Source organism: Talpa occidentalis, unplaced genomic scaffold (assembly GCF_014898055.3).
Source record: "Talpa occidentalis isolate TD23 unplaced genomic scaffold, MPIMG_talOcc4v2.1 talOcc4.7, whole genome shotgun sequence".
NCBI classification, from domain to species: Eukaryota; Metazoa; Chordata; class Mammalia; order Eulipotyphla; family Talpidae; genus Talpa; species Talpa occidentalis.
The window spans coordinates 105010771-105286005 of NW_023605083.1; the positions used below are offsets into that span (position 1 = coordinate 105010771).

General features: G+C 44.5%; 1 protein-coding gene across 1 annotated transcript; it reads right to left on the reverse strand.

Moving 5' to 3' along the window:
* Positions 1-77902: 77902 nt before the first annotated feature.
* Positions 77903-242149, reverse strand: ROR2 (receptor tyrosine kinase like orphan receptor 2). Its single transcript, XM_037493252.2, has 9 exons — positions 242062-242149; positions 111511-111588; positions 102471-102758; positions 101535-101565; positions 90738-90865; positions 86612-86926; positions 84515-84760; positions 81271-81473; positions 77903-80337 (listed from the first exon to the last, which is right to left on the reverse strand). Exons 1-9 carry the CDS (start codon positions 242147-242149, stop codon positions 78889-78891), a joined length of 2826 nt encoding a protein of 941 aa, XP_037349149.2. The 3' UTR covers positions 77903-78888.
* Positions 242150-275235: the final 33086 nt, after the last annotated feature.

Consider the following 275235-nt stretch of genomic DNA (forward strand, 5'->3'; position numbering starts at 1 on the left):
TTTATACAGTACATATCCTCACTTAACATCATCAATAGGTTCTTGGAAACTGTGACTTTAAGCCAAACAATATATAATGTGACCAGATCCTTAACATTTCCCATGCCCCAGTGGCTGGGATTGTTCATTTTCATCAACAGTATAATAAATGAGGTTATTGGCGGACTTACTGTATTTAACTTATTCAGTTGTTTATTATCTCTGTCCACCGTTATGTAAGCTAATGAAGGAGACAATTTTGTCTGCCTTATTTCCAGCTGCATCAGTAAATATTTGGGAATGAGGCAGGACTTGGAGATGATCACCCCAGGGATTCCTACTTCTCATCAGCAATGTGTGCCTTGCATCTCACGCACATCAGTTGTGCCCACACACCCTTGGGGCTGCAGCTGATGAAGAGGTAGAAGAGGGAAAAAGGTGGGGAACATAATATTTGAGCCCAAACAGACCTGGATTCCATTTTCGCCTCTTATTTTTTTCTGTAATTTATAATATAGTGGTACTCTTTTGGCTTGCTCTGTTGTCACAAAAAGTAGAAATAATGTGTGCAGAGATTCTGGAAACAGGAATGACTCAGTGTGTACAGAGAAATTGTATTTATTAAAGCGTTCAATTCTATTTTCTTATCCATGAACAGGCAAAGTCCTTTATCAGCAAAGAAAACAAGAATGGCTGCTAATACTTCTAGAACACTTTAATGCCAAGTGCATCACATGTGGTAACTCACTGAAGGGTGGTTATTAGGCCGTTTTCCGTTGAGAAAATAGAACGCGATCATCACCGTTGTGGCTGGACTTGAATTCATTGGATTCATGCTGTCTGGTTTCAGAATCTGTGCTACGTGGCTGGAGAGCAAGAGGGGAATGAAAGCCCCTCTTGTCCCCATTTGGACTGGAGTCATTCCTTGTCAGTGTTTAATGGAGAGAGAAGCAGGCAGTAGCAGGTGGGGAAGGCAGCTCCTCTGGCCTGCGTGCCAGCAAGAAGCACTGACGAGTTCGCGCAGAGAGAATGAGACATTTTTATCTTAAGATGCTTTGGGGGGTTCTTACAAGGTTGCTTGATTGCTTCCTGCCTGGAAAGGGGTTGCTTATTCTAGATCTGTGGGATTCCATTTCAAGGTCAGAGATTGCAGGAGTCTCTTCTTTAGATCTGCATCGTGAGTGTTAAGTGCCCAGGCTCAGGGGTTATTTTTAGTCACCAGCGTCATCCAGCGTGTTGTGGTTCCAGGATCACCACCCAGGCAGCACTCATGCAGGCACTGAGTAATGGGGATGGCCAGCCCTCTGCCTCCAAGGGCAAGGTGGGAGAGTGGGAGGCTTGGAAGGAGGGAAAGAAGCACACCCCTCATTTCTTCATTTCAGCTGTCTGTTTGTTTCTGGAACCCTGATTTCTGCAGGTTCCTTGGACTACAGGTATTTACTGGGGGTGGGAGAATATAGGTATCCCTCTTCTAATCTCCAGGCATTCTGATTTTGAACATGGTAAGCACACTGTTTGCCAGGTTCTATTTCCATTCAGCTGGTGCTGGGCCTAGCGCTGGATGTGATGGTGTATTCCAGCACAGCGGCCATGGGCTGGTCAGGAAAACAGGCCAGGGTGGACAGGAGGGAGAGAAGAGAGAAAGGAAGGCTGCAGCTTCAGAGCTTATCTACCCACAATCCCCCACCCCCCTGGGAATGACTTTGCATGTACCTTGCCTGACCTTTGCAGACCTTTAACCTGGGAGAGGATCCTGCATGGAGTATACCCATGGGCTCTTGGAGGAGAGGTAGAGGGTAGAGAACAGGATCCGTACTTAGGATGCTGGGCCTTCTACCCAGGGAGATGTGCCAGCCTGTGACACCACAGCCCATATGGGGCCAAGGAGTTGGTGGTCTTATCTGCACATGCTGTCCACATGTGCCCCTTGGGGTGATGATGAAGCCCTCAGGCCCTGTAACCAGTACACAGATATAGAGGTCTCGACCCCGACTCCAAGTCATTCCTCTCCTTAGGAAAAATTCAGTTGTAAAGTAATCTGTGCTCATGGTGAATTATCACCATCTCCACCCAGCCTTGGTGGCTTTGCATTAAGCTGCCACCCCCCAGGGATGGTGTGCCCCCTCCCACACCTTCTCCATTACTCATGGATATTAGAGATAATGTTTTGCAAAATCATTTTATGTTTTACAAAACTGGACTCACACTACAAACATTTCTCTGCAAACATTTCATGTAGATTTTTGCTTACAAGCCCTCAGGTTTTATAGAAAAGATTCTGAAACTTAGATTGCTGGGCCAAGGAATACTTGTGTTTTAACTGTTCGGTTGGCTTTCCAAAATGCTTATGGATATTTCTGTTCCTATGAACAAAGTATGCAAGTGCCCTTTCCTCCCAATCCATGGTAGCCCGAGGATGTCATTGTTTTTTCTAATTTTTTGAACAGATACATTGGGTGAAATTAGTATCTTACTTGAACTTTCATTTCTATAGCAGGAGCCAAATTAAGCATGTTTTCATATGTTTATGGCTCATTAACATTTTCTCTCTTCAAAACTATTCATAATCTTTGACTTTCATGTTTACATTGAAGTCTTTTTCTTGTTAGTTTTAAAGAGCTTTTGTATGTTGTGGATGTTAGTTGTCAAATGTATTTCCTTGTTGATCGTTTGTCTTTGACTTTGTTTATCTTTTTTGCCATGCAATATTTATGTAAATAAGAATCATCAGTCTCTTGTGTTGTTCACCATAAATGACTAATTACAAAATCAACTGAAAATAATTAGAAAAGAGTATAAAGATATCCACAACAATTGTAAGCACTCTTTGCTACTAAAAAGGGAAATAATCTGAATATTCAAATATTAGGGGTGTAATTTATTTATTGCGTTGTGGATGTTTTACATTCTTTTGTTTTCCTGTTTTAAATGGTCAATATTGCTAGGTTTTGTTTTTCTGTTTCTCATTGTAAATGCAGCATTTTAATTACATATGAATTGAAAAGTGTCTTACGCATTGGCCTGAACCATCAGTGATAAACTTTAACACTTTTTCTATAGGAAGTGAACAAGCTTACAAACTAAGTCTTGAAATGTATGGATTAAGGGTTGCCTCTGTTGCTTGTGACCATATTTATAAACTATTCTGTATTTTTTTTTCCTTTTGGAGGGGTAGTGTTGTAACTCCTTCCCTTCCCTCCCTCCCTCCTTGCTTCCTTCCTTGTTTTTTGGATAGCTGGATAATAGCCACATTTAGAATCTTCTGTCAGTTTTCTTACATCTGCCAGCAATTGGCATTATTCCATTTTGCTTGGATAATTCAGTAGCATTGCCTCCTGTGGAAATAGCTGCTTCTGGCAAAACTATTTAGTTTATCATTTAATCAAAACATTTGCATAGTTCCACTCAGTTAGAAAGCAAAAATGGAACTGATCATTTTTGCATAAAGACAAGTCAAATCAAGGAATGCTTTAAACCATGAAATGAAATTTAATTAAGTATTGGAATGACAAACATTTCACCATGAACAGGCATTCTTAAATAATGGTTAAATGATATACAAAAGAAATACCAGTTTTTACTAATAGAAAATACTTAGTGGTGACTTAATAAATGTTTCCCAAGATCGTCAATGCATATTACCAACATATAGCTGGTTCATTTGGGGAGTTATTTACTCTGTGACCATACCCTAGATGGAGCTCACAGGATTTGGCAAGTGAAATTGCCTCAGTTATAGTAAGCAATGATCAAGTTGTCAGGGCTGGAGTGAGGTGGCTTTTGCTCTCAGGCCTCCCCTCTCTTGCTTCTATGTGACTAGTTCTCTTTATCTTCTGTTTGCCTTTTGCCTGTTTTTATGTTAGAGTACACCATCCACATTGAAAAACAGCTTCATGTGGCAATGCTCCAAGAAGGTATATTCTATCCAGTTTGTGCCTTCAGACACTCGTGTGGTCACTGAGTACATACTGCAGAATGTGCCTGGCCCAGTTTGAGAAGAAGAGCATGGAGGAAATTGGAAAATCCAAACCCCACCCAACATCGAGGTTCTCAGAGGTACTGAATGTCATTTGAGACCTAAGTTCACTTGGAAGACTGAAGATCATCAGGTTACAGGAAAGATCTAATCAAAGGGAAAGAGGAATGCTTCTAAAGTTTGCACTCTCAACTACAAAAGATGTGTGCAGGAGGTCATCCAGGCTTCAGAAAACATCTAACAAGGAAGCCAAACAGTTTGGGACCAAGATCAACAATCTTGAGAATGCAGTAGGACTCTGGTAACCTTATATTTTCTTCTAAATAGCGTCAAGGTACAATTCAATACTGTACAGGTCACCCACTGAAAGTGGTGAATTGTATATTGATAGGGTTGTACAGTCATCACTACAATTTAATCTAATCTTACCTAATTAAAAGATCTTCATACCCCCACCCAAAAGAAGCCATGTACCCACTGGCCATCACTCTTCATCTCCAAGAGTGACATCCTTAAAATGATATCCCTTTCACCCCTCTTCATCACTTACCTGCCCTAAGTAACCTACCTAATGTCAACCTTTATAAATTTGCCTTTTCTGAGCATCCCATAAATATTGTACTGCACAATAACTTCTTTCACATAGCATATGATGTCTAAAGTTTATCTATGTTGTAGCATTTACTGATCCCCATTTCTTTACTTTGATCAAAAACATTCTATTGTGCAGTTAGATCACATTTTCTTTATTCAATCATCAGGTGATAAGATAGTTGGGTTGTTTCTACCTTTTGACCATTGTAAGTAATATTGCTTATGAACATTTGTGTACTAGGTTTTATATGGACATCTGTTTTCAATTCTCTTGGGTATAAACCTAGAAGTGAAACTTCTAGGGTCATATAACATAACATTTTGCATAGCAATTAAAGTGTAGTTTCACCATTTTATATCCCTAACAGCAATGTAGAGAGGTCCAATTCTGCCCTGTCATTGCCAACACTTGTTATTGTCTGTCTTTTGGATTATAGCCATTCTAGTGATTGTGGAATGTTATCTAATTGCAGTTTTCATTTGCATTTCCATAATAACTAAGATGTTGAACATCGTTTTATGTGTTTGTTGGCCATTTGGATATCTTCTTTGGAAAAATATCTACTAAAGTCATTTGTTCATTTTTAAATTGAATTGTCTTTTTATTGTTGAGTTTTGAGAGTTCTTTTGAATACATGTTTCTTATCAGGTATATGATTTGCAAATATTTTTCCCATTCTGTAAACTGTACTTTCACTTTCTTCATAGGTTTATTTTTAGCATAAAAGCTTTAAATTTTGAGTTAGTTCAGTTTACCTATTTGTCTTTTGTTGCCTGTGCTTTCGGGGTCGTTAGCTAAGAAATAATTGCTTAGCCAATGTCATGAAGACTTCTATGTTTTTTTCTAAGAGTTTTAGAGCTTTAAATATTACATTTGTGTCCATAGTCCATTTTTCGTTAATGTTTTTGTGTGGTGTGAAACCTAGGTTCACTTCAATCTTTTTCATGTAACTATCCAATTCTTCTAGCACCACTGATTGAAAATATTCTTGCCACCATTAATTTATCTTGACACCTTGTTAAAAAGTAGTTTAGTATATGCAGGGGAGGAGGAGGGAGAGGGATCAGAATGAGGGAAGGAGGAACACAGGGGACTGTGTTGATGGTGCACGGGTGCCTTGGGGAAGGAAATTCTATGGGGACTCAATCTGAGGGGGTGGGGGGGAAGCAAATATTGTCTAAAAAAATTTAAAAAATGATAAATGTTAAAATTTTTAAAAGTGGTTTAGTATAGATGTAAGAGCATATTTCTGGACTTTCAGTTTATTCCATTGGTCTATATGTTTATCCTTATGGCAGTACCTCACTATCTTGATTACTGTAACTCTGTAGTAAGCTTTATAATCAAGAAGTGTAAATTCTCCAACTTTTTTCTTTTTCAAGGTTGTTTTGACTAATCTAGGTCCTTTGCATTCCTATATGAATTTTAAGATCTGTTCATCAATTTCTGCAAAAAGGCCACTTGAGATTTTGATAGAGATTGTGTTGAATCTGTAAATCACTTTGAAGAATATGCCATTTTAACAATAAGTCCATGACAGTATTTCAATTCATATTTATTTAGGTCTTTTTAAATCTCTTTCAATAACATTTTATAGTTTTCAATATCAAAGTGTTATATTCTTTTGTTAAATTTATACTTGAATGCTCATTGCACATGTATAGAAATACAATCAGGTTTTGTATGTCAACTTTTTATAGAAATACAATCAACTTTTGTATATCATTTGTTTTATCTTGCAACCTTGCTCAATTCATTTCTTAATTCAGATAGTGTTTTAGTAGATTTATTCGGATTTTCTATATACAAGATCACACTACTTGTGAAGAGAAATAATTTTACTTCTGTTCCAATCTGGATATCTCTTTGTTTTATTTTCTCTCTCTCACTAATTTCCTGTAATAAAATGTCAAGTGGAAGAGGAAAAACCAGACACCTTTACCTTGTTCCTAATCTTAATGAAAAAGTACTGCATCATTAAGTTTCATGTTAGTTGTGAGGGTTTTGTAGATGGCCTCTATCAGTGAGGAAGTATCCTTCTACTCCTAATTTTTTCAGAAGTTTTGTTGTGAAAAGCTACTGAATTTTGTCAGAATGTGATTTGTAGCAAAGAAGGGCTCCCACAAGCCAGAACACGTGAACTTCACTGCTCAGGAACCTCTGTTCCTTCAGTGCATCTGAGGAGAGCTTGCATGATTGTCTATGTAGAAAATTTCAAGAACTTCACCCTTCCCCTTCCAAAGAGAGAAAAAAAGCTAGAACTAATAGGTAACTTCAGGAAGTATGCACGATAAAAGAACACAAAAAATCAGTAACATTTCTACATACTGATGTCAAACATGTGGAAATCAAATTTAAAAATACATGAGGATTTATAATCACTCCAAAGAAAATGAGATACTTACATGTACATTTAATGAAGCATATAAAAGTTCTACATGCTGACAGTTATAAAATGTTGATGAAATATATCAAACAACACATGTAAGTGGAGAGATATACCACATTCATGAATTCAGGACTTACATAGTAAAAAAAAATGTTAATCTATTAATATGATAGGATTTTTATCAATATCTCAGCTATTTTTTTAGACATAGACTACCTCACTCCAAAATTTATGTGGAAAGGAAAAGACCTTAGAATAGTCAAACAACTTTGAAAAAGAAGAGCAAAGTGAAAGGAATCGCTCTTCCCAATGTTTTACTATTTAGTTATGGTAATCAAGAACAAATAAAAAATACAAGGTACCACAATACAACTATAAATGACTAAAAATTTAATAGACTAGGAATGTATAGCATTGAAGAAGATATGGATCAACTGTAACCTCCTCTCATACATTGCTAGAGGCAAGGCAGGATTTTACAATAACTTTGAAAATGGTTTGGCATTTCTGTATTGACATTCTGTGTCAATTTTGTTAATTTCTGCCCTGGTTACTTTATTTCCTTCCATTTACTCTTACTGGATTCAATCTTCTTTTTATAGCTTATTGGTAAGGAAGTTTAAATAACTCTTTTTAAAAAGAACTTCCCTCCTTTCAAATATAAGAGTGCAATAAATTTCCCTTTAAAGACTGCTTTACTGCATCCTATAAAGTTTGATATGCTATAATTTCATTTATATTTAGCTTGAGAATCTTAAATTTTGCTTGTGGTTTCTTCTATGATCCATGAATTATTTAGAAGCTATAGTTTAATTTCCAAATTTTGACAATTTTCCATATTTATTCCTCTTATTACTTAGTTCTGTTCTGATCATAGAACATACTTTTTATTATTTTGACCCTTTTAAATTTAATGATAGTGGTGCAATGTGATAAAAATTTCCTTCAAAAATATCCAATTCTGGGCCTCCCTGGTTGCTCAAGGAGTTAAGCACAGCACTACGAAGTTATCCACAGCCTCTGCCTCACAAGTTTGATCCCTGGCTGTCCAGGGAGTCAACCACATGGCCCAGCAGACCTCTCCTGACTTGCCTGCTGCTCCCCTCAACAGTGTACTTTGATCCTTCTGCCTGTTCTGTTCCCCACTCTGTCTCTGGTGAATCCTCTCATCCCCTGCACCTCTGGCCTGTAACCCAGTTCTTGTATGCATAAATACATAAATCTTAAAAAAAATCAAACCCTTAATCCTCAAAACCTATAAATGTTACATTATATGTTACATTATCTTTGTGAATATGATTAAATTAAGAATTAACAATCTTGAGATTATCCTGTGGAAAATGCAGCCTTATGAGGGAGTGGTGGAAGGCAATTACAAGACACAGGAGACGAGGTGATATGAAGATTGGAGACAGAGATAGGAGTGAGATAGCCACCAACCAGAGAATCCCAGTAACCACCATTTCTGGTGTAGCAACAAATGGATTTTCCCCAGAGTCTCTGGCAGAAATGTGTCCCTGCCAACTTTTAAATTTCAGCCTAATAACACTGACTTTAGACTTCTGGATGCCAGAAGAGAATAAATTTAGATTTGGGCTGTCATATTTGTGGGACCTTTTTACATAGTCAATTTGTTTTTTGGCTTAGCATAGGATCCATCTGACATGATGTTCTATGTAGTCTTGGGAAGAATGTGTATTCTGTTATTTGGGGGTGGGTTATTTTACATGTCAATTACATCATTTTGGTTATTCAAGACTCAGTTATCTTTCCTGATTTTATTGTAACCTTCAACTATAATTGTTTTTTTTAAAAGATTTATTTTTATTTATTTATGTATTCAAGAACTGGGGTATAGGCCAGAGGTGCAGGGGGTAGGTGGTGAGTGAGAGGATTCACCAGAGACAGAGTGGGGAGCAGAACAGGTGGACCTACTGAAACACACTGTTGAGGGGAGCAGTGGGAGCAGGAGAGGTCTGCTGTACCATGTGGGCCAGCTCCCTGGCTGGCCAGGGATCAAACCCATGCTACAGTGGCTGGCAATAACTTGATAGCACTGAGACTTTAACCCCTGCGCCACCAGGGAGGCCCAACCTTCAGCTATAATTGCTGAATTTTTAATTTTGCCTCTTAATCCTATCAGTTTTGCTTCGTGTTTTTAGGGAGCTATTTATTAAATGCATTTTATGTCTTTCTGATGTTTATACCTTCTTATCATTATGAAATGTCCCTCTGTTTTCCTGTGATAATTCTTTTATTAAAATATATTTTGTCTGATATCAGAAAAACCAATCCAATTTTCTTTGGCTACTGTCTGCCTGTTATATATTGTGTCACCCTTTAATTATTCATTCATTTGTTTCTCTGAATCTAAAACATGTCTCTTAATTGTACCTTAATAACCTAACACACAATACTAAAGATGTTCTGAGAGAAAGAGGTATCAGGCCCAGTTGCTTCTCATATAAACATCTCCTTAATCTCTCCATTTTTCTGCTTCATCTTGTATTACATCTGGTTTCCCCATACGTAGAATCTCTCCTGCTTATTTGCTCCCAAGAATGACTCTGTTGTTTCCTCCCCTCCCTAGGGATGGTGGCGAGTGTGAAAGATATTCTTGGAGTCTGACTGTTCTACATATTGACGTCAATTTATCCTCTGTCATTTCAGCCCACCTCAGTATATAGCACCTAAAATTCCTGAGGTTTCATGGCCTCTGCCATGCAAATGAGTCTCTGACCATTAGTATCATTCTCTCCAGGGGTCAAACAATAGAAATTCCTTCCTCTCTCTAAATCAGTTGCCAAAACATCATCTGATTTTTATTTTCAAAAAAACTTGTTGAAATCACTTGTTTTCCCATTATCTTTTATACAGTGTTTCCACATTATGGTCAAATGATTGCTCAAGTTTTGACTAGCATTTCTACATACCATTCAGTAAAAAAAAGGAGGACATGAAGACACACAACTCCTTTAAAAGATGGTTTCTGGAAATCCCACTTGATACCATGCTCCCCTCTCATTACCTCTGATTGCCAGGAGCTGGCTGCATGACCACTAAGCACAGTGGAGGCTTGAAAATGTAGTCTTTTCTCAAAACAGACACGCATCCAAATAAAAGTTGGGAGTACATAGTCAAAGAAAAGGGAGGTGGACAGCGACTGATGGATTTCTTCCAGTCTGGCATTCTCAGAATGACAAAATTTTAAAAATATTAAATAAGCACCTAAAAAGAATGGCTTTTTATTTGATTATGTACATTGGGCCATCACAGTTTAAATACCACCTAGAATATACTAGGTTCTTAGCAAATGTGTGGAATGAATGAATGAGCCCAAATAAATCATCAGCCTGAGAGAACAGGCTCCCTGTGTTTACTATGTTCCACGCCAGCTGATAATAACCAATTTTTTTCTTATTTGGAGCTCATAACAAATAGAAAACATCAACTTGCCAATGACATTCTATGCTAGCTCAGCGTATTATTGCTACATTTTTGGTTGTCAGTCTCTAAGTTCATTAATCAGTGCCAAAGAGAAAGATAGGTGAGACCAGGGAAAAAATCATGAAATAGAAGTCTTTGACTAACGTATATCTGCAAAGTCTTACTCCTATATAAAAATAGAGATGAAACAATTACAAGCATACAAGTCACTGTTATTTGAACTTGAAACAAAAACCACATAAATAGCTGGCATTTTTCAAAGAAACTGAGGCATATCTGTTAAAAGGAGCTGGCTACTGGGTGATAAAGGATTATTTTATCACCTAACAGTGAGACTTAACAGTAAATATCTTCATGGCCAGAGCACTCTAAAAGGGGGAAATATTGGGAAAATTTCCCCTAAAATAGTAGGAAAAATATGCATCTGAAGATAAAAGAATAAATTTTGAGCTATCAGGAAGATGTGAAAACTTAGCAAGATATCTCAGTGTTATTAAAATCTTACTCTTTGAAAAGAAGAAATATGGTGTAAAAAAACAAAGAATAAGAAGGTAAAGTTATTTTGTTTAATCTGTGGAGATGCAAGTTAAGATTTGCATGAATGTAAGTTTTCTTTATACTTGCCATACAGGTATCACATAGGAATGCCGCTAGAACCTTACAGTATAGTGGTGGAGAGAAAAGCAATAAGCAAGTAAGTATGAGGAAAATTTTGGGCGGTAATCATTACTAGGAAAACATATCAGTTTTGTGGTAGGAAGGTAGTAATTAGTTGAGTCAATGTCCTGGAGAAGTGACCTTTCTATCAGAGATCTGATATCCAAGAAGCTACTGATGTGAAGAATATAAAGGGGGGCTATGGGGATGGGAAAAATTCCAGGTAAAAATGTGAGCAAGGCACAGAGTCCTGGGGCTGGGAAGAGCCCAGCATGATAGGTGGCAGAGCAGAGCTCCCTGTGCTGACTTCAATGCATGGGGGCTATTGCCCAATATGAGGCTGAGGCCACCCTGAGGACAGACTGACCCAGGAAGGAATCTGGGTTGCGTGCATGGTGTGTTAGGCAGGGCAGTGACATTAACATTTATATTTGTTGGGGAAGAGAGGAAATTTCCTCTATCCCCCTGGGTTCTTCTTGGACTTGATGAATAACTAAATAAGTCAGACAAATTAGTAGAAGTAAAAAACAAATTTCATTGTGTAAGTATGGGGTATCTACACAGGTGTGCATTCTAAATATAATGCAGCAAGATAAGAGTATTTATCCTGAGCTAAGAAATGGGTTAGGAGCATGGGGCTTCAGGAGAGAGGAGGGGGACTCATGTGACAAGGAGAGGGTGACTCATGATGAAGACCAGATGTTTTGTAATTAGTGGTTTCCTCTGGCCTACAGAGAGGCTTCTACAAAAAGCTTATTTTTGGTAAATACCCTAATTCTGTGTAATAGTGCCAATTTCCATTCTTCTAGATAGTTAAGGCAGTGGTAAAAGTTTCTTGTAAGACTGCAGGGCCTAATTTGACCTTAGCTATAAGCAATTCACAAGCCAAAGTGACACATCTTGGAGAGGCCAGCACTGAACATCTTGGGAAGCCTTATCCTTCTTCACATCGCAGACACATCCCATTGTTTCTGGGTAGGGAATGAACTGGAGGAGGGAGGCAAGAGGCAGATCAGGGGAAAGTGCTAAGGACTATTGAAATAGTTGAGACCAGAGGTGATGATGGCTTTGATGAGTGAGATGGAAAAATAGAGACAAGGGAGTAAGGACTTAGCTGCAGAGATGAAAGCTTTTATTACAGAACAGTCCATCAAATGCTAAATTATTCTGTTTGATACCTGAAAGTACCTTTGTGAAACCACAATATGCAAAGAAGGGGAGAGAGTCCACAAGCAATATTATTCACATTATTGGGGAATTGGCATTAGCATTTTAAAGTCACATCTCTTACCTAAACAGATGAGATAAAAATGATGAATTTAATAAGTATGATTTATCATGATTTAGTAAACATGTCAGAGAAAATGACAGACAGAAGTCAGAAGTGATGTTTCCAGAGATGGAAGCACAGGTGTTCTTTAATAAGTGTGTGTGGGAGAGTGTGTGAGTGTGTGTGTGTGTGTGTGTGTGTGTGTGTGAGAGAGAGAGAGAGAGAGAGACCAATGAGGACATCATGAAAAGCTGACAAAAAACAAAGAAATGGATTTGCACCAGACACTAAATCTGCTGACCCCTTCCTTGATCTGGGATTTCCAGCCTCCAGAACTATGAGAATATTTTGCTATAGCAGCCCAAATAGACCAAGACAGCAGTCATGCAAGTACAAAATTGTGCAGAAGCGGGAAAAAACTAAGTATGTGGTTCAAACTTGTAATGCAAAGTTTTAACAAAAGAAAGAATTCCACAGGCTGTAGGAATCTTGGCTGCTTTCAAGCTGGAAGAGTTAAAAGAGACATTGAGTTTGGTGAGATGTAGCTAACCCTGAAAAGAAGTGGAGAGTAGTCTTTTCTTAAAAAAAAATAATTAAATTAAATGTGTGAAAAGAAATCTCATAACCAGAAACTTGCTCCAGGGCACTCACTTCCTTTTTAAGTATGAATCTCCCCATAGAAAGAGAGACTCCAGATACCTGTGTTTTTTGGTTTTTTTTTTTTTTTTGTCTTGTATACTCCAGTTTTTATTTATTATTATTATTTTAATTTGATATATTTTACATGATTTTTCATTGTTGCACAATGCATGCATTTTCATATTGGTTATAGTCCCCATACAATTCCCACCCCCACTTATTTTGACCCTACTCCCTCCTCCACTCCCACCCACCCCTCCCTTAGTGGGTCTCTGGTTTATAGTTATTTGTTGATTTTGATTTTTATTATAATTAGTCTTTTTCCTGGCCCCTTATTTAGGTTTTCTAAATTCCTGCTATGAGTGAGACCATCTGGTATTTTTCTTTTGCTTTCTGGTTTATTTCACTGAGCATGATCCCTTCTAGCTCCATCCATGTTGCTGCAAATTGTTTTTTGATTGCTGAGTAATATTCCATAGTGTATATGTACCACATCTTCTTGATCCAGTCATCTATTTTTGGGCATTTGGGTTGTTTCCATAGCTTAGCTATTGTAAATAGTGCTGCTATAAACATAGGGGTGCAGGTGCTCTTTGGAATTGATGTTTCTGTGTCCTTTGGGTAAATACCTAGGAGTGGAATTGCTGGATCATATGGAAACTCCATCTTTAGAAGGCTAAGGAATCTCCACACAGCTTTCCATAGTGGTTGGACCAATTTGCACTCCCACCAGCAGTGGAGGAGAGTTTCTTTTTCTCCACATCCTCGCCAACATTTGTTGTTGCTAGTTTTTTTAATATGTGCCATTCTCATTGGTGTAAGGTGGTATCTCATTGTAGTTTTGATTTGTATTTCCCTGATTACAGGTAATGTTGAACATTTTTTCATATGCCTGTTGGCATATATAAATACATCAAATCAACACATTATATACCTTAAACTTATACAATGTCAACTATATCTCAATAAAACTTTTTTAAAAAAAGATCCTATCTCCAAATGAGCCACATTCTGAGGATTTCAACATACGAGTTTGAAGGGGAGAAGACACAATGCAATGCTTAACAGTTTCTTTACTGGATGCAGAATCAGCAGGCAGGACACAAGTCTTATAGTAAGTGCCCGATAAACACATCTGCCAGATTAACAAAGGTGTATGCAAATGGCCAAATGTAGACATTTTATTAGAGGAAAGTTGGACAGAGACAGAGAGGAAGGAAAATATGAAGAGACAGAGAGAAGATGTTCATCTAGAAGTTATGGAGAAAAGCCTGGAAGGAACCAAGCCTGCTCACATCTAGATCTTCGACTGAGCCTGTGAGACAATGCATTTCTGTTGTTTAAGCCACCCAGTCTCTAGTACCTGGTTACAGTAACTGGAGCACACTAATTTAGAAATCAACATTTCAAATCTAATTTTACTCTGTGTGTCGTAGAAAAGGAAGAAATAGTAGAGCATTGCTATTTATTATTTTTCTTGTTTGTCAAAACTGTCCTCCAACAGCAATTAAATTGTATGTCCTTGGAGGATCTCTGGAAATAGTTCAGCAGGCCACAGTTTACTCTTCTTTAAAATATATATTGCAAAGTAATAAACATTTGCCTGGACAAGCAACTACTCCACAACTGAAAGTGTTTCTTTCTGTCCTCTCACTTCTGTCCTCCAACTTCATCGCCAGGAAGGTAGAAAGTACAAAATCAAATTCTTTTCATTAAGTCCTTGATACAGCCCCATTCTGCGTATAGCAATTCAAATATTGACAATTTTCTTTAGATGGATGATTCTAGGTTACATATTGTCCTCAGTTCCCTTAAGATGCTAATTCAGCTTCCAGGAATTAGCCCTCAGAAATAAGCAATATTTAGACATAATGTAATCCCAGAAAATAATTTTTGGGGGGAATTATTCTCCCTTTTAAAATATCAGGGCTCTGGACCCCTTTGTGGAGCACTTCTGAATCTCAGCGATAAAGGACATGTGATTCTACCTCCCTGCCTTTCTGGTGCAAAGCAACAAATACCTTCTAAGTTTAGAATGCCCCCCAGAAGATAACTTGCCCCTGGGAGAGACCCTTTCTCCAAAGTTGTAAAAGTTCATACAAGGCAACCAGGAATAACCCTATGGAACACACAGACTGAGTTCTATTGCTGAGGTTATTCTCCTTAAAAAAAAGAAGAAGAAGAAGAAGAAGAGGCAAGTTCTGTTCCTGATTGCACGCTGAGCTTCAGCATTATGCTGAAGGAGGGGGGCTGGGGCAAGTCCCGAGCAGATACAAGGGCCAGTGTCCCCCATGTAGGAGGGTGCACTGTGCCTCTGTGGGCCAGAACGGAGCTCAGCCAGGCACAGCAGCCCCGCAGCAACTGTGAGCAGGTGAAAGCAGCTCCTTCCTTGGCAGGTTGGCTGGAAAAATTCACCACTGTCATCCCCCTGACTTGCTTCGTGGGGCTCCAGGTCTTGGGGGCAAGTTCCAACACTTGCTTCCCATAGAGAACAAGTCAGCTCCCAGCTTCGCCTGAAATCGCCCGCTGGATAATTAGCAATGCTCCCAAGGATCATTTATGAGCTCCTCGTTCCTGGTGATTCTTGGTTGGCGGGAGCTGCTCTCTGAGGAGCCAGCTATGGCTCTCATGACCCAGCACTGGGCTTTTAGTGTGAGGCTCATTCAAGCTTGTAGCCTAGGAGGTTTCTTTCATAAACTGGCCTCCCCCTATAAAGGGGCCGGAAGGACCAGGGTCTCCTGTGAGCTAAAGAGTTCTCTGGAATCCTAACATTCCACTCTGTTTCTTTTGGGGTTTTGATCCATTCAGCTGTGCAATCTGGATGTGGTACCCCCAACAAGCATGTAGGGGGCGGGGGAGACAGACTGGGACAGGGGAGGTTGTCATCCTGCCCAGGGCCTAGATCATCTGCTCACAAGGTGCCTCACATTCCAATCTGGATATCTGATTTTCAATCCTGATTCTGATTTTAAATACTTATGCACTCAGCTGCAGTGTGCAATTGGTGACATTGTTCACACTGAAATGCTGGCCTAGATAGGTCCTGGACCTGACTCCCCATTTGTGGTTCACCTAATGGCGGGGCCCAGGAATAGTGTTGAAGGCCGACTACCCGCCTCCCTCTTATCCGTGTTGCGCACCATCCAGACAGCAGGTACAAATGTGTCCGTCTTTCTTTACCTCATGAAATGCCTCTGAAATGGAACTTAGGGAATTTTCCTCCTAAGCAGCTCAGGGCTGTCCCCCTCCCTTTTACTGTGTTTTTAATCTTAGTGTAGCCTGGTCAAAATGACGTGTTGGGGGACACGTGCAAAAAACAAATAGAATTTTCATTCTTTTCTCTGACTGATTATAAACAGTCAGTGATACGGGAGAGTGTGAGTTTACCAGCTGCCATCAGCTCTGTTTGCCTCTGAGCTGATGGACCAGGCACTTGCTCGGTGTGCACAGGACATGGCCTCTGCCTTCCAGCAGCCGCCTCACCCATTTCTCGGTCCCACACAGAATGTGGGCGAGGGGCTTGCTTCCCTGACCCTGTGCGATGGAGGGCCCCTACTCTAAGGGTTGTGCTCTGGCTCCCTTATTGTACCCCAGTTCCTGGCTCTGGTGCCGGTGCAGCAATAATGAGGTTGAGGGGTCCCTGCTGGAGGCCCCCATCTAACCCTCTGGGAACAGATCCCTCAGGGTCTGCATGCAATTCCCACTGAGTCCTGTGGGGCTGGCCTGGCCTCAGCCCCTCTCCACTCACACCTCTGTTCTGTCCACCTCCACTGCCTGCTCCCCCGGGAGCATCTCCTGTGTGCTCAGCCTTGGGTCTCTGCTTAGGTTGAGGTTTCAGATTGACCCCTCTTTTCTCAGCAACTGTGGGCATTCCAGATTTCCATTTCCCCATAAAACCTGGCTTTCTAGGCCATTTTCTCACTCAATGCTTCAAAAGTCTCTTTTGGACGTCAAAAGCTAGGCATCTCCCCTTTCCTCGTTGATCTTCATCTGTAAATGTCTAATGCTCCTTCCATAATGCAAGGACCTGACTGCAGAAGGACAAGGTCACATCAAAGATGGTAAAAACACAAGCACATGAACATTTTTTCAGGTATATGTTATCTTGTAATCTAAGAAAGGATTTCATTTTAGGAGTTTCAAAAACCACACAGAGAGATTATATGGATATTTTCCAGGCAGAGACCCCACGTATTTCATGTATCTAGATAAATGGAGAAGAGTCAAGGACAGGGCCACATGTCCCTCCGCACTGTGGTCTCCCGATAGAGGGCTCTTCAGTAAAGAAGAGATTGGAATGCTTCTCGGCCTTTTTGCTGCGATTCAGTGTAGGCGAGAAGAGATTTTGTGAAAATACTTTTGTCATTGTTGTCACTTTTTATCACGTTATATTGCCAGATGATTCTCGTCCAGCAATGGGTGGCCACACTCGTAAGAGAAGCCTGAGCTGATGGCTAGTAAGGGGTCATGTTGGCATTGACTGTTCTGACATGGAGAACGTCTGGCTTTTTGAGGATCCTGATGGGCCTGGTCAGAACTTCTTCTCAACCTTCTCCCCAAACAGTCCTAGGCTCCCCACCCTAAACGTGGGTTTGTGGGTTACCCACCTGACTTAGTTTCCAAGACTGCGCAGTAGAAAGTGGATAGAATTTCTGTTTTTGGTTCCCTCATCTGAAAAATCCTTCTCTCTTGTTGGTGTTTCATGTCAGTGAGAGATAATTCCTGTAAAATATCTGCATTATCAGTGATGGGTGAACAGGGAATGCCTGCATTTGTCCCCTGTATTGGTGAAGCAGTACATTTCATCCTCCTGACTCACAGAAATGGTGAGATAGTAAAGTAAATGGATATTGATTTAAGTCATTACATTTGTGTAGGGTTTTTTTTGTTTTGTTTTGTTTTTCTTTTTGTAGCAATAGATGTCTAATATGCTGGGTTTCTGAATTCCAGTGCTCTTCTGATTTCTTCATCTTCTTTGCTTAATGGACAAGAGGTGTAAAGACACCTTCAAAAGGACCTTACGTCTACTGGGGTGAGTTTATCTATTGCGGTGACTTGCTTGACTCCTGCCTCCACAATCTTCCTCTGTGTGGTTACAGAAGCATCATAGAGAGGACTTAGACTCCCACACATCCTACTCTCTTGGGGGATAGGGAGAGAGGAAAGAACTGGGAGTCACTACAGGAGGAACTTCCTTGCCTCAAATGACTCAACATTTTCTTCCCATTGAGCTATGAGCTCCAAGTACTGTACTGAATGATTATGATTAACAGGAGTAGGATGGATGCATGGATGGATGGATGCTTGCCTGCAGAATGGATAAAGGCAGATTGAATTAATTGTTAGTCTCTTGTTAACTTGAATCTTATCTGTGGACTTGAACTTAGACCCTATCTCAGCACTGAAGCTTCCACGTTTGCACCATAATCCACTAGAATATGGACCCTATCCAGGCAAGCTTCCCCATTTCTGCACGCAAGGTCCAAGACTGCTAGAGGTCTTCCTGGATTACTGTATTTTCCCTGCTTCTAGGCCGGGGTTCCACTCTTTGCTGGATGACCTACCTCATGCAGATGTGATTGCCAGCAACTGTGGTCTTACAGGTATCCACTATTAATGACACTGTGGCCTGGACACCAATGTATGAATGCCCTCCACTGGCAACCCAGTTGTTGCTCTTCCATCACTGCCCATTACTTTGCAGTCTCGGAGCTCCCCTCCCCTGGCCTGGCCTCCCTCACTGTTGGCCATCCCTGTTCCTCTCTAACAGATGCTATCAAACATGGTGACCCTGTCATCTGGGGTACTGTAAAATACCATATGTCACTGTTTTGGAGAATACACTCACAGAAGTATAAAGATGGCAGCCACCCCCAGGCTTATATGGAGGCAGGAAAAAACTGTTCCATCTCTACACTTGGCTCCTACGTGCTTCATTGCACAGGTGAGCTAAGCAGACTGTGTGTCAACCAGGGAAATTACTGCAGAATGGGATATTCCCCTTGAACTGTGCCAAGAGGGAGGGCATGCTGATCTACCTGATTTTCTCCTTTGGCAAAGGTAGGGGCTCTTGCTGCCAACTTGGAAGCCACTGAGTGAGTGTGGGATACTATCTCAAAGGAGAAGGGTGAGAGGAGTTGCTCTGCCGATGCTTTGTCCCCACTGTCACCTCAGGGGCTGGGAGCACCAAGGGTAGCCCTCAGTGGCAGCCACTAAAACCAAATCATTAAGGCAAACCTCAAACCAAACAGGCCTAGATGGATTTTTCTCTTGCATCCTGCTTGTTCATGTGCTAGAAAAGTTAGCACAGCTCTGGTATTATCTCATGGCACTTGATAGCCCTTTGAAAAAATTAAAAATATTAAATAATTATCAGCTAAAATATTGTATGTCCAAGATTAATTTACTCTTTAAGATAGGGCCAGTTCCGAAAGGTGTAGCTCTTAAAAATAACCACCATCTTTGTGCACCTTACTCCATTTTGGTGATTTTTTCTCAATTATTCCTTAAAACAGCCTTATGTAGGCAGAATTATTATTTGCCTTATTTTACGGGGGAAGCCAACCATTCAGGTCACATGTCTAGTTAGCACCAGAGCCAGGGTCCACGCTGTGACCACTGTGTTCAAAGTGGCTCAGTTTAAGTCTGCAGTTCTGGCTCCAATATCCAATCTCAGGCTGAACCAAGGAGTCAAGGGGCTCTTTGGGACCAACTAATTTCACAGGGTGCTAACAAGTGTTCCCTGGTGTCAAGTCAACCCCAGTGCCTCCTCCCAGACAGGCACCTGACACCAGAAATGCAGCTCCAGGTTAGGGCATCACCAGAGTTCGCTTTGATTTCTACAGCTGCTGGCTGTTGTGAACATGTGGCTGCTGCTTAACCTCTCCCCCTCCATTTCTCATCTGAAGGATGGAGATGGCCGGTGTACCTACACCTCTCCCAGTTGTGAAGAATAAATTCATGTGCAGCACCTAAGCCAGTGCCTGACACAGAATAATGGTTAGTTACTATTCTTATTTTAGTAACAAATTGCTGGTTTCATTGGGGAAAATGTGTCCTTGATGATTGGGGCCCACAGGAAAAAAACAGCCCTGCACGAGTCATCTGAACAGAGGCCTTACACGACTGTGTGTCACGACTGAGCACAGGACTGGAGGCAGGTAATGGAGGAGGCTATGACGCAGGCAGGACGCAGGAAACACTTTGTTACTATGGCTCGTGGAACCACTGAGCAGCCAGGCCAGAGAGACGTAAGTGCATTAGTTTTCCCGAATGGCAAATCCTAAAGGTATCAGCCCAAAACAACGCCACTCAGAGCGGGACCCTCTGCATACCAATCTTCATCAGTATAAATGTGCAGTGCTGTTTCCCAACACCAACCAGAGGTGCTCACAGCTTGTTTTCTGTGCATGAATTTTAATGGCCTGGACTGGAGGCGAGGCTGCCTGGGGTGTCTGAAGCAAGCCCCTGCAGAACCTGGCACGGCCACTCCACACAGGGCGGCAATTCACAAAGTGAGCTTTGATGTGGTCAACCTCAGCCAGAGCTGCCCAGCTGACTCTCCTGCAGAATATCAACACTCCCATCGGCACACACCCCAGCCTGACGTGTCATTCTTGCCTCTGGAGCAAATCACAGCTTATGGAACACTCTGGAAACCTTGCCAGAGAGTGACGAAAGATGTTAATTTGACTATTAAAACTCAACAAAGGGGCCTCCTTGTTAACAAAGGACAATTTCAAACAAGAGAGAGACTAAAGAAACACCTAAACTTTGCTTCTGAATACATTCAACCATATGAAATGTCTTAGAGGTAGTCTTATTTCTCACACAGAATTAACAGGAAACCAAGTCAGACAATTGTATTACTTTCTTGGAGACACACAATAACTCCTAGGTCACCAAATTCTCTGGGTATAGGATTCCCTGCAAACATCAAGGCATGGCTGGAAGTTATGACTTGTTCACACAATGTCCTCCAAAGAGCTCCCACCTTCCAGACTTTTGGTTCTGTCCCCCATCCCCTGTCCCCATTCATAACAGTAGAGTCTGGGGACAGAGGAGTGCTCTAGTTGGTAGAGACCAGTCTGGTCCACATTCTACCTCTGCTCTATCCCAGTTGGGGGACTGAGTGTTTGCCCACTGGCCCTGGGCCCTGGCCTCACCTCTGCAACAGAGAACCATCATAGCGCCAGCTTGGGGGTGGGGCAGAAGGATGCCGGGAAGATTGCATAAGAAAAAGTAATGAAAACTGGCATTGATGCAAAATGCTTGCCACTGTTGGCAAATACTGTTGTTGCTGTTGTGAGCAGTAGTCATCAAATCTTCCAGAAAATCATTCCATCTTACTGGCCAGTGCAGCTCTGAGTAGAGATTCATGAACATTCAGAGACGGTCATTGCTATTACACTCTTTGGATGGGTCCCAACAGGGTACTGACCACTATGATTGGTTCAATGACATTTTTATTGAAAGTCATGCACCGCATGGAATTTACACTCCACTGTCTTAGATAGGACTCTGTAGTAGCACAAATCTTACATTAAAGAAACTTTAAATTCCGTTTTCTCACTACAGACTTTAATTAAATAACTGTCTTGCTGATTGCTTTATAAATGTATCTCACTGCATATGTAATAGCCTTGGGTAATAGGCAAGTCGTAGATGGGTGGATAAATCTCTCTAATGTGGGTATTGCCTTGTCAACCAAACATTACTAGACTAGCTGATGGGCTCCAAGGTGCAGTACTTACAAAATAGGGGGTTTGGTCCTGTTTGGGAGGAAGGGGAACGAAATAATCATTTTCCATCATTTCTGAATACCCCATTCTAAATCAAACTGTTGTGATTGAGAAATATTAGATGCTGACTCAAGAAGTCTGCAGATTCTAGATGTGGAGAGTGCTGGAACAGATGCCCAAAGATCGAAAAATGCAGTTCTGGTCTTGTTTAAGGATCTGAGTTTTCAAACAAGCAAGAATCTATCTATATATATTGAGAGAGAGAAAGAAGTTACCTTCTTCAGGTGTTGGATTCTAGTTCCATTTTGACCTGTACGTGTTATCTATCCTCATTTTCCTTAACCTGTTAAGTTGATTTCCTCCTCAAAAGCGTTCCATTTTCTATGTTTATATATCAACCTCCATTTTTTTTTAACCTTCTTCAGGCCACAGTCTGATCTTTTGAAAATCTGACAAAAGGACTGGATTCTCCTCTGCAAGATGCACAAGCACACAGGGGGGTGCCCCGGTCTCTGAGAGGTCCCTCCTACACGTTCCCTCCTTCCTAACCTTGATGTCATCCTGCTGTTCCTGAGTTGGGCTGAGGCCAAGTGTGATTTCTGGGGATGGGTATTGGTCATGTTTCACAGAGAAATAGGACAACAGGATGTGGAGAGAGGAGGAGGAAGAGGAGACAGAAAGGGAGAGAGAAGAGAGAGGCTGATTTTTATGATTTGACTGACATGATTATGGAGACTGGCAAGTTCAAAACCTGCAGGAGAAATCTAGGCAAACTGAACCCATCTTTACGCAAACAGGTCAAGCCCTGGCATGAGTATTTGGTTTGGTGCATGTGCTTTTGCACACGAGAGGGGTGGTAGCCACTGGGTGCCCAGGTACACATGGTCCCAAAGTCATGGAGCTCACAGATCCCTTTGCTGAAGTGGGAGGTCCCTGTTACAGAGAATAAGACCTTTTTGTCACATCTAGTCTTGTCTGCTGGTGACAGCTCCCTGCAGCCTGGTTTGGTCGACGTGGACTTCAGAGCAGAGCGTGTGGGTGACTTCTCTCCGTTGGCTGGTTTCTAATCAATATATCAGCTTATCACAACAATAACCCTGTATGCAAGACACAGTGCCTGACGTGATGTGGGGGTGGCCGTGTGGATGTGTGTGAGGACCAATGGGGTGTCATTGTCACAGCCTAAGGAGCCTTCACATCCCCAAGGAGGCAGGCATTCCTGCCCAGTGCATCATGGGAGACTCAAACACATGCTTCTGGCTGGGGGTTGTGCTGGTGTGGAGGAAGTAGGCAGTCGTCCTAGGGACAGGTGAGTCGGGCTCCACTAGGGCCACTTGTTCCACACGTGTGGTCACATCAGTTGTCTCTGACTGTTGTCTTAGCATCTATCTGTGTTACAACTACAGGCCTCTCTCTGCTGGACAGATGTTACAGTGAGCGAGGGCGTCACCAGGTGCAGCCGAGTTCTGAGCTCCGTTTACTCCAGCTATTTCCATGCATCCCACAGCACCCGCTCATGGCATGCATGGCAAGGTCCAGACTATTCCAGGGGCAACCAGAGGTGAGATGGGCACTGATCCACTGCCCATTCCCCACCCTGGGGCTCAACGAGCTTCCTTTTCCTGCCACTTCCTGCTGCAGGGCCAATCTCTATGGTTTACTACAGTACTACTTTAAAAAATTCCAACCATATAAAACAAAAAGGATATCTCATTCAATTTGATATAATTAACTTCTCTGCATATATGTAGCAACTGTCAAATAGAAATGAAAACAAAATGAAACAAACAAATAAACCTCCCTCCTCCCACATTTCCTAATAGCCAGCAACTTGGACTGAATGCCAAGCAGTTGGGAGATAAGTTTCTTTCTTTTTTAAGCAATCCTTCCCATTATGATGCTATCTTCCTCCCTGCCTGAGGAAGATCTCTTTGTTTCCTGAGCAAAAGTGGTGAGCCAGAATTTGGCAGAGATTCAGAAGCCAGAGGGAAAGAAACAGCTCACTAGGAAGTCTAAGTAAAAGTGGTGAGGTTTGAGGGAAGCTGTCCACTTTACTCGCTGAGTCCTCTGAGGTTGTGAGCAGTAACAATCATCATGCAGCCGCAGAAGCAAAAGTCAGGCCCGAGCCTGCAAGCACAGATCCCCTCCTGCTGCCCAGGCAGACTCCTGCTTGCCCAGATCCCGGCCGGTACATGGGTGTCTTCTGACCACCCTTCCCCTATATTAAGTTACATGGAACCCCATCTTCCTTCTTACCCCATCCCCAATGCAAAAGGGGAAGGAGGGGTAGACGAGTCTTGCCTCCCAATGAGTTCAGGGCAGACGACATAGTGCTGAACAACGATTCCAAAACAATTCTTACGGTGCAGAGGATACAACTAGACCCCTTTTTTGTCCTCTCCTTCTGCAGACCAGATGCCAGCCTACTTGGAAAGAACTGAAGGCTGTAGTTCTCAAATTTCGTTCCCTGGGCCACCAGCCTCAGCATCCCCTGTGAACCTGTTCAAATGTATCTCATGGGCCCACCCACACTTGCTGGGTCAGGCCTTCACTGGGCCAGCATCTGTGTTTCCACAAGCCCTTTGGAGAGTTCTGATGTTGCTCCAGCGGAGAAGTCCTGCTGTGGGAATGAAGTTGGGGATGCACGGGCCCCCAGAAATTCTCCTCTGTGGACAGGAGAAGGCACCAGTCAGTGGTTTGCTTTGTTTCTTCTTATAAGAAAACAGAGCCAGTAGGAGGCCCAGGTCGCCCCTGTCAGGTCTGCTCACACTCCAGGGCCCAGCAACCACCCCCACCTTATCTTACTCAACCTGCCTCCAGGGTTTTTCATCTTTAGGGTGTGTTGGGGAGGAAGCTAATCTCCCTCTACTCTTCTAGGTCCCTACAGTTGGGAAATAATTAAATCCACACAGGAAAGATTAGCAGGAGAAAGACAAACTTTAATTACATGACACAGAGGCCCATACATAGAATAATGGAAGCTCGCAGCTGGTCATTCCAGGGAGGTTAGGTCTTCTCTAGAGAGAGGGCAAGAAATTTGGGAGGGAAGAACAGAACAAAGAGCTTTGCAATTAAAGGAAAAATTATTTTGCAGGGTGTAAATATGCATCCAAAAAAGATCTTTCAAGCTTGAGTTTGAAAGATACTCTCTTACTCTAAGACCACCACAGAGGAGATTTATTCCCTGATTTTAGGGAGATAGATAATTAGGCAAAAACATCATTCTTGGCTCTTCTGTCTCTTAATTTCTTGCAATTCAGAGTAATCTACAGAGCAGTCCTATAAGATAAGTTATCTGTTAATGGGAAATTTAGTAAATCTCACTTGTAAAATCATGTAAGATTGGTGCATTTTTTTTCAATGACTTTTGATTATTGGCTTAATTTCTTTTATGACTATAGATTTTTTCAGGTTTTCAATTTATTCCTTATTGAAGTATAATTGACATACAATGTTATATTAACTTCAGGTGTACAACATAATGAGTTGACATTTGCATACAGTGCAAATGATTAATTTGTTCTTGAATCAATTTTGATAGCACACATTTTTCTGGAAAAATGACCATTTTATCAAGGTTTTCAAAATTAATGGCATGAAGTTGTCTAACCTCTTTGGTTATGATTTTTTCATCTGTCGTTTAGCCCCACAAAACTTCATTTGCCTTTCTGTGCTTTCCATTGTTTGTTCTTTTCTTCCTAATTAAACCTTCCAGAGTTTGTAGACTTTCTTTCTTTTCAAAAATTGGCTTCTGCTTTTTTTTTTAATAATTCTTTTTTTTAAGATTTTTTTTTTAATTTATACAAGAACTGGGGTACAGGCCAGAGGTACAGGAGGATGAGAGGATTCACCGAAGACAAAGTAGGGAACAAAACAGACAGATGACCAAAGACACTGCTGAGGGGAACAGCGGGCGAGGCAGGAGAGGTCTGCCACACCATGTGGGTATCTCCCTGGCCAGCCAGGAATCAAACCTGCGCTGCAAAGGCTGCGGACAGCTTCGCAGTGTTGTGCTCAACCTGCTGCACTACCGGGGAGGCCCAACTTCTCCTGTTTTTTAATTCTCCCTGCTACTTTTGGCTCTCTAATTCTTCACCATCTCCTTGTTTCTTTATTTCCTTACCTGCTTCTGGTTTACTCCCTCTCTTTTACTTTTAACTTCGAGTTGGACACTTAACTCTTTAGTTTTTAGCCTCTCTCTTTTTTTAAGATTTTATTTATTTATACAAGAACTGGGGTACAGGTCAGAGGCCTGGGAGGGTGAGAGAATTCAGTAGAGACTGAGCCGGGAGCACAACAAGCAGACAGACCAAAGACACTGCTGAGGGGAGCAGTGGGCAAGGCAGGAGAGGTCTGCCACGTCATGTGGGTTTCTCCCTGGCCGGCTGGGAATCAAACCTGTGCTGCAGAGGCTACGGACAGCTTCACAGCACTCCACTCAACCTGCTGGGCCACCGGGGAGGCCCTTTAGTCTCTTTTTCTTCTCTAATAAATTCATTTAATTCTGTGGCTGTTTCTCTGTACACCATGACATATTTTGATATATAGTTTTCTTGATCATTCCTATATAGTTTAAAATATTTATTAAGACTATTATTTGAATATAAATGGTTTAAAATTGTTTTGCAGGTCAAAAATTATTAATAATGACAATTATTTTACATTTGGTCAGATGATATCATCTGGGGTTGGCAAAGTGTTGGCAAATCCTTTCTATAAATATGTCTGGCTTTGGAAATCATACAATCTCCACTCTCCACTGCAATTTCCCAGTTGCTGTTTTAGGGCAAGAATAGGATTCCTGGACCCAATTTCCAATGGGAGTGTGCTTGGAGGCTTCCACACACCAATCGGCACTTCTGACAGCATCTACCTGGACAGAGCATCAGCTCCCCAGGCCAAGAGCTCACTCTTCCAACTGCCCTCCACTTCAGACACCATTGCAAGCCCAGGTTGTTGTACTTTTTTACAATAACATGTAACTACATGTGGGTAATAAAATCTGGGAGGAAAACAAAGCTGCAGGTGGTGGTAGCAGAGGCTGGCAGTGGGAAAGCAAAAAAGAGCCTGAGGTCCTTAGAGTGGGAAAAGGAGGTGGGTTAGTTGGGTGATGGAGTTAATTTTATGGTAAAGGGTGGAATCCTGCTTTTAGTGGTGAGTATAATGTACTATGCTGATTTATAATGATGCATATGTGAGACCTATATAATGTTATAATTCAAGGTTAATTCAATAAAAATAAAAACAAACAAGGTGATAGTGCAGAGGTGCATTGGTGAAGGAAACTCTATGGGGACTACACCTGAGGGGGTGGGGGGAAGCAAATATTGTTTAAAAATGAACAATGATGTAAAAAAATTAAAAAATTAATATTAAAAAATTTTTTTAAAAAACTAAAGCAAACAACAACTAAAAAAAAAAAAAAAAAAAAAACACCACCCTGCAGGGTCTATGTACCTGCCAGGATTGTAACTGGGTTTGTTTTCCTTTTTGATAATCAGGAGTCAAAGGTATAGCTAGGGGTGGTGGTATGGTGATAAAGTAAGGGGAATGTGTCAGATAAATACCCTGGCTTCTTGGAGAACCACAGGAAAGCCGTTGGTTGACAGGCAGAGCCTCTGAACCAGAATCTCCCTAGGATCCCTATGCTGAACAGGAGACCCTGCCTATTCCTGCAATACTGAGTGACAGAGCACCATGAAATCACAGTTAGCACAAAACGTCTTCAGGTCCCTCTGGAGTGTCATCTCAATTAGAAAATCTCTCATGACTTTTAATTCCTCTTAGTCATTTAAGAAGACTGAGGATTCAGGAATATTTAATGCTGAGTATAAGAATTTAACTTAATCATTATTTTCCAAATAGAGGTATTGGAAAACAAAAGAGGAGTTTATCTTTGCAGAGCATACACCAGTTTTTAACCTATGTGTCTTAGAAGTTCCACATCCCATAAAACTATCCAATTCCCAAATGGATTCTGAGTACTTAGTTCAGTGCTTATCACGTAATAAGCAAAGACTATTTATTGTATCATATGGATAAATTAATGCTGATACCAAGGGCCAAGAAAATTGCCAATATCATTCAAATGCTTAATGTACTGACTTGGTGGAAATTGAAGTTCATTATAATTAAATTTAAAACACTGCATTTCCTTTAGATGGTTCCTAAAGTAATCCCATGAATATCATTTTACTAGTCTTCTTCAACAGTGATGTTTAAAGAATCTATTGACTTTGAAGGCACTTTTCTCTGATAAAGTTATTTGAAAGTTGAAAGTGACAGTTGAACAAGAGTTTACATGGAATTTTAGATCAAACAATAGTCTAATGTTATATTTTGGATTAAGTTTTTTTAATATTAACTTTTGAACTTTCAAAATTTCAAATTAATTTTTTGGCCATGTTTGCATTGCATTATATCCAGCAAGCCCCCAGGACTTTGCCACAGAGCAGGGAGGGGGCCTGTTCCGGAGATACATGTGTATGCTCTACACGGCCTAGGCGCCTCTGTTTTCTAGGTGACTCTTGCTTACCATCAGGAAATCAGCCATAGAAAGAAGCAGAAATTGGAATATTTATTTTACCTGCTCAGTCCTTGACTCACCAAATGTGTCGGGTGTCCCAAAGGCCTGCAGTTTGATGATGAGCGCCAACAATTCACAAGACTCAGGCTTTGGTCAGTGAAAAGAGACAAAGCAAAATCAGTAAAAGTACTTGTCTGGAGAAAAACAGGCACACACTTCCAGGTTTTCCATCCAAGGGAGGGAATTAAGGCTGCAAAAAGTTGGTACAGCACATGTGAAATGTTGCAACCTAGGGAAGCTTATTAGGGACTCAGTCCTCAGTGATTTTCCTGGGGGCAGATCCTGCAGTCACGCTCTGCCAAGCCCTACCCAACTTCCAGATTCCTCGACGGAAAACAGTTTTCAGGATAAGTCACATGGTTTGCACGCAATAAAGTGAGCCACTCTTATTATTTAAGGATTCTCCTGAAATCCACCATCACAGAGGTCAGCAGTGGGCCGGGCTTCTAAGCAGGTTTCCCAGGTTGGCTGGCAGCCATGCAAGCTTTTCCACACACCAAGGCTCTGACAGTAACTATTCCTGACCACCCCTAAGCCCCAGGTCTCACCTCCTCCCAGGTGGCCCTGTTCTCTATGCTCTCCCCAATTCCCTGCAATACCCCCTTCTTGCTCCTTCAGTTCAGGTAGGAGTCAACCCCTGAGTGTGCAGCTTCCCTGGACTCTGCCCACCTACTTCTGCATTTGATCCCTTCGTGATCATCAAACTTCTATCTCCTGCCAAGATGGCAGAAAGGGGGCTGGATTTATGCTCTTGCACCAAATAAATGACACAGCAGTTTTGAAGATATTGATCATAGGCATCAAAAGTCAGTGATCTTTGAGAGACAGGAAACAAATTATTATAGGTGAGCCTGATGATCACCTTATCTTAGTGCCTTGACACTTTGCAGGCAGGGTGAAAGCCACAGATTATGTGAGTTGAGATGGAGATAAGAAGCCAGGGGGACCATGGTAGATGGAGCTTCAGGAGTACATGTGAAAAGACAGGGGCAGATAGAGAATTTCTTTTTTTGTAATGTCCTCATAAATGAATGGGAAGTGTTCTAGTCTCTTAACAGAAACTGAATTCTACATTTTGGCAAAATTAGAATTCAGCAGTGAAGCCTTATAGGCCTCGACTTTCCTTTGTGAGTAAATTTGTTTTCGTTACCAATTCAATCTCTTCATTATAGTTCTATTCGTTGTTCATAGTAATTCTTTTTTTTTTTTTTTATAAATTTTATTGTTATATTCCCCATACAATTGCAGCCCCCCCATTCTGACCCCAATCCCTCCCCTCCCGCCCCCGCCCCCCTAAAAGTGTCTCTGGTTCATAGTTTTTTGTTGATTTTGATTTTCACTTATAGTTATTCATTTTCCTGGTCCCTTATTTAAGTTTTCTAGATCCCTGCTATGAGTGAGACCATCCGGTATTTTTCCTTTTCTTTTTGGCTTATTTCGCTGAGCATGATCCCTTCCAGCGCCATCCATGTTGCTGCAAATTGCATGTGTTTATCTTTTTTGAATGCTGAGTAATATTCCATGGTGTATATGTACCACATCTTCTTGATCCAGTCATCTATTTTTGGGCATTTGGGTTGTTTCCAAAGCTTAGCTATTGTAAACAGTGCTGCTATAAACATAGGGGTGCAGGTGTTCTTTGGAATTGATGTTTCTGTGTCCTTTGGGTAAATACCTAGGAGTGGAATTGCTGGATCATATGGAAGCTCTATGTTTAGTAGGTCCAGAAATCTCCACACAGCTCTCCACAGTGGTTGTACCAGTTTGCACTCCCACCAACAGTGCAGAAGAGTTCCTTTTTCTCCACACCCTCGCCAGCATTTGTTATTGCTAGTTTTTTTAATATGTGCCATTCTCACTGGTGTAAGATGGTATCTCATGGTAGTTTTGATTTGCATTTCCCTGATGGCAAGTGATGTTGAACATTTTTTCATATGCCTGTTGGCCATTTGCATTTCCTCTTCAGAGAAGTTTCTTTTTAGCTCTTCTGCCCATTTTTTGACTGGATTATTTTCTTTGTTGTTGTTGAGTCTCATCAGCTCTTTGCAGATTTTTGTGATCAGTCCTTTATCATTAGTGTTGGGTGCAAAAATGTTCTCCCAGTTGGTGGGGTTTCTCTTTGTTTTTGTTATTGTCTCTTTTGCTGTGCAGAAGCTCTTTAATTTGATGTAGTCCCAGCTGTTTATCTTTGCCTTCACTATCACTGCTTTGGGTGATGTGTCTGTAAAGATGTCTTTGATGTGCAGATCACGCAGTGTTTCACCTATATTTCCTTCTATATATTTTATGGTTTCAGGTCTTATGTCTAGTTCTTTAATCCATTTTGAGTTGATTTTTGTGTATGGTGTGAGGTAGTGGTCAAGCTTCATTCTGTTCATAGTAATTCTTAATAACCTTAACTTTAGTCTTTTATTCTGTCAATCTAGGTAAAGATTCACAATTTTGTTTTTTAAAGAACCAGTTCCTATTTCTCTTCTATTCACTATTTCTTTCATTTCTCTACTAATTTTTATTATTTTCTCCTTTCTCTTGCTTTTTATTAGCTCACTCTTCTTTATCAAGTGTCTTATGGTAGAAGATAAGGTTATTGATGTGAAATATTCTTCTTTCTTAACATAAGTATTTACAGCTAAAATTTCCCTCTAAAAACAGTTTTAGGTACATCACATAAGTTTTAGTATATTGAGTCTTTATTTTCATAATCTCAAAATATTTTCTAATTTTCCTTTTGAGTTACTACTTGTTTCATTTGTTGTTTAGAAGTGTGTTGCTTATTTTCAATATATATGTGAGTTTCCCAATTTTTTCCCTGCTACTTATTTTTATTGCATTTTATTAAAGTCAGAAAACATATTTTGTACTATGTCTATCCTTTCAAATTTGCTGAGATTTATTCTGTGTCCTATCATGTGGTCTCTCATAAAGAATGTTCCATGTGCACTTGAGAAACATATACATATTTCAATGCAATAATATATGAAAATCACACATGGACCAAGTGAAGGAGAAAACAAGAAGTTATTACAGAAGTTAATTCAGTCATGACTCAGGCATTTTCCATCTGTATCTCTAGAGAGGACATTTGGTTACAGAAGCATATAATAAGGGCAGATTGCCTTGAAGAGAGCTTGGCATCCCCTATATACTCCATGAATGTTTGTTGAATAAATATTTGTTGAATAAATTGCTCCTGGAAAGTTCCTTTCATGCCTGTCACTCCCCTAGGGTCATTTAGCACTCTCCCAACACCACTGTAATAAATATCCTTTTATCAGAACCGGAAGTGATGTAGCATTAGGATCAAGAATCATTCAGCACATTTTCTTTACAATGCTTTTGTCATAACAGTGGAGAGTACTAACCCATTCACTGCATTGGAAAAATAACTTATTTTTTATTTAAGAAATCTTGAAAGTCAGGTCATGGCTTCAATTTTAAGATGCTTGGATACATAGGAACTGATTTCAAAATAACTCATATATTTAATGCTATTCCATGATCTGTCTCCAACTGGACTCTTCAAATTGCATATGTTTGCACTTTTCTTGGCCATACTGCTGTCCTCGTTGCCCCCTGCTTATAATCCATAGTGATAATGACCATCATTTCACATCATTTTAAGATCATGTGTATAGGGCCTCCCCGGTGGCGCAGCGGGTTGAGCGCCACACTGTGAAGCTGTCCACAGCCTCTGCAGTGCGGGTTCAATCCCGGCCGGCCTGTGAGAATCCCACATGGCATGACAGACCTCTCCTGTCTCACCCGCTGCTCCCCTCAGCAGTGTATTTCTGTCGTCTGTCTGTTCTGCTCCCCGTTCTCTCTCTGTTGAATCCTCTCACCCTCCCACAGCTCTGGCCTGTACCCCAGTTCTTGTATTAAAATAAATAAATAAATCTAAAAAAAAAAAAAAGATCACGTGTATAATACATACTTCACATAAGTCAGAAATAATCCTCATATTTACCCTCAACATAAGTATTAATCATTTTCCACAGGTATTATTTACAAATGTGAAAACTAATTGTCAGAGAGATCAAATAATTTGCCCTGAGTTTCTCAACAAGTGATGAGTTCTGTCTGACTCCCCAGACCTGCACTATCAGGCTGTCTCTCATTGCTGTTTGCATTTTTGTCTTTGCTTTTTTTTTCCTTGCCATTTCCCAGTTTGGATCATTTCTCCTTTTTCATTTCAAAGATCTCTCAAACGTTTCTCGATACTCCTGACCCTAGTCTCTCCTAGTATCCCTTGCCAATTTCTTTTCTGGGGAAAGGAAGAGGAGGGAAGTTAGAAAACATTGGAGAGAGGTAGCGATGAAGATCAAGAGCAAAACAACCAGAAAAATCGGGAGATAAGAGGTGGGGCAGTAAAGAGGCAAAGCTAAGAAAAAGAAACTCTGACTCTTTTCTCTCCCTTTTCAAAATTAGGTAGTTCTCATCTCCCTTTCGCGAGCAGGTGAGTAATAGGAGCAAACAAAGGGCTGAAAGAGACAGAATAGGTTGTTCCTTACTCAGAAGTGGCCTCAGCACTCATCAGGGCCAAAGTCCAGGCTTTGCTACTCATTATGATTCATAGGAAGGAAAGAAAAAAAAAAAGATCTTCCCATTCTTCTAAACATCACTTCTGTTGCATGAGAAATCCTGGTTCCTGTTGGGCAATATTTCCACCAGGGAACCAAATAATCATTCTGCTGCCCTTGCAGCTACAACTACCACCTGGATGCTTTAGGTTGTTGACACTTGGGTTGCCTGTGGGAAATGATGACAGGGGTTGCTACACAATGGGAAGATTGACCCTAATTTGACCCTAACTGTCCAGAGAAGGTAGGGTTGATACTATGGAGTGGGGATGAGAGGAAGAGGTTAGGAATGCAGGGGATCCAGTAGCCTCTCTTAATACTTCTGTGTTCAGCGTTGACAGCAAATAAAAAATTGCAGCCAGTATCACCTTCAGAGAATGTGGGTGGAGGAGGAAAGCGTGCTGGGGGTGGAAAGCTAATGTGTCTATTTGAAGACCAGGCCAAAAGCTACCAGGAGGGGTTCTGGGGTTTCTCCTATGATTACATGAAATTTACTTCCTTTTCAGTGGACATAGTGATGGAAGAAAGAATATATTGCACACCCAACTAAGCGCCTCACCCCCTCTCACCATTATCCCTGCACATCTGCTTTGCTCCAGGATTATGCTAACTCCTCCAGCCTAACACATGCTAATTTTTGCTTGTATTACACAGTGGGAACAGATCACCTGTAACAAATAGAGACTGCTATGTAGATTTTCATTAAAAATGACTCACTCATTGAAACTAGCCAGGAGTATTAGACCATACCACAGAGAACTCTTGAATTCTCAAGTCTAAAATAATTTCTGTTAATTCACTTCACCCCACAAAGAGCTTAGAATAAAAATAGAGGTTGAAGTTGGGGGACCTTTGCTCAGTTCCTTTTTGATCTTCGTTTCTATTCCAGGATGTCAAGTTTCTGTACAGTCCAATCTCACCATTCATGTTAATTGTGAGCCCACACAGTTCTTTCAACCAACCTGTCTAATTGTGTTTACTTTCAATATAACCATCTGAGGGCTGGGTATATCTAAGGCATAGCCTGATCCCTTCATGTTCTCAATTAACAAGAATAGCAAGAGTGATTTTACCACAGGATCTTACTATGCAGTCTCTTAAACAATATCCAATGCTTTTTCCAAAATTTTATCCTTCAAAATGTCATTTTATATGTTGATAAGATAGAGAATTAACTATGGCACTTGCAGATATGGCATTTGATAATAAGCATTAGAATTGAGTTACATGTTTTCAAATTCCAATGCATTTTTCACAAAGAAGTCATAGATTGAGATGGTCAAGCATAGATTCTACACTTGTTTATTTCCTATTGGTTATAGATACAGGCTCAAGGATTCTTTCTGATTTTATAATTCTAGAATATTCATATATTTCACCCCACCAACTTTTTAGAAATAAAATTTACAACAGACTACCACCGTAGAAAAAGATGAATGAAAATCTGTAAAGCTAGGCAGGTTCACTGAAAAAAGAAATACCCAAATGGAAACTGGACTACAGAATAATAATGCATGAGATTTCAATAAAGCAATTCTCTTCTATGTAACGTCATCACTTGGTGAGTAAGGCATTTGGTAAAGTGCACACCAGCTAGTCTACTGACTGAGATGAAATCCTGGGTTTGAGCAACAAAAAGTTGTTTAATAAAGTAACTTGAATGGGAATTTAAGGAAATGGCTAGATGAAAAAAATGAAACAAAGAAAGGAGGAAGGAAGGAGGAAAAGGGAAAGAAACTGCACATTATATAGAGGGGAAGCCATAAAGTTAAATAATACAACTGCTTCTTTCTAAAAATAAGCAGTTTTTAAAAGACACATGAAGAACTATTTTTAAAAAGACACATGAAGAACTTAGTATTACAACACTTTGAGGACCTTAGACTGTTTGATTCCTGGGGGGAAGTGGGCTCTGCCTTTTTCCCTGGGGTTGCCAAAGGGCTTTAGCAAAGTGGGACACAAGCTTGAGACCTTAGGAGACACAGCAGAGTGGGGCTGACTCTAGGTCAGGAGACTGAAATGGCAAGAAAGATGGTTAAGTGACCAGCTGAAGGTCACAAATAATTAGTGCCAACCTTCGAATACCTCCCAGGCCTTCAGGTTATAAAACCAGATTATGAACCCACCAGGGAAAGTTTAGCTTCCTCACCCCTCTACCACTAACCTCTTGTGGTCAAGAGCCTGGACCAAGTGGGAGAGGGGGCAAGATGATTCCCTCACCCAACTCTACCCTCTTCTTGGCTCCTGCCTAGGTTTGATGAAAGGCCTGATAGCACTTCCAGATCCTAGATTTCACCCTTATCTCAGAAAGGATGGTCTATTTTCCTAGTGGAGGTGAGAGTAGGTGGGAAGGACATAGGAGCTGCCTGAGCTCGCCAGGGACAGGACAAATATACCCTTGGAATAATTGGCAGAGGAAAGAAAAAGTCCAGCCGTCAAGTTTGTCAAAGAGGCCGGCCCAGCTCCGAACTTCTAGTTTTGGGTCATGTGACCAGCATCCAGAGAAACATGGAGTGTTCCAGATAGCTTGGTAGGTGTCCTACTGAGACCACAGAGTCTTCCATCCATTTCACAGCCAAAGCAGAATCAGCTGAAGAAGAGACTGGCCATTGTTAAAACACGGATCACCAGGGTGGACTTGAGATAATGCATGTTAAAAACTCCCCAGATGATACTGTAACAGGGGGACCACAGGACAACTTTGGGAAGCTCTGCTGTAAAAGAACAGTGTAGTAAAATGGGCACTGATCTTATGCCTAGGTCATACTATCTTTTTTTTAAAAAAGATTTTTTTTTTTATTTATACAAGAGCTGGGGTACAGGCCAGAGGCACGGGAGGGTGAGAGGATTCACCAGAGACAGAGTAGGAAGCAGAACAGGCAGACAGACCAAAAGCCCTGCTGAGGGGAGCAGCAGGCAAGGCAGGAGAGGTCTGCTGCACCATGTGGGAATCTCCCTAGCCAGCACGGGAATCATACCCGCGCTGCAGAGGATGCAGACAGCTCCACAGCACTGCGCTGAACCCGCTGCGCCACTGGGGAGGCCCCAATCATACTATCTTATTTTAAACATTGTAATGTACTGCTCCCCACAAAAATTGGAGATTAATTAAAGTACTGCAGAAAAGACACAAGCAAATAGATCATGTACTCTACCTGCAATCATAGGCCCATAAACCTATAAATAAACACTGCTGCTCCTTGGGGGTAGTGTCCAGGAGAAAGGAATGTTGCCGGGAGAAGCTTGACAAGCCTTTGAAGGCGCACAGGACAGCGTGCAGCTCACTGGGTATGAAGCCAAGACAGGATTAGCTGAAGTAATGACTGCTTGCTGAAATGAGAATTCTTTCAATTGGTAAATCAATAATTATAAGCACACCGGGGAAATTAAGCAGAGAAAATTGCATCACATCAGCATTGCTGATAGAATCATATATGTGTACAAATAACAAATCAGGAATTCCCCTGGTGGTCATCAATATACCACACACATTACACACTTTCATAGGGAACTTAAAATCATAGCCCTTGCTCTTCATCAGCTGTAACATACATGTGAGCTGATTATAAAATGTGAAAGTTATGCTAACTCTGGGACCATTACTTTGATTTTCTGTAGTATGTGCTTGGGTGTTAGTATGTGTTTCTATATGTGAGCATCAGGTGGGGCAGTTCCCATACAGGAAAAGAATTATTATTGAGTGGAAAAAAATTGCTAAGGAGCCACAATGGAATCTAAACACCAAACTTTAAGGACCAGCCCAGCCTCTGCAAAGCTGCATGGATGTCCAAGTCGGAGGCACGTCCAGGTTGCGCTTGCCTTTCCTCCCAAAAGTTTATAGGCTACATCTAGATATAAATACATGGTTCAGACCCAAAGGAGAAGGTGCGACCCTTATAGGCTCCAGCTGCATCCACAAAGGGCACTTTCTCGATTCTGCCAAGTCAGCCCACTGACCATTTTACACCAGCAGTGTTACCTGTAAGTGCCTGCCCCACCCCTTCATTATTCTCCTCAACAGTGTGAAACCAAACTCCTTACAAAGGAGTCCCTATTCCTCAGACTCTCCTTAAAATGTTTCCAGATCAGCTTCCCCTCCCATGGATCCATCTCTTGGTATCTTCAACATAATTCATGAACGGGTTAATTTTCCTCCCTTCCCAATTTCTCTTTTTCTGAATTATGCCCCTTACTCCAAATATTTAGTCAGCATCCCTCTTAGGCCTTATTCCCTTCCCTTTCGCCCAAAGTACTACCAACACAGAGATGCCATACCACTTGGAAACAGAGAGCAATCAGAGGGCACTGTGGCCACACTAACCATGCCAGTTCCCAGGAGAAAAACACAGGGCCTCCCAGGCTGCAGGCACCAACACTGTGGCTTTTCCAGTTCACAATTCTGACCTTTTTTCATTCTGCCTCACTTTCAGAATCCAGATGTTTTTGTTATTGTTATGCTTAGTGCCCCGTGCTTACAAGATCAGCTGGGCCCACTTCCATGGGGTCTTTGTGGGAAATGCCAGAATATACCCCCAAAAAGTTGGGCATTCTGCACAAGTATGTTTGAGTCAGCTGTCTCATGGAATAATCTTCCGAAAACTCAAATGATGGCACTTGAATAGCAAGGGAGATTCAGTGAGAAGCAAGAAAAGAGTTTATGCTATGTCACTAGCTAAGTAGAAAACAATTTTTCTGACCCAAGTCAAAGAAAAAAAGGTGGTGAAAAGGTATTTTTGGATTATACCCCAATTTCCGTTTTGTCTCGTGACTCTTATTTTCTTTTTATGAAGCAAGGGATAGATTATCAGAAAACAAAGGAGGAAGAAACAAAAAGGAATAATTGTTGAGCATCTGTGATTCCTTGTAGTAGGTACTTAATGCATAGTTTGACGTTTAAATCTCATAACATTAACTTCTGGCATAAGGGTATTAGTAAAAATCCATTTACAAAGGAGGAGACCAAAGCTCAAAGATGAAGTAACTTATTCAAGATGCTACAGCTAATATTAAGTAGAGACCGGGCTTGAATGCAAGTCCATATGTTCTGAAAGCACACTGGTTCTAGAATTCCAATTCATTCATCCAAGAACCAGGAAATCCTAACACTGAACCCTGAATTGTCAAAAACATTATAGAATTAGAGGAGGCATCTCAAGTATTCCCACATGGAGATAAGACCAAGAAACATAAATGAGTCAGCAAGAGCTGCAAGTGGTGTATAATTATGTGCTAAATCACATGACATGTGGTAAAATAAGAGTTTAAGACAGAGGAACATCAATGGAAACTTGTATATCCTTGGGTTCAATGTGATATTCAAAAGTGGGTTACAATTTTATCAACAAAAGTAAAAAGGAGCAGTGTCTGTTTCCAAACAAAATAGAATAAGCAATTAATAACCAAAAATTCTAGATAAAATGTATAAAATAACTCTCAGATGACAAAGTGAAAGAGACTGACCAGGCCATCAGGATTCCAAGAGCAACCTGATAAGTTCCCTCAGGATTTTTGGCTTTCTATGTATCTATATCTGGGTTCTACAACTCAGAATCGTCAGTGGGCACAGATAAATAAATAAATATGCTCCTAATAAAACCCAAGTTTTTAAGACAAAGGGCAAACCCAGAAGATGAAACCGCTGAGACTCTTCCTACTCTACTCAAGGCAGACACCATGGAGGAAGGCACACCTCTCCCCACCTCCACAGGCTCAGGCACTCTGGAATGAAGCATTGTCAATCATCCTTGCCCCCCTGCATTAACACTAGCTAGTTACGCACCCTCCCCTCTCTACTAGGCACAGTAGAGACTGTGGAAAGGAACGTTATTTACTGCACCAACTCACACAAAGTTAACATCAGTAAAATAGTGTATTCTCACTCATAGCCATACATGGCCACAGAGACAACAGAGAGGGAATTGCCAGAATGTACCCCCCAAAAGACAACAGAGAGGGAAATGCCAGAATGTACTCCCTAAAAGCAACTGCCTGTGCTAAAGGAACACAAACAGAGGTGGTTGTCCTCAATCTCGCCCATCAGCCACAGTGGCCACAGAGACTGCTGGGTGGAACAATGCCAAACATCCTGTCTTATGATGAACAGCAACAAAGTTGTGGTAGAAAAGATGGAAGTGTGAGGGAGGGGTAGGAGAAAAAAGGATGGGAAATGCAGACAAGAAGGAACTAAGAAAAGCAATCTTTTATTCTGGGTGTTAAGTTGGGCATATTCCTGCACAACCCAGGTGTGAAGTGACTTTGAGAACTGAACTACAATGCGGAATGTTGTCCATGTCCCAGATTGCCCCTGGGACAATCCAGAACACCACTACATTCTTGAAACTAAATCAATACTTGAACCGCAACCCACAAAACTGAGCCAATATGTGCATTGTGAATCTAAATATGTTGACTAATGAACAAAATATTAGACTGAAATAGGATTTAAAGTCTTATGATATAATATTCAAATTGTCCAAGATCAACCCACTTAAACTGTCATATCAAGATCCAAATATATCTCAGCATAAATAAGAAGAGAATCAATGGATACAAATGCCAAGGTAACACAGACGTTGAAATGATCAGAAAATATTTTAAAGCAGTGATCATAAAAATGCTCCAACAAACAATTATATTTTTCAAACAAGTAGAAAAATAGAAAAGCTCAGCAAATACAAAATATAAGGAAGAACCAAATAGAAACTCTATAGCTGAAGAATAAAATAACCAAAGTTATCACTGGATGAGCTCAGTAACAAAATGAAAATGACAGAGGAAACAATCCATAAAGTTTAAAATATATTAAAGAAATTATCTAACGCTCAACAGGAAAAAATAAGTTGAAGAATTCAACAGACCCTCAGAGTCAGACAACGGCAAAAAAAACAGACCTAACTTCCCTGTCATAGGAGTTCCAGAAGAAGTACGGGAAAGAATATGGAGGTAAAAAATATTTGAATAAGTAGTGACTGAAATTTTGTACAATGTGGTAAAAAAAAATCCATAAACTTATGAATTAAATAGTTGATAAAATTCCAAACAGGAAAAATCCAAAGAACCCAAAGACATTTAAATCAAATTTTTGAAAAACATAAGACAAAGGAAAATACTTGAAAACAACCTGAGAGAAATGAAACAGTATTTGCAGAACAATGATTCAAATGAGTCTGAATTAATCCTGTGAAACCAGGAAGATGAAAATAAAGATGTATTTCAGAGAAAATAAATGCAACTCCAAAGTCCATATTCATCAAAAAATTTTCTTTAGGAATGAAAGTGAAATAACTATACTTCAACATGAAAGGAAACCAAGAGAATTCATAGCAAACAGATTTTCTTTAAAAGAACTGCCAACCAAAGGTCTTCAAACAGAAAGGAAATTTTTAAAAACTTGGGGGTAAAGAAACTCCAGAGGAAAGACAAACATCTTTTTTAAAAATAATGTGATGTGTTTCACCTCTTAAGACCTCAAAGATCTCAAAATCATGTTTTGTGGTAAAAATCAAAAAGTGGTAACATTTATTGATATTGTTCTTGATTTATGTGGAAACAATATTTAAGGAAATTATGTCACAAGAAGGGGGGCAGGTAAAGGGATCCAAATGGTGGTAAATTCCTATATTCCACTGGGAGTGGTAAAATATTGATAGCAGAAAACTTCAATATTCAAATAGATTTTTAATGTCTAGGGTATATATACATACCAGCACAATGTGAAGATAAATACTCAAAAGCTATTAATTAATGACCCGCAATACAAGGCAAGAGCAGGAGATGTGACTCGCATGACAAGAAAGCTGAAGAGGCAGACCCACCTGAGGTCCTGGGGAAGGCCCCCCAGAGGCGCTCTGAGGTGAGAGGGGTGCCTTTTTGGAGAGCTGAGGAAACAAGACGCAAAGACCCAGAAATAGGAAAGATTTTTTGTGTTTGAGGAAGAGAAAAGATGGAAGTGATGAGAACCTTAAGGACAGAAGTGGCCTGAGTTAAGGTCAGCTGGTTAGTAGCCTCCAGTTTTTCCAGACTGTGAAAAGGGGTTTGGATTTTCAAACTTAGAGACTGGCCCCCTTCTCCATGTTAGAGTGATGGAGAAATATGAAGTGAGGGGGCATGGAAATGTGTTTGACAGGAGAGTGGCATGATCTGATTTATATTTTGAAAAAATAGCTCCTTTTAAGAGAGTGGATTAGAGAAAGCCTGGAATGGAAAGAGGCGGATCTGGTAGGAGTCTCTTGTGGTTAGGGAGGTGAGAGATGCTCATGGCCTGGGGCGGGGTATCAATAGTGGCAGTGGAGAGAGCTGAAAGAATTCAAACTCTGTTTTGGAAACCAAGCCTGAGGGCTTAGCAGTGAGTTTAATGAGCGGGAGAGGATTGAGGGTACTGGAAAGTCCACATCCAAGGTTTTATACTTAAAATGGGGACATGGGGAACTCCCTGATGGTACAAGGGGCTAAGCACAGCACTGTGAAGCTATCCACATCCTCTGCAGTATGAGTTCGATCCCCGGCCTGCCAGGGAGCTACCCACATGGCGCAGCAGACCTCTCCTGTCTCACCCGCTGCTCCCCTCAGCAGTGTATTTCAGTCAATCTGCCTGTTCTGCTCCCCACTCTGTCTCTGGTGAAACTTCTCAGGCCCCCACACCTCTGGCCTGTACCCCAGTTCTTGTATGCATAAATAAATCTTTAAAATAAAATAAAATGCAGATATGGAGATGATGAGGTGATGATTGGGACTATCTGGCCAGGAGGAGAGGGGGGTAGTGGGGATAGTTCATGAAAGGGAAGGATACCCAAGGGGAGACAATGGGAGCTCAAATGGAGGACTCGGCCACTGGTGGGGTAGAGGTGTGACTGTGAAGATTTGAACTAGGTCTTGCTTTCTTGAAATTTCTGGGAAAAAGAAACTTCATGACACTACAAAACAAAAGTCAGTCAAGGAAGGTGACTGGTACTTAAAAAATCTACTCAATACAACGCTGAGGGATGTTGAAAGAGTGCCCTCTGCTTACCACCTCTGCCTTATCAAGCCCAAGGCGTCTGCTACTCCAGGATGACATGATTCCTGTGGAGGGAGGGGCCACCAGGACCCAAAGCCTGAAACCAGTAACTTTACAACCTGGCAACTGTTTTTCAAAAATGAGGCTAGTGCTGTTAGCCAACATCAATATCAGTTTCCCCTTTGCATCCTCAGTGTCCCCTTCCCGTAATTAAATTTTCTTTTTCCCTTCCCATCAAGACCATTCTATCAGGAAAGCATTTCTTTTCCACAGTCATGATCTACAGAGAGCGTGGTCCTGTCTTCAATCCAGGCCCTTGATCCTGGGACTGGGACACATGCTTAATCTTTTTTTTTTTTTTTTTAAGATTTATTTATTTATTTATACTAGCACTGGGTACAGTCAGAAGCGTGGGAGGGTGAGAGAATTCAGCAGAGCCAGAGAGGAGAACAGAACAGGCAGACTGAGGAAGTACACTGCTGAGGGGAGCAGCGGGTGGCAGGAGAGGTCTGCGCGCTATGTGGGACCCTCCGGTGGCTGGGGATCAAACCAGTGCTTCAGAGGCTGCAGGCAGCTTCGCAACCCAGCACTCAACCTCTGAGCCACCAGGGAGGCCCAACACCTACTTAATCTTGCGCTAGGTTCACCCTGTCACAGCCACCTCTCTGTTAGGGTGCCTGCACCCTAAAGCAACATTCATGTCCCACCCAGCAGTGTGGGCTGGAAAACCCTGAACCGGCACTTCTGACTTACTTCCAAACCGCTGTCACATGACTGTCCTCTCTGAAATTTTGATCTCTGTGTCTTCTCCCCTCCTCCACCTCCATCCCTCCCCGATACTCAGGCACTGGAAGGAGAGGTCTCTTCCCTTTCCCGTGATTACCTTCTACGGGGCAGCTGATACTGGCTCACAAGTGCTGCCTGTCTCGCTCGTGAGTGTGGTATGGTGGGCAGGCCTGTGTTTCAGAGTAGATACACCTGAGCTCAAATTCCTGCCTTACCAATTACATACTACCTTTGGGAAACCTTAACCTTTTCCTCGGTGATAAATTGTTTGATAATACTCCTGTGACTCCTTTGTGGATGAAGTAAATTAATGTCCTGTATGGACAACTAGAAGTCAGCAGTTCTCCAATCCAGCCCCTTCACCCACCCCTTAGAACAGAGTTCCCTCAAGATCTCATGCTCCCCCCTCCAGAAGGGAATCTGGTGCTGGCACATCAGAAAGGACTACACACTGTGGAGGGCATGTGGGGTTTGGTTTCTCTCACATCTCATCATACAGACACTCAGCAGCTCAGACCCACTCAGAAGCCTCACCTAGAGCAGGCTGACCAGAGGAGGTGATGTGCAGACCCCGTGCCCTTGGGGATTGGGGGTCCTGCTATCACCCTGCAGTGTCAGGCCCAACCCGGACTGTGCACAGGGCCCGAACACAGAACGCCAGTTTTCAGGACCCATCCTAACCCAAGCCTCCTGCCAATCCGTCTATCCTCTCATCTTGGCAGAGGTTCTGTCATGTTCCAGCTTCAGAAGTTGAGAGCTCAAGCCTGCGCTACTGGAACCGCGAGCACCTGTGGAAAAAACAGACGTTCCCAACCCCCCTGCCCTCCCCAGTCAATAAACAAACAGCTCTAGGAGTATGAAAACAGAGCGAGACCACGGGGCACAGGCTGGCCTGCTCAGCGCTCCTCCGAGCTGCCCCCTCCAGGTGGAGAGGCCCCCTCCCTGCTTACATCACAGCAGGATGAGCATAATGAGCGTTTGGGGATAATTAGCAGATGACACACTGCCCCCCGGGATGACGGGATCACAGCAGAACAACAAAGCTCGGGAGAATTTCGAAACGTCAGTGGCTTTATAAGCCTCACCAGCTAGACAAGCTGTTCCAGAACCCATCTGCGAAGCTGGTGCCACAGCCGTGCCAGCTCTCTGATGCCCGTGCCAACGGTGTGAGAGCGCACGGCTTGGAGAGTGCAGATACTTATCTCCTCTCTCAGCAAGAGCATGGTGCTGCCTGACTGGGGAAATTAATTAGTAATAAAGTCCGCAGGTAATTAGAGAATGGTCTCCTCCTCCTCCTTTTGGTCCCGCTGCTCCTAATGTCACAGCGCCACCTACACCTGCACCCACCGTCAGGCTGCAACTGTCACTTCATCACCCCTTCCTCATCTTCACTTAAACTCGTGAGGGTCCTGGTGCCAATTCCCAGAGGGCACCCAGGGGTGGCAGTTCCTAAACTGTGCTGTTATTGCTGTCGTAGGAAATACCATCGATTAAAAATTATTATATATTATTAAAAATATATAACTAGGGCCTCCCTGGTGGCACAGGGGTTAAAGACAGTGCTGTCAGGCTAGCACCAGCCACTGCAGCACAAGTTCTATCCCAAGGCCAACCAGAGAGCAGCCCACATGGCACAGCAGACCTCTCCTGCCTCACCTGCTGTTCCCCTCGGCAGTGTATTTCAGTCAGTCTACCTGTTCTGCTCCCCGCTCTGTCTCCGGTGATTCCTCTCACCCCCCACACCTCTGGCATACACCCCAGTTCTTGTATGCATAAATAAATAAATCACGCGTGTGTGTGTGTGTATATATATATATATATATATATATATATATATATATCCTGGTACCTCGACTTCAGAGAGAGCATTGTCTAGGATGAGGATGGCATGTAACCCACCTTGTGCAGACACGAATGTGTGGCCCAGCTACCAAAGTCCTCAGAGAAGCATTTTCAAAAGCACTGTGGAGGGCAGACAGGGGTGCGGACATAGCTTGTCCTGCAGGGGATATGCTGTCAAGGCAGGCTGAGGCTCCCTGAGCAATGTCTCCCACATAAAGCTTTCTGACACCTTCCCCTCTGTTGATAGGCAAACTCCCATGCCACCAAAGTCACTGCTGCCAGTCACTAACCCTCTGTGAAGAAATGCCCTAAAAGGCACAGTTACAGGAGGAGAGAGTACAGGGAGGTGGGTGCGTGAGCAGGGACCCCAACGAAAATTCCACTCCTGTTACATCATGATCTCCCTGCCCTGAGTGTTGAGTGTAAATGCGGCCGTGCCTGCCTCCACACTAGTGACACCAAGCGATAGTCTGAGTTCAGCAGCAGCTACACTGAGTGTGTTGTCTTTTGCAGATGAAAGTTTCTTTGTGGACATTCCAAATCAACAAGAAGTGCCCGGCATAGTAGTTAAGTCCCTCATGGTGTAACAGATGTCTTTATAATTTAATTCCTGTGCATTCAATAAATATTCATAGGCATCAATGAGAATTGTTTGGCTCCAATAAGACTATGCAATATCTCTCTGTCAACAAATAGAAAGAAGTGTGTAACTCTGCCAAGTTCATGTGCGCTTCGTTAAAGCATGTTCACCAAGCCCTGCCTCAACAGCACAGGTTAGAGCAACGCAGCTTTGTTATGACTTTGAAAGCAGCAGTGCACACCTGCCTATCACAATTTGAGGACAGAAAATAATGGCTCAGTACACAGAGCTCTACACAAAGTAAATAACCTAATTTCTTATGCCATCTCATGGGATAAAGCCTAGTACTTTGTGGTAAAGGTGGCCCAAGAGCAGAGCATTTAAGACTGAATGGGTCTGAGAAATGCACACAGTGAAAAATCGCCATACATCTGCTCCACACATTTGGATTTGTATGCCATATCCTTCAAAATTAGCTTTGGAATGCTCTAGACCCTAAAGCTGTTTCTCCGTCTGGGCCACAAAATTCAAATCTGCTGATTTCATGCCAATGTGTGTGTTCTCTGAATGGCTGAGAGAATCAATCACTCAACCCCAATTTGAACCATTGTCCTTGATGCGGACCAGTCTTAGAAGTTACTCCATCTGTTAACGATTTATTTGTAAAACAGAACAAACCTCAACTAGAATTGTGTTTGTTAATTGCTATATCAATCATTATTTTTATACAACAGTTTCTGTATATTCTAACCAGCCCTGCAAAACAATTTTCAGATTTTCCAAGAGGATAAACACTCTAAATTAAAGAAATGCCTTAATGGTTCAATTGTGCAAACCATCAAATACCATATCTCCAAACTTCAGACACATATAATGATTATACATGAATTATAATCATATATATTTTCATATATAAGGTAAGTGGGTGAGAAGGACCCTATCATGTGCATATTGTATTGTGATACATTGTATATAATGTGAGATATTTCATATTAATATATCAGTATATATTGCTAGATTGAGCAATCTTTATCTTAAAGGGAAAGATAATAAATATTTTAGTCCTGTGGGAAATACAACTTATACTGTCACTATTTGTCTCTGCTGTTGCAGCAAAGCAGCCATAACAACATGTCAATGAATGAATATGGCTGTATTCCAATAAAACTTTATTTACAAAGACAGGAAGCCATAGGTCATGGTTTGCCAATCCCTGATGTCATGTATCACACTTTATTAGACACTATATAAAATATGACAGTTTACTAAATATTTGAAAATACCTCATATGTGTGAACTGAACTCCCAAGGAAATATTACTTAAATTCACTCTGAAGCAGGGAATTCCAAGAAGTATTTGATATGGTGAAGATAATAATAACAGGAATAAAATACATCAGTGAAATGCTCCAACATTAACATTGAATTTCAATGCATTTAAAAATGAATGTTGAAATGTCCATTAAATCTGTATCACTCATATTAGAAACTGGCAGGCACAGTGAACTGGATCTGGGTGAGTGACATTCTTCTCATGGGATCCTCTGCTATCTTTTATCTTGTGCATACATTAAATTAGAGTTCTCAGCAACTCAAAAGATAAATGCTTTACTAAACCCTACATGTATCACCCTTGTAATTTCGAGGAAACTTTTCACTTCTAGAGCTTCTTCATCATATTCTGATGCACTGACTTGGAACAACCTTCTTAGATGTCAGTTGTCTTTTCACCTGCTGGGGCTCTCAGTGCTTTCCAACTCCTCTGAGATTTACCATGGGATCATGTCTTACAGGGTTTGTGAACCTTGTTGGGTGTCCAGAGGGGTTCCAACCTCCTCATTTAGTAGCTGGATTTCCCCATGAAACTTGACCAGGGTTATTCCTCTTGATTCACCTTCAACATTGAGTCTATAACCTGCAAGTAAAGAAAAATGTGCATAGATGTGTGTGGCTTGTAAAAGAAGTAACATACATCCAGAAGCAGGATCTAGGATATAAAAAAGAGAGAGAGAGATGATCAGATCATGTCGCTCTGTGTGGAACACAGACATTCTCCATCTCCAGGAACTCTGTGTAGACTGGCCAGTCCCTGAAACCCCATCCTGGCTCTGCTCTAAATAACTGCCAGAATTAGAGCAGGTCATTTACATCCCCTTGTCATAATATATGAAAAACATACCTAAAAGTATTTTGTAAACATCAAAACACTGTATCAGGAATTAGTATGTGGTTATGAAATTATGGGTGTTTGCACTGAATTAACAATGAGGTCTCTTTCAAGCCCCAATTGTAAGGCCTGGAGACAAAGCAAAGTTGAACTACAGCCCTACATTGGCAGAATGATCAGAAATTCTAAGTTCTGCAATCTAAATAGTCCCTGGGTCTTTTCCACTTCACAGCCGCCTTCCATGGGCAGTGTGACCACATGTGGTGTAAAGAGGACTTACTATGTCCCACCATGTGGAATATTTACCACATTCGGTAACTGACTTTCAGACTTACCCACAAAAAGATAGGCCAGGAGCATTTGAGAGTTCTTCAGCTATCCTCCTGACTCCACCCATCACCCCTCAAGGTCTTCATAGGGCCAGAGTCTGCAGGTCCGCACACCCACCATTGGCTTAGTACACGTGTTCACACCTTTTATCACCTGTGCACTCCTCTAGACCGTCCTAATCCATCCAAAAAAGCACAAGAACTGGTATGTTCTAAAAAATCTAGCCAAGTTATATAACCAACTGATGCCCTGATTTCCTGTACTCTAAGTGGAGGGGAATACCTCTGGTCTACCCTGTTCCTCAGGTTCTTAGAGGGATCAAATAACTCAATAATGTAAACCACTTTTTTAATTTTAGCAACCATTTATCGAGAACTTTCTAAGTCCTATTTCCATGTTCCTGTGCTTTTAAAGCACTTCCCAAACATTCACTTCTAATTCTCAAAAGTCTCTATGATGTTAATTTTACATGTTAAATAAACTGGATCATGGGATGCCCAGATATTTGGTCAAGTCGGATTCCTGGTGTTTCTGTGAGGGGGTTTTGAGATGACTTTAATATTTGAAACAGTGGACTGAGTGAAGCAGATTGCCCTCCCCCATGGGGCTGGGCCTCACCTACTTAGGCAACAAAATAAAAAGGCACCCCAAGTGAAAGGGAATTCTGCCCTCTCCACTGCCACTGAGCTGGAGCTTCACCTTATTTCTGCTTTCATGTTGGAATTGAAACCACTGCTCCTCTGGGTCTCAAGCAGCCAGACTTGAAACTAGAACTATCATATGGGCTCTTCTGAGTCTCCAGCTTGCCGACACATCCTGCAGCTCCTGGGACTTGTCGACGTCCATGACCATGGGAGTCAATCCTTACAGTAAATCTCTTTGTATACGTGTCCACATGTACATCTTAATCATCCTGTTTCTTTGGAGAACTATGACTAAAACAGTCTCCTATAAAAATACTGTTACTCCATTTGACACAGGCGGAAACTGAAACTCCATTACACAACTTGTAAGTAACATTGCCAGGACTTGAATGTCGCTTGTTTAATTCCAAATTCTATGCTTCTCCCCAGCATAGAATTTGAGGGATGTAAATGAGAGCAGGTCATCAAGGGGATGTAAATGACCTGCTCTAATTCTGTCAGTTATTTAGAGCAGAGCCAGGATGGGAGTTCCAGGGACTGGCCAGTCTAAGTCTACACAGAGTTCCCGGAGTTGGAGAATGTCTGTGTTCCACACAGTGCGACATGATCCCTTATTTTTCCTGTTGTTATCAACTTTGGGCAAAGCAGATAAGAGCCTTTAGGGAAAGGGGAATGAAGAGCAAGGCCTACATTCTCAGAACAAAAGTTCCTGTATCTTCAGAGGAATCTATGGGAGAGATGGGAAGACAGATGGTGTGAACACTGGACTTGAGCTGCTGTGAAATGCACACACAAGTGAATGCACATGAACATTCATCCATGTGCACATGTGTGCACACGTGCATACAACACACCTGCATACAACACACCTGCATACTGTGCACATGTGCATGTGCATGCATACACACCGTACACATACAGCCCCTTCAAGCTGAAGCCAGACTGAGTGTCAGAACAGTAAAACATCACCCTGACAGTTGTAAAATGCTGGAAGAATTTAATTACACTGATGTGTATCTGCTGGAAGTCTTCCCAGAGATTCACGCACTCCATCAGCATTCTGTAGCCAAATTAATCAACAGATTGTTATCAAGACACAAATCTGCTTGCAAAGATATTTTTGTGGAATTTAATTCCACAAAGAAAACATTGCTGCTTGTTAATGTAAAAGAGAGACATAAAATACTAAGAGAAATACTGCAAGCTTGGCAGTCCCTGGAACCATTTGTAAAGATGATTAACAATTTAATTTAAGCAAAATTAACTAAATTCTGGAATTCAGGGGACGGGGGTCTTTTGAGAATGGGCATGTCTCAGCGTCCTTTCTTAGTCTACCCTGGAACATCCGACCAGATCAGCACAGACCCTTGGCAGTCTTTGTGGGTCCGCCATGCTGCCTCCCATGTGCCGTCACTTTGTGTGGTGTGTTTGTGGAACCGAGGAAACAGAGTGGAGGAGCTAGCCGGTTCTCGGTATCTTGAGGGATTATGATAACTTCATGATTAAGCACTGGCCTGTTTCCATGTAGAGGGGCTGATGGACATCTACCATCTACTAGACCGACCACAGGAATGCACACTTTCCTGATTGTGTTCTGTTTCACTCCACCCCTCTTATGCCGAGGAGAGGATGGAGCCGACTATCATCTCCTGGCCTGTTGTCTCTCTCTTTTTCAAAAGGTTTATTTATTTATTTTTTGCCTGCTGCTCCCCTCAGCAGTGTATTTCAGTCAATCCACCTGTTCCGTTTCCAACTCTGTCTCTGGTGAATCCTCTCACCCCTCCCCTGCAGCTCCGGCTTCTTGGCTTCTTGTCTCATTATCCACAGATGGTCTATTATGTGGGAAATGTCATTGAAGGTTCTAGAATGTTGTGCTCAGAAAACCCACAGGTAGGGGACCTCCCCTGGTGGCGCAGTGGCTGAGCGCTGGGTTGCGAGGCTGCCCTCAGCCTCTGCAGTGCCCAGTTCGATCCCCGACCACCAGCGAGGGTCCCACAAAAAACAAACAAACAAAAAAAAAACCCCACAGGTAGGAAGGTAAATGTATGTGGCCTAATTCACATTTTCTCCCCTTTCATTTTTAGTATCAACTATTTTCATTCTTCTGTGTTTTATTTTTAACAAATTAACTGAGGAGCTTTAATCCACACCTAAGGCTGGTTTTCATTGTAAACCTCATAGTGCTATTTAACATTTTAAGCAACTTACCTGTATCTCACTTTAATAAATATTAAAGGAATAAATATTAAGGAAAAGAAATAATCCTTCCCGAATCTCCCATCCCATGATTCCATACAGAAAGTTTTGTTAATTTCTTGTGCATCCCTTTATAAATACTCTATGTATATATGAATGTTTTATATAATTTTACATGTATCCATATATACATATATAATCATCAGTATATGTGGTAGAAGCCTCAATTACTGGTCATTCTCTAAAAATGCAAGTTTCATGTGAACTGTTGTCCTTCTACATTTTAAGGGCATTTTAAGTATTTGTTGTCTATGTAATTCGGCTTCACTATTTTTTAATTCATTCAATATTCCATTACATGGATGCAGACATTTTGTTTAACCAATTAACTATTGAATGAAAGATATTAAAATGGTCTCCTAATTGTAGACCATTCCAAACAATGCTGCATATAACTTCCTCTTCATGGGCCTCCCTGGGCAGGCGGTTGAGCTCCGCGCTGTGAAGCTGTCTGTAGCCTCTGCAGCGCCGCTTGGATCCCGGTCCGCCGGGGAGGGTCCCACATGGCGCAGCAGACCTCTCCTGTCTCACCCGCTGCTCCCCTCAGCAGTGTATTTCGTCAGTCTGCCTGTTCTGTTCCCCGCTTTGTCTCTGGTGAATCCTCTCACCCTCCTGCAAATCTGACTTGTACCCCCAGTTCTTGTATAAATAAATAAAATAATAATAACAACTTCCTCTTCATATATGTTGTCCCCTTGTCCAAGCAATTCTAAGATAAATTCCTACAATTGAAGCTCCACAGGCCATCAGACTTACATTTTAGTAATTATTGACAAAATGTAACCCAAGCAGGGACACTGCCCTTGAAAGTTCAACATCTGTTTCCTGACATCTTCGGTATATGTGGCATGTTTTGCTTTAAACCACTGCCCACATGATACAAATGGTATAAATGTTTGATATCTCATTAACATATTCATCAGTATTTCATCGATTATTGGGAAGACTGCGCTTCTTTTCAGATATGATCCAACATTTGGGTGTTTTTTTCTCTGTTCATTGTCTTAGCCTGTATTTTTTATTATATACTCTCTTCCTCATCAGTTGAAACATTTTATGTAGTGTTCATTCTTGTGTTCCAAATACATACTCCAAATTTGTTGTTGATCTTGCCATTTGGTTTATGGTATTGCTCACTGAAGAAAAATGGATTCTTTCTCAGTATCAAATCTGGTATTCATCTTGAGGCTCCTGAATTTTATTTCATGCTTAGAAAGACTCTTTCCAACTGAATATTAAAAAACTTATCTCTGTCTTCTGCCACCAACAATTAGGATTTTAGCTCTTGAATCTTTCTGGAACTTATTTATGACTTGGCATCAAGATCTAACTTGCAATTTTTCTCAATTGAATAATCCATATTTTCCACACTGATTTGAAATGACACTATTATCGTGCATCAAATCTCCATATTTGATTATTTGAAGTTTGGACTATCTTATGTTCCATTGATCCTTTGGTCTCTGCCATATTATTTTAACTGGTACGACTTTATTATTTATGGAACTTTAAAAAAATGTAAATATAGATCCTAAGATGTGGCCAAAAAAAAAAAAAATAGAGATGTGTACTCTTTCCATTTCTGCCAATGGCACTTCTTATGTTATTACAGCACACTATCAGAGCAAGGCAATTGACATTATACTGTGTACATATAGTTCCACGTCATTTTATTCCCTAAGAAATGTATGTAACTATGCCTGCAATGAAGATATGTTATCAAAAAGATCCATTTGTGACCATTTATAGTCACACCCCACTCCACTCCCACGCTATCCTCCCTGTACCTGGCAACCACTAATCTGTTTTTCATCTCTATAACTTCATATTTCAACAATGCAATATAGCTGAAATCATATAGTATGTGACCTTTTGATTAGGGCTTTCTGCTTAGCATAATGCCCTTCAGAACCATCCAAGTAATGTGTATCAGTAGTCCGTCCCAGTATGGTGTGTGCTGTTTGCTTAACCACTTATCCATTGAGGAGCACTGTGACTTGCCATTTTTGGCTATTACAAACAGACAAGGTTACGAACAATTATTTATTGTCTTTTTTTTTTTTCAAGAACATAAGTTTTTGTTGATCTGAGAATTCAGGAGAGAAACTGCTGGAGTATATGGCAAGCGTATGCTTAGTTCGTTTTTATATCCTTACCTGCAATCTTTGAAAGATCCAGTTTCTCTGCTTCTTTGCCAGATTTTCATTAATTTAAAAATAATTTGGTTGGTCTAATATTGTTGGCTCATTAAGTTAATAATGACAAACATATTTGCACATGCTTATTTGTGTATACAACAGCCTCTTCATGCCTTTGCCCATTTTCTGATTGGACTCTTTTTAAAAAAAAAAGATTTATTTATAATTATACAAGAGCTGGGGTACAGGCCAGAGACGGGGGAGAGTGAGAGGATTCACCAGAGAGCATGGAGCAGAACAGGCAGACGACAGAAACACACTGCTGAGGGGAGCAGCAGGTGCGACAGGAGAGGTCTGCTGTGTCTTGTGGGATTCTCGCCAGCCGGTGGGGATCAAACCTGCGCTGCAGAGGCTGCGGACAGCTTCACAGTGTGGCGCTCAACCTGCTGCACCACCAGGGGAGGCCCTGATTGGACTCTTTTTTAACATTGATTTCTGAGAATTCTTCATTATTCTAGATACGAGTCTGTCAACCATGGGATTTGCAAATATTTCATCCCATTGTCTTTCCCTCCTCTTGCGGGGTATTTTGCAGGACAAATGTTCTGATTTTTAATGAAATCTAATGTATTGATTTCTCTCTTTTACATGCTTTTGACATCGTGACTAAAAACTCTTCACCCTAGGTCCCAAAGATTGTTTTTCCTAAAAATTTATGATCCATTCATTTGGGGTGAATTTTTGCTTGAAGTGTGAGATTTTGCCACATCATCCCCTCTAATTCCAGTCATTGCTATGCCAAAGGACAATCAAGTTCATTTCTTTCATAGCTGAGTAGTATTCCATTGTGTATATAAGTGTCCTGACTCCTCATTCTGCCTTCTTTGATGGAAAGTTGGACACCATGTGGGTGTGTGAAGGATGGAAATCTCGGATCTCTGTGGGGCCTGCAGAATGTATGGCAGTGGTATCACAACCTTTTCAGTGGTGTTTGTTTAGAGCAGTTATTGTCCAAAAGTTTTGCCTTGCTGGCCTGCTCTTTCCCTGGTCTATTGTCTGGAGGGAGCAGACTTTTTTCTGGAACTCTTTTTCTTCCATACATATTGGTGTTTACAGGTTGCTAGCTGCTCAAGTATCCAGTCTGAAATATAGGAGGCAAAGAGAAAGCCCAGGGGACTTGCCATCACATCCTCTCTTAGATCCCAGAGTCCCTACATAATCCCTGTCTTCTCACTGCCAATCAGAGTATTGTTATGGTTATTTTATATGTAATTTTGAGAGTTTTCAGTTGTACTTATTGGGCAGAGGAAAACATATGTCTACTCCATTTCCTCATAAGCACACATTCCTAGAGTATATCTCTATAGAATAGTATTGTTTCTGGTAAAGAAAAGCAATTTTCATTTTTGTTTCTCAAAATTATTTTGGCTATTATGCTTGCTCTTTCAGGGAATGTTTGGGATAATCTCCTTGAGTTCTCTCTCAAAATTCCCATTAGGGTTACTAAATATAAGATCACTCTACGACCTAGTCATTTAGAATATTCAGCCACTAAAATGTAAATATTCTGTGGTCTCAGAGCAATTAAGAATGTAGAGAAACATCAGCCCTGGATACTTAGTAAAGATTTCAAGATCAGAGGTCTTCCTCTTCACACATAGTAAGTTGATCATAATATTCTGTCTCCATATGTCTTTCTTCATCAGTGATGTTTTTCGTACCCCACATACTATTCTATTTTAGAAAATCCTGTCATGTCCAATGTTCTCCATAATGTTAAGCTATGAACTCCTGAAAGTACTTTGTGATGTATGATTGGGGGATTTGTTCTTGCGTTTTCATCTCTTTTTAAATTAGATGTCTAAGTCAATCATTGTATGGGATGTCACTCTTGGTAAGGAAGCTATAAACTCCATTAGCTGGCTCTCCTTCCTGAGAAAGAAGACCAAGATTTTTTAAAGTAGAGCAAACTTGAGTTTCCCGATTGTAATACATGTCTGTGTTTGTTTTCTATTGGTTACATAAATATAGCAAATCACTCGACAGAGAATTATACTGCATTTCCTGGGCTCCCAGGAGGAATGTTTTCTTTTCACTTGCCTTTTCTGCAAGAATGTGACAGCAGGAAGAAGGAGGTGGTGGTATTAAAACAAGTAGTTATGGCTGCAAGTTGCAGAAGGAACATTCTTGGACAGATGTCAGAATGAAAAATTTCTGGTCTGGAGAGTAATTTTTATGTAAGAGAGTATGATGTAAATCACAGTAAAATTGGAAAAAAGAAGAATTATTTAAGGCAAAGTGGAAATGTTAAATTCAAAGAAAAGCACTAAGTAACAACATCCTTATTGTCAGAAATATGATAATGACATTGACCTCTCCCTTCTATGCTTCTCTTGCCATAAATTCCTTTTCAGGTACTTGGGAATGCTGAAACTTGTGAGCAGGTGGAGTAAAATGCCTGGCCAGAGAAAGTTTTTGTTTCACATTCGAGTGGAACATGGCCTGGTTTTATAAGGTCTGATTCCATTTCTTTTGTTTAAAGATAAAATGTAAACATACCCTGAAGAGAGTTCTTTCTTCCTTACTGGAAAGTGATAAAAGGACCTGAGGAGGGGGTTGGGTAAAGAACTGGGGGAGGAGGTGCGGTAGGAGGAGCAAGTCATCTTTGGTGATTCAATTACATGGGTTTGGTGACCTTAGGTTTTCCCCTAGAGGAAAACGTTGTGTACAGAGGCACTTACTTATTGGTAACTGAATTTAATTAAATTTGACTGGTTGAGTTCCCAAAGTTTCAAGAGAAAATTTATGGGCTCCTTTGCTTCAAACTCTTTCACAGCAACTTGGAAAAAGCATTTTACTTGAGTGGCGTGTTAAGGGCTGAGAGTGCCCCTCCCCCCACCCCCACCCCTAGTTCATATGTTGAATCCTCATCCTGGTCTCTCAGAATGTGACTGCCTTTGGAAATAAGGTTTTTAGTGAGGTCATTAAGTTAAAATGAGGTCATAGGTGTAGGCCCTAACCCAATAGGACTGGTGTCCTGATAAGAAGCACAACTTAGGACACAATTAGGTACAGATAGGGAGAAAGCAGACATCTAGCAGCTGAGGAGAGAGGCTTGGGAGAAACCAGGGGGCCAACACCGGGCTCTCAGACTGGTTTAATCCACCCTGGTGGTGGCACTTTATTATAGCTGCCCAAGCAAACTAACAAAAGGGGTTATACCATCGTAGTGATGAAGCTGCACAAGTTTTTCCTATGAATTTATGTTATAAAGACAAGACAAAGAATACCACATAAGGCAAGTCAGTTGTGAACCTGAGGTAAGAGGCTGAGCAGTGGCCATGGCACATTCCTGGTGTTGGTGTGGAGATTTATTTCCTGCAAAGTTCCAGGCTCCTCCTGTCCTGGTGTGAGTGTGATCAGGTCATTCCTGTACTGAAATCGCATCCATGACACTTCCCATTGCTGAGAGTGAGGTTCAACATCCAGTTCTTGTTCTCAAGATCTTGTGAGTCCCTCTGCCTCGTTCTCCAAACTTGCCTTCCTGTGTGCTCCACCTAAGTCACCTTCTACCTTGCCCAGGTAGCCCCATCGTGGCCTGGGCTAGCCCAAAGTCTACAGTATGTGTTCCCATTCGCTATCTGGATAACTCTTGCTCCTGGTCTAACTGTTGTCTCACAGGCTGAAAGCTCCTTTGTCACTAGCTGTACCCCGCTCTGAGCTGGTTGATTGTCCCCCTTCAAGGCTGCCAGCTCCAGAAAATACAGCCCCTATGTTGAGCCACTGCATTCTCAGCATCTAGTCCAGCTGCCTGGCTCATTATGAAGTAGACACCTACAAAACATTTGATGACTAATAAAAAAAATTAGTCTAGAAGTATGTTTCCAGAAAAGCAACAGAACAATGGGTTTTAAAGATTCTATCATATTTTTATTGTCTCACCATGAGTTTTAATGAGTCATTTCCTCTTATTCCCTAATAAGCGTATAGGAAAGATCTCAAGGCACAGAAATAAGAAAATGGGATCTCGTTATCCTTTGTCTTATGTTACTAAATTTGTTTCAAATTTTAACACATCAGTATTGACTGATCACCTTGTAAATATGAGCTGAATACTAGTAACATAGCCTTTGCTTCAATCTGCTAGATAAAGGGGGGTGTTGTTTCCCCCAATGTGTGTTAATGAGAAAGAAATGCTAAGGTTCCAATTCTGGAAAAGAAATGGCTAAGTCTGGGAGGTTAAAGAATATTATAGGCAAGTTGTTCAGCTAAAAAAGGGGTTTTACGCTAATTCAACAACATCACTTAGACCCTTTAGTGATGAAGTGATAAATAATCCACAGTCTCATAAGAGACTGGTTAAAAATCTTCTGGTAACACATCACATCCAGATACGTAATGAAGACTTCAGTCAGAGGCCTTTCACTTCACACCTAAGTTAATCATAAAGTTCTTCTGCCTCAATATGCATTTCTTCATCATGCAAATGACAACTTGTGGTTTTATTACAACTAAAATTAATGTAATTCAATTCTCAGCATTTGTCTCATTTTATTATTGCTCTGCTTAGTTCTGGCAAACATATGGATTTAATGAAAAAGAGACTCCATCTCCTGGCAACTTTCTAAATTTACTAGAACTGACTAATTGTAGTTATATGATGCCAAAAGAGGGAGTGGCAGATATTAACCTTTTCAGCAGCCCAAACTTACTGAATTGGATGTATTAGGAAAGATGGTCACCCTGGGCTTAGCTTTGCAGGAAGAGTCTTTTCCCCCTACTAGCTAACCCCTTTGTTATGGAGCCCTACAGAACCCAGAGTTCAGGTCTGTTCTTGCTAACCTTGATGTAAACTACAGCATTTTCACATTTCAAGGCCTGCGGAATTATCATGTTTAATTTCTTCTAGTGGTTTCTAGGGTTGGTTTTTTTTAAATGACACTGAAATTACAACAGCAGGGACTTTCCCTTCTCCTTCCCCCACCCCCAACACTCATCAATACATTGTTCATCAATACTCATCAATACTGCGGCTGCCAAAGTAGGGGAGATCCGACCATAGGGTGTGGACATCTGTGCTTGGGAACACAGATCACTTAGATTGCACTATCCAAAATGAAGTTTGAGCTCATCGCCATTGCTTTGTGTTTCATCCTCATTGAAGACATAAAAGAAACAAGCAAAATAAAAGTTCTCAGGGAGGTCTTCCTCCTTCTAGTGCCTCAGTACTCGGTACAAGGGGTGAGGTGGTCCAGGACCCCGGTAGGAGCAGCCTCTGGTGTTGGCTACAGTTTAAGAATGCCCCCTAACCCTTTCTTTCAATTATCTGTACTTTCTGGATCTGTTCTGTTCTCTGTGAGAGGCAGAATACAGTACCCTCCTCATCAGGATGTTATGAGATTAATGACGTGAAGTGGAGTCATTGAAAGTCACACAGTAAGCACTCTGTAAATTTGGATTCCCTTCCCTTCCCTTCATTCACCAGGAATAGCAGATTTGTAACAAGCATTTCGTCTTTCTCTATTTCCCTCTGAATGGTTAGCACAGAGGTTTCTAAATCGCTATTTGAAATTAAGCATGTGCAAGCTCTTCTCTTCACACTAAATAATTCACATATGAAGAATCGGCCATAATGGGACCACCCATCTGTATTAATTGTGAGAAAATAAGCTCTCCAAAGAGCCAAGGATGCTGGGAATAAATACGAACACTTGGAAGCAGCAGAGGAAAAGCAGATGGTGACAAGGTCTCTAGCGCCATCTACAGCCCACTGGGGTGCTCGCAGGCGACCCAAGAGGCGCAGAAAATGCAAACTGACCTCCCTCTGCATCCCTTTAGAAGGAAGTGATCAATATAGAGAATTTCAGTTTTTTTATTAAGAATTTATATGGATAGGGCCTCCCCGGTGGCGCAGCGGTTGAGCGCTGGGTTGCGAAGCTGCCCGCGGCCTCTGCGGCGCCGGTTCAATCACCGGAGGAGGGTCCCATGGAGACTTCTCCTGCCGCCCGCTGCTCCCCTCAGCAGTGTACTTCGGTCCTTCTGCCTGCTCTGCTCCCCGCTCTGGCTCTGGTGAATTCTCTCACCCTCCCGCGCTTCTGACTGTACCCAGTGCATGTATATAAAAAAAAAGCATGCCTCTATTTTATATGGATAGATAGGTACAGGTATGTGTGGGTGTGATTTATTTATTTATTTATTTATTTATTTATTTATTTATTTTTTACTTAGTGTTTTCAATAGGGAAGGCCTGACCCAGCACTGCTTCTTAATCTGTTTGCTCTTGGGCAATCACTAAATTCTCAGAACATTAGCTTCCCTGCTTGTGAAACCAGACTGCTACCACTTGCCTAACAAGGCTATTTAAATGATTCAGGCAGATGACGTATGTACAACTCTTACCACAGAGGCTGAGACAGAGAATTATGGTAACAATAAGAAGAGTGTGATGACAGCTGTTTGTTCATTTGCCTATTTATTCAACAAATATGTATGGAGTCTGCTGGCGCCTGCCTCTTGCTGGGTGCTGCTGCTGTAACAGTGTGTCAGGAAGATCCAGCAGTTCCTCCACTAGCTCTCAGCTCAAAAATCCTGACTTGGGCCTACCTGGTGGCGCAAGGGGTTAAGCACCACACTATGAAGCAATCCGCAGCCTCTGCAGCACAAGTTCAATCCCCCGCCAGCCAGAGAGCAATCCACATGGTGCAGTAGACCTCTCCTGTCTCACCCACTGCTCCCCTCAGCAGTGTACTTCAGGCAGTCAGTCTGCCTGTTCTGTTCCGCACTCTGTCTCTGGTGAATCCTCTCACCTTCTGCACATCTGGCCTGTACCCCAGTTCTTGTATGTATAAAATAAATCTTTAAAAAAAAAAAAGTCCTGACTTGGAGAGCTCATAAAACATAGACAGGGAAAGTAGGAAATGTACATTTTAGAACAACTTTTAAGTTTCTACCCAAGTTCATGTAACAGGCCCTGGGAGAGAGTTAACATAAACATTCTCATACCTCTTATCTGGACAAATGTGACCACGCTAGGACTGTTCAGAACATTCCAACCAACATATGCATTAGCCAGAGAAGGGATTTCAGAAGTCATCTCGAAGTTAATGCATTCTCTATTGCTACATAATAATCACATTCTACAAATGTGTGTTAAGTGGATTAAAACAGCACGCATGTATGATCTCCTAGTTTCTCTGGGCCTTTAGAGGGTCCTTGTCCAGGGTCTCACAGGCTGGATGTCTCACAAGGCTGGGTTCTCCTCAGGAGCTCCATTGGGGAAGCCCTCTCAGGCTGTTAGGGGATTTATTTCCTTGCGCTGTGGGATTTGTGGCAGCTTGCTCCACCAGAGCCAGCCAAAGAGTGGCGCAGGGGTTAAAGACACAGCACTACCAATTTATCACAGGCCACTGCAGCACAAGTTTGATACCTGGCCAGGGAGCTGACCCGCATGGCGCAGCAGACATCTCCTGTCTCGCCTGCTGCTCCCCTCAGCAGTGTATTTCAGTAGATCTGCCTGTTCTGTTCCCCACTCTCTCTCTCTGGTGAATCCTCTCACCCCCTGCACCTGTGGCCTACACTCCAGTTCTTGTATGCATAAATAAATCTTTTTTTTTTTAAACAACTCTTTTTTTTTTTAATTGTTCTTTTTTTTTTTAAGATTTATCTATTTATTTATACAAGCACTGGGTACAGTCAGAAGCGCAGGAGGGTGAGAGAATTCACCAGAGCCAGAGCGGGGAGCAGAGCAGGCAGAAGGACCAAAGTACACTGCTGAGGGGAGCAGCGGGCGGCAGGAGAGGTCTGCGCGCCATGCGGGACCCTCCTCCGGTGGCCTGGGAGCAGCCGGGGATCGAACCGGCGCTGCAGAGACTGCAGGGATCTTCGCAACCCAGCGCTCAACCGCTGCGCCACCGGGGAGGCCCATAAATAAATCTTTTGAGAGAGAAAGAGAGAGAGAGAGAGAGAGAGACCAGAGCAAGTCTGTGAGCAACAGAGTCTTAGATGGCAAGCCTGCATCCCCACCACCTGGCCGCTCTGTGTCCATTGAAGCAAGCATGGTCCTGCCCACACTGAAGTGGGGACCTCACACACAGGTGTGATCACAGGAGGTGGGGCCCTGGGGGGGCACTCAGGGGCTGCCCACCACAGTTGTCTTCACCTCTAATTCCTGAAACATAAAATAGGAAAAGGAAATGCAGCAGCTACTTTTCAAGTAGATCTTATTTCATAAAATAAAACCAGACATACGCCATGATTTCCCATGGAAATGTTCAAGACTGGGTAGGTTGCTCAAGAATTCAGAAATCTGCAATGTGAAATTTCATGACCAAGTTAAGAAATGTGAGGACATTCTAAAAGGAAAATAAGTAAATAAATAACAGGAGAGATGACAAAATCCCTTCAGGCTTGCATTAACGTGTCTTACATATTCAGAAAATAATTCTCGGTTTGCAAATAAAAGTAAACTGCCCATCAACCAAATATTTGCTGATTGATTGCCTTAGAGGATGAACTCCCCTCAACCTCCAGTGTCCAGATTCCTTGTGAGGTCACGATTAAGAATGAGAGAAAACAGTACTGCTCGTGGGGCCCCAGCGGCACAACAAAGAGGTCATTCCTCTGTCTTATGTTCTCTGGCCAGATGAACAAGAAGGGTACATTAGGGCTAACTGACTGTGATTCAAAAATGTAATTTCTCAACCTGCCATATTGTATTTGCACACAGGGCCAGCATAAAACATACAAATATAATCTTAAGAATAGAACATTATCATTGGCTTTAAAGAAACATTTGTATTTGAAGTACGTTTCACATCTCAGCCAATGGAGAAAATGCTCTGTAAATGGACTTCATGGGCCGCCCATACACAGGCGAGTGTGCTGTATAAGTGGCATTTCATCAGCAGAGAGCTAGCCACTCTTTTTTTTCTTGTTTCCTGAACAAACCTGAATCACTTCAGGTCACTATGAAAAATTCTCCCTCTCAAAGGAATATCTATGCCATGCAGCAGCACTGAATTTCTAAGACTTACTTCAAGAGTTTTCTCTTCTATAAAGTCTTTCTGGTTTCCCATTTATCCACAGATTGAGTTGACCATTTTCTCTCGTGTGCATGTGTGTTGGTTGGTTTTATATTTTTACCCATTATCATTCCTTTTATCTTCTTGTCACTTTCCCTCCTCTTCCCTTAACCTCAGAGTCTTCACAGTGTCTAAAAATAAAACCACGGGACATCAGTAAAGTGTTTAATGTTGGGGCCTCCCTGTTGGCATAGGGGTTAAATCTCAGCACTATGACCTCAACAGCCTGAGTTCGATCCCTGGCCAGGGATCTGACCCATATGGTGCAGCAGACCTCTCCTATCTCATCTGCTGCTCCCCTCAGCAGTGTTATTTCAATAGATCCGCCTTCTCTGCTCCCCACTCTGTCTCTGACGAATCCTTTCATCCCCTCTCCCCATACCTCTGGCCTATACCATAGTTCTTCTATGCAAAAATTTTAAAAATAGGAAGATTTTTTTTTTAAATAGTGGTTTATGTTATAGAATTGTCTGCTAGGTAAATGTCCATGATTTAATTGTTCTGACTTGCTTTACTACACATAATTCTCTCAAACACCCCCTATTGTGTTGAAAATGGCTGCATTTCACCCTTTTTTATGGCTACATAGGACTCCGTAGTGTGGGTATACCATATCTTCATTACCCAGTCATCCACAGATGAACATTTAGGCCACCTCCATGTCCAAGATAGTGTAAACAATGCTATGAGCTTTGTGGAACATATGGATTTTTATGTAGGTGATTTCATGTTCTTGTGTCTTTGTCTTTCTTCCAATGTAATTTTAAAAAATCTCTTCCCAGCTGACCAGCGAGTGGCCTGCAATGCTACTACTCCCACTTCTGTTGTGGGGGAAGGATGTTGCTCTCCCTGCTGCTAAAACTAGAGTGCTAGTGGTTCCTTCTAGTGCTCAGCAGCTTGGTAACTGCCATCCAATGAGACCAGAAACTTTGCCTTCCAAAACACAAAGGTTTGCTGTTGCTTAAGAGATGCTAATTTTCCCTGTGGTTGAGGATGCTATATGGTCATGAAAGGAGACTCACTGCAGAGGCTTCAGCCACCAGGGGGCAGAAGACAAGATGGCAGAAAGTCAAGCTGTTGCCTCCTACTCAAGCAGAGAATTGGAAGACATGAGAACATTTTCCATACTCTAGGAGGGAGCTCGAGAGGTATTACCAAAAGCATAAAAATGAATTTGTAAAAGCAAATACATGAGTTTCAAATTTCATTAATGAATGGTAAAATGAGATAGTATTTGTTCAGAATATCTCAGAATATAAAGCAAAAATACAAAGAGGGAAATCATCAGGAGAAAGATAAGAGACTTGGAGGATGAACCAAGGAGGTGGAACATGTTATAAGAAAGTAATTTTAGAAGACAAAGGAAACACAGAGAAATGGTGTTTAAGCAAACAGGAGAAATTCCCCTATCTGAATGAAAATTATTCCTGCAAATTGGTAGGCATTTTTTAAAAGGACACATGCATTATCGGTTCAGTAGTGTCCCCTTCAAATTGCTATTTTAAGATCCTAATTCCCAGAACCTCAGAATATTGGAAATAGAATTGGAAATAGAATTGTTGTAGACGTTACTAGGTAAGATGAGATCTTAGGGCCGCTGTGTGGGCCCTAATCCATGGTGACGGGTATTCTTATCAACAAGGGAAATTTGGACATGGTGGCAGACATAGAGGGAAGCCCAACATGCCAAGGAGAGGGACCTGGACCATATCTCCCCCTCACAGCTCTTGGAAGGGAGCAGTCCTGATCTGATCTTGGACGTCAAACCACCAGACATGGGAGGCAATAAAGTTGTTTCAGCCACCTGTCTGGGATACTCTAAGACAGCTTGTAGCAGAGCACACTTAGTGACAGCCTGATGAAAGTGGTGAATTAGAAGAAAGGGAAAAAATCTTAGCCGCATACAATTAGGAAAATAGATTATACAGAAAAAACAAAATTGCAAAGTCACAAAACCTCTTATCCCTGTGGACAGTGAAATTTTTCAAAGGATTGCCCATACTCTTTCTTCTAGTTTGCTCTTGATCCCTCTGCTTCTCCACCCTTACATCCCCTGGGAAGCCATCCATGGCTGCCTCCTCACAAGGTCCACATAGAGAGCTGCTGAGCTCAACACCAGCAAGACCACAGTTAAGCTCTCAGCTTCCCTCTGCCCTCCAAGGACACTCTACCTCCCCTCTGTGACCTTCATGGAGTCTCCATGGCTAGGTCTTGGCCTCTCCCACTTCAGTCTCTACTCAGGCCTTTGGCGACATCTCATTCAGCGCCATTGCTTGAGTGCCATCTTTGTGTTTCAGCTTCCCAAGATGATATATCTGCCCTAAACTTCCACCCAGAGTTCTAATTTTGAATATACATGGTTAACATCTCTGACTCACTATCCTACAGGCATCTCTCAACACAGCTCCCTAACAAACAGAGCACTTGGGGAGACAGGGAGGAAGGGAGAACAGGCATGAGGGAGCTAATTACTGAGCTGGCATCCTGGGCCCACGAGGAAATCCATGGGATGTCATCAGAACACAGAGCTCCAGGGCCTGCACGGGCAGTCACTGAACAACGCCCTGTGTCTTCACTTCCAGAGCAGCAGGGAAGTGCCAGAGTGGCACCTAGGGGCACCCAGTGTGTCTGTGCAGCTGGGTTGACCCAACACAAGTGGTGGTAACCCACACGAGAGGTGGTAGTTGAGCTGGTGTCACCTTGCGTGTCCTGTGACTGGTCTGCCCCTCACTCCCCACTCCAAGTTTAAAGAAGAGTCTTCCCAGACACTTGACTCCTTAAAGACTTTTAAATTACATTTGAATATAAATACACTGGCATTCTGAAGTTTTCTGATTGACAAGCATTAGCATCTAATTAAAGAACACTAGAAGGGTGCTTTGTATTTAAAAAAAGCACCACTTTTCCAATTTCAATGCATAATTTAAAGTATGTAATTTGCATCTATTTAAAGTATATAATTCGGTGAATTTCAACAAATGTATTATACCTATGTAACCATCACTATATTCAAGCATTAGGATATTTCCATCACTCCTAAAAGTCTGCATCCCACTCCTGCCTCCAGACAACCCCAGAGATGCTGCCTATCGCTATACATTAGCATTTCAATTCTAGAACTTCTAATGAACTCCTACCTTAGACACATATACATGTGTCTTTGGTGTCTTTCACTCACCATATGTTTTTGAGACCCATTCATGCTGTGTGTGTGTGTGTGTGTGTGTGTTTTATTGCTGAGAAGTACTCTATTGCATGGATGACTGTAGGGTAAGTGAAAATTATCAGGATTTTCCACCCTCCCACTATTAGTATTAATGATAGACCCCTGCGGTCCTACATGCATGCCTGATGGTGGGCACCTGGAGTGGGGTGTGGGCATGCATAGGTGGGCATACCTGGACTGAGACTGGGCTTATGAGGGTGGTGTCAAGAGGACACCAGTAGAGAGAAAGCAGAACAAGTAGGAGAAACAGGAGAACAAGAGTAGCAAGGGCAGCAGAAGCAGCAGCAGAGAAGCTGAGGGAGCAGAGCACAGAGCCCACAAGAGAAGGCCAGAGAGAGTGAAGACTCACTGGGGGCTGGGAGGCCTGCCAGCCTCCTGGCACTCCAGCCCTCCTGAAAATTGTGTAAAAAGCTCAATAAACACCTGAAAAAGCCACCGAGGGCTCCAGGATGCTCCTTTGCCCATCTGCCCAAATCGTAGAGATCCTGCTCTGTGCCTTCCTGGCACTACAATGACCCACACAGCTTTCCATCCACCTGCTGAAGGATGTTGGGTGGTTTCAACGAGCACACGCTAAGAGTTAAAGCTGTTATGAACAGTCATGCACAACGCTGCAGGTTCACATTTACTTTAATTTCTCTTGGGTAAATACCCAGGAGTGGAACTTCTGGGTCAAATGATGGGTACAGAGAACCAAGATAACAGCAAGTGCCACTCACCCTTGTTGGTCAGTTACATGGTCTTAGATTCACTAAGTTAAACAAAAACTTACGTCACTAAATGTAACCCAAAAAATTATTGGGAATCAGTAACTACAGACTTTTCTCTGACAAAAGAGAAAGAAAAAACCCAGACTCTCCTTTTTAAAATGTCATTCCTTCTTTGTTGGAAAGTGCCAATAAACAGAGAATGCTGTGTGAAGGAGGGGCCAGACAAGCGCATGTGGACATGCAGCCCCAATACCCCCAAATGGACCAGCACCGTGCACAGTGGGGTTCCAAGCCTCAGACACTTGTTTCCCCAGGTAAGCAATGACTAAGAAACCATTTCTTAGTCATCCTGCATGGCCGCCTTCAGTTTTATGGTCAGAAAAGAGAGCCTATGGGATCTCCACTCGGGAATTGACTTTCCTTTCAGGTACATGAGTGACTGTTGAACGTGCCTAAGAAACGGCTCTCCACTCTGCTTAGGGAGCAAAGTGCCCAACCATCCATTGGCTCACACTGGGGAATTGTGCAGCTAGAATGCTCCCCTATTTGCTTGTCTTTCTCACTGGCTCCTTCAGTTTCCGAAGGACACCTTACAGCTCCACCATGGCTGCTCACTCCTGCTGTGTTTTCATCTGAGAGCTGGGGTCACAGACATATAAATGGACCCCCCTGTTGGGTTCCTCTGCTTGATGTCCCCCGTGATCTGAGCAGCAGGGACACAGCAGTCTCCCATTGATCATCACTTGTGGCTAGATTATTCTAGTGAGCTTGCCTTGGGGCAGTTGGAAGGTTTCCCCTCCCAGTGTCTGAAGCTTGGTGCTAGAGAATTCACCCAGATGAAATCCATTACTACTGTTCTCAACAATAGCAGTACAGCAAGAGGAGAGCTTTTGTAATAAGCACTCTAGATTTCTTGCACACCTTAGTGTTTTTTTTTTTAAGATTTATTTATTTAATTATACAAGCACTGGGTACAGTCAGAAGCGCAGGAGGGTGAGAGGATTCACCAGAGCCAGAGCGGGGAGCAGAACAGACAGACTGATGAAATACACTGCTGAGGGGAGCAGCGGGCAGCAGGAGGGGTCTGCGCGCCATGTGGGACCCTTGCCGGCGGCCGGGGATCAAACCAGTGCTGTAGAGGCTGCAGGTAGCTTCGCAACCCAGCGCTCAACCGCTGTGCCACCAGGGGAGGCCCCACACCTTAGATTTTTAATGCTAGGAAATTTCAGCAAAAAAAAAAAAAAAAAAAAAAAAGTCCCCAAGGTATAATCAAGTTAATGAAATTTATTTTACAAAGAATGTAACCTTTGCAGTAAATATGCATATTTATAGGATCTACAGAACAGACAGCTCTTAGCAGGTCATTTTACCTCATAATATAAACACAGCAAAGTCTATTTTGTAGAAAAGAAATGGGATGTTCATCTTATGCTAATTACATCCAAACTGAAAGCCCTTTTAAGTAACTGGAAGTTTCCCTTTATTGGAGAATAATTAAAACTTGACGAATATTTACTTGAAAGAAAAAAAGGCGTTGCTCCCAGGTGAGGCGCTGGCCTTGAAGGAGGACACTCCGAGCCTGTGTCTCTGTCCATTCTCAGAGACAGGCAATATCTGTCATGTCACAAGAGCTGGTGAAGCTAAGCCACAATATTGTTACTTATTTCAAAAAACACAGACCAGTCTGTGCCTCTGTCCAGACAGCAAAATGTTGTTCCTGTTCTCCCAGGAACAGCCACCAGGACAGGAGATTGGCCTCACGGTGTTACAGGGCAATGATCAAGGTCAATACCATGATAGTAGGTTTGGAGAAAAGAAAGAAACCTTATTGCAAATTGATTGGCAAGTTTACCTCCTAGAAAACTCAACTCTGTCTCCCTGGCTAAGAAAAAGAATGAGGTTATACAGGTTTTGAAGAGCAGGGTTGGGAATAAAGGAGTTGTCACAGGGTAGTTCATGCATGGGGCGGTATTTTTCAGTTAATTGGAGTTTGAATTTCTGATGATGGGCCCCTCACCTCTGGGGAGCAACCCCTCCTCTGCATTTGTGTTTCCCAGCTCCAGCTGGTGTTGGAATTCAGCTCAAGGTTAGTCACTTCGCTTGCTCAGGCTGTGCTTTTGTAAATTAGGTTAAGGCTCTGCTGTCTGTGAAAGCAAGCCTCAAAGAGAAAGCTAGATAAGCTTTATTTTCTTTAGTGTTCTCATGTCGAAAGTTAATTTTACCATTTAGCCTCGGTTACAACAGCACCCCAAACACCCACCCCTCTCCACCTCACCAGGACCAAAGGACATCAGGGACCGAGGGTGTGTGTGTGGGGGGGGGGAGGTAAATGCACCCAGGACAGATGAAGGAGGGAAGGAACCACTGGGAGTGGGACAATGGGTCTCTGGAGCCAACCACGAAGAAGGATTCTTAACCTTTTTCTCACCATAGACCTCTTTACACTTGAATTCTTTATCTTCTCATAATAGTTTTAAACCAGAAAATACTCAAAATACAAAGGAAACATCTACACTGAAATTATCAAAATTTTTTTTCAAACAATATAACATGCTTAATGAATACAAACGATACACATGCTTCCGTATTATCTCAGGATTCTGCAGCCGGCTGGAAAATGGGTCCAGTCTTGTGCTAGTGGTTGTTATCTTGCGGAGCGATTAGCAGCACAAAACCTTGAAACATCTGCCACACCTGTGATGTGGCATGAATGAACCAATGTTTACTGGCAACCTGCCACAGCCACCTTAAACACATCTTTGGGTTTTTTCCTACTTTAATAAATAAGAGGAAATGCTAGATTTCAGTTCTCTAACTGAAATAGAGGTTTGTAAAACAAACATGATTTTCCCCATTCATATTGGCAGGCGGGTAATGGAGGTTGCAGGCTCGGGAGAGAATCTGCCAGCATACCCTGAGAGCTGGGAAGGATGGCATCTCCAGATGGAGGCAGGGCTCTGCCTGCAGGTACCTCACCCTCTCCCCCAGCGTGCCCCTGAGGAGAGAGCAGTTCCTGTCCTTTGTCTCTTGCAAAAGTGAGATCAGACAGATTTTGTGTTACCTGTGACTTGTCAGTTGCTAAAGCCTGACTCTGCCTAAGTCCATCACACAGCACTCACAGCTGCCCAGGAAGACTTAGCCCATTATAATACAGCTCATCCAGAACATCATGGGGATTAGGGGTGCCAATCAGTCTTACAATAAAGTGAGCTAGAGATAAAATGATATTAAAAAAAATTATAAAAGAAAATACATTTACACTACTGCATTTATCAATATTATAAGTTGAAATCATCTGTTTACAAGATGAATCTCCTGTCTACCACGATCTACATCAGGATTGTCTTACCTGAACCAAAACATTGTAGATGTTATACTATTGTTAACTCTGGACATAAAAAAATAAAAGGATAATGTGAAAAAAGAAAATCACATTTATTGATAGGCATAACAATTCATGCATTGATAATGAAGCAGCAGCAATATGACTTTTACATTTATGTAAAAAATTGCCTTCAGGAATAAGTGGACCCTTGCTGTTCAAACACGTGTTGGTCAAGGGTCAACTGTATTTCTTGTTTAATAACTTCCTCTTGGGAAAGTGGGATGTTTCTTATCTTGTTCACTACTGAGTGCAACTGACAGTACATCCAGAAGCAGTGTTGAATGGCATATGAACAAATTGAAGGGCATTTGGTGAGAATGAGGTGTTCTTTAAAAGGTTTTGTAATATTTATTCAAATTATAGCTAGATTGAAATATATGAATTGACTGAATTGTCCAAATCAATTTCTGTCTTCTAGAATAGCCTTGTGCCATGATAGTAATTACATTTCATTCTTTCTTTTTACTGTGTTCTGATTTTTGTGCACCAGTCTATCAAAGGATTGTTTGTGTAGTAGTGGAAATGCTGATCAACCTTGTATAACAATAAAAGGCGATCTTCGGGCACTTTGCATAATGGCTTTTTAAAGGATCCATTGCATTTGAGAGAACCCTGACCTAGCAGAAGTCAACAAAGATAAACAGACCAACAAGAAAAGCAGCCTACTCCACACAAAAATAAATGTGTTGGGCATGAGTACAAGAAATCCCACTCAGATTGTAATAGAGACTGCTGCAAACATTTTCTGTTGGCAAAGGAGACAATATAACTGTTTGGGGCTTGGAAGGAACTTTTCTGCTGGGAGCTTTCCAGACTGCGCAGACCCCATGGGGTGATGAAGGCCTAGGGAGGGGAAAGTCACAGGTGCGGCTCCTTTTCATTTCTAATTTTTTTTTTTATGGAGGCATGTTTATTTATCTGTTTGTTTGTTTGTTTTGTTTATACATGCACTGGGTACAGTCAGAAGCGCGGGGGGGGGGGGGGGGGGGCAAGAGAATTCACCAGAGCCAGAGCGGGGAGCAGAGCAGGCAGAAGGACTGAAGTACACTGCTGAGGGGAGCAGCGGGCGGCAGGAGAGGTCTGCGCGCCATGTGGGACCCTACTCTGGCCAGGGAGCAGCCGGGGATCGAACCGGCGCCGCAGAGGCCGTGGGCAGCTTCGCAACCCAGCGCTCAACCGCTGCGCCACCGGGGAGGCCCCTCCTTTTCATTTCTATTGGATAGCACTGGCCTAGGCCCAGCTAAGGATTTGCAGGTGGAATCCTGTATACAGCGTTACTTTGTACTTTGTAGCAGATGCTGGGGGGTTGGCTCACTCCTCAGGTGGTGCTCCCTAAGACTAAGACTTAGGGAGGGGTGAGTCCCCAAACAAAAACTGAAGGCTTGTACAGAAGCTAAGTAGACACTGCCTTGCAAATGTTCAGATTCTCCCTAAGCTCCACTTTGAGACCCAGTAGCCAACGTAAAGCTCAGTAACGGCCTTAGGATAAACATGTAAATCTACCTCCTCTTGCCACCATCTCCAACCCCTCTACCTCCCATGTGGTGGGCACTGGGTGAGGAGCCCCAGAGCCTGTACTGACACATGTGCTGAGCACTCCAAGGCCCTGGCTAGAGTGTGATTTTTAGTCACTTTAATGAAACCCCGTAAAAAAAAAATAAACAATTCATAGAACTTGCCCTGCAACCTCAATCCTTTCATGTCATGTTTTCTTTTGATATGCTTAAAAGTGGAGGGCTCTAATTAAAATGAAACACAGCCAAACAAACATGATAACAAATGCTGGCAAGCATATGCCCAAATGGCCTCATTTACTGCTGGTGAGAAGGCAAAAGGGTGCGAGTTCTTTGGAAAATATTGTGGAAATTTCTTAAAAAGATCAAATGTTTTCCCATATGAGCCAGCAATTCCACTCCTAGGAATCTACCCAAAAGAAATGCCACATGTACACATGTGAACATATTTATGAATTCACAGCAGGATTGTCTAGAATAGTCCCAGAGGGGAAAAATCTAAATGTCCATCAACAGGAAAGTGAATGAGCACATGTGGTATATTCTTGCCATTGGGATATTTTCTGGCAATAAAATGAACTTCTGCTACGTGCTGCAACATGGATGAACCTCAAAAAAAAAAAATTCTAAGTGGAAGAAGCCAGCAGCAAAATATTACATCTTGTATAATTCCACTTATATAAAATGTCCAGAAAAGACAAATCCATTCATACAAGAAACAGATCACCCAGAGCTGATGAACTCCCGAGGTCTTTGTGAGGTGACAGAATATCTACAACATTAGGTTGGGATAAAGAGTGCAAGTTTACAAAAACCACTAAGTTGTACAATCAGGCCCCCCTTCATCCAGGGGAACACGTTCTACAGCCCCCCACTGGGTGCCTGAGGCCATGGAAATCCCTGAACCCTGTATCTATTATTTTTCCTATAAATATATAGAACCCTGTATCTATTATTTTTCCTATAAATATATACCTAAGATAAAGCTCAGTTTATGAAGTAGGCACAATAAGAGCTTAAAAATAACTAGAATGAAATAGAACATTTATAACAATACCCTGCACTAAAGTCACGTGACTATGATTTTTTTTCCTCTCATGTACATAATATTTTCAGATCCCAGCTACGGCTGAAAGCAAAGCTACAGCAAAGGGGGTATCGCTCTTTGCTCAGAAAGGGTAAATTTTCTGGAAGTTGATGACAGCACATTTCAGCTGTTAAAAGTGAGGTGACCCCCTGGAGGCTAAGGGAACCCCAACATCTCCACCTGGAGGGAAGTGAACTGGTTTCCCGGGGACCTAAATCTAAGTCCTTGCTATGAAACGCTGGGGTCTACTCAGAGGGTTCGGGGTGTACAACTTTGTGTTATTTATGAGAAAAGCTGTCGTATAAATGGGTAGCTTAAGGCAGCCGGAGGCCTAACACCATCTTTCAGGCAATTTGTGCATTTGTCGCCAGGCTTTTCCTCAGCACTCGTAACCTCATTTGGATTATTTTGTGCATCTCAAAGTAAGGGTGAATTTTCTTAATACAGTTCTATGGTTTCATATCCTTTTTACTTTAAAACTGGCTTTCCCCCAAGAGTCACTTTAAGGCAGTTTTCCAGTAAAGACTCCACATCGAGGAAACAATAAAAAAAAAACAAAAACGCAGTTAAAAAAGAAAAAGGTGACTATAATTGTTAAAACTTGAGAAAAGAATGGCCTTAGTAAACAAAGCATGAAATAGTTACAAGAAAAAAAAAGCCTTACAGCTGAGGCAGTGGGAACAATCCGTGGCAAACTGCTGTCAGGTCCATTAGAGAAAGACCAGAAGCTTCCACCAGGAACGGCATGGAGGAAGACAGGAGCATGGGGAGCTGGGCTGCCTTTATGTCCCAGAATTCTGGCTTTTCTCCCCCCTTCCCATGGTCTATCGTGACCTCAGAAAAACCATTAAAGCAGGTACCGCACTTCACCAGAATTTATACCCTGGGGTCAGGGTTTTTGCCCTGCGGGTAGTGGTGGGTGTAGGGTAAGGAAAAATGTCAGGCTTTTCTGCCCTCTCGCCATCAGGATAGATGATGGATCCTTGAGGTCCTGAATGCATGCCTGATGGTGGGCACCTGAAGTAGGGTGTGGGCATAGGTAGATGGGATTCACCTGGGCTGAGACTGGGCTTTTAAGGGCGGCGTCACAGGGACGCCAGCAGGAGCCAAGAAGCCGAGAATGAACAGAAACCGAGAGAGAAGCAGAGAACGTGGGAGAGCCCAGATAGAGTGAAGACTTGCTGGGGGCTAGGAGGCCTGCCAGCCTCCCGGCCCCCCAGCACCCCTGCCTGCTGTGTACCTGGTAATCCCAATAAAAGACCTGCAAAAAACCACTGAGGACTCTGACTCCTCCTTTAGCCGGTCTGCATGGGATCAGAAAACCTGCACTGAGTCCATTCCTGCTCCCTACAGTGGGAATTGCAGCTGCTTCTAGAGTTCATTTTCCCTGGGCCCCCTAAGGCCTTCCAGTACCCAAAGGATGGTCTGTCTCTGGGAACATTTTTCACTGAAACCTCAGTACTTCAGACTGGGAGAGTGAACAGAATTAATGAAAAGACAATGAATTAAAAGTGCTAAATTGACCTGCCTTTTTAAAGCTGGGTTAGAGCTCAGTGAGTGTCCCCAGCCTCTCCAGGCACATCTTCCTACCTAGGCCCACAGGAGAATAACCCTGTAGGCTGGGGAGCCAATGTTTTGAGAGATGCTGGTAGCAGGCACAGAGCAGCAGTGGGGGCCTGGGGAGAGGCAATTACCTGCCACTTTACAGCTCATGTCTGCCCCCCCACCCCCACCTGGGACACTGCCAGGAATTCCTTCAGAGACCGTATTCCTCCAGACAGGCAGTTCTTTTCCCACAGTCAGGCAAAGATCCCCAAAACATACTCTTATGTGAAAAAAAAGGCAGAAAGTAATTTGTAGAGGTTACAATGGAGGAATAGCCTCCCCAGAAAGTTGAGATAGGTTTTTTCCAGTATGTGCAACCTTAGTATGTAGAACTAAGGTCAGTGGAGGCCCTGTGTCTTGGGAGAAACTGTTACTAAAAGAATGCAGGTGACCTAGATTTAGGTCCAGCTTCAGGAATAAGCGATCTTAAAGAATAACCTATTTTAAGACAGAGCAAACCCCGAGAAGTAAGGAGGAGCCATCTCCTCCTTGGTGACGTGGACTCCTCGTTTTGCACCCATCCCAGGCTGGGGAGATTCATTGCCTGTTGTTGGCAGATGAAAAGATAATTTTGGCGCCTTTGGCAGATTTTTCTTTTTCCTGCGGTAGATTTCTACAGGTCCTTAATACTAAATTAGGGGACAGACCAGCATCCTCCCTTAGCATACTCTTAGTTGCAGGCAGACACCGCCCTTATATCCCCTCACTTGGGCACAGGTGTCCCCATTTACACATGCGCACCTAACGTGCACACACAATGCTCCCTGCGCCCGGATGTCCACACTCATAGGAGGCGCTCAAGGCTGCAGGTGCTAGCCATAGAGGCTAATGGCAGGAGGGCATTAAAAAGCCTGATTTTTTTTTATGTCAATAAATCATTTACTGCAAATTTTAAGTGACTAATTTACAAAGGAATTAAATTAGAATTTGGATGTTTTTCCTATAGTTGTTTTTTTATATTAATTTTTTTTATTTTTTACATCATTGTTCATTTTTAAACAATATTTGCTTCCCCCCAACCCCTCAGGTGTAGTCCCCATAGTTTCCTTCCCCAATGCACCCGTGCACCATCACCTCAGTCCCCTGTGCTCCTCCCTCCCTCCCTCTCATCCCTCTCCCGCCTCCTCCCCTGCAGGATGTCTCTGGTTTGTAATTGTCCATTTTTGCTTTGTTGTGTTTTATACTATTATTATTTTGATTCAGAAGAACACCTGTACACCTATGTTTATTGCAGCACTATTTACAATAGGTAAAACCTGGAAACAACCAAAATGCCCGAAAATAGATGACCGGATCAAGAAGATGTGGCACATATACACAATGGAATATTACTCAGCAATCAAAAAAGATAAATTCATGACATTCGCAGCAACGTGGATGGAACTAGAAGGAATTGTGCTCAGTTAAATAAGCCAGAAGGAAAAAGAAAAATATCGGATGGTTTCACTTATAGCAGGAATATAGGGGAACCAAATAAGACATCAGTATAAAAAAAATAACAACAGTACAAAACACAACAAAGTAAAAAGCCTGATTTCTGACTCGTTTACGCTACACCCCTTTTCTTTCTGTGTTGCCCCAGTTTCCTTAGCACAAGATATAAACCCCCAGATGTCCCATTTACTGCAGGATTTACAGTATATATTTAAATTTGGTCTTTTCCTCCTACTGATCTGTCTGATGTTTATTTGTAAGTTCATCCAGCCTGAGAAGAACCCAGAGAGGGGGAAATCTCCACGGCATCCTGATACCACTTATGTTAAAAGGGAAAAAAAGGATAGATGAATATACATGTGCATTTACTTATATTTGCAATAAAAGGCCTCTGGGAAGAGTCTCAAAAAACCAGTAACAGTAGTTACTATCAGGGGCTGGGAGAGCTCTTCCCACCGTCTTTGAGCTATAAGAATGAAATGAAGGGCCTCCCCTGGTGGCACAGGCGTTTGAGCGCCACGCTGTGAAGCTGCCCACAGCTTCTGCAGCCCTGCTTCGATCCCAGACCTCTCCTATCTCGCCCACTGCTCCCCTCAGCAGTGTATTTCGTCAGTCTGCCTGTTCTGTTCCCTGCTCTATCTCCGGTGAATCCTCTCACCCTCCCGCACATCTGGCCTGTACCCCGGTTCTTGTATAAATAAATAAATAAATCTTAAAAAAAAAAAAGAATGAAATGAAATCAAAAAAGCAATACGATGCTGTGGAAGCTGGACTATCTAAGTGTTAACACCTGACAATAATGCTCACCACCTTATTGGAGGGCCTGGTAATCTGAATGGAGCCTGGCTCTCCACCAGGTTGAGAAATGCCTGGATTTGCTACTACTCTGGGGCCTGGTGAGGGGGAAGACAGAGAGGGACTGATCTTGGGAAAGTCACACTGGTTCTCTGTGAAGGTTTTAATACCCTACTCTGACATAGATTTACTTTGATACAACCTCCTTCTTAAAGCTTCGTCTCAAAAGATTTTAAATGTTTCAGTAAGAAACTCATGAGACAAATATCTGTGCAAGATTCATTTCAATCAGCTGTAACATCACAAACCATCCAAAAATAGCCATCGATGCTGAATTTGGAGGTTGAACTAGGAAACCCAGTGAGTGTATATAAACAGTGCATCCATATTGAAGGCAAGAGTTTTCCTGATTTCATGGGAAGCTGGAGTACACGGTACAGTATACTGCACACAGAGTATACTGTACTTAGTCAAATGCCCTAAATTAGTACCAAAAAAATTAGCCATTGCTCTGACAAGCTGTTTCAATGAATATTGTGTGTCACAAACATAAGGAGTGCTTAAGGCATTTGCAGCTTCACATGACTCGATGAAAGTCAATTACACTCAGGTGAGTTGCTCAAGTGCAGCACTGGCGCTCTGCTGGGGTGAACAGGCTTGCTGCTGGGTGGATGGTACTAGGGACATTCATCTGAGTCACACAGCTCATCTCTAAAGTTAGCTGTTCTGGAACATCCCCACTGCGTCACTTGTTCAAGTGAATGAACTTTGAAAGTCCAAAAATCTCCCAAAGGATGCATCAAGATTCAACAATCAGAACGAACCATAACAAACAAATGCTCCATTTAGCAAAACAAAATCCCCCAAATCAAAACTCCCTTAATCTGCCCCAAAAAAAACCTCCCAACATCTTTCTGCAGAATCTTGGCTCTGCAGCACTGCCAGCTGCCGGGGGCATCACGTTCCTCTGTGGGGCCCGGGGCCAGTGAACAACACAGGTCTCGCCCCCCTGACTGCGCCTGCAGAGAGAAGCCAGAGAACCGTTTCCTATTTTTCACTCTCAGGTCTCAGAGGAACAGTTCAACCATCAGGTGTACCAAATTAGACGGAAAATGAAGTTCCTCTTTCAGATCAGTGGAATGAGAAGCTCTCCACTTAACCCCAAGTTCTTTGCACAAGCAACAAGGCACTGGGGGGCCAAGGGTTTTGCAGTTCCGATCCTTGCCCCAATCAAATCAGTTTCCACCCAACAGAGAGAGTCCATCCTGACATTAAGAGGTAAAAGCAGGCCTCCCTCCACCTCTCCCCCCTACCCCTACCGTGGCACAGCCAGTTGAGTGCAGCACTGTGAAGCTGTCCGCAGCCTCTGCAGCGCGGGTTCCATGCCGGCCGGCCAGGGAGCTACCCACATGGTGCAGCAGACCTCTCCTGTCTCGCCTGCTATTCCCCTCAGCAGTGTATTTCAGTCAGCCTGCCTGTTCTGCTCCCCACTCTGTCTCTGGTGAATCTTCTCACCTGCTTGCATCTCTGGCCTGTACCCCAGTTCTTGTATGCATGAATAATCTTAAAAAAAAAAAGAGGTAAAGGCAGTTCATTTGAGTGTGCTCCATCTTTGAGCAGCATTGTGCTAAAGCCTCAAGGCAGGAAGAACTGGGAGACCAGTTCAAGGAGGCCCTGAGACAGGATTGATGGATTCTGTAACTCAGTGGCTCTCAGCAACATCAGAACCTTGGGGCACCAGCTAGAAATGCAGTCTTGGTCCTACCGGGGCTTGCCAGGAGCGGAGGGCAGAGGGCAGGGTTGGTTTTGTAACAACCCCTGCAAGGATTCTGAGGCAGGCTAAGGAACCAATGTTTAATGTCACACAAATCCTGGCTGAGCCTTATTGTAGGCTCCCAGAAACACAGAAAACCTCCCAGGCTGTGTCTGTCCATGTAGCGGGGTGTGGGCAGGAAGGGCCAGGCCTGGGGCAAGAGGGGTCTTTGCTGACTAGCAGATGCACCTCCCAGCTTCTCCCAGGGCTCAGGAGCCCCTGACCTCCAGGTGACCCTGACTCAGGTGTCTCTGGTTCAGTTTGCCCAACTGCAGAAAGTCCAGCACAAGGGGCCCTGAGTACCCCGGACAGGGGGTGGGTGCAAGAGGAGCCCTGAAGAGCCCTGCTTCAGAGCCCTGGGAAGTGTCAGGCACCAGGTCTAAACACAAGGGTTCTGGACCTCAGGAGGGAGCAGGTTTCACACCAAAGAGCATCCTGATGCATATGCACTGTCATCCTTGAGATCTTTAACAGAGGAAGCAATGGAATTTAAATCCATCCTTTATATATCCAGGCATATATATCTGCATCCAAATAGGAGTTGCTGGCCTAGAACAAGCCCTCCTAGACTCTAGGACCCCACCAAGACCCTCGGCCCAAATCATCACCCACTGAGAGTCTCCCTCACCCAGCACCTTCCCCCACCCAATGTCCCCACAACCTGCAGAGAGCCAACAGAACATTCCTTTTCGCTTTATTGGATACACCGGGTTTCGAGAGTTACAGGTGAGCCCCATCCCGGGGGCGGGAGGGAGGCAGTGTGCCTGCAGCCTTTCTCCAGCATGAGCTCTGAAATGAAAGGACCTCGCTTACATAGGGGACAAACACAAGCCAACAGAATACAATCAGGTGACATCCCAAAGTGGGGAACGTAAACACTTAAATTACTAAGTCATTATTTTAAAGCTCAAAATACTTCAATGGAAATGGCATACAAAAACCATATAAATTACATTTAAGGTCTGTACATGATTAAAAAAAATAACAATACTGTGCTCTGTACAATATTGCTTCCCTTGGAACATTCTAAACCCAAGAAACCAAGAAAGTGGGCAAAAGACATATGCAGTATCGTTAAAATCACTTCACAAAAATACAAAAATCATGTTGGTTTCTTTTAAGGCACAGTTTAATCGGGGAACTCCTAAGAAACCCCTTTTTCTTGTACTCAGGCAGGCAGCAGGCGGCAGTGCCCAGTTCCCATCAGTCTTTGGCAGCCAAAGAGGCATATATTAATGGCAGGAGGGCACACAGAGAAGAGCAGCCTCTTCATCCTCAGCCAACAGGCTGGCAGGTAGGATTCACAGAGCCGGAGGTCCCACCTTGGCAGGCCTGTTTTCTCAGAGGTTTGCACAAATGGATTCATATGCAAAGTGGAGGGAAGCTGCCACCTCTTTTCCCTTGAAGCATAGGTACTGCCCACCTCCAGTTTACCCCAGGAAAATGCAGGCAGTGGGGGCACCCCTTGCTGCTGGCCACCTCCACCTGGCCAGGCCCCTCGAATCACACGGTGGCCTCAGTGGCAGCTCTATGCAGGACAGGATGACAAAACCTCCCGTGAAGAACCTGCAAGCCAGTCATCAATACCCAGGGCTCGCCCTCTAAGGCGGCAGAGGTTTCCTGGAGCGCCCCGGCCCCGCTGCCCTCAGGCCTCCAGCTGCACCTCAGCCTCGTCCATCTGCAGAGTGTCGTTGTCTCCCAGCAGCTCGGTCTCCGGGACGGAGCCGTCCTCCTCTTCCTCCTCCGCTTCCTGCACGGGGCTCTGTGCCACATCTTCGGGGGTGTTCTGCACGTCCTCAGTGCCCTCTGACAGCAGGGCCGCCCTGTCCGCCACCGACGTGTTAGAGGGCGCGGTGGTGACATACCCTGTGCTGGTGGAGCCGCTGCCGCTGTGGTGGGAACCGGGCTTGGGGACCATCTGGGCGGGCACCTGCTGCGGGGCCATCTGCATCGGGATCTGGACAGGGTAAAAGTTGGGCAGGTAGGCCCCGTAGGCAGGCACCGGCTGGTACCCGTTGACGGGGATGTAGAGCTGGGGAGGGGGCACCATGGGTCTGATCTGGCCCTTCATGGGGATGAACTGGGGCTGCGGGAAGGGCTGGGCCTTCTGCTTGGGGCCCCCGTAGCGGGCGTTGCTCACGTTGCTCACAGGGCTGGTGCTCAGGGAGCTGGTCTGTGTGGCATTGCTGGCTCCCGAGGTCTGTGCCGAGCTGTTGTAGGTAGACAGGTTGCCCCAGGCCCGGAGCCGGCTATGGATGTCCTTGAAGCGGGGCCGCCGGCTGGGGAACTCATTCCAGCACTCGATCATTAGGGCGTACACCCAGGCGGGACAGTCGTCCGGGCAGGGCAGCACCTGGCGGCTGCGGACCATCTCCACCACGTCCTGGTTGGAGTGGCCGCAGTAGGGCTGCAGGCCGTAGCTGAAAACCTCCCAGAGGACCACACCGTAGGACCAGATATCCGAGTCCACAGAGAACTTGCCGTACATGATGGCCTCGGGGGACATCCAGCGGATGGGCAGCAGTGCACTCCCCATCAGCTTGTAGTAGTCGGCCGAGTACACCTCCCGGAACAGCCCCAGGTCCGAGATCTTCACATTCAGTTTGTCGTACACCAGGACGTTGCGCGTGGCCAGGTCCTTGTGGACCACGTGGTGACTGGACAGGTACTCCATGCCTGAGGCGATCTGAGCCACCACGTGCACGAAGTCGGGGGGCTCCAGGGCGGACTTCACTGTCCGGTCGTCATCCGTGCTGCCCACGTCCGAGTGCGGCGAGCGCATGACCAGGAACTCGTGGAGGTCACCGTGGGAGCAGTAGCTGAAGATCATGCTGAGTGGCTGGTCCTTGGTCACCACGCCCAGCAGGCAGACGATGTTGGGGTGCTGCAGCCGCGCCCGCAGCATGGCCTCGTGCCGGAACTCCTCCCGCAGCGGCCCCTCCGCTTTGTCCTTCAGTGTCTTGATGGCCACAGCCTGGGTCTGCTCCCCTGGGGCCGGACCAAACAGGTGGCCTTTGTAGACTTTGCCGAACCGGTCCTCCCCCAGCTCCTCCATGAACCTTACTGTGGACAGACTGATCTCCTTGAGTTTGGCCTGCTGAGAAGAAAAGCCAGTGAAACATCTCTGTCACCAAGACAGGGAGGGGAGCAGGCAGGCAGCGGACAGCATGGCCCCCAAGGACCCACATGCCCCCCCCACCCAGACTCAGCCTCCCAGCCCAGGCAAAAGGCAGCCTGAAACCTTCAACGGGCCCCACCTGCCTGCCAAGTTATTTCCGACGTATGGCAGAAATGCTACCGCAGAGTGTGGGTGTGTACATGCCTATTCACACTCTCACACACTCACCTAGTCATGCCACGTGCCAGCATAAAGTACCCTGTGCCCCCCTGCTGTACCCTCACCTATGGCCTTTCCTGCTGCTCCCTGAGCTGCACCCACCAACCAAGTCAAGCCACCACTGCCAACAGCAGCGCAACCTAGTGTCGTAATGTCTTTTCTCAGAACCTGGTCGCTGAGGGAGCGAGCTGTTGGAAGGAGGCACCTCAATGGGCCTGTTTTTGAGCCCCTCCTGATTAGACTCTCCATTCTGTGCAGCCAGCCTCATCTCCCTGAGCCCAGGGGGTTCCATATCCTCCCCAATTGAGCCTTCCCAGCACCCAGCAAACACTCAGTGACTGCTGTCTACAGAACAGGCATCAGTCATCTCCCCCGAAAACCCTGAAGAGCCCCTTCAAAGCCTGGATGATTCTCCCCAAACTGCTATTATAATGTCCTCCTGTGGGGACAGCTGCGGCCAAGACAGCAGCATTGCTCTAGGAGGCGGCCCATCAACTGTGCGGCTGTGAGCTCTGAGGCTGCCATCGAGTTCCCAGGGGCATCAGTCCTGAGCTATGTCAGAGAGGAAATGGCAGAGCGAAGGACAGCAGAAGAGACGTCTGTCTATCAGTAACTGGAGACCCATAACATCGGGTAACCACCCCCGAGAGAAGAGAAGGAGCAGCCCGAGCAACGTGTGGGCAGAGAGACCTGCTTGTGCTGGCTGATGAGGGGCATCTCCACGTCCTGGCTGGGGGAGGCCATCAGCTGGCGGCGCTGGGGCGTGGAGGCAGATGCCTTCTGCTTATTCCGGCACATGCAGACTAAGAAGAAGAGGCAGGCGATGACCAGGGGGATGGCTATGCTTGGAACTAAGATGTACAGAATCCCCATCTTGCTGCTGTCTTGGGGGCCTGTGGAGAGTAAGGAGCTGGTGAGTTTTCTGAAAGCATGCCCCTTTCCACTCAACATTCGCCACCAGCACACTGCACCCCCAACTCAAATATTTAAAGACAAGTGGACGATCAGGATAAGTTGCACAATGGGACAAACCTGTGCACAGACTTTAAAAATTGGGGGACATGCCCCCAAATGCTCATCCTCCTGTACCTTGTGACACTTTGACAACTGCCCACCAGGCACACAAAATGAAACAGAGGACTAGCGCGATCTCAAAAGGCCTTGTTAGTCAAAGTCGCCAGTGCAGGTCCTCCTAATCTCAGACACCATCAGAAATGGGGGCGTCGTCTTATTTCATCTTTACTGAACTTGATGAAACACATCTGACACCTTCCTCCTTCCTTCCTAGGATTAGAAACGATTCCTCATTCAACATTTTAGTATTTTCCACATTTTTGTATGGTAGCATCTTCGTCAGGATGCCAATTAAAAACGCAATTAAAAGAGCCCTGGCAGCTGGTGAGGTTGACCCAATCCAACACGGACAGAAACAAGAATTCCTGAACAGTGACAGTAGATGTACAAGCTGTCTGGGGCTTCCCGACAAGGTTTTGTGTTTTCTGTTGTTTCCCCCCCAGGGTGAAGAGTGGCGTGCTGTCTCCCTCTACAGGATTTTCGGAGCAGCAGACCTCAGGAACCAGGCAGGTTGTCCCCACCAAGGGGTTAGCGTTGGGGGTTCCGTGCTTTAAGGCAGCAGATCTATCTTCCACTGTGGGGATGTGGGGGGCGAGTTCTCCAAAAGCTGCCTCCCAATACCAACATGGGCCCAAGGGTGCATGACTAGTGGGCTAATGAGCTCTCTATCTGAAGCAAACAAGTGATTTATGCTCGCTGAGGTCCGTGAAAGAGCTGATTCGGTTCTAAAAACACCCGCAATTGTCTCCCATGGTTTAAAAAATAAAAATAAAAAAAAACCCTAAAACATTGTCCAAAACCCAAAACCCAGTCTATCCCTCTGGCCTCCAAAATAAGATAAAGCAAAGCAAATGGTTCTCGCGCCCTTGTGGGGACAGGAGTCACTGGCTCCATTTTCATTACTGATGAGATGCTGCCCCCTCAGAGGAGATGCTGCCCCCTCAGGGGAGACGCTGCCCTCCCCCCTCAAGTCAAGATCAGACGTGTGAGCACTATCCAAACATGGATGACCATTTCACCAGCATCTTAAAAATTATCCACAGAACACATGCTTATTATTCATTGTAATAAACAAAACAGTGAATATTCCTAATAGCCCATTTCACCAAAGGCTATGCTACTGTTAACAGGTTGGTTGTTCACTTTATTTTTCATGTGTATTTCAATTTGACCATGAAATAACAGCCAAGCAATTATTTGGACATACAGAATTAGGGATTTAGATAATTTCCTAAAATAGAATTTTAAACAGAATCCTGGGCTTTCTTCTATAGCCGGACACTGCTCCATGGTATAGATGTATTTCAAGTGTCCAATCCAACCCTACTGATAAAAAAAATTAGTCTGTTTCTTATTCACTATTAAAAATGATTCTGCTTTTCTACCCTATGAGTACAAGTATTTCTGCAATACAAGATTTCAGGGAATCATTAGGTCAAAGAATATACATATTGCTCACTACATTTCTAAAATTATTTTTTAAAGACCTATCTATATTCATGCACAGAAGAGCTGGGGTACAGGCCAAAGGGGTGTGTGTGGGGGGAGAGGATTCACCCGAGACAGAGTGGGGAGCAGAACAGGCAGACTGACTGAAATACACTGCTGAGGGGAGCAGCGGGCGAGACAGGAGAGGTCTGCTGCGCCATGTGGGTTGCCCCCTGGCCAGCCAGCCGGGATGGGGGATGGAACTGGTGCTGCAGTGGCTATGGATAACTTGATAGCACTGTCTTTAACCCCTGCACCACCAGGGAGGCCCCTCATTGTTTCTTTTATAAAGAGAGAGGGGAGGGAAGGGGAGAGGAGGTCACAGAAGGGAGGGGAAGAGGGAAGAGAGACGGAGGAAGCTACTGCCCTACAGCGTGTTTTCTCCCTTAGAGGATCCTGTGGACACCCTTCCTGGCAGGAAATTGTTTTAAACAACTGTAGCACTCCACAGAGCAGGACAATCTGTCTGCAATGAACACACATTCTTAAAAGTGTATGTGTGAAGTGCTGACTTAAAGGGAGCGATAACTCTGGAATTGCCAAATTACTTCAGGTCACGAACACCAGATCTCACTCCCATCACCAGCAGGCTGGAGACACACCAGACCCCGCACTGCCGGGAAGTTTCCAGAAAAATGTGAGCCTTGATTTGCTTCACCCGTTCCTCTCCCTTTATCAGCCTTCTCACAGGAATTTTCCACCTCTGCCTCCAGGTTCCAAAATGTAAGAGTAAGAAGGCAGCGGAGCTCAGATCCCATGCAGACTAGAATGGTGAGATAGAAATGACGGAAATACAGAAATAATCGTGTCTGTAAGGTTTGCAACCCTTAACAACACTCTTCTCCTGTTCAAAATTTAACAGAGAAATTACAGGGGAAATGGTTACCAGATTTAAGTCCTATTCTCTCCTCACTTGGCCACGCCCACGTGAGCTGAGCAGAGTGGGAAACAAGGGTGGGGGGGCAGAGGTGCCCCTAACTACAAGTTCTGGCGGAGCAGGTGGCTGTCATAGTAATGGTATGCATTTTTACTAGTTCTGGGAAATGCTATGTGACAAGGTTAATGGAGAAACAAGATGCCAAATGGAACATCCCAGGGCCATCCATGGAAAGGGGTAGACAGCGGGACCCCAGAATGTAAACACGGTCTCCACCAAGTGGGGTGATTTGTATATTACTCTGCAGACTTTTCTATAACTTAAAATGTCCTATAATGAGGCAATACTACTTTTAAAACCGGCAACAGCTTTCCTTAAAACAAATGGCACGGTGCTGACGTGGGCTGGGGCCCGGGCTACCAGGCTCCTGGCCCCCCGTCATCACAAAGAGCACTCAACAGTCAACACTTTAAAAAAAAGAGAGAGAATACATACTACAAGAGGGAAGGTCACACAGTTCCATGCGTACGTTTTTATTCTGCGTGAAGCACCACGGGCCCTCCATCTGGCCTCCGGGGTTCCGGCAGTAGGCGTGCCCCCCGCCCAGCTCAGGGAAGTCTGCACTGCTCAGGTGGTGGCTGTGGGGGTGCTGCAGGGCCCAGGGCTGGCACTGGTGTCCTGACTTGGTGGTGCTGGCTGTGCCTCTGTAATCCGTGCCGGAGCCATTGTAGCACTGGTGGTCTGAGAGAGAGGAGGCGTTAGGAGGCTGTGAAGTCAAGAACCTTTCCCGCTGGGATTCAATCAGCGGGGTTCAACCAGCTGGGGGTTCAAGTCCACTGGGGTTCCTTTTTTCAACCATACCAAAAAGAAACAGGATAACAAAACCACTTTGCATGCATAGTGGGCCACTTAAACCACTTGGACCCAAACTGGAACTTCCCAAAGACTGAAGGATTTTATATAATTTCCAAGAAAAGCAGCATTCATTTTTATTAACTTATTAAGTATTGACTTAATAAAATTGCAAGCCCACAAATTAAATTTGAGATACAACCGTGACATATAAGGAGAAGAAAATCTATTAGAAGTTATTCTGTGACCTTGAAGCCACCTTTGGGAACCACCAGCCACTCCTTTATTCAGAATGGGGACATCAACTCAACCTCAAGTTCACTTGTGCTAGAAGCAGGAAGGATGATAAACTCCCAGGTCTGGTCCACAATCTCAGGTCCCCTTTACTACTCAGGAGGAGACAGCTCAGACAGCTCAGCAGAGAGAGAGAGTCCCTCCAAGCAGGCCACCCAACCAAGGCTGGGGAGCACAGGCGCAACAAGCTCGGGCAAGCTCACCACAAGGAGGCGCTGTTCTAAGAACAGCCCCAATACCAGCTCATGTAAATCTGCAGCCCAGCACCAGAGGGTGCAGTGCTCACCTGTAATACAGACATGTGCAGCACCACCGCATTCGGCCAACAATGACCACATACATGGCGGTGGTCCCAACAGCCATTGCCATGAAGCCTGGACGTACAATAGGCTGTACCATCTCGGCGTGTGCAATTCCACTCTGGTGCTTATACAACAGTGAAACTGCCTAACAATGAAGGTCTCAGGATATAGCCCTATTGTTAAGTGACCCATGACTGTATAAGGGGACGAGTGTTCCGGCCATGTGCGGGAGCTCATCCTCAGGAAATCAGTGTTTGCACCTTTGCCAGGGGCCTGGACACCAGGCTCTGACTACCAGGGTGGGGAGCTCTGCTGCACCCCTACCAGCAACCCCCAGTATGTACAGCCCCGGAGATCAAGAGATAGGAAGTCTCCCATCTAGACCTCACCCCTCAGGAGGGTTGCAGCCCTGATGTAGCTGGTAACAAGAGCAGGTGTTTTTCCTTGAAGGGGTTGGCAGAACCGCCTGTAGGGTGTGTTCTCTCCCAGGGCAAGGTCACCTGCCAGGGCTGCCCAGGCAGGGTTGGCTAAATCTCCAGAAAGTGGGGCCATCTGCTGGCAGAAAGTGGGGGTGCAAGGAACATGCTCCGGTCCTTTTGGGACCGACAAATAGGCCATTCCTGGGCCTCAGACTCAGAATTAAGTGTCCCCCACTCCCACTCATCACTTAGCTCCCATGTTCCTGCAGAGAAGGGGGGGGGGCTCCTCTATTCCTCCTACAGTGATGACTGGTTATTGTGGGTCCTTCCTACGCTCGCACCAGGCTGGACCTGCACCATCTCCCAATCTAAGCCAGCCCAAGGCTAAGAATCCTCCAGCCTTCTGGAGACAGTTTCAGAGACAGGCTCCAAGAAGCGGGGGAGGAGGGGAGAATCCACACATTTTCCAAAGCCTTTAGGTGCTTGTTTCCCAAGGCAGGTTTGGAAGCTGACCCTGACTCTCCTGAGACTCCTAACAGCCTGCAGGGTAGATAGGCAATAAGATCACTCCCACTGGGGCTGGAGTAGAGGCTCCATGTTCTATAAATAGGCATGGCATCTGGCTGTGGAAATTCAAGACCTGTGACTAGAAGCCGCCCCACACGCACTGGATTGGGTCGCGCCCTCTTCAGACCCCCAGGACCGCCCTGCTGGACGGCACTCACAGCGGCCCAGTCTTTCCGCTGGGATGCCAATGCGCATGCAGTTGGCGGCGTCCGGGCTCTCGGGCATGGGCAGCGCCTCGCACTTGGGCAGCTGCAGGCGCATGAGGATGAGCGGGTTGGAGCGCGCGATGGTATATTCCTGGCGGCACAGGTCGCTCTCCAGCACCTCGCACTCGTCCCGGCACAGTTCCCGGGGCTTGGGCGCCCGTGAGCGCGCATCACACAGCGGGAACACGAAGTGGCAGAAGGACGGGATGGCGAACTGCGAGCACTGGTCTGACAGGTGCGTGGAGGTGCCGATCATGGTGAAGGCCGCTGTGGAGATCGCGAGACCAAATTAGAGCTGGGCCCCTCCTCCTACCTCACCCCCATTATGGGTGCAAACAACCCACCTTTCACACCACCTGGCCCTCTGGCTCCCATCTCCTGCCCCTGTTTCCCCCCCCACCTGGTATCCCTGGCACCCAGCTCCCACACCCTCACCTTCTAGGCACCCTTGGCCCCAACTCACACCCTCGATCCTCATAAGGTCCCCTACCTTAGGCCAACCAAGGAGAGGCCTACCCACCACAGGACCCACAGCAAGTGAGCAGCCCTGGTCTGCTCCACGCAGAAGGGCCCTGGCTCCAGGGCTCCACTCCATCAAAAGTGGGCCAAGAAAGAAGAAAAATAGCTGAAAGTCTCATCCTGCCAGGCGTCTTCCTTGGCAAGAGGACTCCAATTTCTGACCCAAAATCACTTTCTAAGAACCAGCTATGAACAGGTGAGGGGTCGGTAGCTGGGCTTGCAGGAGGCACACAAGAGAAGGGACACAGGAGGACAGTTGGTCCCCCACATCCCTGGTCTGCAGGGTAAGGCCCAGCAGCATGCAGGCCATAGCAGGGAGCCTGTAGCGCACATCAAAGATGAAGACATGCCAGGAAGACTGGCCACCAGTTCAGAGTCAGTGGGAGGAGGAGCAAGATGACAAAGGGACGCCTCCCCTGGAGAGCCCCAGAACAGCTGCAGGGGGTTCAGAGTGGGGAAAGGGGCAGGCTGCCTGTGGGGAGAGCTGTGATAGAGGGAAGCAGAGCAGCAGGCTGGAGGAGCAGTGTCTGGAGCCACGGTCTGTTGGTTTGCTTTTTAGGGGAAAGACATCACAGGATGGAGTGTGATGAGAATGAGTCAGAGGACAGGAAGAACCTGATGCCTGAAGTGCAGACGGAGAGCAGGAGCCGCCAAGACAAGGCTGGGCAAGTGAGCAGGAGCAGGGCTGTCTGCAGCAGGCGCGTAGGCACCTCCAGCCCCCTCCTGCAGGCTGTCCCAATGAGGGTTCAAAGGAACGAACCCCACCCATTTGCGCCCATAAAAATCCTGTTTATAGCGATTTGATCTGGGAAAGCTAAAGAAAGAGAGGCCTGCACAGCCTGCTGTTTTCTGCTAGAAAATAGTAGTAGTAGGAATTTAGTCCCTGGGTCTAGGCTTTACCATGACTTGTAGTACCAATTAGGAGTGGACAGCAGGTGGCGCTACACGCAAGCATCCAACCTCCCACGAGGCCCAGCAGGCCCCAGGCAAGAGCCAGGCGCTGGCTTTGCATTATTGGTACCGAAGAGTTGGTTACTGGGTCCTTTCTGGGCCTGTTCCTTTATTTGTTGAGTGATATATTGAGACCCCATATTGGGGAATAAAAACCCACGCGGAGCCTATAAAGTAGCACCAGGTGAATGGTCCAGGAGGGTCAAACAGGCTGTGTCTACAGCAGTGCCCTGAGCTGGCACTCAACATGCAGCGGATCACATTGTCCTTACTCCTCTTGGCCTTAACTCCTTTCTGGGCCAACATGAAAATCGAGGTCTACAGAGAGTAGGTGGTTCATATGCAGGACCTCTCACAAAATCCAGGCTGGAACCCAGCTCAGTTCTATCATTGGGGAGTTGGTGACCACCAGGAGAGGCTGTGGAGATTGCTTGCTTGACCGCAAGCAGAAAGAATTATCTAAGAAAGTCAAACCCTGTTTTCTTTTGGGTTGTCAAGGGAGGTCACAGCTGACCTAGTTAAGGTTTCTCTTCCTTCCCCGCTGAATGTTGAGGGGTTATTGCTGAGGAGTTATTTCTGAAAGTGCAGGTCTAGGTACTGAGGAGACCCAACAACTCATGTCCTGGTTTTTGTCACACCCTATCACTCTAGAAGTTTCTTGGGGTGCAGCCACCCCAAAGCCTCTAGAATCCCAGAAACCAGATGTCACAAGCACACTCTCCACTTCATAACCAACAAGGTCTCTAAACACAAGTCAGTCAATCTAGAGCAAGCTCAAATTTATTTTTTCAAAAATCAACAAATCTAGGGTATCCTCATTCTAAACGTTTATCTAAAAACTGCTATAAAATCAGCTTGCTGAGATATGAGTTGTTTAATCCTTTAAACAATCCCTAGAGAAATAATTGAGGTACAATCTTGTGCCATGAATCCATGTTTGCCAATTAGTGGGAGGTAAAATTAAATCTGAGGAATGCGGCTAGCATTTTACAAGATGATGAGAGCAGAACAGGGGATGTCAGGCGGCGAGGTCATCTTAAGAGCTGTGATCAATTTTCTGTTTTTTCTTTTTTTTCTAAGATATATTTATTTATACAAGAACTGGGTACAGGCCAGAGGCACGGAGAGGGTGAGAGAATTCACCAGAGGCAGAGAGACTGAAACACACTGCTGAGGGGAGCAGCAGGCGAGACAGGAGAGGTCTGCCATGCCATGTGGGTTTCTCCCCCCTCAGCTGGGAAACGAACCCACACTGCAGAGGCTGCGGACAGCTTCACAGCGCTGCGCCCAACCCGCTGCACCAGTGGGGAGGCCCTCAATTTTCTGTTTAAGGAAATGAAAACTAGAGGGAAAATCCTGAGTGCACTGCTTTTGCTAAGGGTGAATGTTTCCTCCAACTCATTTTAGTTCTACAAAATGCATGTATGTTTGACAAAGTTAAGATGTAAGTATATGTTTTATTGATTATTGTGGTCAAAAAGTTGGACCAGTTTGCTTCAAATGGCACACAGAGCCTTTCCTATGTCAGATACCAACATTTTCCCAAACTTCCTCCCCTGGGACCATCATGGCACCCCCTGAGGTTGCTCTAGGTCCCACACAGCTATCGTCCCTTTCTCACTGAACACCTAGGTCTGTCCTCACGGGTCCGCAACCACGGGCCAGACAGACCTTTCATGGCTATGACTTTCGACCTCCAGACCTAGAGGTGAAGGATAAGGCCAGGGTGACCTAAAAGCAGAAAGGCATTTCAGGGACACGGACATGAATTTCCCCCATGGATCCATTCATGCTCCATATAGGGCAGTGCTTTGCGAGCCCCTTTGCAAGCCTCACCATAACCTCCCAGGGAGCCTAGCAATAGGGCCGCCCAGGTCAAGAACTGTCATGTACAGGACCCAGTTAGATTGAGGTGCCGGAACTCTTGCACCTTCACAAGACTTGCCCTGCACCTTAGAGAATCAGGAGAGGACAGCAAATGGTGTTGCAGGGAGGGCAGGAGGGTAGACACGGGAGATGGGCTTTGCAGGACTTGTGTCTAATTCATTTTCTCACTTCTTAAGGGATTTCCCCAGGAAGATGCCAATGTGTGAAGGTGAAGCTTTGAGGGCTCTCACCCAGAGATGGGAAATCTGAAAGAGAAGCTTCAATTCTGAGTGATCAGCTTTATTCCTCAGGCTGGGAAGCAGGCATTGGAGACCTGACTGTTTCCTAGAAACAGAGGCTGACACAAGTCTGAGTCCACCGCAGCGCTCCCGTGGCCTGCAAACCTCTCTCCAAATCGCTGAAGTCAGACTTGTGCACCTTTCAACCCAGTGCAGCTCCGAGACAGTTTCAAGACTCAGGGAAGGTAGAAGAAAGGAGAAGCCAGGCAGGTGGAAGCCCTGGGCGCAGGGCTCTCATAGCAGAGACAGGGCTTCACACCCAAGGTGTTGGCCTGACTGAGTGTGTCAGAAGTACATCCTGAGTGATCTGTACTCGCCAATTTAAACAAACAAATGGGAACCATGGCAGCAACTGCAAGTGCTCCTAAAAAGGGCTCTGACTTTCTACCAACCAACATAACAGTTGTAGATGTGGTCACTGCTCCCAGGCCTACAGCTCCTACCTGTGATTCGGTTCTCAATCTCCCCCTGCATCTGGAGGGAGTCCACATAGATGGTGCGGTTACCGATGAAGCGCGCACAGGCGATGCCCCGGTAAGGCTGGCAGAATCCGTCCTCGTGGTAGTCATCTCTGGAAAAAACAAAGTCTGTAAGTGTGTTATCTAATACCCCTGATGATTTCTTTTTTCTTTTGAAATCCAGCAACCTATGAGCCAGCCTTGCCCCTTGGTATGGGCCCAAATGCACTGAGAACTGACGTCCACAGTGGAAACCATGGGTAAATTAAAAAACAGTAGCACATATACATAATGGAATATCATTCAGCCACAAAAAAGGAAAGAATTCTTGCCATGTACAACAATGTGGATGGACCTGGAGGGCATTAAGCTAAATGAAGTAAGTCAGCAAAAGACAAGAGTCACATAGTCTCTCTTGTATGTGAAGCCGAGCTCATGGATACAGAGAACAGACTGGTTGTCAGAGGTGGGCTGAGAGAAGAGAGGACTGGGGGAAGGAGGCCCAAAGGTTTTCCAACAAGAAGAGTCAAAAATACATGTTAAACCTACACACCTATTAAAACCCCACACAGATGTTTACAGCAGTTTACTTGGAAACAACAAAGACAGCCTTTGGTAGGTGCATATAAATAAACTGTGGTACATGCAGACAATGGAATATCATTCCACACCAAAAACAAACAAGGTAAGGCTGGGCCTCCCTGGTGGCACAAGGGGTTAAGTCTAAGCACTATGAAACTATCAGCAGCCACTGCAGCATGAGTTGATCCCCAGCCAGGGAGGTGACCCACATGGCGCAGCAGACCTCTCCTGTCTTGCCAGCTGCTCCTCTCAGCAGTGAATTTCAGTAGATCCACCTGTTCTGCTCCCCACTCTGTCTGGTGAATCCTCTCACCCTCTGCACCTCTAGCCTACACCCAAGCTCTTGTATGCATAAATAAATAAAATAAATCTTCAAAAACAAACAAGGCACAAATAGACATGGAGGAAAGCTACATGCATATTATACAGTGAAAAAACCAATATGGAAAGCTACATTTACTGTTTGACTTCAAGCATATGACATTATGGAAAAGACAAAATTGTGGAGACAATAAAAACATCAATGGCTGCCACTCGTAGAAAAGGATGAATAAACAGCACAGAAGGTATGTAGGGCAGTTGAACTATTCTGTATGATGATGGTGGGTAATGTCATTATATGTTTGTAAACACCAAAAATGTACAACCCTAAAGTGAATGCTAATGCTTAACAGGCTTTGGTTAATAATGTCACTATTGGCTCATCAGTTGTAACAATGCACCAGGGCTGGCACAAGATGCTTCTAACAGGGGAAACTGTATGTGCTGGAGGTGGGGGGCACATGGCAACTCTCTGTACATTCTGTTCAATTTTTCTGTATACCTAAAACTGTCCACTAACATGAAAAAAAAAAAAAACTAGCATTTTCAAGGGGGAATGCAACCAGTGGGAGACGAACTGGGTATGAAATATGCAACAGCAGAGAAAATTAACTATGAATCCAAATTCCAAACCCAGCAAAAACACCTTTAAAATAAATGGATCTATTAACCAAAAAGACAAACATGAAAGCACCTAATATCAGGGCTTCAAAGTATGGGGGCAATAATTGACAGAGGATGAAACAGAAAACTCCACGGGAACAGTTGGAAACTTTAAAACCCGCCTCTCAGCAATTAACGGAACTATACAAATAATGAAAGAGGGAAAAAACAGTGGAAAAAATAACCCTCCCATTAACCCTGCACTCCTATATTTATTGCAGCACTATTTAAAACAACCAAGACATGAAAACAACCTAAATGTCCCAAAGTAGAGGAATGCATCAAAAAACTATAGTACACAACTTTACACAATGGAATTTTACTTGGAGATCAACAAAGACAAATTCGGGGCCTCCCCTGGTGGTACAGTGGTTGAGCGCTGGGCTGCGAAGCTGCCCACAGCCTCTGCTGCGCTGGTTAGATCCCTGGCCACCAGCGAGGGTCCCACATGGCGTGCAGACCTCTCCTGCCTCCCGCTGCTCCCCTCAGCAGTGTGTTTCCTCAGTCTGCCTGTTCTGTTCCCCGCTCTGGCTCTGGTGAATTCTCTCACCCTCCAGCGCTTCTGACTGTACCCAGTGCTTGTATAAATAAATAAATAAATCTTTAAAAAAAAAAAAAAAAAGTCAAATTCATGCCATGTGCGGCACATGGATGGAGCTGGAGAGATTATGCTAGCCGAAATAAGTCAGAAGGAAAAAAGATAAAATACTGGATGGTCTCACTTATATGTGGACTACAGAGAAACCAAACAAAAGGTCAAGAAAAAGAAAAAACTAGCAAGCTGACCTAGAACTGAGAGGAAAGGTGGAGGGTCCAAGCAGGGGAGGGAAGAGGACAAGGGACTATGGTGATGGTTCACAGGTAACATGTGGCAGGAGAATTATGGGACTACATCTGAGGGGAGAAACCAATTACTGCACAAAAGTGAACAATGATCTAAGAACACTAAAAAAAATAACCATCCCATTGACCTAATGGACCTTGGTACTAAACATGGACCCGATAGCATGCACATCTTCTCAGTGCAAGTCAGACCCTATATTGCCACAAAGTCACTCACAATAAATTTAAAAGAATTGAAATCAGGCCTCCCTGGTGGCACAAGGGGTTAAGCACCGCACTATGAAGTGATCTGCAGCCACTGCAGCAGGAGTTCAATCCTGGACTGGCCAGGGAGAAATCACATGGCAAAGCAGACCTCTCCTGTATCACCTGCTGCTCCCCTTAGCAGTGTATTTCAGTAGATCCATCTATTCTGCTTCCCACTCTGTCTCTGGTGAATCCTCTCAACCCCCACACCTCTGGCCTGTACCCCAGCTCTTGTATGCATAAATAAATAAATCTTTAAAAAAAAAAAAGAATTGAAATCATTGTTTCTGCCCATGTGGAATTAAGTCAGACAAAGAGCAAGACTGCACTTACAATTTCTATTTAACATTGCCATGGAAGGCTTAACCATCACAAGAAGGTGACAGACAGACAGATAGGAGACACCTAGCTAGATGACAGGTAATAGAGACATTAGACAGATGACAGAGAAGTAGGTAGGTAGGTAGCAATCAAACAATGATGAAGGTAAGACTTACTATAATGCTGCAATCAGCAAGCATTATATCAGGCATTATCAAGACTGTGGGATCCCTAGCCCCTCTTGTTCTCAGGGATGTTGTCTTGGTGCCCAGAGTTCCTGTTTGTCAGGAACTAGGTGTAGGGTCATACCCGGGGCCTCGCACCAAGGGCAAAAGTCTTGGTATGAGGAACATACTGAGAAACCAGTATCTCCTGCAAACAGCAGGCAGACAGTACAATAGAGGTAATATGCTTTGACATTGGGAACAATGGAGCCCCCCCACCCCGGGCAATAGCCCCTGGCAACTCTACTCCAGCTTACATTCAGGATGCATCCCCACTCAGGTACACTCCCTGCGTACCTGCCCCACCTTTGTACTAATACATGAGGCTGCCTTTGGATCTGGGCTGGCTGCATGTTACATCCCTCTGTAACCCCTCTAGGCTTCTCTTTTCTCCACTTGGACTTTGAATAATCTCTCTCATCCTGCACTGCTCCCAACGCTGCCGCCCGGTGACGTGACACAAGACAGTGTGGGACACGACAGAGAATCCCAAAACAGACCCTCTCACGTGACAAACTGCTTTTGAATCAAGGCTCTGAGGCTATTCCAGGAGGACAGAACACTCTTCTCAAAAACGGTGCAGAAATAACTAGATATTTTTAAGGAAAAAAAAAGTTAACTTAAACCCTTCACAACACCATCCACAAAAATCACTTTTGAGATGAACCACAGACCTCAACTTAAAAACTAAAATTATAACACTCTTAGAAAGAAACACAGAAAAAATTTATAATACTGCAGAGGTAGATAAAGACAAACATTTCTTAGGCATGATGCATAAATAATAATAATAAATTGGACTTACCAAAGTTAAAATCCCCTGCTCATCAAAAGACAGCATTAAGAAAGTAAGAAGGCAAACCAGAGGTTGGAGGAAAATATTTTATATATTTCACAAAGGAGTGATATACAGAATATGTAAAGAACTCCAGAACATGTAAATAATGTGTACAGAATATGTAAATAACTCAACAGGAAGACACAGTCTTAGACAAAAGGTTGAATAATCAAGTCTTCACAAAAGTGAAGATGGTCCCTTATATTAGTGGTTGGATTAAACTACCATGAATCGTCATGATACAAGACACTAGAATGGCTGAAATGAAACAACTGAGAGCATCAAATAGTGGATGTGGGCATCCCCTGGAGCTGGAACAGGACCTCTGCACACTGCTGGTGGTCGTATACACCGGAAAGACCACTTTAGGGATGAGGTTGGCCATTTCTTACACAGTTTATATTTCCCTGACCATGTGACCCTGCAATCCCACACTAGGCTTTATGCTAGAGAAATGAAAACATTTCCCATAAACGCTTGAACACAAATATCCATAGCAGCTTTCTCTATAACATCCCCAAATTTGAAGGGCAAATATCAATCAACAGATGGATAGATCAACAGATTGGAGTCTCTTCATATAAGCCAAACCTGCCATGAATGAAAAGGTAAGAACTACTGCACGTGCTGTACCAACTGCACAGGAAGAACTTTTCAGACATTGCACTTAGTGACAGAAGCTGAGTGTCAGGGCCTCCCAAGAGAATATAAGCAGCAGGAATTTTTAGTTTTTGTCTGTTTCGTTCCTGAGTGTATTCCCAATGCTCTGAATGAGGCCCAGCACGTAGCTGGCACTCAGCAGGAATTTGTTAAATGAGTCAATAGATGAATTAATGATTTCCTTGACAATTAGACACCACATTTATTTCTCTCTACTTCTAGATGAAATACTCCTAGTATCCGGTTATACTGAGGCGACATTAGAATTAGATGCAGCAAAAATGTCCATTTGGTCCTACTGAACACATCCAGTGCCAAATTCAAGTCGTAAGAACCCAAGTCATCCACACCTTTTAGAAAAACGATGCTTTGCCATGGTCATCTCTAAGGCTGGGCTCACATGAGGGGGCCAGAGGCACAGACACAGTAGCTCGGACATTACCTGTTCACTGGGATGTGAGTTCATTCTCTTTTACAGGGTTCAGGAGACTGGTTCAGCTGGGCCTATCAAAGACTTTCTCCCTGGGAAGGCTGGTGTTTCCTTGGATAACTTTGGCAGTCAGTGTGTACAAAACTCTCTTCCATGCATAATTGGGCATAATAGCTAATACATGGGCTTAAGTGAAAACAAAGGCATCCGTGGGAGCACTGAACGTGTTACTACACATCAGGTGCTGACACTATCATTACGACCACAGCACAAACATTTGCACTACATTCACTAGCCTGTCACTGTGTGGTCTGAATTAACTACTTTGCCAATGGTTACCTACTGAGTCACATATGCTTTTGACTATCTTTTATTTTAGTTGAATTAAGTTTCTTGCATTCCAGGAGTCACCTTTTTCAAAAAATAGAACCTATCATAATAAGAAGTCATGGAGGAGAAAAATAGGTTGGCTTCTCTCTTCCTTCCACCTCAATTTGATCAGGTGGGTGTTGAACAGCTCGAATATCGAATGCTGAGTGTCGGCCTTTCACCTGAGTTACTGCACTCACCGACAGCGGCAATGTGATTTCTCCTGCCGTCATCTTTAATTACTAGCTTGTTAGTTGGCGGTTTCAGATTTTTTTAATAGTGCTATTTTCCTGTAATTAGGATAAAGTTTGAACTAGACTTATAACAATTCCCCAAAAATAGCAACGGGAGGGGTTAAAGCAGAAAATGGCCTAGTGAGTTCCGTTTAGACATGCAAAGTGTGAGGTGCCTTTGAGTCATCTCCTGGAGAGGCCCATTATGTGGTTGAATTTGGGGGCCTGGAGATGGGGAAATAAGTCAGATTTGGAAATGGAGATTCCATGGTCATGAGCACATGGGTGGGGAAGGGCTAGAGTCTTGGCATCACCTGCGGTTTGTTAAGTTAGAAAGTAAACAGGCTTAGGACATGGCCCCAAAGAAGGTGGTTTACCAAGGCTAAAAATTAACAGAATTTTTAATTGTCCGCAACATTTCCTTTATATGTTGTTGCTGAGCATATTATGGCTCCACACTTGTGGGCGGTGAGACGGGCATAGGAAACAGAGAAGCTCTGATGCTCAGGCTCCAGAAGCACCATCTCTCCACCCTACACCACCCCACCCATCTGCTGTACCACTAGGCTACCCACTAGCTCAGCATGCAAGCCTGTGTATGGGCCTATAATTGTGAAAGTGAACCACTTTTTTAAAGGGCAGAAAAGAAAACCACTAAGAAATGGGAGACATGTAGCCTCACATCACTCCTCTCCCATCACTAACCTGCTACTTGAGCATGCTATAATAACCCGTCTTTGAACCTGCATCTGTGGAGACAGTCTCATCTTAAAGCTTTTGTTCTCTATATACACAGCATCATCCCCCATTAAGATGAATGGAAGGAAAAACAATGTCTTGATGGCAAAACATTCCTTAACCTCCGAGGATTTCCACCCCCACTTCCCTCAACACACAGAGGCTGATGTCCACCTTGATGCCAGGGTCCACAACCAAGAGCTTGCAGGGCATGAGTCCCACAACCATTCCAGGTCACACTTAAGAATCAGCTCACTGCATACCCAGCATCATGCTACAGAAAGTCATCAACCATGGCACCTAATGTTTGCTTTCCAACTCTCCATGTACATCTACAGGGTCCACCACAGGGCGAAAGAGGAAATGGTTTTAACTACAATATGTAACACTGACAAAAAGCTGGTGATGTTCCGAGACAGACATGAGACCTCTGGAAGATTCTATTTAAAAAATCACTGAGCTACCTTCTTTCTATTTATGCTTTGGGTAACTTCCAGAGATGATACATGGGAGTGGAGGTCAGGTCATTTGAACACAATCACAATGAATGAGGAGAAAACACTGAGTCACAAAAAGATGAATCTAATAGGCTGGTGCCTCAGGCCACAAGGGATCCCATCAAGTCAGTTCAATAACACACTGAAAGGATACTCGCCCTGACTGTGGACTTCAGTCAAGAGCTGCAAAGTTACTCAACAACTGGAACTCTATTATGTGACATAATATCAATATGTTGAAAGGAGAAAATCATCATTGTATCTGAAAAACTAACTGCAAAAATCAAACTTCTATGCAATTCTAATAAAAATACCAAAATAAAATTCATATAAAAGACAAAAAGACAAATAGCAGTTATGTCATTTTAGAAAAACTATATAGTAATAAGGTAGATGTATTAGTTAACTGAGGCTGCTGTAACAAACAGCACAGACTGAGTGACATAAACAACACACACTGATTTCTCCACTCAAGAGACTAGGAAGTTAAGTGTCAACGTGTCTACCAATTCAGTTTCTAGTCTACAGACAGCCACCTTCTCTCTGTATCACCATATGCCCAAGAGGGAGAGAGTTCTTTACTGTTTCTCCTCATTTTATAAGGACACATCAGTCCTACTAGATCAGGGCCCTACTCTTAAGAACTCATTTAAACTTTATCAGTTCCATAAAGGCCCATTCCAGATATTCAGTCACATTGTGGGTTAAAACTTCAACATATGAATTTGGGGGAACACTGAATCTATAATAGTAGGTGAAAATACTTCTCATCATATGACAAGATCTATTAAAGTTATACTACTAGAACACTTTGGTATTATTCATGAGCAGAAGCTCTGTGAACAAAATAGAGAGCCCACAAGTAGATCCACTTGTCCAGAAAGTCTACATTATAACAGAAGTAACATTAAATTTATTGACTATAGATGTGGCTTTTCATGAGATGTGCCAAGGCAGTAAGTCACTTATAGAGAAAAATATTGTAATTGAACCCTACTTTTATCTGTATGAAAAATCAATTGCAGATGGAGACAAAACTATGTAAAAAATTACATCTAGAACATATCTTAAAATGTGCAAATCAATAACAAAAAGACAAATATTGTAATGGAAAAAGGGACACAATACAGTAGATTCTGCTTATTTGTGGTAGTTATTATCTACAAAGTCACCACAAATACTGAATTAGAAAATCCTGACCCACTGCTCCTGGGGAAAATATAAGGCTGGGGTGATAACATTTTCATCAATTGCTCAGTACATAACTTTACTTAGTTATGTTTCTGTTAAGACACCTTATGTAATGAATGTTGGTGATTCATTAACAGTGAGCCCTCAAAAGCCTACACGAAGCTCATTTAACACATGTGTTTTCTGTAAAAGGATCACCATAGCCTTCTTATGCTTAAGAACACTAGACATGGGCCTCCCTGATGGCACAAGGGGTAAAGAAGCAACCTAACCTATGAAGTTACCCACAGCCACTGCAGCACAAGTTCTATCCCCGGCCAGGGAGATACCCACATGGCACAGCAGACCTCTCCTGTCTTGCCCACTGCTCCCCTCGGCAGTGTATTTCAGCCAATCTGCCTGTTCTGTTCCCCACCCTGTCTCTGGTGGATCCTCTCACCCCCCACATCTCTAGCCTGTACCCCAGTTCATGTATGCATAAATAAATAAATCTTCAAAAAAAAAAAAAAAACACTAGACACCACTTCAGCACTGTGCTTGGAGCCTTTGCAAACAGCGAAATCAGCAAGAAAAAGCACCAAAAGTGTGAAAAGGACACGTGTTTATAGTATGAGCTGAAAGGAGAAAGTAGAGTGTCTCCTTGTTTGACCTCACTAAGAATGTGTGCACCGTGTGACCATATTTTTTTTGTTGCTCTACAAAAGTCTGTGAGGGACTGTGAAAACACCCTGAGTACTGATTTGGGGGGTTACAGATAAATTTTTGTAAGTAAATGAATTTGCAAACATGGAATCTATAAAAAATGAATACAGAATGTAATGAACTGGAGATTCATGGGTTAAATGTTATATGTTCAACCTCACTATTTACTGATAAATCTGAAGTACAATTACCATAAATTACTACTTGACACCCAAGATATTGGCAAAATCTGAAGTTCTAACAATAGAATGTGCAGAAAAACAGAGGGAAATAAGAGCTGTGCTTTGTTGGTGGGATGACAAATTCCCTAGCTGTTCTGGAGAGCAACCGGCCATGCCTGGGAGAGATGTGGCAACTCTACTCCCCGATCTCTGTCCCTCTCACCCGTAGGTCAAGGGGATATGGGCAGACATTTTCCTCAGAAGGTTTGTATCAGTAAAAACAACTAAACTTCACTCAGTAGGCACACAAATTGAATCATAGAATGGAATATTGCATGTTTGTTAAAATGAACTTAACCTACATGTATTAACATGTCTTCCACACTGGAAAACCCACCTCACCAAATTTACAAAAACATCAACTTACATGCTATTCACGAGAGACTGACATAAAACAGAACACAAAAAAAAGGTTGGAAAAAGAAAAGTGGGACAAGCGGAGTAAAGGAGGCCCCTGGAAAATACAAATAACAGGCATATACAGTGTTGTTAATCAACATTACATCAATTGAAAAAAATTAAAATATATATCAACACACAATGTGAAAAAAAGTAATTCTCCAAAAAAATATTGTTCGGCAAAACTAAATTCAAGGCAAAAATTTTCAAAGGAAGGGAGATGAAAATAAAACTACAGCGCCCCACGCCTCTAGATACTTATGAATATACATCAAAAACTTAAAAATTTAAAACTGACAGAAATTGACAAATTCAGAATGAGTATGATATCAAATGCTGATATCTGTAACCCATGTGGACAACAAAAAATAGACACTTTTAACAGCACAACTTGACCTACACACTTTAACATACATGATCTAATTAACATATGTATCGAGAAATTGCACACTTTTTGAAATAACAGGAAATATTCACAAAAACTGACCACAATGAAAATTTCAAAAAATCACCAAAAGCAAACTACCTCCCAATTCATTGACAACAGTGCAACAAATATCAGAAAGTAACAAAAAAATAAAAGCCTTTACATGGTGGGGAGGTAAGGATGTAGCCAAAATGGTATTCAGATGAAATTTTATAGTCCTAAACACGTGTCTCAAAATTTTAAATGACTAATAAAAATTACTTTTCCAAGAAGCTTATGACATAAAGTTTCACCTGAACCTCCACATACACTCCAGAATGGTACCACATGAAGAAGAACAACCAGACCAAATGCCAGCAGTGACCAGAACATGCCAAGATGCCAGCTGTTATGACCACCTTAGAAAAGGGAGTGCCACTTGTTACTCAGCTAACATACAGCCGAGTAAGCCAGCAATTCTAGTCCCAGGAATTTACCTAAGAGAAATGAAAACACACATTCATGTGTTACTTAGCAACAGGCACATATTCTGAGAAATCACTGTCAAGTAATTTTATCACTGTGTTAAGATAACAGGGTGTACTTAAACGAACCTAACAGTAACACCCACTACATACCTGGTCCACGTGTCTGCTGTCCTTCTGGTCACCCTGTAAGGAACTAACAATGTCTGTCTTATGACATTTTCCCTTGCACTAAAGATGGAAAGTATAATCATTTTCCAGCCCAACCAAGCACATGGCCATCCTTGTGTGAAGCCCCGCCAATTTCTAGAAAATATGGCAGAGACATGCATTTCCAGATTTAAAACCAGGATTCTTACATAACAGAAACCCTCAGAGACTGAGAACAGGGTTTAGGGAAAGCAGATACTTACTGAAAGTTATGATTTGGGCTGTGTGTTGGACCTAAAGAGATAAAACAAAAAGACAAGTTATTAATACTTCATGATTTGGAATAAGACTTAATTCCAATTCAGCCAGCCAACGGTGAAGGCAGCCACAGCCAGGGCACTAATTTGTGGCAAGCTGTCCTCGGGCCCAGGCTCTGCCCCTGCCCATGATTATGTATGCCAAGGAAGGCAAAAACCACAAAGAAACGCTGTTTCTGGAGGAACTTATGGAGATATTTCTGGAGTCTTACTGTCTTTTCTCTTCTCATCTAACCTTGATACACAAGGTCTTTTACTAATTGGTGATGGAGTGGTTGGGGGGTTGTGTGACAGGATGGGGGCATTTCAGGGAGCTTCTCACAGCTGGGATGACAGGGAAAGCATCCCCTCATGTCACTTAATTGTGCCATTGCCTTCACAAGCACACCTATGACAAGCACACCTGAGACAAACACCTGTGACAGGCAGAGCTATGACAGCACAAAGGACAGAACTGTCATCACGCTCTAATTCCCTCTAGTTGTGTCTAGTTTCTGTAGGTGCCTGTCCCCATCTGTCCAGGCCTGTAAGTAAGGCCTTGAGGCTAGACTCAGGCCCTGGGACCTGGCTGTCTTGAGATGTGGACAGTCTCCCTTTGGAGATGGCCTCCTGACATTTGACCTTTCAAATCACCCTCAGCGTCTGCACTCCAGGTTTACAGAACCCCTGCATCTGTGTCTGTTTTTCTTTTTTTTTTTTTAATTACTATCAAATGCTAACAAGTTAAGCTGGGACCTCGCACACAATGGAGAGGCCTCAGGAACACTTTTCATTGCTTTCCTCTCTGCTGGTTTGTGTGTGTTCGGTTTCAAACTGCAGTGAGTCTCCCACTTGGCTGTGAAGACATCTGTTAACCAATCTTCCTGGGCTGCCCCGACTCACCCAGTCGCACAAACAAGACACCAGTGGCTGTGATGGTCTTCACCCCGTTGGTGGCCACACACTGGTAGTAGCCAGTGTCGGTGGTGTCCAGGTCCTGAATGCGTAGTCGAGAGCCATATTCTGTTTTCCGGATGATGACACGCCTGGGCTCCTGTACGACTGGGGCATCATTCTTCAGCCACCGCACGCTGGGGGGTGGGTTCCCAGCCACCTTGCAGTGCAGAATTGCTGTCTGACCCTGGACTATAGTGATATTGTTCACTGGTTCCAGAAAATTCAGAAAGTAACCTGCAAAGAGGAATGATCACAAAAGAGCAAACCTCAGTGAGGGCGGGAAGGGCTTCAGGGCTGCTCAGGGAAGTTTTGATGTTCTCATTTGACAGCCCATTCTTGTTACTGGCAGGAATCAAGTCCTGGCGTGTTGCAGCCAAGGCTGAATTAGTGACTATGGAGCTGTTTCTTTTGGAGAAACCCAGAGCTAGGTTCCTGCGAGCTCTCGTCACAGCATTTTCACCATAACCTGAGAACACCAGCTTTAAAGAGCTAAGGATAAAAAGCTGTCATTTCAGTAAACCAAAACCCAGAATGAATTTAGAGCAACCAGAAACTACAAAGAGAAGAAGCATTGCTGGAGGGGATCCCTAGGTCTGGAAGAATGTTCTGGATGGTCAGTGGAACCTGAAATGGTTTCACATGCAATGGCATGTATGTAAAAGGGCTGTCCAGCTGGGAATGGACAGGACAAAATCTCCATAGTGTCTCAACCCAATCCTTCAATCAGCCTCTTTCAAGCTCTACTGGCAGTTCATGAGACCAATCATACCCAAGCCATGACAGCTTCGAGTTATTGCTTTCAAGTGTTTAGTTCCTCTCTGCATTCAAACCCCAAGTGATTTTCACTTTCAGAGTTTATTCAGCTTTGCCCACCTGTTTACCAAGTCCTTTACTTGACAACACTGCTTGCATCCCACACCTCCCTCCAAGGTTCAACTGAGCTTATTCTGAAGCGCATATGTTCTTTGAGTAAAGGGGGATGAGGTTGTCAACAATCTTGAGTCCTTCTTGGATTGTAAATACCTGTTGCCTTTACACTTGAATAGTTGTTTAGCTGGGTACAGAATTCTAGACTGTCAATCATACTACTGTCTCTGGTTTTGTGGTTAGAATTGCAAATCTGTAAGTTTTTACTCCTTTGTAGGAAAGTCAACCTTTTTCCTCTTAAGAAACTTTTCACATTTTCCCTTAATTTTTGCCATTCCAAAGTATGACCTTCTGTGAACTTATTTTCATTTAAGCATCCTTGGCCTGTAGTGCTATTCCTCACAACTGTATAATTCTTTATCAACATCAATATTGAGAGACATCAATAATGATCTCCCCCTTCCTCTTTATTTCCTCCCTGGAAATTTCCTTCAAGGTATATGCTGAACATTTTTATGTGACTCCTCAGTGAGCTATGCCTATTTTTATATTCCCTGTCTTTTTTTCCCTTTTTACATATATGCCATCTACTCCTTAACTTGTCCATCAAGCTTCTAATTCACAGACCACGTTCTATACTTCTAGAAGGTCTCTGGATCCTGTTTAAATCCATTACTGCTTTTTTCTTCCATGTGGTTTCCATTTCTTCCTTTATCTTTAATCCTTTGGCTTCATTGTTTACTAATCCACCACTCATCCTGGGCTTCTCTGAGTGAGTTTTGGAATTTCTCATTGTACATCTGGCTTTCTGTGGGAATCATTGAAGAGTGGGTTCCTGCAACAAGCAGTGCCAAGTTTTCATGTTAACTCTGCATCTGGGGTCCTCCCACAGCATTCTTATAAAGTAGATTTTGTTTCCTGGGGTGTGGAGCCAAGTTTGACTTTTCATGGGAAAACCTATTCCGATGAGTGAGAGTTGAGGGAAATCCTCTTCCCACCTCCCTGGCCTGAAGTGTGACCACCACCCCTCTCTCAGGACTATAGCCCCTAGCTTATCTATAATACCCCAATTCTCTGGACTCACAGGCTCCCAACTGGGTTGACACCAAAATCCATCATTCTTTTTTTTTTTTTTTTTTTTTTAATAGAGGCATGCTTTATTTATTTGTTTTGCTGGTTTCTTTGTTTGTTTTGTTTATACATGCACTGGGTACAGTCAGAAGCGCGGGAGGGTGAGAGAATTCACCAGAGCCAGAGCGGGGAGCAGAGCAGGCAGAAGGACCGAAGTACACTGCTGAGGGGAGCAGCGGGCGGCAGGAGAGGTCTGCGCGCCATGTGGGACCCTCCTCCGGTGGCCGGGGAGCAGCCGGGGATCGAACCGGCGCCGCAGAGGCCGCGCGCAGCTTCGCAACCCAGCGCTCAACCGCTGCGCCACCGGGGAGGCCCCCAAAATCCATCATTCTTAATGCAGCTGAGCTGAGCAGAATAGCGTCTGTCACAGGAACAATATTTTACAGGCCTTGAATTAGGGAATAATAAATGTAAAGTCCTTTACTTTCTTAAAACCAAACTTCATATTTTAATTCTAATCCCTCACTTCTCCTCACTGAAGGAAACACAAAGCATCCAAATCCAAGTGAAATCAATAACTCCACAGTATTTATTTCATATAACCCCCACCAGCATTTTCCTATCCCTGGGGATTTCTTCTAGTCAAGCTGTGTGTTCTGGGGGTAATTCCAGCATCAAAGAGTTGGAGGATTTGACATGTCTTCAGCTGCCCTCGTGCCTGCACCACGTCTACGGGTGCTCTTTCTACACTGGGGTCCATGGATACATTCGCAGGTGCTCCATGACCACATGGTGAAGTCACCGTTCACAGCTGGGTACTTCATGTCATAACCGCAGACCCAACGCTTAACCTGAGATGAACTTTCTGGGAAAATTATGCCATTTTTCAAGGCTACAAACCATCTCAAGGGGTTCCTGGCTCAGCAGCCCAGGCTGTCAGAGTGCTGTTTCCTTCCTATTGCTGGTGCCTGGGCATTTCTCCACCCCTCCTGCAAGTTTATCCAAGCATTCACATCTTTTGTTAATATTTTATTGAGTATTTGCATGTCGTTTAAGTGGCAGGCTGCCAAATTAGTCTGGCCCACCATTTTCACCATTACTAATTCTCCGAGGGTCAAAATGAAAGCTAGAAAGAAAACTCCATGCAGATGAAGAACACCACCACCTTCTCCTGCAGATTTAATTTAGAGGCCCATTTAACCTCTCTGGGCTTCACTCCCACCCTGGGTACAAAATATGGAGCTTGTAGTAATCATTTGCTAGTAAGTTCTCCTCTAGCTCAGAAACACTTCCTGCAGAGCTGCACAAACCCCTCCAGACATGATGGAACAGGGAAAGAGCCACCAGGACTGCAGAGAATTCAGCCTCCTCATGCTAGCTGGTGCCCCAGAGCCTGAGAGAGAACAGAAGTCTTCCTTTTTAATTACGCTGAAGAGTTTTCCTTGCTCACAGAGGCCAGTGGGTCTTGTCTCCCCTGCGCCGACCTAGGCCTGCACTCTGCTCACCCCTGAACTCTGGGTGGCACAAATGAGTCCCAGCATGACAACACACCAAAGGCTGAGGAAACAGGACTCCCTGTTACCAGGGAACTGCTCCTCCTCACAACCAGAGCCGTGATTAATGATTTCTTGACCCCACTGGACCATGCACGGATCACCAGTTGGTCAAATTACTGAGGTATTTGAGGACCTGCTGTTTGCACCGGTCAAACCGGCTGGCCTGGGAAGGAGATAAAGAAAGCCTTCGACTAGGGGTCATGAGGTCCCGGGCGATTGATTGGTGGGAAATAAAACAGCTTTCCTGAAAGGGCAGGTGAGGAGGAAACAAAGCCACTCTCCCCAAGGGGAAATATTCACAGTCCATTAATTGGTCAGGGCAGTGGCAGGGGCCACTCCATTCAAACTGCCCACTGAGCTGGCAGTGCTCGGGCAGCAGGCTTAGTGCAGGGAGCAGGAGAAAGGGGTGTGAGATTAGTGTGGAATAGAATGGGATGAAATCAGAGGAAATAAGGAACACAGTGAAAGAGGAATTCAAGGACATGAGAAAAGGTTAAAAGTACTTCAGAGTGTTGCAATATTTGGAGCAAAGGAAACTGTGTGCCCAAGAAGATATGTTGGAGCCCTAATCCCAGAACCTGTGAAGGTGCCAGGGACAGACACGAGACAAACACACAGGAATAAGCCCATTGCAGTTTGGGGTTCAAAACAATGAGTGGAGGGAGGAGAATCACCACCTTTCAGTCACCTCCAACAGGAAGAGTGAACGGCAACTCCAGTCAGATGACAATGGTCACAAGTACAGAGGCTCTGGCCCAGTGAAGCGCAGAAGGCCAGGAGCTCTACCTGGGAGACAGGAGAGGATTTGGGGGAGGGCCTCTAAGAAAAGGAATAAAAAGGTTTGCAGGCAGAACTCAGTATCACTGTTCCTGGAAACAGATTGTTCCTGCCTTCCCCGGATGGGCTCCAACGTATGTGACCCCTGTTGCCCAACCTCAGGCCTCCCCAACATGACTGCACACGGCTTGAAAATATTCATCTGCGGTTGGCATTTTTTTCCAACACTGTTCATTCACTTTGTCCAGATCCCGCACAGCCCATCAGGCTCTGCAAATCCAAGGCCCACAGAGATAGGAGTGCTTGGTGATGGCCTTGAGAAAGGCACAGGGCCCAGAGCCTGGAACGCCCATCAGTGTTGCCAAAAGAGACTAGAACACATGCCCGGCCCTCTGTCCACAGGATGGGCAGCCTCAGATTTCACTGATGAGCGAGGGGGCATCAGAGGGAGGTACAGATTCACAGACTTAGTGCTGCAATGAGGCAGCTGTTTTTGATTTTACCTCATCAGCCTGGGGCCATCACTCTAGTAAATTCTAGGACACACATACGCGCATGCACACACACACTCACCAAGAGGTCCAAAATAAACCAGAGACACATGCAGCATACATGCTAATCAATCCATGCACCCTGTATGAATCAGGAACCCAAAGCTCAGTAAACAGACCAGGCATCGTCTCCATACCAATATAGTGAATTCTGCTGACGGCTTTGCATTTTCTGTCCAGGAAAATTTTAGTTCAGCACTAAAGCACGCCACATCACAAATAGCAGGACCGTCTGTGAGTAAGGAATAGATTTCTATGCAGAGGTAGGAATTCTTCTGGTCTCAGTGTGGATGATAGGTAACTCGTCTCCTCGGGCAGGGATACAAGCACACTGGGCCCATATTGGGAGCTGCAAATGAGCAAGACCAGAACAATCCATCCTGGCTCTCAGAAATTACCAATTCCCATGAACATTCCAAAGGACTGTTCTGATTATACAAAACCCAAGATGTGCTACATATGCATTTAAAATACAGTCTTGGAACAAATGAGCAAATGATTTCTAGGCACACGTAAGCTTTTGTATAATAAGAACAATGATAATAATTAGTGTGTCTAATGTAGCAGGGAATACAAAACCCCAGATCTAGCTTCGCTCCCATATTCACCCAGCACTGCAACCCAAGTCCTGCAGCCACATCAGTCCTCACAATGACAGTATCTTGGCAGATGGACACGTCAGGCAAACTTTTCAGTTGTAAATCAATGTTCTTTGTTCATTTTCTCTTTAGTATATGCCTTTTGCTCTCAACTCTCAATGCCAGCCACCAGCTACGTGGTAAGTGCTCACTACCAGCGCAAGGCAGCTGAGCACGGATGCTGCTGTACAGCTTGTAGTTCATTCTCGATCTTGTTTTGCTTGGACCAAGGTAGAGCAGTCATATCACAACAGATTGGTGGGATGTCACTTTTACAGCCTCAATTTTACAGGTGTATGGGCATCATAAATGATAACTGTGTTGAAGGAAGAGCCTTTGGTGTGTTGTCATGCTGGGACTCATTTATGCCATCCAGAGTTTAGGGGTGAGCAGAGTGCAGGCCTAGGCTGGCCCTGGGGAGACAGGACCCACTGGCCTCTGTGAGCAAGGAAAACTCTTCAGGGTAATTAAAAAGGAAGACTTCTGTTCTCTCAGGCTCTGGGGTGCCAGGTAGCTTGAGGAGGCCAAATTCTCCACGGTCCTGCCTGTTGGCTCTTCCCCTATTCTAGAGAGGTTTGTGCAGCTCTGCAGGGAGTGCTTCTGAGCTAGAAAAGAACTCTGACTCTCGAATCTAATTGGTATTTTTAGTTGATAGGTACCCAAGAGAGCTTCAATCAGACTGGTCAATTTACAATCCTATATTTCTATATTTGCATAGCTGAACACTGTGAGGAGGGGTGCCCATCCCAGATATTTGATAGATGTTAGTCAAGCTCCAGTCAAACTGGTCCATTCTCAAGCTTATTCCAATAGCCTGGAGCCTGACATAAAAGGGAGCCTGGCCTCTGCCTCTGACTTGCACTGAGGTCAGGGTAGGCAACTAGGCTGGAGGGCCACAAGGAACCACCACCAGAGCCTGCCTCAGTGGGGCCAGCGGCAAATGCACCTGATACCCTTCAGCACAGCAGGGCTAGGTCTAATAATTTTGGGGGCCCTGCTTCATGTCCACTTCTCTTCACCTGGCCCACCTTCTTCAAGCTGCCCCCTCCGCTTCCCCCATCACCCTCCAGGGCCGCCAGAGAGTGAATCAGGTTACACCATGTCACAGCACTAGAAATAGAACCTTCCTTGCCATCCAAGAAGCTGTGTAGGCTCTACCCAGGGCTGCCCAGTGGACCTTTCTGTGACGATGGAATGTTCTGGACCTGCACTGCCCATCATCATGGCTTGAGCCATATGTGTGCTTGAAATATAATTAGCAGGACCAAGAAGGAGAGCAGATTTAGCCACGCGGACCTCAGTCACTCTAGGTCCATCAGCCACCACCTTCTCGCAGTTGTCCAGGCCGCTGCACAGGCCACTGCTTTGATCTGGGATACTTTTCCCTCCACCTTCTTTTGGTTGAGTGCCTGCTGCTCAGATCTCAGTGCATGCTTGTCCCCGAACAAGACATTCTTCCTTTCCTTTCAGTTCACCATGACCTGACCTCTCCCTGGGGTTACTCACTTCAGTTCCTAATATTATAATGACTTGACTGTTTCCCCTTATGTTCCGCCTCCCCAATCCGGTAAGCTCTTCCAGGTAAAGACCTCACTTGCTTCATCACCAGTGTGGGCAGGACCAGGGGCCACATGTGTGGGCCTTCAGGACTGCAGGCTGAGATGGACATTTGAAAAATGATTTCAGAACCTAACCATCAAAAATCATCTTTCTAAGAAATGTTTCCTAGGCCCAACTCTTCAGAGCAGAGACCTTCAAGTCCTGGGGACACATCCCTGTCCTAAGAGAGGACAAGCAACCAGGGTCCTTGCAAGGCTCCAGCAAGCACACAGGAACATGCATGCTGATGTAAAGAAATGCACGAACTTATTTACTGCATTTAACACATTAGAGAAGAGAATGTTGTCAAGGGAGTTCAGGCACCAGTGAAACCAACCACAGGGGAGTGCATCCAACAGAAATTTAAGCCAAAGGCACTCACGCCGTCAACACAGAGTCAGAGGGAGCTCAGCACCCAGGGTGACCCCAATATACTCTCTCAGGACACAGAGGGATGCTCTGGGCACCCAGGCCAGGACCAGTGGGCTTGAGTCACCAACACTCAATCCCAAAAGACCTGGCCTGTGGCCCAGAGATGGACACGTTCCTGAGGGGGGCAGGGCAGCTAACATGTGCATGGAACTAAGGAATTCTCATGGGCCACTGGGCTCTGACTCGGCTTTAGAAAATGAAGCAAAGCAGAAATGAAGTAGCTACTCTGCTACCCCAGTGTCATGCACTGAATTATGCACCCCTGCCATGTTAACCCCCTACCATGTTAGGTCATCTTGTAGTCCTAACCCCAGTGTGATGGAACTAGAGAGTGGGGTCTTTGGGAGGGGGTTAGAGTTAGATGAGGTCGTTAGGATGGGCCCCCTGACGAGATGTGTGCCCTTATAAGAAGAGGAGAGGGGTGGGCTAGAATGGGCTCCCTCTCTTCACCTTGCGAGCACACTGGAAGGCAGCCAACAGCAAGCCAGGAAGAGAGTCCTCACCAACAACCAACCATATCAGCACCTTAATCTTGAACTTCCAGTCAATTCAACAGAAATAACTTCCTGTTGCTATTTGTCTGTAGGGTTTTGTTTTGGCAGCATGAGCCAACACAGGCAATAATCTAAGGCAATAATGTAAGGAGCCAAAGCAGGAAAAGACCCTGCTTCCTCCCCGAGTAACTGAGCTGCATGGAACGAAACGTGATCCCTCACCTCTGCTATTTCAGGTGCCGCCAAAGTATGAGAGTGAGCATAGCCCTGACAGGGAACCTGTGGGAAACGCCCAGCAACAAGACAAAGAACCAAAATTGCAGCTCCTGGTGGCAGCACTCACACCGTGAGTGCCCATTCACCCTGGACAAATTGACCCCAGAAGACGCCTGCTTGTCACAGGACACTTAGTCACCAAGACAGGAGTCTAGCTCCTAAGGCTCTGCTCAGGCCCACAAAGCAGCCCAGGGCCCCTTCCTCCCCTTCTCTGCCTACCTTTTCTAGTCACCTCCCATCTGACCTTTCGAATGGCTCCAACCAGCCTTCTGCACCCTCGCAGGTGCATAAAGAGACACAGCTATGAAGGCAGGCGCACCTCCATGCCACCACCAGCCCTGGTCACAGGGCTCCAGGCATCAATTCTGCCAGCCAGCTGTGAGCCTCTTTACATGGTCTCTGAACTCACTTTCAAAAACTTACATTCAGGGGCCTCCCTGGTGGCACAAAGGGTTAAGCACAGCACTGTGAAGCTATCCGCAGCCTCTGCAGCCGAGTTCGATCCCCGGCCTGCCAGGGAGAAACCCACATGGCGCAGCAGACCTCTCCTATCTTGCCCGCTGCTCCCCTCAGCAGTGTGTTTCAGTCTGCCTGTTGTGTTCCCCACTCTGTGTCTAGTGAATCCTCTCATCCCCTGTACCTCTGGCCTGTATCCCAGTTCTTGTGTGCATAAATAAATAAATCTTTAAAAAAAACTTGCATTCAAAGAGCACTTCACAGTTTACCTTTCAGAGTTGGCACAGGGCTGTCTTGTCCATCCAGTTGTCCCAAAGCGTCATTCAAATCAGAACCCTCCACCTCCCCTAGGAAAAGAACACAGTACACACATTAAATGAGAATTAGCTTCAGGAGGTTTCACTTAATTTGCATTCATGCAAAAAAGATAATGCTCCAGCAAATGGTTCACTGTTGATGGAAAACCTTGAGGGATGCAGTGTTATGGTAACTTCTAAAGGGCTTTTGTGGCATCAGATTTGAAGCAATAGTAAAAGTGATTCTTAAATTTATCCCAAGAACAGCAAAATACAAATGCTTTGCAATACAGAAGATGAAACAAATGTGTAAGTGAAGGAGCCCTGAGCTACATCAGGGAGGGAGAGAGAAATGAGGACTGTGCTTCGCAAAATAAAACACATCTGTAGCCAGCATCAGCATGTTGCCCTTCAGAAATGGACCCTGGTAATTTTGAATAAATTCAGAATTGGAGAATTTCTTAAGTGACTTATCCCCTCCTCCATACCCCCCAATTCCCGGACACTCTGGCAGTCATCCATGGAACAAATACAGACAGAAGCAGCAAATTTTTTAATAATAGCAACTCCACCCCCCCAGAGTGGGAGTCGGCCCCTTCAAATTCATCACACACAAAGAACAGATCTGGTCTACTGGGCCTGAACACTCAAGTGAGAGCACAGCACCAAGGAGGCACCCCAGACTCTAAATCCCAGGCGAAGGAAGGGCAGGTGTGGCTAACACCCTAGAAAATCACCGGGCTCCCACACCCCCTTCTCCATATCCCTGACCAGTCTCTTCCCATTTGCTTTTGCTTTCACACTCTCACCAACCCCCCCCAAACCACCCCCCCACCCAGCCTTGGCTGGGCCCCGGGTGGGGAATGGGTTAGGAATGGTGCAGTGACGGATGTGACAATAATACATCTCCTGCTGGACCTGGGTTTGCGGTATCACAGCCAGTCAGAAAGAGACATATATGCAATGGAATATGCACAGCTTGGAAAGGAAGGCGATCCAACCCCTGCTGCCCCTGGGGGAATTCTGAGGACACTGTGCTCAGTGACACAGCCAGACACCAGACGCCGACCACTGCCCCCAGGAACATGCAACCTGGAATAGTCAGATTCAGAGAGACTCGGAGTAGACTGGTGGGTCCCAAGGGCTGGGGAGGAGGAAGTGTGCAGTTAGTGTTTCATGGGGACAGAGCTCATACGAGGAAGAGGAAGAAGCTCCAAAGGTGGATGGTGGTGATGGTGCTGTGAATGAGCTTAGCGCCACTGAGCTGTGCACTTGAAACTGGTTCAGATGGGGCCACTTTCCTCCTGAGACTGCCCCCCGTGTCTATGCAGGTGCCTTTTTCTTTTTCCTTTTCCTAATTAACCTGTCCTTTTAAAATGTTTTTAAAAAAACTAGTTAAGATGGTAAGTTTTATGTCATATGTATTTACACAATTTTTTAAAAATATTTATTTATTTAATGATGCAAGCACTGGGTACAGTCAGAAGCGCCGGAGGGTGAGAGAATTCACCAGAACCAGAGCGGGGAGCAGAGCAGGCAGAAGGACCGAGGTACACTGCTGAGGGGAGCAGCGGGCGGCAGGAGAGGTCTGGGCGCCATGCGGGACCCTCCTCCGGTGGCTGAGGAGCAGCCGGGGATCGAACCGGCGCTGCAGAGGCTGCGGACAGCTTCGCAACCCAGCGCTCAATCGCTGCGCCACCGGGGAGGCCCTGTATTTACACAATTTTTAAAAGGCCTCTCAAAGACATAATTCAGTGTTGGGTCACCCCATTTGGACTTTCAGATACCACTTAAGATGCTTGGAAAAGCTGAGTCCTAAAAGTGAAGCATAGGGATTTTTTTAGGTGGAATCACAAAGATTCTTCATATTGCTGAGCTGATATAAACACTGGCCAGCTCTCACTTAAGGGCCTGGTGTCTCTCAGTCAAGCCTCTCTATATGGCTGGTTCCTAAATCACAAGACCTGCCTGCACACCCTTAGAATTCACCACTGGCTCCCAAACGGCCAGGGTGAAGACCCGATCAGAAAGGCCCCAACCCTATTCACTCCTAGTGCAGGGACATTCCTTCTTCCTGCCACTTGTAGTCCAAAATACCCACCCATCCAAGGCCAGGCTCCCAAGACATCTTTCAGAAAACGATCCCAAACAGCCATTCAGAAGTAGTATCTTTGTTCTTTAAAATCACTCCCCAAACTGCCCACCTCTCTCCCGGCATATCATTCTCTCCTGAGTTAACAGTTGCATATTTTAATCTTCCCACAGGGGATGTAAAGAGCTGGAGAACCTCAGTGCTGTATGGTGGGGAGAGCTGACACTCCCAGCATTAAAACCTAGACAGAATCCTGGGCTGCTGCAGAAGGGAGACGAGCACATGCTATGGAAGCAGTTGAAGGGTTTTTGCTAAAGAATGAAACTTCAGTTTAGGGTTTGAAATTTTACATTGGCATGTTACACACAGCATCACTCAGCACTGTTTAAATGTAGAGAGACCACAGGAAATCAAACACACTTGTACTGTATACACACATCTGAAAGAAGCGTAAAAATTATTAACTGCTTAGCAATTGACAAATGGTGTGAAACAGTCAAATAAATATACACACTGAAGAAAAATAAGCACCATTAGTCCAATTCCACTGTGGAAAAGTTTCCCCGCTCTTTCAAGGCAGCGTGCAGTTTAGAAATGTGTTTTCTGAGGCGTGGACAGGCACACTCCTTGTAGAAGAGCCACGTTGATTCCAATGCTTCTACTGACTCATTAACAGATGTCACCTCCCACAGACGTGCAGAGTCGCTGGTACGTGAGAAATGCCAAGGTTCTCTTTGAATATGGTCAGTACATTTGCTGCAAGTTAATTGTTTCTTGTAGCTCATGCACTGTCCTAGGTAACATTTACTTCGGGTATGCACACAAGACCATTATTTACATATCTGGGGAAATGGATAATGGTAAATAGTCCAGGGTTTGGATGTAACAGGGTCCAAGTTTGGGGCCTGTATGGAACGGGGTCCAAGGGCCCTATGTGTTTGCACTACAAGTGAAGCACACGAATAAATGCAGGTTGTTCACTCGCTGCAGTCCTTAGAAAGGATGCCTCAAGGGTGAACGAGCTAGGCCTTCTTAGGCCTTCTTTTGCTTCCAGAGGAATTAGGGTACCATTATATTCTGAAATTTAGAAGTATTCTCCTAGATAAAACTGAGGCACAGAATGGTGGTCCTCCCTTATGACACTGCATGTCTTAAAATGTACAAGCAAGGACTCCCTGGTGGCACAAAGGGTTAAGCACTGCACTATGAAGCAATCCACAGCCTCTGCAGCATGAGTTTGATCCCTGGCCAGCCAGGGAGCAACCCACATGGTGCAGCAGACCTCTCCTGACTCACCCGCTGCTCCCCTCAGCAGTGTACTTCAGTCAGTCTGCCTGTTCTGTTCCCCACTCTGGTGAATCCTCTCACCCCCCACCCCACATCTCTGGCCTGTACCCCAGCTCTTGCATGCATAAATAAATAAATCTTTTAAAAAATAAAAATTAAAAAAGTATAAGCAAAATGCAAGGGGTACATATGTGAACCTGGAAAGAGGGCAAGTGAGAAACCATCTTTCAGCAAATCCCAATGGGGTTTCTCCCAACTCTAAAGGGGGTTAGTAACCAACCTAAAGAAAAAAAAAATAAAACACACACAAAACAACAACCACAAAAAATTGCCATATATACATCAAAATGTTACTATTTGTTACTTAGACTTACAGGTAACTTAAATTTCTTTTATTTTGCTTTTAAACATCTCTACAATGAACAAGCACTGAGTTTTTGATAGGCATAATTCACATGCCATAAAATTCACCAGTTTAAAGGGTACAATCTAGTGGTTTTTAATATACTCACAAGATTGTGCAACCATCTTCACTACATAATTCCAGAATATTTCATCACCCCCCAAAGAAACCTTGTTCCCATTAGCAGCCCCCCTCTCCCCCTCCCCTAGGCCCTGGCAACCACGAATCTGCTTTCTGTTTCTGGATTTCTCCATTTTGGACATGTTATATAAGTGGAGTCTTATAATGTGTGGTCTTTTGAACAAACATCAATTTTATGATTAGATTTTTAAATTTCATGCCCCATAGTAGCAAAAAGGAAAAACAAAGTTTGGACCGAAGCCAGATGCATGGGGTGATTAACAATGGAGCCGGTCAGACCCTACCCAGCCACGTAGGGGCAGCTTTACTCCCCACGTGGAACAGGATGTAGAGACAAACTCAAGAAGCAGAGGTGACCAGAAGCTGGACAGGCAGAACTAGAGCACCATCTGATCCAAAGATGTGACAGAGTCAGGGTTCAAAGGCTCACAGGCAATGAGACCCTACACATCCATATTCTTGCTGCAGAAAAGCAGACCCTGAAATGTGCAGTATTTTTTAAAAGATTTATTTATTTATTTATACAAAAACTGGGATACAGGCCAGTGGTGCGCGGGATGAGAGGATCACCCGAGACTGAGTGGGGCAGAACCGGTGGATTGACTGAAATACACTGCTGAGGGGAGCAGCAGGCGAGACAGGAGAGGTCTGCTGTGCATGTGGGTCACCTCCCTGGCCTGGGATCGAACTCTCATTGCAGTGGCTGCAGATAGCTTCATAGTGCTGCGACTTAACCCCTTGCGCCACCGGGGAAGCCCCCTGAAATTTTCAGTATTAAGGAAGCATTTCAATATTGCCACTTTAGAGGCCACCATAAAGGCTCTTGCTCCCCAAGTAGCAAATTCTTCTGCGGGTCACTGGCGCTGGCGGACCACTGTCCACTTCTTAATCCCTTGACCTGCCTCACCAGTTACTGCCAGTCCCACATGATGTGATGGATCCTGGGTAGTGTGTGCCCAGTAACATCTGTGTGTCATCCAGAGGCCTACTTGGGTTTCCCTGGCCCTGGTACCATCACTGCCAGGGGCTGGCAAGCCAGCTAAAGGTGAGCCCAGGTCCTTGAAAGCTTATAGGATATAAGGTAAGACCTAAAGAGAAGAGAGACTTTGTCCTAACTACTTGGGACTTGACTATTTCCTTCTGAAAATGAGGACACTACGTGGAGCGAATTGCATGTCCTCACATGGCAGAACTCTGAAAGGCAAGCTACTGTGCCATGTGTCCACTAGACAAATACTAACGTTCTTACCATGGGACATGGTGACTCTGTAAAACTGTAAAAGCATTCACAGCACAGTGCCGAGCTACTGGAAAACTCAAGCCTTTGGTGGCATCAGTTGGGTAGTGTGATTTATTAGTTCCTTAGGTGTTTTTGATGCTTAAAGAAAGGAGAATATTTAACATGAAACAAAATTTTAAGTTTAGCTGGTTGCAGTGCAGTGATAAATCAAATATACAGTTTGATTCAGGTCAAAATTACAGTCTAAAGACTAGAGCAAAGACTTAGTGTAGTAATCTGGATGGGACTTTGAAAGACAAAAAGGAATTAGGTAAAGTCTAAGGAAAAATGAACAGTATGGATTTTACTTACAAATAATGTTAATATTGGCATATTCGTTGTGACAAATGACTCATATTAATGTAAGAAGTTAACACTAGGGTAAATGGGTGTAAGATATATAGGAACTCAACTATCATCACAACTCTTCTATAGATCTAATACCATTCTAAAGTGAAAACTGGGCCTCCCCTGGTGGTGCAGGCAGTTGAGCGCTGTGCTGTGAAGCTGTCTGCAGCCTCTGCAGCCCCAGTTCAATCCCCACTGGCTGGCAAGGGTCCCACATGGAGAAGCAGACCTCTCCTGTCTCGCCTGCTGCTCCCCTTAGCAGTGTATTTCGTCAGTCTGCCTGTTCTGTTCCTCGCTCTCTCTCTGGTGAGTCCTCTCACCCTCCCACGTATCTGACCTGTACCCTGGTTCTTGTGTAAATGAATAAATTTTTAAATAAATAAAGTGAAAACTTTGCAGAGAAACAATTACACATTCCATTGCATTGTTCAGATCCTTAATCAAAGCTCAAAGGGCAAAGAAAAGCTACAGGAGAAAGTCAATCTCCAAACACCTTATGCACTTAATGGTGAAATCATTGGCTAGAGCCCCAAAGCCAGGCAAGAAGGCTGACTTCATGAACAGAATTTGACACTTATTCACTGGATTAATTAAGGATCAATAAATGATTCAATAGCCAGAGAGTACTCAGAAATTAATCACTTCAGAGAATGCTGAGTGCTAAGCTGGATCCTACACTAACTGTGGGGCATGATGATACCAGCTCCCAAACAGGAGCCTAAGGCACATCCTTGGCAGCACTTCAGTATTCTGAATATTGAGGGCAGTGTCACATGAAAGGATGCTTTGCTCATGTCAATACTTGGGTTTTACAGGTAACCTCAACAGGTGGAGATGTACACGCCACCCCATTGTCTTTATGTTCTGAGTAACTGGGAACTGTGCACCATTTTTCTGTAGACCACCTCTCTGTGGGTCACCAAAGTGAAACCTAGATTTATATCCATAAAATAAGAGAAATCTACAATCTATATCCATTAAATCTAGACATCTACACATCTACAATTTGCAAAACAGCAAATGGGTCTGCCCTGATTTCCAGACTCCGGCTCTATATTCAAATACTGGCTCTCTTATTAGCAGCAGAGGCACCATGAGTCCATGGCACTATTCTATTTTTGATTTGTGTCTCTCTTAAAAAAGCTTTGGCGGTCACACTTTTAGTCCATTGGTGCTTATTGGTCTGAATCAGTGCACTTGTGATTAGAGGCAGTTTGGGGCATATATGGACAGGTTCAGAGCACTTTTACTTAGCATTAATGAAGACAAAGCTTTGTCTTCTTGGATTGGTCCTCCTTAGGAAAAGGTACAACTTCCACAAGATGAGGAAGAAGACCAATCAGGACATGGGAAAAACCACAGCCCGGCAGGCAGATTTTTCAAAGACCAGAAGCCTTTAAAAGGGGGCAAGAGTAGATGTGACAAAGAACCATAACATAGAAATGGTCAGACAACACGTCCACTTGCAACTGGAAATGTTTGTCATGCCTTCTGGAACAATCTCTTGGTTCAGCAACACATCAAATGGAAAATATCCCTGATGACAGGAATGTACAGTTGGGAGGAGGGGCGAATTAATAATGGGAAAAGGTGCAGAGCCTAAGGTCCTAGAAAGAGTCCAATAGCCTGGGAACTGGGCCACAGAAAGCATGTCTACTAGTAAAGAGACTCGATAATGTTTCTGGGAATGTGCTTATTAAAATGTTGCACAGTGCTTCTTAATTGCTGGCTAGGAAACCACCCAGCGTTCAAGGGGAGCTGCCAGTACCTAATCACTGGTAGTAGTCTTAACAGTTTGTAATTTTTTATTTTCATCATTCTAACTTTGAGTTGAGTAAACATTGGCCTCTAGGTCTACCTTCCTAGAGGGGCTGGCCAAACTCTGCTTTGGAAATATGAAGTGAAATTCAACAACCTGAAAATGCGTCCCTCACCAGTATAACCTTGGCTTTGATTCCAAACCCCCAAACGAGCTCGCACGCAGGCCCTCCAGTATCGCCTCTTCATAAAGCGCTTTCTACCTTCTGTCACCCACAGCCCCACAGCCCCCAACAAAGGCCCCACTGTCAGGGCCCAGTGAATATTTGGCTGAGCAGGGGAGACCACTCAGGAGGCTGAATTGGGGCCTTTCATCGACCTTCTGTCTTCCCCACCACTACAGCCCCCGGCAAGGCAGAGCAGGAAGGCTGGGGGGTCCCACCCACAACAGCCGTGGCTGGAGAGGTGAGACCCTGCCACCCACTCACACGGCTCACACTTTCACTAACGCGGCCGCTTGTTACTGCAACAAGCCAGAAGAAAAGAGCAAAGAATCGCTGGTGAGCACGCCGAGCTGATTGTTTGCACCTACAGGAGAATCTTTTGAATGTCAGTTATTCCCTTGCGCACAATTGAATCACTTTTTCACTTTGAATTTCTGGGAGGTTTTAAAACAAATGTAAGAGGGGAAATTCTCTTTGAAATAAAACATTAGAAAAGGAATTAAAATGTGTATTGTTCCACGGAAATGATGGAAGTTGCCTTCTATTTGCTTGTAGGTGTGAAAGGCCTCAGCTGTGTAAACTGCAGCCTTGGAACCCAGGGGAACAGGAGCAATCTTGGGTGAAGTAAAAGGAAGCCAGAGGGGATGGTTCTGAAAGTATGGGGTGGACTTCATCAGCCAAGGGTCTCTGTTTTAGGCCAGAGAGGCTTATCCAGTTGGCATGTAGGAAAGCAGCTCACCTCAAGTTCGTGGAAGCAAATGGTGACTGTAAATGTCTGCTATAATCTAAAGTGGTGATATTTAAAAGATAGCTTTATAAAAGTTTATTAGTGATGTCATAAGACAGCACACAGTCTGGGAGGCTTAAACACTAGTCTGGAGGCTGAAGGCTGAGAATAAAGTGTGGGCAGAGCTGCTGTCTCCTGAGGCCTCTCTCCTTGACACATCAGTGGCCACCTTCTCCCTGTGTCCTCCTGTGGTTGGGTCTCTGTGTGTCTGGTTCCCCATGTCCTCTTTTTGTAAGGACACCAGTCAGGTTAGTTTAGGGTCCATCCTGATAACCTCTTTTTACCTTAATTAGTTCTGAAAGACCTTATTTCCAAAGAAGGTCACGTTCTTCACATTCAGAAATGCTGGAGGTTCGTTAGGACACCAACAGATCCATTTTTCAGGGGACGCTGTTCAACCCTAACAGGTAATGTTATTTATCATCAAAACTTACCAATTAATGTTGATTTGAAAGTGATCTTTGCAACTGCATGTTGCAGACTCATAGAAACAGAGAAAATTCCTTGAGGAAGAATAAACAGGGTACCTGGATCGAACATAGTGTTATAGGACAGGGAGAGGGTCAGCCCAAACCCTGCAAACCTGCCTATTCTACATGGGTTCTGCCATCCGCCGCATCAACACAAAACATAGGAGACTTTAATGGGAAGGAACTTTAATTAAACTAGGAAACAATACAGGTAAGGCAAAGAGTCTAGTTTCTAAATGAAGCACCTAAAGTTACCCATCCCCTCGTGGGTAAAAGTCCATCCATATGGGATTGGCCCAGAGCAAGGCCCCAAAGTCTACCACAAGTCTAAAACATCTTCCAGTGGGGACCCACAGAAAAGGGTCACAAACAACTGGACAAGCCCGGAAGGAAAAGAGCAAAATCAACATCAAGATAAAAGCTGCCATTGTCACCTCCCCACGGGTCTCACCCACATCTGTGTCACCTAGTCCACGACCAAAAGACAAGCGCAGTTTCTTCACGTGTCTCTAGGCTCCATGTGCCTCCTCCAGGTCTCCTTGCTCCATCCTGCTTCCTTCCTTAGTCTCTTCTGCAGCTTCTCCTCTTCCTGCTCAGCTCCACCCTTCCTTGGGTGGGGCAGGGAACCTGGAACCTCCCCCTTTCCTGGGGACCACCCTGTTACAATCCCCCCTTTTAATTTTTATTCCACCATATCTATGGTGGCACAGATGTCATGGTGTAATTTTAGGAGACAGTCTTTTTTTTAGGGTCACAATGTGTGTAAGAAAAGTAACAATTAGTCAGCAGCATTGTCCATGAATGTCCAGTATGACAGTTTTATTACTTAAAAATAGTCCATTATACCAGCCAAAAGAAAAAAAAATTGGAGCGTTAGCTAAAACAAGACAGCAAATATATCAAAATCACAGGGAAAAAATGTTAAAATGGTTTAACTTATGCAAAAACGAATTTTCTCAACCTTGATTCCAAACTTTAACAGCATAGCAAAAGTTTGCAAACTAAATCTACTTTTAAACCATTTTTTTTTATTTTTGCATAAAATCACAGGGCAGAAATAACTAACAGCAATTTTTAGCTGGCTTTGTTGAAATACTCCATACAGGATCAGAGCGAACCGGTGGCATCCAGTCGATGTAGGCTTTAGGTATAAAGTTGGTCTCATTAGACTCTACCTGGGCTTTCCTCTTCTCGAGGGTACCAGGGCATTTTCGTTGGCCGGGTTGTCCAGTCCTGCCAATGGAGGCAAGCTTCCTCACCTTCTTTGGAGGTCTCTGGAACCCTACAAACAAGGCAAACAGGTTCTCCTCTTCTTGGTTTAGCTCTTTTTTAACTTTCTGGAAGAACTCCACACAAAGCCACACAATCAAACTCACGTTCAATTTTTGTTAAAACAGACAAAATCCCTATGGAAGTTATGCAAAAACAGACTCTGAGATAAGTAGTAAAAGATTACTACCACTATTTTTATGCCGTGTTGGTATCAAGGGGAGAGAAAATGCAAACACAAGTTAGCTTTGTTGGAAAAAAAATTACAACCTTGCTGCAGATCCTGGTCACCAAAACAAGAAAACTTTGTGGATTTAGAGCAAAATGCAAAAAAATCATCAGTATTATTATGTCAAGGAAAACTTGTAAATGTCAGGTGTATTTCCAGGTCTATTCAGTCCTTTGTAGGAAAGTTTTTTTTTTTTTTTTTTTTAATGGGAAGGAACTTTAATTAAACTAGGAAACAATACAGGTAAGGCAAAGAGTCTAGTTTCTAAATGAAGCACCTAAAGTTACCCATCCCCTCGTGGGTAAAAGTCCATCCATATGGGATTGGCCCAGAGCAAGGCCCCAAAGTCTACCACAAGTCTAAAACATCTTCCAGTGGGGACCCACAGAAAAGGGTCACAAACAACTGGACAAGCCCGAAAGGAAAAGAGCAAAATCAACATCAAGATAAAAGCTGCCATTGTCACCTCCCCACGGGTCTCACCCACATCTGTGTCACCTAGTCCACGACCAAAAGACAAGCGCAGTTTCTTCACGTGTCTCTAGGCTCCATGTGCCTCCTCCAGGTCTCCTTGCTCCATCCTGCTTCCTTCCTTAGTCTCTTCTGCAGCTTCTCCTCTTCCTGCTCAGCTCCACCCTTCCTTGGGTGGGGCAGGGAACCTGAAACCTCCCCCTTTCCTGGGGACCACCCTGTTACAATAGGAGCTTCAGGTAGGGTTGCCCACCCCTCCAGGGGCCTGCCAACAATTTGCTGATGACTCCAGCACCCTCACTCCTTCCTTCTGAAACTGATCCCAGGCTGCCTTCAGACAACTCATCCACTGCCCTCGGAGCCTCACCTTAAGGCCCCAGCAGCATTCTGGCACCTTCCCAGACCCTCCACGCCTTGGGCTGGCTTTGCTTTTGATCATTCTGTTTACCACATGCCACCCTTGCCATCATTCCTCCACTAGCAGCATGGTGGGGAGGGATGCAATGTCGGATGTGGAACAGCTCAGCTGTCTTCTGTCCTGTCTCTGACATCAGCATGGTGCTTGCATTTATGAACACTGTCGCCACAACTCCTTTCATGTGACTTTCCATACTTGGATTTCCTCTTGCTTTGTTCTCCTCATCTCTGAGTTTGGCCCCTAGAGGACCTGGGCTATAAATGACAGCAGAACACCCACGGCTCCCAGCCAGGCCTCACCACGGCAAGCCAGGCCCAGAGAGCTAAGGACTTGCCCACTTCTCCAGTTGCATATCTAGGAGGTGCATCATGCAGGACTTGTCCAAACAGGAATGCAGCTCCCCATCAGACAGTTCCCTGCAATCCCCCACCTTCTTAAGCTTTGACTCCACCCTCCCACCAGTAAAGGCCACCAATTCTGGCTTCTTTAGCGCTTTTCTCTCACCTCCCACATTACCCCATCAAGTAATGCTGTTTGCTCTGTCTTCAATGTGCACCTGAACAACAGCTCCTCAGTACCCCCTGCTCACTACAGTCCCAGCTCAGATGTGACAGACCACCCCCCCACCCCCGCTGGCCTGTCCCCCCACACTGCATCCACAATGAACCTCTAAAAGAAGCTTCTAACACTGTCAACAGCACAGCAGGGTGAATCTCAAAAGCACAGAACTGAGTGGAAGAGGCCAGAAACAAAAGAGCCAGCGTGATCCCACTTGCACCAAGTTCCAAAACAGGCCCACCCCTCCTCTTGGAATTATTAGTATTGGCAAATTACATCTTTACATGTTTAAGTTCATCAGCACAGTTTTATAAATATAATTTTACACAGGATAAGAGTTACAAATAAAAAATATCTATATTGTCATAGTATCTATGTGATTACCTTGCTGGTAATCTTTTGTTTCCTTCTGTGAATTAGAATTCCTTACCAATGTCTTTACATTTTATCTTGAATGCTTCTCTTAATTATTTCTTGTAGAGCAGTCTGTATATATATACATATATAGAAACACACTTATATACAAACAAATATACAAATATATACATATATAAATATATATATATATATATATATATATATATAGTTCCCTCTTTTTAGCATGCATAATCTCTACTGACCTGTCTTCCAGTTCACTGATTCTTTCTTCTGCCAGGCCAAATCTGTTGTTGAGACTATCTAGTAAAATACAGTTACCATATTTTCAAGTGTGGGATTTCTATTTAATTCATTTAACTGTTGTCATTTTATTGATATTCTCTATTTGGCAAGCTAGAATTGTAATTTCCTCTAATTCTTTAGAAATCCTTTGCTTTAATTCTTCGAACATATTTATAAGTTTTGGCCCTCTCAGCGATTTTTTCTGTTGGTATTTTTCCTTTCCTGTGTATGTTGCACACTTTCCTACCTCCTTGCATGTCTTTATAATTCTTTGTTAAAAAGTGAACAGTATAGATAATAATATTTAAACAATGCAGTAGCAAATCCATCTATTCTTCAAAATTTGTTGTTGCTACTGTGGTTTTGTTTATTTTTAACTCTTCTCCTATGTAAAACTATAATTTATAAAAACTATTGTAAAGATGTAATTTTTACAACATTTATAGTTCAGAGAGGAGGGATAGGAAGAGTGATATTGTAGCAAAGTATTCACTATTAAAATTATATTAGTATTGATAAAGGACTGATCACAAAAATCTGCAAAGAGTTGATGAGACTCAACAACCACAAAGAAAATAATCCTGTCAAAAAATGTGCAGAAGAGCCAAAAAAGAAACTTCTCTGAAGAGGAAATGCAAAGGGCCAACAGGCATATGAAAAAACATTCAACATCACTTGTAATCAGGGAAATGCAAATCAAAACTACCATGAGATACCATCTTATATCAGTGAGAATGGCACATATTAAAAAAACTAGCAACAACAAATGTTGGCGAGGATGTGGAGAAAAATGAACTCTCCTGCACTGTTGGTGGGAGTGTAAACTGGTCCAACCACTATGGAGAGCTGTGTGGAGATTTCTGGACCTACTAAACATAGAGCTTCCATATGATCCAGCAATTCCACTCCTAGGTATTTACCCAAAGAACACAGAAACATCAATTCCAAAGAGCACCTGCACCCCTATGTTTATAGCAGCACTGTTTACATTAGCTAAGCTTTGGAAACAACCCAAATGCCCAAAAATAGATGACTGGATCAAGAAGATGTGGTACATATACACCATGGAATATTACTCAGCATTCAAAAAAAATAAACACATGTAATTTGCAGCAACATGGATGGAGCTGGAAGAGATCATGCTCAGCGAAATAAGCCAGAAAGAAAAAGAAAAATACCAGATGGTCTCACTCATAGCAGGAATCTAGAAAACTTAAATAAGGAACCAGGAAAAAGAATAACTATAAGAAAGTGAAAATCAAAATCAACAAAAAACTATGAACCAGAGACACTCTATAGGGGGTGGGGGGCAGGGAGGGGAGGGATTGGGGTTGAAATAAGGGGGTTGCAATTGTATGGGGAATATAAAAATAAAATTTATAAAAAAATAAAATAAAATTACATTAGTATTAATCTGAACTAGATTTAAACAATATGATAGTAATCTTTATGGCAATCACTAAGAAAATATTTTTTAATGTATGTAGATATACAGAGAGTTAGGATAAAGTTATTTTTAACTTACACTAAGAACTATCTATTGAACACCAAAAAGGACAGTAATCAAGGGACAGAGGAACAAAAAAGACCTACATATTGAAAACATGTATCAAAATGATAGGAGTAAAATCTATGTATCAGTAATTAAATTAAATGCAAACAGGTGAAAATAACAAATTAAAAAACAAATACTGGCAGAATGAATTATCTGTAAGAGATAAACTTCATATTCAAAAATACAAGGGTGCTGAAAATGTTAGCAGCAATCATAAGAAAACTGGACTGGCTATATTAGACTAAATAAAGTACAATGCAAAAATCATTGCTAGAAACAAAGGACATTTTGTTTTAAGAGCATCAACCCATCAAGCTACTATAAACATGTATGCATCTAATAAGAAAGTCCCAAAATACACAAAGCAAAAATGTACAGAAACAATTAGTGAAACTAACTAGTAAGTAAAGAGGTAGAAGTAGTAATCAAAAAACTTCCTAGAAAGAAAAGCACAGGACCAGATGGTTTCTCAGATGAATTCTACAAAATGTTTTGAGAAGGATTAACACCAATCCCTGACCTCTTTTCAGACAGTATTAACCCTCATACTGAAACCAGACAAAGACATCACTAGAAAACAAAGCTACATAACAATCTTTCTCAAGAATATAGATGCAAATGTTCTCAACAAAATGCAAATAGCATTTCTTCTTTTTTTTTAAAGATTTATTTATTTATGCATACAGAGAATTGGGGTACAGACCAGAGGTGTGGGGGTGAGAGCATTCACCAGAGACAGAGTGGGTAACAGAACAGGCTGATTGAAATACACTGCTGAGGGGAGCAACGGGCGAGTCAGTAAAGGTCTGCTGCACCATGTGGGTCACCTCCCTGGCCGGGGATCGAACTTGTGCTGCAGTGGCTTCAGATAGCTTCCTAATGCTGCATCTTAACCTCTTGCTCCACCAGGGATAGCTGTGATGGAAATTGAGAATCCAGAAATGACCCACGTATATATAGAAATGGTCATGATCAACAAAGCAGCTTTTCAACGAATGGGAATGAATCCATAAATCGTTGGAACAGGACACCATTTGGGAAAAAAGCAGAAACTATCACTCCTCATGAAAACTAAATTTTAATTATCAAAGATTTAGACATATGATATAAAACCATGATATAATGTTCTGCTCATGAATGAGAAAAAGACCAAGAACCAAATGCAGAGAGCTGAAAGATTAAGAGTTGGCAGATAAACTCAAATAAGTAAGATATCAATATATGACTCAATATGCAGTGTTAATCTGGTGAACTGAAGTGTAAGCCCAACGCTCACACGTCTCATTGGAAAGGAAGGGAAGGAGACATTTACTGCCTGGTCCAGCACATGGAAAATCCCTGATCATCTCTGCTATACCAGATGGGCATCCACCCAAACTACTTATCCTCCACTTAGTCTGGAGGTGCCAAGATGTTACTACAGGATTCTTGTTCCAGCCCTGGCTATTACAGCTGTGCTCAGGAGAATCCACAAATACTGATCAAACCAACATTGCTTGCTAAATTATAGTAGAGACAAGGTATGGTGAGAACGAATTGTGCATAGTATATACCGCTACACCACTTCCGGTCTACAGTCACTAAAAGCTCATAAGAGATCACTGTGGAGACTTAGGGAGGGAAAAAGGTGAGTTTGAATCTATATTGTTTTAGCACATTTAGGCTTTTTCTTTTCAATTAAAAAATTGATTTATATTTAAAAGTAAAGCAAAATAAGTCACCATGGAAATTCTGTGATCAATGAGATTCTCTAATGTTTAAGAACTATTAACATCTTAATGAATGATGTAACTTAAAATATCTATTACAAGAAGAGAGATGTGGCTGTATTTAGTTTGCCCTGTATGTCACACACCTCCATCCCCATTGGGCATTTCAAACAACTTGAAGATACTTTATATTCTATTTCCTGAATGTCTTCCACACACCATCTTTACACAGTCGGTACCATCTGATTTCTTGATTATAAAGAGTAAGGATTTTGCAACTCATCACATACTTTGGTATTTTATAGTGACAGTGCTGTAGCATTAATACTGACTGTAATAAAGCAATATAAATGATTGCTAGTAATTATAAAATGCCTGTAATCACCAACTATGATTGCTTTCTATAATTTAATGTCTTTGTTTCTTCTAAACTTCTTTTAAAGGAAAGAGTTTATTGAAAAATTAAGTAGGTAATCATATCACCAGACACCACTTATTTCCCATGCCCCTATAAAAAACAACATTTTCCACTACATTGTTTTACCTAATTGAGACTCTACAACTCATAAATCATGGTTGTTTCAGGCTTCTCTTTGAGCCTTTTTTTATTTTCACAGCCAGAGCCCTAAAGTAATCAATCATGGAATCATGTCATGGATAATTACCACGGCACTGACTTGTTTTCTGTCTCTCAAGGCTGCAGGTGTGCTCACAGCTGGTTATTTTAAAGCTCTTTTGCCTTAACAACCAAGAGGCTCCGGGAAAGCTCTTATCTCTCTCAGTGATTGTCACAAAAATCTGCGTGAATGTACACACACGTGGGGCACCCAGGAAGAACACGCGCACACACTGCCATGACTCAGCGGTTCCCACGGCTCCAGCCTTGTAAATTTATACTTTCTCAGGTCTTAAGTCAGATGTGACCTAATGAAAATAACACTGCACACGGCAGGCCTACACCAACAGAGCCCGGAGCTGGGTGATTCACTGAGTGAGGGAAACAAAGCAAAATCTCCAGGGTACTAGAAGCTGGGCCTCTGCATGGAGTGAACCGTGGGCTGAATTCATTCTCCAAAGGCTGTCTCTCCTAAAACATAGCTTTGTCTTTTACCCTAAATTCTTTTTTTTTTTAAGATTATTTATTTATACAAGCACTGGGTACAGTCAGAAGCATGGGAGGGTGAGAGAATTCACCAGAGCCAGAGCGGGGAACAGAACAGGCAGATTGACGAAACACACTGCTGAGGGGAGCAGCGGGCAGCAGGAGAGGTCTGTTACACCATGTGGGATCCTTGCCAGCAGCCGGGGGGATCGAACCGGCACTGCAGAGGCTGCAGGCAGCTTCGCAGCCCAGCACTCAACTGCTGCGCCACTAGGGGAAGCCCTACCCTAAATTCTTAAGGGCACATTTCCACTTCCCACACTTTTAGTGTCCTCACCCACCAGCTCTCATGGGTGCCTGTAACAGCGTGGCACCCTAGGGCACATGGACGGGGCTGACACCTCTGACTGCCTTCCTGATCCATGAAGTCAGTTGCACCAAATGCCTCCTATCAGATGGTCCAGTGCTATGTTCTATTTTACTCCAGCCTCTTTCTCAACAAAGAAATCCTGCTACTTCTGCGTATAATAGATCTATGAGGCTGAGCAGACCTTGGAATGGAGGAGGAAGGAGGAACACAGAGAACAAACATCTACCTGCAGACAATTTCACAAGCTGCATCAGAAAACTACCATTTTGGAGATCTTCTTATAAAGAATTTTTAAAGAGAATCACCAAATCCATCCACACCCCCTTTCTTTCTCACACATCCTTCCCCTCTCTCTCTCTCTCTGACTTTAATTGTGCACTTTTCCTTGTGCATAAGGGCGTCTGTACGTGTGAGGTAGAAAGAAGTTATAACAGATCCCTGAGTGGCTGCTGTTCCAATTCTCTTCCCGCCTTCCCAGAGGTTTCCTCTTTTACTCTAATAGTTCTCAATGGTTGGAAAGATTTTGCTCCCCAGGGAGTCATTTCTGATGGTCAGACTGGTCGGGGTGCCCTTGGCATCTAGTGGGCTGAGGCCAAGGATGTTTCCAAACATCTCCAATGCACACCACAGCCCCCAGCACAAAAAATTATAGAGCCCCAAATGTCCACAGTGCCAAATCGGGAAATTACGACTCCTTTCAGCCTTAGGTTTTCCTGCATGTTCTTAGTTTAGAGGCAGCGAGGCTAAGGGTTGAAATAAAACTTAGATCTAATCTTTTCCAGCTGTCATCTCCTTGCTCTGCCTTCTTACAATTTCACATACAAACTCTGAGTCCCGGAAGGCTCTGGTGTGCTGGGAAAGTCCAACATTTATAGTCAGGCAGACACCCACAAGAATCCCACCCCTGTCACTTATTAACTTTGAAGAGGAGGGGAGGGGGCAAAAAAACATCTTCTGGTCATCTCAGACCCCAGAAAAACAAAATGGGAATTGGGACCTCGCTACTGGGTCCCTGTGACGATTCAAGGGGATTCAGGCAAACTTGGGGGACTGTGCTTTCCCCTCTGCACAGAGAGGCCAATGCATGCTTCTTCTTTCTCTCCATCTGTCCCCCTTTTTCTCATTTTCCCTCTTCTCACACATGATGCCAAAGAGACTCGTGGAGCGCAGAGAACACCTCCTCAACTGGGGCCAAAGCCCTTTCCCCTGCGGATAGCCCGTCCGCTGCTGGCACCAGCACCCAATACACCAGGTGTGGGTGACCTAGGAGCACCTGACAGAGAGACGGCAGCTCAGCCATGAAGGGAGAGGGCCTCTCGCTCAACTGCTCTATGCCCTTGGCCAGGTTTGCATTTGTTTCTCCGTGAGCATGGTGTATGCCAGAGAGTGATGTCACTGAGACAGGGCTCTATCGTCTGCATGGTACAGCACCTTCTGCCAGGCCCTCTCCTGGCACCCTGACGAGGATGACAGAGAGAGGCAGGGACACCATCACTGGCTGGAGGGAAACTTAGGAAATTCAGGCAATTAAACTACTGGAGGAAACATGTGCCCTACACAAGGAAGGACACCTGTGGGGTCTCTCCTTCCCGCGGGCTCTCATCACAATCCAATGCGCACACCCACCGGAGGCCAGGGGGGCAGGAACACGAGCTGCATCAGAAAGGAGGCAGAGGAAGGACGAAGGCCAGGTGCTCTCTGTGCAGACACTCCCAACTCTACCACCCGGACCTGATACCTTCCCCAACAGGTTTTGGTAAAGTAGTTCACAGCAAGTTTCCAAAGAGACTTGTTATGGATGTAAACACTCCCTTCTTCCATGTACACTGGCTGCAAACAGCAAGGAACAACAGAGGGACACAGCCTTGTTGAAAATCTTTATCAACAAGGATGCTAAATATAGCACCACATTCAAGCAGGGCAGAGGAAAGGCGTGGAAAACCTTCCTCTGAAGGCACAGTCTTGATGAATGAGGGTGTTAGAGAGGGGCCTCCTGAGAGCTGGGTCTTATCCATCCCCCTTGCAGACTCTCCCAGCATTATTTTTCTATGGAAATTATTTTTAAATATGGAAGGGTGAGATAAATTGAACACAGACAATCCCCACAAGGGAGGCTACACGGCCGTGGGGTATCCAGCTTTGCTCCCCTGAACAGGTTCCGTGAGTGCCTGGAATTCAGAAGCTGCCAGGAGAAGCAAGGTTTGCAGGATATGGCCCGAAAGGCTTCATATTATCCTTTCCAAAGCTTCTCTGGACCAAACTGACCCCCAGGCTTGATGCTAAAAGGAGGTAACAAAGGCTAGTCCCAGAATGCCACAAAGGTGGGTGTCTAGTAGGGAAGTCGATCGCAAGGCACATGGAGTGGACAAAATCTCCTTGGTGAAACTAGGTGTGCCCTGACCCAGCCTCGCAAGCAGTGTCTGCGCAGGAAAGCAGAAGGAACCCCAAGATCCAGAAGCGAAGGGCCCACCCAAGAAGCCTATCACAAATGAGGGCCTAAGGACTCAAGAACTGGGGCTCTGGGGCTGCTGTTATTTCTCCAAACTCACCTGTCAGGCAGATGTGGCCAGGCCCGAAGGAAGGGAGGCTGAGGCCGCACCAAACATACATAAGCACACACACCAAATTTTTCCCCATCACAATAGATTTGTCTTTTTGAGAAAAATGGAATAAAACAGTATGCAAGTGTAGAAGACCAGAACATGCCACATCAAATATGCTACTTTGGGGCTACCCACTCAGGACCCATCTCTGAGTGGGTTTCACAATGTGACTTCGTTTGTAGGGTCAGTTTCCCGAGGTGGGGTTGTTGGTGCGGGGTGCGTGCCTTGTGAGGGGCAGATGCAGGCTGCTGTGTGAGCAGAAGAGACCTTTTCCTGTCCACCTTATCTGACAAGAAATGTCTTGCTTTCCTGCCTAAAAAAAAAAAAATGCAACTCTGGCAGAAGGACTGTGGTGAGCAGCAGGTAACTGAGGGACAGCAGACCCAGGAAGCAGGACATAATTTCGCCTTGTGAGTCCATCCCCCTTGCAAAAAGGAAGGGAAGAAGGTCCCATACCACTGGAGTGGAGGTGGTACCAGGATGAGCCTGAATAAATTAGTCTTCTAAGTAACCCCTATCTACCGTTCATTTCCACCTATATTTCCTAGTCATTCTTTTACAAGTTTCAGTCCCCATAATTGCAAACCTTTTTCTTTTGTCTAATCACATCTCCTGACTTCATCACCCTTTGTTCAAATAGCATCAGCACCCAAACTTAACCACTTCTTTGTTTTCACTTTGTGTGAAGTTTTCATGCAAATAAAAACATTAACATCTCTAAAATCTGCAGGTCTTTTCTCCTGCTAATCTCTCTCTTAACAGCTTAATTCCCAGCCCCCAGTCACAGAACCTAAGAGGGAGAGGAAGTCTTTCTTTTTCCTCTCCTACATAACATTTTGGTGAAACTGGTTCCTTTCACTCAACATACTGCCTCTGAAAGCCATCTAACTTGATGCCTGTAGAAATAATTCATTCCTCTTTTTTTGCAAAAAAGTATTCCAGGAAAGGTTGGATCAGGGCTTGCTTGTCCATTCATTCACTAGAGGACATCTGTGCTGTTTCCTGCGTTTGGCTCTTCCAAGGAAAGCTGCTAAGAGCATCTGCAGACTGGCTGGGCAGCAGCCAAGAGCGGCGAGGGCCACTCTGGGGAGATCCATCCAGCAAACCAGCCTGCTCACATTTTACCAAGCACACAACCTGCCCAAGGAGATCATTAAATTGGACTCTGACTCTGGAGAGGGCCTGGGACCTGTGACACTGCAGGTCTCCGGGCCACTGTGAGCAGGGAGGTCCTGGCTTCTGGCAGAGCCACAGCGGCACAGCTTTGGACTCCTACCAGCTCCTGCCCAGCAAGCCTTTCAAGGCCTTGGTGAGTGGGGTTAAGGCTAGCAGTTGTCAGCAGGTCCTCTGATTGGTCAACATAACCCATCACTAATAAATTTTTTAATTTGGAAGATTTTAGGTGGAGCACACTTGGCATCCTCTACCACATTTGCCCATTTCTGTCACCCACCTGGGCCCTGTGGGCACTTGGGCTTGTACTCCTGCTGAGGCCCAATTTGGGCAGAGGCAGCTCTGGCTTCCAGAGGCATCATGTTTACAGCACAAGGACACAAGGGCAGCACCTTCTCTGCACAGTGGGGCTCCCCTAAAGGACATTCACTTCACCCCCAGGGCTTGGCAGGACAAAGAGAAAGGGAGAGGGGGGGTTCCAAGAGGAGGGCGCTCACAGAGCATCCACTAAATAATGCCAGCAACACCCCCCTTTCGCCCACAGGAAATGGACTGAATCCAGCCTGCAGCAGGCGACATGTGCCAGGAAAACCATGGTGGAAAGAATGTGAGGTTTTCCTGATTTCCTGACCACCAGGGAGGCAAAGAAACCACCGCACCATTCCTGCAGGAAGAAAAAGAGGCAGCTCCAGTGCCACACAAGGACGTTGCCTCACAAAAGGCCAAACGTGGGCAAAGGACAGAAAACATCATTTTTCCAGAGGATCTACAAATGGCCCACAAGCACAGGAAATGATCATCTTTAGAAAGATGCAAAATCAGGGCCTCCCTAGTGGCGCAAAGGGTTAAGCACCACACTATGAAGCAATCCGCAGCCTCTGCAGCACGAGTTCGATCCCCGCTGGCCAGGGAGAAACCCACATGGTGCAACAGACCTCTCCTGTCTTGCCCGCTGCTCCCCTCAGCAGTGTATTTTGGTCAGCCTGCCTGTTCTGTTCCCCACTCTGTCTCTGGTGGATCCTCTCACCCCCCGCATCTCTGGCCTGTGCCCCAGCTCTTACATGCATAAATAAATAAATCTTTTAAAAAAAAGATACAAAATCAAACCACAGTCATACCCCACGTTACACCCATTAAAAGAAAATCGCAAGTGTGGGTGAGGATATGGAGACATCCTTGTGTGTTGCTGGCGGGAACATAAAATTATACAGCTGCTAGGAAAACAGTATGGTGCCTCAAAAAATGAAGAATATACAATCACGTGTCACTAAAGATGTTTCAGTCCACAATGGACCATACATGGCTGTGGCCCCTGAAGGCCACTCCAGCAGCCGGGCTGTGTGTAAGTGTGCTCTGCCGTGCAGGTGTGTGCAATTACACTCTTGACATTTGCACAATGATGAACTCATCTCAGGATGAGCCCCATCTCAGAACAGAGCCCCGTTGTTAATGGCTGCAGTTACCAGCAACCCCACTTCTAGGCATTTACCCAGAAGAATTGAAAGCAGCATCTCAAGCGGTATGTCAGACTCAGGTAGCTTTACTCACAGTGACCAAAAGGTGGGGAACACACGTGCCCATGGATGAATGAAAGGATAAAACAGGGCCTCCCCAGTGGCGCAGCGGTTGAGCGCTGGGTTGCGAAGCTGCCCGCAGCCTCTGCAGCGCCGGTTCAATCCCCGGCTGCTCCCCGGCCACCGGAGGAGGGTCCCACATGGCGCGCAGACCTCTCCTGCCGCCCGCTGCTCCCCTCAGCAGTGTACTTCAGTCCTTCTGCCTGCTCTGCTCCCCGCTCTGGCTCTGGTGAATTCTCTCACCCTCCCGCACTCTGACTGTACCCAGTGCTTTTATAATTAAATAAATAAATCTTTTAAAAAAAGGGGGGCATGTCCACACGACAGAACATCGGTCTTGAGAAGGAAATTCTGACACCTGCTACCATGTGTGGACATCACGTGAAGTGAGACAAAACAGTCCAAAAAAGACAGATATCTGATTCCACTTATGTGAAGTCTCTAAAGTCATCAAGTGCAGAGGCACCTAGGAGGTAGTTCCCAGCAGCCGGGAGACGGGGAAGTTGAGTTACTGCTCAACAAGGGCACGTTTCGTTTTGTAAAATGAAAAAGTTCTGGAGACTGAGTGTTTGGCAATAAGAATATACTCAACACTACTGAACATAGGAGTGAAGATGCTAAGTTTTAGGTGATGGGCTTCTTTTATCTAACCACCATTTAAAAAAAAAAAAATCCAAGCAAATTAGATGAGAAATCCATAGAACGACACTGCAGGCTGGAGCTGGGGAAACCCGGACACACTCCGTGGGGGTGGTCCCCACGGTCTCAGGGCGAGCCACACCGTGTGCTGGATGGGACCCACAGGGACACACACGGTGCACCCCGCCATGAGCTGTGCTTTCTGCAGACCTCCACCTTTTCAGAACTGTCCCGATTATGCAAGTTTTGCTTTGTGGGTGCTCACCTTTAGAATTTCCCAAGTTGGAACAGGGACTTCAAAACCCAGGTCACATGCTTTCTGGAATCATTTCTTCTCTGGGTGAAAACATTTTAGATTTTATTTTTAACGTCTCCCATGGACGATGTCATCAGCAGAAACACACTCATTTCTATACACTGGGCATCAGGAGCATGACCTTGCCTTTGTCTCATCACCCGGAGATGGAACGACTCTAACTGCCACATCCCTGATGGCTGCTCGGCTCAGGCCGGCACACAGGCCTGCCCAGCAGCGCTGGATCCAGGGGGAGCATAACTCTGGGTGCACGCGGGAAAGTAGAACGCTGTCTCTGTCTCCTTGCCCGCTCTCTCCTCTGTTTCAACAACCGTCTGATTGAAACACTGAGCCAGCTTATACATCTCCAATACCCAGGGCTATCTTAGCAGGGAGTGTGGTTCCCCACAGCTAAGCCGAGCTCACTGCCTTGGAAGGGGCCTGTGCTCAGCATGCCCTCTCCCCACACAGCTGCACGATCTCTACCGCCAGGGCTGTGCCAGGCTGAAGCTGCGCACGCTGGCCCCCGTCTGTAGGCTCTGCATGAAGCAGAGTCCCCAGAAAGCAGCAGGCACACAAGATCATGGTGTGTTCCAGAACAAACCAGAAACAAACCCTACATATATTCTAATCAATCTGCAGGTGTAGCATGAATTGGGATCCCAACACTGAGTCAAGAGAGGACCACTCTCTCCCTAAGGACAAGAAGGAGATGCCTGTCTTTCAGAATCAGGGTCTGGCAGGCTGGCAAGACCTAATCCCAGTGCATGTGACCAGGGTCACAGGCATCAGTGACCGGGTGGCCAGGGTCACTTTCACCAGTGCAGCTGCTTTGGACTTCTGCGGCTCTGGCCCAGCGCTGGTTCCCAGAGCCCCCACCATGCCCCTGGTACCTCCCGAGGAGAGCAAATCGTTAGGGATAAAACAACAGCAGTGTTTAAGAGTGGGGTCACAGTTTGAGCTCTGGAGACTGGAAAGGTGAATGAAAATGGCTGTTAAGTTCTCTTAGCAGCCAACTTTTGAGTTGTTTCCCTCTATTTTAATTAACTGGATAATTCCAAAGCTTCTTTTGTATGATCCAAACCCTCTCTTGGTACTCTCTACCCCCATCCAGGAAAATTCCTTTTTTTCTTTGCTTTGTGATTTAAAAGCTTAAATCAAGATGCTCTGCAGGAATAAGGTAGGTGCCTTTAATCCTCCTCACAAAAGAGCACCTACTTAGCCAAAGTACTTCACGTTAATACTTGAACAGTGAGTATTTAATGACTACAACCTCTTAAGGGACTTATGTTCTACAAAAGCCCTGGGCCTGTCCCCACGTCTCCTCAGAAGCCCTCTCCATGTCTCAGGATCCCTCGTGCACTGTCACACCCAGCAGACACACGGGACAGCGCCCACCACACAGTCACAGTCACAAAGCCCATGTGGGCCTCTAAACACCTGTACTCCTGCAATACACACAGGACCACCTGGTTTTTATCCACCCACTTTGCAGGCATTGAGTTGCAGAGAGCACCCTGAGAGGCATCTCTTCAGCCTCAGTTCCCCACACCCGCCAGCCCAGGTGCAAAAGTGCGGCTCACTTTGGGGTCAGCAGAGAGCCAGAGCTGCCCCAGGGCCCACCCTCTCCCATCCACCCCTTACCTTTCATCAAACTTAGCTCCCCTGCCTCTCTCCCTACTCCCACACCAGAATGACATTCTCAGGTTCTCAAGAAGTTGAAGAAGCTGCACCTCATGGCTAAGCAGCAGCAACTTTGCATGAGAATGGAGCATCCAAAATGAGAGGCTCACAAGCAAAGGGTCTGGTGGAGGAAGACATGCCAATGTGCCCTGGGTGTGTTCTCATGGGAAAGCAGCCCTCTTGAGCACACGTGCACACGCTCATGCTTGCACATACACACCTGTGCACACACATCACCCGCACAGCAAGCACCCCACAGGACTCCCAGGAATCAAGGAAGAAAGAAAAGGGATGGGTGGATGGAAGTCCATTCAAACTTTCAACTGAATCCCAGTCCATCATCAGCACGGGCCTGAAGGGATGACCCAGCTCACGTTCTCCTGGAACACTACTAATAGGAAAGTATAGCCCAGGAATGCAGCCTAAGTGCATCTACACCCCTCGACGTGTGCTCAGGCAGTTGGGAGTGAGTGGAATGCAGTATAAAGTTCACTTTTCATTTGATGGTAGAAAGCAAAATAGCCTGTGACATGCATTTCAGTGGTAGAACCAGCTGCTCTATGGCTGTGAGATGTGGAAGGTTAGAGAAAGGCCAGCGGTGGTTTATTAACAGACACACGGAGAAGAGGTTTGGAGGGGGGAAAGAAATTCCCCTCGGCCCTGCTGGGGAGGGTCAGTGAGATAAGTGTTAAGTCTGAAACTATGACAGGAGAACATCGGCTTCCAAGCTCCCTGGCTGATTTCCCAGAGGACACGAGGGAAGGAGGGCCCTGTCCATGGCTGGTGTCCCAGCCTTCCCCAGGCCCGCCTGCATCAGCAGCCCAGCACCCCCAGTCAGCTGGGGCCCCAAACCAGCTCCTGCCAGCTGTCCGTGATTCTGTGCTGTTATCTAGTTAACTGTTACAAAATGTGACAACAAAGGGGCGCCAGGTAGAAAAGAGGTACAGGGCATTTCGGAAGAAAAAGGAAAGGAGATCACTTAAAAATTGATCAGCTTCCTGTGCAAACATGGGGCGGAGGGGAACATGAGGATTCTGAGGACTGTGTCTAGGAGCTTCTGCTCCATTTTAAAGAAATTGAAACCTGAAGAAATCAAAACACACTTTATGGCTTAAGAAGCACTTAGACACACCAAGACATTTAACTAAAGGCAATTTATTTGCCAAAGCATAATAATTCACAACAAACAGCAGTTAAATTTTTGATGGTGAATTTTTAACTGTAAATGCAGAAGTTAAAATAAAATGGAACTTTTTCATGTTTCCCGATTTAACCTGTTTCCCCAGCTGCTAACCTCAGTGCACCCTCAGGTCCCCATCTGAATGTTTCCTGTGTGCTGGGGCATGTGATGAATCACACAGCATCATCGTTACCTTCCTTTAGATATCTCTGAAGTGCTGCCACGATGCCCATCAGGCATCGTGCCAGTGAAGTGTGGTGGCCTGAGCTAAGCAGCCTGTGGGTCTTGAGTGATGACCTTTGCTCAGTTGCTAGTGTGCAACTTAGTTCCTGGTATGACTCTTGATTCATGTTAGACCATGTACTGCCATGAGGCAGAATGGACGTGGGTGGGGGGCGGGTCCCGTAACTACTGACCTTTTGCTCACTCCTTGGTATGCAACTGTACGACTCACCTCTTGGTGTGTAGCCACATCATATCTGACCTGTACAGCTGCCAATGCAAACCCACCAGGAACCTTGTAGAAACTAAAAGTGTATATAAGACCCTGACTTACTATAAATGGGGCTCAGTCTTTAGATGCAAATCCACTGAGTCAGCATTAGTGCAATAAACCTACTTCTTTGTTGGCCCTGGTGTCCAAGTTTCCTTTGTGCCATATAACACCAGAGGCAAAGAGGAATAAGCGCTTCAATCAAATGCACACCAGGCCATGCAGAAGTTGCTCCAAGTCTTCCCCATCCATCCACAGGGAAACCAGGAAGCAGAGAGGGTGGGCTTGAGCCTAGGAGCTGGTTCATCCACAGAGAAGGAACAAGGACCCTACTTGAATCTATCCAGATGGTAACAAAGTCGCAAACGAGAAAGTGTGAAGGGAAATTCATAGTCAAGCCACACACAGAGACATTCACTTTCAAACACTGGAATTCAAACAGAGGAATCCCTCCAGACCACTTGTTTGGCACTTTGTCCCAGCATGAAGCTCCCAGTCTAGCAAAGCACCAGCTTGAAAACAAAACAGGCGAGCCCCCGTCTCCTAAATGAAGAGAAGCCTGAGGATAGCCATCCTCGGGAAGAGCTCTGCCGTGTACACCCATATAGGAGACAACGCCAAAGAACGTGAACACACCTGTGCTCTGGAGATAGGACACAGCTGTGGCTTGGGCTGAGCAGCCCTGCTGTCCACATGGGGGAAGTCCTGGAAGGGTCCCCAGCGTGGCAGATGCAGACATGATACAAGGGACATGACAGTGTGCAGAAGACATGGCAACATGGAAAGGATTCGCATTCAGCCCTGAAAGTGAAAAAGAAGGCAAGGGGGCATCTCCCTCGTCCCCCACTTCCACACATCCTGGGACCATGTCTGCAAGGCAGTTGGGACAGTCGTACTGAAAACAAGTGCCTCTCAGACACATAATATGGGGAGAGTCACTAAAAGTGATCACATGCAGCAGGAGGAGAATGCATATCTTCTGCAAATCTGCTATTGCAGAGGTCAAATTATGCTACGAATTCTAGCAACACCAAGTCAGCACCTCCCAAATAACCATGCATAAAGGGGGGCAACCCCCTCCCAGCCCAACGGGGGTCTGCACCCCCACTCTGGGCTGAGCTGGTTTCTACCCGGCCTGAGGCTACATGGCAACAGAATCAAACACGCAACGATTTCCCCGAATTCAGGAGTGTCTTGGCACCTGTTCCCGTGTCTTCGGAAAAGCCTTCAAGGTGGTGCTATTTCACAGTGAAAGCCGTGCTCATTCATGTACAATATGCCTCACACATGCCAGACGCAGCCTGCAAATGCCTCCTCAGAGGCGCTGTCAACCCTGAAGGGCCTGCTGGATTGACAGGTGTGGTTTTCGCATTGTGCTTAAGCAGATGTTTTCACAGGTATTACTTACCTTGATATTTGGTCTTAGAGTTCCACAGGAGGAGCAAAAACATACCAGCCAATCTAAGACCCTCATCCCCTCCCGCTGTCTGCCTCTGTGCTCTACCTCTCACTGTTAAACACTGGCACGCTGGAAGGAGGCGGCCACAGGACAACCCAGAACGTGCTGCAGCCCATGGACAGCTAAGGGCGATTCAACCTCAAGCAGGGTTAACACAGGTGTCTCCAAGGTTCTCCAGAAGGAGCCTGCGGGCCCAGAAAAGAAGGCTGTTACGTGGACAGCTAGCTGCAGCACTGGAGACCTGTGGCCCAGGCCACTAAGGTGGCCCAGACAGCAGGGACCACACTGTCTCTGCTCATGGCTCTGGCTTGGGAGGTAACAGAGAGTACAGCAGACCTGGGGGGTCCAGGAAGGTCTTGGGGCCCGTTTGCCAAGCAATGCTCTCTCTCAGAGAGCACAAACACTGAGTTCCAGCTGCACGGGGCTGAACAGAGCTGCCCAAACCCCACATGACTTGGTCACTTTGCACAGGAAGATGGCAGCCTCCCAGCTCAACCAGATGTCTGCCCAAGTGCTAGCGACAGGGACTCTCTCAGAGGGGTGCCAAAGATGCACACCACGATGTTCCACTCGCCGCAGGGTGGGTCTGCCACAAGGACGGCATGAGTGTAGCTACCCGACTTTCTCAGGTTGGTGTCTGTGATGGACTGGATTGTGTCCCTTTAAAATCCACGCACTGAAGCCCTGGCCCCAGCACTTCATGATGTGATGGTATTTGGGAAGAAGGCCTTTTAAGAGTAATTAGGTCATAACGAGGTTGTTAGGGGGGGTCCCATCCAATACACCCAGCGTCCCTAAAAACGAGACCAGGACGCACACACAGAGACCGCATGTGATGCCTTGACAGCTGGGGCCTCGCTGACTCTGAAGTGGCCGCCCCTCCCAGAGTCAGCCAATGCAGACATCAGCAGACATCAGACATCCCCTGCCCTAACCACCCTGGCCAGATGCTAGACAAGTGAGGCGGCCCCAACACCCTATCCTGCTCACCTTTCTTGCCCATTTCTCCTGTGGAAACCACAAAAGGCCCTTGTGCATGTCCCCCGCCTCCTACCCACCCTGGTGCTCCCCCTCAGCCTTCTGGGGCCCTTGCTCCCTGCTCTGGGATCCACGAAGTTAAAAATGTCTCTCTTCCTGTCTGTGTGTTTACATACTCGATTAAAACAAATCCAAGGCACGTTTAGAGCAGGTTCTTGCTGCCTGGGACTGCCCCACACACGGTGCTGGCCTCTGGCTTGGTTGGTCTGCCCTGTGTTTCCTTCACGTGATTCTTCACTGCTGCAAAAGTCTATAAAACCCTCAGTTGCTTTTGTGTGTGTAAAATCAATAGTTCATGTCTCCTGGAAGAAAATGAGCAGATTTAGGGGCCTCCCTGGTGGCACAAGGGGTTAAGCATAGCACTATGAAGCTATCCGCAGCCTCTGTAGGACGAGTTCAGTCCCCAGCCAGGGAGCAACCCACATGGTGCAGAAGACCTCTCCTGACTCGCCCGCTGCTCCCCTCAGCAGTGTATTTCAGTCCATCTGCCTGTTCTGTTCCCCACTCTGTCTCTGGTGAATCCTCTCACCCCCCACACCTCTGGCCTGTACCCCAGTTCTTATATGCATAAATAAATAAATCTTCAAAAAAAAATGAGCAGATTTAGCATAGAGCTAGCTGACTCACCTGCTCTTTATATATTCCCAAGGAGGTAATCCTAAAGCAAATACATCCTCAAGCTCCCACACTGGGCCAGGCATTCGCTAAGGAGAGGATGTCGGGAAGCAAGGCCACGAATTTGTATCAATTATAAAAATCTACATCTAGTGTTGTTTCCAAACCTAGGTAGGGATCTGCACCTCGGAGGGTCACACGAGTGTGAGGTCATCCCCCACACGGAGCCCTCTCAGGCCCTGGATGGGAGCAGCTGTGCCATCAGAGAGGAGAAGCCTAGAAATCCCTCACACCCAGAGCCTCTGTGCCTGCCCTGTTTCTCCTTTAAAGAAAAATACTTCATTTTACAGGTCTTCAGGTAGTTCTCAGCCAAAAATGAAGAGAGGGAACCTCACACTGCACTTTCACCCGGACCCAGCCTGAGCAGTGTTGACCCACAGCATCTGATTTCCCGACTCCAAAAACAGGGACGCCTGGGACGGCTGCGTGCCAGGGCCAACGTCTGTGGTTCTGTCTCCCTTGTACTCCGCCTACTTACAGTCGACTTCCCCTTCACCACCTGCCTTGGTAGTGTGCTGTTAATTGTTTTCTCTGTACTCAAAGTTAATGGTTTGCCCACACCAGCCATGCCAGGGAGCACATTCATCCTAGCCACCTCTATGAAATTTACCTTTTTGGCAAAAAAAAAGATTTCTGGCAGGTGCTGCCCCTTCGGGATGAATTCACAGCGAACGAAGTAAAACAAAGTCAGCCTCCTGGCACAAAGACAGAATATACATAAACGAAACGTCGACTCTCTTCAGTTTACATCATTCACACCCCCTGCTCTACAAGGGCCTACAAATTACAGCTGTTGATGTTTGCACAGAAACTAAACTTTCACTCTACAGAACTCTTACTTGTCTAAATGTATTTATACTCTCGGTAACGGAGGGACTCATTATTTACACTGGTTGTTTAAACAGTAACCAGATTGTTTAGGACTGGCACGTCTGGGTCAGGGTGGGTTTGCCGTCTGTGGAACGCCACTCAGAAGCCACACGGTTAAAGGAGCCAAATAAATGGGCAGTGGGGAAATTAGGGCGCGAGAAAGGGTCTTTGTGAATTGTAAACAGGCCTACATTGTGGGGCCTGCTCTGTGGGTCCCTGAGTAACCACACGGCAATAGGATATCAAAAAAGCATCCAACCACAGAAACCTAACTAGTCCCTGCTGCTGGGCCCAGAGGAGCCTTCTAGAAGATTCCATCATGTCCCATCCCCTTGGCTGCATGGCACCGTTTGTATGAATTCAAGGCCCACTCCAGGAGCTCTCCAAATAGGTCTGTCCAACTCTCCCTTCATACAGAGGTCCCAACATAAGCACCCTACTCTCAAGAGAGAATGGTTATGATCTGGGATATAAGGCCTCCCCAAGCCAGAGCAGACCCTCGCATGCCAGAAATGAGCAAAATCCACTGGGAAGACTTGACGACAGCAAAACAAGAGAGCTGAGGTTGGCAGTATGGGCTCTCAATGATGAATTGTACTGTATTGCTCTCCAAAAGAAGAAATTGAAAAATAAGGTGTTCTGTCAAGAAGAAAACTGTTCAAAGGGGAGAAAATATCAAAGTCAAAGAAACCTTGGAGTACTTCTACACTTGGAAAGCATCTTTATCTCTGGAGTGCAACAGACAGCTTTGTCAGCTGCCTAGAGAAGAGAAAATAACTCCCTACGTCCAAGGGCTCTGGCCTCCAGCACCATCCCAGTGCACGCCTGGTGAAGAGCAGGGACACGCCACCTTGCAGAGACACATGCAGCTTCCAGAGGCCCAGGACATAATAGTCATCTTAGATTCTAATAACCTTCTCGATCCCCTCTCAGTGACTGTACAGCCACCAACAAGCCATGACTTCTGAGTATAAAACAAAAACAGAACATCACTGTAAGTAATGCCACTGGGCAGGTGAGCTGCTAAGTAAAAAAAAATAAGTCAACTTCAGTTCACCTCCCTCTTTCCACCAACTCCGGTTTAGGGACCCCTCCCTGAAGGAACTCAAGTTAAAAGAATTTATAACATGTACTTTTTTATAACATTTCCATTTATAACATTTCCAGCATGTACTCCTAGCTCTTTCTCTGAAAGATAAAATCACAGGTTCCTTCTGCTTTTCAAGGATCTGAGAGATGGTGGAAAGATAACCAGAGGCCCAGGAAAAGGAGATGAGGTGATAATTGATTAAAACATAACAACAGCATGGCTGTCAAATAAGAGCTTGGGCTTTGGAATTTCAAGAACAAAACAAGGAAAGTGAATTCACACCCTAAACTCTCTAGGCACCCTTTCCTCATCAGCCCAAGGGGCTGACACATTTGGTGACAATCCCCTTCTCTTCAGGCAGTCAGGAGAAATGAGGTGTCTTGCCAAGTGCACAGCCGGATGCCTGCACCTAGCAAAGCTCCCTCTTACCACAAGCTCAAAGCAGAGTGTAGACATGACAATGATCCTAAGTCAGGTCCAGTGACCGAACGCAATTTAAGTCTTCCAGGGAACTGTGGAAGTCTACTTAGGCAATGGCTTTAAGAGACAGTTCATGGTTATGTAGATTATGTTTCAAGAAGGAAATCCAATAATGTCAACTACACTTTCCATAATAAATGATATATTCATTACACTTTAAAATGATCTACGGCTTCCAACATGCCACAGATTCGTGGCATTTATAAAATGATTTTTCTCTGATGAGCAGTTATTATAAAACACTATGGCTCCTTTTCAGTAGCAAAGAAACCACAGGCATTTTCATTCATAATAAAAGTTATCGCATGGGTTGAAAAATAAACTTCAAGACAATTAGGATACAAGGGTCAAAAATGGTACTTAGAAAAAGAACATTAAATATTTACAGGTTAAATGGGTGTATTTTACTCAAGACTGAAACATTAAACAAGCTCCTTTTGCGTTTGACAGACTCATAGAGAATTACAGGATTTTCACTAATCCTCAAATAAATGGCATAAATACTGTTCTTAGGTCAGAAACTGCCTGCTGGCTAAGGAGGCATCTTTGCAATAGAAAAGATGATAGCACCTCAATTGTCAGCCTTTGAGAAACTGATGGTCTTTGAGCAAATATTCTGCAAACCAAAAGTAATTGATGGGATGCCAAAGAAAATCACAAAGGACTGCTTGGCAATGCAGAGGAAATCTGGAGTCCTTTTCAATTGATTAGGAGGAAATCATTAAACCCCTAGACAGCACCCTGATGTCTGAAAGATGGGTATGTTCCAGTAACAAAAATGCAAAAGCAACAACCACTTATTAGGGGGGAGCTGCCTTCAAATCCGGGACACACACAAGCCTTGTTATGCATGATCCTTTGACCATTCTCTGACTTCGCTCAGGTTATATGGGTAACGAACCACCTTCTAGAATTCCCAGAGCCCAAGTATTCCATAGCTTTGGAAACTCTTCTCAATAAATGGTCAACAGATCATGTCTGATCCAGTTACTCAAGACAAATGCCAATCCCTTTGTTCTGCCCTCCCTAAAATTCCTCAAAGTGCACTGGCCAGGAGTCTATCACCCAGATGGTCCCAAAGTCCATTCCTTCTCTCTTCTTCCCTGCCCACATTCTACACCAGCCACCACCATTCTTGTTCTGGTCCACCAATGTGGCCTCCACCTGGATTACCTACAGATACCCTCTGCCACCACACTCCATCAGTTTACAAGCAGCTAAATGGAGGGTTCCCTCAAACCCTCCGAGAAGCTACCCATCCCACATCAAACAGAATAGAGAGCCCCACTCGACCTCTCTTCAGATCTTATTCCCCCAAAGCTCCTTTCTGCTATAAGACATGACATTGTGTTTCATGGGCCAGTTTGCATGCAGAGACACTTCTCAGCCACATATCCCACATGGGCTTCCCCTGCTCCCCAGTCCCTGCACTCACTCATACCACCTCATGGGACCACCTCCATGGCCGTTACCTGTATCCATAATCCCTTGGTTTGTTTTTTCAGTTGTTGGCTGACTCTTCTCCCACCAGAATATGCTGGATATACTTCAAGGGAAATGACAACCCACAAAGGATCTAAACACGAGATAGAGAAGCAAGGACATGGAGGGTGTGGCAAAGACCATCATTTACCACTTATTACTGGTTTTGAAGCATAGTTTCAAAAGAAAAAACACTTGTAAAGTGGATTTGAGAAATACTTATAAGCATTCACTAGCAAATTACACAATTTTCAGTTGACATTACGTTAAATCTCCTAAAATGTGACAAAGTATTACTCAAGGGACCATTTTTAAATACTTTGATGTCACTGCGCACTTGTGAGAAATAAAGGACTCTTAGGAGGGAATCATGTTGCTCCAGCAAACCTCTGTTCTGCCTGCCTTCTTGGTGGTCCCATCCCACCTCCCCCAAGTTGTGAGGGGCTTTGACAGTTGGCTACTTCAAACAGAACAGGGGGATACATCCATGAAGCTCAGTGTTTGGGTCTGAGGCTGAGCTTGGGAGTGATTCCCTGGATCCAGTTTGTGGAGCAGACCTGGTAGGCATGGCCCCGGGCTCCCAGAGTTCCTTCCAGGACAATGAATTGCCTCCAACAGCAGGGGAGGCCTTCCATGGCATCCAAAGCTCCTGGTGGCCACCCACACATGCAGGCCACCCTAAGCTCATAGATAACAGACTGTATTACACTGTCACCATGAAAGCACTAGGCCAGGTTAGGACTACTGCAACCATGGCCTTGGCGTACATGGATGAGTCTAAGAAGAGACAGTCTATACAGCAAGAAATCAAAGAAAGGGTTTTGAGACCAAATCTGGCCCCAACAGCAGCCTTTCTATACCCCCATTGCCCCTGCCTCAACCCAGATAGGGGTCTGCCTGGGTTCCTATAGTCCAGGCACTGATGCCCAGGAGGGACACAGCAGCACAGCCCCTCTAAATCTGGTCGGTCCTTGGCCATCTTGCCCAGTCAAGGCCCCATCTAGTATCCATGGGAACAGAGGAAAAGTCAAGGCTGAGTTTAACTACCGTGATGAAGATTTACTTAGGGAGCAAAAGCAAAAAGAAACCACAAGCCCAGCGGGTAGTTAATGGGAGGGGGTAGGCCAGTGAGGCTGGCTCGGTGTCTCCAGGGTTTGTTTATAGCTGTTCCAGACGATCTTAAAATTATCAGGTGGGGGAGGGAGGCTCAGCACTCTGGTCCACGGTGCAATTTATGAAGCATTTCCTTTTCTCTGGGGCCAAAGCTGTGATCACATGAGACTTTGCTTTTCTAAACTCCATGTTTGTTTTTGTAGTTTCTGCCAAACTAAATCAATTCAGCTTGTGGCAACCTTTAAAGACTCTTGACTCCCTCAAACAGTCTCAAAGTTTGACTCCTTTCCAAGAACATTGACCAACATTTGTATAGGTTTCACATGCCTGGTGATCAAATCCTCTAATTACTCAAATCTGTGTCACATAACTGTAAATTAGTGACTTCTAAGATGACAGATTTCTGTTCTTTGATATGCACGGCTAAGTGTCTTTTTTTTTTTTCATTCCAGTAGGGCAGAAACACTGAACTTTTCTTAATAGCACTCTCCCTCTGCACTCTTTAATGTCTTTAACCAGAACAAAATGCCACACGTCCCCACAAGTCCCCTTCATCAATCCCACCGCAGGCACTAACCTCCCCCAGAGTCCACTATGTTACCCTGGCGCACTGAAAATCTGAATCGTCCCTAGCTCGTGCTGTGGGGTGGAAGAATGTGCTACAAAGGAAGCCCCTGGGGCTCTCTATAGAAGGAACTGGAACAACTCTCTGGGCAACTACCCAGTTAGCCTGTGTGTGAGTCTCAAAATTCAGTACTGAAATCGCCCCCAATGTGATATGGTAGGAGACGGAGTCTGCAGGAGGTGCTTAGGTCATGAGAGGGGAACCTTATAAGAGAGACCCCCCAGAGAGCTGCCTTGTCCCTTTGTCCATCTGCAACCAGAGCCCACCTTACTATCATCCTCATGTCAACCTTCACCCTTGAGAGTTGCGAGAAATCAGTGTCTGCTGTTTCTGAGCCCCTCTCTGCCTGGGGTCTTTTGTTACAGCAGTCCGGATGGACGAACGGGTTGGAAATAAAATACCAACCAGAATGGGGAGCTGACCCAGCTGACTCTGGGATTCCAAGTAAGCCAGTGCTACCCAACACTGGTTTCTGGGCCCCAGGCCCATTTCCTCTGGGTACCCCAAAAATAGAAATGGGGACAGGGACGAGCCAGCCAGCTGCTACTGCAGTCCAAGGTAGGTAGGGAGGCATAGCTTATTCTCTTACTGGAACAACGGCCACTGCCTGTCTGCTTTATCTCCTCGGTCCACTTCTGATTCCTCCCCCACCAGGCACCTCGAGGAGTTGCCAACATGCAGAGAACACCAGGTTCCTCAGGGTCCTCCCCACCACGCCTCTAGGCAGAAGTATGTGTGTGTCTGAGTATGTCTGCCTCTGTACATGGGTATGTGCCTATATCTGTGTGTCCAGTGTGAGTGCGTATAACTTTGTGTCTGCATGTGTGTGTCTGCCTGTGTGCATTTCTGTATGTGTGGGTTTTGCCATCTATGTCTGTGGGTGAGTCTGTGTGTGTCTGTGTCTGGCGTGTGCTCAGAGCCACCAGGAAAACAAGCTCATCTTCCTAGAGAGTGGATTTTTTTAACTCAAAATTTGGAGGGAAATCTAAACAATCAAAACAAACATGAACATGCCCTGGAGGAGAACACAGAACTAATACTGATTTTTAAGTGAAAAAAAGTCTGTAAAGGCAGCTCCTATTTTTCAGTCTACAGCGTGACCCAGGCCTCACTATACAAGACTCACCACCAGCACCCCATCTTTGGGAAGTCAAGAACCTCAGATCCAGCAACAAATTAGGGGTGGCTCTGGCAGCCTCTGTAGCTGCCTGAACCCCCATGGGAAGGCAGGGCTGGACTGGACCCAGGGAAGAGCTGACAACATATTGCCATTTGTTGGGGAATTTGAGCAAGACCAACACCAACGCCCACAATGACCAACAAAGTAAGAACCTCCGATGTGGGACCCAGGAAACTCCAATGCACATCACCAGGACTGGGAGGACAGAACAGACTCAAAAGCGATCCAAGAAAGGAGAATCACATGGGCAGTAACGGTGACCATAATCCCTCCACTCAGATCTTGACCCTTGGTGTTCCCTTTCCTATGGATCAGTAGAGCAGAGGGCAAGGCTGCCCCCTCACACTGCACACACATTCGTGGCTGTTGAAAGAATCTACCTGGGGGACCAGAGCTGGAAAACCTGCTGTTTTCTTGCGGGGTTTTACCACAGATGCTTCAGGCTTCAAATTGACCCCACTCTCCTGACAATCAACTTCTAAAACATAAACCTCCTCTCCTCTGTTGGAACCATCTCTCTCCTCCCCTTCAAAAGGTGGGCCCTTCCCACTCTCTAGGTCCCAACTCTCTGGCACCAGATGGTCAAAACCACCTATGAATGCTACAGAATCCCTGCTGGGGAGAAAAAGCTACTTGGGGAGTCTCCAGATGTGGAGTGTTACCCAAAGGAATGTCTCAAAAAAGAAAGGAAAATTTTGTTGGATACTCAAGTCCCAAGGTCATCTGGGAGCTCTCTGCCTCCAGTAGCCACTGAACGCCTGGGGTCACCTGAGACAGCAGCAGCACACGGTCCGGGTGTTGGCATTCAGAGGGTGGGCTCAGAAAGCAGAGAAGAGGAGGGGACACAGAGGTGACAGCAGTGAGAGGGAAAGATAAGAGTATGTTTCCAAGGGGCGGTACCTCTAAAAGCAACACCCAGTGGGTCAGCCCATGGAGAAACAGAAAGGAATGGCTGTCACTAACAAGGGGTAACATCTAAACAAAGATGACACTAGACCAGCAGGATCAGACACATTATTTAATTAGATTTTGCCACTTGTCAAAGTCATGCCAGAAAACCTAGCAATGACTGGCACATAAAAGAATAAGCAACAGTAGTTCAAAACTGCAGCTGCAGAAGATGCACCAGCAACCACCCAGCAAGCTTCCCCTTCTGGCTCTGCTAATCCAAGAGTCCACCTGTTTATGGCCACAGCAGATGGACACTGTTGAAAAATCAAATGTGAAGGTTTGTTCGGGGAGTGACCTAACATGCTATTGATGAAGAGGCACGCCAAAGCATTCACTGTGGGGGGGACCCAGAATTCCTGGGGATTTCACAAAGAGCAAAGCAGTTCCATCCCCAACCCAGAACAGAGAGCAAGCACAGCGATCTCCACAGGTCCCAAAAGTGATGGCTACAGGGGGTACCTGGGGAGGGTCTGCCCCCAACCCCAGAGAGCTCCCCCACCATGGAGGCGCTGATTTTTCATAGCGCAGTGGCTAGCAGGTAGCCCAGTGCTCCGTGATCCATGGATTTGATTCAGTTGTTACTTACAAAGAGGGGAGCTCTTCAGAAGGTGTGGCCCAGGCTGGGGTGAGGCTCTAGGAGAGGAATGAAGGGAAGAGAGGCAGGGGACCCCCATGCAGTGATGGGGTTCTTGGCATTCACAGGCCCCCAGGGAATGAAACACTGATCAAGCAATCAGAAAACCAAGTCCTGCTCAGCAACTGGAGGCTCCAGTCCCTGGAAAGGGGCAGGATATGCAGAGGAGCCCCATGGGGGCGGCACCCTCAACAGCTGGACTGAGTGCAGCTGTGGAGTTACCTGCGAGAGTTACCAGTTCTGATGATGTCCACGGAGAGAGAATGCACTGCAGCTGAACACAGACCTATGACCTACCTACCGAGGAAGAAAACCCCCAAGCTGTAAAGTAACAGAGAGGAAATAAACACTTTATAAACAAAAAGGTAAAACCCAGCATGAATTGGACTGGATGTTCCTTGTGAGCAAGGAACTTGTATTTCTGTTACATCCCCAGGGAACAAAGCCAAAGGCTGTGCACAAAGCAGACATTCATGAAAGCCATTACCAGCAGCAGGCACGAGGGCAACTCACTTCCAAAGGCAGAACACCTCTGCTGTCATCAGCGATGTCACACACACACACACACACATGCACACACATCGCTGTAAGAACACTCCTCATGCCACAGCGACATGCCCAGCCCCATCATCTCGCTTCCCCCGGACGTGTGGGTGCTCTGGCCAGCCTGGGTGGGATGGCAGAGTCCCAGCTGTTCTCAGGTGTGGGCCCTCATGCCAGGGTGAGCACTGCAGATAGGTGACCCACCACAGGCAGGAGCCTGGGCATTGTCGCCCTCAACTGCTGGGGCAGCAGAACCTCAACTTGGGTTTCCAGCTCCAAAAGTTTCAGACCCTACATGGAAAAATCAAGAAGGTTCCAGAAGCTTCAGATCATTGCAAGGAAAACAGAGATCTGGTAACTGAGATTTTATAATAGAACAAAATGGGGGTGGGGAATGGAAAGAGACCCATCGAATGGAATACTTTGCTAGTCTCTAGGCAAAGGTAAAATGCTTGCACAGACTGCTCTGCCTCTCTGTGACCTCTCATCCATGGGCCACAGTCCTCCAGGCCCTGAGACCCACGTGCTGGGCTTCTCCATGGAGATGGCAACACCTGCCCACATCCCCCCAGACGAGAGGAAGCCCCCACACTGCCCATGCAGTGCCCAGGAGGGATCCACACCCATGCTCTCCATCAGGCCACAGGAACTCCTGGAATGGCCACAGAGCAGAACCGTGGTCACAGTCTGCAGAGATGGGCATAACTGAAGACGACTCAGGTCGGTGGCCAGCTTCCTAGAGGGAAAGCAGAGAGGGCGGTGGAAACAGGGAAGCAAGGAGTCCATGAGGACAGTGATGGGGTTAAAGAGGGCCATAATATGAAGAGAGCCCAATGGGCCCACCCAGGGGGTTTGGGGGAGGGAGGGTCCACTGGAAAGGGGGTATCCTAAAGACAACAGGAGGAGCTTATGGCTGGGTGTGTGGTTCTCAGTGTATCCAATCTACTCTGAGCTCATCAGAAACTACAAAGTTAAAGTGGACACATTTTTTTTCTAGTTAAGGACCCTAATGGGGAGGCTATCCCCTCCCCAAAATACGTTTCCTGAGATCAGCTGGAAAACATGGCAATTGGCCACAGGATTCAGAACCCAGGGTTCCTGCCTGTCAAGGCTTTTCATTTCCTGGGCAAGTCACGTAAAACTGGTGCTTATTGCCTGCTTGGTAAAGGGTGGACCGGAGCAAAGAAGAGAGGGAAGGAAGAGAGCTCTAAAAATGTCACTATGTAACAAAAGCCAAGAAAAGCTTTCAGGAAATGGCAGTTAACCAAAACTGGGGTGTGGGCAATTCGTGAAAGTGACAGAAATGCAGAGGCCTACATGCAATATTAAGTTTGCATTGCAACTCTCGGGACAAAGTCATGATTTTTTAAATCGTATTACTTCCCACTGCTGCTGGAAGGGCCTGAACACGGAGTAGCTAGGAGAACAGAGGGCCCACACGCTGTCCTCTCCCTGCCACAAGCAAGGACCGGGCTCCTTGGGAAAACCACGGGTTGACCATCTAGGAGAGGGGACAGAAAGTTGAGCCAGAGACCCTTCCCTGTGCCAGAGAGCCGCCAGGGTCAGCCAGCCTAAAGCCCTGCCATTGACTAAAAGGAACATCAGGAAGAATAAAATAACGTGGAACAACTATAACATATTGAGGGGGTTTCTTTTTTCAAATAAATAACCAATCCTTAATAATTCTCAACAATTAGATTAACGAGTAATTTTCAGTAGAAATGACTAAATGAGACTATCATCATCTTGCAACCTGCCACTTAAAAGCTGATTCAGACAGAGTTCATCCCTGGGGGCAAAAGAAATACATGACACTAACATCTGAATCTAGACTCTGTGTGTGTGTGTGTGTGTTTGCTGTATAATCTTTTTTTTTTTTTTTTTTACATAGTTGAAAACCTTCCTAACCAAGGTGGAGGGAAATAAAGAGGTGGGTGACAGGGAGATTGCATTTAGCTAAATGTCTCCAGAAAGCACAAACACAGAACACTCCAAAGTTCCCTATTTGCAACAGCTAACACATTCACAGGAAGACAAAGCAAAGGGAGAAAGACTTCAAAGCCATTCATCAAGAATGCAGGAAGAGAGACAGAATGACTGAAATGCAGCTAAATCCAATTTCACCAACTCAGCCCTCATATGTTCACAGCAGGCACATCTGGGAGTGCCCAGGGGTTCACCTGCATGAGCTGTGACAGCTGTGCTCTATCCCTAGTATATGGCACCCCAGTTTCCTTGATGAGAAACAGCATGAGAGAAAAGACCCAGGACTCTCACCAGGAGGATAGGAAATGTGTCCCTGCATCCTGGAGGGAGGTGAGTCAACTCAAGTCTCTCCTTTGGCAAACCCTGAGAACAGCAGCGCCCAGGGGGCATCCCCCGTCCTCCAGCCTCCAGGAGATGAAAGGAAAGGGATCTCTGGGTTTCAGTCAAGCAGCCAAGTCCAAGAGCCCATGTGGTTGCAACCCAGAATATTTCTTTGTGGCCTTCTGGAAGCCAGTGACAAACAACATGTGTCTTTCAGACATAGGGGACAATCAGAAAAACACACACATCTGTTTCCACCATGGACAACACGTCTGTAATACACAGAAGCCCTTACAACCAGCTCCCCTCCCCAGATGTGGGAAAGGTCTGGATAATCCTGGAAGACCGGTTAATGGCAAGAAAGGGAAACCATCACACACACACAAGAGTGGGTGCCACAAGGTGCCAGCAGGTTTGGGACAGGTGAACACCAGGTCACACTCCCACTGTAGGGATCAGCAAGGGAGGGTCTGGGCAACTGGTAGGTCCTGCTCACTTTTGACTCAACCGCAATTATTCTGGGGCAAACACTCAAAGCAGCAGAGTATCTGAGAAGCCATCTGGAGATTTTGCATTTGAAGACATGGGGAGCCAACACGGTTCAGATCAGTAACAAAGATTTGCAATATCCATCCTGAGCCGCGGGAGGGGACGGGCACAGCTTTGAGGAAAGACCCCCGCAACTCCAGTCTTTTGGGTGCCTGAGGACAGGGAAACCATCCACAGAATAGGGCACCAATCACACATTATATTATATAGCTCATGTGGCTTTTGAATCAGCTTGGATTGGACTGTGGAAGGAAGAGCATCAGTTTAGCAAAGCTGCAGGTTTTCTCCATTGGTTCAAATTGTTGACTTAGACACATAATCTGATTTTTAAGCAGAGAAAAGAAAGAGAAGTTCCTTCTGCTAGCAAAGACACCAATAAGAGGAACTATAGCTCATTAAGTCAGTGTTGACCCACGGGCACAGGGGACAGAACCGCACTTCCAGGGAGCAGTGCTAACTAGGTTGTGTAGATGTCCTGGGGCCCTGCTCTCTGAGCTCTCCGCAGTAGTAGCTGGCCTACCAGGTCACTCCCGGACCCAGTTCACTCACAAAGTGGGAGACAATGCCCTCCCATCTCTCAAGATGGAAGCCCTGGCGTGTGCAGGACAGAGTCTCACCTGTGCACTGCACCCGGGGCTGGCATGTTTGTTTTATGCCTATGTTTCCCACACATTCCAGTTTGCATTTCTTTTTTTCTTTTTAAAGATTTATTTATTTTTATACAAGAACCGGGGTACAGGCCAGATGCGCAGGAGGGTGAGAGGATTTACAGGAGACAGAATAGGGAGCAGTGCAGACAGACTGACGAAATACACTGCTGAGGGGAGCAGCGGGTGAGATAGGAGAGGTCTGCTTCTCCATGTGGGATTCTCACCAGCCGGCTGGGATCAAACCCGCGCTGCAGAGGCTGCGGACAGCTTCACAGTGTCACGCTCAACCGCCTGCGCCACTCGGGAGGCCCTCCAGTTTGCATTTCTTAATTCATGGGACTTTGAACCCTAACATACCTACATCTTTATGTGTGTTCTAACAAAAGTGTATCTTGAAAGAAAAAAAACAGAATATATTGTGGTTAAATTACACAATCCTCCGATTGTGCAAGGTAACTTGCTGGGCAGAAACCCAATGGTTAATTCAAGGGGTGAAGTCACTTACCTCCAGTAAATGCAAATAATCAACAATTTCTGTGGGTGTGACATTACATTTTTAGAAGAGGATACTGTGGGGATTTCTTTATTAACTTTGTTTTGATTATGAAATCTAAATCAACTTTTATAGAAAACCCGAAAGCACAAGGAAAGAATGAAAATCACCTGTCATATTTTGTCCCAGACAAAACCAGTATTAAAATTGTGATGCAGGCCCTTCCTGGTGGCGCAAGGGGTTAAGCACCACACCTATGAGGCAACCCACAGCCTCTGCAGCACAAGTTCAATCCCCTGGCCGGCCAAGGAGCAACCCACATGGCACAGCAGACCTCTCCTGTCTCGCCCGCTGCTCCCCTCAGCAGTGTATTTCAGTCAATCTGCCTGTTCTGCTCCCTACTCTGTCTCTGGTGAAACCTCTCACCCGCTGCACATCTGGCCTGTACCCCAGTTCTTGTATGCATAAATAAATAAATCTTAAAAAAATAAATAAAATTGTGATGCATTTCTCTCTGCCTTCCCAAACTCTGCACACATATAGTCACACACTTTCATTTCATGAACTGAACTTCTGATTACATTATTATGAATAATATTATATTCTTCCTTGACTGTATGTTCCATACGGAAGAGAAATCTTTGTGTAGTTTAGATTCGGGGGGGTTGGAACACTGCCTGATGTATGTTTAGCACTTAGTATTCTTAGCTGAATGGATAAATATTACATTGTAAAACAGTCCATCATTATAATATATTATGAAGATTTTGCTCTAACACTAATCATTCTTTGAAAATGCTATTTTTTTCAATTGAAGTAAAATCAGCTTATAGCATACATAGGTTTTAGGTGTACTGACTTACAACTCAACATCTGCATATACTACAGTATGTTCGTCATCAAAAGTCTAGTTTCCATCCTTCACCACACAGTTGACCAGTTTTGACACCACCCCACCACCACCACCCCACCTCCACCCCGTATCCCTTCTAGTAATCATTAGTTTGTTCTTATCATCTAGAAGCTTGTTTCTGTGCATTTGTTTCTTTATCTTCCACCTAGGAGTGAAATCATAAGGTGTTTGTCCTGACTTAGTTCACTAAGTAAGTAGGTCATAACCTCCTAGGTCCATCCATGTCACTAATAATGGCAAAATTTCATCTTTTTTTTTCATAATGGAGTAGTATTCCCTTGTGTATATATGCCATATCTTCTTCATCCACTTACCTGTCAATGGACACTTAGGTTGCTTCCAGTTCTTGGCTATTGTGAATAATGCTGTGAGGATGTATGTGTCTCTTCTAACTAGTATTTTCATAATCTTCTGGTAAACACAGATTTTTTTATGTCTACAAAATACTTCTCTGTAGAGCTTTCCAAGTTTACTTAACTATTCTGCAACTGAACACTCAGATGTTTCACTCATTAGCTGTACCAAATAACGCTGTGATAAACATCCTGTCTGTGAATCTTTGTTTATTTCCCCCCCATATTCTCAGGACAGATTCCTACATGTACGAGTACTAACTAAGCCAAAAGGTGGGATAAAAAGAAAGGTCCAATTTGCACATCCACCGGCAATGCACAAGAATACCTTTTTTTTAAATTTATTTAATTAGGCTTAACGTCTATTCTGAATTTTGAATAATTCTGAGGCCTTTTTAAATCTCTGTACCACCCATTATGACTTTTCTTCTGCTAATTTACTGGTGTGCTTTGGTTAATCTCCTGCTAGCAGTGATCACTCAGGGCAATACAATGTTGTTTTAGCATTAGCAGCTTTATAATATATTTTAAAACACAGTAAAAGATTTCCTTTTAGGGCCTCCCCTAGTGGTGCAACGGTTGAGCACTGGGCTGCGAGGCTGCCCCTCTGCAGCGCCGGTTCGTTCCAGCAAGGCGCCTACAAAAAAAAAATTTTTCCTTTTACCATGTTTCATTTTCAAACTTTTTTCTACCATTAACTATTTCTTTATTCTTTTTTTTTTTGTGTGTGGGACCCTCGCCGGTGGCCGGGGATTGAACTGGCACTGCAGAGGCTGCGGGCAGCCTCGCAACCCAGTGCTCAACCGCTGCGCCACCAGGGGAGGCCCACTATTTCTTTATTCTTAAAGAGGGGCCATCAGCTCATTTTGTCCAGCACAGCCACAAAATTCCCACTAGATTGAATTTGCGGACTAATATTATTTTAAATGTTTTCTAGACTAGGGAGAACTGACATCTTTAAATCATTTAGACTTCCAGAGCATGGATAGTCTTTTTTAAAAAGTCTATTATTCTGGGCCTCCCTGGTGGCGCAGTGGTTGAGAGCTGGGCCGTGAAGCTGCCCGCAGCCTCTGCAGCGCTGGTTCAATCCCCAGCTGCTCCCCGGCCACCGGAGGAGGGTCCCACATGGCGCGCAGACCCCTCCTGCCGCCCACTGCTCCCCTCAGCAGTGTACTTCGGTGCTTCTGCCTGCTCTGCTCCCTCTCTGGCCCTGGTGAATTCTCTCACCCTCTCGCGCTTCTGACTGTACCCAGTGCTTGTGTAAATAAATAAATAAATCTTTAAAAAAAAAAAAAAAAAAGTCTATTATTCTAACATACTTTCATATCTTTGGTAAAGTTTTCAGTTTACTTCTTTGATAGGACCTACACAGGTTTTGATGTTAACGTTTATCTGTATTTCTTCTTACAGTGGAATTTTCCCCATATACAGACCTGACTATTGGTGATTTAAAGGAAAGCTTCTCCAACAAAATTGTATGCAAATATATTAATGGATTCACTAATTCTAAATGGTTTTAGTCTATTTACTTAGCTTTTTAAGGTACACAGTCCCATAAAAATAATGACATACAATCCATTAAATCTCCCCTTGTTTCTGTCTGATGTCTGAATACATTGGCAAGACTTGCAAAATAATATCACATAAGGTTTTTTTAATTGGCCTTGATATTAATAGGAGAGCCTGTTTCACCACTGTTTGTTTTTAGTTTTGTAACAGTGTAATCCCATAGAAAGGGGAGGTTCCTGGTTCCCTGTCACACCCAAGGAAGGGTGGAGCTCAGCAGCAAGGGGAAGCTTCAAAGGACTTGGGAGAAAAGGCTGGGGAAAGGAAAATTGGGGAGACCTGGAGCAGACACAGAGATGCAGAGAGACATGTGAAGAAGCGGCTGCGCTTTCTTGGACTAATACTGGGGACTTGGGAGATACGGAAAGAGACAGAGATGTGGGTGAGAGACCCCAGGGGGAAGGCTGACAAATGGCAGCCTTTATCTTGACTTGTATTTTGATTTTGTTCTTTTCTTTCCAGATGTGCCTGGTCTCTTCTGCCCCTTTCTTTGGGTTCCCCACCAGAAGGTGCCTTAGACTTGGGCAAGTTTTCAGGCCTCCGTAGCCCCAGTTTGGACCAGCCCTTTTTGGCTGGGCAGCTACCCATGAGGGGATGGACAACTGTGGGGCCTTGATTTGGATACTATATTCTTTTTCTTCTCTTCTTTCTATTGCATACTAATTCTATTAAAGTTCTTTTTGTACTGAAGGTCTTATATGCACTAAGAATGTGTTTTGTCTTTATGCAGCAGAACCCTCTTAGAGCAGGCAAGTTTGAGGGTCTAAGGGTGCTCCTCATTCTGACCCCTAACAGTTTGAAATAGATATTAGCACTTTAAAAAGTTACCCTATCTCTAGTTTCCTATGGCTTTTTTTTTTTTTAATGAAAAATGTGACTAATTTTCTTAAAATCTTTTTCTGGATCTATAATCTGTTTATAAAGTCTAAATACAGTTATTAGAGAATAAACACAAAAATACAAGCTGGGAATGACCTATGGTATAGTTTCAATATATGTTAACTGGTCATCTTCACTCTCTCCCACCTCCAAATAAGTTAAACTGGCCCTGCAGTTACTTCCCTGAAGTGCGTTCAGAGTGAGGGGAAACGTGGGTGCTCCTGCAACCCCAAGTCCTAGGGCGGAAGCAGGGTCCAGGTGAGGGTGAGGAGAGGTCCCCGAGAAGAGGATGTGGTGCCCTCGCTGTAACACAGCTCTCCACAGTGCAAGTCCCAGACTTGAAATAAATTTAGGTGCACGGACAGCACAGGTGGACTCTCCCCCAGCCTAGCAACAAAGCAGAGGGGAAAGGTCAAGTGCACCAATCTGTGGAGCCTGAAGCTTCCCCTCTCAGCACATCCCCCAGGTGCTTGGGATCCTGAAGCCTCCGAAGCATCACACTCCCTGGCTCTGTGCACAGTCTCCGTGATTGGCCCTGCTGGAACAGCCCGACCCGCACCAGCCTGCAGAGCCTGAGACCTGACCACCCCCAGGACTCCAGATCTGCTTCTCCTGGTCAACTCAGCTAGGCCCCAGGCTGGGGGAGTGGGCTCCCTCCTCCTAACAGCTGCCAGCTTCAAAGGCTAGCTCCAATGCACTGCCCAGCTTCTGGGAAAATCCAAGGTGTGGTAAGCAACTAGATTTCTTTCCATGGCCTCACCCCCAGCCTCAGGCATTGTAGGCAGAAGTCAGAGATGGGGGATTGGGAGAGGCCTAGCTTCCTCCAGGCTCTAAAAGTCCCTCCAAGTTAGGTGAAGTTGAAGAAAGAAAAATACAAACGCATCTCAGCTGGCAAACTGATTTCCATGACAAAGGCCAATAAATCTTGTTACACAGAGGACACCCCTGATTCTGGGGACTCAAGAGTCAGAGCGCTCTCCCTGGGAGTCCCTGGGGCCATCCTCCAGGCATCCTTAGGGTGGCCCTTCCTTGTGTCCTTCCTCCCCACCCCCGCTTCACCAGCTCCCCTTTCCACCATTCAATCCACCACCCTCAGGACATTCTAGAGCTGCAGCAATTAAAGCCAGCTCTGCTTGAAGGGCAATTATGTTTGGTGGTTTATTTTTTAATTCAGTCACAGAGTAAATATGCATCATGAACTCAGTTTGGCATGAGCTCTGTCTGAATTTTCTTTACATCTAACTCCAGTGCAGGCAGGAGACCTAGTCTCCAAGTGTGACAGCGGATCTGCGGGACAAGCTGTGCCGCCACACACGGTCCGTCAGACTGTTCTTTTAAAGCCATGAAAAGCCAACGTCAGCAAGATTTATGTTCAGCCCCCAAACAAAAACACAACCCTGGGTAATGGGTTCGTCTATCAAAACATTTAAGGTTCCAAAATGAAAACCTGAAGTGGGGTCACATTTTTAAGGACTTCTCAAAAGGTATGAGTCCCAAGTGCAAGACCATGCATTTTAAAGCTGAGGAAAACTTTTGTGAGCCCTGAAACTAAGGAAGGTGTGGTCCCTCAGATGCAGCCCCGAGATTTACCCAAAAGTTCCATTTGAAACAGGGCTCTAACTCCCACAGGGCTCAAGATAAACACAGCGCTAATAAAACTCGATAGCGTGGGCTCTGTTCAAGTGAGGCCACTTTATAACTTGACCAAGCCCTCTGCCAGGAAATGATTGCTTTTCCAGTCCGGCACAAGAATGTGCTCTGCCTAATGTCTCTGAACACAAACGTCAGACGAATGGGTGGGCCGGAGGCCAGTGAGGGTCTGCAAACACAGTGACGGGACTTCAGAAATAACGGTCCTTCCATCTTCACCTGACCCTTCTGGAAACAACAGGAATGAAAAGGGCAGACAAAAACTGCCTCCCTCCTGACCAACAAGTGTTCTTCACCAACCCGGCCAGTTCAGAAAGAGCTGTTCATTGATGAAAGCAAAGATCTGCCTCGTTGTCTCCTCTGTGCTAAAGCTCTGATTTTGGTGGCTTCTTAGAAAGGCACTTCCAATTTCATGACCATGGCCCCTGTTTTAAGAGTTCCGTGGCTCTCTTTACATACCCGCCACCCTCAGATACCATGCCACATGCCAAAAAGGCAACAGCAGCAAGGACAACAGAGCAGGCTCCTGGGGATTACCTCGGCTTGCTTGGGTTCAAGTTAGTTGAACAGGTCCCTCCATGGCCCAGATGCCTGTTTCCTGCCACCTGCCAACAAGGGAAGATGCTCCCGATCACAGCCATGGGCTCGGGGCCGGCAGCATCAGACCTGGGCATCTTTCAGTAAGATCCATGAACTGCAGTGAATGGTCTCTGCAGGGAGAAAGGCCTGCAGACAACAGGCTCTGTGACAGTGGAAGGCAGCAGGACCACTGGGGACCGGGAAGTGTGACTGGTGGAAACAAAGCCGCCCTCCTGCCTGGGAAGGATGCTGAGAAGACACCACAAAGGCAGCCTCCATAGACATCACATCCATGTGTCCTCCCGCTCATGAGTCCTCCTTCCCTCCCAAAGGGCGTCTTCATATCTCAATGCTATGACAACGCTTTCATGACAATTGCTTCTGTCACCAACATCAGCCCCTGAAACAACTGCGCTTAGCTCGGTCCAAGTAACAGCTCTGCACATGGCACCCCACCACACTGCCGGCAGAGCCCTCCTCTGGCCTGACGAGCTGGGGGCAGGACTGGTCAGAGATGGCGCGCATGCCTCCAGGGCCCCTTTTGCGTTGCCAACCACAACTCCGGAGTATGAAGAGGTCCCAGTTTACAGACCCATTGCTTGCTCAGAAGCATGATGCTCAGCACATCCCAGACCAGATCTCCTGTGGCCCCCGTCAGGACGCAGGGACCTACTGCACCCTGGGCCTGGGGGCTGCATGGCTGCTGCTCACAGGCTGCCCACATCAGTGCCAATTCCGTGACTTCTCAGGGCTGCAATCTGCCCAATCCTGAATCACAAGTGGGTATGGGCTTAGCATTTACTGGTCCAAAGGAAGAATCGCAGGCGTCCGAAGTGAAACTGGGCTAAAGAAGGCACCGGTGTCTGGTCCTTTTCCACATCCCTTGAAACTGGGTGGGCTTCATGGCGGCACTGGCCAAGAGACAGAGGAAGCAGCACTCTGCCAGTCCTGATTCCAGGACTCCTGAGCCTGTGGCCTCAGTGACCTGATGCTCCCTTTGGGAACTGAACCACCAGGGCAACACACCTGCCCCGGGCTCCCACACACCTGGAGGAAAAAGAGCCACCTCTCCCACCCAGGTCACAGCCTCCTGGCTCAGGGGCCGTTGAGGACACCTGGAGCCATGGAGATCTGTCCCTCATTCAGTCTGTCCACTTTAATGCACTGGAATAACCACAATATTTGAATTTTGGGTGATTTTTGTTTGCAACTTCAGGCAATGGTATATATTGAGTATGTTTGTTTCCAAAGGAAGTTACAGTGACTTAAGATTATTGGATTTCAGAACCACCAGGAAAAAAATGAAATCATTTTCTTTACAAAATGAAAAATGCAAGACAAGTGATTGAAAAAGTTCACTTCAAATAACAAAAATTATATATATATATACACCCCCATTACTAAACATTTAAGAAATTTCTGTTCTTCAGTGTTTCCTAGTCTTTAAAAAAATAGAAAAAAGAAAGAAAAATCATGTAGTGAAATCCTATCCACTATAAAGAAACCAAAAATTGTAAGTAGGGAGGGAAAAGTCACCAGATATTATAAGCTGAGACTTAACTGTTTAAGCAAGGAAGGGAAAATCCTCTCTCTATTACAACAAACCCTTCCCCCAGAGCATTTAGTTGAGTGGTTTTTTGGGAGGAGGCCCATCAATTAAGGGGCCAGCAGTTATTCTCAAAGGTTTCTCATAAATTGTTCATTTCCCAGTTGTCTCGTTTTCAAGATGCTTAAAGTGTTTTAAAAGGAGAAGAAAAATTCCAATTGTGCACAAGAACATTTCTGAGGGCCCAGAGTCCTTAGATTGATTTACATACATTTGACAAGTGGAAAAAATATTTTTTAAAGCACCGTTGTGGTTCCATTAATTTTCCCCACATCTCAATTTTAAACTACAAAGTATAAATGAAAGACTAAAAAAAGGTAAAGTTGTCCCTAGCCCACACATTCTAACTGGAACATGTAAAAGAAAAAAAAAATCTCAAAAGGATAGCTCTACTGTCAATCACATTAAATACACATTTTAGTGAAATCAGTCATGTGTCCATTATCCCCATAAAGCTGGCTTTTGTCACTGAGGCTTCTGCCTTGTTCAGGGGTTTATTTGGAGTTGCATAGTTTGTCCAGCAATCACTATCTCTAGCATATACCTTTACCTGGGAGCACACCTGATGTCTATATTCTTCCCTTTGTATTTTAGAAGATGTGTCCATTACAGCTTATTAATAAGGATCACAGTATCTCTTTGAAAAACCTTACTTCTCCTGATCGCTTCTAGAGGCAAGTTAAAGCAGGCAACAGGAGACCTCTGAGGACAGAGCAAGCCACCCAGGCAAGTCTGATACTGGATTAACCAAGAGAAGGTATTGCTACGTGACTGAACAGACATAGGTGTGTAACATGTAAGCTGACACACAGTAGGGCCTGAGAAAACATTTAGTGGGGTGGGTATTTCTAAGGTGGACACCCCATTTCTGCTCCCACTTTTCAGGAGGTCCCGCTGTAGAGAACCGAAGCCCACCTCAAACGGCACCTGAGGCCGGGCATCCCTACCGGCCATGGCTAGCTCAACCATCCACCCCTCAAGTCTCTGCAGTTATTCCCTCCTCTCCTCTCTTGTGGAACAATCCAGAACCACCACCTATATCCCACCTGCCCCAAAGCTCTGTCTCCCGCCAACATTTAAAAAAAAAAAAAAAAAAACCTGTATAAAACAGGATCCCAAATCACTGAGATCAAACCCCAGGGGCGTCCCCTCGGATTTAGGGTCTCACAGCCAAACTTCTCCATTTCTGAGCCATGTTGGGTGCCCAGGGCCCTGTCCCCCACTAGGCTCGTGGGGGGAACCCACAGCCTGGCTCCATTCTCTCCAGAGAGAGGGGAGGGGGCTGGACTCCTGGAGACCAGACCCCTCTCAGAAAAAGGGATCTATCTTACCAGGCCCTTTCAAAACAGCAAAGCAGGCATTGTGTGTTTACCCATTTAGCCGTTACAGATGTTATGAATTTTCGTGAAACCCAGCATTCATAAAAGCAAAGGCCCCACTCTGGAGTTTTAAATAAAAGAGCACAAAGAACAAGAAAATCGTTTTTCGGCATAAGGCAGAAACTAGAGAGAAGGTTTCTTTGTGAACTCTGATGGAAAAGTGGATACATTTCACATTGGTAGGGAGGAAAACTTAATAACGACCCTGGGCAAAGAGTCAAAAGGACATTGAAGTACACAGGCCCTGGGTACAGAGCACACAGGCCTGGGGCCCACGCTGCTCACAGCTGCCGCTCGGCTGACAACCCAGCAGTGACAGGAAATTCAAAATAAGCTCCGTGATTGAACAAAATAGGGGCTCAGAGGGGTGTTGGGCTTGTTTTGTATTTACCAAAATACTTTCTCCAATATTCCAGAATTCCGGATGATTGCTGGAGAGAGAGAGAGAGAGAGAGAGAGAGAGAGAGTGCGTGTGTGTGTGTGTGTGTGTGTGTGTGTGTGTCTATTTTTGTGTCTGTGTGTCTGAGTGTGTGTATGCATGTCTGGGGAGGGGGGTGGACTAGCTGCACATTTAGAATCCAAGGCCACTTTTCTCAGCTGCTGCCAGAATGCTCTCTGGAGATCAAGATATATTTAATACAATTCCCAGTACCTTTTATGTCAGGAAGCAACATTGAACACAGTCCTTTTCTCACAAGCACATCTCTTCTGGGTGCTCACAGAGGTCCGGCTGCTCAATTCCCTCCTGCAGGCGCCAGCCTTCCTTCCCAGAAGCTTTTCCTGAGCCATCCCCCTGCAACAAGCCTGCCTGTGCGTCCCCAGAGACCTACCCAGGCGTCTGGGCATTTCAGCCAGCCCTGAGTGGGTCCTTGTCCTAGGTGGGGGGTCAGGGGTTGTAATACAAGAATGTGCTGGCAGGTGTGGTTTATGGAAGCCAGAAAGGATGTGACCGATTAGAATAAAAATGATCGTTTGCACGGGGCTATTCTGCACCCCGCTGGAGGGGGAAGGAAAAAACCTAGCAGGCTCCTGGCCCCTCTGGGCAGCTGGCAGCACCCTCCCCATGTCCCCAGGAAGGTGTACTCAGACCCCAGAGCCCCCAGGGAACCTACAGGCCCTCTGGGAGGGCTTTCTGACTTGCTTTTCTGCTTTACATTCAGGAGTATTTGCTGGAAAAATGTGAATTGAAAGCAAAGCAACTTGGGATGGGAGAGGGAGATAAGCAGCCCATCCCAAGTGTTCACCTGAGCAAGAGTTGCCAGGGCTGCAGTCATCCAGGTAACTTGAGAACCAAGGAAGGCTGGATGCCAGCAGGAACCCCTGACCATAGGCGTGGGCACAAGCACTCAGCTTCCATCCAAGCCCTTACCCCAGGCACAGGCGCAGGAGCAGGTCACAGACCCACGTAGCCCCATCAAGACAAACTGTCTATCCAAAACTCATTAATTTTCCAGAAATGTTCTTCATCCCCTGGATCTTGACAGGCCACAGCCCCCTGTAAGAAATGCTGGTCTAGACTGAGTGGCCGGGGTGCTAATTCTTCAACTCCTGACTTTCTTGGGAGATAGTAGACTTCCTCTAACGGACTCTGCCCCATGTCCACCAGCTACTCCCATTCAGCAATCACTGCACACACGCAGATCCCCACATGAAGACATGTCTTTCTGGGTTTAAACCAATGTCATCATGAAATAAATCAAGGACAAAGGGGAGCCTAGAACACCTGCAGTCTGCTTCTGCTTCTCTTCCTGGAAATGCCTCTTCTCCTATACCTGGCAGGTTCCAATTCTCCTGGGAGGTGGTTCCTGCCCACCGAAAGAGAAAAGTCTGGATGTCACAAACATACACACACACCCCACAGCAGCAAACCCCAATTAGTTAGCAGCAGTTATCTGGACAAAACCAAAGTCAACCAACTAGACCCCACCGAGGGCAGGAAGGCAACCACTCCATGCTGGACCAAGGATGAGACCAGAGAATTGGGGAGGTCTGGGCCCCAGACCACAGATCATGGGTTGACCCGTTCACCCCACATGTATTCTGGGGAGAAAACTGGCAGTAAGTCCCAAATCCACACCTGCCTAATGGAAGGAACTCAGACGCCCCATCACCTATGGAGAGAAGCTACATGACATCATGACATCATTCCCAGGGAAGCCCACACCTGACGAGCCTGGGGCACACGTGGGGAGACAGCTGCCCTCACGGCCACAGCCTCGATGTCCTTCACACGTCTCGTGTGGTTGGGGCTGCCTCTATTTTTCTGAGAGGAAGGGGAATCTCCAACATCAAACTCAAACAACTCCCGTTTGGCTAGAGGGTCAAAAGTCTCAATTCAGAACAAAAGGACGCAGCCTCAGCGTGCACTCCCCCTGCTGACCCCAGCATCTATGCATGTCCCCACCACTTCCCTGCAGAGGTGCACCCTTCCAACAGCCATGTGCAGGCACGAAAGGCCTTTGGCCCAATACCCTCTGAAGTGCCTTTTCATCCATGAGATGAGGAAGGAAGAAGAAAAGGGGGATCATAACTCTGAGCGCTGAACATTCAGCAAAGCTGCTCAGAGTCAGCAGCATAAATCAGAATGTTTTAGTATTTCAGGGCAGAGGAAATGGTTCTCCGGCTAAGCTCCCTACTGTTTTTTAAAGTGATTATTTTGATTTAAACCGCTGCCTGGTGGCTAGACTGCTAGCTACCAGCTTCGGGCCGTTTGTCCTGGAAGCCAGAGCACAAAGAAACACTGTTGGCTGGCTCCCGGCTCCTCCAGGAAAGCTCGGTGGCTCAGCAACCTCCACAGACGCGCACTGTTCCTCACCGGGGCAGGAAGCAAGGGCTCAGGGTCGCTGCCACCACTCCCTCTTCTGCCCATTGCTGTCACACACACACTGTGGTTTTATTCCAGCTCTTTCGGCTATCTTGACATGGCAGGTTCTCACCGTCGGGGGAAGGTCTCATTGCCACCAGAACCAGCCCAGTGCGGAAGGGTTAAAAAAAAAAGGCAGAACCTGGTGAATTCATTGGGGCAAAAAAAGGCTGCATTTAGTAAGCACTCTGCTCAATCTCAGTTGTCACTGGTGGGTGAAGGGGGAGGAATAATTCTGCATTTTCCACACATGTGTCCTGATTTAAAGCAACCATTTCATGGTTTGCAAAATATTGCTAGACAAAGCAAAACGCATTCATGACATAGTTCACAATTATGAATCCAATCAAAAATAGGGGAAATTACAGGGGTTGGCTGGGGTAGGGGCCATTGCCTATTCTCCCCTGCTTTCCCCACCCTCAAGGGGCTCACAGCAGGTTGAGGAATGCTTACTCTGTCCAGTGACACAAGGACATAGTGGGGGTCTCTGGACCTCTCTCCCAGCACCCCTCAGTCTCAGGCTCCAGCTTGAGCTTGGCCTGGGAGATCCAGGGCCTGACTCATGCAGAAGCCTCTCCCAGACTGCAACCAGCAGTCAGAGCTGCCCCAAGTCCAAGAATGCCAGGCCTTCTCTGCCTTCTGTGGTTGAAACAGTTGTTGGTGAACTTTGGAAGCTTGTTTCTTTGGAGTCCCCTCCCCAGAACCCTGTCTTATCCCCACTTGTCATGTGGGTGAATTTGAATAAGATTAAGGTAATTGGATGTTTCCATGAATGACTTCGGGTCAGCCCCCCATTTAAGCAGAGAAGGCCTAGGGGAGAAGACCCAGATCTATGTATTACACCCCTGCTCCTCTGTACACTGCACCAACAAATGGAAGGGTACATTTCCGTGCACAAAGAAGCCCAAATACACCCCTAGGAAGTCTCCCTAAACCTATACTCTTGTCTCGGTCAGCCTTGGGCTGCCATAACAAAACACAGGCTGGGCAGCTTACACAAAAGACATTTCTTTCTCACGGTTCCAGAAGCTGGAAGTTCAAGATCAAGGTGCAGGACGATTCCGTTGCTGGCAAAGACTCTCTTCCAGGCTTGCAGATGGCCACACACTCCTCACGTGGACAAACAGTAAAGAGAACTTGGGTTTCTTCCTCTTCTTCTGAGGTCGCTAACCCTATCATAGGGCCCTACCCTATGACCTCATCTAATCACCTCCAATACCATCACATGGGGGATTTATGGTTTCCCCATATGGACTGAGGAGACACAAGCATTCACTCCACAGTGTCTTCTCCCCACACTACCCCCCCCCATTCCCATATAGACAGACTCGCAGGACACCAGAGGAGATCATGTGAGAGGAAGTGCAGTGTCTTTAAAAAGTCAGCCTAAATGCATACAACCCAGCTACCCACTAAATCTCTTCTCCAAGATGCTGTTCTCTTTCCTGTATTGGGTGTGCCAGGGGTGAGGGCAGGAGAGCAGACTGAGAACTGCCCCAGGGGCTCGGTGGACCCTGCTCTTTCCATCCGAGAGGGTGCTGCTAAGCAGGAAGACATCTCTCACATCTCCAACACCACCCCAGACTCCACTCCCCAGAGCTGAGTTCCGCTCCGCTGGATGCAAGTCTGTCTTTGATCTTAAAAGAAGCTCAGGCTCACTCTCCAGGATGAGAAATACACAGACACCAGCTTCCACACAACTCCCAAGCTACATCCCCCACTCAGTGGTGTCGAAACTGCTTCCAAATGTAAAACAGATGAGCCTTTTAAAGGAAAAGTTATTTATATTGTGGAATCTTTCAGAGCAAGCAGAAACTTGAAGTTTATCACCTGGGGCACAAAACTAATGATACTTGAGTCTTCTCGCACTGAAGGGACAGATGTGTTTTATGGAAAATAAGACAAGGAAATGTGTCGGCTTGATTCTATTTCTTGATTTCTATTCTCATCAGGGATGCATGCCAAATCTCATCAATCAAGGAAAAATGCCATTCAGAGAGCTGGGCAAAGGGCTCTTTCCTGAGAATCCCCCAAAGGTGGGGTTTAGGAGAGAGGTTCTCCAGTAATTAAACCAGGGGAGGCTGTCTCTAAGCTCTGCTGACCTTTCAGAAAGGGATGGGCATCTGTGCATCCACCCATCCAGAGCACAGACTTGGACACGCGCCCTCTGCTCCACCACCTTAAGTTCTACTATTTCAAAAAAAAAGCTGGACATGAGACGACTTCAGTGAATAATTCTATAGAGCACTGGACTCATGTTGACCTCCACCTGGGGACATTTTTATAACAATTTCCAGCTAATACATGAAGGAAAACAACACATTTTTGTGTTTGGAGACTTTGAAAGCCATCATAACTTTAAGACGAATCTTTCTCTATGAAAATCAGGATTCTTAACATTCTACCCTTGAGAACTGAGAGTTTAGGGAACCTGAGTCCAGTTCCACAGACACCACTGTCCAAATGCCCAACAACAAGACCATGGTCACACTGCTGTACAGAGGGCGGCCACTGGCCCACTGCTCGTGCACAAGATGTGCTGGACCAGCCCCACCCTCGGAGCAAAGGCTTTGCCTGTGGATCTGTGATCACAGGAGCATAATAGGAACTGTACCTACAAACTCCACATGTCAACCATGATCTCACAGCATTCCCAATTTCTTTTGATCTCGACACTGAGAATCTAGGGAAAAGAGAAAAAGGCCAGAAAAGGGGCCCAGGAGATGGAGATGACCTGAGACAAGAGAAACACCTCCAAGGATGAGCCCAGTAGCCCTTATTACAAGAAAACTCAATCTCAAGGCATGATCGTGTTCTTCCAAGTCCTGCTCTTCCCCTTTCCAGTGAAGACTAAGACATGCCAGGGCTCCAGTCTGAGTCTCCACCCCAGACACATGCCAAGTTCACAAAGAACCCACAGCCCAAGAATCCAGCTCACTTTCCTCAAGAGCTAACCCTTCTGGAGTCCACTGCAGAATTTTTTACCTTCGGTTTCAAACAAGATGCCCTCACCTCTCAAACCTTCTCTTACACTCTGCAAGTGATGTCTGAATGCACTGTCCTTTGAGCCATCCATAAAGATAAAGCTAAGAACTGAGAACACTCACTTCAGACACCAGTAAGGGCATTTATAGTTATATAATGGGCATACGCACACACACACACACACATACATGCATATCTATATTATATGCTTCCACATCTCTCTCTGTCTATAAGAATGTGATGTTTTGAGCATGTCTTTTCCCCTAAATTACATCCCAGTATACATGCTTTTTTGCAAATGACTTTTTTCACTGAGCCTTCATTCAAAACCAGCTCACTTTTCTTCATTTCATTCACAGCGAATGTATTGTATTTCCTAGCACGCTTATGCTGTGTGTGTGTGTGTGCGCACGTGCATTTACCATTTCCAAAAGAATTAAGTTAACGTTTCTTTTCTCTCTCACAAACAGCACTGTCATGACACATTCTTACATCCATCCTCTACTGTACCCACACTCAGTGATTCGGGAAGAGAATCTCAAGACATGGAATTAATTACCAGGTCCATGGGGCTACAGATTTTTATTTTTAAGTAATACAGCTAATTGCCTTTCAAAATAACTGTAACAATTTATAATAAAGTTGACGAATTACCCACTTCCCCACACTCTTATTAGCCCTTAATAAAATTCTTAAAACATACCAAATGATAGCCAAAAATCATAACTTTTTATACTTCCTAATACTAGAGCGGTAGACAGAATAATAATCCACCAAAGGAGGCCCTCCCTGGTGGCGCAAGGGGTTAAGACTCAACCTATGAAGCTGTCCACGGCCTCTGCAGCACCAGTTCGATCCCTGGCCGGCCAGGGAGCAACCCACATGGCCAGCAAACCTCTCCTGACTTGCCTGCTGCTCCCCTCAGCAGTGTACTTCGGTCGATCTGCTTCCGTTCCCCACTCTGTCTCTAGTGAAATCTTCTTACCCCCCACACCTCTGGCCTGTATCCCAGCTCTTGTATGCATAAATAAATAAATCTTTAAAATAATAATAACAATCCACCAAAGTGACCCATATCTGAATTCCCAGAACCTGTGAACATGGATCTGACATAGGAAAAGGAACTCTGCAGACATGATTAAGTTAAGAGATGGGAAGACAATCCTGGATTACCAGGGTAGCACCATTGTTATCACTAGGGTCCTTACAAGAGGAGGCAGAGGGTAAAAAAGGGTGTTGGGTGATTGAAGCTGCTCCACTGCTGGTTTTGAAAATGCAGAAAAGTGGTCATGAGCCCAGGAATGTGGGTGCCTCAGAACTAGGAAAGGCAAGAAAATGGAGTCCCCCAGCACCACCAGAAGGTGCACAGCCCCACTAATCCATGTTAGATTTATGACTTCTAAAAGTGTAAGAGAATAAATTTGTGTTGTTTTAAGCAACTAAGTCTGTGATATTTGTTACAGCAGCACTAAGAAACTAATACAATGAGCAAAGATAAGTATTTATTCTAAGTTTGCAGGCTATTTATATATTTCTTTCTGTAAATTCCTGTTAAAATATCCTTTACTCATTCTACAGAGCTTCTATTAAGATGTATCAGTCTTTTCAATTATATTCTTTTTTTTTAACTGAAAATTTTTTTTAAAGATTTATTTATTTATTTATACAAGCACTGGGTACAGTCAGAAGCATGGGAGGATGGAAAATTCACCAGAGCCAGAGCAGAGAGCAGAGCAGGCAGACTGACGAAGTACACTGCTGAGGGGAGCAGCGGGCAGGAGAGGTCTGCACGCCATGTGGGACCCCCGCCGGCGGCCGGGGATTGAACTGGCACTGCGGAGGCTGCGGGCAGCTTCACCACCCAGTGCTCAACCACTGCGCCACCGGGGAGGCCCTTCAATTATATTCTTGTTGACTTATTTAAGAATGAAAAAATCAGGGCCTCCCCGGTGGCGCGGCAGGTTGAGCACAGCACTGTGAAGCTGTCCGCGGCCTCTGCAGTGCAGGTTCAATTCCTGGCTGGCCGGGGAGATACCCACATGGAGTAGCAGACCTCTCCTATCTCGCCTCCTGCTCCTCTCAGCAGTGTTTTTGGTCCATCTGCCTGCTCTGCTCCCCGCTCTGTCTCTGGTGAATTCTCTCACCCTCCCACACCTCTGGCCTGTACCCCAGTTCTTGTATAAATAAAATAAATCTTAAAAAAAAAGAATGAACAAGTCATTCTCCACCTCAAGGTCACAGACAACTTGTCTAAATTTTTGGTGACCTATATAAAGCAGATATATATTATGGCATTTTCTCAAAGGCACACTCAAATATCCTTACACCATTTAATAAAAACTTCATTATTTCTCCTGTCATTTGAAATGGTTCATTTATCATTTAATAATCTCCCAGATATTTCATAGGCCTATTAATGGATGATCTATTCTAGTCCTTTGATTGATCTATTTAATTACCATAACACATAGGATACAGTAAGTTCCCATTAGTTTTTCTTTTTCAAAATTTCCTTGTCTTTTTTTTTTAAGATTTATTTTATTTTTTTAGGCATACAAGAGCTGGGGTACAGGCCAGAGGTGCAGGGGGGTGAGAGGATTCACCAGAGACAAAGTGGGGAGCAGAACAGGTAGATCTACTCAAATACACTGCTGAGAGGAGCAGCGGGTGAGACAGGAGAGGTCTGCTATGCCATGTGGGTTAGCTCCCTGGCCGGGGATTGAACTGATACTGCAGCAGCTGCCAATAGCTTCATAGTGCTGAGACATACCCCCCTGAGCCACCAGGGAGCCCCCCCAAAATGTCCTGTCTTATTTTGCTAATTTTCAATTCTACTGGGTTTTCAAAATAGTGAGCCAAATTCTATATAATAACTTACTGGCGTACTAACAGGATCTTATTAAATATATATATTAATTTGGGGAGAACCAAAATCCTTGTAACACTGCTTTTCCCAGCTCTGGTTCCAAGACTGCCACCTGTGTCTATGCAGGTGCCTCTTTTCTTTCTCTTCTTTCTCCTTTTCCTAATAAACCTGTCCTTTTAAAGTTTAAAAGAAAAAAATATATTGCTTTTCCATCCCACAATTGGGTTTCCCTCTCTGGTTATTCCAATTTCTCTGATGCCCTTCACTGAAGTCATTTAATAGAATCAAGAAATGCAGCTGCACACTTCTTACTAAGGTTATTCCTGGTCAGCTGATTCATCTGCTGCTACTACAAACAGCACTTTTTTTTCAGGTTAGCACTTTTTTTTAGTCTTTTTTAAAACTTTTCTTTTATTTTATACATTTTTTACATCATTTTTCTTTTTTGCACAATGTATGCATTTTCATCTTGGCTATAGTCCCCATACAATTCCCACCGCCCCTCCTTGTTTTGATCCTACTCCCTCCTCTCCCCCAGTAGTGTGTCTCTGATTTATAGTTGCTTGTTGATTTTGATTTTTACTTTATTATAATAAAGCACTTTTTTTTAAGATTTACTTTTCATTACTTGTTCTAGTTTATTGCAGGTGTATAAAAATGATGCTGTTGTTTGCAACTGATCCTGAATCCAGTCAACAAACTCATCTTATCTCCTTATGTTGTAGGATGTTCAACTGAATTCTAGACATTGTCTATTTGCAGACAATGGTATCAACTAGAATTAAAGCTTTATTATTTTAAAAAATGTATACCTATTGTTTGCTTCATTTAAATTTGTCTTAGAGAAATGGTGCTGTATCAGATAAACATATTTGGCTCTTTACAACCTGCTAATGTTCTTGAGACTAGTTTTACCTCTAATAATAGCAGATACAGAAAGTTCCCAAGCACAGGAGCTATTGTCCCTGTGGAGCTGGGGTGCACCACCCTCCCACTCCATGAATACATAGACCAACCAGACGCATTCCAAACCCCTAATACGGGGATCTTTAATGGAGGCGTCACCAGATAGGAGGCTGAAAGTTCCATTTCTAGTCGAGGCTAGTCTTTCTGGTGACCAGCCTCCAACATGAACTAACCAGAAGCCCACTCTGCTTGGCCTCATCAGAACAAATGACACTCCTATCACTAGGAAATTCCAAAGGATTGAGGAGCTGTTTCAGAAACTGGGATCAAAGATCCAATATTCAAACAAAAGATGTTCTTAACAGCTTTATCACCCAGGACGTTATAAGAGTTAGGAGCTCTGTGTCAAGAACAAAAGGCAGGGTCTCCCTGGTAGTGCAAGGGATTAAGTCTCAACACTATGAAGCTATGGTCAGCCACTGCAGCATGAGTTTGATCCCTGGCCAGGGAGCTAATCCACATGGCACAGCAGACCTCTCCTGTCTCACTTGCTGCTCCCCTCAGCAGTGTATTTGAGTAGATCTGCCTGTTCTGCTCCCCACTCTGTCTCTGGTGAATCTTCTCACCCCATGCACCTCTGATCTATACCCCAACTCTTGTATACATAAATAAATCTTAAAAAAAAAAAAAAGAACAAAAGGTAGAGGCAATAATACTCAATATTGGTTATTATAGCACATCTGGTAGTGGACAGGAGAGAGAGAGAAGGAACAAAGCCCATCCAAGTGAGTTGATGGGCAGGTTACTATGGACCATTCACAATGGGCACCCTTGGGAAGCTGTGCAGAATGGAGACGGTGGAGCTAACCTCCCAATGTGCACAAAAGCTGGCAAATTATCTTTCCCTGGTCCTGGTCACTGCTGGTAGAGTTCTGAGGGAGGAAGGGGTATAGTACATGCTAGCTCCCCAAACCTGATCTGCAGATCAAGTATGCTTCTGGCCAGACAAGTCCGAAGGCAGAGTCTTCAGGGCTTGAAATCAACAGCCTGCTTAACAGGGTCAGGTCAGGCGAGGTGTTGATGGGGACGCTCCCCACTACATAATTATGACCTTGCACCTCCCCTGTCACTATAGGCTTTACTACTCCCGACATTCCATCTGCAGACATTACTCATCTGCAGTCTTCACTGCAGAGTAAGAAAGCATGAATTTTTTTTTAAGATTTATTTATGCATACAAGAACTGGGGTACAGGCCAGATGTGTGGGGGGTGAGAGAATTCACCAGAGACAGAGTGGAGAACAGAAAGGGCAGATCAACTGAAATGCACTGCTGAGGGGAGCAGCGGGAGAGACAGGAGAGGTTTGCTGTGCCATGTGGGTAGCTCCCTGGCCGGGGATCGAACTCATGCTGCAGTGGCTGTGGATAGCTTCATCAGTTGTGTCTTAACCCCTTGCACCACTGGGCAGGCCCAAGAAAGCAGTAATTTTACCCTCAACTCTTAGTGAAGATGGGTGCTCCATCCTACTTCCCAATTATTTAAATCAAGAAATTAAGGTCAAGTGTCCTTGTTTAAGGAGTCAGTTATGTGATGGTAGTGCCAGTTTGTAATCTCAGAGCATGAGGTCCTCTGTGGCCTTGGAGGAGGTAGCACAGTGGTAGATGTTTGGTAAGCCAAGGGTCTCGAACCAAAATGTCACCATGTCACCAAGCAAAACCACTTGGTAGCCTTTATTACTTTCAACTCAGAAGTAAGGTTTGACCTGTAGAGTATTGTTAAAGTAGCACTGCCACCAGTCACTTGGCTTGTGCAAGCCAGCAGGGAACTAGTAAAGGCTTTATTTTAAAAAAAATGTAATCAATAGAGATGCTGGAAGTATTTTAAAAGAGGTAAGAGAAAACATTTATCGTTAGGTTATAATTACAAATGATATTTCTAAAATGCTTAGACCAAGGTTTTCAAGGAGAACAGAATTATCTTCATGTCAAGTGACTGTCCCCTATTTGAGAACATAAAATTTACCTCATTTTTTTTTAAAGTTTCCTGACCTTAAATCAGCATATCCAGGTCCAACTCCTTCTGCCCCTGGACACTGACCAGGCATCCTCGGGCCCAGGAGCCAGGCCTGGTTTACACAGACACATACAGAGGGACAACCACGCAGGACACAAGGAAAAAGGGTCTCAAAGCCAAAGAGAGAGGCCCCAGAAAGGACCAGCTCAGTCTACGCCTTCATCCCAGACACCTGACCTCTACGTCTATGATAACTTTGAGGGGTCAGGGGTAGCCCATGGTCTGAGGTCACATTTCCTAAAGCAGATACCCCAAAACAAAAAAAACCAATTTCCAACACTAATGGATGCTTGCTGTTTTGAGTGTTTCACATGTCCAATCTCATTCAATCACCACATGCAACAAGCATTATTCTTATTAGTTACAATGGACAAGGACCAAATTCAACCATTCTCTGCTGAAGTCACTCCCCCAGGCTCACCTGCAGGTAAGTGACAGAACAGGAGCAGGGCTCGAGTCAGATCACACCCATGCTAAAAACAGCCTCAGAAGCAAGGGGTCCCAGTGTGGACTGGACAGCAGCTCTCAACCCCACACCTGATTCAATGGGCACCCACACCCTCCCTGGCCCCGCCACTCCTACCCCCCACCCCCATCCCATCCAACTCTTCCAGACCGAGCTCTGTCACTGGCCATCTAAAACCCCCGGCACACCACCAAGCCACAGCTCAGGCATCAGCAGGTCAGACTTCCCTTCTGCACGGAGACTAACCCGCCCACCACCTTGACCTTGAGTTCCTGGGAGGGCCCTTACCTCTGTTCAAGGCAAGGAGTGCTGGCTTGATGACCACCAGGGTGGCATCTGGACCTCACGGCTGCCTCTATGGTGAGTGTGACCAGTTTGGAGGGATGGAGTCGGCAGAAAGCACACTCTTCACCCGGGCAGCAGGACGCGCAGGAAGCTGACGGCCCTGCAAGCAGAACTGTCTGGGTCGCACTCCAGAGCGACCATTGGCACTCGACCTCCAGGCGGGGCTGGAGCCAGTCAGCCACGTCCCCAGTCCCCCTGGGGCCAGTTCCAAGGGCAACAGGGCCGCCCTTGTTTCCCTGCAGGTTCAACAATCTGGTTCTCATTGAGCAGAGTTTGGAGTGCTCTCCCACCACATTTTTCTTTAATTATGATAAAAGAGAGTAACTTAATCAAGCATAAATCCTGTTGCAATGAACATGAGAAAATAAAGGGGTTAACAAAGGGGTGGGGGTGGACACTACGCCCACGGGTCCTCCGGATTTAGGAGGAAGCAAGAGTGCAGATCCAGTAAACACAAACGAAGGCTGGTCCCCACTCAGAATCTGTTCTTAATCCTGCCTTGGGAAGAAGAAACAAAGGCAGGCACCCTGCCTGACTGTGGCACCTGGGAACAAAGACTACATCCACACAGGCTGTCCTCCAGAGGAGGGGGCACCATGTTCTACAGCCCCCTAAACTCCTGCCCTACCCCAGGGCCACCAGGTGAGGGTGTGACTATTAGCAACCTGCCTGGGCAATGGAAAAATACGGTCACACGTGTGTACACCTATACATATATACATGCACCACATGCATCACTGCATGTTCATACATATGTGTGTTCACATGTACATGTCTGCATAGGCACACACACACCCAAAGAGCAGTGGTTTCCATAGTGACAAGAGACCAGCAGCAGCACCCAGAGAGGAATGCTTAGAAATGCAGAATCTCAAGTCCCACCCCAGACCTAAAGAATCCATTACTCCAGAGGTAAACTGGACATTGTGTTTAATAAGCCCTCTAGGTTAAAAGATAAGAACCACTGCCAGCTAGAGCAGGTCTAAGCCACAGAGAGGGAGAATGCTGTCTCAAAAATAAGAGAGACATTAAGACAGTGAAATATTATTCAGCACTGAAAAAATGAGCTGCCACAAAAAAATGGAGGAAACGTAAATGTATGTTATTAAGTGAAATATAGACATAGTAGCATTATTCATAATAAGTCAAAAAGAAACCCAAAATGTCCACAACCTACATGTCCACACACTTAAAAACAAATAAAATTATGCAATGGAATATTATTTGGCAGTTAAAAATAATAAAGCACTGACACATTAACATGAATGAACCTTATACTAAGGTTATATTAAGTGAAAACATTATACTAAGTGAAAGCAGCCAACTGCAAAGACTACATATTGGGTGGTTCCAATTATATGAAACATCTAGAACAGACAAATCCTTAGAGACAAAGTACATTAATGGAGGGTTGGGCTGGGGGTATGGGACAGGAGGAAGATGGGGAGCTAGGGCACAATGGCTGAAGGGAAGAGGTTTCTTTTAAAGACGATAATAGGTGCTAAAATTTATTGTGGACATGGTTGCACAGCACGAAAATACTAACAGTCAGGGAACTGTACTCTTTCAATGAGTTTCATTGAGGCATTTAAATATATCTCAAAAAAAGTATCAATAAGAATGATTAATTTGGGGATACTAGAAATGGGGAGGCAGATAGGCTCCAGTAACATACAAAGTGGAACAACATCGAAAATCAGACAGTTTCAGGAAAGGTGAAAGGGGGCTATTTGGGAAATGAACGTCTGAACCCAGCGTCAACATGCAAGACTCCCATCCTTATGCTCATGTGCTACCCTATTCCTTTCCCATCCAATCTCTGTGTTCCCTGGAAGACCCCAGGACTTGTGATAGATCATCAGACACCACCCTGGGAAGGGACCTCAAGAGTGTGATATGCTCCAGTGGTCTTGGTTAGAACAAGACCTGGTTCTTAAAGTGGGAGAAAATCCATTAATCAGAGAATCAACTGTAGGTCTCCTATCATTCCCTCCCCCACTTCCCAGGAACTGAGAACATGGGTCACAACATCGAACATCGGAGGAGAAGGGGTGTGGGAATAGGAAGAACTGGTGATATACACATTGCAAAGGGGAGAGACATTCCAGTTCTGTTATACAGTCTTAATTACAGCCTAGAGAGGTTATAATTGTAATACCCAAGTTTTCAGGGAAGCACCACCATAGATCAAAGCAGGTGGCAGTCACCCGGCCGGGACTATGACAGTCACTTCCTTTCCAGAGTGGTCACCCTCACACTGCTTCTTCTTTCAGGTAGACACCCAAACAATCTACGATTTCCGGGCCTCCCTGGTGGTGCAAGGGGTTAAGGACTGCACTATGAAGCAATCCACAGCCTCTGCAGCACAAGTTCAATCCCTGGCCATCCAGGGAGCTACCCACATGGCACAGCAGACCTCTCCTGACTTGCCCACTGCTCCCCTCAGCAGTGTATTTCAGTCAGTCTGCCTGTTCTGTTCCCCACTCTGTCTCTGGTGGATCCTCTCACCCCCCTCACCCTGCATCTCTGGCCTGCACCCCAGCTCTTTACATAAATAAATCAATCTTTAAAAAAAAATTTACAATTTCCAATGTCTATGCACATGCCAAAGAAGTCCAAAGGCCAGGATTTATCCAGGACATGCTCACTTTAGACAACAACTTCTTTAAAGGGCAGATCATTTACACCATAATTAAGCAGTAGAAAACAACAGATAAATCAGACCTTGTAAATCCGAATGCACCATAGGTTTTATTCATGTTGCTGTTACACACCCTGTTATAAATATCTTCCTTCTGTCTGTCCTGAAGGGGGGAGGGTGGATCATGAAGATCAAGTTCTTTTCTACCAGTTGAACCAACAGTCTTCTTCTAAAGGGAAATTTAAATGACCACAGTATTTCCCCTAGCCAAGAATTTTTGTGCTTTGCCATGTACGTTCCCCCAACAGCCAAGTCTTCGATTCAGTTGTATATGATCTGCAAAATCCCCAAAGTAAAAGCTAAGGCTAAAATTCTTCTTAGTATAGCTTTCAAATATAGTAATTCTATATGGCAATAAAAAGCTTAAAAGATCCCAGCAGTCCTTTCAGAGGACACCAACAGAAAAACCACATGAAGGCACTTGCTTTCGTAGCCCATCAGGCCAGGTAAACAGGCAGTCTGCACGCCTCCAAGCAACAGAGCTGCCCTGGGCTACGGTGACAGCTCTCCCTAAATGACACCTCAGCTCAGGGAAAGTCCCAGATTAGAGATGCAAGGAATCAAATGATGACACTGTGAAACCGGTTTCTTGGTTTTTAATTTAACTGAAAAATATTGTGGTTTTAATCACATTAACTTTCCTTCTCTAGAAAGCAGGGCAGCAAAATGTGGACTTGGCAGGAGTACATTAGGGAAAGGGGATGAGCCATTTCATGTCTGAAAGCACACCAAGTAACAAGAGCAATTAGGTAATGTCTTGTTCGAAGCAAGCAAGAGATACCTTTTTGCAGAGTAGTCTTTGTTATTACGAAATTAGAGGAGAACATGATAATAATATATCAGAATATAGGTTAAAGACATGAGTTTATATTAAACAAGCAATTACGAGACTGTGGGATAAATTCTATTTCGGCTTTTCCCTTGGATACAGGAGTGTGGGGAAAATGAAAAACACTGGCTTCTTCAGGGGTCAGGCGAACCTGTCCAAGGTGATTTCTTCAGAAGGCAACAGCTGAAGCAGAGTTGCTGGGGATGTTGGCTAGGGCCCCACTCCCCGCCCCCCCAAAAAATGTAGTACAGAAGATGTTTTCTTTAAACCACTCCAGAAGATAGGCCTCTACCTTGGGATGCCATCCAAATTTAGTAACTCATTGGAAAAACAGTTACTTCCAGAATTACCTAAATCAAAACACTCCACTAGGGCTTTTGTTACAACAGTAGAGTCACAGTGAAAATGCTTCAGTGAGCAGGCAAGGAAGAAAGGGAGCTGTTCTTTCCCTCCACCTCCACTCAAGCTGGCCAGCTGCAGGTTTTAAAGCTGCAACATACAGGACCACTGAAATTTAAAGTAATTGAATTTAAAGATCTAAAATGCGATTACTCAATCCCACTACCCGCATTTCAATTTCTCAATAGCCACATGACGCTAATGGCTACCATACACAGATAAGGAATATTTTTGTCCAGAAAGTTCTGTGCCACACAACTCAGGAAGGAATTTAACAAAACATTCCACGTAGGGGTTTTTTGCCTGGAAAAAAAAAATGGATAGGATCTTGAAACAACCTTAAATCTGCAAATCCTCCTCAAAATGAGGCTGGTGCTATTGTGTTTTAAGGCAAAACAGAAGATAAATTTTGTAATCAGCTGTTATGATCAAAACACCATGAGGGGGCCTCCCCGGTGGCGCAGCGGTTGAGGGCTGGGTTGTGAAGCTGCCCGCAGCCTCTGCAGCGCCGGTTCGATCCCCGGCCACCGGGTGAGGGTCCCACATGGCACGCAGACCCCTCCTGCCACCCGCTGCTCCCCTCAGCAGTGTACTTCGTCACACTGCCTGTTCTACACTCCGCTCTGGCTCTGGTGAATTCTCTCACCCTCCCGTGCCTCTGACTGTACCCAGTGCTTGTATAAATAAATAAATAAATCTAAAAAAAAAAAAACAAAACAAAACACCATAAGGGTTGTAATTCCTCAGATGGTGTGAGCAGTTTCCTGTCTCTCCCAAGGAATTAACAGAGAGCAGCAAGTCTGGGCCTCGCAGTGGCCCTAGACCTGAACTCAGCAGAGTCTGAACTCGCAGGTGGCAGCACACGGAAGAGACGGCGCAGGCCAGAGAAGCCTTGTGGGTCTCCATGGCAGTGTAAAAGTGAGTAGAGTGAAAGGAGGACCCAGTCTTTGCCCCCCCCACCTTTTTTTATCCCTTTCTTCATTCTCTTGCACACCCCCCACCCCCCAGGGTGCTGTGGTGGTGGTGGAGGCAACAGGTGAATGACTGCAAGAGCTTAAAATTCTGAGAAAAAGAAACTATTTCTGCAGCTGGAGAATTGGGGCCCCAAGAGGTGATCAAACCCTGATGCCTTTTTCTCTTTCTGTCCTCCAACTGCTCGGCCCAGGGCATAGATACAGTCAAGGGGCACAGGCCCAGAACACGGTAACTAAAGCCCAAGGTTCTGTGCCAAAGGATTAAAAATGGGAGTCCCAGAGAAGGAGAAAGTATAGGGGAGATCATGGGGAGGGAAAAATTCAGAAAAGTGATCCCTTAGTATTGTTTATAAACTCCTGAGACCACCCATGAGCTGTGCATGTCTGGATCTGACCACAAACAGATTCTGACAATAAAACTGAAAAATAGAACACCACCCAGTTCCTAGTCTGGCCACAGTGTGATGCACACATGAATTGTGTGGCACACCTGGGACAGTTCCAAAAGCACCACACAGGCTCTGAAGGCAGAACTGACATTGGAACCAGAAATACGGAAAGCTGGTGGGAACTTGCAGCCTGAACCCAAACAGATCAACCCCTTTGTAAATATCAACATTCCTTGTAGGGTTAAACAATCTCCATGATACAATCCAAAATAACTCAACATACAGAAAACCAGGAAAATCTCCAACCATCAACAAACATTAAAGGTAAGATAACATAGATGTCAGAATCATCTGACAAAAAATGTTAAGACAACAACTACAAAATGTTCAAACAAGTGTACTTTGGAAACCAACAGAAAGATGGAATGTCTCATCAAGTAAAATTAATATACAAAAGAAATAATGGAAACTTGAGAATGAAAATATACAATAAATGGAAGGAAAATCTCAATGGATGGGATGGAGCTGATAGAGGTGTCAATGAAAATCATTATCTGAACAAAAGAGAACTATGTAAAAAAAAGACCCTCATAGACCTTGAGATAAAATGCAGTGAGATACGAAATTCATATCATGAGTCCTAGAAGGGGAAAATTGTGGAAAAATCATTGGTAATAATTTCCTAAGAGTGGCTTCCAAAAAAGAATAAATAAGTTCACAAAATAAATTCAGTGAATTCCTGAAAAAAAAATGAACTCAAAGAAAAGTAAACCCAAAAATGTAATTATCAAACTGCTAAAAAGTAAAGAGAAATAAAAATCCTTGAAAATAATCAAATTATTGAGGAAAATCCATTTAAATGGCTTTAAACTTCTCATTAAAAATAATGGAGTTCATGGGTCTCCCTCGAGGCACAAGGGGTTAAGCACCGCACTATAAAGCAATCCACAGCCTCTGCAGCACGAGTTCGATCCCCAGCCAGCCAAGGAGAAACCCACATGGTGAAGCAAACCTCTCCTGTCTCACCCGCTGCTCCCCTCAGCAGTGTATTTCGGTTGGTCTGCCTGTTCTGGTCCCCACTTTGTCTCTGGTGAATCCTCTCACCCTCTGACCTTACCCCAGCTCTTGTATGCATAAATGGATGGGTCTTTACAAAAATAATAATAATGGAGTTCAGGAAGACAATGCAACAGGATATTTAAACAAACTTTGAAACAAATGATCGACCCAGAATTCTATACCCACCCAGTGAAAAAATCCTCATGAAATGAAGATGTTTTAAAGTGATTGAAAATGGACAGAATTCATTGCCAGCAGACCTATAGTAAGACAAACATTAAAGGAAGTACTTCACACAGAAGGGAATTAATATCAGAAAGAGAACTTGAATGATCAGGAATGAAGGAAGAACAAAAATATTGATTGGGAACTCTTTTTGTAGCTAGGGGGAATGCAAAATGACACAGGCACACTGGAAAATGTCTTGGCAGCTTCTTAAAAGTTAAACATACACTTAACCACATAACAGCAATCTTACTCCTAGGTATTTGCCATAAAGAAATGAAAACTAAGGTTCTTGCAAAAACCTGCCCACAAATATTAATGTGACTCTACTTATAATCATCAAAAAATAGAGACAATCCAAATGCCCCTTGATAGGTGGATGGGCAAGCAATTGTGGTTAATTCAAATAATTCACTGCTCAGCAATGAAACAAAAAGGACTACTAATACCTCTAACAATGTGGGTGAATCACAAAGGTATTATTCTGATGGAACACCCAAATGACAAAATATAGGTCAGAGAGCAGATAAGTGGTAACCAAGGCTATGAAAGTGGGGAGAGGGCAACTATAAATGGGTGCCACAAGGAGGCTTGGGCGGGGGGCTGGAATCTCTTAGCGTCATGATTCTCTTTAGTTACAATCTATCTGTATTTGTGACGTCTACAGCAACTCAGGATCAAAAGAAATATCTTCATAATGAGTAAAACACTAAATGTTGAAAGTACATATATCAAAAGGAAAAAAAAAGCCTTCATATTGCAACAGACGTGGGTTGTATTATTTCATTCAACCTGCAAAATAGCCCTAAGATCCAGAATTGTAACTGATTTTAAGATGAGTTTGAGCAAGTGTGTGTAACATTTTTATATACCAAGGGAATACATCCATTCTAATTATAATCATGGGGTCAACTTTTGGGATGATCATCCTTTAGGTTTTGGAATGTTATTAGCAGATTTCTATTCAGTAACTTTCTATTTGGATTTCTATTCTATTTCTATTCAACTGCAATGAGTTGGTAACACCAATGGTAAAAATAGTATTTACTGTTCAACAGCTCGAGCAAATTATTCTTTAAAGCAGCACCTCCCAGAGAGAGACACAAATCTCTAGATTTATGGGTTCTCCTAGCCACAAAATGCTGATTATTTTAACTTGACCCATAGGGTAACTATGCACCATTTTCCCTGATTTGAAAAAGTCTAACTTGAGGTAGAATGTCCCGTGCTGTCCCTCCATCTCCTGTCTCTATCTCTCCTCCGCAGAGGATCACTTTCTGTTTATACATTGGACTCCCTCCATCTGTAGGTCAGCTATCTGGCAAAGCTATCACTCTGTGTTTGTCTTTCTCTAAACCATTCTGTGTCTTCTACTCTTTCTATTGTCCTTCCTTATCTCATTAATTGGCTGTAATGCATCACACAGCATACATGAGATAAAAGTTTGTTGAATCAATCAATCAACCTGCAGATTGGAAGAACGTGTCCATGTGCTATAATAATACAAATGTATTTATGCCAATCTTAAAGGGAGCTCATATTCAGTTTCAATTTTAAAATCTTATGACGTTCTATTTTCCAAGAAGTTTGCAAAAAATATCTCCCATTTCACATGTTCTTCTGCAAGATGACCCTGACTCCTGCTTCTATAAAAGATGGGGTCTATTTCCCATAACATTGGAATCAGGGTGGACCCTAGATTGTTCTGACCTATAGATTATAAGATTATAGTGAAAGTGACCCAGTGACAGTTCTAAATGGAGTCCTTACCTGGCCAGATTCCTACCCTTAGGGCACTCATTCTTGGGAGAGTCCTTCTTGGAAAGCATGCCATGGAGAGGTCATGAGTGAGTTTTCTGTAAAGCAAAACTTCTGACCTCTGAGCTGCCAAGTGGCATCAACTACCAGCCATGTCAGGATGCCACCTGGAATGGCCAGTCCTTTCCTGTCTTCAGATGAGACCGCAACCCCAGCCAACAATTTACCATAGCCACATAAGAGGCCCCAAGTTGGAGCCCCATCAACCCACAGCACTGGATAACATAACAACAAATTATCATTTAAGCTTCTATGCTGTAGAGTGTTTAATTACACAGCAACAGATACTCAAAACAGATCCATAGAGAAATTTCATTTTCTCCATAAATCTAAATAAATAAGTTCTTGATTTATTCAATCCCATTTGCTTTTTTTTTTTTTTTCTTAACTTTCTGAAAAACAGCATAAAAGAGCTTCCCCACCTTTGGTGCACTTAAACTCAGTCTATGATGCATGGGAAGTTTTCTGACCAGGGTCCCTCTTAGAAAATACATTTGGAGCTACAACCTCAGGTTGGAACTTTTCACCTTTGATCCATCTTGTCGTTTTAATTATGAATAATTGCATTACCCCAGGGCAGCTGTTGTTCTTTCTTGACAGATGTCAGCCATCACCAAGATTTCCAAAATGTCCAACACTCTTTCCACTCTCCTGCTCAGCCCTGAGGGAGGATCAGGCAGGGTGTACCCCACATGGCAGGAATCAACTCTATTTTTGTAACCACAGACTTCTGTAAGGTAACTAGTGAGTTAACTATTCGTACATCTCTGCATTTCCCAACTCTTACTTTGGGCTGGTGTGCTTCAAGAGCCATGTATTCCGTGCACCAGTTTACACTGCACATTGCTCAATGGGTAGCACTGTGGCGGGCTGAAACACAGGGCATGCATTTTATTATGTAACCCAGGAGACTAGGCTAAGAAATATAAAAATATGCAGAATAAGAACTCCTTTGGCAGCTCCTCAGTATAAATTAGGAAGGCATGGCGCATAGCCAGAGCAACAACACACACTGGGGGACAGAAGGATCTGAACTCTGTGGTCCTGTTCACACTGGAAAAGTTAAGGGCACTTTGGTGTGCTTTGCCTAAAATTAAAGAACTAGACCCACAAGGTCCACAGACCCAGTGTCCCAACCACAGCATGACTCACGTTTTGTGCTCTGTGGAGAACCTAAGCACATTCCTCAGAAATTCTTAGGGCTCATGGAGACTCTACTAGTACTTTCCTGCTATCATCATTATTGTCATCACCTTGCTTCCCTGCAATTCTGACAGCTATGGACCACTACCTGTCCCTACCCATCACTCCCCAGCCCTGTGGGGGTCTGGCTCTTTCCTCTGGAGGAAACAGGATAAATCCTGGTTGTTACCCCTCCTCACCCCACCACATCCCATCATTTTCCACTTACGAAAACTGCATACCAACTCCAGACTACCGTTTGGGTGTACCTGGCCCGAATTGCCCTTGTCAACCACCGGAAGTACTTTCTAGTAAGAGCACTAAATGTCCCCAAAAGAAATAAGGGTAAATACTGGTACAATAAAGCCCTCTTGTTGCAATTCCACAGACATCTGAAGTGCATTTAGCCAGGGCAGATACACACACCACCTCCACAGTAACACAGTCCACAGTAACATAGCGTACCCAACCCGGCAATATATATCCCTGCGTTGACAGCACTGTAATTTATCCAGCCCTGAGCAGCTGAATCCGAGTCCAATGCCTTGTCCTACATCCAGATTCCTCCATAAAGAGATGCCTTCAGGGAAACTTTTCCTCCCCTGAAAATTCAGGCTGTAAATTACCTCTGACAAATTAACTTTCACTTCTCCTCAGAGACAAATTTTAAAAGAAGAGCGTCTAAGAGAGTACATTAAAGGCTTTTCTGTCTGGTGGTCCTGTGGATTTGGCTGGGGGAGTCAGCCTTCTTTTGCTTTGACAGAGACTTACAGCCTATAGTTCGGTGTCTGTCCATAGAAAATCAAGTCAGTACATGGGGAAATGATAGCAGCCACCTGGAAGGAGCTCACAAAATCTGCTCCAGAGAGGGCCTCTGAGAGTCATTAAAATTAGGCTTAAACTCAGGGAAAAAGAGAAGGCCCTTCATTTCCATTCTGATGGTGGGAAACTTAATCCACTTCAGAGCAAGATTATTCCAGCAAAAGCCTCTTAGCCAACTTCAATTCAACCAACTCCTCCTCCAGATATGGGAGACTCCTCAGAGCCCATAGAAAATGTATCCTCAACACTATTCCAATTGGTCCTACCCGCCTCCCTTTTGCTCCAAGAAGTGGGATGCACGCTTACGAGGTCTCAACCACATCGGTGCCCAAGCCTGTTGATGCCAGCTGCATTTATCAGAGTAACTAATTAATTTAAATACTATCAAAATATGCGGTATTTAAAGGATCTAAAAGGTTCAAAGAAGTTCTTTCTAGGAGAACTAAGTTGACTTTGAAAAGACTCAACATGAGGAAAACAAAACTGTGTTAGAGAAATAGGAGAGAAAACAGTAAAAGATTAAGAAAATACTATAATCACCCAACCTCAGCCTGCTTCACAAGGTTTTATCAGTTTTCATTCCATTTCTAAAGAAAACAAAACTAAAAACCCTGCGTCATTTAAGCAGGAAGACAACGGGAGACTCCAGTTGGGTGAGCCTCTCTAAGAGATGTTGGCCTACATCCAAAGATTGGCAAACTCGCTGACATTTATGATTTAAATTGAACACAAGGCTTAATATATGGATGTATTATTTTATTACTTTTCCCCAACTTTAAGACATTATGTGGGTTAGCCCACCCAATTACAGGTCCCCACAGCAGAGGGTAAGCAGACTTCCACTCTAATCTTTATTTCAATATGCAGTGCTGCACATTGTAAATGCCCAAAAACATTCTTCAGGCTCTTTCATTCTTTCATTTATACCATTTTTCTTAAGTGGACAAGAATTTGAGTTCGCCAGCAGTAACAAGCATCCCGCACTAAGAAGTATACGGAGACATTCTAGTAAGGCTCTCAATTGACTTTACAAAGGTGAAGAAAATGAAAATGCTTTTATAAGGATCCAGTTCTTAATAAAATAGCTGGCTAATTTTCTTATTTTAAGAAGCAAGCAGAAAACAGGCAAAGACTTATTGCTGTACTTCTCAAATTATTATATTCAGCAGTAAAAGAAAAAAAAATTGCTGAATCGGTTCCAGGGCAGAGAGAGGGGCACCCCAGACCCCCCAAACCTGCCTGCTCTAAATAGGTTCTGCCATCTGCCGCATCAACACAAAACATATTAGACTTTAATGGCAAGGAACTTTAATACAATTAGGAAGCAATACAGGAAAGGCAAATAATATAGTTTCTAAATCAAGCACCCAAGGTTACCCATCCCCTCATGGGTGAAAGTTCACCCAAGCAAGATTGGCCCAGAGCAAGGCCCCAAAGCCTGCCACAAGTCTAAAGCGTCTTCCAGTGGGGACCCACAGAAAAGGATCACAACCAGACAAGTCTTGGAGGAAAAGAGCAAAATCAAAAGCAAGACAAAAACCACCATTGTCACCTCCCCAAGGGTCTCTCACCCATATCTGTGTCACCCAGTCCACGACCAAAAGGCAAGCGCAGTTTCTTCACGTGTCTCTCGGCAACATGTGCCTCCTCCAGGTCTCCTTCTGTCTCTCCATCCTGCTTCCTTCCTAACTCAGTCTCCTCTGCAGCTACTTCTCTCCCTGCTCAGCTCCACCCTCCTTTTGGGTGGGGCAAGAAACCTGGAACCTCCCCCTTTCCTGGGGACCACACTGTTACGGATTGACCAAATGCTTTTCTTCCTGAAAAGCTCCACAAAACAGGGGACCTCCCTGGTGGTGCAAGGGTTAAAATCTCAGCACTATCAAGTTATTGCCAGTCATGGTGGCATGAGTTCAATCCCCTACCAGGGAGCTAACCCACATGGCACAGCAGACCTCTCCTGTCTCACCTGCTGCTCCCCTCAGCAGTGTGTTTCAATAGATCCACCTGTTCTGCTCCCCACTCTGTCTCTGGTGAATCCTCTCACCCCCAACACCTCTGGGCTATACCCCAGTTCTTGTATGCATAAAAAAAAAAAAAACTTTAAAATATATATAAATAAAAGCTCCACAAAATAATAGGGATGAAGTAAGTCATAAGTCCATAATCATATACAAAACAAGGGAAATGTTGTGAGAGGAAAGAGCTCCACAGATTTGTAGAAGACTGTCAGTAGGCTCCAGGTACAACAGGCAGGGAGCCCATACACAGTCTAGAGGATCTATGGAAATAAGCAGAGGACCAAAGAGCATAAGGGGGTCCAAGTGACTAGCACAGCCACAGAAAGACTCAGAATTGAGAAGCACCACACTCATCAGCCAGGCAGGGGTGAAACCCAGTGAGACTGCAGACATATGGATGAGTAGAAACCTAAACCACCAATTCTCATCCCCATTGTGCCCATACCCTGCCCCACTGGAGCTTTGGATTAGGCCTGGCAAGCAAGCACCCATTTCCTAGCCTCCTAATCCCTGCAGGGGCATAAAAAGAGTGTTCCTGTCAATCAAGAGTAAAATGAAATGAACCCCTACCCCCAGGAACAAACTTGCATCTTGTATGGCACCCAGCGCCCAACACCAAACCGGGAAGGAAGCCCATCCACCCTCATCGTACCAGATAAAGCTGAAACCCCACAGCAGATAAAGCTGAAACCCCACAGCAAGGAGAAGAAATAAGGACAGTTTCAGAATGATAGAACAGAAGAAATAGGAGAATAGATCCATATTTTTTATTGAAACTTTACCAAGGTAATTGTTGACATATAAAACTGAGTATTCATATTAAAAATTCAGCACTCAAAGAAAATCAAAAGCGCATACATCTAGCATACCATCGTGAAATTTCAGAACACCCCGGATAAAGAGAAGTTCCCAAAGTCTCTCGAAGCATAAGCAAGTTACCAGGAAGGAAAGAACTGAGGCTTCAGCAGCAAGTGGGCCCCTCAGAAGCAAGCACAGGGGTTGGGAGACTGTAAATTTCAAGGAAACATGACATTCGCTTAAGAAAGGTACCCAAGCAGGGCCTCCCCGGTGGCGCAGTGGTTGAGCGCTGGGTTGCGAAGCTGCCCTCAGCCTCTGCGATGCCGGTTCGATCCCCGGCTGCTCCCCGGCCACCGGAGGAGGGTCCCACATGGCGCGCAGACCTCTCCTGCCGCCCGCTGCTCCCCTCAGCAGTGTACTTCGGTCCTTCTGCCTGCTGTGCTCCCTGCTCTGGCTCTGGTGAATTCTCTCACCCTCCAGCGCTTCTGACTGTACCCAGTGCTTGTATAAACAAAACAAACAAACAAATAAATGAATAAATAAAAAAAAAACATGAAAAAAAAAAAAAGAAAGGTACCCAGGCAAACTAATGTGTGTGTGTGTGTGTGTGTGTGTGTAACACACAAGGACTCAGAATCAAGCACCCAAGCCATTTACATACCAGTTCTTTCTCCTCAACCTCACTCATCATCACACACTCGAGTTTGCATACGCACTTGTGAAAGGAGACGGTCAGCAGTCCCGTAGATACCTGTGTAGGACACAGGCCCATCCCTAACCCCGTGCCCAAAGCAAAGGGCAGCATAAAGATACGGACTGAGTCTCCCAGGGCAGGTACAGGGTCTGTGACCAGAAAAGGATCAAGCGGTTCAAGACAAAAACTACAGCATCAGAGAGGACAGAGGCCCACGAAGGGAGCAAGATCATCAAGAAGTGGCCAGATGACTGGACCCCTAGGAAAGACTGTGTTGCCAGATGACATCACTGCCTTCACCCCTGAAAGTCCACTCTTGTTTAGTTTCTAATAATTCTGATGAATCACCACAGATGACATTTATCAAGTCATTTCACAGCCAGGGTTTGTTCTATACCAGTTATTCCTGTTATGTCTATTGACAGACTAAATTACACTTAGGCAAGGCGTTTCATCTCCCAAGTTTGGATTTAAGTTAAAATAGGAGGGGAAGGGAGGGGCCCAGGGGGTGATAATACTCAGTGGGAAGTTAGAAGACTTATAATTAGATTGCATTTCAAACTTTTCCAGAGCTCCCCAGAGAGAGGCTATAAATAACTCAAGGTATTATTATCCCCAGAGATAATCAATTATTTTCTCATCAAAAGGAGGCCAACAAAGAAAGGCTTTAAAGAGAGGGACCCCCTTCATTTGTTTAAGCCTCCAGATTTCCAGAGTCTTTAGAACTTCACAGGGTCCAAGGACCAACTCCAGCTTCCTCCAACAAATGGAATATTTACATTACCTGAGAAATCCCTTTATTACTAGAAAAATATCAGTTGTACTTTAATTTAATGCACTTACTCTACAGACTGGTGGGGGGGCACTAAACAACTGCATTTGCCTCAACAGACCAGACAGCCCTTCCCTCCCTGGGCCCAAGGTTCCCTGTCCCTTCTGCTTCTCTCCATCTGGTAAATATAACTGGCCTTTTATGGACAGTGCCAGAGGCCATCTGCTCTTCCTCCAAGTCTCCCTGGCCTCACCTGCAGAACAGGTATGTTTCTACTCTACGTCCTCCCAGCATTACAAACCAACCCATCTCATAACCTCTACCACACTGAACACTTACTCATTTGTACGGGAGTCCCTGAAGACAAGGTCTGTGTTTATTGTCATTAATCCCATTACATACCCTGCACTCTGTTGGGCTTGACTCTTTTTTGATTTTTGATAAATGAAGCAAATTAGCCTCTGCAACACTACTCAGAGGCTCAGACCAAACGGTGGCCCATCATTTTCTAATAAGCACACAGTTCGAAGAAGAGCCTGCTCTTCGGGACCAAAATTAAAAGCTGACCATATACCCAAAACCTCTAGTTTTCCAGGAGAGGAGGAGGGAAAGGGATCAGAGGGAGGGAGGGAGGAGCACAGCGGACTCTGGTGATGGTGCACGGGTGCCTTGGGGAAGGAAATTCCATGGGGACTACACCTGAGCAGCGGTGAGGGGGGGAGAAGCAAACATTGTTTAAAAATGAACAATGATGTACAATGTATATATATGTTTCTGGTGAATCCTCTCCCCACCACACACACACCTCTGGCCTACACCCCAGCTCTTGTGTGCATAAATAAATAAATCTTTTAAAAATAAATACATAAATAAACTAATGGACTATTAAATAAAGGATTATATTTTTTAGAAAAAAATTCTGTGTACCATACTTGCTATACTTACTCCATACCATTTGAACAAGTGGAAAACTCTACATGTCTAAAAACAATGGAACACTTGACATGTTACAAGATAATGTCCTTAATTAGATGCAACCATTTATATGGCAGTTATGAAAAGACTAAAGAGGCAACAAGTCTATGTACTCATACATGCTACTGCATGTATGTTCACAAATGTGTGAAAATGGGAATATGCCATATTTTAAAGAGTAAGTTATCTCCAGTGGTATAATTGCAAATAATTTTTTCTTCTTTATATAAAGTTTAAATTAATCAAAACCAAGGAGTCAAACTAGGCATTCAGCTTCTCATTCACACTTTCACTTTTCAAGCGCTCAACAGCCACCTGTGACTGGTGTTACTGACCTGGACACCACCGATAAAGAACATTTTCTTCATGCCAGAAAATTCCACTGGACGGGGCTGCTCTTACAATGCCACTGATAAGAGGCCTGGAGGAGACGTGTGAGGACTGGAGCCTCTCTCCCTGCCAGTGGGAAACCTCCACCTGCCTTCAGGGTTCCAGCAGCCACAGCCCCGCCTGGTGCCCTCGCCACTGGAAGTTGCTGGATCCCATCCAACAAAACCCTTGCTTGAGCAGAAATCTTGCCAAAATTCCTTCTCCTAAGGAGGTCCACCAGCCCACAGCATCCCCTCACCCCTACAGGGCCCCTTTCTGGCTTGAGTTCCAGCTGGGAGGAAGTGTCAGAATTTCACACCGACGTGGTTTTCCCCGGGCACACTCACATCTCGTCTCAGGAAGAGCGTGTATGGTCCTGGAGAGGCCACGAGGGAAATCACACTCACACCTACCCTTTAACTTGGGCCAGCACACGACTCAACGTAAAGGAAGCTGGAGGAGTTGCCAGAGTGAAACCCCGAGTGGGAAGTCAAGGTACTTGAGTCTAATCCGTCTCTTTTCTCCTTTTCACCACTCTGTCAGTCCGGTTCAATCCCATCATTCCTCATTCAACACCATCCAATAAAGCCCGTCTCACCTGTCCACAAGACAGCTTCTGCTGACACGATCCAAACAAACACAGGTAGCAACACACGCCCGGCAAGGCCCTAATTTTGGATTTCGACTCCAACAACGATGTGTGCTGGCAAGAACCTGTGTGACAGGTGGGTCCCCCCTCCAGGAATCACCAGATGTGATTTGCCTACTTGACCTACAAAGAGGATTACTTTCTCTCCACTTACCCTTGACTACCTTTAAAATAAAAAAAAAAAAAATTAAAAAGTAACAGGCCTTCCAGGTTCAGAAATCCTGTATTCCACATTCTCTCTTCACCTGACTGTCTTCCTGACTGTTTTAATACTGTCAAATATTAACACACAAGGGCTTCATCTCAGTCCTCTCCCTGATCTGACAATGCCTGACAAACTTGTTCTTCTCTTGGGTTTTCAGTCTGAACTAGAGATAAAGCAATTCCCTTGGCTGCCAAAAACATCCAAGACCGTTCCACCCACTCAGCCTGCTTCCATTTCCAATTTGGCAAAACTTTTGGTGTTTTTTTTTAATGAATGTCAGAATATAATCTGGATAGATATTAACATGCACTGAGTCTTTGGACCAATTTTTTAAACATATTTTCTAAATTAAGTCGTATCATTGACTTCCTGTGCTGAGAAGGTGATTAATTGGTGGAAGAGACAACCAGGAAACATTTTATTGCCTGAATTCAGCATTTTCTGTGTTACAGGCCAAAACCCTCTAAGCCTTCTACTTTACAAAGCAGATCCGTCAGCATTCAAGACGCCAGACCTACAGTTCTCAGAACCCAAGGTAATGAGGCCAGCAGGAATCTCCATTTTCTACCTTGCCCCAAAATATTCCCTGAGAGATGTGAGCCTTTGCATTCAGGCTCTGCACCATTTGTTAATCAGACCCGAAGCGTCAGCCTGGTTTCCAAATGGCAGCATGGCCTGCAGCTGGCTGGAGAAGAACAAAGAGCAAAGCTCCGCAGAGAAGTTGGGAAAAAAAAAAAAAATAGAAAACAGCCTCTGCTACAGTTCTGGAGGGTGATCTGTTTCTGGAGGCCCTGCCTGGACCTCTTCAACAGGAATGAGCAGGCTGCAAGGCCTGTGCTTTTCATGGAGCTGAATTCCCAGCACAAGTCACGATGACAAGATAATACTGACTTTTAAGTTCCCCTTGCCCTGGGGTGGCAGTAGGGGGGCTCCCAAAACTTACTAAGGTGTCGCCCCTCCTCCTGCATCACTGCACCGGAGGGAAGAGGACATAGGATATAATTAAAGGACAGGGTCTCAAGCCTGGGTGAGGCTGGGATCTGAGGGCTTCAGAACTGCCCGCTGGGGATTTCAACAGGAAACTACCAAAGCCCTCCCCACACCCACCCCACACCCCCAAGCTGGGATTATGTCAACTAATTCCAATGCCTAGGTCTTATTTCACAAGTGATAAGCAATAAAAAATAAAATCATGAAATAAGCAATAAAACATAAACACTGAATATTTTACTTTATGAAACTACTGCTCACTGTTTCCAGTGTGATGATGGCGTTGTGGTTCCTGTGAAAAGGAGCTTCTGCTTTTGGAGACACATAATAAGACACATACTTACAAATGAAAGGATAAATTTTGAAAAGATGGGTGAGAACAGAGGTGAGAGTGGGCAATTGTTGGAGCTAATGGGACCCACGGGGTTCATGCTACTCTCCCTATCTCTGTTGGGGCCTGAAATATTCCATAATGAAAACATCAATCCTCCCCCATCCCTCTTTCGAGGATAGCATGAGTGTGGGCTAACCTGGCCTGCAGTGACCATGCAGATTTGGTATCTGTCTACACTGCACACTGTCTACACCAACGTGCCTGGGCAGGATCTGGAGCAGCTACCCCTCCGTGCTGACATACAGGCCTTTCTCCCGTTCCAGGGGTTGTGCTGGAGGGTGAGGAAGTGATCCCTGACCACCCCAAGTTTCCTTGGAAATACAAACCATAGTCTGTTCCCAGGATGTTTCTTTTCTTTTCTACTTAAGAAAGGCAGGCTTTCCTGTGGGGGCCAGCTAGCAAAAGGTGTAAATGCAGGGTTCTGGGGAACACACAGACCTAGGGCTGTGGGGGTGTTTGACAGGCAGCAGGGGGATTAGCAGATGAAAGGAAAAGATAATATTACCTGCTGGGGTTATCTTTCTCTTCACCCAGGGTCATGAACCCATTACTTACCATTTAAAAGCCCAGCAGGGGAGGATCCTATGAATATATAAATACAGACCCAGCACCGGCGCTCCTGACAAAAGGAGAGACTGCCCGCTTTTCTTTTATCCCGGACTGCAGGGAAATTCAACCTCTTCAGGAATCTGGAGCAAGACAGCTCTTCACTTCCTTTCTGGCTTCCCAGAACAAACCCACAAGGCAAGGCCAGGCAGGAATGGCAGACGGGTGAGCTCCGGGTGACAATCTCCTGCCCGGGGCACAGAGTATTCACGGAAGGATAAGCTTTTAAAGTTCCATTTCTAACATCTGACTATTGGAAGGTTCCAGGTCCATTTTTTTTTTTTTTTGCAGGCTTGGAAATATTTTAATTTACTATATAGTGTCTCATACTTGCTTAAAAAAAAAAAAGTGAGTGAATGTTACCCAATAGGCAAGTGAAAGGATGACTTAATCCTACCTCATTTCTCATCCAAAGGTCCCCACTGTCCTCAATTTATATTAATACAATGTCTCCATCCAGGGCTTTATGCTTTGGCATCTGTTGATCTCAAAGTAACATATAAAGCTGCTCTGAAGAGTTAACCTTACATACATAGCACCATTTGCATATCCCACATCTGGCTTTTCCTGCTCAAGCTGTGCTGGAAGAGTGGAGGTGGTAGAACTTGGGGTTACCCTCAATAAACAGGTCACAAGCGTCTTCCACTGCCACCAGCAGAGATTTTGTTTACAGTTTTTGTGAATACTAATGAAGGCACTAGGAGGGACAGGTTTCCTCAATCCTGGTGCGAGGGTTTCTCCTGCCTGGGAGTGGAGAGGTGAACTGCAGTTTTTCCACATGTGGTTCAGGGCCTGAAAACATGAGTGTGCCAATCAAAACTCCTCCAGCATCTGCGCCCTACAGCAGGTTTTTGCCAACACTTGGAAATGCAGACTTCTAGAAAAAGTGGTACCTCCTTGTGATTTCAACTTGCTCTCCTCAGTTCATGAGTCTCTCTAAGGTTTCCCGCCTGCTTATATGTTTGAGTTCCAACTGGGACCACAAAGCAACCTTAGCAACAGGAAGGAAGCAGCACATCAGAGCACATTGATGACGGAAGTCTCAGCATGGGGCCATCACTGGAGACTGCCTCCCGGGCACCATCCCCTCCTGTGAGACTAGGGAAAACATCAGCAGTTTTTCCAGCTCCCCAGGCAGCTAGTGGTAAGCCCCACTCCTTTGCATAATGACTCTACCCGCTCACAAGTATCTCTGGGCTGGGGTGCCGTGAAACAGAAGTGATACCTCTTACAATGCTGTCAGAGGCTGACCAAGGCCTAGGTCACTGCTCAGAAATGAGAGAACAAAACACATCGGCTGAGTGAGTAATAGGAGACAAGGGTACCCAGATTCATGAGTCAGGAGAACCGCGGTCAGGAGAGGAGCAGCCGCAGCCCAGGGAGGAGGCCAGCTGCACCCCACCACAACACCACACTAAGCACTCATCCCTCTCCAGTGGGCCTGTGGGGTGAGAGTGCCGGGGTACTGAGCATGCTGAGTATGCAGCCCCATCAGCAGAGCTGAGGCTGCCTCCTGCGCCCAGGCCCTGGGCCCATGCCATCGCCTGATGTGCAAAGTGACTTTCTCAAATCTACATCAAAGTCACCCTGGGGGAACTAAGAAGAAATGTCCTCTCCTGGCAAACCTTATGCTTGAAGTCAGCTGGTTAGGAAGCTGCTGTTATAGAGCAGCCCCGAAATTGAACGGGTTGCCTGGCTGTGGGTCCTCACCCGCGCGCTTACAAGGGACTTTTTAATACTCCACTACAGGCACACACAAAAGGTTAACAAAAGGTTTATTTACAAGGGAAAAGGAAATAAGGAAAATGTACAACTCAGGGAGAAAATAGGGAAATCAAGTCTTTAATGCATCCTACCCGATCCGCCTACCTGGAAACCCAAAGGCACTCTCAGAGCTGGCCGGACGCTGCGAGCTGGCGGAAAGCCAAAATGGGGGACACCCCCCCCCAAAGCCCACGTGTCTGGCTTTATATCATCCTGGCTGCTTAACCCCACCCTCAGGTCCCAGCCACCTTCCCTTTGGTGGTGATGGGATTTGGAGTTCCCAGTGTCTTTGGCTTTGGCCTGGGGTGGGGGTGGAGTCCACAAAGCCTGTATGGAATTAGCTTTAGGACATCCTTTCCCCCCCCCTCCCTGCCACCCCCCCCCCTGCTCTGATGTCCCTCCTTTTAAGGCTCATGCAAAGACCACACTGTTCTGCACATACCTCGCTGCCCACTTCAATCAGGTGGGCCAGAGTCAGGTGCTCACTCAAAAGTACCAGGGCCAAGGTCAGACTAGGAGACTCAGCATAGAACATGGGGACGCCCTACAGTCAGGCCCAGAGACCTGGCATCAAAAAGGCCTCTCCGGGCCTCCCTGGTGGCGCAAGGGGTTAAGACCTATGAAGCAATCCATAGCCACTGCAGCATGAGTTCGATCCCCCAGCCGACCAAGAGCAACCCACATGGTGCAGCAGACCTCTCCTGATTCATCCGCTGCTCCCCTCAGCAGTGTATTTCACTCAGTCTGCCTGTTCTGTTCTCCACTCTGTCTCTGGTGAATCCTCTCACCATCCACACCTCTGGCCTGTATCCCAGTACTTGTATGCATAAATAAATAAATCTTTACAAAAAAAAAAAAAAAAAGGCCTCTCAAAGTCCCAAGAATTGTGCTCAACTTTCAGATCCTCATTTATGCTTCTCCACTTCTCACCATGCAGGCCCCTAACTGCAAGAAATGAAGTGTTGGCATGGCTGGCACCCAGAGGAATACCTCACAGGGGACAGGCTCCAGAACTTGGTCAGGGATCTGAGGAATAGAGGAAATGACACTGGATCGGGGGGTCACTGCTGCTAGGGCCAAAGATGACAGGTCAGTCGGCCCAAAGGAGGACAGAGAGACAGACCTGGCAGGAGTCAGTGACTTAGGCCATGCAGGTAGGAGAATCCCATGGGCCAGGCTATTCTCAGTGACATACCTCTGCACAGAAACAGCACTGGCTCCCCAGGGAGGCATACTCAGTCTCAAGCAGGGCGATGCCACCCCACTTTACAGGCAGGCGATCCTTGGGGACAGGGGACACTTCTGTCCCCTGCTCAGACTTCTCTCGTGACAAGCAGCTGCTTTGCCACGCCCCCTGCCACAGGCCTGACCACTGTCCTCCATGCTCCGGATGCTCCCGGTGCTGTCCTGGTGTCCCCACAGGGTTCCAAGGAACTGTTTCCCAGATCTTCTGCCTCAGTGACTACACCTTACACAACAAGGCTGGGTTTCAAAGCCTAGGGAGACACTGTACTCGTGTGAATGCTGTTTAAAACCGAGGATGACACACATTGACTCCATTAATACGATTGCTCGGCTTTTCCAACAGAGAAACAACCCCCTGTATCCAAAGAACCACTTTTCCTGCATGTTTCGGGGCAAACATCATGATTCTATGCCTGACACACATGGTTTAACATGATAGGCTATAAGGAAACGCTGACACCAGCAATCCCATGAACGTGACCTGGCAGAAATGTGCCTGGATTTCAGTGTTTCTGCAACAAAACCGCTCACCCTTCCAAGAGCTGTGCCCAATGGGGTGTCACCAATCCCCACCCCCACCCCATGTGAGCCTGGTCTTTCTCCAAAACAAAAGGCCACCAAATCAAATTTTAAAATAGACTGTCTCAGGAAAATAAGAGAAACAATCGAGTGTTAATTTTTCACATGAAGAATGCAGGAATCTTCCCCAGCCCCTCTCCCCCTTTTTGTATTCACTGACTTCCCAGATGATCATCGACTTAAGCTCTTACATGCACTTCCTTAGCCATCTGACCCTAAGTTAGTGAAAGGTGAGGGTAGAGCCCCAAAGTCTTTCTCATAATAAATGGTCACACAGACAGAGCTCAGATCTGTACTGTGTCCTTATTCAGTTGTATTGGATTGTTAGGGCTGCCAGAAAAAATCACACAGCCTGGGGTCTTCAATGACAGACTGCATCAACTCACAGCTCTGAGGATGGGAAGTCTGAGGTCGAGGTGTGGAGAAGGCTTCTCCTTCCAAGGCCTTGATCCTGCACCTGGCCAGACCTGTGGGCTCCCACTCCAAGTGTCTGTCCACTCTCCCTTGCTAGAGAGTACACCTGCCACTGTGCATTCCAGTCTGCCCACAGACATCATTCAACTCAATTACTTATCTGAATCCCCTATGGCCAAGTGCAGCCATGTCCTGAGGTTTGGGGGTTAGGATGTCCACACGTGATTGTGCAGGGGGACACATTCAACCCGCAGCAGTTGTGTATTCCTATGTCAAGACCATGCAATTCTAATGGTTAAAGCCTTGGACTATGTTCCGATATCTAGTAAGATAAATTCTCCATGTTTATAGTTCATTTTCAAAATGGTCTTGATTGCTTACAGGCTTGGCACCTCTTCATCAACGTAAGAATCAGCTCATTGAGTTTGATGAAAACAACCTTTAGGGCTCTGAATTACAAAGCACTGAATTCATGGATTATTTGGCAGGCAACCCCCGTTGTTTTTAACAAGCCCGAGACTTCCTAGACAATGACTTAATTTCCCTTTTCATTTGGGTCATCTTATGGGGTCCACTCATAAAGTTTATAGTTTTCTTCTCATAGATGTTGCCCATTATTTAATAGACTTATTTCTGGGGTTCTTACAGTTTGGGATATTTTCTAATAAGGTAACTCCTGTAAAAGGAAGCCTGTAGGTTTTCTACCTTAACTCATATCCAGCCACCTTGCTAAACACTGTCCTAAGTTATAACACTTGTCAGTTGATGCTCTTAAATTTTTCAAAGCAAGATTAATATAATCTATAAATAATGACAGCTTTCTCTCATCTTTTCTAATTATCACATTGGCTGGGGCCCAAAACAGCACTGCATGGTGACAGTGACAGCAAGTGTCTGCATTTTGTCCCTGACTTTCAAATGTTTCACTTGAAATGTAACATACACCATAGATTTCCAAAAGAATTATTGAGTTAGGGCCTCCCTGGTGGCGCAAGGAGTTAAGCACAACCTATGAAGCTGTCTGCAGCCACTGCAGCACGAGTTTGATCCTAGGCCAGGGAGCTACTCACATGACATGGCAGACCTCTCCTGACTCGCCCGCTGCTCCCCTCAGCAGTGTATTTCAGTCCATCTGCCTGTTCTGCTCCCCACTCTGTCTCTGGTGAATCCTCTCACCACCACCCCCACCCCCGCATCTCTGGCCTGTACCCCAGTTCTTGTATGCATAAATAAATAAATCTTTTTTAAAAAGAATTATCGAGTTATCTAAGATTTTTCTGCTAATTGTTTCATCCGCAAAGACACCCAAAATTTAGCACAAGTATTTATAGCATCTATTGAGATTATTTTTCCCTCTACTCTGTTAATACAGATTTTTTTTTTAAATGCCAAATCCTCCTAGAATTCCTGGGATAAACCTGGTTAATTATTGTTCTTTTAATATATCTCCAGGTCTTAGTGGATAATTCCGCATAGGATTTTTGAATCTGTGTTTTCAAGTGTTCAAAAAGCATCTAGCTGTGTTCAGTATATTAATTTTCACAGCACAGTGGGTTCTCAGCTTAGGGTCTTACAAAGCTGAGACCAAGGAGTCTGCACGGCTGTGTTCCTTTCTAGTGGTTGTGGGAAAGAGTTATCACTTGCTACATTCAGATTGTCCAAACTCAGTTTTGTGTAGTTGTAGTATTCAATAGTTATAGAACTAGGGTCCCCATTCTCTTGCTAGCTGTCACCCGGGGATGACTCAGCTCCTAGAGACAATCCACATAGCTTGTCACACACCCCCTCTAGTTCCAAAACCAGCAATACACAAACCCTTCTCAGAGTTCAACTCCTGACTTCCTGTCTCTGACTTCCAGACCCAGGTGAGTCTCATGTGACAAGGCCAGCATGACTGGATGACCCCTTTTTCCTTAAAGTCAGCTGAGCAACATAACATTGCCTAATGATGAAGGGGGCACAAGAAGCTGGGGGGGGGACCTTAGCATTCTGTCCAGCACCTGCAGAAAGGCAGTACAGCCTGGCTCTGAAGCCAAATGCCTGGGAATGAACTCCATCTTCTGTCACTTCTGGCTCTGACCTTGGACAGGGTGTTTTTGAACATAAAACCAGATGACATTTCTCTGCTCAAATCCTTCCAAGAGTTATGCCCAACACTCGGAATGAAGACCCAAGCCCTACTCCAGCCTTGCAAGGCCCAGCATGCCTGCTCCTGCTCCCCAGCACCAGCCTCCAACCAGGAGCTCCAGGCTTTTTCTAGCCTCAAGCCTTTGCACTCTACCATGAAAATTCTTCCTCAGTCATTTCAGTGTTTCTGTCCCTCATTTCCTTCCTCCATTTGCACAATGTCAGGTTCATCTGAGCTCTCCTGACATCAAAACATATCCACTTGTTACCTGATTAACATGGATTTTAGACTAGAAAATGGATTTAGAACAGAAAATGACAAAACTTGAAACTTCTCAGGGATCTCATAGGTGACCCCTTCAGTACATATGCCCAGGATGTTAGTCCCAGGGTATTTTAACTGTTATTCCTAGGGATAGAAATGAATTCTGTCCTTTGCTTCAGAATACTCAATTATTTCTTCACTGGAAATTTCTTCTTACCCAAACTACTGACAGTGTCAATTATTGCTAAGGATGTGGGACAAGAGGGTGTTGGTGGGTACATTCATCGGGTGCTGGTGGGAAATGCTAAATACAGTCACTTGCAAGACATTTTGGCAGCAGCTTACAAAATTAAACATGCTCTTAGCATAAGATCCAGCTATCACACTGGTATTTATGCAAATGAACTGAAAACGCATGTCCATGAAAAAAACAGCACACAGATGTTTACAGTTTTTATAATTGTCAAAGCTTGGAAGCAACTGAGGTATCTTTCAGTAGGTGCATGGAAAAACTAAGACACATCCAGATAACAAAATATTATTCAGTCATGAAAAGTCAGGGAGGAACCTTATATGCATTTCACTAAATAAAAGAAGCCAATTTGAAAAGGTTATCTACAGTATGATTCCAACAATATGACATTCTGGAAAAAAGCAAAACTATAGATGGTAAAAAGATCAGTGGTTGCTCAGGATTAAAGGGGAGAGAGAGAACAGAGCACAGAGGCAGAGCACAGAAGATTATTAGGACATTGAAACTCTCCTGTATGATACCATAATTGTGAATACGTGTCATTATACATTCGTCCAAACCAAGAGAAGACACAACAGTAAAAATAAACCCTAATGTAAACTAAGGACTTTAGGTGAAGGTGACAGGCCAATGTAGGTTGATCACTTTTAACAAACGCTCTGATGAAGGATGCTGATGGTAGAGGGGGCTCTGCATGTGTGGGATAAGGCCTCTAAGGGGGCTCTCTGTACATTTCTCTCAATTTTGCTTTGAACATAAAACTACTCTAAAAAATAAAATCTACTTAAAAAGAAAACTCTTTCTTTAGTGGATGCTTCAGTTTTTTGGTGGGTGGAGTCCTGGTCCAGCTCACCAACCCTGAGCTCGTGCTTCTCACCAGAGGGACCTAGGGAAGCTTTGGATTCCAGGAATGACCACACAGCACTAAGCTGTGTCCAATCATTCAGGACTATTCCGGCATGTTTCATTTCTGACAAATGCCAAAATTTAACATTGGAAGCAATGACAAAACCCCTAAGGCCCAAGAGAAATAAGGATTTGTTAGTGGAAAAGTCTCCCCAAATCTGTCTGACTTCCTGCCTCTAGAAGCAAAATCTAAATCCTGCAATCGATCAGAAAAAGCAGCTGCAGGCTGCCCCACCCAGCTCTGCGGGCACTGCTGGCAGCTTATTCACAGCCGCTGAGGCTGTCTCTGGCTGAATCTTTTAGAAGCAATCTGGGACCTCCTGCTTCCCCCTTATTCTGTCCCTCTCAAGTTTCTCTTCAGAACCACTCCACACAGTCCCCAACTTATGATGGTTCCAGTTAGGATCTTCTGACTTTGTGATGATGCAAGAGTGATAAGCATTCAAAAGAAATCATACTTCAAATTTAATATTAGGGCATCCTGTTTCTCCCTTTCAGTAGAGAACTCAATAAATTGCATGAAAGTCAGCACATTCCTATGTAGGCTTTGTGTTAGATGGCGTGGTCCACCTGCACACTAAGGAGCTAGGCTCAGCTATGATACCTAGTAGGTTAGGGGAATCAAGTGCTTTTCAACTTACAATTTTTTTAGCTTACAATGGGTTCATCAGGACGGAACACCACTGGGAGTCAAGGAAGATCTGCACATTAAAACCAGCAGAATTCTCTTTCCTCAGATACCCATTTCTTCTTACAAATGATTAAATGCCAGGTTTCTCCCTTCAGCTCTGGGAATATCTGTTCCCTTTTGGATTGTGTGTAGAGGGGAGTGCGCAAACCACCAGGTAACACTTCCAGGTCATACCTGTCCACTTCCCGCCCACATTGTAACCTGCCTCTGGTCCCCATTGTAATCTGCCTCCTAGGACAGCAGGAATAGACTAACCTGGGCTGCCCCTCCACAGTCCAAACCCATAAAGTGGATGGAAGAAAGCTCACAATGTAAACTGTAATCTTTTTTAAAATAACTTCGAAGGGTCTTTTTTTCCTTCCTTTTGGGCTTAGAACTGATTAAACAAAACAATGTTTTGTCCAAACCTGCGTTTTTCTTATTACTTCCTAATCATTTTACCACTGACATAAAGACCTGTTCTTTTCCAACACTGGGCTCTTTAATCATTTCTGACAGGCCCACTTTCTGCTTGGCCGGGCCCCAGCAAATACTGCTGGGCTCCACCACCCTTCACTGCTCTCTTAAGACCCTCTCTTGGGGTAACACAGCTCATTTGAAGAGCAAGTCAGAAATGGGAGGGAGAAAGGGATGTTTCCACCCCAGGACAGACTGCTTAGAGCTGGGAGCTGGGCATACACGAGACATCGTGAGGCACTGTGATCAGAACCATCACTCCAAGATCAGGTGGGAGGTGGGGAGCTAGCAAAGTCTGCTTGCGAGCCAGGCTAATTATTAATATTAGCAATTAAAACTACACTGCTTAACTTTCAAAGTACATTCAAATTTGGTCTCTTGGGATTCCCCGGTGGTGCAGCGGTTGAGCGCTGGGTTGCGAAGCTGCCTGCGGCCTCTGCGGCGCTGGTTTGATCCCGGGCTGCTCCCTGGCCACTGGAGGAGGGTCCCGCATGGCGCGCAGACCTCTCCTGCCGCCCGCTGCTCCCCTCAGCAGTGTATTTCAGTCCTTCTGCCTGCTCTGCTCCCCGCTCTGGCTCTGGTGAATTCTCTCACCTTCCCACGCTTCTGACTGTACCCAGTGCTTGTATAAATAAATAAATAAATCTTTAAAAAAAAAAAAAAAAAAAACAGGAGAGTAAAGTGTCAATGCTTAATTCCTATCTCTTAAAAAAAAAAAGAGCTATGAAAAAAAAAAATTTTTGGTTTCTTGTTGAGGTCCAAACAGTCACACAGGGATTCAGAGCAGACATTCCCACCTGATTTAAACAGAGGGAAGAAGGTAATGTGGTCTCCTGGCATGCCTATCTTTAAGGAGCTGCCAGAGGTCGCTGGGTTCAGACATGGTATAAATAATCCCATGGCTGGGACTCCTAACAGGTAGTATGGACTGTCATCACTTTAGGAAAGTTGCATCGGCTAAAAGAGGGAAATGGTACTGAGAAGTGTTCTGAAAGCAGGATTTTGAAGGCAGAAAGGAGGTCAGGTGAAGGAAACTGCCAGCCAAAGGTATGGAGGCTGGATGAAGCATGAGCTGGAGGAAGCCAGTAGACAGATGACAGCCCCCCAGGGCCCAAGGGGTGAGTACAGGAGCACAGTCACTGGGGCCCACCTGGGAAGGGCTCTGGGGGGCTAACACTCAGAACCTCACAGCACCTTCTAAATCAAAACACTGGGGAGGCCCAGGACATCCACTTCGGAGCTCGCAGAGAGGTCAGGTGGGAGTCCCAGGGGCAGAAGGCAGACCTGGCCAGGACACCCAGAGCTCTTGGAAGGAAAAAATCTTTAAATCAAGAATGCACATCTGTTTTTAAGAAGGAAATCCGTTATTAATTAAAGATCAACTAAGCAGCAAAACTCTTAGGATTAAAAAAAAAAAAACCCAAAACACTGTTTAATCAGGTACTAGACTGTAAATCCTTTTCCTGAGCAGATTTAAAACAACAGCCACAGGGCTGTTGTTCAGATGAACAACCCAGGAACCTGCACAAGGGCCCCTCTGCTTATATCAGATGAGACATAGGACTGATACCACCATTTGTGATTTCTCCCATTTTCTCTGTCATTCAACCTAAAGAAACAAGCACTGTTTCCTCAAATTGTTTTACTTGACAGTCTAACCACACCCACCTGAAATGTGAACTATACAACAGACAGGGGTAGTGTACGTGATCTGATGTATATACGTAGTCACGTTATACAGCAAATCTAGTATAAATTATACCCAATAACCACTGGAAATGCAAACCTGTACTTAATAGTTTGTGGACAAGTTTAAGAAACTGTGAAAGTCAAAACTAGAAGACAGAGTTTAAACTTGTTTCAAATGTATCCAGACCTATAGTGAGCTCATCAGCTTATTTTCTCCCCAACTTATATCAAAGCTTCAGGTTCTCCAATAGGAGAAAAAGTTCCATGTAATTTTAAATGTTGACTCAGTACATGATCATCTTCTGCAGAGGGTGAAGAATAAAGGGCTATGACAGTTCTAGACCTGAGACACAGGAGCTGCACGTGTCCTTCCCCACTGCTGTCCAGCAAGGTCATCTGTATCTGTGTCAAAGACTAGAGCATCTGCCAGGAATGCTGAAGGCTCTGGAGTAGTAAGGCCATATGCAAACAACTCCCTCTGTTGACTCATCGAGTCCCCACTCTTCAGTCCATGCAATGGGGTGGCCGTGCCCACTTTACAAATGCATCAACTGAGGATGGCAAGATACTCGAGATACTGGCACATACTCGAGGTCCCTGCTCCAGAACCCGTGCCGTGGCACCTCCTCCTCCACAACCAGACATTGCAAACTGTGATGAGATGACTCCAAAATGGAGAGTCCACCTCCCAAGGGGCATGGGGGAAATCTCAAGCTCCCCTGGCTTTCTATGTACCCCGAAAATAACTAGGAGCTTGGGAAAGCCCACAGAAAAATAACCATTTACGTTTTCCTCGTATTTTCTTTAGCTAATTCTTTCCTCCGTGGAAGAAATTTTTCTATGCCAAAGTAGAATGCTCAATTTTCTATCCTTATTTGTCACAAAATGAAGTAATCCTCCTCCTCCTTCCTCTCTGGGTCTTCCTTTTCTTTCTCACCAGGAAACCCAAACCCTAGCCCTGGGTCAGCTCCAGGGGGCCCACCTTACCTGCCCCCATTCACAAAGTCTGAGGGTCACAGAGTGGAATCTCCTGACTTCCCAGGGTTAGGGCATGATGTCCAGGGCCACCCCATGGACCCTACAGATGAGGCAGGCCCTCCAGACACACCACCAGTGAGAATCATTAATTTCCCTAAATTCAATAAGACAACAGTAAAGTAACATAGCTGAGCTCATTCTAATATAAACTTGTTTCATCAGAGTGGAGTTAATAACTGAACATTTTATCTGCATTGACAAAAAAAAAAAAATGACCATTTAAAAATCATAATAACCAGATGGGCCTCCCTGGTGGCACAAGGGGTTAAAGTCTCAGCAATATCAATCTATCGCCAACCACAGCAGCATGAATTCAATCCCCGGCCAGGGAGCTACCCACATGGCGCAGCAGACCTCTCCTGTCTCACCCGCTGCTCCCCTCAGCAGTGTATTTCAGTAGATCCACCTGTTCTGCTCCCTAATCTGTCTCTGGTGAATCCTCTCACGCCCCACACTTCTGGCCTATACCCAGTTCTTGTATGCATAAATAAATAAAATAAATCTTCAAAAAATAAATAAATAATAAAAATCATATAATCAGGAAGGACATTCTGACACCAGCTAGAAACAGTTGATCCACTTTTAAGACATTATGCTGAGGGAATAAGTCAATCTCAAAAAGACATATACTGTAGAATTCCACTTATGTGCGGTCCCTAGAGTATCAAGTTCATAGAGACAGAGAAGAGAATGGTGGGTACTAGAACTGGGGGAGGGGAAAGGGAATTTAAGGTTCAGTGGGGATAGAGAGCTTCAGCTGGGTGGGAAAGATAAAAAAGTCCTGGAGATGGATGCTGATGGATGTTGGACAACACCGTGAATGCACTTGATATCAACAAACTATACACTTAAATGTGATTAAAATGGTTTTATGGTAGGTATACTCTGCCACAATAAAAATAAGAAAAAACCCATATACTCGAAAGCCAAAAATTAGAAAAAATATTTTCCCCTAATGAGTGAATTCCAGGAAAAGGAAACAACCACTTGGAAGGAACAACCAGATTCCTTGTGCTCCCTCCTATAAGGGCACTCGCTGACACTCTTGCTGGGGACCCTCCTTATTCAGTCCCCCAAATAAATGTACCTTACACTGGGCTGACTTGTGTCTTGGGACAGCAATCCACACATTTTCTTCCCCAATCAGAAATGACATCCAGTTCTATGTCTCCAAATACAGGCATGGAACATTCCAAAGGCAGTCACTTGTAGAACAACCTCCCTCAACCAAAGTATTCTCTGTAAAGGGAATTTTCTCCCTGAAGTCAGCAAATCAACTCATTCCCCAGGAACTGAATCTCCCATATTCTCAGTGTCCCAGAAAGCAGCACAGTCAGCCTGGCCATCACGGCTGCCGCAAAGATGCCGAAAATCTGCAGACAAAGGACCAGGGCAGGTTTAGTAGGAGCTCATAAAAATACCTAAGCCTGAGCTCATCTAAGGAGTATATAGCAATAAAATTCCCAGCTGGGTTTATGTATTTAAAGGGACATGGCTACATTCTCAAAACAAAATCTACTTGATTCCCCAAAACACAACCAGCTGATGGCTGAAATCTTTTACGGGAGAATGACTATATACAGTCAGAGGAACAATGAAGACAAGGTGAACCATCCACAAGAGACAGGCAGCCCTGCCCAATCATTGGTAGTGGCAGCCTCGAGCAAACCTGAGATTTGAGCACTGGGATAAGAGGATCCTGGGGTGAGGAGACTCCCCACATCAGAACCTGAGCACTCTCCCAACTCCACTCTGCCATTCCTGACTTAAGTATGCCCTCGAGTCCACCAGGATCCATGAATGTCCCACCAGGCAGGTTCAGGGTAAGGGCACCATCTTCCTCCAGGGCACCATGGGTGCAGCACCTGGTCCAAGGCAGACATGCCCTCACCCCAGAAAGAAGTCATGACACCTTCCATTTCTCAACAGGCGCATGGCAGGAGACCAAGAGCCAGCACCTAGGTCTACCCTTTGACATCAGGATGGGTCTCCTTTTGGCACAACCTTACAGGAAGTCATGAAGGTGGAGGAAAACCAACAGACCTTAGGGTCCTTCCAGGCTGACAATATCCTGTTTCCAAAATCAGATACTTCTGGCTTATTAGGCTCACCACTAGGTCTGACAGCTCCTTAGTTCTGATGTCATCTAAGGTTTTAGGAGCCTTGATCCTAAAAACAAAGCAGATACTCCAAAGGGGAAAAACCAAGTGTCATTACTCATCAGCTTCCATACTGCCTGCCACCTGGAACTTTGCCAAGCTCAGGACTGCAGAATGCACGCATCCATACACACACGTGCTGCACCTCCCCCTGCAGTGACCTTTAGGGCTAACCGGCCCTAGGTCCGGCTGGGCAACCAGCGCGCAGGGGAAGAACAGCAAAACCCTACCTGCTGCACCTCCCCCCGCAGTGATCTTTAGGAATGGCTTTCGCCACGGTCCCTAGATCCGGCTGGGCAACCAGCACGCGGGGAGAGAACAGCCTGAAGCAGAGGAAGTGCAGCGGAAGTTCCCTGAAAACGCAGAAGCTTATCAAAAGATAACAACCACCAAGAACCACTACAAGAATGCTAAAAATCTTTCCCGTCTTTCTAGAACTACAAACTTTAATCCCTTATCTGTCTTTCTAAACTTCCTCCTTTCTTCTATAATGGTCATTGTTTGTTATGTAGATCACCTCCCTGATGGTGATAGACTGAGCCCATGAGCAAGCTAATTTCTTTGATATTCATTCCTGTGCTTTTGGAAAACATATATATACTGGTCACAAACTCAAAGAAAATTACACTCAGATTTTCACTCTTGAAGTGTGTCTGTTTGTCATTTCTTTCGCCGACGCCCTCACCACCCTGCACGCTTCTCTCAACCCTGAGGTGGCATCATCGTCTACTGCTGTGCTGGTCCGCGGCACACATGCACACACATTTACACATATATGCTTGGACACACACACCCTGGTATTTTTATTAAAGACCACAAGCATTTGCATGCAAGAGGTGGGGGAAAACAAAACAGCATACTTTTCAGAAGACAAAATGGAAATTAAGCAAATGTCAAGACATGGGGGAGAAAGTTCAAGACTGAAAAAAAGGAGTCAACCAGCAAGCTTTTTATTTTTTTTTTTAAGAGCCTTCCCTGGGAAATTCTAGATCCCAGTAAAAGATTGCATATTAAAGAAAATGTAGAAAATTACAGACTAGATGTATGTGCAACTCTGAATTACTGGTTTCAAGAAGCCATTATTAATGAAGAAGCAAAAACACTGCTGATTTGAAGAGAATTCCTTAAAAAACAAAATAGTAATAATTGCTGAGCAGGCATAATAAAGTAAAACTCAGGGGAGGGTTTTAAAACTGTGGAACCATTAGCTGAATTCCTCCACCTTGATCCTTGTCCAGTAGAAGTTTCATGGGACGAAAAGCAGACCAAGTGATCCTAAAATGGGACTGTGTTTGAAACTGTAACCGGCCGCCCAAAAGTGCCTTGTAGTAGCCAATGACCAACTTCTTTCAGTATTAAACTCCTTTGTGCCCTTGCATCGCCCTTCCCTGGTCCGGCTGGGCACTTCTAATTGCAGCCCCAGTTTAAAAGAGAACACTCGCCATAAGCTTCAAGTCTAGAAACTTAGTACCTGTATCTTGTCTTTCTAAGAACCTTACTTAGCTGTATCTTTTGTACTTTGTCCCTGTAGAAGCTTCTTAGTACCTCTTTTGTAACCTGTAGAAGCTGTTTTGTACTTCCTGTATCTTTGTACTTTGTAAAAACCAAACCTGAAAATAATTCAGGCTTAAGTGACGCACTTGAAAGCCGCCGGCGTCAAAACCACACCAGCTACACTTTGTTTTGAAACACACACCCTGGTATTTTTATTACGAAGACCACAAGCATTTGCATGCAAGAGGTGGGGGAAAACAAAACAGCTACTTTTCAGAAGACAAAATGGAAATTAAGCAAATGTCAAGACCATGGGGGAGAAGTTCAAGACTAAAAAAAGTCTCAATCACCTTTTTTTTTTGAGCCTGGGAAATTCTAGAGTAAAAGATTGCAGGGAAATGTAGAAAATTACAGACTAGATGTATGTGCAACGAAATTACTGGTTTCAAGAAGTTAAATGAAGAAGCAAAAACACTGCTGATTGAAGAGAATTCCTTAAAAAACAAAATAGTAATAATTGCTGAGCAGGCATAATAAAGTAAAACTCAGGGGAGGGTTTTAAAACCACACGAAATCCTGGCGTCAGCTGTCCCCAAGCCCCTGCTGTCAGAGCAGTAACCTCGGAGGCTGGGAGACAGGTATGCAAGGGAGCCTTGCCCAGGGGCCCCTCTGGCCAAGCCTGGAGGGGCTGCTTTAATGGGAATCTTTTGTCCCCACCCTGCAGAAGGCTCTTCCCAGGAGGGCAGAAAGACGTTTCAGTAACACATCCCTGAACAATGATGATCTTCTAGTTAACTGGGAAACCCGACCAACCTTTCTATGCAGTTTGGGAAAACTGTGTTTGAAGGAAAAACACCCCACCAAAGCCAGAGTGACCTGCGCATGGCCACTTGCTGGCAGGGTACCACCAAAATCACCAAATTATGACCACAGGCAAACTGCCTCCAGCTCCCACGGAAGAAACCCTAACTGTGCCCAGGGCTGCTCCTCTGGTCTGTCACCTCGCAGGAGACAGAGAAGCAGAAGTTCCTCGGTTCTCTTCCACCAGGCACAGCCCTTCCTTCAGGCTTTCAAAAAAGTCCCTTCAACTGTACAAAAATGAACAACAACATAAGAAATAAATTTAGGAGAGGGGGAAATCCTTTCTGTTTTATTGTTTTTTCTTTCTTTAAGGCTTGGTCATATGGTCTTGGCCTCATTAAATGGATTTCATCTAATTGTCAACTCCCCAAAGCAACTCATCTATTTTTTAAATCAAGGGATAAAAACTGGCAGAGACTGAATCACTACGATGAATAAAATCACATGTGAGAAATCTGCGTAATTATCTTTATACCCTAGACAGAAAGCCAATTACTTAAAAACTCCTTTAAAAGGGGGTCAAACTTCCCCATTCTAATGAACTGGCATGCATTTTCCTTCCAGTTTATCTCCTGAGCCCCCAGACCCCTTCTCACAGGGCGACCAGTGAGGGTGGGATATGCCAGTATCCTGGGAGTTGACACATTTGGGAACTTCCTTCTCAAACTTAAGTCAAGACAAGGAATTTGTCAAAATCCACAAGGAAGTAAAGAAAGGAGTTCCCTGCACTCCTTGGACAGGAGGATCCAAGCAACTGCCTTGCCCAGTTTCTTTAGGAACTTCACCATGTTAATCCCCAAGTGCAGCGGGACTCTGCAGAATGGAAAACCAAAAATTAAAGGGCTGGGGAAGGGGATTTGAACACAGAAGGAATCAAAATGGAATCAATTAAGTCATCTTTCTGAGACCACATTCCAGCAGCTATACTGAGGCCAGCAGACAGGCTCTGTAATGCCGGGGGTGGGCTGGGGGGGGCAGGTGGGGGGCAGCGGTTGCCATTCCTTAAATAGAAGTCATCTTCTCAGGAAACTTTTCTACGTGAACCAGAGAATGCAGTGAAATGAACTGTGAGTCTCCTGCCTGCACTGGCATTTCAAGGTCATCCAGCTATAGTGTGAGATCCAAGCATCACCCCCACATCCATGGGGGGCTCTGGACACCCTACCCGCGCCACCTTCAGTGGGGAAAGGTTCAGAGTGAAGAGGAAGAAATGAGTCTGGCCCTCCAGGCACTATCTGGGGCTTGGGATGGAACTGAGCGCGATAGAAAATTCCTTCCTTGGAGACAGCAGATGCCACAGTACAAAAACTCCTTGATGAAAAGTTAAAAATGGGTAATTATGGAAGCAGTGATGCTACCTCTAGGTCCTGAGAAGAATGGGAGAGAGATGCGCACGCTCGTGTCCACGCATGTATGGAGAACACCGTGAATCTCGGTCTGAAAGAGGAAGGAAATGCTGGCAGGCAGAGCAGGGACAATCCCTGCCGACACGGTGCTAAGTGAAGCAAGTCAGTTGCTGGCGAACAAACCCTGTCTGGGTCCTGTCATATGAGGTATTTGAAGTAATCAAATTACTAGAGGCAGAAAGCAGAAGGCAGGTGACCAGGAGGGAGGACGGAGGACAGAGCTGACCAGGGACTGAGTTACAGTCTTGGAAACGAAAATGTTCCGGGAACGGATGGTTGTGAGGGGCGCACAGCCACGCAAGCACACCCAAAACCCCTGAACTGTCGTAGCTGTTTGAATGCTTGAACTGCATGGATAATCACGTTACATATAATTTACCACAGCTAAAACTTTCTAAAGATGTGCTTCTGAGCGTTTGGGATATACTGAGCACCCAGACCTTCCCATTTAGGGAGAGAAGCGCCCCCTTCCTCTTCTGGGTCAACAAATCCAGAATTAAGGCCATTTCCAATGTCCTGTGAACAACAAAAACTTTTTAGGGCCTCCTTGGTGGCGCAGGGGATTAAGGTGCAACCTATGAGGCTGTCTGCAGCCTCTACAGCACAAGTTCGATCCCCCGGCCGGGAGCAACCCACGTGACACAGCAGACCTCTCCTGACTTGCCCGCTGCTCTCCTCAGCAGTGTGCTTTGGTCAATCTGCCTGTTTTGTTCCACTCTGTCTCTGGTGAATGCTCTCACCCCCAAGCCTCTGGCCTGTACCCCAGCTCTTGTATGCATAAATAAATCTTTAAAAAAAAAACTTTTTAATTGATTAAAACTTGAAAACACAGGGTCTCTCTGGTGGCACAGGGGTTAGATCTCGCACTATCAAGCTATTGTCAGCCACTGCGACCTGAGTTCGATCCCCAGCCAGGGAGCTAACCCACATGGCGCAGCAGACCTCTCCAGACTCGCCCGCTGCTCCCCTCAGCAGTGTACTTCGGTCAATCTGCCTGTTCTGTTCCCCACTCTGTCTCTGGTGAATCCTTTCATCCCTTGCACCTCTGGCCTACACCCCAGTTCTTGTATGTATAAATAAATAAAAATAAATCTTTAAGAAATACTTGAAAACATATGCCTTAAAATTTAAAAAGTGAATATATTTATATTTACTTTGAGCCCTTAGCCACCTAAGTCACTAGTAGATTCAGCATTGGAAAGTAACATCTGGTATATAATTCTCTATCAGTGCAAAAACACATTAAGATAATAAAGACTCACCTGAGAAGTTTTGTCCTTTGGGAACAAAAGGTCTCTGAACAAGGGGAATGCAGATGGTTTCTTAAATAGAATATTTAGCTAGGGTAAATGAAGTTTCAGTGATTTTTAACAAGGAACACAAATAGGCTTTATAGATGTTACGTTAATGAATACCAATATAGCACTTTCTGAAGTCAAGCATTGAGCCTAAGGGTTTTATAACTATTAATTCATTTAATTCCCAAGTCAAGGAACCCCTGAGGTGGATCGGTACTAGTACTTACCCCTGGGGTGGTGTGTTTACACAGGAGTCAAGGCGCATATTGTTACCAAGGAAAAATAAATAACATCAGTCCCAAAGAAAGATGCTTACAATGATTCCACATCCTTCCACTGTTCCTTCAAAATTGATTGATTATTAACTCATATGAATAACAAATAAAATTAACATCATTTTAATATATTATCCAAAATGAGTTCCACTGAGAATTTAAAACATTCAATAGAGCCAACAGAAACAGTGTTGGGGTTCCCAGTGGAAGGTGCCAATTAACAAAAGTGACTCAAATTCCAAGAAATGCAGACCCCTTATAATTTCATTATGAAAACTTATAAAGCTGACACCTTGGACAGTTGGAATCTGCTGACCAGGAGGGCACGTTTCCCTTTCATCACCCCAAATTAGCACATCACGGCAGATCTGGCTGTTGTCGGCATCAAGCCAACAAGAGGAATTTAAAAAGAAACCACAATAACCCCAAACCTCTTTAATTTACAGAGTCCAGGGGCCTAACGCAACACTCTTCTTTGCCAAAAATAACCTATAGGATTTCTTTCAGATGAGAAAATTTAAATTGCTTGCTAATTGCTTTCCTCTCCAGCATACTGTCTTGGAATCTCTGGCCCTTGGGTGCACATCACCCACCAGGATGGCAAGATAGCTCTGGGCACCTTCCAACCCTGGGGACTGGGGTCCAGCCTCTGTCCACAGCTGTTTCCGGGGGAGGTGGCACCTACTACATGGCCTGTTCCCATTTCAAATAGCAGGAAAGCACCCTTCTCATGGGAAAGAAAAGGTTTATCCGCACTGATTGGGAAATCCGGAATGAAGGCCAAAACCTGAAAGGTGTCCTCACCTGCCACTGCCTCTCAGCTTCTGATGATGACAGGTTCACAGACCTGAGCTCTCCTATTCCTTCTGTGGATTCTGGTCCTGTGAGAAACATCATTTCTTTCCCAAAAAAAAGGAATACTATGCTTGTTCTTCAAATCATCTGCTTTTTTTAAAACATTTTATGATTCTCATTATTTTTGACCTATCAATTTAGCAAAAAAACCTAAGTTGCAGTGTCGGGTACTGGTAATAAGGTGGTGAGAAAGGGGACCACAGAGGCATGACCAGGTGTAAAGCAATGGCTGTGTGCTAGAAGCCATGTAGTCAGTCATCAAACACCTCCCAAACGCCTGGCCTGTTAGTAGAGTAGTGGTGGCTGGAGAGCTCTGCCAGACACCATAGCCAATGACCATGGTTAACATCCCCAGTAGAGGACTCATGGACATCACACACCTCCACGTATCATCCAGTGTTCCCTCCTGTCCTCTTCCCAGGCAGACAAGCCAACTAAGGGACATTGCACAAAATGACTAGGAAGTGCTTCTGAAGAGTGTCAACGCAATTCTGAGGGACTATTGCAGACTGAAAAAGAAAAAAATATGTGAATTAAATGTAATGTAGGGGCCTGAATGGGATCCAAGGCCCAAAACAGATACTGGTGAGAAAACCAGCCAGAATCAAATACAGTCCATGGTTCTGTTGATAGTATCATGCTAATGTTAATTTCCTAACTGTTTTAATAAATGTGCCACTTAAACATAAGTTGTTAATGTTGGGAGAAGCTAAGGGAAAAGGTAGATATAAGGAAATGTACTTATTTTGCAATCTTCCCATACGTCTAAAAGTATTTCAAAAATAAAGTTTGTGTGTGTGTATGTGTATCTTCCCACCTGGAAAATACTTTCTTCTAGGTCAAAACAAAGAAAATCTTTGTATCTGAAAGTCTGTGAAGGATAAATATTTTTTAAAAGTTATTAAATTCATCAAATATACGACAGGTGAATTTTTAGCATCTTTTTGATATATCAGTTATAATTATATTCTTGAAACATGTTTAAATGTTTAATATTAAATGTGATTCTTTAATACTCTATTTTCCATATGTATTATTTATTAGAGTAATTAGATCTTTAGTTTAGTTCCTTAAGATATAAAAATGGGTGGACATGCTTAAACAATAAGCCAGCCAAGAGTATTGAGCGGTACATCATTGTAAAAGAAAAACTGATTATTTATTAAAACTTAAAATGACTACCAAAAATCTGTCAGAGGATAATAGCTGATAGGAAACCTTCAAGTGCCCTGACACAAAGCGCCATACCCGATACAGACTGGACAGGTTTTTATTCTTTGGAATGAGACATACTGAAAAGATTTAGTCTCTTCTCTCTCTTTTTGGCCAAAAGTGGGGCCACCTTCTCCCATCTCATCGTGGGTGGACTTCAGTCAGCCTGCTTCCCTTTGGGGGAGGTGAGGAGGGTAAAGGAAGGGCCGTGTAAATCAAGTGCTAGAACTCAGTCACTCCTAAGTAACATCTCCCTCCTACTGGTGTCACAGATCTGTGAACAGAAGCTACAAGAACTCAGCCACTTCTGAGATGTGCGTGAAGGCACGTTTAGCTACAATTGCTTCCACTCTGGATCACAAGAAAGTGGGCAGGGTGACTCTTTCGCTAGCAGCCAATGCTGACATAAAATCATGGAATTGTGTTTGCTTGGTCCTAATTTTGGCACCTGGAATTCTTCTATGGTCTTGCCAAGAGTCCGTGCTTCTGAAAATTAGAAACTCAGAATCAAGAATAACCTGACATGGATTTTAAGCCCTCTTGGCTCATTTTTTTCAGTGGAAGCTTCCATGACCGCCTTTTGGTGAATTCTGTAATCTTGCCAGACATTTGCCACATGAATGCTCCATCAGCAACCTGCCCTAGCTGGCCCCACCAGAGCCACTTCCCCTACCCCCTTCCCAAAGCCTCAATGAGGGCACCTCCCTTCCTGCAGAGTCAACCTGAGGGAAGCCCTGGCCTTCACCTACTCCCACCCTCATCTTTCTCCTCAGGACCCCCTTCCACCCAAATGGAAACACCCATTGGGCTTCAAATCCAAAAATTTTGGTTTAACCTATTGTAAATAGTGCTGCAGTAAACATAGGTGTACAGGTGTTCTTTTGAATCAATGTTTTTGTGTCCTTTGGGTAGAGCCCTAGGAGTGGAATTGCTGGGTCATATGGTAGCTCCATGTTTAGTAGACTGAGGAACCTCCAGACAGCTTTCCATAGTGGTTGGACCAGTTTGCACTCCCACCAGCAATGTAGGAGAGTTCCTTTTTCACCACATCCTCGCCAACATTTGTTGTTGCTTGTTGTTTTGATAAGTGCCATTCTTACTGGAAACAACCCAAATGCACAAAAATAGATGACTGGATCAAGATGATGTGGCATATATACACAATGGAATATTATTCAGCAATCAAAAAAGATAAACTCATGCCTGGACAGAACTAGGAGGAATCATGCTCAGTGAAATAAGCCAGAAGGAAAAAGAAAAAATATTGGATGGTTTCACTTATAGCAGGAAACCAAGTAAGACATCAGTGTAAAAAAAATAATAACAGTACAAAATACAACAAAAGCAAAAACGGACAATTATGAATCAGAGACATCCTGCAGGGAAGGAGGAGGGAGAGGGATCAGAGGGAGGGAGGGAGGAGCACAGAGGAATGAGCTGATGGTGCACGGGTGCATTGGGGAAGGAAACTCTGTGGGGACTAAACCTGAGGGGGTTGGGGGGAAGCAAATATTGTTTAAAAATGAACAATGATGTAAAAAATAAAAAAAATAATGTAAAGAAAAAAATTCCAAAAATCTTCATTAGAGTCAGAAAATTAACAAGTGGAAGGAATTCTAACCATCGCCAGCTGATTCCATCTGTTCCCACTGTGGTTAATTTTCCTTAGGGGAATTCTGATTTTGAGCAAAACATCCAAGTGGATGAGTTACTGTTTGGGGCCTTGTCCATGCTTCTAACCAGGCATTTCATAACTTTTTTTTTAATTAAAAAGATAAACTTAGGGACGCTCTTTGAGAATGTGAAACCTTATTTTATAAATGACACTGAACCACTGATTTCTCCCACAAAACATGCAAAAGAGGAAGAAAAACTGAAGTTGGCCATCAGCATGGTAGGAAGACCCTCTAAAATCTTTAAAAATAGCAGGCTTTGCAAGCCCTCAGATGGAAAATATTCACTGCCTCCAGTCCATGAGAAAAATGAAACCAGGAGATACTGTCTTCTGTAGTTCTTTACTTTTACTCCTTCCCAGTGTCTCCAAAATTAACTCCTCCATGTTTTATTTGTTTCAGCACTGACTGTCCCTCGACCTTCAGTCACCTTCTCCTGCCCCCACAGCATCCCACCACCACCTTGTCAGAGCTGTGCTGGGTCTGATACAGAGCTCAGATTTCCTCTGCAAGTAGGAGCTCTGTGCTCTTTCATGCTGTCATTTCTCTCCACTGATTTGGAAGTTTCCTAGTTCTAAACTCTTTGGCCATATGATCTAAATATGAATTTAAGAAAAAGAACCCCAAACCCAGACTTGAGAGAAGATGATATCTGCAGGGAAGATGATATTTGACTTTATAATGTCACAGGAAAAAAAAGACTCGATCTGGTGACACCACTGGACATTCTGTGCCCTCGCCTCTTAGACACCAATGGGCCGACCCTTCAGAAACTTCAAGGAGAGACAGATAAGGCAGGACGGCTGAGAAAGTTGCCTCCCTGGTCACCCACCATCAGCAAGGACACTCAGAACACACCCAGGGGTAATTTCAGAGTTATACCTGCCCCCCCCAAAAAAAAAAAACCAGAATGAATAAAAAAAAAAAATCAGGTGATGATGGATGTTTTTGAGGCTGTGGAGACACAGAACTCTGATATACACTACCGGTGAGAAGTAAAACGTGCACTCTGGAAACAGTCTGCAGTTCCCTCAAAATGTTACGCATGGGATCACCACCTGCTCCCACCGAGCCATTCTTAGATACAGAGAAGAAAATGTGTGTGCATGCAAAAACATGTACAGGAATATTCACAGCAACCTCATTCATGATTGTCCAAAAGTGGAACCAAACCTAGTGCCCATCAGCTGATGAATAAATAAATAGAATGTGGTCTCTCTCTACAATGGAATGTGTTCAGCAATAAAAGGAAAGAACTGTGATCACGATAAACATCATTGGTGATGACATAGGTGTGGTTCGTCCCCTTGATATGATGTGAGAATGGCACTACACCCAAGGCATCCCCCTAAACCCACAAGCCCAGTCTAGCCATGAGAAAAACATCCAAAAACCCCAAAGCGAGACACATTCTACAAACCACCTGACCAGGACTCCTCAAAATTGTCATGGTTCCCCAAAACCAAGTCTGAGAATGTGGCATGGTCAAGAAGAACCCAAAGGAAATGGAAAGCTCCCCACTGACGATGAGTGAAGCTGAAGAACAATATAAGGGTCCCCCTCGCCAGCCCACCAACCATTCTGTCGGCTTTCTCCAGATCTCCCCTGGGCACCCCAACTGCAGCCTGATATTCCAGCCCATCACTCCTCTGATTCAACCACACCAAGGATTTAACATCATTTTTTTATGAATTATTTTATTTTATATAATTCTCATATCATTTCTCATTTTTGCATAATGTATGCATTTTCATTTTGGTTATATTCCCCATATAATTCCCACCCCCTTTTTCTGACCCTAATCCCTCTTCTCCTCCCCCTCCCCCCCACTGTACTGTGTCTCTGGTCTGTAGTTGCTTGTTGATTTTGATTTTTACTCTATTGCAATTAGTCTTTTTCCTGGCCCCTTATTTAGGTTTTCTAAATTCCTGCTATGAGTGAGACCATCTGGTATTTTTCTCTTTCTTTCTGGCTTATTTCGCTGAGCATGATCCCTTCCAGCTCCATCCATGTTGCTGCAAATTGCATGAGTTTATCTTTTTTGATTGCTGAGTAATATTCCATGGTGTATATGTACCACATCTTCTTGATCCAGTCATCTATTTTTGGGTGTTTGGGTTGTTTCCATAGCTTAGCTATTGTAAACAGTGCTGCTCTAAACATAGGGGTGCAGGTGCCCTTTTGAATTACTGTTTCTGTGTCCTTTGGGTAAATACCTAGGAGTGGAGTTGAATTTGACATCATTTTTAAACAGAGGCAGTTTAGCTTCTTAAGTAGATTGGGAAACCTCTAAGGACAAATACGATGTCATCAACAAATTTCATGTTGCCAAGACAACACTCTGCTCTTAAAAGCTCTTTTTTTATACAAGAACCCCCTTTTTTAAACAGTTGATTTCTCAGGCAACCAGAATTCCTCCACCCAGCTGTATAGCAGGATGTGCTTTACAGTCACACAAGAGCCGGCTTTCTTTGATTCTGTTCTTTCTTTATACTCCAAATTCACCCTGTGTAATTTCTTATTAAACCAAATACCAGTTCCTAGAAATAACAGTTTGACAAAACCCATAGATTGCTCTCTGTCTTTGTGCACACAGCCATCTGAGGAACGAACCCCAGATTTATGGCCTTCCAAATATTATTCCTCCACCCCTGACTCACTTCCAGTATTAACCTTATTCCAAAATCTCAGTGGATCGCTTCATGTGTTTAATAGCCTCATTTAACTTTTTTCCTTCCTACCAAACATGTACCTGGGTTCCTACAATAGCACTTTAGTTGTGAGTCTCTAGAGGAACTTTTCTTCTGACGGTTGGCAATATAAATTCTCATTTTGGCTGCTCCCACCAGAAAACCCAGGTCTTTAGGTTCTAGGTGGAGGGTGGGGAGGAAGGAGGGAGGAGGGTTAGACCCAGGTCACTGACTTCAGATTCTGCTTCCTGTGTCATCTGAGGGAAGGTTTCTCTGTACCCCATGCCACCACCATGGAGAATTCCTGGGAGAAAAAAACCGACAGCCCCAATATTTTCTGGAACTGAATTTTATGAAACATTTTGCACAGGCTGCAGGGGGCTGCTTTGAGCAACACAACCTGTACTATATCTGCCCACCAAGGCGATCTGACTCCCAGATGTCTAGAGCTAATGGAAGCAGCCAGTCACCCTATATCCAATTCAACTCCCAAAATTAGGATGCTGTGTTAAAAGGAAGTTTGGAGACATTTCTTCCCCCTTTTGAGTAACTGGTAAGAAGTGGCAAAAGGTCCTAAACCCTCACTGAATCACATAGTAGATTGTACAGTGTTATTACTGGGACACAAATATTAATAAGTCACATACTATAGCCTGATTAAATAATTCTAGGAATGTAAATTTTTCTCTTTAATGTTAGGCCCTTGTATTTAAGAACAAGCATCCTCCTGCCAGAGGTGAGCAATGAAGGAATAAGGGAGCAGAGCCCCCAGGGGAGAGGGCCAGTGTCTCACTCAGCAGTTTGTCCTGAACACCTGTGCTTCAGGTGCTATTCCAGATGCTACTGCAGGCACTTGGGGGAACTTTCAATAGAGGAAGGCAAGACTTCCACACGGAGCTGGGAAGCAGAAAAAAATGAACAGACATCAAATAAATGGTGTGTTGAAAGGGAACAGAGCTGTGCACAAAATGGGCAGTGGAACCCAATGAGAGACTTCAGGAGAGATGTGAAATGAGCATAATTCACTCACTGAGACCCCAGAAAACGGGACACCAGCCTTAAATATCTGCATTAAAATGGCACTGGGGCGGGGAGGGGGCTCCCTAGTGGCGCAGGAGGTTGAGCGCAGCTCTATGAGGCAATCTGCAGCCTCTGCAGCATGAGTTCGATCCCCGGCCGGCCAGGGAGCAACGCACATGGTGAGGCAGACCTCTCCTGTCTCGCCCACTGCTCCCCTCAGCTGTGTATTTCAGTCAGTCTGCCTGTTCTGTTCCCCTCTCTGTCTCTGGTGAGTCCTCTCACCCCCTGCATCTCTGGCCTGCACCCCAGCTCTTGTATGCATAAAAAAAAAAAAAAATCTTTAAATAAATAAATAAATAGTCACTGGGAGGGTCTACATAAAGGTCTTTATCAGGGGATGAAACACTGAAATCAGCCAGTTCTTGTGGACATCTGCCAGCAAACAGCTAAACTCATGCCAGTATTTACCAACAAATTGAACCTGTACCCAAAGGGGTGATACAGCAGGTCATCTGCAGCCAAGTGCCAAATGACAAGTGGCAAGCATGAAGAAGTGGAGACAGGAGAACAGCCTGTCCCACAGGCCCCAGGGTTGGTTATGGGCATATCCTAGTGCTCTGCCTAGCACATGGGACATGAACCAGGGCTTGAAGTCAACACACCTGTCTTTCATATGAAGGAAAGAGGTGTTAAAAGCAGACTACAAATTAAAAACTTCAAAAAGATTCTGAGTTTTTACTCAATCAAGTGTGATCAATCCATTACTTGAGTTATTATACCTGTTCCCACTTTACTTTTTAGAAAAATATATGGCAAAGTGGGGCAGAATCAGATCAACAGTGGAACCCACACCAACATCAATCAGGGCTTCAGCACCCATGCCTGAGTGTGGGTGCCTCAGGTCTCCTTATGTCACCATGTGTTCCTGTGCCAACCTGAAGGGAATGGAAAGGTCTACACCAGTAATAAAAGACAACCTATGCAAAAACGGGGCAAAGGACAAGAACAGACATTTGTCCAAGAAGACATACAGATGGCCAACAGCACATGAAAAGACACTCAGCAACACAAGTCATGAGGAAATCAACACTCAAACCCAGGAGAGACCAACAGATGCCTGTTTCCAAACAGAAGGCCAAGAACTTGTACTGGCAGCGATGTGGAGAATCTGGACCCCTCACACTGCTGGCAGGAATGGGAAATCGGGAGAACAGAGTGACTAGTGGTGCCTTAAAAACCAAGCAGAGCTGTCACTTTACCCTACAATTCTACTCCCTGGTGTGTGTACTCCCAGGGCAGCCAAGCTGTTCTGATGGCCTTGATGGTGGAAATCAGCACAACTCCTCCAACTGGGCCCATCTGCTCTGCCTCCAGCAAGAAACACTCCAACTGTGAATGGACCAGTATTCATACTCAACACCGCATGTTAAGGAGACTCGAAGAATGTTTTCTAAAGCCAATGGATGGGAATGTTTTCCAAAACCTGCCAATTCCTGGGCATTCACGTTTCCTTCCTTCCCTGTCAAGCTCCACAAACCAGCCCTTGGCCAGGTCCTGCCATCCACTCTGCCTGCCCCTTCCTTCTCTCCTGGGTATCTCGCCCAGCACTGTTAACCCACCTGGCCACCCACCTGGACTCAGCTGGCCCTGGCCTCCCCCGGCCCCTACTTGAATACACCTTGCCTGAGACATCTCTACCTTCACATGAAGTCACCCCCTGGTGCCAAAGAGTTTTCCAACTTAAAAAAACATAAGTTACAATAACAACAGGAAAGAATAAAGATATGTTGCTACTCTGTCCACTGAAGAGTTAGCTCCAGGACTTCAGAGAGCACCTGGCACAAAGATACTCCAGGTACTTTCTTGAATAAACCAACAAATGAGCAGTCCAGGGGCATACAACAGCTACCCCAACTGGCTGAAATAACAGGAATTAGAGACAGAGTACAGAGCAGCAGTGTCTGGTATACCAGTCACAGACATACAAAGCTTCAGAGTCCTTAAACCTGGCAGGTGTGACTAAGAACTCAGTTTCAGTCCAACTAATCAATTTTAATTTTAATGAATTTATATTAAACAGCCACATGCAGTTAGTGGCCACCTGTGGGACAGTACAAACAATGCATACTCGCCCAGGCATCTGGAAATTACATCCCAGAAACATCTAAGCTAGGCAGATTTACAGTTGGTTAGTTTAGGACTTGGTGAGGAAACAGTTAGGAGACCATGGGCTGAGGAAATGTATATAAAACTGCAAATACTTTCTAAAATTTACCCTAAAAGCATTTTAAATGGCACATTCAAGAACCGCAAGTATTATTCCTCCTAAATAATCAATGTCTTATCATTTTATTGCACTGACTTTAACACTATAACGCTGACCTGAGATTTTATCAAAGTGCTTATAAATTGGGTTGCTTATTGCCAATACCACCTATACAAAGGCACCACGTTGTCGGTCTTATGTCCATCCAAGTGTTCGAGAAATTTGTGATTTGGAAGAGTATGGCCCTTGTGGATGCAAAGAGGGAGGGATAGTAGAATTTTTCAGGTGGCAAAAATATTGGATTGGCTGTCCTTTTGTAACCCCAAACCAAGGAAGCTGAGGAGAGAATCAGGGTACCTGTGTAGGCCTTCTCCCCAGAATTCTTCAGGAAGCTCTGCTCTCATACATTTCCACTGCAGGTCACACCTACTTGCCCCTGTGATCCGACTCGGCAACACCAACTGACCACTAATCCTTTCCAGTCATCCCCATACTCTGTCTTGTTGCCCGCGTGCACTGCACACAAATGACTTGGCAGGACATGAAGGCTTTGTGGGGTGAGGTCTTCGGTCCTCCCTGGGGGGTGCTGACCAACCCCCTTTCCTTTCCTTCCAGGGAGCCTGGGAACTGATTTTATAGATACTCACACAAATGCAGAAAACACAAAGTGTATGTACAGATGTTCACTGCAGCACAGTCTATGTAAAGGCTGAAAATCAGAGTATCCATCCAGAGACCGGAGATATAAACATTGTTCATCCAAGTGACACATAGTAACAAAAATTTTTAAAAATGAGGTAGCTGGTGTGAAAGTAAGATTGAAAAGAAGTATTGTTATATGAGATGGGCAGACTTCTGTAAGTCTGGTATAAACTCATCGTATATAGAAACAAATCAAGGAAGCCACACGATGAGCCCTGAAAACATTATGCAGTGAAAGAAGCCAGATATGATGGCCACATATTGTATGACTCTATTTATACGAAATTTCCAGAACAGGCAAATTCAGAGACAGAAAATAGACCAGGGGTTGCCACTGGCTGGGAGAGGGGGTGGGCACTGTTAATCTAGCATTTCCTTTGGGGGTGAGGGGAATGTTCTGGAATTACTGTGATGGTTGCAGAACACTGAATGTGGGAAATGCCACTGAATGATGCTTTAAAATGGCTAATTTTATGTTACGTGAATTTTACCAAATTTTTTTAAAAAAAATAAGTAAAGGAGAAGTACAGACAAGCACGTGTCCATAGAAATGTCTGGAATGAAGCAGGAAACTGAGCCAAGTTTATCCGGGAGCCTGAGGGGGAATGTGTGGGGGCGGTGAGGAGTAACAGGTATTTTTCATTTACACCTTCTCAGGTTTGTTTGGTTTATTGTTTTGGGCTTTTTTTTTCCCCCAAACCTTCAGCATTTGTTACAGGGGTTTTGTTTTTCTTTTATTTTTCTTGATTTTTCCTGAGTCAAGTAATAAAAAGCATTGCCCTGATATAAAACTGAAACATTCCAGAAAACTCAAAATGAAGTTCCTTCTGATCATGTTACAGGGCAGAGGGAGGGGTACCCCAGACCCCCAAACCTGCATGCTCATGGGTTCTGCCATCCACCACATAAAGACAAAGCATACTCTAGTGCATGAGACTTTCAATGGAAAAGAACTGTAATACAGTACATTTAGTGTGCAATAGAAAGAAGAGGAGAAAGGGACTGTGGTTTCCAAATAAAGCACCCAAAGTTGCCCATCCTCTCGTGGGTAAATGCCCACCCAAACAGGGTTAGCCCAAAGAGGGACCACTGAGGCCCAAGTCTAATAAAATCGAAACCCAAGTCCACATAAAGACTGCCATTGTCAGCCTCCCCACAGGTCCCTCACCCAAGTCTCTGTCTCTTTCAAGTGTCTCCTTCCATGTCCCCCACCCAAGTCCCTCGTACAAGTCTAAGGCCAAGAAGCAAGTACAGCTTGTATACATGTCTCTCGTTCACATGCCTCCTCCTGGTCTTCCTAGTCCATCTCTCTCAGCTTCTTTTGTTTCCTGCTGCTGCTTCTTCCTCTTCCCAGTCTTTTCTAGCTTCAACTCCTTGCCCAGCTCCACCCTTCCTTGGTGGAGTCGGGAACCTGGAACCTCCCCTTTCTGTGGCCATCACACTGTAACAATCACACCCCAGAACTAGGAGGCACATCTTGCAAGTATTTGCCTATAGAAAGCACCAACAACATGTATTCTTGGGGGGGGGGGATTTTCCACATAATAATGTTTTTAAACAAATATTTGCAATTGAAAATAAATCACCTCCCTGCATAGCTCTTTCGATCTCATGTGGACCCCACATCACACACACAACCCCAAACTCATGGCAGGCTCCATTCTATGGTTGAGGCAAAAGCAAGTAGAAAGAACATTTTTTAAAACATAGTTGCAGGATTAAGTTTTACCCACAATTTATACCCTCACTTGGCTTTTGTTCTGTTTTGTTTTGTTCTATTCTGTTTTGTTTTGAATCAGCTTGGCTTTTGGACCCATAGTAATTTGTGGTTAGTCAACTAGAAGAAATTTGACTATCTTGGGCTTTTCTATTATTTTTTAAAAGAAAGGAAATAAATAGCTCAAAGTTTAAAATAATAGCCCAAAAAAAAAAAATCTGAACCACATTTGAACTCTGAAAATACTAATTAGAGGTAATTATGGCCTGAGATCTGCCTAGTGAAAAAATGAATTTTCCTTGCTCCAAAATAAAATGATAATGACGCACTGAATTTTGCAACTACTGAAGGAAAAACAGTATACATTTTTTAAAAAATCTAGCTGAATCTTACCAATGAAATAAGCGTGTGCTGGACCATGACTGATGCAATCAGATAGTTGTCTCAGAACTACAATCTCCTTTCCAGCCAATGCACCCCCTTCTTTTAAAAACCTTACAGTCAGAAGTCCCAAAGTCACGTAGGTACATGCCAACAACACTTCTAAATATGTTCATTGCCAATTCTCCTCCCCTGAGTGGCCCCATGTGTACTTGAAAAGGGTTCTGCACCAAGCGCCTCTCCATTGAGCAGCCTGCCGTGCACCCCTGAACCCCTGTCCTGGAGAGCCCCGGCAAAGTTATGAAGATGCCATCTAGAGTCTGCCCCATTAACAAACTCAGAGTCAGCACTAAGTCCACCCTCTGTGCCTTCTGTCTAGTGGGAACTTGCAGCTGCCTCGGGAGCCCCCCTATATTTTGGTTGTGGACAAGGTGAAGTAATTCAACCCTGAGTCAAAGGACAGAGAACTGCACTTTCCAGAGCTCTCCCCTATAGCCCAGACCTGCTGCCCCTTTCTCTCCATCAGGCACTTCCAGGGCATCCCCACTAGACCAGGTCCACTAGGAGCCCAGTGTCCTCCCACTTCAGAGGCTTCGGCCTGGATGAACCACACGCTGACAGCCACAGAAGCCCAGCACCAGGGGAGGTTTGCTTTCCTTGGGTTTAGTTTTTCTTATTATCCAGGCTCTCCCAAAGGCAACAAAAGTTGAAGTGGCCACCTGGCATCACAGGGTCTTTCTGAGAAGGAGTGGAGCCACCTCACTCTGTTCTGACATCAGAAAGGTCCCTAGGGGGACTCACAGACCCACTTCCAGGAAGGCAGCTGGATGAAGGTGAAGGTGCAGATAGACAGCTGACCATCAACCCCTGGAGAGCAGGCCTGGGGTGCAGAGCCAACCACAGAGAAGCTCCTAAGCCACAGGGCTGGCCACAGCATCGCCCAGGGAAGCATAGAACTTCAGGAGAACTTCAGAAACCATGAACTTCAGAACTTCAGAAACCATGTCAGGTGCCCTGACCCCAGCCCACGCTCCTCCACCAGTCTGGCCTGATGAGTCTGTGTCCCCTCCTCTGACCACAGCTCTAACCAGGCCTAAGGCCAAACAGGCAGCTACCACCCCAGCTCCAGAGAACTCACTGGCGGAAGGGTTGTCAGTAGCAGCAGAACCTTCTTATAAATAAACTATTTAATAATTAAATAAATCCCTTCTTTATTTAACTAAACTAAAATCAATACGAGACAGTACTTGCTCAGCATGCACATTAGTGCAGATGTGTATGTATGAGTCAGCTCAGGCTGTGTAACAAAGAGTCACAGCTTAGGGGGCTTAAGCAAACAATGGACATTTGCCTGTCATTTGCCCATCACCCCACTGCCCTGAAGACTGAAAGTCTGGGTTCTGGAGGGCGGGGCTGTTTCTCCTGAGGTCGCTCTCCCTGGCTTGCACATGGCTGCCTGTTCCCTCTCTCTTCACACAGTCTTCCCTCTGTCCAAATTTCCCTTTTTATAAGATAACAGTCATTTTAGATTAGGGCCCACCCTAATGACCTAAGTTTAACTTTATGGACTCTGTGAAGACCCTCTCTTTAGATAAAGTCACATTCTGAAGCACTAGGGAGTTAAGACTCCAGTGTACCTTTTTTGGGGAAAAACAAATTCAATGCATATCAGTCTAATGTTCTTTTTATTAAAAAGTCATTGCAGGATCTTCATAGCTATAAAAACTTGCATTGTTGGGCCTCCCTCATGGCGCAAGGGGTTAGGATGCAACCTACGAAGGTGTCCGCAGCCTCTGTAGCAAGAGTTCGATCCCCGGTCAGGGAGCAACCCACACGGCACAGCAGACCTCTCTGACTCGCCTGCTGCTCCCCTCAGCAGTGTATTTCAGTTAATCTGCCTGTTCTGTTCCCCACTCTGTTTCTGGTGAATCCTCTCACCTGCCCCACACACACACCTCTGGCCTGTACCCCAGTTCTTGTATGCATAAATAAATAAATCTTAAAAAAAAAAAATTTTTAAACTTGCATTGTTAAGTATTTAAAGACATCTCTTATGACATTTTCTCCTCAACACTCTTTTAGATTTTCCAAAATTTGCTTTACTTTCTGTCTATCAGGAAAACTTTGACTGTTGGGGACATTTAGACAAGGTAAAAGTATTTCAACCCCTGCAGGACTGAACACAGATGGTTGCTTTAGTCTGCACCACACACCCATGGAGCTGGCGCGAAGCAAGCTCAGGTGGAGGCTTCCATCACACGTCAAAACATCCCCCGTGTTCAGAATGGGAACTGCACCAAGTACCTGGAAGCAGAATGTGAGACCCAGAGAACTGGCTGAGAGGCCCCCTGCCTCCTGGCACTTCCCACTTCCTCACCTGTTCAGGGAACACCCAGAAGTGAGGAGGCCCCTGGAGAGCTGATGAACTCCCATGGTGTACTCGGCAATCTGTCTTTCTAGTTCTCCCTCACCTGGGTAGAGCGAGACAAGGACTTTATCCAAAGGAGGAAATGATGGCAGAAAGCCCTTCCTCGCTTATTTAAATTTGCAGAAATTCAATTTGTACAAATGTGTACACATTTTATTTGTAAAAATTTCAGCAACGGAATAAATTTGTAAAAAAGGACCTAAAGAAATAACCCAATAAAGTAACCATTAGGAGGCATAATGGTATAAAAAGTTTTGACACTTTTTAATGACAATCAAAACAGTCTCTGAGTTAAAAAAAAAAAAAAAAAAAAAAAACCTAACACTAAGATATAAAGATTCCTTTGACCAACCTCTTGTCTTCCTGAGGTGACCACCGTCATCAGTCTGACAGGTAGGTGGGACACTTTATTCTAGAGACCGATGTCTCCTGAGATTTTTTAGGTCAATTGCATGTATTATATATCTTTCTGCTCCTTGACTTTCTCCCCACCTAGTATGTCTCTTTGAAATTTCCTTCCGTGGCACCCCTGGGTCTCCATATCCATTTACGCTATGTAATAACCCACAGTTAAGGCACAGCCCTAATTATTGGGATCCCAATTATTAAAAGACATGTTGATATTTTCAACTTGCCACTGTCAGCAATGGCTCTGCTGTGAACAGCACACCTCCCAGGCACACATGCTTTTACAGAGCAGGCCACAGTATGTGTGTATTTTAAATACTGCCAGGCAATGCCAACCTGCCCTCCAGATGTCGAGGGGCACGGCACAGCATCAAGTTCCCCACATCACCACTGACAACTCCTTGCCTCCCACTTTGCACACCAGCCAAAGTTCAGTCAGAAGAACACTTGTTGAAAGAGAAGGGGGAGGGGCAGTACACACCCGAAACTAAAATGCCTCCCTCCCTTTCCATCTATACCGCCCCGCAGGCCCTTTGTTTTAATAAGCCCATTCCTCCAGAACACCTCACATCAGAGGGGTCCCAAATGAAAAGGGCTGGATTACACAGCAGAGAGCTGAAGGTGGGGCCTGGGTGCATCTCCCACACGCCAGCAACTTGAAGGGGGTCCCTGCGCTCTTTGAGCCTCCTCCCTTCAAAAGGCCCCTTGCCTTGGAGACACAGAGAAATAGTACTTGTACCTGCTGAATGCAGAGTCACAGACCCAGTGGGATTCTCAGGGTCTGGCTTAAGGCTGATTCTGATGGTGCAAACCAAGGTTAATGGGTACACATTGCCTGGCTCCTGCCACAAACAAACCAAGTGTAAAAGGGCCACTTTTGAGAGAACTGTGCAAACTGGACAGGGCCTAGATGTCAGATAGCACTGCCTGTGATAACCTTATCAAGAGAATGTGGAAAACAGTTGCTACCATTCATGCTGAAGCATTTACAGGTGAAAATTAACTCTGTCTGGGACCCATTAAATGGGCTAGGGGAAATGAAACAAAATTAACAGAACATGGTAATTGTTGAAGCGGGGTGAAAAATATATAGGGGTTCACTGTACTAGTCTAATTTTATGTATGCTTGACATTTTCTATAATAAAAAGCATAAGGGAAGACATGTTAGACGTTCTGGTGGTCCAGGAACTAGACTAACACAGCAATTTTCAGTCCTCTCTGTGAAATGCTCTCTTGGTCGGAAGGCACCAGAACCCACACCTTCCCCATCCAGGTGTGAGAACTGACACCATCCGGAAATATCATAACCATCTGAACCTTTTTTCCAAAACAATGTGTTAAACTCCTTTGTTGATTCTATTGGTTAAGTCACATTGTTTCACTGCACATTTTTATTTTTTTTTTAAGATTTATTTTTATTTATACAAGAGCCGGGGTACAGGCCAGATGTGCAGGAGGGTGAGAGGATTCACCAGAGACAAAGCGGGGAACAGAACAGGCAGACTGACGAAGTACACTGCTGAGGGGAGCAGCAGGCGAAACTGGAGAGGTCTGCAGCGCCATGTGGGACCCTCACCCGGCTGGCCGGGATCAAACCGGCACTGCAGAGGCGGCGGGCAGCTTCACAGCACTGCGCTCAACTGCCTGCGCCACCAGGGAGGCCCTGCACATTTTTAGTTCCTTGTTTTGAAATAATTTCAGCAATGTTGCAAGATTCGTTCATGAGCTCCCTGACACATTTTTTTAATCCAGGTTCATTCATTTTTCACATTTCACTCAGTGCTTCGTCATTCTCCTTTCCGTACACACACAGTCTTTTTATCCTGCACCGAGAGGAGACTGGAAACATCATGTCCCTTAACACCCAGTACAGACTCCTAAAAGCCAAGCATCCCCTTATATAACGTCAGTACAATTAACAAATCCAAATTCCTCTTGACAACGAACACTTTTAAGTGATTTTTCTCGACATTCCAACTCTAACAAAGATTCCAATCAGTGTGTGTCTCTGCCCCCACACAGACCCACTCTGAAATCAGAGAGTTCATACATGTACTTAATTGCTTATTATCAATGTAGAATCTGTGCTAAATCCCATGTCTAACAGATACTTGAATTGTACCAGATTTGGGTTCTCTCCCCACGGCCATCCCTGATGTCCCCTTGTCTCTTCCCCTCTCCCTCTTAACCTCAGAGTCCTCAAGATGTGTGTTGATGTCCACCGGTTGGTTTTTTTAAAAAGATTTTTTTATTTATTTATGCATACAAGGACTGGGTACAGGCCAGAGATGCAGGGGGTGAGAGGATTCTCCAGAGACAGAGTGGGGAGCAGAACAGGCAGACTGACTGAAATACACTGCTAAGGAGCAGTGGACGAGATGGGAGAGGTCTGCTGCGCCATGTGGGTAGCACCCTGGCCAGCTGCTGGGATCAAACTCGTGCTGCAGTGGTCGGCGATAGCTTTGTAGCGCTGTCTTTAACCCCTGTGCCACCAGGGAGGCCCTTTGTCCTCTGGTTTTTATAACTACTTTATTGAATGAACTGCTATGTAAATGTCCAGTATTTGTTTTTATCGTTCTAAATTGTCCCAGATTTAACCACTGGAACTCTTCAAGTTGGCATCTGTGTACATTTGATGCACATCATTTTCAGTCCTGTACAAACTTTCTATCACAAAACATACTCCAGGATCATCTTCATTTTTCCCTGTTCCAGCCGCATTATCAGTTAGTTTCTCCAAGGCATTCCTCCTTCCTTTAATGGGGAACAGTATTTATAAACCAAGATCTGGGCACTAAGAATGTTCACTCCTAAAGAGGTGCTAAGAGATAACTGTTATGCATAGAAAAAATACATTTTATAAATTATGAGTTTATAAGTTTAACATAACATATAGTTTACCCTGGACAACACAGGTTTTAACTGCGTGAGTCCACTTAAATGTGGATTTCCCTATAAGCAGACAATATCAACTTATAGCCTGATAACTACAGTAAGGCAGTGTAAATACATTTTCTCTTCCTATGACTTTCTTAATATTTTCTTTTTTCTAACCTACTTTATTATAAGAATAAGTACATGACACATAAAAGAAAAATATGTTGATCAACTTTATGTTGTTGGTAAGGCTCTTCAGTCAACAGCAAGCAGCTAGTAGTTAACTCTTGAGGAAGTCATTAAGTTAAATGAAGATTTTCGGGGCCTCCCTGGTGGCGTGAGGGGTTAAGACGCAGCCTATGAAACTGTCTACAGCCACTGCAGCACGAGTTTGATCCCTGGCCGGCCAGGGAGCAACCCACATGGTGCAGCAGACATCTCCTGCCTCACCCGCTGCTCCCCTCAGCAGTGTACTTCGGTTGGTCTGCCTGTTCCGTTCCCCACTCTGTCTCTGGTGGGTCCTCTCACACCCCACACCTCTGTCCTGTGCCCCAGCTCTTGTATGCATAAATAAATCTTTAAATAAATAAATGAAGATTTTCAACTACAGGGGATGGGGTGTGGCAGCCCTAACCCCCACCTTGTTCAAGGGTCAACTATATACTGTTATATATGGATATGCATGTATACCTATGTATATATGAAAATATATCCAATCATGAATCATGCTGATGGCTCCAATTCCAATCCAATGTCCTTGGTTTCTTCTTGTTTCCCTCATTCCACATTTGTATCTCCCACTCTTGCTAGGTGAGAACCCTGTCTCCCACACTATCAACACACAATCCTACACATCTCATTGGCCAATCCCACAATTCACACAACAGTTTCAGAATCGATACAGCCATACTACTATGGAAAACAACCCTTATCCCTAGAAGAGGACAAGCTTTGTTTTCAGGGCTTTTTCTAGACTGAGGATGGAAACAGTCAAAGTACTGGGTCCAGGGCCTCCCCTGGTGGCGCAGCAGTTAAGCACTGGGTTGCGAAGCTGCCCGCAGCCTTTGCAGCGCCGGTTCAATCCCTGGCCACAGGCGAGGGTCCCACATGGCGTGCAGACCTGTCCTGCCGCCCGCTACTCCCCTCAGCAGTGTATTTCATCAGTCTGACTGTTCTGTTCCCCACTCTATCTCTGGTGAATTCTCTCACCCTCCTGCGCTTCTGACTCTACCCAGAGCTTGTATAAATAAATAAATCTTTAAAAAAAAAAAAGTACTGGGTCCAACATTCACTGTAACTAGGTTTCATATTGTTCCTTTGCAGCACAGTTCGGTATATTTACTTCTTTGCATTCAGCTTTAGTTTCTTTCATGATTTCATTTTTTGAATACATACAGCATTAACATGTTCCAAAGTAAAAACTATATAAAAAGATAGCAGAATAAACAGAGAATGACTAACATAACAAAGGCCTTACATGGTAAGCCCACAGCCAACATCACACTCAACAGTGAAAGACTGGAAGCTTTTCATCTAAGACCAGGAATAAGACAAGAATGTCTGCTTTCACCATTTCTACTAAACATAGTACTAGCAGTGCTCGACAGAGCAATTAGGCAAAAAGATGAAATAAAAAGCACCCAAAATTGGAAAGAAAGTTTATCTATCTTTGTACGTGGCATCATCTTACATGGAAATCCACCAAAATACTATTTGAGCTAATAAACAAATTCAGCAAATTTGCAGGATACAAAATCAAAACACAAAAATCAGTTGCATTTCTATACACTAACAAAGAACAATCCTAAAAGGAAATCAAAAAACATTTCCATTCACAATAGTGGCCAAAAGAACAAACTCCTTAGGAAGAAAACTAACCAAGGCAGAGAGGCAAAGGACTTTTATTATGAAAACTACAAAACACTGCTGAGAGAAATTAAAGATCCAAATAAGCGGAAAGACTTATATTTGTAGACTAGAAGATTTAACATTGATAAGATGTCCCTACTACCCAAAGCAATCTACAAATTCAATGCAATGCTTCTCACACTTTCTGACTTCAAAACATACTACAATGCTGTGTTATCAAAAATAGCAGGAAAAGGACAGAAACACAGACCAAAATCATAGACTAGAAAGCCCAGAAGTAAACCTACATATATGGTCAAATGGCAAGGGTGTCCAATGGAGAACAGTCTTTTCAAGAAGCGATGCTGGGAAAACTAGAAATCTGCACTCATACATGAAGCTGAACCCTTAACCTTATGCCATATGCAAAAATTAACTCAAACTAGATCAAGGAACTAAACATAAGAGCTAAAGCTATAAAACCTTCACAGGGAAAAGTTTAATGACACTGGATTTGCAATGATTTCTTAGATATGACACCAAAAGCACAAGCAACACAAAAGCAATAGATAAGCTGGATTCCTTAAAATAAAAAAGCTTTTATGCTTCAAAGGATGCTATCAACAGAGTGAAAAGGCCGCCTGCAGGATGGGAGGAAATAAGTGCAAATCACCTACTTGAGAAGGAGTTAGTATTCGGACTATTTAGAACTCCTACAACTCAACAACAACAGCAAAAGACAATGTGAGTAAAAAATGGGCACGGGGGGGGGGGGGGGGGTGTTGGGGGGGGGAGTGCCTCCCTGGTGGCGCAAGGGGTTAAGACTGACTCAACCTTAACAAGTTCAATCCCCAGCCAGAGAGCTACCCACATGGTGCAGCAGACCTCTCCTGACTCTCCGGCTGCTCCCCTCAGCAGTGTATTTCAGTCAATCTGCCTGTTCTGTTTCCCCACTGTCTCTGGTGAATCCTCTCGCCCCCTGCACCTCTGGCCTGTGCCCCAGTTCTTGTATGCATAAATAAATCTTTAAAAAAAAAAAAAAACAGGCATAGGATTTCATCAGTAGATCTCCAAAGATAATGCAAATTGCCGACAAGCTCAAGAAAAGATGCTCAACATCACTGGCCATTAAAGAACTGCAAATCGAAATCATACTCATGGTATGATGACTACTATCAATAAAACAGAAAAAAACAATTGTTGACAGTGTGCTGGTTCCTCAAAAAATTAAAAACTACCATCCAACATTCCCACTCCTGGATAAATTCCTAAAAGACCTAAAAGGAAAGACCTGGACAGATAGTTGTAGATCCATGTTCCCAACAGCATAATTCACAATAGCCAAAGGCTATATTGCCCACCAACAGATGGAAAAGCAAATATATGTGTTATATCTATCTATCTCTCTCTATATACATCCATGTTCATATATACATGCATGTATATGGTTTGCGTGTATATGAAATGGAATTTTATTCAGCCTTAAAAAGAAACATAGCACTGGGCTTCCCTGGTGTCACAGGGGTTGAAGTCTCAGGCTATCAAGCTATCACCAGCCAATGCAGCATGAGTTCCATCCCGGCCAAGGAGCTACCCACATGGCCCAGCAGACCTCTTCTGTCTCGCCCGCTGCTCCCCTCAGCAGTGTATCTCAGTAGATCGGCCTGTTCTGCTCCCCACTCTGTCTTTGGTGAGTTCTCTCGCCCCCCACACCTCTGGCCTACACCCTAGTTCTAGTGTGCACAAATAAATATTTTTTTAAAAAAAGAAATAAAGCACTCAAGCATGATGCAATGTGGATGAACACTGAAAACACTATGTGAAGTTGAAGAAACAAGTTACAAAGGGACACTGGCTTTGTGATTCCATTTATTTGAGGTCTCTACTGCAGTGGGATTTGTAGAGACAGGGAAGAGAATGGTTGTTTCCAGAGGATGGAGGAGGGAGAGTGGGAGGTGCTGTTTAATAAGAACAGCTTTTCAGTTGGGAAGATGAAGTTCTGCAGATGAGTGGCACAACAATGTACAGGTACTTAATAGCACTGAATTGTAAGGCCTCCCCTGGTGGCTCCGCGGTTGAGCTCTGGGCTGCAAGCTGTCAGCCTCTGCAACGCTGGTTCGATCCTGGCTGGCCAGCGAGGGTCCCACATGGCTCGGCAGACCTCTCCTGCCGCGCCCACTGCTCCCCTCAGCAGTGTATTTCGTCAGTCTGCCTGTTCTGTTTCCCACTCTGGCTCTGGTGAATTCTCTCACCCTCCTGTGCTTCTGACTGTACCCAGTGCTTATATAAATAAATAAATCTTTAAAAAAAAAAAAACATAGCACTGAACTGTACATTTACAAGTGGTTGAAAGAGTATATTTTATGCACATTTTACCTTACTGAAAAAAGAAGATCTGTGGTAACTGGTCTCTCCTTGCAAAAAGCAGTGGATGCCTACAGCCTGCTACTGCCATTTCTCCAGCCCTCCACCCACCTCTCACACTGATTTTTTTTAAACATTTATTTATTTATGCATGCAAGAACTGGGGTCTAGACCAGAGGTGCAGGAGATGCAAGGATTCACCAGAGACAGAGTGGGGAGCAGAACAGGCAGACTGACTGAAATACACTGCTGAGGGAGCACCAGGCGAGACAGGAGAGGTCTGCTGTGCCATGTGGGTATCTCCTTGGTGGGGGATCAAACTTGTGCTGCAGTGGCAGGAAATAGCTTGATAGCGCTGTGTCTTTCACCCCTGTGCCACCAGGGAGACCCTCTCATGCTGATTTAAACTTGGCTTCCTTGTCACCATCGCCTCCTACAGACTTATATGGTCCTCAACTTTTCACTATTTTAAACTGCTCTGAAAACATACCCAATGTTATAGAACATGATTTGGTGAGCTGGGGGTGTTGCTTGCAGGGTGGAAGAAAATTCTCAATTTCCAAATGTCATTTCCAAATAGTCTATCAAAGTAGGAAACACAAAAGAACATGCTACAGCAGAATAGGGAGGACTCTTAACGCAAGGTGACCCAAAAGTGCCCGTAAGCCTTCTCAGCCTGTGCCCCTCACGCCTTTCCTTGCCATCAAATTTGTAGGTTGTCGCTTTCTTGATGGCAAACTCCACTCATTCTTATTTCCAATGCCCATTGCCTGCTAGGGGCTAAAAAGCTGAGCCTGTTTCCCTTCCACCCCTTCCGAACTCCTTAGGGAAAACTGAATTTTTCTATCTTGCCTCAGTTTCCTCCTAGGACCTTTCCTGGGAATCCTCCAACAACCAAGTCCCTGGATATTTCATGCACCTCCTTTTTTGGGTACAAACACTATCCTCTCCCTGTAAATCTGTTAATTCCTTTACCCTCTTCATCCCCCACTGGGATTTGGGTCTCCACATGGGAGACTTCATTTGCACCCTGCAAGGAGCCTGGATAGTTTGGGAAGCTGACTGGAGATCTGGAAGGTTTCTAGGCCCTTTATCATGCTGGGACTCTTGGAATCTGCACTTGAATGTGCCTCCTGACTAGTTTCTTTTTCCCACTTGAAGTTTCCTTTTATGTCAGACTCATCCAGTGGGTGTCAACAGTAATAACTACCAACATTTCATGTGCTTTTAATGGCATTGGAGCCCCATGTCAGCTTTTCCAAACAAGCACATACAGAAGTGCGTCTTCACAGAATTCTGGCAAACACCATAACCCAAAAATACACTTCAGTGTTTAAAAACTAACATTTCCCCCAATCAGCACTGTCTAGAACACAAACATGCAGCTAAGGTTGTTGCCTTGCTCATCACACAGGGCTGAGCCCCTCTCTGGCAGATTAAATGCCTTCAAACCTCCCGGGGTCAACAAAGAAAACTCTATGCAAACAGGTGAAACCCCAACTTGCTCTGGACATTACGATTTGTTCCTGAAGCAACCATGACAAACACACACACCCTGGACAAAGAAGGAAAAGGGTCCTCCAGGGCTGGTCGGTAGCAGTGATAAAGTTGTCCTTTCTGGACTGGACCCACTCTGGCAGCTGGCCACAAGTGTGCCTGTATGGCAGCGGAGTTGAAGCTTTCGTTTCAGTTTAATTAATTTTAACCGAAATAGCTACATGTGCCCACTGGCGAAGCTAATCCACAGCACACCTCCACAGGAAGGGTCTCTGCAAGTCAGGTTAACTAGCCCTGCAGGAGAGAATCTGGGTGTGGAAACCATTAGCCCCATCTACCCCCACTCCCACCACCCCACCCCACCCCACCCCCAGCATTTGGGATTTAAGGAAACCCTCCCCCACACCTCAATACTTGAAGAAGCAGCCATATACTCCCCCAGATAACATCTCAAAAGTGACAGAGTGCTTACTGAAGCCCATTCCAAGGACAATTAAAGACACACACACCACTTCCCACTGGAACTTAAGACCTCCTAACGGACAAGCCACTTAGTCAAATTAGGCTAAATTTTTCTGTAATTATTTCCTTCCCTTTGGCTTTTGATTTCTTGGTTCTTTCAGAGATAGAACTTTAAAAAAAAAAATTCCAACAATGGTGCAAACCACACTAACACAATTCCCTATTTTTGAAAGCTTTATGAAAATTCCCAGCATTGTTCAACAAACAGTTCCTTGGCTACTCTGTTAATATGATTTTAAACAGATCACACCCCAGACATATTTTATGACAACTACACATGCAAAGCAGAGCTGTCCCGCCCTTATTTCCAACTTGGCAAGTTCCTCAACAAAACCAAATAAATATATACTAGAAACAGGAGGCTGGTACAAACCCCAGCTGGCTGCAGCCATAATTAGGGGGCCAGAGCTACTCTTACAGTTTAGATTTTTACTTCTAAACTCAAGAAGCCTACACTACCCACTGAGGTCTTAACATTTCTGTTACAGTGCTGCAGCTGAATAAGGCAAACCCCAAGAACCCAAAGGGTCCCTGAGAAGTCATGTTTTCCACGTTGCTTCCAGTCCAATTGTCCTTTCATGAAATTGCTACTGGCTGCAAAATCCAGATTTAACTGGCAATGTCTCAGCCACAAAGCAAAGCCCCCCTGTGACTGAGCTTTGAAACCTTCCATGCACAGTGTTCTTGGGGTTCACCTGGCAGACACCACAGGGTCCCCAAAGAAGGAAATCACTTAATGGCAACTTTCTCTACCAGGAAGATTTGTGCCCCATCCCACCCCTTGGGGTACAGCAGGATAAACCCACAAGCCAGCCCTTCTCTGCAGAGGGAACCACCACAAGATGCCGGTAGGAGCAGGAGCCTATGAGTTCCCCTCTAAGTTCCCAGGGAAGGGGCCAAATAAACACCAAAAGGCCTCCAATGTCAACAAACGTTCTAGAAGAGGGTTATAAATTTGGGGTGGGGATAACTCATAGTAATCCTGTTCTCCCTGACAACAATTTGGATGGTATAATTAGAACTCTCCCAGGAAAAGAAAGTCCACACATTTCTTGAATTTAATCAGACTGGCCAGAGTTCTACAGATTAGGGAAGTCTTTCCTTCACACCAGCTCCCATTTCAATGACAATGGTGACCTTCCACATCCTGGCCTCCCAAGGAATGCATTTTAAAGACCTGCCTCTTCACTGAACCTTTCCTTAGAAATCCTACTTTGGAGGATTCATCTTCTCCACCTGTGACAGGGGCAGCTCCCTATTGCTGTATTTCTATTCTACTGGCTTCAGAAAAGATACCAGAGGAAAGAAAAGTATTAAATATAGACTTTGCCAGGCTGAATTGAAGTGGAGGCTAAACCTTTACAGGGAACAAGTCATTCACTGCATATCACACCAGAGGCTGATCTACAAACACCAATGATGTTGTACTCGGACCAAACAACAGAAACAAAATTCTTATCGGTTTCCTAACTATGACTGGCTTTAAAAATCAAAAATTCAGCCTCACTGACTAGAATCCCCTCCGTCATCCATGAGGTTTCTAGAAACAATCCTTCAGCAGCTGACAATAATGTCACACAGGTCAGTAGCATTCAGAGTTTCTAGATAGAATTTTTTATCAAGTAGATTCCAGGGTTAAACTTGCTCTTCATTAAATACTGAAACATTTCAAATGTATGCTGCTTCTCTGCTTGGTACACAGCCATAATAAGAAAAACATGTTGCTTGACTTACTATATACATAAAAAGTCTTCTTTTTCCACAGTCTTCTTATTCAAGATGTTTTCATTTATTCCTTCTAGATGGATCACTATCATTATTTATTATGACCAGGGATCTGGGCCAGAAGTAAACACTGCACTGTCAAAATGGGGGGTAAGAAGGACCCCAAAACTCCCCCTCCCAAACAGCACTGTCCCAAATCAAGTTTTTGTCTCCTTAGGGGGCAGAGCCTTCCATAAAAAATGTAAAATAAATAACTTATAAGTCCTTTCAGAATAACCTTTCCATGTTTTCACAAAGTAACTTATGTTTTCTATATAAAATACACTCAAATTACAGGGATTCTTTTTCTACGGCAGAAAAGATGCCAAACACCCAAATCTCCTGTAATCATAAAATTGTATTCATATTTTGAATATAAATGATCATATTCTTTGACTTTTCTGTTAACCTAACATTCCAGGAGGAAGAGAATTATAAACAGCTTTCCTACTCCCGCCCCACAGATTATTATTATTTTACTGGAAAAAGAAAATTACATCCACATAAGGTTCAAAAATTAACTAAAATGACACTGGATTGCTTTGTTGTTCAGAGATTTCTTAAATTTAACTGGAAATGAGGACTATGTTTGAAGTATTCCGCCCGAAAAGCGGTCGCAACTTTTCTGGTTTCTGCAAGAACCTTGATTTATGCAACAGACCCACCATCCTTTCAATTATCTCCCACCTAAAACTCCTCCCTAAAGCACCCCACCTCCCCCGCAAATGCAACAGAAACTGCCCGCCCCCCTGCAGTTTGCCAGGCTGAGTTCCGCGCGGCCATCTAGGTAGCACAGGGCCACTGCACGTCCAGTCCCGGGTTCAAGCCCCCTTCTCGCTCCCGCACAGCCCACCGAAAGGAGCAGCAACTCTAATTCTTGTAGGGGGCGGGGGGAGGGAGGTTGCAGAAATCGACGGGGTTGTTAGAGACCCACGGGCTGGCGCAGAAATGTACTATGCACACACCGTCTCGCCGTGCGCCCTGCGCGGCTTAGGCTTTAAGGGAGAGCGACATAAATGCAAACCCCTTCCCGAATCAAAACACCAGAGATGTCTGAGGCATCCGCTTAAACCCACACACTCCCCCCAGAAAGGCCGCCCAGAGCTCTGCTTCCGAAGACCGGATCCCTGGGGCGCGCAGCTGGCAGCAGGACGCAGGAAGAGCTGGGGCCCCTTCCTGCTCGCGGACCCCAATTCTCACCTGCCCGCAGGAACGCTGGGGGGAAGGGGTGCCCAACGCAGAAGGTGGGCGACTGTGAAACCCACTTACAAATAAGGGGGCGTCTCACATTTGTGGGACTTGAGGAGAACCTCTCCCGCGCCTGGAGGTGGCCCCCCCACCCCAGCAGGGGGCCGGGTACCCCGCGAGGCTGCGCGCCGCGCGGACGTTCTCTGAGCGTCTGGACCGGGTGGGCAAGCGCCGCCTCCTGGGGTGCCCTAAGCCGGTACCCCCCGCCCCCGCTCCGAGCACCCCGGCAGCTCCTGCGCACCCCAGGGCCCCCGCTGGAGACCGCGCGGGCCCCACGGAGACAGCGGGGGCCCCACGAGGAAAGTGCCACCAGGGCGCCCGCTCGCCCCTCCGTCGCGCGCCTCGCCTCAGGGCCGAGTCTCGGTGTGACCCGAAGGCACAACCGCTGAAGGGCCGCCCAGGGACAGCGACCCAGGCACGGGGACCGCGCTCCGGCCCCCTCTCGGCGTGGGGGAGGGGGCGAGGGGCCAACAATGGGGAGGCCGGAGACCCTCTCGGCTCCGCGGCGGGGTGGGGTGGGTCGGAGCCGGCTTCTCCCGCCCGCCCGTCCCCGCCCCGGGGGAACTCGGGGACAGCCGGGGGTCTTGAGGTCCGTGCGCCCCGGATGGGTGACTTGGGGTAGAGGGCTGAGTCAGGTCCTGAAATCACAGGGCGCGTCTGCGGACCCGGGCCGCGGTCACACCTCCAAACCCTCGGAAACCCCCGGCGAAGGCTGCCCGCGGGCGCGGCCGCCGCCTGCCCGGCCTCTGGAAACACTTAGCCGTCCCCAGAGCGCGCCTCGCCGGGAGCAGCCCGGGCGGCGGGGAGCGAGCACGGAGGGGGCCGGCCCCGCGCCCCTAGCCCGGGAGCACGGCGCCAGCTCGGCGGCCCGGGGCGCGGTCCCCGCGGACGGCAGGCGCACGGAACCGGGGCGGCCGGTCTTACCTGAGGTCCGGGGCACCGAAAGCAGGAGCGCAGCGGCCGCCCAGACGGCCGGGGCGCACAGCAGCGGCAGCGCCGAGCCCAGGGCCATGCCGCGGGCCGAGGGAGCTGGACGCGGGAGCCGGCGCGGCGCTGGGGGCCGGGCGCCACCTCCCCAAGGGGCCGCGCGTCCGCTGCCCTTTCTCCCTGGTGCTCCGCCGCTCGGCGCCTCTCGAGGAACTGCTGGCTCTCGTTTTCTGCGGGCCCGGATGCGCCGCTCCGACCCAGGCGCGGCGCGGGCTGCCTGCGAGGCTCGGGGCGCGGGCTCGGGGGGCGGACCGCGGGCGCGCAGGAGGCAGGGTCCGCGGCTCGCCCGCCCCGATGGGCAGAGCAAGGCCGGCACCTGCGCCCCCTGCCGGCGGGACGTGTCGGCGGCGGTGCGGTCGCGCGGGAAGTGGGGGGCCCAGACCTGGGGCCCGGCTCGGTGCGCGGAGTGCCTCCCGCCCCCGCCCTGGGGCTTGCCCCTCAGGACACTTGGGGTGCAGAGGTGGCGCCAGATGGGCGACCCACTGGACCTCGGTGGGGCTGCTCGCTCTGCAGAGGCGCCCGGGGCGGTAGAAACCACCTTCAGGGGGCGGAACCCCCATGGACCTGTGCACACACACACGCAAATAACTCGGGACGACGTCCCTCTGCAAACTCCACAGGGGCAAATCAGAGAGTCATCCCGGCCCAGAAGCCAGCGGCGGGGGAGGCAGAGGAGCGAGGTGTTAGAGAAATGAAACGTTCACTCAGGGAAAGGAACTGGCCACGTCCCCACCGGCGCCTTCCAGGGCCCTCCTCACCGCGCCACGCCTGGTGGGGACAACCACTCCTGTCCCAAATGCCCCGAGACTACTGAGAGTGGAACTGCGTGGAGGGCGACCTCGGGAGTGCGATACTATCTGAAGCCACCGCGGCTTTTTGGTTTACTGTTAAAAGCAAATTGTGTAATTTTACCCATTAAAGGCAGAACACTATTTGTTCTCTGCAGAGCCCCCAGAACATGCAGAAGTAATTTGCTTCACTTGTAAAAGACATTTTGAACGCAATTCAAATAACATGTTTTCTTGCTTATTCTTGGTTTTGCTTAACACATGCAAAGGTCTGGAATTGGAAGGCCTGACCCTCCACTTTGTAACTTAGGAATTTTCTTTGTTTTTCCTCCCCTGGAGAAAGGATTTGGAACCTCCAGCGTCTGGGTTGTTTGTTTTGTAAGATTTATCTTTTAACTGATTGTCAAGCAGTTTGTTTGGCGGGTTTTTTTTGGGGTTTTTTTGTTTTGTTTTTTTGTTTTTTTGTTTTTTTTGCTCAAGCACCATTTCCTGCTGGTTGGGGTAAATTAGCAGGAGCCCCGGTCTTGGGTGTCAGACGCTGAGGCCCCCCACTCTTACCGCCCCAAATGACCCCCCCCTCCCGGGATTGCCCTTCCATCACCCCACACATGGCAGGAAATAAACGTGCTTCTGCTATGGTCTGCTGACAAAATGGCTGAGCCAGCCCCCGTCGGTTACTCTGTTAAAAGTATTTAGACCTCTCACTGTCTCTGCTGAATTTGTTGGAGGGAAAACATCCTCCACAGTTCTCATTCCTAATGCACGCGAGAGGGTCTGGGACTGGCCGTGGCAGCCAGGGATCCAGGGAGAGTGGAAGAAGATGGTAAAATCATTACCCCGAGTCAGGACCCCAGCACAGGTGGTCCAGTCAATGCTGCCCGGGCTTCTGAGCTGGGGGTCTGCTCTCCTGGGTGTTGTTTGAGGACTGCCAGGTGTTTATCTTTGGGTTTTTCCTCCCCTTGGGACCCCTCAAGGATGCTTTAAGAGTAAATAAGGTTTTAAGAGTTGGTCTTGAAGCACTTAGTTCCAGATTCCTCTGTTCTGGATGTGTTGCAAAACCAAATGGGCTTATAAAGAAAGATCCTAGAAGCCTTACTCTCAAAACCCTGGCAATGGGCAAAACGTGATCTGTTCTGTGGCCCCATGTGTGTTCCCTTTGCTTTCTGTTGTGCCTGGCTGGAGGTTGTGGTTCCAGAACCATTCCATCAGCAGCGCTGTCTCTTTATCTTGGTGTGAACTTGGGGGAAATGACTTAATTATGCTTCAGCCATTGATCAATACGTGAGATTTTCACATGAGTGGGTTCCCTACAAACCTGACCAAGTTTAAACAACAGCATACATTTTTGCTGACAATCTCTTAGATAGGTTCACAAATATGGGTTCTATCACACACTATTCCTGAAAGCTTTTCAAAAATTATCTTTCCAGCATTTCTTTCCCCAAAGGTTTCCTATCTGTAACTCTGGCCTGCTCACCCCCTCTGCCCCTGACTCCCTCCCTGCTCCCTCTACAAATTCAGAACTGAAGGATAAATAATAAGTTTATATTTCCAAATGGAATAGGGTCAAAATATGTGCTTTCTAAGGAGTTAGCAGAATGTGGCTTAAATCCAAAGCCAGATTGCTGTATAACAAATCATCCCAACACCTAACAGCTTAAAACAGTAAACATTTATTATTTCACATAGTTTCTGTGGGTCAAGAATTCAGGAGAGCTTCACGAGGCGGTTCTGGCTCAGCATCTGTGTCAACCTCAAAAGCAAAATAACCATTCATTTTACCAGCAAAAGGAGCTTACTTGGGAATAGCAGAAAGGCTGCAATCCTGGATAAGCAAATCATGATAACCCATAGACAAATCTGTGGAAAAAAGGAGAGGTGCTTGCTTTTATAGGGGGAAGGAGAGGTTGAGTGGAGCTGTTAAATGAAAGTCCTTGGGAGGATATTAAGAATTCAGGGGGCCGATGACTCCTCATTGGCTGAGTACAGCCTTTTCTATGACAGGACTGTTGCTGGGCGAGGGGAAAATCTTCCTTCCTGGTAGCAAAGTAATTTTCCTTTTGGGAGTGCAAGATGTGCTTCTTCCTGCAGGCCAGGCAAATAATAGTGAGTGCTAGTGTGTGAGAGCTCCCCCTACAGGCTGAGTCATCTGCTCAACGGAGGTTTCCTTGATACATTTTTACAGCTCCATTGCATCAGGTTGCAGTCAGATGTCAGGGCTGCATCATCTGAAGGCTTGACTGGGCTACATGATCTTCACACCAGGCTTCATGCACCTGACAAGTTAATGCTGGATGTAGGCTAGAAGCTGCTGGGCCTCTCTACAGCATTCCTTTGTCTTCTTGACAATGTAGCAGCAAGCTTTCTCCAAAGGGAGAATAGATGGAAGCTCCATTTTTTTAAAGATTTATTTTATTTATTCATGCATTCAAGAACTGGGGTGTAGACCAGAGGTGCAGGGGTGAGAAGACTCACCAGAGACAGAGTGGGGAACAGAGCAAGCAGATCTATTGAAATACACTGCTGAGGGGAGCACAGGGCAAGACAGGAGAGGTCTGCTGCACCATGTGGGTCAGCTCCCCGGCCAGGGATTGAACTCATGTTGCAGTGGCTGGTGATAGCTTGATAGCACTGGGCCTTTAACCCCTGCACCACCAGGGAGGCCCCAGGAAGCTTCAATTTTTTATAACTTAGCCATCGAAGGCATACACTGTTATGTCTCCTGTATTCTGTTGGTTTCACAAGCCAGCCTCCTTCCATGTAGGAGGGACCCCTACAGGGTGTGTATGCCAGAAGGATACAATCAATCCAGCAAACTATGCCAACGCTGCCCACCTGGAATACAACCATGCTGTCCCCAGGTCAGGCAGATGGCAAGAGGGAGAGAAAGCCAACATGGTATGTGCCCAGCAGGAATAAAGGGAAGAAGCCACATGCCTCGAAGACCACCAGAGGGTACTTGTGCTGATGTCTGTGGAAGAGCATCCCACATGCTCTGCAGGGGCAACGTGAGAAACTTCGAGGTGAAGGAATCCCAGGTTATCCGCAGAACAGCCCTTAAACCAGGGTAGCTATAGTCACATGGTTTTAAGTTGAATTTTCCTTTTTTCAAAAGATTTATTTATTTATGCATACAAGAACTGGGGTACAGGCCAGAGGTGCCCAGTGGGGGTGGGGGGGGCCAGAGGGCGGGTGAGAGGATTCACCAGAGACAGAGTGGGAAGCAGAACGGGCAGATCTACTCAAATCCACTGCCAAGGGGAGCAGCAGGTGAGACAGGAGAGATCTGCTGAGCCATGTGGGTCAGCTCCCTGGCCTGCTAGGAATCAAACTTGTTCTGCAGTGGCTGGTGATAGGTTGATAGTGCTGGTTTTTGGACCCCTGAGCCACCAGGGAGGCCCTAATCACCCATTTCTATCTCCTCTACCACGGTCACAGCCTCTCATCCTCAACTAAGTTAGTGCAATGGCCTCCTACCTGCTCTCTCTGCTTCTATCTTTGCTCTGCTAAGTCTGTTCTCAACAAGGCGGCCAGGTTGATGACCAAAAAAGCCAACTCTTTTTTCCCTCCTCTCCCTTTAACTTCTGCAAGAGTCCTCATCGAAGGAAAAACAAACATCCTTCCAGTGGCCTTATTCGGTATGAATAGGGTCTGTGCACCACATGTCCCCTGAGCGCCTACAACTCTGCCAGTGCCTCCCTCCTTCGCTCCTTCCCTGCTGACTTCCTTAGTTTTTTCCCAACAGGCTGGGCCTTGTGCCCACACCTGGAATGCTGCTTTAAGAGGCCACGTGCCATGTTTCTTCACCTCCTTCGGGTGCTGCGCAAGTGTCATCTTCTCAGTTACACCTTCCTGGCTGCCCTGTTCCCATCATTGAGCATTCCTAGCTTCCTTAGAGGCTCTCTTTTTTCTCCTGAACTCACACCATTATCTATAGTGCCATATATTTTATTGATTTTTTATTGAGTGTTTAGTCAATATTCAACTCCCCACATGACCTCATACAATTTTTTGGTTTTTTGTTTTTTTGTTTGTTTGTTTTCAGATTTCACTTCTTCTTTTCCATAAGATGTCATCTGAGAGCATGAGTGTGGCCTCCTGTATTCTGACAGTGAGGAGAAGAGAGAAGAGTCCTCATGTCCGCGCAGAGAAACTGGCAGCCTCTCTGGTGGGATGACTGGATGGTTCCACTCTGGTTCCATGTGGCCTTTGGAGTGATGTACTAACACTTCCTTTGGGATCTCTGCCCCTAACCATAGCAAGGCCACCCCCAGTGGTCTTCTTCTCAGATCTGGGTTCTGCATTCCACAGATGGTGTCAGAGTCTCTTTGTTGGAAAACTCATTCTGTTCTGCTTCAAGAGAATGTATGATTTATGCATCTCTTAGGGGTTGTAGATTACATAAACAATACATTATGCCGTGAATTCCAGCCCTGCCTTTGTATTTATTTGAGAATCTGATGCCACATCATAAAAATGATGTGAACAGTAACAACTAAAACTCACTGGTGCTAGCTGAAACAATAAGATTGAGAACCTGTTTAAATAATAACACAAAGAGTGTTTTTCTTTTTATGGAAAGATATTTGGTTTTCACATGGAATGGAAACTAAATCCTTTTTGGTAAATCCTAATCTAAGCAATGTAGCAAAGTAACACACCAGGATGCATACCATCCTTTAAATTGATTATACTCTATAGCTAAATATTTTCTAAGCTGCTGTATATAGCAACGCTGACTACCCTGTTGTAAATTTCTTTACAATGAAGTAAGGTTAAATAAATTAATATATGCACTTAGAATGATGCCTAGTATATTGTAAGCACCATATATGTAAGCAATTTTTATTCACTATAGAACACACAGCTGTGTGTGACATTATGCATTCACTTCCTTGTGAAAAAATAGTTTACAGTAGCATTACTCTAATCTATCAAGTTTATCCATCAACTATTCCACATATCCAACCTTTGGGGGGTCTAGACGGACATACATTGTTGAAACCAAGAAAACTCTATATTTGGGCCTCCCTGATGGTGCAATGAGTTCAGTCTCAGCACTATGAAGCTATCAGCAGCCACTGCAGCTCCATCCCAGGCAAAGGAGCTACCCACATGGCGCAGCAGACCTCTCCTGTCTCCCCTGCTGCTCCCCTCAGCAGTGTATTTTAGTCAATTCGCCTGTTCTGTTCTCCACTCTATCTCTGGTGAATCCTCTCACCCCCCGCCCCACCTCTGGCCTGTGCCCCAGCTCCTGTATAAATAATATGTCTTTAAAAATAAATAAATAAATCTTTAATCCATTTGGAATTCACTTTTGTATATGGTATTAGCAAGTAATCCAACCTCATTCTTTTATGTGTGGCTTTCCAGTTTTCCCAGTACCATTTGTTAAAGAGACTGTGTTTTTCCCATTTTATGGACATAGATGCTGTAGCATAGATTATGTGCTGGTATGTAAGTGGATTTATTTCTGGACTTTCAATTCTGTTCCATTGGCCCATGTATCTATTTTTGTTCCAATACCATATTGGTTTTAATACTGTGGCTTCATGTAATTTAATACCTCCATTTCTCTCCTTTTCCCTTAAGATTGCTTTTCCAATTTGCAGTCTTTAGTGCTTTCATATAAATTTCAATATTCTTTGTTTAACTTCTTTGAAACAGACTGCTTGTATATTGATGGGATTGCGTTAAATTTGTATAACATTTTAGGCAAGATAGTCATTTTGATTATATTGATTCTTCCCATCCAGAAGCCTGGATTGCTCATCCTATCTTTCCATCCTCCCGTTGCAATTTATAAAACACATCACACCGCATTCAAGTGCACAAGAAAATTAAGAACATAGAATCCATTCAATACCACCAAACAGTCTCAAAAATTTAAATGGATACAAGACAGGCAAAGTATTTTCACTGACCACAATGGATTAAATTAGGAATCTATGAGTCAGGCAAGATGGGCATATAGAGAGGACACTGGGATCACCTCCTCAACACACACACACATAACAAAACTGATGTGAAAATAGCTATAAGCCCCTGAGGGAAAAACTAATTATCATCATACACAATAGGAGCATCAGTGCTGGGTGTGGGCTAAACCCTTAGTGAACTTTGGAGGGATAATGGGGCAGTGCGGTGCCCCAAGGAGGAGTGACTGCAGTGCAGAGTCCTCTACAGCTGTTGGCTTCAGCACACACCAACACTAGGTCTTCTAGGGTCCAGTACTATACTTGATAAGGGGGTGCATGAGCGGGCAGGATGGCAGGTGCATTGAGAGAAAGCCACAGAGATGAGAGCACAGAGCAAGGATAACTGGCTCATAGCACAAAATAACTGTAACCTAAATTGGGCCAGAGCATCTGGACTTCCTGAACCATCTGCCACCCCACCTCACCCCAGGCTGAGATGTCTTAGAACACTTATCACTCCCCTCAAAGAAATTCTTGACAGCAGGAATTTCAAATCCCCATGTCTCCTGGAAGCAATGCTTTGATGAATATTGCTCCATCAACTTTTATAATTACTACCCCTAACTGGTAGTTGATAGTCTCCCAACAACTCCAACAAGCACAAAAACAATTGCTGAAAATTTAGCATTACTAAAACCCACATAAAATTTTTACTGAGGAGACAGAAGAACTTGGTACAAATGTAAGAACAAAAACACCGTGAAAGGAGTCCCAGCTCCGTGGGGTTTTGTGGAGTATGACAGAAAAGGTATTCAGGGCAATGCTGATGGAACTTACAAAAAAACAATGGAGGACATATAACAACCACAGGATAAAATTAATGAAAATATGAGGCAGCTGCTTTCAGAAATAATGGAGTTAAGGGCCTTCCCTGGTGGCGCAGCGGTTGAGCTCTGGGCTGTGAAGATGCCCGCAGCATCTGTAGCGCCGGTTCGATCCCTGGCTGCTGGCGAGGGTCCCACATGACATGCAGACCTCTCCTGCCGCCCACTGCTCCCTTCAGCAGTGTATTTCGTCAGTCTGCCTGTTCTGTTCCCCGCTCTGGCTCTGGTGAATTTTCTCACCCTCCCGCACTTCTGACTGTACCCAGTGCTTGTATAAATAAATAAATAAAATCTTAAAAAAAGAAGAAAAAAAAAGAAATAATGGAGTTAAGGTTCTCCCTGGTGGTGCAAGGGGTTAAGTGGCAGCACTATTGTTAGGGGGAAAGGATGTCCTGAGCTAATCCCATACAGGCTTTGTGGACTCCACCCCCACTCCAGACTAAAGCCATCAGGACATTGGGAAAGACAAATCCCATCACCACCAAAGGGAAGGTGGCTGGGACCTGAGGGTGGAGTTGGGCAGCCAGGTTGGATACAAAAACCAAACATGTGGGCCTTGGGGTGGCTCGCTATCGCTCGCCTCCTGGCTTCACGGCTCCTGGCTCGCGGCCAGCTCTCAGAGCGCCCTTTTGGGATTCCTGATCGGCGGATTGGGTAGGACTCATTTAAAACTTTGTCTCCCACTTTTCTCCCTGAGCTGTACATTTCCTCATTTGCCCTTCCCTTGTAAATAAACCTTTTATCAACCTTTCGTGTGTGCCTGCAGTAGAGCATTGATAAGTCCTTTTAAGCGCGCTGGTGAGGACCCACAGTCAGGCACCCCGTTTTGTATCAGGGTTGCTCTACAACACTATGAAGCTATCTGCAGCCTCTGCAGGAGGCACAAGTTCCATCCTTGGCCAGCCAGGGAGCTGACCCACATGGCACAGCAGAGCTCTCCTGTCTCACCTGCTGCTCCCTTCAGCAGTGTATTTCAGTAGATCTGCCTGTTCTGCTGCCCACTCTGTCTCTGGTGAATCCTCTCACCACCCCCCACGCCTCTGGCTTATACCCCAGTTCTTGTATGCACAAATAAATAAATCTTAAAAAATAAAAATAATAACATTAAGAAACACTACAACTGATTTTAAAAACACAAGCAAATCAAAGCAATGAGAGATCTGATGAACTTGAATATTACAACAAAGTAGAGAAAAAGGAATTTTAAAAAATGAAAACACCATAAGAGTTCTCTGGAACAACTTACAGAGGAATCTTATCTGCATAATGGGGATCCCAGAATAATAAGAAAAAGAGAAAAAGCATGGAAAAGCTATTTAAAGAAATAAACACTGAAAACTGTCGTGGTATCATTATTAAGGTGAAAAATTAAACCTCCATGCCTTGCCCAGCAGGTAACTTTGTGAGGCTTGAACGGATAAGGGAGAGGATGGGACTGCCCTGGGAACTGGGCCATTAAGTCAAGTTCCAGACCATGAGTCTAGCCCGAGGCTAGATACCTTAGCAAATCACTGATGCCTGAATATAAATAGAGTCTCAGGATCCTCCCTCAGGACCTCTCCCCACCCACTGCTCCTCTCAGCAGTATATTTCAATAAATTCCCCTTTTCTGTTCTTCATTCTGTTTCTGGTGAATTCTTTCACCCCTGTGCCTTTGACCTACACCCTGATACTTCCCCCACGACAAAAATCATTCACTCTGATCAATGAAGTTTATGAATTTTTTTTAAAGATTTATTTATTTATTTATACAAGCACTGGGTACAGTCAGAAGCGTGGGAGGGTGAGAGAATTCACCAGAGCCAGAGTGGGCAACAGAACAGGCAGACTGACGAAGTACACTGCTTGAGGGGAGCAGCAGGCGCGGCGGGAGAGGTCTGTTGTGCCATGTGGGACCCTTGCCAGCAGCCAGGGATCGAACCAGCACTGCAGAGGCTGCAGGCAGCTTCGCAGCCCAGAGCTCAACCGCTGTGCCACCAGGAGAGGCCCAGTTTATGAATTTCTTACCAGAGTGATACAAATGACTAGTACTAGAAAGGGGAGAGGAGGCATCACTACAGAGTACACAGACTATCATTAAAAGAAGAATAAAGGGATAGTTTAAAAAACGTTAGGCTGATAATTTCAAAAACTTAGAAGCTTTGGGCAAATTACTCGAAAGACACCAGAGCGCTTTCTGAAAGAAATGAACTGAATAACAACAAACTCCCTTTGCTGAAGAATAGACATTATAGCCCAAATCTTTCCAAAGAAAGTGCCAGCCTCACCATCAACTTTACTGGTGAATTCTAGAATTTATTTAAGGAAGAAAGAATATCAACTCTACACATAGTCTTGCATAAAACTGGAAAGGAGGTAACATTCTCAACTCAATTTATGAAGCCAGTATTATCCTCATACTAAACAATGCAAAAACTTTGTAAGAAAACAATACTATAAACCAGTATCTCTCAAGAAATAGATACAAAATATTGTAGCAGATTAAGTCCCATAGGTATAAAAGTATCCATACATCATGACCAAGAGGAGTTCATCCCAAGAATATAAGTTTTGCTGCAGAAACTTATTGCAGTCTTGGTTCATCTATTCACAAATCCGGATGTCGGTACAAGATGCACGTCTTCCACCCTATTCTACGCTCTTTTACTTAGGGTCTGTTACTTTTCCAGTCACCTATTGCTACATAAGAAACTACGCCAAAACTTAGTGGCTAGAAACTTAGTGGTTATCTCCCTGACCAGGGATCGAACTCAGGCAGTCGCAGTGGTAGCACTGAGATTTAACCCCTAGGCCACCAGGGAGGCCCCAAGATTCATTAGATTTTAAACAGCAATTTAAAAACAACTATGGCTTAAGACAACTATTTGATTTTGTTTGAAATGTTGAAGATCAGAAATTTTGGAAGTGTTTGATTGGGTACATAGTCTCTAACTACATAAGGTCAGCAAGGATGCCTCAGGTTGGGGCACTTCCAGATGCCCCCTTTACTCGCATGCCATAGGGTTCATTGCCCTTTCTTGGCCTTTTTCTCTGTTTGCACAGTGTCTCACTCTCCAAGGCATCTTCACTTACCTTGGACTTCTTATAGCAAAATGTCATTAGTGTAGCTGTATTTCTTATGTGGCATGTCAGGGCTCCAATAGAACAAGATAATACCTTCTGTCTTAAAGACTTGCCTAGAACTAGAATAGCTTCACATCTGCCACATTTCATCAGTCAAAGTATAGCCACATTCCAATCCAGATTCAATGAGAGGGGGAAGAGACCCACTTCTATGGGAGAAGTATTATAGAATTTATAGCCATCCTTAACCTGTCCTCACTCCACTACTGGTACCAATTTATGTGTTACTTAAGCTTATTTTTGGGGAAATAAGAAATAAATTCAAGTTTCCTTGAGCAAATAGGAATTTATATGAGTGTAGAAAAACCTGAAGGACCAGACTTAGAAATCATCAGGAACTGATGGAGTTCCATTTGGTCCACAGTAGTCATCTTTTACCACATCAGTTGTAAAGAGTCTGGTGAGTGTGATCCCATGGTAGCGTATAACCTACATCTATTCCTTCTGTCAGTGTGTCATGAGCTCTGGGAGAGGGCATCCAGTTAGAAGGTACCATTTCAAAAGTTTACACTGGCATCAACTACAATGAGAAACTGTCCCTATGTTACTGTTACTATGGCAGTGGGTATATTTGAGCAACCTTCTCATCAGCATATCATGCAGGAGTATTTCGGGAACCATTAGAGATAGGTATTGTTTGTTGAGTAAATTTCTCAATGCTCATTACAAGTAAAGAGGATGAATAAAATTATAGAAAGCTATAATATATAGAAAGCTATAAAGCTGGGTGAGGAAAATTGAGGTAATTTATACACTATGGTAATTTATGTGATTTATACAATGATTATACCACCCCCTCCACCAAATTCATATGTTGAAGCTTTAACACCCAACCCTGCAGAATGGGATATTTAGAGACAGAATGGGGCCCTATTTAGAGATGCGATCCAATTAAAATGATGCCATTAAATGGGTCCTAATCCAATATGGCCGGTGTTCTTATGAAGAGGAGAAATTTTGATACAGAGACACATATACAGGGAGACAACATGTGAACATGAAGGCAGAGATAAGGCAATGTCTCTAGAAGCCAAGGAATTTCCAAATTGCCAGTAAACCACCAGCAGCTGGAGGGCAACTGGAACATTCTCCCTCTCAGGAGGAATCAACCATGTGAACACCATGATCTCAGACTTCTGGCCTTCAGAGCTGTGAGACAGCAATAAATTTCTGTTGTTGAAGCTTGTGGTTCTTTATTACAGAAGTTGCATTAATCAAGGGCCTCCAGAGAAACAGAACCAATAGGATATGTCTGTTTGTATATATAGAAACAGACAGACAGGCAAAGCCACATAAAGAGACAGATATGTATGTTAAGGAATTGGCTCATGTGATCGTGAAGGTTGGCCCGTTTAAATTGTGCAGAACAGGCCGTCAGACCTGTGACGCAAAGAAGAGAGGAAGGTTCAAGTCTGAGGGCAATCTGGAAGGAGAATTCTTTCTTGGGACACCACTGTCTTTCTTTTTTCTTAAGGCTTTCAACTGATTAGACAAGGTCCACCCATATTAATATGGGTAATCTGCTTTAATGAAGTCTAATGATTTGCATGTAAATCACACTGAAAAAATACCTTCACAGTAACATCTAGACTGGTGTTTGATCAAAAACTGGTACTGGTGTCTAGCCAAGTCAACACATAAAACTAACCATGACAGCCATGAAAGTCACAAATAATGAGAATTGACTACATATGTCTATAAATTCACATGTAATTTTCAAAATTGCATCATATAACACATTGTTTTCCAGTTTGATTTTTCAAAGTAACCCAAGAAGGAGACATTTCATATCAGTACGTATAGCTGAAATGAAGTCCTTTAAGCCAAGGGCAGGAAATCTGTGGCCAAGTCCAGCTGCTGCCTCCTTTATAATGAAGTTTTATTGGAATACTGCCATGCTCACTCATTTTAGAATTTCTTATGGCTTCTTTTGCAGGTCAATGGCAGAGTTGAATAGTTGCAAAAGAGATCATAAGGTACCCACAATCTAAGACTACCAAACTCTACTTCAAAGTGTTGTAAGAGTCCATAGCATGGATGGTCAATGCCGGAGACCAGCCTCCAGCAAAATGTCGTGTCAGGGGTTCCTGAAAGGATGAGACGGCCTACGCGACCTGTAAGGGGCTGAAAGGAAGGGGATTAAGGAGACACTGATACTGGATGGGGTGCAAAAATCTTCTGCTCCGAGACTCAGCAGGTCTTTATTTAATCATTTTTAGTAATCAGAAAAATTACATCATCATGTGCAAAGCAGAAACAATTAGTGCATTTTATTCCCATGGACTACTGGCTCCTATGGGTCTCAGCTAGACGGTAGCCTTCAAGGTTAATAGATAAAAAACCGAACCTAACACTAAAACTTATTATTCAGCTAGACAATTACCTAAGACAGTTGATAGCCTCCAGTGCTTCCCTTTCAGCTAAAGCCTAAGCATCAAAAGACTCTTCCATTCTTATGGCCTTCAGCCGGAGACCAGCTGCGACTCAGCTATCAGAACTTTTTCTACCTAGAAACTTCTTAACACAGTTAACTTCATTTAAAAGCTTTCCTAAAAATGCAAATCAAAACTACCATGAGATACCATCTTACACCAGTGAGAATGGCACATATTAAAAAAACTAGCAACAACAAATGTTGGCGAGGTTGTGGAGAAAAAGGAACTCTCCTGCACTGTTGGTGGGAGTGCAAACTTGCCCAACCACTGTGGAAAGCTGTGTGGAGATTTCTGGACCTACTAAACATAGAGCTTCCATATGATCCAGCAATTCCACTCCTAGGTATTTACCCAAAGGACACAGAAACATCAATTCCAAAGAGCACCTGCACCCCTATGTTTATAGCAGCACTATTTACAACAGCTAAGCTTTGGAAACAACCCCAATGCCCAAAAATAGATGACTGGATCAAGAAGATGTGGTACATATACACCATGGAATATTACTCAGCATTCAAAAAAGATAAACACATGCAATTTGCAGCAACACGGATGGCGCTGGAAGGGATCATGCTCAGCGAAATAAGCCAGAAAGAAAAAGAAAAATACCGGATGGTCTCACTCATAGCAGGAATCTAGAAAACTTTAATAAGAGACCAGGAAAAAGAGTAACTATAAGAAAGTAAAAATCAAAATCAACAAACAACTATGAACCAGAGACACTCTATGGGGGGCGGGGGGTGGGGAAAGGAGGGATTGGGGTCAAAATAAGGGGGTTGCAATTGTATGGGGAATATAAAAATAAAATTTAAATTTAAAAATTAAAAAATAAAAAATAAATAAAAACTTTCCTAAGAAACTTCTAAATAAAAAGGAAACTTCTAAAAAAACAAAAGAAGGACTTACTATAACAGTTGTGCTGGATTGCTTGTCAGATATGTACAATTGTCTCCCATTGTCAAGTGGGCCAAATTGTTTAATAACTAATTTCTAAACAGACACTTTTCCGTGCCGTTTATTTGCAGTATGCTGATACATATAATTTATTGCCTAATGTACTTTTTGGGAAATTTTTCTCTTTTTATGACCAAGAACGAAAAGTGAAGGAATGTTAGATCTTCAGCCCCACGGTGTGAGGCACAAGGAATCTTCAGCCTCACAGTGTGAGGCCCTTTACCTTCGGCCCCACGATGTGAGGCCCTTTAGCTTCGTTGCTTGCCAGTGTCTTATCTGGCTGGGGCAACAAGGCCCCCTGCAGCAGGTCAACATTTTAGTTAGGCTTTTATTGATTTGAGAATATATAAGTCTCTTATTACTTTTCATTATTTTCAATAATAGTGCACAGATCATCACCAACTTTTGTGTAAGCAGATATGAATACTTCTGTCAGAAATTTCTGGTTTTTTTGTTTTTTTTTTTTTTTTGCCTAGAATTCCACTTTTATTTTCCAATGTGTAACATCTTTCAATAATTGTGATTTAAAAAATTATTGAGGTAGTATCGGTTTATACAATTATATAACTTTTAGGTGTACAACTTTGTAATTATAACAAAAAGATTTTTAGAATTAGAATGTGTAGGGTATTACTACTTTAATACGTATGTTTCAAGGGTCCTCCCTGGTGGCGCATGGGGTTAAGACATAATCTATGAAGCTATCCGCAGCCCCCGCAGCACAAGTTCGATCCCTGGCCCACCAGGGAGCAACACACATGGTGCAGCAGACCTCTCCTGCCTCGCCCACTGCTCCCCTCAGCAGTGTATTCCAGTCAGTCCTCCTGTTCTGTTCCCCACTCTGTCTTTGGTGAACCCTCTCACCCCCAACGCCTCTGGCCGGTACTCCAGCTCTTGTATGCATAAATAAATCTTTAAAAAACAGAAATGAAAAGGAAAAAAAAGTGTATATTTCAGAGACACTCATAAAATCATCTCCAAACAGCATATACCTTTGCCTTTTCAAGAGTTCCCCTTTGCCCTTACCAAAACAAGCAGAAATTCTATGGGGACTACACCTGAGAAAAAGAAAGCAAACATTGTAAAAAAAAAAAAAAGAAAGAAAAATCATGCAAAATATACATAAATCAATTTTAAAAAATCATGGATTGAAAAAAAGTTTTCACCTTGTTTTACTCTGCTTTCCCCTGATAATTAATGACATGAAAATTGTTTTCATTCTTCATTTCATACTTTCACCACTACCAGACAAATATATTTTTTTCTCTAATTTTGAGAATTAGAATTAATTCTGAATTTGAGAATTTGTTTATGCTCTTACCTTTCAAGACAAACTTACTAGTGTTTTGCTGCCTTTGTTTTTTTTTTTTAATCATTATTTTTTTTTTAAGATTTATTTATTTATTTATACAAGCACTGGGTACAGTCAGAAGCGCAGGAGGGTGAGAGAATTCACCAGAGCCAGAGTGGGGAGGAGAACAGGCAGACCAACGAAATACACTGCTGAGGGGAGCAGTGGGCGGCAGGAGAGGGATGTGCACCATGTGGGATCCTCGCCCAGCGGCCGGGGATCAAACCAACGGCCGGGGATCAAACCAGCGCTGCAGAGGCTGCAGGCAGCTTCACAGCCCAGCGCTCAACCGCTGCGCCACCAGGGAGGCCCTGCTGCCTTTGTTTTTTAACTATGCTGACTCTTTTCTTCCACATTGCACGAAAATGAGAGTTGCACTTATAAACTTTTACTAAAAATAACAACACATGCTTCTACTTTTAAAGAATCCTTTTACAACCAAAGTTCACTTTGTAGTCATACCATCAATAATTGCTAGCTCTAACTCTAACATCTTTATGTTTCTTTGTTCACCTTCTTCTTTGACCTGAGTGCCATTCTTCTCCTCCCTCCCCAAACTTCTCTTCCATTTTATTGGAGTATATCCACAAGTAATTTTTTCAGAAGGGACATGAGAGTGTGTAGTAGATATCATTATTTGATGACCTATTATCCATTCTCCCTTTTATATTCAGGTATTTACCATTGTCACCTAGATCACAGGACTCAGAGTAAATTTACCTGATATATAATTTTAAAAAATTAGCAACTTTTGCTGATTTCTCCCTTTTCGTAGGAGAAATCATTCTTGTTTTCTCAATGCATCATGTATTTGAATCTATCTAAGCATCATCATTTTAATTCATATTGACTAGAATTTTTTCAGGTAAATAAAAAAGATGACTATATTTTCCAAATATTAAGGGCTTTAGTATCCAGAAGCAGGGGGCTCACATAACTGTTGGAATGTAGAACAAAGAAAAGTAAGTGAAGAATTCATTGAGTATTTTAACCCTATGCCTCAAAGTGGGTGATTGCCATGAGATTGCCAGGAAGATACTGTAATCCTCAGGGAACTTTGGAAACCCTACCAAATTGCACTCTGCAAAAATGGTGTGGGGGGTTCTGCATAGGAATCTGGGAAGATGCTGTGAATGCAACATCTGACCATGTGTTCTGTTATAAGTGCCACTTCTGAATAATGGTCTCTTCTCTTCCACCTTCCTAATCTCTTGCAAGTGTCTTTTGTGGGCAGGCACTATGCCAGAACCTTCCATGGCAGAAGATCCTGGGAAACATTATTCATGACTCTTGCAACATGAAAACCATAGGTGGAAGTGCTGGCACGCCTTATTGACAATATGCTGCAAAGCACATACCCTTTATTGTCTGTTTCCGTTGGAGGCCACTCTGTTTGTTCATCTTGGTCCTTTTCTTTCATGAATGTTCTGAGTGAGTCTTCTTATATTTCCTTTGTAAACTTCCCAAAGAGACTTCAGATCCCTTTCCGGGAGGTGTCCTGGAGAGCTGGGAGCATGGCAGGGAGCCATAGTTATCAACAGAGGATTTTATTCAACGGGTGATTGAAATTTATATACTTTTTGCCACTGGGTAAGATCTTTCTTTTCTTCCAATTTCCGATTAGCTCAAAAATGACCTCATTTTTTCCCATACTTCTCTAAGAGAAAAATATCCATGCTGCCAGATCTCTACATTGTTTAGACTCTAGAGAGATAAACCAGGAGCTTTAGTTTTGAGACATGTAGCCTCTCTTGTCAGCTGCCACCTTCCTGTTTGTGATGAGGCAAAATGTTTGATTTTCTGATAAGTCCATTTGCTGTTTCACAAGCCTATATATTTGTCAATTTAGAGATAAGTTTTTGTCTCATTACAGTGGAATTTTTGAAGAAAGAGTACTACACACAGGACATCCCTTGAAGAGGGAACTCTAAAGTACCTCTGACATGCCTTCTAGTCCTGCTCAGCAGATCAACCTTAGGGGGGAAATGTGAGTTTGGGCAAGGGAAAGCTAGTTCAAAAGTTAATTTATTGATAGAATTTTCTCAGAAAAAATGGGAAAACTCATTTATACTTTCATTGTCTTATCTAAAGAACATCTGGAAAGTATCACCATCACTAACTGAGCCCATTTGCATTGTTTTCCTAAGAAATAAAAAGCAAATCTCAAATAACAAAGGTTGTGGGTTGTTTTGTTTTGTTTCGCAGTGCCAAATAGCTCTCCTTATCATAGGTGTATTTGATGACAGCTATTGATATAGCTATCAACATTTGGTAATACAGGATTATAGAGTATATATATTATTACAGGTTGTTGAATATGATAGTTGTACCTACTATGAAACATCATGCTTCAGAATGCAGGGCATAAATGCAGCTGCTGCCCACCAGGAATAGGGGACAATGTCAATGGTCCTTATACAATTTGAGATCATGACATGACAATAGGGGTCAATAAGGACTCGGAGCTTGGGGTACAAAGAATACCAAAGTATTTAGCTGACCTTCAAGAGTGATTATTCTAGAAACATGGGATTAAGACATGTGGTATATGTTCATTATCTATTAAATCTATCAGTTTAAAATTTATCAATTTAAAATAATCCACAATTATAATCTCATAGCTTTTGTGAATTGGGAATAAGGAAACAGCATGATTGAGTGATGTGGCTGAGACTCTTGGGAAGCTTCACTCAAGGCATCAGTCAGGCTGGCACGTCATCTGAAGGCTCGAGTGGGGGACAGAATCTACTTCCGGGATCCTGTGCATGGTTCTTGTATCCTCAAAGTTTATCAGACAGAAGATTTCATTTCCCATTGTCTGTTGGAGGCAGGATTCACTGAAATCAGCCAGAGAGACTCTGCAGGCCGGATGGAAGTTACTATCACATGTAACCTAGTGGGATGGACGGAGGGGTGACACCCCTTTATCTGTGTTCTATTTTGCTCATCAGAAGGAGGTCCCAGGTCCTGTCCACACACAGGGCCATGTCCACTATGCGCACTGGTGTGACTATGCCTGCTGGGGAAAGTTTGCCTCAACATAGACAGCACAAACAGAAATGTGGGTGTGTGGGATGCAGGGGTGTGAGATCAGGCACAGGGATGGAGCACTGGTCAGGGAGAGGAGGCCCAACCAGTGGTGTGGACACAGTAGAGGACTCCAGGGCATGGGAAGAAACCAAGGGAAATAGCCCCACAGTTCTTCTTGCCAAAAACATTTTAACTCAAATCTCATCAAACTTTTATTTTTTTTAAAGATTTATTTATTTATGCTGGGGTACAGACAGCTGTGTGGGGTGCGGAGGGGCGGGGGTGACAGGATTCACCAGAGACAGACTGGGGAACAGAACAGGCAGATTGACTGAAATACACTGCTGAGGGGAGCAGCGGGTGAGTCAGGTCTGCTGCATCATGTGGTTATCTCCCTGGCTGGGGATCGAACTCGTGCTGCAGTGGCTGCGGATAGCTTCTTAGGTTGCGTCTTAACCCCTTTTACCCTCAGGGAGGCCCTCATCAAACTATTAAACCTAACTTCAGTTATAGGAAATATGGAGTCACAGGAATGGTGTCTGGTATGACATTATACCAGAAGGAAACAGCCAGGCACAAACCTTAAAGTGAGATACTTCTCATGACAACTGGCCTAGGCTTTCAACATCCCGATGTCATAGAGAAATAAGGGAGTGCTGGAAGGTTGAGTTAGGTAAAAAGAAAAATGAATGTTGGATGGTTGTTCTCAAAAAAAAACAACTATGGAGGCATTTGGGGATGGACAGCTGGAGAAATTTGAAAATGAATTGGACATTAGAATATATTTGGGAATTATTAAGCATGATAATGGCATCATGCTTATAGAGGTAAAAATCCTTACTTTATAGAAGTGTAGGATGAAGTATATTCATCTAGGATGAAGGCCAAAGTGTCTTCTTTAAAGTAGTCTGCCTTAGGGGTCTCCCTGGTGGAGAAGGGGTTAAAAACATAGCACCATCAAGATATCACCAGGCACTACAGCAGAGTTAGATTCCTGGCCTGCCAGGGAGCTAACCCACATGGCTCAGCAAATCTCTCCTGTCTCACCTGTTGCTCCCCTCAGCAGTGTATTTCAGTAGATATGCCTGTTCTGCTCCCTGCTCTGTCTCTAGAGAATCCTTTCACACACACACCCTGCACCTCTGGTCTATACCCCAGTTCCTGTATTAATTAATTAATTAAATCTTTTTCTTAAAAAAAGTAGTCTGCTTTATAATGGTTCAAGAAAAATATATACATAGCCTTACATTGGAAGCTCATGGCAGAAAAAAAAAAAATCAGACTTGGGAATATGACAATAACCGAAGTACACTGCTGAGGCTTTCTAAAAATTCTAAAATTCTGAAAAGCATCTTCTTTGAAGCTTCTAAGAATAGCTGTGTGTTTCCTTCACACCAGTACAGGGCTCTGCTCAAAGCAATTACTTAAATATTTCCTATTGAATTGAAAATCTTTAAAGATATTAGACAAACATTTGGCTAAAAATACCGAAAAAAACAAGAACTTAATTTCGTACAGAATAAGTCAAGTAAAGGTAAGCTTTGCGAGAGTTTCTAAGTAGATATTTGGGGCAAGAATCCATATAAAAATTAGAGGGGGAAAAAAACTGAAAAATTAATCTGAAAAGGGCCTCCCCAGTGGCGCAGCGATTGAACGCTGGGTTGCGAAGCTGCCCACAGCCTCTGCAGCGCCGGTTTGATCCTCAGCTGCTCCCCGGCCACCTGAGGAGGGTGCCACATGGCGCGCAGACCTTTCCTGCCGCCCGCTGCTCCCCTCAGCAGTGTACTTCGGTCCTTCTGCCTGCTCTGCTCCCCGCTCTGGCTCTGGTGATTCTCTCACCCTGCTGCGCTTCTGACTGTACCCAGTGCTTGTATAAATAAATAAATAAATCTTAAAAAAAAAAAAAAAAAAAAAAGAATGGGAATGCTTTAAAAAAAATCTGAAAAAATCAAGGAATGTAGTACAGATGGAGCATGAATTCCCTCTATAAACATTTCAAAAGCTACCAATTACACACCAAGCATTGGGTTGAAAACCTGGGAGACAAAGATGAATAAGGGATGCATTAGAAAGTTTACAGTGCAATGTGGAAACAGGCCTGTAAATAAACAGTTACAATGAATGTGGGAAAGATCCTATAAAAGAAGCACTAAACAGGCTGTGATAAACTATCTGGGGGACTCAAAAGCGTTTTAGAGAAAATGCAGCACAGACAGGCAAAGGCCTGGTGACAGGGGCAGCTTGATACCCAGAGAGCTTTAAGCAATTTTGTGTGAGTCTTCTTGGGAGGCTCTGTACGTGTTACTCAAAGATCTTCTATTTTTCAGCTTTGCAGAAAATGGACAAGACATGCAGTTGGGAGTCTGCTTCTGGTTCTGCTGCTGCTGATTATCTGTGTGCCATCAGGTTTGAAATGTCCCTCCAGAAGCCTCTCCATTTTTTACCGACCTTAGAGCATTTCCTATTGTGTGAGCCTGGCATATGCTTCACACACTCGTTTGGGGGTGTGCATGGTTAGAATTGCACCCATCTGCTAACACTTGATATGTGTGTGTGTATGTATGTGTATACATATGTATATATATCCATCAAAACAAGCCAGGCATAACTTACTACAGTGAATTTGTACCTGGAAATCATAATGCTGTGATGACGGGCAAGTTCTATGGTCATCCAGGAGTCTAGGCAAACTGTGAAGACAACCTGAATCTTGCTGGTGGTGACTTCCTGGGACAATACTGGCTTCTCAATGACACGTGGCACTCAAACAAACTATTACCAAGAAGAAAAGTCTTTACATCAGGAAATACTGAAAGAAGTTTGTATTTGCCAAATTGGGAGAAATAGATTGCACGATGTCATCCGCACTTTAAATTTATTTTTAATAGGAAGCCTTCACCTCTCCTTTTTTGGTCACTTAGACTTTTACTGGTGGTTTTAAAAATGTCTTTTATTCCATGACATTATAGGAAAGGCTTTTTTGGAGCCATAGTTCAGTTATAAATGACTCTAGCACAACTGTTTTTTATTTCCATTTGTTTCACTGACTGAGAATGTAAATTGAACTTTAGTGCTATTGTGCTTTGTTCTGGCTCTCTGTGGAAATGTGTTCTGAATTAAAGCCCACGAATAAACCAGAGCAGTCCCAAATATTGCCCGTCAGCTTTTGAATAGCCTGAGAGCCAAGAAAAGATAGAGAATGCAGTTTTATGAGCCCCAGATGGCGTAGTGGGTGTCATGGATGTCTTTATGTGGAGAGGTCACGGGTTCAGTTTCCATCTGGAGCAGCCTCAGAGCCACTTCATGTCTAAAGGAATCAAGATGGGGTCTTGGGGAAGGGACACTGTGCCTTCTCATCATGATTTCCCCACTGCCTTCACTGACTTTCCCTTTGCTACAATCCCTGGATCAGTTCTTTCTCTTCTTTGTTACTGGGAAACTCACAGCTCCTGTCACTCATTCCCGAAGCAAGTGGGAAGGCTCCTAGGAATATTTCCCAGTTGTCCCTCAACTGCTGTCCTTGAAGAGAGAATAACTAAAAGTTTGAGTCCAATTTTCTCTTCAGAGCAGATACACATAGCGATGGTATTTGTGTCTTACTTTTTTTTTTTTTAAGATTTATTTATTTATTTATACAAGAATCGGGGTACAGTCTGGATGTGCAGGAGGGTGAGAGAATTCACCAGAGCCAGAGCGGAGAGCAGAACAGGCAGAGTGACGAAGCACACTGCTGAGGGGAGCAGTGGGCGCGACAGGAGAGGTCTGCAGCGCCATGTGGGACCCTCACCCGGCTGGCCGGGATCGAACCGGCGCTGCAGAGACAGCGGACAGCTTCACAGCACGGCGCTCAACTGCCTACACCATCAGGGGAGGCCCTTACTTTTGAAGAGTCCTGGTTCATAAAGCCATATGGATCTGTGGCCGTGTTACTACTTCATGTGCATTTCTTCTTTTATATTTTAATAACTTTTAAAATTATAGTTAAAAAAACACAATATAAAATTTACCATCTTAACAAACTTGTGACAAGTGGTAAATAAGCCTTAGAAATCTAATGCACAGTCTGGCAAATACAGACAATGAGATTGTATTATAATCAACAAACTTGCCAAGAGACTAGAACTAAATTATTTCAAAAATTAAAAAAAAAGATAATACTGTAATGTGACCAAGTGCTAGTTATTGCTACATGGGTGATCACATTACAGTATAGGAATCTATCACATGACTAAGTTGTACACCTTAAATTTATACAAAGATATATGTCAAATGTATTTTTAAAAATAAAAAGAAATTTTTTATAACACTTGTTAGGCATACAGTTCAGTGGCATTAGTGCATTCACATTGCTGTGCTACCACCATCCATCCACAGAAATCTTTTCATCGCAAAAAACCAAAACTATCCCCCATCAAACACTGAATCTTCATTACTTCTCCCAACCAGTCCCTGGAAACCTAAATTCATGGACTTTTGCTAGACTTCCAGGAATAAATAATAGGGAAACCATTTCTCCTCTTTTCCCAGATTCTGGCTAAGCCCATGAAGAGGGAGCACTTTTCCTTCACTCCAGTCTTCTAGAGGGAAGTTGAGAGTGCCTGGTTCAGCCTTGGTTTTTTAAGGCAACATTTTCTTGAGACCAAATCATTGACTTGGGGGCTGTGGTTGCTCAGATCTGCCTGTGACTGGATGGAGTGAGGTCATTAGAGGTTCCTAAGTCTACTAAAAATGTAGTTACCTTATGACCCAGCAATTCCACTCCTAAGGATCTACCCAAAGGACACAAAAACATTGATTCAAAAAAATACCTGTTCCCCTATGTTTATTGCAGCACTATTTACAATATGTAAAACCTGGAAAAAACCCAAATGCCCCAAAATAGATGACTGGATCAAGAAGATGTGGTATATAACAATGGAATACTATTCAGCAATCAACAATGATAAACTTATGCCATTCACGGCAACATGGATGGAGCTGGAAGGAATTATGCTCAGTGAAGTAAGTCAGGAGGAAAAAGAAAAATATCGGATGGTTTCACTTACAGGAGGAATATAGGGGAACCAAATAAGATATCAGGGGAAAATAATAACAAGATAAAACACAACAAAAGAAATACAAACACAGTTATAAATCAGAGACATCTTGAGGGAGGGAGAGGGATCAGAGGGAGGGAGGGAGGAGCACAGGGGACTGAGGTGATGGTGCACAGGTGCATTGGTGAAGGGAATTCAATGGAGATTACACCTGAGGTGGGGGGGAGCAAACATCATAAAAATGAATAATAAGGGCCTCCCTGGTGGCGCAAGGGGTTAAGATGCAACCTATGAAGCTGTCCACAGCCACTACAGAGCAAGTACGATCCCCGGCCAGGGAGCTACCCACATGGCGCAACAAACCTCTCCTGACTCACCTGCTGCTTCCCTCAGCAGTGTACTTCAGTCAGTCTGCCTGTTCTGTGCACCCTTCTGTCTCTGGTGAATCTTCTTACCTGCCCCACACACATACCTCTGACCTGTACCCCAGTTCTTATATGCATAAATAAAAATAAATCTCTAAAAAAAATGAACAGTGACGTAAAAAAAAGTTAAATAAATAAATTATTTATATTGAAAAGGAAATAAAAGTACCCTTAGAAAGTAGAGGAAAATCCTTTTCTCTGATCTGCTTAATACTAGCAAAATGGATGTTTTGATCTTTTATTTGTTGATTCAGAACTCAGAAGAAAAGAGGAGTATTTGTTGTCCCTCCAAAACTCTGCATGAGCCTGTGTACCTGGCTCATGCCACTGACGGTAGGTGATGTACACATTTAGTCAACGTGTCTGCATGGCTCTGAAGACTCCTTAATTTAACTTTCTGCTAAGTCATATGCCAGTCTTGGTGAGCAAGATCCAATTCTATTAATTATTCAGAATAATTCACTTGTAATGTATAATTCAGTTAATTATTAACTAGCATCCTCCCATTTTGTACAAGACAAAATAAATCTCCAACCATGATTTCCCTCACACTGTTCCAGAGGCCCTGAGAGAAGCTGTAGCTCACTGATGACAAACCCCTGGCTGCAGTTGGGGGCAGACCTGTGTGCCAGGTGGTAGGGAATCATTCCCTTTGTTGCCATTGATTCTGTTTTTTACATACTTAATTTGAAAATGATTTTGGACTTAGGGCCAGAAGTCCCTGTATATTCTCTACCAGCTCCCCTTATGTTAGCATCGTTCAAGACAAAACAATCACATCAGGGAATATGTGTAGATAGGGTGCTACTAAACAAACTGCGACCTTGTATGAATTTTACTGGTTTTCCCACTGATGTTTTGTCTGCTCCAGGATCCCACCCTGCATTTAATTGTCCCTTAGGTGTCCATTCTGGAACAGTCCCTGTCTTTCTTGGTCTTTCATGGCCTTGGCACACTTTTGAAGGACACTAGTCAATTATCTCTATAGACTATCTCTTGATTTGGATTTGCCCAATTTTTTTATTATTAGATTGAGTTTTTTTAAATTTTTAGCAAGAATACGGCCTCCTTGGTGGCGCAAGAGGTTAAGATACAACCTATGCAGCTGTCCGCAGCCTCTGAAGCATGAATTCAATCCCCCAACTGACTAGGGAGCAATCCACATGGCGCAGCAGACCTCTCCTGACTCGCCCGCTGCTTCCCTCAGCAGTGTATTTCAGTCAGTCTGCCTGTTCTGTTCCCCACTCTGTCTCTGGTGAATCCTCTCATCCCCCACACCTCTGGCCTGTACCCCAGCTCTTGTATACATAAATAAATACATCTTAAAAAAATTTTTTTTAGCAAGAATACTGAGAAACGATGTCTTGTACCTTCCTCTGCAATGTGCTTTCTTTTAAAAAAAGATTTATTTATTTATGCATGCAAGAGCTGGGGTACAGGCCAGAGGTGTTGGGGGTGAGAGGGTTCACCAGAGATAGAGTAGGGAGCAGAACAGGTGGGTCCACTGAAATACACTGCTGAGGGGAGCAGCGGGCGAGACAGGAGAGGTTTGCTGCACCATGTGGGTTGCTCCCTGGTCGGCCAGGCATCAGACTCGAACTCTGCAGCAGAGGCTGAGGACAGCTTCATAGGTTGCGTCTTAACCCCTTGCACCACCAGGAGGCCCCTGCAATGTGCTTTCTCAGGGATCATAGACTGTGGATGCAGTTGTCTGTGGGGGTCTTCACTACGCAGAGTCATTATTAGAGGGGGATATTTTGAGAAAATTCAAATATCCTATTTCTCCTCAAACTTTCCCCCACTCCACCAATCCATAGCTTGGCTCTTAATTATTACTATGGTATCCACCTAATGATAATTTCCAGTTTTGTTCCTTGTTCTGCATTTGCTAGCTGGAATTTATCTGTAAGAAAGAGCTGTTACTATGTTCCCATTTATTTACATAATCACATTTCTATATTTATCATGGATAGACTCGTGGGTACTTACTACTCTCTCAGGTTTAGACTGAATTATTATCATTATGCTTTTGTTGTTCCATTTGTCACCCATTGTGTCTCATTTCTGCTGCCCCCCTCCTTCCTAGTGTGTGTAAAGGATGCAAAACAGTTCTAAAACCAGAGGTAGCCTTCTTTTCACTGTAGTTGCCATTCCAACAGGTGCTCCATGAAAACGTCAGTGGATTGCTAGTATCTTGATATAATGGCCTATTAATTTCTCTTGATTTAAAGATTAAATTTATTAGTCATAAAAATTTGGTATTCATAGAGTTTTGCTGGGTTTTGAGTGAATAAGTGCTGGTTAAATTGTAGGGGTCATTAAATGCTAATCACTATTGTTTTTGTTTTTATCACCCATGAGCAATTTAATTATAAACAGGACAATTCATAAAGTTGTCGACAGAAATTCATTCAGAAAAATTCCTCATTTATAGAATTACAGAATGAGGAGAATACCTACTCCACAGAATATATATATATGTATGTATGTATAGAATATGTAAATATATACATAAAATAAAACTATTTTCTTCAAGTGTTAAGTGGACTATCTTCAAAATTTCTTCTTTAAAGATTTTTTCCTCCAGCTTCTAAACTAACTCTATCACTAATTAGGTGACAATTTTCAATTTTTGATATTAATTTGTTGGTTACCTGTGTGTGACAGAATGAAGGGTGATTTTTTTGTACTTCTTACTCTCCTAAACTTTTAAAATTTTTATACCATGAACATGTATTTCTCCATTATAATAAAATGTTATTTAAAATATTTTTGCTGGGCCTGCCTGGAGGCACAAGGGGTTAAGCACCGCACTATGAGGCAATCCACAGCCTCTGCAACATGAGTTTGATCCCCGGCCAGCCAGGGAGCAACCCACATGGCGCAGCAGACCTCTCCTGACTCTCCCACTGCTCCCCTCAGCAGTGTATTTCAGTCAATCCGCCTGTTCTGTTCCCCACTCTGTCTCTGGTGAATCCTTTCACCCCCCGCATCTCTGGCCTGTACCCCAGCTCTTGTATGCATAAATAAATCAATCTTTAAAAAAATGATAATAAAATAAAATATTTTTGCCATGCTTTTCAGGTTTATTCATTAGTCTCTTCACAAGCACTTTTGACTTTTTTCCTAGCAATATTGAGATATAATGAGGATACAACATTGTGTAAGTTTAAGGTTTACAATGCATTGATTTATTTATTGGTGCTCGTATACTTTGTAATCTGATTCCCACCACCATTTATTTTTTGTGGTGAAAACATTTAAGAGCTAATCTCTTGGTAACCTTCAAGTCTATAATGTGTTCTTATTAACTGTAGTAACTATGATAGACATTAGATCCAGGAATTAATTCGTGCTCTCTCTGGAACAGGAGTTGGGAGGCGGAAAGAAAACTTTGACCAACATATTTAAAGTGCTTTATAACGTAATCCTTTAAACCCCACTCAAAGTGCAGCAGATTTTGCTCATTGAAGAGACACAGAGTTTTCCTCTTATTCCTCATAGTAAAGTGCAGAGTTGTTTCCTTTCGGGCACAGGTTCATTTGTTTATACATTAGAATGGTGTTAGGTAGATTATTTTGTTAGCTTGTAAAATACACACAATTTTATTCATCGTTCTCCATTTGAACATAGTACCACCAGGAAAATGTGATCTGTTAAAATTTGCCCAATACAGTAAGGAATTTTAATTTACTTATGTTTTGGCTTTGAGAAACAGGATTGCTTAAACAAACTCCCTCAAGACCTTGGAGTGTTGTGGGCCAAGTACTGGATTAAATTAAACAAGCTGAGTTTTCTTACCTAGTGTAACTGTATAGGAGTATTAGCACTGCATTAAGACAGCATTTGTTCACCACACTCTATTAAAACTTTGAATGGAGTTTTAGCCTAAATGGGTTTAATTCAGAAAATTCTTTCTACAGAAATGAACCTTGAAAGCATTATTATTCAAAAAGGCATTTGGAATAATACCTGCCGGCCTAATTCCAACTGAGGTGGAATGATGTAAGTGCTATAAGCAGTGGTCCCTGAAGTCCTTCAGCACTAAGTCTGGACTGGGTTCAGATAAAGCCCACTCCAAGGGGAAGGAGAAAGGCTGATACCGGGAGAGCCTCAGTAGGGGCCTGAAATCAGGATCTCCCAGTCTGGTTGTGGAGAAGAACTCACCAAGTCCCCCAAGCACTTATTTGCAGAGAATATCCATTTCTGTTAAAATCTCCAGGCTATTTCTTTGCTTGGCCTGGTCATGATGACCCCCTACCAAGCTGGGAGGACCATACCACATGTCTCTGAATCTGGGTTCTAACAAGCCAGAAAGGGGAAAGGACTATAGAGTCTATGACACTAGAGGCCTGGGCTTTTTCCCTCTGAAAATTTAGGGCTATCTCTGGTGTTTTGGGGAAGTCCCATCCCCTTTAATCTAGTCTTGGCTAGAACATTTAACTGAAAAATGAAAGCAATGAATGAGAAACCCTAAAAAATGGGAATCTGGTGAAATGGATGCTTTCATAAGAACAACTCTGAGCTAGCCATTAGATTTTGAGATAAATGAGGAAATCTTCAGTGACAAACCTATAAGGGACTGTCTTATAATATTAATAGTGTTGCCTATTAACAGTGTAATATTATGCTGCCTTAATAGTTTCAAGGACTGTTTTCTTGTAACTTTGAGATTAAAGTATGTTTGTTAGGAGATAGTCTAAATTTCAAGATGGCTTGGTATAGACAAACTCAGTTCACTTAGTGTTGTAAATGATATTTCTCTCTAAAGGCTGACTTTACTCACCAACCCTGGTAACTCGCTGATATCACTTTCACTCTGATTAATCAGCTTCTGTAAGATGACAGCTCTCATCCTCTTAAAATTAGAAACAGCTCAAGGCGTGGCCTTTTCTGAATATGTATTTGTAAATCCATAACGGGACTCTATCATATTACCTTTAATATATAACTGAGTGTAGGGTAAATGATTTTCAGGCTTTTCTGCCCTTGCCACTAGGATTGCCCTGCCTGATGGAGTCCCTGCATTTTGTTACATTGTTATAAGTTGTATTGCTTACCTCCGGGGGCCATGACTGCAGTATTGAGATATTCACCAAGCGAGAAGAAGGCAGGAGAGAGAACTGGAGAGAAGGGGAGAAAGAATGCCAGAGAAGTCCCCGGTGGCACAGTGGTTGAGTGCTGGGTTGCGAAGCTACCCACAGCTTCTGCAGCACCGGTTCGATCCCCGGCCACTGGAGGAGGGTCCCACATGGCGCGCAGACCTCTCCTGCCGCCCGCTGCTCCCCTCAGCAGTGTACTTCGGTCCTTCTGTCTGCTCTGCTCCCCGCTCTGGCTCTGGTGAATTCTCTCACCCTCCCGCACTTCTGACTGTACCCAGTGCTTGTATAAATAAATAAATAAATAAATCTTAAAAAAAAAAAAAAAGAAGTCCAGAGTGAAGACTTGCCTCTTGGCCCCCGGCATCCCTGCCTGCCTTGTACCTTGTTGCTGTACTACCTGTAAAACCTCAATAAAAGCCTGAGAAAGCCACCGAGGACTCCAGGACTCTCTTTACCCTATCCGGTCTGCTCAAACCATAGATGAACCAGCACTGTGCTCATCCTGCCCCTACACTGAGAAACCCAGCTTGTTAGATCGGAAATCTCAGAATGATCTGCTTACGGGATAGGTCATTTAAGTTCATTTTCCAAAGTATTCAATGGGCATTTTCAATATGAAAACTTATGTCCCTGGTTCTAGGAAATTTCAATGTATTAATTTTTGAGGAGTGGAAAGCCTGTGTTATTTATCCATTTCTCATTGTTCTAGAAAATCCAATAATTGGCAAAATCTTCATAACAAATTTTTGGGGAAGAGATTCTTTGCTAAGAAGATCCAGAATGCAGATCTGCATTTGAACACTCATTTTCAAGGGCATGTCATTGGATACCAAGGCTTAGATATTACCCCAAAGTGCAGAATCAGAGACATCCTGCAGCGAAGGAGTAGGGAGAGGGATCAGAGGGAGGGTGGGAGGGTGGGAGGAGCACAGGGGACTGAGGTGATGGTGCACAGGTGCATTGGTGAAGGAAACTATGGGGACTACACCTGAGGGGGTGGGGGGAAGCAAATATTGTTTAAAAATGAACAATGATGTAAAAAATTAATATAAAAAATAAAATAAAATTAGACCAAAGATTTTGCCGATACAAAAGTTCATCAAAACACCCCATCTTTGAAACATAAATATGCTTGGAATTTGGTTCCTATGGAATGATTTGAGAAAATACTGTGTGACATTATATATCTGAAACAACATCAAACAAGGAATATGGTCGGGAAACTCTAAATGGGAAAATGTTTTCTCTTTTAACTAGATACTGATCTTAAAAAATAAACTTTCAAATATAAACATTCCTGCAATCAGAAAAACTATACATGTTAGAGGTAAAAACTGGGTTTAACCCAATTTTACACCCTCTTGTTCATTGGCTGCAGTTAGAGATAGAGTTGGTGGATGATTGTTTGCTGCAGGGCGACAAAGATGGGGGCAGGCATGCAGCAGCCACAGAGCTACCCACCGCCTCCCAGAACACTCTCATCTTTTTTTTTATATATATATATTATTTTTTTTTACATCGTTCTTCCTTTTTGTATAATGCATGCTTTCTTTTTTCAGGTGTAGTCCCCGCAAAATTCCCATCACCAATTCACCCATGCATCATCACCATAGTTCCTTGAACACATTCCCTCCCCCTCCCTCTCCCCTGCAAAGTGACTCTAATTAATAGTTGCCTGTTAATTTTGATTTTTGATTTTTTTCCTGGTCCCTTATTTCATTCCCCTACATTCCTCCTATGAGCAAAACCATCTGATATTTTTCTTTTTCCTTCTGACTTATTTCACTGAGCACAATCCCTTCCAGCTCCATCCATGTTGCTGCGAATGGCAGAGTTTGTTTTTTTTTTGATTGCTAAATAGTATTCCATTGTGTATTTTTATATCACATCTTCTTGATCCAATCATCTATTTGGGGGCATTTGGGTTGTTTCCATATCTTACCTATTGTAAATAGTGCTGCAATGAACATAGGGGTCTCACACCTTCTTAATGGCAGGTTATTTGGGAGTGATTTTCCATTCATTTAATAAGTGTTCATTGAACAAACCATTTAGTGTCACTTAAGCTTCTGAGGGAAGAAATTATATACTAATACAGTACTATAGGCTTAATTTATCTTGGGCACGAAATCTGCCATCACAGATGAAAACTAAAATATTGCCTTCTAAAAGTTTTTATGGAAGTGGCTTACTGAAACAACAAAGTCAAGAATTAATATCAAAGCTTATTTCAAAGTATTTAGAACTCATATTCATTCTCCAAATCATCTCAGGACACAATGTCTGTCTGCAGTAGCAATTTCATAGCGGGGTGGATGCCTGTATCCTACAACCTAATTTAAAATAATCAAGTCCAGATGTCATCGCCAAAAAAGAAGTTTGCACCATTCACTGCCCTGACCTGGATCAGATTTCAAAAGTGTCAAATCAAAGCTGTCCCACCAAAGCCTGATTTCTTAACGAATTCCTTATGCATTTCATCTTTGGAATAAAAAAAAAGTAGGGTATCTGTTGGGGGGTAAAATCCAGATTTATAGAAACAAACCTCGTGGGTGTAATACTTTATGAAACACGCCCAGCACCGTTGATCTTCTCACTGTAGAGTTATTTACTGTGTTATTATGCAGTTTTCATTTAAAAAGTCACATCTGAGAGGCAAAATAATATTCAGAGAGAAAAGGGAGCATGACCTGCAAAAGATGAAATTGAAATTCCAACATAAAGTCTTAAAAACAACTGCTGATGTCATTTCTCCTACCTTTAGTTCACTAGTTCAATGTGATCTTTTCTCAGAAAGAGGCAGCAAAAGAGCTCTGGGAAATCTTGTCCAAGAATTCAGGAAAATGGGGATCTGCCTTACAGATGTCTTCAGGACACTGAAATTAAACTATGAAAACTCCATTTACTCCTCTATCCAGCCAGTAGTCACAGCAGCACGCCTCTCTGCACCAACACCGAGCGTGGCTCTTGGTCCACGGAGTTCAAATGGTTCTTTCTTGTTTCCATTTGCAAAATCTTAAGCCACTTCTAGGTTCGGAACAAGACAGAGTAGACTCATTTGCCCTTCCTATTCCTACTAAAAATAATTAAATATCCAACTGAAATAATCAAACAGAATTCTGAAAGCTGGAAAGACAGTGAACTGTTCAGGACTGAATGATGAGGTGGCTTAGTGCTTTTATCTCCCACCTACCCCTTATGAGGATCAGAAAGTTCTGAAACCTGGAACCACCAAGGGGCACAGACAAGTAAATAAGACAAGTCTGTCCAAGAACCAGGAAAGGAGAAACCCAACACAGATCAAAGGGCAGGAGGCAGGAACTCCCACTTTACAGGCAAGGGGACACATCAGGGGGCAAAATTTTTCTTCAAAGCACCACTGGACACACCCACCCCCTTCTCCACACCTAGGTCCCAAGGGTGGGAGCTTATTCATCAAAGAGCAGCACAGGAGCCCAGCCCAGCATCTCTTTTTTTTTTTTTTTTTTTTTAAAATAGAGGCATGTTTATTTATTTATTTATTATATTTGTTTGTTTGTTTTGTTTATACATGCACTGGGTACAGTCAGAAGCGCGGGAGGGTGAGAGAATTCACCAGAGCCAGAGTGGGGAGCAGAGCAGGCAGAAGGACTGAAGTACACTGCTGAGGGGAGCAGCGGGTGGCAGGAGGGGTCTGCGCACCATGTGGGATCCTCCTCTGGTGGCCGGGGAGCAGCCGGGGATTGAACCGGCGCCGCAGAGGCCGCGGGCAGCTTCGCAACCCAGCGCTCAACCGCTGCGCCACCGGGGAGGCCCCCAGCATCTCTCTTCCCTCCACTCAGGGACTTAAAACTTGAGTCTAGCAGTTTCCTTTTTTTTTTTTAAAGATTTATTTATTTATGCACACAAGAGCTGGGGTGCAGGCCAGAGGCGTGGTGGGTGAGAAGATTCACCAGAGATATAGTAGGGAGCAGAAAAGGCAGATCTACTGAAACACACTGCTGAGGGGAGCAGCGGGCGAGACAGGAGAGATCTGCTGTGCCATGTGGGTAGCTCCCTGGTCAAGAATTGAACTCATGCCACAGT

Excerpts from the sequence above, each read along its gene's own strand:
- ROR2 (XM_037493252.2), bottom strand. The coding sequence starts at position 242,149 with ATGGCCCTGGGCTCGGCGCTGCCGCTGCTGTGCGCCCCGGCCGTCTGG. Across the intron at positions 101,566-102,470 it reads TGTCTTGTTTGTGCGACTGG|GTCCAACACACAGCCCAAAT; the intron begins GTGAGTCGGGGC and ends TTATCTCTTTAG. Across the intron at positions 84,761-86,611 it reads AGCGGAAAGACTGGGCCGCT|ACCACCAGTGCTACAATGGC; the intron begins GTGAGTGCCGTC and ends CCTCTCTCTCAG.